This window comes from Sinohyriopsis cumingii, chromosome 8 (genome assembly GCF_028554795.1).
Source record: "Sinohyriopsis cumingii isolate HCF-2022 chromosome 8, ASM2855479v2, whole genome shotgun sequence".
Taxonomy (NCBI): domain Eukaryota; kingdom Metazoa; phylum Mollusca; class Bivalvia; order Unionida; family Unionidae; genus Sinohyriopsis; species Sinohyriopsis cumingii.
In genome coordinates, this window is record NC_142968.1 from 58,841,113 (window position 1) to 59,114,948 (window position 273,836).

At 34.9% G+C, this 273,836-nt stretch overlaps 3 protein-coding genes across 7 annotated transcripts; all 3 read right to left on the bottom strand.

Moving 5' to 3' along the window:
- Nucleotides 1–13,212: 13,212 nt before the first annotated feature.
- Nucleotides 13,213–81,575, bottom strand: LOC149793619 (uncharacterized). 2 transcript variants are annotated; one of them, XM_089967585.1, is made up of 17 exons: nt 80,975–81,575; nt 75,733–75,996; nt 73,866–73,966; nt 73,329–73,425; nt 72,304–72,411; nt 70,045–70,202; nt 66,132–66,516; nt 60,114–60,290; nt 58,109–58,297; nt 54,230–54,287; nt 52,057–52,139; nt 48,756–48,898; nt 40,385–40,459; nt 30,799–30,947; nt 29,817–29,874; nt 27,737–27,818; nt 13,213–25,373 (listed from the first exon to the last, which is right to left on the bottom strand). In XM_089967585.1, the coding sequence occupies exons 1-17, from the start codon at nt 81,071–81,073 to the stop codon at nt 25,266–25,268; spliced, it is 2,334 nt and encodes a 777-aa protein (XP_089823711.1). In that variant the 5' UTR covers nt 81,074–81,575; the 3' UTR covers nt 13,213–25,265. The 2 variants fall into 2 exon arrangements, with proteins under 2 accessions (XP_089823711.1, XP_089823713.1); XM_089967587.1 differs by lacking the exon at nt 40,385–40,459.
- Nucleotides 81,576–104,059: 22,484 nt separating this feature from the next.
- LOC149793620 (ras association domain-containing protein 1-like) lies at nt 104,060–221,094 on the bottom strand. Of its 4 annotated transcripts, none has more exons than XM_089967590.1 (8): nt 221,001–221,094; nt 219,736–220,345; nt 140,988–141,160; nt 138,426–138,578; nt 137,893–138,089; nt 115,238–115,347; nt 112,690–112,808; nt 104,060–111,053 (listed from the first exon to the last, which is right to left on the bottom strand). In XM_089967590.1, the coding sequence occupies exons 2-8, from the start codon at nt 220,088–220,090 to the stop codon at nt 110,856–110,858; spliced, it is 1,305 nt and encodes a 434-aa protein (XP_089823716.1). In that variant the 5' UTR covers nt 220,091–220,345; nt 221,001–221,094; the 3' UTR covers nt 104,060–110,855. The 4 variants fall into 4 exon arrangements, with proteins under 4 accessions (XP_089823716.1, XP_089823715.1, XP_089823717.1 ...); XM_089967589.1 differs by lacking the exon at nt 221,001–221,094 and adding an exon at nt 220,688–220,823; XM_089967591.1 differs by lacking the exon at nt 221,001–221,094 and adding an exon at nt 220,530–220,670.
- Nucleotides 221,095–244,907: 23,813 nt separating this feature from the next.
- Nucleotides 244,908–252,040, bottom strand: LOC149793621 (high mobility group protein B3-like). Its single transcript, XM_089967592.1, has 6 exons — nt 251,904–252,040; nt 249,740–249,888; nt 248,341–248,451; nt 247,757–247,895; nt 245,699–245,805; nt 244,908–245,178 (listed from the first exon to the last, which is right to left on the bottom strand). The coding sequence occupies exons 1-6, from the start codon at nt 251,905–251,907 to the stop codon at nt 245,059–245,061; spliced, it is 630 nt and encodes a 209-aa protein (XP_089823718.1). The 5' UTR covers nt 251,908–252,040; the 3' UTR covers nt 244,908–245,058.
- Between the last annotated feature and the right edge of the window lie 21,796 nt (nt 252,041–273,836).

A 273,836-nucleotide genomic window follows, 5' to 3' on the forward strand; every position in this document is an offset into this window, starting at 1 on the left:
GTGTCAATACAGAAACTATATACTGTGTCAATACGTAAACTCTGTATATTGTGTCAAAACCCTAAACACTGTATACTCCTTCTATACTCCTTCTGTGTTAATACATAAACAATATATATACTGTACTGTGTCAATACAGAAACTATATACTGTGTCAATACGTAAACTCTGTATATTGTGTCAAAACCCTAAACACTGTATACTCCTTCTATACCCCAAATTCCGTATACTGTGTCAATACCCTAACTCTGTATACTGTGTTAATACATATACTCTGTATACTGAGTCAATACCCTAAACTATGTATACTGTGTCAATATCCTAAACTGTGTATACTGTGTCAATACATATACTCTGTACACTGAGTCAATACCCTAAACTCAGTATACTGTGACAATACCCTAAACTCTGTATATTGTGTTAATAGATAAACTCTGCATACTGTGTCAATAAATAAACTCTATAGACTGTGTACTGTGTCAAGACATATACTCTGTATACCAAGTCAATACCCTAAACTCAGTATACTGTGTCAATATCCTAAACTCTGAATATTGTGTTAATAGATAAACTCAGTATACTGTGTCAATATCCTAAACTCTGAATATTGTGTTAATAGATAAACTCTGTATACTGTGTCGGTACCCTAAACTCAGTATACTCTGTCAATACATAAACTCTGTATACTGTGTTAATACATAAACTCTCTGTACTGTGTCAATACCCTAAATTATGTATATTGTGTTAATAGATAAACTCTGTATAATGTGTTAATCCATAAACTCTCTATGCTGTGTTAATACATAAACTCTCTATACTGTGTTAATACATAAACTCTCTCTACTGTGTCAATCTCCTAAACTATGTATATACTGCGTCAGTATATAAATTCTATATGCTGTGTCGACAGCATCAATTTAATTTTATGGAAATAGTGAATCCATTTTTTATTACCAGTTGGGAAATTAAATGGATAAAGGCATACATGTACCGATGTAAACATCAATATGTCAATATATATTAACTTGCTTTGTCGGAGTTAGAATAAGTTTGTAAATAGAACAAGTCACGATATAGAAAATGCCATTAAAAAGAACAAGTCATGATATGGAAAACGATATTAAATGGAAAAAAATCATGACATGTAAAAAAAACATTAAATAGAACAAGTCATGGCATGGAAAACACCATAAAATAGAACAAGTCATGACATGGAAAAAACATTGAATAGAACAAGTCATGACATAGATAGTAACATAAATAGAACAAGTCATGACATGGATAGTAACATTAAATAGAACAAGTCATGACATGGAAAACACCATTAAATAGAATAAGTCCTAATATGGAAAACATCATTGAATAGAAAATGTCATGACATGGAAAACAACATTAAATAGAACAAGACATGACATGGATATTAACATTAAATAGAACAAGTCATGACATGGAATACAGAATTTAATAGAAAAAGAAATGCACTTATTGATATTTTTTATGTATGAACTGTGTGCATTGTTACAAAACTTAAGTTCTTTTTTATTGTATCGATCAAATAATTTAAGAATAACATAACTTGTATAATAAACTGAAAAACATCTATGTCTGACGATGTAGGTTTTGTACAGGTCGTATACGACTCTTGTCTACTGTCAGCTTTAGAAAGAGTCCTATAGACCCTATTTTAAGCTACTTACAAAATCCTGTGTATGTCAGTCTTCGCCATAATATGTTATGGGCAGTTTTCAAACTCATGGATAGAAAAAATGTAATATATATCCTCCAGTTATCTGTACATGTATATGGATACTAATGAACATAATGTCTGTCTATCAAATAACTCTTTCAGAAAGCACTGGATCAGAAAAGACAGTGTCCGTCTGTGAAATAATATATGATAGAAATACTGACAAAGAACAGTGTACAACTTGTGCGACACCTTCCAAAATGCTTTCGAAATCTACCGATTCATATTTCAAGGGCACAAAGTCACAAGAGACAGCATAACAAAATACAAACACGTGACTAATATAAAAGTCTACACTGTGTTTGCTGTGTATAAGTACAATTAAATACAAAAAAAGGTTGAACGATGTTGAGTTTTGTTACATTTTAGTTTTATCAAGGAAGGAATATCTATAACAACTGATGCCAGTCGTCGGCTTGAGCAGGTCAGCAATGACATGTTTGCGCCGTCTACAAAAAAATTCAATCCCAGATATAAGAGTGTATCCAAAATGATATATCGTTGCATGTTTTACTGGAACACTATATGTATGGCACGATAAACTTTACGAAATGTACTCAAATGTGCAAAACAGTGATTGTAATTAAAATAGCAACTGGAGAGAGAGAGAGAGAGAGAGAGCAATATTGATTCTTACATTCTACCAATTTAATTGAATTAATACATCCCATAAGAAGTGGAATAATTCAATACCAGAGAGGATTATTTCCTCAATTATCCAGGAGTAAATACGACCACATCTGAAGTTCACCAACAAAACTAAGGTCTAATTTTAAGTCTTGATTTACAATACTGGACTCTGGCTTTGGGAAATTTGAGTCCGACTTAAAATCTACCAATCAGCATCCACTTTCAACAACATCGGTCTTAACGTTAGGTCGGATGTAAGTTTTTTGATTGGTCATTTGTGAGCCACACTTAAATTTCAGACAGGAAATCGCTGGATTATTGACCTTAATTTAGGTCCAGACTTAAGTTATGTTGGTCAACTCTAGACTTAAATGAAGTCTTATGTCGTTGTTATTGCTAGATTTCACCAACACGGTTTTAGTCTGGACTTTATCTGGCTGAAATTAATGTGTGATTAAAAATTGTCGAGTAAATTGTCTTAACTTTAGGACTTCCGTTGGTGAACTTGGCTGCAGGATATAAGGCTCTAGTTATGTCCGTCCATGCGTCCATCCGTCACTTAGATAATTTATTTTCGAGTATTTTAGCAACCTGCAGGGAAAGGGTTTATACTTTTGGGGAATTAGTTACATACATATATTTATGGTGTATTTAGTGACATTTATTATGTTTGTGTTGAATGCTGATTCGTTTTGTTGTGTGTGACAGCTAAACACTTTGGATGTACTTTTATCGTACTACAGTCAGTTTGGCATTTGCAAAGATATGGGTTGTGTACAGTATTGTAGTTCTACATAAAGAAGTGACAGAACGCAATAAAGAAATGAGGGAACGCATCTTACTCAGATGCGGGGGGGGGGGCGGGGGATGGCGAACACAAAAAATAAGGCAACGCACGAAAAAGGAAGGGAACGACATTTTCACGCGTTCCCACATCACTGCACCACTGGTTGCGTAACGAAGAACAATTTTGGAAGTCGATGTATTGCTTTCTGGTCGATAAAGTCGCTAACATAGGCAAGACGTAATGGAGATAGTGCATGAATAAATAAGACGGTGGAACTGTAACGTGTTGACAAATTTAGGTATCCACCATATGAAATGATACAGAAGAAAGTAACAATTTTTTGGTAGCATATTCCTATTCAGCGTCATTGGAAGCGACAGGTTTTTCATCACGATAGTAAAAATGCTAGCGAAAGAATCAAATAGGCTGTAGACACTATGGATGGCAACAAACGATAAAACTAAAATGTTTGAAAGAGGACATCACTGAAAGCTCAACTCATTGTTTATGCGTGGGATCCAAGAGGATAGCAGAGGATGGTGGCTGTCCTGTAACCTTGCATACAAAAAGTCATAAAAGGGGACTAGCTAGTATTTTAACGTTTATTTGACATGGTCGGTATAAACGTTTGGCATACGTTCTCATTACTACTTTTACCAAATAACATGTACAAATGTCATTGTGTTTCTCATAAACTGTTCCTTATGGCCAGCACATGATTCTATACCTTTACTTTAAGGACTAACTAAAAATGTTTTTATATTTGCAAACAGCATGTGCAGGAAAACATTGACGTCAAGTTGGTTACTTATTCCTTATTCCGCATTCCCGATTAAATAAGGAATAAGTAACCAGTTACCGATTGAATAAGGAATAAGTAACTAGTTAGTTATTCCCGATTCAACTATTTATACATACATTTGGTTACTGATTCCTTATTCACATCCAGTTGGGTATTCATTATTTATTTATAGTTCCAGAAATAATTGGTTAAAACTTCTTGAAGATTAAAAGCCCTTCAGGGCATGCATTGGTGTTATTCTAACCCATTTAGAGAAATAAGAGTGTTCTTTGGTGCCAGCTATAAATAGCTGACTAGAGACAAATCACGGACTATGTGGAGGAAGGGGTTAGGATATTGATAGGTATACATAATTAGTAATTTGAAATAGGATTAATTAGTTGTGTTAGATGTTGGGGTCGCGTCCTGTTTTGCATGGCGCGAAATATTAGTATTTGTGTTCGAAAGCTTACTAATGGCTCAAGTAAACGTGAAACCACAAGAAAAACCATACAAGTGTGAAATTGGAGATTTCTCTTATGTGGTCATAATGTGCTTAGAGAAGAATTATTTCAAGTATCTACGGGTTTAGGAAGCCCTCAGTTGACATAGAATGTTGTTTTGAAGTCATTGGAACTGGGTAAACAAGCATACGAGTAGGTGTATGAAACACGCTCAGTGTGAGGCAAATCTAATAATACATAGTGCGAATTAAACCCGTACCTAAACGATTTCGATTGCAACTTCTGGTGAACAGTTTCTATTCAGGAATCTGTTCCAACATAAACCAAAGTCATTGAAAGAATTTGTTTAACCGATTTCCAGAAATTGGAGCTACATAAAGGGGATGGGTGGGTACAGCACATGCGGCAAGCAGATAATATCTTAATTATACAAGTGGGCCAATACGTCTCCTCTTTAAAGAGTTTTGACATGGACTTTTTACTGACATTTTATCTCTAGGTGGTAGTGTCGAGTCACGAAATAAATCCTGATGAATCTCATCGAGAGGAATCAGCAAAAAAAGGGGACAATCTATGGGCACCGGGTATGAAAAAGACGCACAATCTGGATCGATTGAAAAGATTGTTATTATTGAACCCCTAACTAGAATATATCGATTTCAACGCCTCTCTGAGAATATCTAGTTAGGGATCTCTTCCAGCTGTATGAAAAGTTTAAAGAAAATTCGCTGACCCGATTTCTTGGAATCCGGAGATGAATATATGATAGTTGTAACAAGGTACATTAGTAGATTGCCTCTTCAGTCCATACCGGGGGCCCCGAGTGGCCGAGTGGTCTAAAGCGCTCTTCGTTACGGATCACTGCCATCTCACCTCTGTCTGCGGCGGTTCGAGTCTAAGATTCAGCCAATGTGGGTATGTGAGAAAGCTTGCCAGTAGCTTCTCGTGGGTCGGTGGTTCTTTCCGGGGTTTTCCTGGTTTCTTCCTCCACCATTAATACTGGCCGCCATGTATAGCCTATCGTGTGCTGAAAAATGGCGTTAAACCCCACAACAACAACAACATCAGTCCATATCTGGTTCCTACAGTTCACCACTAAAACGACATTGGCATTTATTATTGTACAATATCTTCTCTCTCTCTCTCTCTCTCTCTCTCTCTCTATATATATATATATATATATATATATATATATATATATATATATATATATATATATATATATGACTCCCAAAAGCATTTTTGACTGTGTTTGTCAAATGCAAGCGGAAAACGTAAGAGGGTCTTTACGGATACCAGCAGTTAGTAAAACCGTTATAATCTATGAACAGATTGCAGCCAAACTTTGCGATACTTGAACCCTTACTCGGAGAATTTTCATTTCAACCCCTGTTTGACAGTCGGTAACGAGTAACCAATCCCAACAGTAGGAAACCTTAGAAGAAAATATGGCGAGACGATTTCAACGTTTTCGTGGTTAAATAAAACAGATCGAGGAAAACACATGCGATCAGAATATTATACCGTACGTATATAGTTGGGCGGACCTCTACGTCTCCTCTTTAGAGAGTTCTGACAATGGACCTTCCTTGATACATTATCTCTGTGCGACAGAGTCCACCCACGAAGGAAGTCCTGACGAATATCGTCGATAGGAAACAACGATGGGTACCGGGTATAAAAAACACTAAAATGTTCATAGATTGTATCAAACTTTTGCCCTAACTGAACCTCTACTAATAGAATTTTGATTACAACGCCTCTTGGATATTATGTAAAAAAACAGAAAGAAACAGTGGAAGAAAACACGTCGAGCCAATTTCGATAAATTCTCGGCTAGATAAAGTTAGTCGAGCACAACACATGGCGTAAAACTTTATATTACGTTTACATTATATTACTTTATATTACGTTTACATTATATTACTTTATATTACGTTTACCTTTGAGCTATATACATGTACAGTTTTTACACAGACGCATCCTTGATAATGTAATAAGTTGAGTATCAGCGATTTGCATATAGCTCTCCATGTTAAGGATTTCATAGATTTAAGTGATCACATGGTTGATTTTGGGAAGTCGGTGTCCTCAGCCCAACTAATTAGCCAATTACTAGGGCAAAACATCATAGACTGCAGTGTTGATGAGAGTCCAGGATGGATGGTTTAATTTTAAAGTGAGTGCAGGACAGAGTACCATAAGTGTCCATGGAGATGAGTAGTCATCATCAGAACCTAACCATATGCAACGATTATGTGAGTGCATGTGCAGTATTCGTGATGGATGACATGTAAATTGTGCAATAGAGTAATTCAGAAGGGACGGTTCCGTTTTCTGGAGACGTCTTGTGTTGTTGTTGAAATGGTAGACATGGTGGAAGGTTACAGGTGAAATGCGGCCTAAAAGCATAATTTGACTGGCCTGATGCGGCGCAGGTAAAATAGTTCCCTGTCTAGCAGATTGAGTTGTATATTTTCAAGGCGTGAAATACTACCGATACTTTGCGGAAATGGAAACAGGAGAAACAGTGCAGCTGTGAAATTGTGGCGCAAACAGCAAAAATAAGGGGCGCCTTAGGGGGTACCGTGTATGAAAAACACGCAAATGTTAATAAACGGTATCAATAGTTTGTACTCATGGAAACCTTACTTAGAGAACATTGATTTCAATGCCGCTTATACTGTTTTTAAATAAGGCCCCTTTCTAACAGAAGAAAATTTTTTAAGAAAATTCGTCCAGCCGATTTCGAGAAACTCGCGACTAAATAAAGGAAGTCGAGCAGATCACATGCTGTAAGATTATATACATGTGGGTCATTAGTCCCCTCTTTATAAGTCTTGACATGAACATGTGTTTTCCTCGACCTCTTTTATTTAACCACGAATTCGTTGAAATCGTCTCGCCATATTTTCTTCTAAGGTTTCCTACTGTTGGGATTGGTTACTCGTTACCGACTGTCAAACAGGGGTTGAAATGAAAATTCTCCGAGTAAGGGTTCAAGTATCGCAAAGTTTGGCTGCAATCTGTTCATAGATTATAACGGTTTTACTAACTGCTGGTATCCGTAAAGACCCTCTTACGTTTTCCGCTTGCATTTGACAAACACAGTCAAAAATGCTTTTGGGAGTCAAATATATATATATATATATATATATATATATATATATATATATATATATATATAGATATAGATATATGTGTGTGTGTTTAGAAGATATTGTACAATAATAAATGCCAATGTCGTTTTAGTGGTGAACTGTAGGAACCAGATATGGACTGAAGAGGTAATCTGCTAATGGACTTTGTTACAACTATCATATATTTATCTCCGGATTCCAAGAAATCGGGTCAGCGAATTTTCTTTAAACTTTTCATACAGCTGGAAGAGATCCCTAACTAGATATTCTCAGAGAGGCGTTGAAATCGATATATTCTAGTTAGGGGTTCAATAATAACAATCTTTTCAATCGATCCAGATTGTGCGTCTTTTTCATACCCGGTGCCCATAGATTGTCCCCTTTTTTTGATGATTCCTTTCGATCAGATTCATCAGGATTTCTTTCGTGGCTCGACACTACCATCTAGAGATAAAATGTCAGTGAAAAGTCCATGTCAAAACTCTTTACAGAGGAGACGTATTGGCCCACTTGTATAATTAAGATATTATCTGCTTGCCGCATGTGCTGTACCCACCCACCCCCTTTATGTAGCTCCAATTTCTGGAAATCGGTTAAACAAATTCTTTCAATAACTTTGGCTTATGTTGGAACAGATTCCTGAATAGAAACTGTTCATCAGAAGTTGCAATCGAAATCGTTTAGGTATGGGTTTAATTCGCACTAAGCATTATTAGATTTGCCCCACGCTGAGCATGTTTCATAACGTACCCGTATGCTTGTTTACCCACTTCCAATGACTTCAAGACAACATTCGATGTCAACTGAGGGCTTCCTAATCCCGTAGATACTTGAAATAATTCTTATTTAAGCACATTATGACCACACAAGAGAAATCTCCAATTTCACACTTGTATGGTTTTTCTTGTGGTTTTACGTTTACTTGAGCCATTAGTAAGCTTTCGAACACAAATACTAATATTTTGCGCCATGCAAAACAGGACGCGACCCCAACATCTAACACAACTAATTAATCCTATTTCAAATTAGTAATTATGTATACCTATCAATATCCTAACCCCTTCCTCCACATAGTCCGTGATTCGTCTCTAGTCAGCTATATATAGCTGGCACCAAAGAACACTCTTATTTCTCTAACTGGGTTAGAATAACACCAATGCATGCCCTGAAGGGCTTTTAATCTTCAAGAAGTTATAACCAATTATTTCTGGAACTATAAATAAATAATGAATACCCAACTGGATGTGAATAAGGAATCAGTAACCAAATGTATGTATAAATAGTTGAATCGAGAATAAGTAACTGGTTACTTATTCCTTATTCAATCGGTAACTGGTTAATTATTCCTTATTCAATCGGGAATAAGGAATAAGTAACCATCTTGACGTCAATTTTATGACAAGACTTAGCCAAATTTACATTTATTGCAAGAAAGGAAGGTCTTTATTTTTTATGATACATTTTATGTTTTGTTTTTTAATGCCAGTGACTTTATTCCTGGTATAAGGCTGATTCTCGCGTGAAACAAAAGTCAATGTCTATAACGTCGTGTGCAGGAATGGTCCCTAACCTAGTGATTAATCTCGCCAATCATTTATCATAAACTCGAAAGCATGCCAAATTATGTGCAGTTTGTAGTCTCTGCTCAAAAGATCTTAAATGTTCACATCCAATACGTTCGACCAATGGTTCGCCTGCCACCCTAACAATATTTTTCAACTTCCATCTTCCAGACATGGTCTAAAGGTTCTGGAAAATATTTTTTAAAATGGTTAACCTCATCAAATTATCAGACCATACATACGTAACGTGCTCTGCATATCGTTTGGATCGGTACTTACCTTGCTGGAGTGACGTGTTTTAGTTCATGCTTTTTAAAGCACCCATAGTCTGTTTTATTAACTGTCAATTACATTTGGGAAAATGTACACCTCAAATTTTAAGACATGTTTCAAATATTACAGTCTGCCATATTTTCCCAGAGTATGAAGCAATCTGGGATTATATGGATAGTTTGTCCTAGATACAGTGAATGGTGCGATAAACAGTGATTTCACCTAACATCAAAGGTTTCCTTAAGATAAGATAAGAATTCTTTATTTCAGACTACATAGTCCATATATCTAAATTAAAATTTAAATATAAATTAAAAACATTGTAAACATAATATATATATATATATATATATATATATATATATATATATATATATATATATATATATATATATATATATATAATCATACAATTATACAGATACATCTATATACAGTTAACTGCGCCCTGCAATGTTGAGAATGAACTTAAGTGGCATATTTTTTCCATTTGCTAATAATATGGGAATTTAAATGAATGTCGTACTTCCAAAGAGATGACAATATACACTTCTTGCTACTACATATTCTTGTCATCATTGAGAATACATACTTTCTTATTACTTCATGGTTTATGGATTGTACACTTAATATAATAAACATATGTACCATATCTAGTTTATCATTTTAATAATTTGCATCATGTTCAACAGGTTTTGCATCCGTTCTCATTGTTGTTGTTTTATAATGTACCTCTAAATGTGTCCACTTTAACATGAGAAAAGACAACGGTAACACTACATGCCCCTTCAACATACATGTACAATACATGTGGAAGGACAATAGTAACACTACTTGCCCCTTCAACATACATATACAGTACATGTGGAAGGTCAATAGTAATACTACATGCCCCTTCAACATACATCTACAATACATGTGGAAGGACAATAGTAATACTACATGCCCCTTCAACAAACATGTACAATACATGTGGAAAGTCAATAGCAACACTACATGCCCCTTCAACAAATACATGCAGTAAATGTGGAAGGACAATGGTAACACTACATGCCCCTTCAACATACATGTACAGTACATGTGGAAGGACAATAGTAATACTACATGCCCCTTCAACATACATGTACAGTACATGTGGAAGGACAATAGTAATACTACATGCCCCTTCAACAAACATGTACAATACATGTGGAAAGTCAATAGCAACACTACATGCCCCTTCAACAAATACATGCAGTAAATGTGGAAGGACAATGGTAACACTACATGCCCCTTCAACATACATGTACAGTACATGTGTAAGGACAATAGTAATACTACATGCCCCTTCAACAAACACATACAGTACATGTGGAAGGACAATAGTAATATTACATGCCCCTTCAACATACATGTACATGTACAGTACATGTGTAAGGACAATAGTAATACTACATGCCCCTTCAACATACATGTACAGTACATGTGTAAGGACAATAGTAATACTACATGCCCCTTCAACATACACATACAGTACATGTGGAAGGACAATAGTAATATTACATGCCCCTTCAACATACATGTACATGTACAGTACACGTGGAAGGACAATAGTAATACTACATGCCCCTTCAACATACATGTACAGTACATGTGGAAGGACAATAGTAATACTACATGCCCCTTCAACATACATGTACAGTACATGTGGAAGGACAATAGTAATACTACATGCCCCTTCAACATACACATACAGTACATGTGGAAGGACAATAGTAATATTACATGCCCCTTCAACATACATGTACATGTACAGTACATGTGGAAGGACAATAGTAATACTACATGCCCCTTCAACATACATGTACAGTACATGTGGAAGGACAATAGTAATACTACATGCCCCTTCAACATACATGTACAGTACATGTGGAAGGACAATAGTAATATTACATGCCCCTTCAACATACATGTACAGTACATGTGGAAGGACAATAGTAATACTACATGCCCCTTCAACATACATGTACAGTACATGTGGAAGGACAATAGTAATACTACATGCCCCTTCAACAAACATGTACAATACATGTGGAAGAACAATAGTAACACTACATGCCCCTTCAACATATACATACAGTACATGCGGAAGGACACTGGTAACACTACATGCCCCTTCAGCATACACATACAGTACATGTGGAAGGACACTGGTAACACTACATGCCCCTTCAACATACATGTACAGTACATGTGGAAGGACAATAGTAATACTACATGCCCCTTCAACATACATGTACAGTACATGTGGAAGGACAATAGTAATACTACATGCCCCTTCAACATACATGTACAGTACATGTGGAAGGACAATAGTAATACTACATGCCCCTTCAACATACATGTACAGTACATGTGGAAGGACAATAGTAATACTACATGCCCCTTCAACATACACATACAGTACATGTGGAAGGACAATAGTAATACTACATGCCCCTTCAACATACACATACAGTACATGTGGAAGGACAATAGTAATATTACATGCCCCTTCAACATACATGTACATGTACAGTACATGTGGAAGGACAATAGTAATACTACATGCCCCTTCAACATACATGTACAGTACATGTGGAAGGACAATAGTAATACTACATGCCCCTTCAACAAACATGTACAATACATGTGGAAGAACAATAGTAACACTACATGCCCCTTCAACATATACATACAGTACATGCGGAAGGACACTGGTAACACTACATGCCCCTTCAGCATACACATACAGTACATGTGGAAGGACACTGGTAACACTACATGCCCCTTCAACATACATGTACAGTACACGTGGAAGGACAATAGTAACACATGCCCCTTCAAAATTTATGGTGGGGTATAAAAAGGAAGGAGAGTGGAACTCATTCGTAAGTATAGATTATGACATAATCTAATGTGTCAGTGTTATTGTGAACACCTGATGATCCAGCTTAAAAGAGGACAGATGTATTGAATAAAATATAAACAAGAAATGATCAATTATTCTAGGTTTAAGATTCAGGTGTCAGTGAAGATTACATTCTCATTAATAATATCAAATTCACTGTTAAGAGTATTTATTTGTATATAATCAACATGTTCCCTTTTTTTCATGAGAGAGGAACACAACATGTTGTTTGCTCTTGCAGATTTCTCTCCATACATGCCATTATTTTTTTTTGTAATATACACAACTCATGTTATCCCATTAACTCCCTGGGCACATCTTTGGCTTGACTGTTCTTGACAGGCAATAAAATATGTTCTTGTCATAACAAGAACATTGTGTATGAATATCCTTTTAAAGCTAAGAATTCACAGCACCTCTGAAGGAGGAGTGGATGAGAACAAAGATGGTGGAACATGTTTAGTGTAACACACCATATGTGTTGTTCTAAGATTAACTCTATTTTCACATCCAAGATCACTTCAAAACATGTATTTGACATATGACAGGAAATCCTAAAACAACTTGCTCAAAAGATCTGGAGATCTATGTAACCTTGACCTTTAATATTAAGATTTCCAAATCAAGCGATAAATTGCATTCTGTTCATTACTGCATCAAACTGAAAGCAATGCTACATATGAAAAGTATGACTCAATTTATTACTACTCAACTCTATACAGGTGCCAGTAACCTTGATCTCTGACCTTGTTTGAACCCTCAAAATTAAAACCCTTGAATAAGGTGTAATGCTTGTGACATATTAAAAGCTAGGGAGATGGAAATAAAATAGATGGCCTGACATACTGATGAAACAATGTTGCAATATCAATACACATTAAAGCAAAAGAAATCATAAGCAGGTGTTATTGTTTTATTTTAATGTTCTCTATTTTATTCAATATTAGTTTACTCTATGACATGTTTAATATTAAATGTAAGTCAGTAGGCTGAGGTGCAATTGACAATAAACATGAATATAACATGAAAATAACTGGGATAAATATTTCCTGAACAATATGTACTGAACATTGCAAGAATAAATGATTTCTAATAATATTACAGAACAATAAGATCATTAGAAACAACCAGGGTGTGGACTTGTATAAAATTAATAAATAATTATACATTAATATACTATTTACACATTCACGATGTGTTATCCCTGGCCTAACAAATTTACATCTGAAATTGTTGACTTATACTAAACTTATACATTATCTGACTAATGTACTATTTCATTTTCATCTGACTGATGTACTATTTCATCTTCACCTGAACTGATGTATTATTTCCTTTTTATCTAAATGATTCCATTTTCATCTCACTGATGTACTACTATTCAACTGTATTCAAGTCATCAGCAGATTACAGACTTCTTTACTGTGGTTCTAAGTCATCTCATTAAAGAGAAAAAATGTAACATTTTCACCAAAACACTACATGATATTCAAGAGAAAAGACTTTTCATGGCTTCTGGACTAAAAGAAAAGTAAACGGAATATGGATCACCATGGTTCATTGTCTCCATCAACATTGACAAAGCCATCATGGCACAACATCACATAACATCATCCATGGTTCATTTTATGTTAACCATTATAAAACAGTTTTCTCTTTGACAGAAAATACAATGTCTTATGTTCAAGATTGTTTGTACATGCAATGATTTAAATTGCAAAATTCTCAGAACAACAAAACCCACAAGCATTTGCACACAGCTCTCAACTACAGTTTAAACCCATATAATAAAGGTAAGATGAAAGAAATGAATGTATTTTATGTGTATCACTCATTCATAATGAAGCATTATTAGCCCAATGCTTTTCCAATAATTACCCCCCCCCCCATTCAAATGAGTGTACTGATATTGCACAACTCCTACTTCTCTATTTGAGACCGAGACCTCAAACACTGAGTTATGATTTAAGTTGGTCTGCAAGTGTGAGCAACAGCTGGGGAATATGAACCCATCCCCTGAATGCAGAGCTTTATGGCTTGGGTATATATGCATATATGTGTAAGTATGGGGTAGGCAGTAATAGTACAGAAAAGTGTGTAGATAATCCTGCTTTGCTGCAGATTTAGAGAAAATACATAAAACTGAAACAACCCCAATCCATCTTTACATACAACACTCAAAACTATTCAAGTTTTCTTGACCCAAACAAGCTGGGTCTAAAAAGATATTGTCTTGTGCAAATATTCTTTATACAGTAAAACTTCCATGCACTAGCCTTGGTACAAACTGTCACCCTGAAAAATGGCCCTTAAATAAACAGTCCCTCCTGCAAACTGGCCCCAGTGTAAAATGTCTTCCTGAAAACTGGAATACATGTAAACAGTCTTTCATGCAAACTGATCACATACTTCTTTTCCAAAAATGTCTTGTAAATATTACTTAAACCTCTCTTTGCTGGACAAAATGTTTGGTCCCAAAAATGTCCAGTTTGGAAAGTTCCACTCCATTTGAAATACAGAAATAATTCTGTAGTAATATTTTGAAAAACATAACTAGCTTAATTAATACAACCTAAAATCATGCTGAATGAAAGGAACAATTTCCTTCAATAACATTTTCTTCCTTAAACAGACAGCTTTTAAAAAGGAGGCCCAGGTAGGCCTGGCATTGTTCACCTGACATTAGCCTATTAGCCCAATGTAGTAGCAACTGGACAAGAAATCTAGGTCAGTATGATGTTTCCTGTTGAACTGTCTTCCAATTCTGTTGAATGCATATGTTATATAAACAACTGTTTCAAGGTTCATCTACTGTTTGTATCTTCATCCATATCTGACAGTACATCAACACAACTTATCCAACATCTACAGATCCCCATGTCAGATACCTTTGTGTTACAGTTGGTCAAATTATGTTAAGCGGTTTATTTTAAATAAGGTTGTGTATTTATAATGCTGGAACAGCACCATTTGTATATTCTGAAAGGCATTCATGTGTTCAAGCAATAGGTAGATATTTCAGCAAAGTTTGTTAAGTGGTTTTAGAAGTTATTAAAGGGTTTTCTAATTTTAGTAACAGCATGCATACCTGTTGCATGATTGGTATCATCTGTATGAATTTATAAACCCTTGCCAAAATACTGTCTGTAAAATTTGGTCAAGTTAATTTTAGTGGTTTCTGAGAGTATGATATTTAATGGATGGTCCACTTTTTCCATTTTTTTTATACTAGCCATATTTGATAGTGAATTAGCATCATTTGTATAAATTTAAAAACCTATCTGCTGATCAGTTTCTGAGAAAAAAATAGTAATTACAGCCATTTTTGATCGTAGATTCATTCTGTACAATAGTGAAAGCACTCTGTGCCAGGATACTCCCTATTACAGTCTGACCAAAGTTGGTTGAGTGCTTCTTGTGAAGAGCCATGACCCAGGGGAAGCTACTCACAAGCTTTCTGACACAACCACATGAATATAAAAAGTAAATTATCATGAATATAGATCATAAGTGCAACATATAATAAAACAAGGTGATAAAAGAACAAAACTAAGCATCCATGAAATGAATGTTAAACACGGGATCTATAATCACATGATCTATAATCACATGATCTATAACCAAATGACAAATAACATCATTTTCAATAAGTTTACTTTGTAGTATTCATTTTTCTGTTTCATTAAAGCATTATTATTGATTTGTTGTTGTTGTTGTTGTAGGGTTTAATGCCATTTTGCAGCACACGATAGGCTATACATGGCGGCCAGTATTAATGGGGGAGGAAGAACCCGGGAAATCCCCAGAAAGAACCACCGACCCTCGAGAAGCAACTGGCAAGCTTTCTCACATACCCACATTGGCTGAATCCGAGACTCAAACCCACGCAAACTGAGGTGAGATGGCAATGATCCGTAACAGAGAGCGCTTTAGACCACTCGGCCACTCGGGGCCCCCATTATTATTGATAAATGAAAGTTACATGACAATAAAAAAACAGGAGGTTCTCTTTGGCAAGTGAAACTAATTCCAAAGAAAATGTGACAACTGGCAACCTGTCTTTAGAAAAACAATGTGACAACTGGCAATATGGCTTTAGAAATCAGCATACTGTTATACTGCTACTAATATGTGTTTATTATGCCACAAAATATGGTCACTTTTATACCTAATCTTGATGATAACCTAAGCAAGAATCATGGGGAAAAAATGACATATTTGCTAAAAATAGCATACTTTACAAAAGGTATCTCTATAAATAGGATCACTGTTCTCCAGCAATTACTCTTTTAAGACCTCAATAAAACTTCAGGCAACTTCTTAAAACACAGAATTATGTCACAGTGACCTAATTTACTTAATTTACATAGCCAGTCAAGCATAAATAATCTTAGAAAATTTAAGAATTTCTCACAATGAATATAAATGATGTTAAATAAACATGTATTTGATAAACCAAACTTGAAAATTACTGGTTCATAAAAAGATTTAATGAAGTGATAAATTTACATGCCCTCTGTAATAAATCATCTTAGAAATGTATCAAGTAAATAAGCTAATGATAATATATTCAACAAAATTTCTACTTCAATCTAACTTATTTTACAACTCTAATTTTTCTCTGTATAATTATTCAAAAATGTCACCAATCAAAAGAAAGAATCACTGTATATACAAAGTCGAGTCCAACTGCAAACTGCAGAGATTTAGATCTGCTGTCACATAATGTGCTGGCAGATGAAAGACTATTGAGTTTGTTAAAAGGAACCAATATAACAAATAGCATAGACCCTGATCTGCTGGCACAGATCAAGGTCTCTGTTGTATGAGGTTTGACTCAACTTATAAGACAGTGCATTTTCAAGCTTAAGGAAATAACTTAATTCAATAGTTTGTAAGTACTATGAGTATAATAAAATATTACAACTGAGGGCAATGACTTATATTAAATGGTGGAAGTGTAATAAACATTATAACTAATGTCAAATAACCTATATTTTAGCTGCATAATAAAATATTAGAACTGATGGCAAATGGTCTTTATTTAAGTGTTTGGGTGTAATAAGATGTTACAACTGATGACAAATGACCTATATTTAAGTGGTGCAAGTGTAATAAAATGTTAGAACTTATGACAAATGACCTATATTTAAGTGTCTGAGTGTAATAAGATATTACAACTAATGACAAATTAAATATATTTAAGCACAGAGTGTAAATAAGATATTACAACTGATGACAAATGACCTGTATTTAAGTGTCTGATTGTAATAAGATGTTACAACTGATGGCAAATGACCTGTATTTAAGTGTCTGAGTGTAATAAGATGTTACAAATGATGACAAATGACCTGTATTTAAGTGTCTGAGTGTAATAAGATGTTACAACTGATGGCAAATGACCTGTATTTAAGTGTCTGAGTGTAATAAGATATTACAAATGATGACAAATGACCTGTATTTAAGTGTCTGAGTGTAATAAGATATTACAAATGATGACAAATGACCTGTATTTAAGTGTCTGAGTGTAATAAGATATTACAAATGATGACAAATGACCTGTATTTAAGTGTCTGAGTGTAATAAGATATTACAAATGATGACAAATGACCATTATTATGCAAAGATTAGATCTTTCATGTGAAAGATGAATATAAATTCATAAAACTTTGTATGATTGTCAAATAAAAAAATATTATGAACTCTGACAAAATGGACAGTATAAAAATTAAAGGACTTCTCAATTAAAAGATAGAGACAAAGGTCAGTAATAATTTTTTGTATCTCATATTATCTCAACTCAAAATTTGATTTCAGATAACTCTGAACATCAATATTCAAATTAAGCAGAAGTCTACACATTTTTGTTTATGATCTTTTCAGATTTAAACAGGTTCCTTGTCTAAAGTTAAACTTTATTTATTGAAATATCCTAATCAGACTTTATGGAAATATAAATTTCATACATAGTTTTCAAATGCTGTATTTTTAGTCGTAGTTTCCTCATGTAACTGACATTGATTTGTGAGAATTTAACAAAGGAACTAAAAGAATTAACTTTACTCTGAACACACAAAAAGGAAAAGAATAAAAAGGAATTAACAGTACCCTGGTAAAATGTCTGTTAAAATTATGCCTATCATTTTAAATATTGAATTTATACAAATTTTCTTTTCTTTATTAGCATGCTTTTTTTCTTCTTTTAACAAGTTTCCTTAACTGTTTAAAACTTGGCTGGTAATTCATGTGTAATATTATTCAAATGAAAACAGTGTATAATGGCACATAATGAATCTATTCAAAATATAGAAGTGTCAACCAAAATGATGCTCTGCATCAACCTGATGATTCAAAGCTCAACTGTGATGTATGGTAAACAGCTTATGCATGGTCATTTTGGGGTAGGTTTGTCCATGATACTTAGACATTTTTGATATCATGTATCGATATTTTCTACATATAACTGTGTAACATGAGACATTAATGTTAATCTGTACGTATACACTGAAATAAAAACTATCTAACCTCTAATTGATGAGGACAGTGTGACCTTCATATCTGACCTTTAGACCTAGAGTCATGGTACTCAACTGAATGTGTATATATAGTTAAGCCCATGAATAAATATAAAACATGAACAGGTTAGACAGACAAATGACTATATCATAATTACACAGAAAGAACTTTTGCAACAAATGACACATGCAGTTCATCAATGGCGATTCAAAAATTGTATTATGGAAAATTTCTGACAATAACATACAACTTCCTTATACAGGAGAACCCTGGAAAGAACCACTGACCCACAAGAAGCTACTGGCATGCTTTCTCACATATGCACATTGGCCAAACCCCGAGACTCAAACCCACGCAGACAGAGGTGGGATGGCAATGATCCATAATCAGGGCCCCCAATTGTTAATAAAACAATGGATAACACACAATGGACAAATGGCAATACCATAAGCTCACTTAGATTTATGGTCAGGTGAACCATATACCTGCCATCTGGATGAATTCTACAAATGTTGCATTCATTTAATGTGATGTATATTATGACTGCTGGCTGTGCCACTGCTCTTTATTTCTGGTCAATAAACCCACCATGTAATATATTTAATTCAAAGAACCAGTCTACCTATAATACATTTTGAAGATTTACAATGCACTGAAATAAGTGTAAACCCTTTACAAGTGCATATTAGTTTCAAAAGACGTTATAATTACAAAAAAGGCATGAGGTATTCAAAGTGGACATAAAAATGACTCAAATGAAAAACAAACGCATAAGATACAAAATCTTCCTGTGGATCTTGAAAATAAAAATTCCTGTTAAAAACATCTCATATATGAAACAGTCAGAAGTTCATTTAAAATTTTCAACACAGTACTTCTCATACAGATTCATATATAAATATGCTGAAAGGAAACGTGTAACGTGTCTACTTAAAACACTTTCCACCCCTCCAAGATTTTCACCTCCCCCATTAGTCTTAGGTGAGATGGATGAAATACACTGGGTAGGTAAATTTAAGTTTTCAAAATTGGGATAACAGGAAAATGAGTATTTAAAAATATGGAGATAATTCATTTAGCTTGGAACTAACTCATTTTCTCAATCTTAAACTCTGAAACCACCAAGGATATATACAGAATAATGTGAAACACATTATATATTAATTGGTACAATTTTCTACATTAACAAATGCCCATTACTTTCATTTAATTGCAAATAAAGGTAAATGTAATGGAAAGCTGAACTGTAATATACTCAATATTCCTCAAAATGAATATAGTGTACATTTAACTGTACCAATAAAAACATCTAAACAAAATAAAACTGACAATTAAATATAAAAATTAAAAAAATTAATACTAAATGAAACAAAGAAATGTGCCAATACAAACATCTCATACACAGTTAAACAGACAGTCAAATGAAGAAAAGAAAACTCATTCAACTGTGTTCCACTTGCATTGAATCTGAATATATTACTGGTACAACTGTTTGTCCAATGGGAAAACACCAATTCCTATCATGCACTATCTGACAATTACAGTAAAAATGAAATGTAGAATTTAACAACAAATTCTTTTTTCAAGAAATTAAGATGGTCTCTTAACCCGGTTTGTTGCATGTAACATTTTCTTCATGTTCTTTTATGACTCAGATATTCATATCTTTACAATGAAACAATTTTCAGAACATTAACATTTTACATTTTGTGTATGACTCTTCTCCAAACATGGTATAAAAAGACTAGTTTTAAGCTGACCAGGTAAATGCAATACTTGATGTCAATGCAGGCAAAGAAATGTTAACTAATGATAGATTGTTCTTAATCAATACACAGCTGAAATACAACAATGGTGTATAAATATACTATTAGCTCACATAAAAAAATGACTGGTAAAAAGCTACAGCATATTAAAAGTGGAAGGTGCTCAAAATTTAGATGTACACACTGTACCTTCTTTGTCAAAGAAAATCCCTGATAATATGATATACGTGATATTTTACTTTAAACCAATTTATGATAGTGATTCTAAACTTAAATCGGAATGTCCTATACTAATTAAAACTAATAAAGTTCTTAAAATATTTTCAGTTCAGCTTGATCTTTGAGTTTATGCATGTAATAAAGAAAGGATCTGACAGTAATAATACAAAGAAATCTAACTTCTATAACACCAAATCTTCACAGTCCATTTATCCTACTGCCACTTTTTGAAAGAAACAGCCCAAAACTATCATTCTTTACTAACTGTTCAATGACATCATCAATCACACACACACATACACACACACACACACACACACAACTATATTTCCTTTATTATTTTAGTGATTCTATTTAAATTTTGTACAAAATTAGTTTTTCAGTCTGTGGTTTGAGAGTTGATGCAAATTATCTCCCTCTGGTGCAAAGAGTACAACTGTCCAAATTATCTCCCTTTGGCATAAAGAAGACAACTGTCCATGCACGTGAGAGAAGTGAAGCTTCTCACTTTGCGCTTTGCTCAGTGTAAAGTCTATTTGCTATTTGGTTTATATTATAAAGCAAAGGAGTCAGAAACAACATCTAACTTATAATATCCTTTCCTATAACAAATATTTTAAAAAAAATAATATTTCATGCATCAGGTGAAACTTCCAAAAGAAAATTGAAATAATTTTTTAATGAGTATAAGAATGAAAATGAGCAAAAGTAATCATTTTTTAATGAGTGAGATTATAAAGGAAAGCGAGAAAAATCAGGTTTCATCAACTCTATAAAATGTTAATGATTCAGCTGTGTTACCAATTGGAGCTGAAGATGTGCTATTTAACAACAGTGATGTTACAAAAATAATTCAAAACATTGTTATATTATGCATCAGTTACAAGTTAGTGGTATTGTAAGTTTTGTGTATCCCCTTCATTGAAGTGGTCATGTTGGAACTTTATTTTACAAGACCTGTTGTTTGAGGTATCAAACATAGTTGCACTAGTCAAGGATGCTGCATACTGCTAAAGATTCATTCACAAAAATGAGTGTTAATATTATGACAGGAAAGGACTGCAAATAATCTAGATTAAAAAAAGGGAATTACAACAGGCATGTGAGAGTCAACCTCATAAAATCATAGTGAAATTGTTAGTGTATTCCTGTCTACCAAATTGTTGGTGTATTTCTGTCTACCAAATTGTTGGTGTATTCCTGTCAACCAAATTGTTGGTGTATTCCTGTCCACCAAATTGTTGGTGTATTTCTGTCTACCAAATTGTTGGTGTATTCCTGTCAACCAAATTGTTGGTGTATTCCTGTCTACCAAATTGTTGGTGTATTCCTGTCTACCAAATTGTTAGTGTATTCCTGTCTACCAAATTGTTGGTGTATTCCTGTCTACCAAATTGTTAGTGTATTCCTGTCTACCAAATTGTTAGTGTATTCCTGTCTACCAAATTGTTAGTGTATTCTTGTCTACCAAATTGTTAGTGTATTCCTGTCTACCAAATTGTTGGTGTATTCCTGTCTACCAAATTGCTCATGTATTCCTATCACCATAATTTTGGTGTATTTCTGTCACCTTATTGTTGGTGTATTCCTGTCTACCAAAGTGTTGGTTTATTCCTGAAACCTTATAGTGTGGGTATATTCCTCTCTACCAAACTGCTGTTGTATTCCTGTCTACCAAGTGTTGGTGTATTCCTGTCACCATACTGTTGTTGTATTCCTGTCACCTTATTGTTAGTGTATTCCTGTCTACCTTACTGTTGGTGTATTCCTGTCTACCAAATTATTGGTGTATTCCTTCTACCAAATTGCTGGTGTATTCCTGGCCATCAAATTTTGGGTGTATTCCTGTCCACCAAATTGTTGGTAATCCCCTCAACTATACTGTTGGTCTAATGTGTATTTTATATTCATTTTTGAAGCAGCAGTTGAAGAATGAAAGAGTAGGAGGCCTTCAGTGAATTATGACATGGTACTAAATTTATGAGAAATGTTAACTAAAACAGAGAATGGAAAGAAAGTGACAGTTACATACCAGTTAAATTTAACAATGTCAGAGCAAGTATCTGCCAGGTATATATATATATATATAAATAGAGAAAGTTACACCAAAGTGCCTGAAAATGGAAATGAATGCAAAACTAATCACACAGACCAATGTGCCTGAAGATGTAAATAATTACAAAATTTAATCACACAAACCAAAGTGCCTGAAAATGGAAATGAATGCAAAATCTAATCACAGTCTAAGTGCCTGAAAATGGAAGTGAATGCAGACCTTAATAACACAAACAAAAGTGCTTGAAAATGGAAATGAATGCAGAATTTAATCACACCAACCAAAAGATAAGAGTAACAGTACATGCTTCTACAACATTTACACCTACCATCAATCCAATGCAAGATGGCCTGGACTTGCATGAAAAGCCCATGCTCAAAACCTTAATCCAAAATCTTAATGAAAGTATTTTTAAGAGGTGACAACTGTTTTACCTGTCACTAACAATGGCTCAAGAACAATTTGCCATTTCTAGCAATAAGCTTTTATTATTCTGGAAAGTCTAATATGTTTCCATTCTATCAAAACACCATGCTCATGCTGAGTAACTTGAAAACAAATTTTAAGCCAATTATTCTGCATCAACTTAAAAAATGTGCTGTGCAATCTACTACTTAATCTGGAATTATGACGAACAAAAGACAAGACTCAATTTGGCTCAAACATGAATCTATAATATTCCAGACACATTCCAAAGGATTCCTACTGCTACAATTTGTGTAAAATAAGGACTGTTGGATTCCATCTTCGAACCTGAGTTGGTGATCTAAAAACGAGTTGGTTATCAGATACATGAATGTATATAACACTGCCAACAATAATTAAGTGCAATCACCTTGCATCCTCTGGGACATAAGGTTATATTTAGAATGAACAGCTTTGTGTGCCATTGATACATCATAAGTACCTGCATGTTTATTACATACAAGCAAATGAAAACTTTTACCAAACTTTAACACATATTTTCTTTAACTGTAACCTTGACCCCAAGGTCAAAGTTTCAAGCAAGCAGGTTGCAAAAGACATTTTGAGGTCCAAAATTGGTGGAAACAAAACATGAATTATCTGTGAGTACTGTTACTGCAAGACGGGATTCACAAAATCCTTGACACAGTATTAATACTGGCAGTAATGTATATCATAGAAATACATTAAAACTTCTCTTGGAAAAAAACATTTCCTGAACACTTGTCTAACCTAAGCCTTTCTCCTAAATGGCATATAATAAATGATACACATATGATACAACTTTTCCTAGGCAAAATAGTTAAAAGTAAAGTAGGAAGTAAATAGATGCTTTCAAGGAACTCTGAACTCCTGTATTTTGTGGGTATCAATTTTTTGAGTTTGGTATAAAATAACATTTTCATTAGTACTGATTTGTCAACTCAGGAAGGGGTTCATTGGGTCATTAAATTTGTGCATTTGGAAAGGGGTTTGTTGTGTCATTAAATTTGTGGACTTGGGAAGAGGTTCATTAGGTCATTCAATTCATGGATTTGGGAAGGGGTTCACTGGGTCATTCAATTTGCGGATTTGGGAAGGGATTCATTGGGTAATTAAATTTGTGGATTTGGAAAGGGGTTGTTGGGTCATTAAATTAGTGGATTTGGGGAGGAGTTCACTGAGTCATTAAATTTGTATATTCATGAAAGGTTTCATTGGGTCATTAAAATCATGGATTTGGGAAGGGGTTTATTGGTTCATCAAAATCATGGATTTGGAAAGAGGTTCATTGGGTCATTAATTTGTGGATTTGGGAAGAGGTTCATTGGGTAATTAAATTTGAGGATTTGGGAAGTGGTTCAATGGGTCATTAAAAACATGGATTTTGGGAAAAGGTTCATTGGGTCATTAAATTTGTGGATTTGGGAAGGGGTTCATTGGGTCTGTATATTATTGGTTTATGGCAACCATGAAATCTACAAGACTTGGTCTTCCATGAAAACTGGTACCCCATGAATAATGATACTCCATCATTAATGGTACCTAATGAAAGTGGTTCTCCATGAATACTAGTACCCTTGAAAATTGGTACATACTGAAAAATAGTGAAATTACTGCAACCACCCTGGGGTTGATGAAGTGATAAAAGAAAATTCCTTGAGGAATCCCACTTCCATTCTTCTTCAAACAAATTGTAATGATTGTTCCTATTCATTAACTCCTAGCATCTTATAATGCTGAATTAAGGACAGATTAGCTGGTAATTATTAGGAAACTGACAGTGGTAGTTCAAGAAAAGAGAAACAAAGTCCATAAAGTACAAATATAATATAATGTAATTTAAAGTCTAAATGCTCTGATGTGATATATGCACATAAAAAAAATTTATAATACAAGATGGGCTATGATACAAACTGAAAAATGATGTAGTCTCTAAGATAGTTCAATGTTAGGATGGAATGCCAATTCTGGCCATGTCTTCACAGAACTTCAGTTGCCAAATCCTGCCAGCATACAGATCAAACTTTTCCTTCCCCATCAGCTTCATCAACTTGGGCTGAAAAACAAGTATGTGACTGGTTGAGCTTGTTTTGAGACAATTGCATCCTTCTTTGAGAAAATGTCTTACAAAGTAGCAACTGCATTAGCAATTGCTAAATTAACAAATACTGTTAAATCAGAAATATTTGATGGGATATTGTTTGGAAGTATGTGGATAAGTTTGCAGATATCAAAATATTTACCTCCTGCAATGTTAATTTACTTTTAATTGGCACAATATAGACAGGACTGTGCTAGCATGTTAAACCATACATACAGGTCCATAAACCTTTTTTGCTGATTTAATTTTTTGGATATTCATGGCCCACCAAAAAAAACAGAACACATTATCCACTAATATTTCTCATTGAACAGTATTTGATACTGAACATTATACAGATATTGTATACATACTTTTAAAAAAATTGCTAAATAGAAGGTTGACAATATAATTTTTCCTGGTAAAAACAGCTGAAAATGCATTGGTCAACTTAAAAAATCTATTATTTGGTGTAAAATGAAGGAGATAAAATACCAATGAATTTTTTTAATAGAAAATTCAGTTTTCTATCTGTGGTTCAAATTTCTGCTCTGTATCTCAATGGGTATACCTAGGCAACATTCCAGTCACTCTATTGGAGCACAAATAGAAAACTGAATTTTCTAAAACTCCAACAGTGCTTAATATTGTTGGTTCACTAGGTCAGTGCATTAACATGCATGGTATGTCATTATTTTGAAATCAGGCCATGACTGGGTTTCTTACTATTATAAAAAATTTGCTACCATTTAAAAAATGTGCTCACTGTAAGACTTGTGACTTTGCTGCAGCCAGCATCCTTCCACACTCCACCTTGTCAAAAACTGTATAAATAACAAAATTGTACCCATGGACTTTTAACTAACATCCCTAAAAAGCTGTTATTTATTGTATTACCTGTAAAAATAAATTACTCATACCAATGTGTATCATTAAAGACACAGTATATTTCAAAGGCTATTGCTTGTGATTATATATATATTATATATATATATATATATATATATATATATATATATATATATATATATATATATATATATAACACCAAACTAGTGACCACCCCAGTACTACTTTAATGTTAGAAAATCTAAAGAACAGTTTTTTCCCCCAGAATTCCCTTGGATGCTTTAAATGGATTTTTTTTACCCTACAGATGTGACAATCACAGTCACACAATTTATCATGGATGTTGAACCCCTTAAATATGACAAATACATGCTCCCCTGTCTCTAGAACATGTGAAAGTGATCATTCATCTGATTGGTTCATGTCTCAATGGTCATTTTTGGACTTTCATAAATAAATTTCATATGCAAATATCTAGATATCTATTATATAAGCAATAAAAAGTAAGTAAATTGCATGAAATCAATGTAATTCTTTTATAATTAGTGTAATCTATAGAGTCAATAAAATATTTTATCCAACACCTACAATGTGTATTTAAAAATCTGATTATCTGGATAAATTTTGTGAGGCTAAAACTCATTATAACAACTATAATGATGTCAAACTCAATATGCGTATCATGTACATGATTATACTAAAAGAGCTAGCTCATGTACAACATGTCATGAACTCTTCACTTTAGAGGTGAATTCTCTCTCTCTCCCAACATGTTCATGTTGAATAAAGCACATGCATACTCAGAAGTGTTTATGTTAAGGTGTAAGGAACCATGGCTTTAAGATCCAAGAAAATAATTATTTTAAAGGCATATTTTAGTGGTCACTTTCCTCTAATACATCATGTAAGAAGCAAGACATGTGCCAATGATAGATCATTTTGGAGAGTTTAGAATTAAAAAAGGTGTTGGGGGGGGGGGGTTGCACAGTCAAACCAATTAGTCAAGAGCAGCATATAAGTCTGTCAGTGTGTCCAGAAATGCTACATGCATTCTAATGTCTGGCCACAAATTGATGTCCACAGTTTTATGAAATGTGAATACTCATACTCAAATGGTTTCCATAAATGACATAATATTCTAATATATATTTTATGTTTTCCTGCAAACAAGTATGTTTAATCTAAATATGTTTTGCTTTTGAACCATTATTATCTAAAGTAAACAATTTTTTTCATGATCAGATATTTGAGGACGCGTTTCAGTCAAGAAACCAAGTTGATATGAAATCCTATTTCAATCTTTAAATGAGGTCAGTGAGGGCATTTTGGTCAATGAATGGTGCATTTTGGTCAATGAATGGTGCATTTTGGTCTTCTCTTGATAAAAGAATATACAGTATTAATTCCAGATTATGTGCATTAGGATAGAAGAAAATTTAAACTCCAAAAATAACTTTAAAGAAAACAAAAAAAGACATTATAAAACCTACCTCAACCTCATCCTCTTCAATTCTGCTCAGAATATCATAAGCTTCCTTAAGTACCTCATAGCCAACACCTTTTATACAGTCCCTGAAACATCAATATGGTCAACACATTACTATATATGTTCACAAAGCTTTGATTTTGGCATTTTGTTTCTGCTACTTTCACTTTTAAAACATTATTGACTATAATGAACCCAAAATTCTTGGATTTTTAGTCATTCACTCTACCAACATGGCTCCCGTTAAACTTTGAATAGAACATATAGAGTTATATGCTTCATTAGAGATAATAATGGAGCCATTATGGTGTACAAAATAGAACATGAATATACCACCACAGTGAAAAAATTGGACAGAATGCAAAACTCAACCAGGTGGAAGGATTACAGAAACAGTATCATATACCTCAACTACATTTGGAGTAGGGCATAAAAATAAACTGGAAAATCCTTTCCCAAAATTTAACCTTTCCATGGAAGGTCAGAACCATTGTGATTGTACATCAACTCACAACTAAAGGTCTGTCAAGATTCCACTATCAGAATTCTGGGTTCCTAAATATGAAACCATGACCTTGAGATCTTTATGCCCTTGAGCATGTGTTTGACCATACGATTTTGTTTCAACCAATAAAACAAATGACATCACTTCTGAAAGGTTGATTCAGACTGGATGATGTTGAAAGGTCATTTCAGACTGGATGATGCTGAAAGGTCATTTCAGACTGGATGATGCTGAAAGGTCATTTCAGACTGGATGATGTTGAAAACTCAAGCTCAGAGTTCTAGGATCTCTAATCATGATCTCAACTTTATTTTAACTACTAAGAATACTGCAGACATTCTTTTCCAAGCTTGGACTTCTGAAATAAATCTTTGATAGCAATATAAATGACAGAAGTTAACATATTTTCCATTTGTCATACATACCCATCTAAATAAGTTGGAAATTGTAATAAAAATAAAAAGGAAAATTAAGCAAAATACTTTAATATTTTGTTGTATTATCATTATGATCAAAGGCTCTTTTTCATTCAAAGAACAAAATCCCAATTTTTACTCAAACAACTAATTAGACTGTGACATGGCAAGCAAGAAATAGTTAACCTGAAGCTAGTAATGACATCATCAGTGTGACTCTTCATTTCTATATAATCCTACATGTATTCATTATTTTACAAATCAGAAACTTCAGTGATGAGATTTAACAACATAGTAAAACATTAGCAAACTTTGTGACTTCTGGTGCACTTAAACATTTGGTTTCTAGGCACTGCTTATGCACAAACTGAACACAACTCTCAAGTTACCCAATCAAAAACTGAACAAAACTCTCAAGTTTACCAATCAAAAAGTGAGCCCAACTCTGAAATTACCCAATCAAAAATCGAACACCAGTCTCAAGTTACCCAATTAAAAACTGAACACAACTCTCCAGTTACCCAATCACAAACTGAACACAACTCTCAAGTTCTCCAATCAAAACTTATACACAACTCTCACATTCTCAAAACTTAAACATAACTCTCATGTTACCCAATCAAAAATGAACAAAACTCTCATGTTCACCAATCAAACCCTGCCTGAGTTGACCCAGCTGGATGCACTGTCTGTAGATCCTGGACTTCAGTTTCAAAAATTCTACCATGATCTCCAGTACATTTTTTTGCAATTAATTAATCAAAAACACAGATTCTGAAACTCTGAGGCATTAAAATTTCTTTTTAATGTAGCTATGGCTATATTGGTAAGCTGTGTCAAGACAAACCTTTTTACCTCTTTATCAAATGACAACTGTGTTATTTACATGAAGGCTAATAACCCCCATGATATCAACTCATGGTATGGTAAATAGAATCTTTCATTTGTGCTCATTTCCAATTAAATTTATGAAACTCGCAAAATAAAATCCAATCCTTTGCTTACCAAGGCTCACATAAGATATAAATGTTTGAATTCGTTTTAAAAATTTCTTTTGAAAATTTGCACTGATGAAAGAGCCTCCATAAATCTATGTCAAACAAAGGAAAATCATCCACAAAAATTATCACACATTATGATGGGGAGTAAAGAGTTATACATACTCGTGTAACATTGTAATCCTTGCCATTAATCTATCAGCATTGCATAGAGTATCCACACCTGAAAATAACAGACAACTTTTCAATACAGGATTTATGAAAACAGTGAGAAAAAGGTGTCCACAAGACTGATAGACCCCTGTTAACACACCATATGTACACAATTATACATTGCTTAATGTTAATGGCCTGTTGGTATGAGTGTAATTCAATATGACAATCCAATGTAAGCATTCTCAAGTTTGTATTTTATATGAGTTATTATTCCCAGTTTTCAAATAATAAAAAATAATCCTGTTTCTCCCTAATTTTCAGCCATGGATTTTGTCTTTTTCCAGATCTCACTGAAAGAGGCTTTTATCTTCTTGGTGCCGCTTGCTATATTAATATAAAGTTGATTGATGTTGCTGGAAATATTGTTGACATTGTGAATATCTTTGCTTTTCCAGATTTTAAGAACTGGACCATAAGGCATGCATCGATAAGGTAAGCTATCAGAACTCTGCATCCAACAATTACATTAACGACTGGTACATTGATTTTTTCAGACAGTGCCACAATGTACTGTCATGCAATGCAACAACAAAAATGCATGGTATTTATAACAATTAGACTTTTATGCATACCAACAAAAAAATGAATGGATTTACATAAATTTGCAAACAATGCTTATTTTTAGTTCCATTAAAAATTTTATAGGAATTACGAAACTGGAATCCAAGACAAAACCCTGTATATCATAATTTTTCATGCAATGACTTGCATTTAACCAATCAGACATGTCTGAATTAACTATGTACATGGAGACGATTTTCCAGGTATTTATCCTTCTAGGTCCTTGAAGTTGAAAATTAATTAAATACTTCCCTTCCGAAGTTTACTTTTTGTGTATGGATGAAAAAGCTGCATAAATAACATATGAAATTCTTAAATTACTTGAAACTGCCTTCTCTAACTCTGTAGATGATTATTAGGTATAACTTACTGGGCATGGAGGAGCTTCTGGGAATCAGTGGCGTCTGCTCCACGTCCACCTTCTTTATCTCCTGTTCTTCGTCAGACTTGTCCTCCTCCTTATTCAGGTTCAGTGTTGTGTCCAGCAGTGTGATGAAGTTATTCATCTCCTTCTTCTCTCTGAAATGTTAATTGGTAATGTTGATCACAAATATCTTATACAACTCAGAAATTAAAACTTACACTTTTAATTATTCTTAATCAATTCTACAGAATGTTTTTATAACTTTGCATAAAAAGTTTTCTTCAGAAAGTTGCAATGGATAAATCAGCCTTGACAATGAAATCTTGAAAGGTTAGTTTAAAAATTTACAATATTTAAAAGAATAAAATAATTTGTATCCAATTTTATTAGTATTTCTGCTTGTACTTAGATCTAAATATGTACAAGCTATGAAGGGTCAGTTCAAAACTATAGCAACCCTGATAGCTAGGGTGATATGCACAGATGCAAATCCCTGCTGACATGCAAAAGGTAATCAGAGATGCCAAACCCTACTGACATGAAATTGGTACATCAGAGATGCCAAGCCCTACTAATATCAAATAGGTATATCACAGATGCCTATCTCAACTGACATGAAATAGATACATCACAGATGCCAATCTCTACCTACATGTAACAGGTAAACTGGATATGCCAGACCCTACTGATAAAAAATAGGTACATCAGAGACGTGAATCCCTAAAAACATGAAATAGGTAAATTAAAGATGCCAATCCCTACTGACATGAAATAAGAACATCTGCTTTGACAAATCATCATAATCTGAACATAAGAATTCAAATTTTATCCAGGGACCCCAAGTGGCCGAGTGGTCTAAAGTGCTCACCATTACGGATCACTGCCATCTCACCTCTGTCTGCATGGGTTCGAGTCACGGGTTTGGCCTATGTTGGTATGTGAGAAAGCTTGCCAGTAGCTTCTCGTTGGTCGGTGGTTCTTTCCGGGGTTTACCCGGGTTCTTCCTCCACCATTAATACTGGCCGCCATGTATAGCCTATCTTGTGCTGAAAAATGGAGTTAAACCCTACAACAACAACAACAACAAATTTTATCCAAGAATTTATTGCAATCATTATACTGTACTGATTTAAAGTTCCTGCCAATTGAAGCATGCTTCCCACAGTAATTTTTCCTCATGTGACACAGCTTAGTCCATCAAGAAAAGACTACAACGGCATGGTATTTGTCCACTGTTGATGCCTTGTGTTACGTTTTGAATTTCTGTGGTATATGCCATATCTTAATCATAGTATACTCCTCATCAGTCATTTGTATTTTTATATCTTTCTGAACTTTCTCAGGTGATTTCTGATTAATAAATATTTAAGTGTTTTTGTGATATAAGCACTTACAAGGCATACTTTCACAACAAAAATGACAGTAATCTACATATTCTGGGAGTCAAGTGTGTGTTTGTGATTTGGATTTTTAACATAGCTTTAACAATTTATCAGTCATATCACAATGATGTCTGCAGTGTGGTAGTTTATAGTGATCTCTAGCACTGGGGCATCATGCCACAGACATGTAGCATGATGTCCCACCCAGTCACATTATCCTGACACCAGGCTGACCAGTCCTAACACTAACATCTTAATGCTGAGCGCCTAGCGAGGCAGCTGTTAGTTCCATTTTTATAAGTCTTTGGTATGACTCACCTGGGGCTCAAACCTGCATCCTCCTGCATCCAGACACACTCTCTAACCACTAGGCCACTGAAGCAGTCTGGGAGTCAAGTTGTATCTGCATAAATTTTATTTTAAATCGGAATTCTGAATCTGACAAAGTAACCATTATGGCAGAATTTAATCTAAAAAATAGGATTGACTGGTATCTATTGATGTGGTCATAAAGATGGAACAAACTGGAGAAACAAGAAAGAAAAAAAATTTGGATAGCTGACATTCTACTATTGCACCTGTTAGTCTATCCACGCTCCGTTAGGCTCATTTCAACCAGACTCTCATGGGAGTCTGTCCTGGCTCCATTAGTCTCATTCAACCAGACTCTCATGAGAGTCTGTCTAGGCTCCATTAGGCTCATTCAACCAGACTCTCATGGGAGTCTGTCCTGGCTCCATTAGTCTCATTCAACCTGACTCTCATAAGGGTCTATCCAGGCTCCATTAGTCTCAGTCAACCAGACTCTCATGAGAGTCTGTCTAGGCTCCATTAGTCTCATTCAACCTGACTCTCATGAAGGTCTGTCTAGGCTCCATTAGCCTCATTCAACCAGACTCTCATGAATGTCTGTCTAGGCTCCATTTGTCTCATTCATCAAAACTCTCATAAAGGTCTATCCAGGCTCCATTAGTCTCATTCAACCTGACTCTCATAAGGGTCTATCCAGGCTCCATTAGTCTTACTCAACCGGACTCTCATAAGAGTCTGTCTAGGCTCCATTAATCTCACTGAACCATGAGGGTCTTACCAGGCTTCATTAGTCTAATTCAACCAGATTCTCATGAGAATCTTGTAAAATGCTTAAATGAATGTCGTTAATCAAAGAATGCACGACAGTCAAATCTTTTACAACTACAAAGACATTTCTTGCTAATTCTAAACTTATCGAATTACACTTTCTGTGACCATTCAAACTTAAATTCCATGATAAGTTTAAAATGATATTATTTAACATTCTTTTTTTAAATATCTATAGATGCAGGAGGTTAACCCCAATCAGCCAATGAAACTGCCAACATTTAGGTAAAATATTATATCATCTCAGCAAAATGATCTCACCTCATCTTTTCAGCCAATCAAATTACTTTGCAAATTTTGAGAAAGCCTCATTCTGGTGTTAAGAGGAAAACTCAGGCTTTTACCAGACTCTCATTTTACAGTGATCTCACAAAGCCATGTCAGAGATCTGAACCTGTTTTAACCTTATGTCTTGCATTATTAAGACAAATCTGGGAACCTGTGTTAACATTAAGTATGTCCTGTGTTATTAACATAGATCTGGGACTTGTTTTAACCTTAAATATGTCCATGTTATTAACACAAATCTGGGCCTTGTTTTAACCTTAAATATGTCCTGTGTTATTAACACAAATCTGGGACCTGTTTTAACTTTAATTAGGTATGGTGTATTGCAGAACCCCATGTCTCATATGCATTATACTCCACCTTCCAAGAGTGTCTCTGTACAGAGAATTTGGAGATATCAGTCGGGGGAAAATACCATAAAAACCACACCCCTTTCAAATCATTTACATCAGTAAGATACATTCTGATCTCATCCTATAAGTGTTGCAGTTATCAAGATAATGACATCATAATGTACATGACATACAAAAATAATGTCACACAGACACACGCAGAGCCTGATCTTAAAATATTCTTTCTAACTGATATTAACTGTACTTTTATTTACCTTAAACTTGACATGGTTTGTTTTCATTATTAAATATTACCTGCCTTAGCACCCCAAATTTGGGTATACTTGTCATTTACTAGTCTGACTGCATTCAAGGCTAAAGCAGGCCAGGTGGCCTAGGCTACATGTGCATTCATGCGTCTATATATCCATCTTGTATCAGAATCACTAAAACTAAGGAATAATTGCTAAAAAATTGTTTGGGCTTTTGACTTTTTTTTTTTTTAAAATGTACATTTTCATAAAGCTTGAAAGTCAAGCAAAAATCTGAAATCACTAAAATTTGTATACTCCCTAAGCAATGATCATTACAATTTATGAGAAAAATTACCCTGTCATTAATTGCCCTTTAAAAAAAACCTGCTGAACAAGTACTTCAAACATCATCAAATTTGAAATGACTGAAGATCATAGACTTCTGTTATTAAATACAAAAGGAATGGGAAGGTTTGTTGGTAATATTTGTTTAGTTTGACAATTATTGACATCACAATGGTTTTACACAAAAGAAGGCCTGTGTGGCTAATTTACAGTAGGCCATAAATAGCTAAGGTTTTTCATAGATTTTGTGTTGTTAACTTTAAATTTTCCTTTTCAGAACTGTTATTGCGACTATTAATTAAACTGAATGAGAATCTTCCTGTTCCATAACAATGTTCGAAACAAGTCACAACCCATTCATTTATGTCCAATCTCCCCCAGTACGTTTTATGATACACCTAGATAAAAGCGAAATCATGTCAATGGCATCACAATGAAATGATCGTATCATTTTGAGTGACACAGTAAGTGCTGATTTTACTGAAGCAGAGTAACTTAACACAAAACATTATGGCAAAGGTTTAACAATGTTAACACACCAATGCCATTGGAAAGTTGCTACCTGTCTTGCAATGTTAATGCAGGTATGACAAAAACTGTCTGCAAATTTGTGTGCACAAGAAAAATGTCAGCTTATTTACAGTACCAAGAAAATGTTTGCCCACAGAAATTAATTAACTTACATTACTGACCTGTTGATAGATGTTTAATATGCAAAATCTGAGTGACATAAACTTTGCCTTTTTTCCTAATAACATCATGGTAGCCTGAGTAAGCCCTTATTTTATTGTTCTTGTCAATAATTTGCACGTGTTATGAGTACCATACATTCCAACACAAGACCGATAACAGTGATTACCATATATACTCACTTATAAACCTAGTCCAACTGCAAACAACATGGACCCTAATCTGCTATAGCAAAAAGAACTACTGATCATGGTCTATGCTTGTTCTACTGTATACTCCTAACAAGCTGCATAGACATATATCTACTGGCACCATATGCAATGGCAGATCTGGGTCTGTGCAGTCAGCATTTGAGCTAGGCTTACCAGCAAGCATATATGGTATTTCAAGAACTGTATGCAGTCATTTGCTTAAATTATAACAATACAAATATTCTAAACCATTTGCCTTATTCAGTCTTTTGTATATGGAGTAAAATTTCATAGTATTCAGCCACAATTCACAAACACATATTCTGTATTGTTTTGCATACAATACAACATAGGAAAACTCTAACAGCTATTAAATATTCACATAAAACAAAATTAAAATTTTGGCACTGTGCTGTAATGTTCATTATCTTGCTGCAAGAACATTTTTAATTGTTGGCAGTATCCACTTTAACAATGTCTTTAAAAAGATACTGCCTTTATAAACAGTACAGTATAAAGGAAAAGCAGCAAAGGTCTTATTAATTTTGCTTGACAAAATGGTATATGTAAACTATCAAAATAATAAAGCAAGATTTATTAAAATATCAAGCCCACAAAGAAGCCCACTCAGACAAAGTTCAGAGAGCATGAATTTATTCCAGTTGATAATATACGTTAAAGTACAGGTAAATCTAAGGTGATATCTTACACTAATATGAAACTCCCTTACACACAAACTTTTACATCGAGTTAATCTTTGTCCAGGTACGATATAATTTTCTCAAATCCCAAATTAATATAGATAAACATTTCCAGGTGTAATACTGAAATGGAAAATCCTTCTCCTCCCTCACCTGACCATTATCCTGTCTGTCATATGTCACCATAGCGTTTTAACTTGAACATCAAAATGTTTAGTCATTTTTACTGACCATCGTCTATATTTTTATTGATTTAATTTCAGAACATAAGCCACCTGTACTGTAACAAAAGTTTTGAGTTTGCATTAAATTATTAAGCCCCTACTAAAAAATCATATATGGTCTTTCTCATGACCTAAGCATTTTCGATGTTTACTTTCTCAATTTAATTCTTTATGTGTATCAAATGAGTGCCATTTTGTTTAATACAAGATTTGTTCACCTTGGAATGTGAAGAAAAGAAATTCAACCATGTGTACTGGTGTTCCACCCTCAGGAAAATAAACTATAAACAGGAACTCAGCAAAGACTGATTCCTGCCAATTCATTATGACTAATCCAACTTCCCACCTCACAGACTATCTTAAGATCTTTCTGAGGACAAAGTTGTAAGAAGACAGTTAAGACAAGTGCTGAGCGAACTTTGTGATGCTGGGCAGAATATGATGTTGTCTTTAGCAGAAACATCCTTGTGTGTATTTAATAAGTTAAAAGAGTTTGTAGGTTAATATATTATAATGCTATGGCGTAAACCAAAACAACTGCACAAAATCTTTTTGGACATGATTTCTTCCTGCATGTCATCGCAGTAAAACCAGTGATGGAGTTGTAAACCAGCTATCCAAACATTAGTTTGAAATGTATCAACAGTATGAATACACTTACGTTACCCTTATTATACATTGCTTACAAGTTGAATCAAACTGCAAATTGCACAGATCCAGATCTGCCAGTGCATAAGGTACCAGCAGATCTGGGTCTATCCAGTTTGTAAGGAGTAATCCATAAAACAAACAATACAGACTCTAATCTGCAGGCACATTATGTGATGGCAGATCAGAGTCTGTATTGCTTGCAATTAGACTGGACTTATAAGCGACCCCTACAGTGGTCTTGTCTGCCTCAGGTTAAAACCCCAGCCAAATCATATCATTAAAGACTTATATAAATGGTACCAGCAGCTGCCTTGCTAGGCCCTCAGCATTAAGAGGTTAGTGTTAGGACTGGTCGACCTGGTGTCAGGATAATGTGACTGGGTGGGACATGATGCCACATGCCAGCAGCATGATGCCCCAGTGCTAGACATCACTATAAACTGCCACACTGCAGACATCATAGAGATATGACTAGAAAATTTTTTAAAATTATGTTAAAAATCCAAATCACACACACACATGCACAGACTTATAAGCTACTATATATGGTATGTAGATATGCATTTCACAGAGATATACATATGAAATTATCACTCAAAAACAGAGTTGTTAATAGTAGTTACTAATGTTAAGAGATTACATAATGTTTAGCATTGAATACCAGCTAGCAAGGCAGTAAAAGCGCTAAAAAGTTTCTGAATCAGGAATCTGGCCTGATCTTTATTCAAAACTTACATAAATCAGAGGTTTAAAACCGGAGATTTGTAAAGGTTATCAACATTCCACTGTTAAAATTTATTTAAATCATGGTGCATTAAATGTTTTTCTAGAAAAAGGTAAAGCTGTACAGTTTGGCTTCATGTAAGACAGAGATTTATCAGTAAAATTCCTCTTTTTTATTTTTAATGAACACTGAAATGTACCACACTTATCTTCTAAAGTTGATTTTAATTTACTGATCATGTAGGGTTTGAAGTACACATATCAGCCATTTTCTCAAGTTATGATTTATTTAAAAAATGAGGACTTGTGACATAACGTGATATGTTACTAGTAAAAAAAAATGTTATTTGATGAGTGAAACATAAGGAGCTATTAGCAGATAGCAAATCTAATAATAAGGAAAGTTGCGATATAGCATGGTCCATGTAATGAGGTCACAGTGACTGTCTTTTGGCACCATACTGCACTACTCCTTTGGTCAAATGCTAAGGTCATGTGAAAAGCCATACATAATGGCAAATTTGAGAAATAGGTCTTTTTCAAATCCAAGCAATACAGTAACTTGGTATGAAATATGGATCACAGAGACCTACAATTCTCCTAAGGATTCTAAGCATATTAAAATAAAGAAACTTGTTTTAGGGATTTTATACACTGTTCAGTGTTTATGCATTTATTACAGAGTTGTCATTTTAAAACCTAAAGAGATTCAAACACTACAACTCAGTGATTATAATCCAGACAAACCCTTGCAAAAAAAAGGTTAAAATAATTTCACTGTTGCCGATAAAACACAGAAAAGATAACTGAAATCATGAATATCTTAAAGAACATTGCCATGCTGTAACCCCTGCACCATAACATCCATGTCATTTGTCATGTGTTGATATAATAATCAATACATTCTATGACATCACTAAACCATTCAAAGCAGATGTGAGAAAAGTAGGACAAGTTTAATTAAAGTCTAAGCTCTATAAAGAATTCAGGTAAAATTATGCTGAGGTACAATGAGCAGCAAATAAAATGTAAGAATAACACCATATGCTTACAAATGTAAGGCATGGTAAAGAAATTAAAAGATTTTATACACTGAAACTTGGGTCTAAAAACATTGATAATAATAAAGACAAAACTCTACAAAAATGAATTAATTGTGCCAGGCTTAAGCGGAGACTTGATTAGATTCTCTCAGCATTGTATTAGTAACATGTACCACTCGGGTGGCCTAGTGGTTAGAGCATCCCTCTCGGATGCAGGAGGTCATGGGTTTGATCCCCGGCCGAGTCATGCCGAAGACTTAACAAAACTGGTACTAACAGCTGTCTCGCTTGGCGCTCAGCATTACGAGGTTAGTGTTAGGACTGGTCTGCCTGGTGTCAGCATAATGTGACTGGGTGGGACATCATGCTACATGTCTGCGGCATGATGCCCCAGTGCTAGACATCACATCAATATGACTAAAAAATATTTAAAGCTATGTTAAAAATCCAAATCACACACACACACACATTAGTACCATGCAAAACTGAACTCTATATAGGGATTATATACTGTTGCATTTTTAAGTCTAGCTATACTATCAGAAAATACCTACAGCAGCAAAATAAATCACTGTCAAGAGTACATGGACATACAATAAACACCTGATGTACACATATATTGTGTTACCGAGAAACCTCACATATGACGAATGCACATGACTCAAATCACTCCATCAATGGAGAGCTGAATCTTCATCCCCATTGAACACATAAAAAAATGGCTGTTCTTGTTTTGGAACCCATACTGCATTTGCGGATATATGTGAATGATGTATATTTCAGGGTATATTTATCTTTTGTTGTTGTTGTGGGGTTTAACGCCATTTTTCAGCACGATAGGGCTATACATGGCGGCCAGTATTAATGGTGGAGGAAGAACCCGGAAAACCCCGGAAAGAACCACCGACCCACGAGAAGCTACTGGCAAGCTTCCTCACATGCCCACATTGGCTGAATCTTAGACTCGAACCGCCGCAGACAGAGGTGAGATGGCAGTGATCCGTAACGAAGAGCGTTTTAGACCACTCGGCCACTCGGGGCCCCGTATATTTATCTGCTTGGATGTTAATACGAATTCACACAAACGCATATATGAGTAGGTCAAATACATGTAAAATCAAGAATTTACTGTATACATGTATATGCACTGATCCCGCACTGTAATGCTGTTCAGGAGAGTCATACAAGTGTACTGTGTTATAAGGTTATCTTATACTGAGGTAGACTCATTATCAAAACTACACTCATGCCAAAAATAGTATCTATGACAATACAGTAAAACCTGTGTTGAAAGACCACTGCTATGTCAGACCACCTTTCTTGAAAGACCATATTAATAATGCACAGATTTGTTGATCATATATAGGTATGACCTGTTATGAGAGACCACCTGTCTTAAGAGACACATAATTTTTGGGCAGAAGGGGTGGTCTTTCAGGAGAGGTTCTACTGTACCTACATTATGAGATTTCACTATACTGAGGGACATGATTATGAGGGATCAATGTATATAAAGCTCATCAAACAAAGATGCATGCCTACCAATATTTCCATTTTTTAAAAAGTCACAATCTGGCACTAAAGGCGTGCAATGTTACTCCTGTGAAGAGAATGGTAAATTCATGTACCTTTCCCTATCTCGTGCTGCTGCATGATTTCTGAGAATAAATGGTTTCCTGGGTTCAAACTGGTATGTTCCATCCCTGGATGTACATGAATTGATATGAATGGTATTTAATTAGGGAACAACAGGTCAAAGTGGGGATGATATCACTCAGCTGGGTAGCTGACACATGTCAGCTTGTGAATGCAAATTCACACACATTAAACTATTGAGGAAAACTGTTATTGTTGTCATGGGTTTAATGCAATTTTTCAGCACATGATATCCTATACATGGCAGAAGCTATTGGCAAGCTTTTTTACATATCCACATTTGCTGAGCCTGAGACTTGAACCCACATGGACAAAAGTATAAGAGAAAAAGATGAAAAGATGCTTGGAACATTTAGTTATTACACTGTTCATTAATGTTGGCATTATTTTTCTTCTTTCCTAGACCATATACATAGAATCAATTTCCAAGACCAAATACAAAGAAACACTTTCCATGACAAAATACTGAGATTGGCTTTCCTAAACCATATACATATAATGTACATAGAATCACCTTCCCAACACACAATGGACAAGTCATTTGCACAACCAGTATTATCCAATGGATTTATCCCAGTCCCTTGGGACATGTTCTTAATTCATAACTTTGACACTGTTCAAAGTCCCACTCTAAATGTACACACCAAGGACCACACCATAAACTCATTTAACCATATGTTAAGGTGAGATAAAGTCTATATACATGATTATAAGTCCAACTGCAAAAAACAACAATGACCCTGATCTGCCACTGCATAATGCACTGCCAGATCAGGGTCTACACTGTTCTACTGATTACTTCTAACAAAATGCATAGACCTAGATCTGCTGATGCATAATATGATGAAAAATCTGAGTGTGCAGTTTGCAAGTGAACTTGACTTGTAAGTACAGTAAGTATTTACAATATCTAATGACCTATAACATGAATCAAGTATCATCGAGGATATTATTCTGTCTACAATCAATTGTCAATTTCAATTTATTTTATGAACAATTACAATGGTATTATGTTGTCTACAATCAATTGTCAATTTCAATTTATTTTATGAACAATTACAATGGTATTATGCTGTCTACAATCAATTGTCAATTTCAATTTATTTTATGAACAATTACAATGGTATTATGCTGTCTACAATCAATTGTCAATTTCAATTTATTTTATGAACAATTACAATGGTATTATGCTGTCTACAATCAATTGTCAATTTCAATTTATTTCATGAACAATTACAATTCAGATTTCCATAGTTCTTGTGATAAAAAAAAGAATCCTTCATAGGGTCTAATGATCTACTGAGTGAAAATAATTTTTAAGAATTAAAGACAAGACAATTTCCTAAATTTTTTAAATTCTGATGGATGAAAGCATTTCTGACATTCTTCAGTGATAACACAAGTTTCAAATCAGCTGCTGTGGTGGACATACTGGAATTCAGATTGGCACCTTTTTCTTATGGACAAAGCAGACATTATCAGAAATCTTTTGGTGAAAACCCAAAGTTATAATGATCATCCATTCAGGGGGTGATGACAAAATATTTCAAGACAGCCATCATGGCAACTATACTGGATGTATGACTGGAACCATTTTCATTTAGGACCAGCCAGGTATGATAAGAAGGCTAATGAAGACAACCCGATGTTCAAAGAGCCATCAATTTGAGAGGAGTCAAGATAACAATATATTCAAGATAGACACCATGGTGGCCATATTGACAGTTAGTCATCTTCATTTAGGACCAACCAGACACCAAAAGAACTTCTCTGATGAAAACCACATGCCAAAATTCCATTTATGGGGATTTGCAAAAACACGATTTTCAAGTTGGCTACATACTTTATGTCAGATAGCACCATTTTATTTTTAAATATGGGATCAAGAAAACATTATAAGAAGTCTTTCAGTGAAAACAACATGCTGATATGACCATTCATTTAGGCGAGTTAGTAATAATAAAATTTTCAAACCAACCACATTTTGGACCTTACATCAGCACCATTTTCATTTTGGACCAATTAGACATCATAATTAAGATGGATGTTGTTGTGGCCATGATGGATGTCAGATCCACAATATTTTCATTTAGGACCAACTGGACATCATAAGAAGTATTTTAGTGAAAACCTCATGTCGATATGACCATCTATGTTGATATGATCATCCATGTTGATATGACCATCCATGTTGACATGGCCATCCATGTTGATATGACCATCCATGCTGATATGACCATCCATGTTGATATGACCATCCATTTTGATATGACCATCCATGTTGACATGACCATCCATGTCGATATGACCATCTATGTTGATATGACCATCCATTTTGATATGACCATCCATGTTGATATGACCATCCATGTTGACATGACCATCCATGTTGATATGACCATCCATGCTGATATGACCATCCATGTTGATATGACCATCCATTTTGATATGACCATCCATGTTGACATGACCATCCATGTCAATATGACCATCTATGCTGATATGACCATCCATTTTGATATGACCATCCATGCTGATATGACCATCCATGCTGATATGACCATCCATGTTGATATGACCATCCATGTTGAAATGACCATCCATGTCGATATGACCATTGTTGATATGACCATCCATGTTGATATGACCATCCATGCAGAAGGAGTATCAATGGCATACTTTAAAGATGACTGATGTGGTAGCCATATTTTATTTCACATCTTCATCATTTTGATTTAATAATAAGTCTTTAGGTGAAAACCCAATATGAGTATGACTTTCTATTTCAGGGAAAGCAGCCACAGCAAGAATTTCAAGATGGCTGCTATAGTGGCCATACTGGACAGCTGATCAGCACCATTTTTATTTATGCCTTGCTAGGCATTATACAAAGTCTTTCAGTGAAAAGCCCATATTAAGATGACTATCTATTCAGGAGGAGTAGTAAAAATAAGATTTTCAAGACTGTTGCTATGGTGGCCATACTGGATGTTAAATTGGCACCATTTTCATTTAGGACCAATTAGACATCATACGAAGTCTATTGGTGAAAATCCCATGTTGCTTTGACCAGCCATTCAGAAGAAGTACTGACAAGATTTTCAAGATGGCTGCTAGAAAACAAACTGAAAGAAATGACACTATGCTGAAAATTTGTGATATATCAACCTAATTCTAAACATAGTTATTCAAGTTTCATGCATCGCAATATATGCTTCATGCATAGTTATTCAAGATTCTTGCATAGCTATTCAAGCTTCATGCATAGTTATTCAAGCTTCGTGCACAGCTATTTAGTTTTTCTTCTACATTTTAACACAAGACCTATTAGTAATGAGTTCAGTGCAAAGGACCAGCTCCATAGGGCCTTAAAAGGGCCCAATGCACAACATCTTGCTCCCTAGGGCTTTTAAAACCATCACTACATCAAGTTCCTATACATGTCATTAATTGTCCTACATTTTTTACAATGATATCCAGTGCTTTAGTTACAAACTGAAATGTTCAAAACTGGGTTGTGTGTGTATATATATATATATATATATATATATATATATATATATATATATATATATATATATATATATATATATATCTGATACTAAATTAATGACTTTTCAATATAAAATTGTCAATTATTTTTAACAACCAATAAATTTCTTGTGAAGTGTAGAAGGTCTTCACCAGATTCTTGCAGCTTTTGTAAAGCAAATTCAGAGTCAATGGTACATCTGTGGCAGTGTCGATACATTCAGAGTCAATTATACGTCTTCTGTGGCAGTGTCAATGCATAAGAGTCGATTATACATCTTCTGTGGTAGTGTCAATACATAGAGTCAATTATACATCTTCTGTGGCAGTGTCAATACAAAGAGTCAATTATACATCTTCTGTGGCAGTGTCAATACATAGAGTTCAATTATACATCTTCTGTAGCAGTGTCATTACATACAGAGTCAATTATACATCTGTGGCAGCATCGATACATACAGGGTCAATTATACATCTGTAGCAGTGTCAATACATACAAAGTCAATTATACATCTTCTGTAGCAGTATCAATATACACAGAGTCAATTATACATCTTCTGTGGCAGTGTCAATACATACAGAGTCAATTATACATCTGTGGCAGTGTCAATACATACAGGGTCAATTATACATCTGTAGCAGTGTCAATACATACAAAGTCAATTATACATCTTCTGTAGCAGTGTCAATATACACAGAGTCAATTATACATCTTCTGTGGCAGTGTCAATACAAACAGAGTCAATTATACATCTGTGGCAGTGTCAATGCATACAGAGTCAATTATACATCTGTGGCAGTGTCAATGCATACAGAGTCCATTATACATCTTCTGTAGCAGTGTCAATATCATTAAATAATTTGGACAGGAATAGAAAATATTATACAAAGAAAATGTAATATTCAAATCAGAGCTGCAACTCAGTTTTGTGGATTCAAAGTATGCAACAGAATTGAATAATATTTGCTAATAGTTAAAAAATACATTTATCTTTCTATATTCAAAAACTGCATTCCTTCATTAGCTGGTGCTATATCAGCCTTTAGAATTGAGTATTGTATTGAATGCAGTTCAGATCACTACCAGACTCCCAATAAATATTAAACATTCATGAAAAAATGGATTTGAGAATGCAAACTGAAATTTGTATTACAATGTACATGTGTCTGTGTTAATACCATAACGTACTGTACATAAATGTTCAATTGTCAGTATCAAGGTTGTATATATACTGTATTCCTCAACAAGTAAAAGAAAAATTAAAAATAATTTCATATGCACCAAAAAATATGACTTCTGTTAGTCTCAAACTCTGACATTAACTAAAAACATCCTGCACAAGTACTATCTTCTAGAAATAGTTGTACTGCAATGTTATGACAGGAATTTGTAGTGCAGTGATATGACTGGAAATAGTCACAATGCAATGATATGACTGCAATTTGTAGTGCAATGATATGACTGGAAATAGTCACAATGCAACGATATGACTGGAAATAGTCACAATGCAATGACATCACTGGAAATAGTCAAAATGTAATGATATCACTGGAAATAGTCACAATGCAATGATATCAATGGAATTTGTAGTGCAATAATATGACTGGAAATAGTTACAATGCAACGATATGACTGGAAATAGTCACAATGCAATGATATCACTGGAATTTGTAGTGCAGTGATATGACTGGAAATAGTCACAGTGCAATGATATCACTGGAATTTGCAGTGCAATGATATGACTAGAAATAGTCACAATGCAATGATATCACTGGAAATAGTCACAAGTCGATGATATGACTGGAATTAGTCACAATGCAATGATATCACTGGAATCTGAAGTGCAGTGATATGACTGGAAATAGTCACAATGCAATGATATCACTGGAAACAGTCACAGTGCAATGATATGACTGGAAATAGTCACAATGCAATGATTTGACTGGAATTTGTAGTGCAATTATATGACTGGAAATAGTCACAGTGCAAAGATATGACTGGAATTTGTAGTGCAATGACATGATGGAAACAGTCACCATGCAATGATATGACTGGAAATAGTCACAGTGCCATGAAATGACTGGAAATAGTCACAATGCAGTGATATGACTGGAAATAGTCACAATGCAATGAAATGACTGGAAATAGTCGCAATGCAATGATACAACTGGAAATAGTCACAATGCAATGAAATGACTGAAAATAGTCACAATGCAATGATATCACTGGAAATAGTCATAAAGCAATGATATCACTGGAAATAGTCACAATGCAATGATATCACTGGAAATAATCACAATGCAATGATATTACTGGAAATAGTCACAAAGCAATGATATGACTGGAAAAAGTCACAATGCAATGATATCACTGGAAATAGTCATAAAGCAATGATATCACTGGAAATAGTCATAAAGCAATGATATCACTGGAAATAGTCATAAAGCAATGATATTGCTGAAAATAGTCACAAAGCAATGATATGACTGGAAAAAGTCACAATGCAATGATATGACTGGAAAAAGTCACAATGCAATGATATCACTGGAAATAGTCATAAAGCAATGATATCACTGGAATTTGTAATGGAATTATATGACTGGAATTTGTAATGGAATGATATGACTGGAATCTGAATTGAAACTGACCTTTATATAACCAGCAAAATAATGTGTTACCTTTTTCATCCTATGCAAAAACTAATAAACATTTCCTTTATTTGTCCTACATTTTTGACAAAATCCAGTGCATTAGTTATAAGTTCTGATGCACCAAGCTTATCTTAGGCACTAACTTGGACACATAAAACATCCAAGGGCAATAACTCTATTCAAAATGGAGTTTACAAGACAAAACAAAAAAGGCACAAATGGGTCTATGAGACAATGTCCATGCTAAATTGCATCAGAATATATTGAATGGTTTCTGAGCTGTGTTAGTTTATATAGGCAACATCCCATCTGATGACAACTGTCAAGGGTCATAACTCTATCCCAAATAGTGCTGATAAGACAAAACATATCAAAGATTTTGTATATTGGTTTTAACAAAACTTTATGAAAAGATTATTGGTAATATCACATTGAAGAAATGGGAGCAAAGTGCCTTTCTAAAAAATATACAGAGGCAGCAAACCTGTGTTGACCTGTCTGGGTATCAAACCTGTAACCCTTGGATTATGAGTCCAGCACTCAATGATCTGAACTACCACACCGTCCACATAAAAAAGGCACAGCTAGATGTACTTACCAAATTGTATCAGAAAATAATGAATGGCTCACAAGCTTTTTGGTTACAAGAATCTACTGTGGTGAAGATTTAAAACTGATGGAGAAAGGGCAATAACGCTGTTAAAATTAGAAACACAAATCTTTCAAAGGCACATGTAACAGGCAAGTCCCCTACCAAAAGTCACCAGATTATGTAAAAGGATTGAAGAGTTTTGGTAGCTACAGTAAGTATGAACAGACAGACTGACCGATGGAAGGACATATGGAAAAAGTGATTACTATATGGCTCCGCCATCCTGATGAGGGGCAATAACTCTTCAAAACTTGTAAATTCCATCAGTCTTTTAACATTGATTGTGAGACACTATAAATGAAGACATCAGAATCCTAAAACTTCATTCTCTGTTTCAGATATTCTTATTGCACAATTAAAACAAGAATATTGTGAATGGAACATTATATGCCTGCCCCATGATTTGTATTCCGCTATGTAGACACTAGTAGGACCTGGTTGATTCAGGAGTTCATTAAACACTGTGTCTCAATGACCTTAGCCAAAGGCTGATGTCTGTCATTCTGAACTAAATTTACTATGCAGAAACCAATATTTTCTTATCAGACTTACCTTGAATTTGACCACTGATCTTCAGACCCCAAAATCTATAGGTTTCTTTTGTTAACTTAAATATAAGCCATCCACAAAGTTTCGGCAAGGAAGCTTCTCTAAATTGAAAACTTATGTCCAAAACTTATCTGTCAATGAGACTCAATGACCCCTCTTCCTTGCCTTACCTGTAAGGTTTCCAAACTCCTTGTTCACAGTATGATGTCTAGAACAAAAGTCATTACACATGAAGCATTTTTCTTCATGAAGTCACTGACCTTTGATCTTTAGACTCCCAAACCAATAGGCTTTTCTTACCTAAAGTATATGTCAGTGACAAGATCGAGTGAATATACATTTTCAAGAACTGAATATTTTATGTGGAAATCATTTTATTTTTCAGCCACAATGATCCTAATACTTGACACCAAAATCAATCAGCTTTTTTCTTGTTCAGGTACAAACCATCCACAAAGTTTAGCCCAGATTTGTGGTTTAACTTTTAGACATTTACCTTCTGATCTCAAATCAATAAGCTCTGCCCTTACAGAAGTACAAGCCATCCACAAAGTATGGTCTTACTCTGTGATACAGAGTTAATTTTATTATGTATCAACTCTTGTTCTTATTTTAGTAATGGTGACGTTGTATTTTAGATGAAGAATAATAGGCTTCTTAAATTCCTCATGTGCAGCCATTCCCCCAGTCAGGTAACAGTAGACTGAGTAGAAAAGAAGTTATCATGAGGCAAGGAAAAAGAATCATAAAATGAAAGGAAAAAACTGAAAAATATATAACAATCTAAAAGCCTGATCATATGTTCCACAAATCTACCAAAAGATCTTGCATACATTTGAAATGTTTTTTAAAATGGGGGAATGGCTGGAAAGATTAGACTCACATTAATTCATTTCCCCATCTACATTTGTATGGCTCTATAAACATTTTCTAATAAAAGCCTGAAACCCTCTTGCTACCTGTATTTTTCCTTTTCATGATCCTTCTGTCCTAAATCATTTTCCTTAAGTAGTTCCTCCTCTGAACTGCTGCTATCATCAACAATGGATGGTTGTCTGTAGCGACGATGTGATGTGGGTTGCTTGGGGATTTGTGGTTCATACTGGAATATTAAAAAGTTGTATATTAATTCTAAAACATCTTAACTTTTACCTATCTAAAGTTGAATAATTAGCAAGAAATGATAAGAATTTTTTTGCTTTTACTAATGGAGAATCTTCAACCACTTTCAATTATCATTGACCATTTCAAAAAGTAAATTACTGTCAAGTTCTGTCTTGTTAAATTTGCATACAAATTAAATAAAAAACAGTATTTATTTGACATCAATTGTACAGATTCTGACAAGTACAAATACTCTGGGAACCACAGATGATGGACCCATCTATCTTATTATTCTCATAGTGGCAACAGATGAGTGTACAGATATACAGATGTCAAAGATGATGACCAGGTATATGCCCATCTACTTCATACATACAGGTACTCCCCGAGATATGCAATGGTTACATTCCTGGGACTTCTACATATGTTAGTTTTTATGTAAGTTGGATTTTACTTGGCAACATATGGGTAGTTTCATAAATGACATCATTGGGAGGGGTAAATTTAACAAAACACTATAAAACCCTTAAGATGATGAAAAACTGTAACTGAAATGATTTACACATACACATGAGAGGAGAATCTGATCTACATATTGCTAGTGCACTCAATTCAAAGATAAAAAAACAGTCTGTGTGCATGTTTATGGTTCATTTAGGAACCTGCAAGTATACATGTCACAATTACATACATCAATACATACATACATATGTACACTGAGGCCATACTGGATACCTGAGCGAGCATTCAGGAGGAACTAGATATCGTAAATCTTTTGGTTTAAAAAAAAAATATGTTGAAACAACCATTTCATTCAGATGAAGTAGTGATAACAAGATTTACAAGCTGTCTACTATGGCAGCCATGATGGATACTGAACTGTCACCATTGTCATGTTTGACCAAGCAGATAGCATAAAAAGTCTTTTGGCAAAACTCCGTGTTGACATGACCAGCTGTTCAGGAGAAGTAGTAATAACAAGATCATCAGGATGGCCAAGACAATAGTCATAATAGACATTGTTTCAAAACAATGATAACAGAAATGTATCACTGAAATAATATGCATATAATGAAATTATGTTACCTCTAAAAGTCGATAATCCATTTCTTGCATCAAAAATACATTAAGTAATCTCAATATTGAACTTTGAATATGGCAGTGATTGTCCTAAATATGGCAATGATTGTCCTAAATATGGCAATGATTGTGCTAAGTACAGCAATGATTGTCCAAAATATTGCAATGATTGTGCTAAGTATGGCAATGATTGTCCAAAATATTGCAATGATTGTGCTAAGTATGGCAATGATTGTCCAAAATATTGCAATGATTGTGCTAAATATGGCAACATTTGTCCTAAATATGTAAAAGTGCCAAAATCAAGTAGACTGGATCAAAATTTTAATTATGGAATACCATTAATTGTAATCTTGGCTGAGAAACTGAACTGCACAAGTCCAAATTATAGTTATCAGTGGGTAATATATAACTGAGTAGAAGTGAGATGACAAGATCTTATTAAACTAATGTGTTCAGAGATGCAAATCATCTAATGGCAAATAAATGTCAACCCAGTTTAGCTTACTGGAAATGGGTAAACAACAATATCAACCAACATACATTCTTAAAATTTTATATCACACATGGTAATTAAAGATGTCAACAGTTATCCAGGTACTCAGGTGCCCGCTCAGTGATAATAACCTAGATAATAATAAAAAAAAATTGGTAACCATTTAGTTCATGTAAACTACCCCCCACCCCCCCAAAAAAAAAAAAATTCCAAGTTCTGATTAAAGATTATATCTGGTGACGTCAGGAGTGAGCAAGACACAAAATAATGAGTACAGTTCAAGGCTCGTGCTGTGTGGTTACTGGCTGCTGCACATTTATCCATCATAGACCTCAGTCTACTGATCTTATATTTTTTATGTATGCAACTATTTGGCATTGTACGTCAATAAGTTTCCTTATTTTCTATTTACAGAAACTGTACATGACACATTTCCAAGAAACCAGAGAGGTTTCTTGAATTTGAAACCAACTGTCACAGATTCATTATATTTTGATGCTCACTTAGATAGTGGACCAGTCTATATTGAACAAAAAATGGCACCAAATATTAAGTAAATGGACTTTATTGATGTGACTCATTAATGTTATGACTGAAAATGTTTGAGGAGAGGGATTTTGTTAAACTGAAGAACATGTTGCATCAGGAAAAGGACAAATCAATAGCACTTTACAAAGTCTGAAAGAGGAATCTGACAGTGATATAATACAGCATTGAGATTTTGTAGAAAGGAATTTAGAACCATTCAGAAAAAGTTATTCATTTTGACTAGTTGAAGTGAGTGTTGTGTATAAATAATTTATCAATTTGTTTTGTGTCTATACTTTTGTACTAATAATCCACATGGATTTAGCTGATATGTGACACATTTTTAATGAACTGCAGAGCCAGGTAGGTAGCAAAAATAACTGTACATTTTTCATACAGCTTTCTGTAATTGTGGAATGTAATATGTCAATTGCTCTTTTTTATGTGCATTTTGCCACTAATATTAGTAATAATGATGCTTATACCTCTCTGGGGGTTGGCATATATAAACCTACAACAAAGCAGTTCAGGTTTACATTTAATACAATTTCCATCTGATAGGGTACCTGGGTAACCAATCATTAGGATCAGTGGGTACCCAGAAGATGTTTCCTAAAATTCTGACAGCTTTAAAGGTATTTCACCTTACTGAGCATGTGAGTTCTCTACAATAGGTGCTCAGGTATATCACACTGAATAAGTGTCTTACATGTGGAACATGTCAACTGTTTATATTGCTGCCTATTGACAACACCTTCATTTAATTAATCCCTTAGTATAGGTAAAATGTTCCTTTGTTTCAGTTTCAACTTCAAAGTTTTATTTTTTGTTGCCTTGAAAAATGTACATAGTATCTGGAAATTGTCTGTACTAATGAAAACTATTACAAATGTTGAAAAAAAAATGGAGCCAGAAAAATTGGAAAGTCATGATCTTGAGGTTTATTATGATGGGTAGGTACATATATAGATAGGTAGATAGACACACAGACAGACAGACAGACAGGTAAATGGCATTCTCTGCACATAACAGAGATCACTTTATTAACTTACATGGCTTTTTTCTGCTTTTATTTTGGGGTCTGATTCTGGTCGACTTAATCTAACTGACCTCGCTGAGTCTATCTGGTCACAAGCTAAAACAAAAAGAAAGAAGAAAAAACTGATTTGTGTTTGTAAAATACATGTCCCCATGCACCTGAAATTGTCATGGTTGGAAAATTCACAAATTTTGAAAAACTTCGAAAACTGCTATAATAAGCCCAAATAGATAATCTGGTGATCTACATGTGCATACAAACATGTGGACTAAATTTCATTCATGTACCTTAAGTTGTTTTCGCTTGATCACATTATATGTAGGTTTTATCGAAAATGTCAAATATGTGTACAATTAGACAAACTGATATAATGGCTTCAGAATTTAATCAGGTTGTCTGAATAGTGACAAAATAAGCCACCAAATCTGTTTTGTTCAAATTGAGTGTTCTTTCAGTCCATGCTACCAGTAGTGGGGGTATAACAAATAATATTCACAATATTAATTCTCCCTACTGTCTGAAATGAATCTCTCACTAAAGTGAATGATACTTCATGAAATCTATAATGCAATTCCATAGACTTGAAATAGGGATATAAATTTGTACACATGTGAAATATCATGGAATTTATAGAAAAACTTTCAATTTCAATATTATCAGTTATATTCAACAATATGCATGGATCTAAATAATGAAGATACATGATGAAATTACCAGGATCTCAGTTACAGCCTTTCTCAGAACAGAGATTTCTTATGTTTGTTTTTTAAAACTGGCAAAAGTCACAATACCATTTGCCAAACAATAATAATAATAATAATAATAATAATAACAGCAATATATTGTATTTATTCTCAGGGGACTGTTGAGAAGAAGGCTCATCTGACACAAGGCTGAGATAAATTAAAATGTACAGTATACAAATTTATGTACATTATTTAAATTATGTACAGTATTCAAATTATTTGCAGTATTCACATTACATACATTTTTCAAATTAATTGCAGTATTCAAATTATGTACAGTATTCAAATTATGTACAATAAAATACATGAACAGTATAGGTATTATCACAGACCGGAGGCAACAGAATATGGCAAATTTGTAAAAAGGAAATTTGTTAGTAAATGATGTTTCTCCCAAAAAATCCAGCCCTCCTTGAAAGACAAAAAAATTTCTTGATCTTGATATCATATAGTTAATGGGACCTAACTCTTACAGATTAACTCCCCATGCCTGTGCAAGGTGTCAACCATATACTAGATCGTCACCAGTTTTAGTGGAGAGATGTCATCAAGGTGACACAAGTCAGCAAAAAACATGCCATGTTCCCTCCTACACCTTCTGAGTGTTCCACCCCACCCCCAAAACTACATTTTAATAACAATAATACATTATACTGGTATAAAAATGATATACTGCTCCAAAAGTTAGGAGTGCTTACTACTGTAAGCTGGCAGAAGAGTGGACCACATTTTGCAAGCATAACTATTGGCCCCAAGAAAAAAATACCTTTGATCTGGTAAGGTAAAAATCAAAAGTAAAAGGAGAAGATAGTAGACTGTGATCACCAAAATCTAGCTCTCATAACATCTTCTAGGGATGAATGATTAAATAGGCCTATGAAGTAGCCATAGCCTTGACTTCATGGGCTTTAATTCTCCTGCTTTATCAGTGAGGGACATGTAAACTTTATATTGGTTGGTGATGTCATATAATAGTTCAATCCAATGATGTTGCATATCAAAAGTACAGGTTACAAAAAACACAAACCTACATGGTTAACAAGGAAATGATTCTGATTTTACATTGTTAGGAGTTGTAACTTAATTGAATGATATCTTGTGTGAATTTCAGCTCGAGCAACTAACATATTCCAGACATTAACCAATACACATTTAATAACTTGTAACTAATATACAAAACATATCGGGATAACTTCATATATGCCAAAATAACTTCAATTTTGCATGGCATGATTTGTTCAAATAAGTGTTTAATCTCTATTTTTCAGCGTTTCAACACAATGAAAAGCTCAAAATGAAATTATTTTTAAAAACTTTAAGCATATTCATATGTACAATAATACCTACAAGTTAACTACAGCTATTGGAGGAAGGAGGCAACAGATTTATCTTCAAGAAACCATAACATAATTGCAAATTCTCCTTTAAGTGATGACTTACAGGCTGACATGGAATCTTTTTTCCGTCTCCTTTCTCTTGCTGATAAATTAGGTAAACTCTGAAAACATAGTGAAAAAAGTCACACAAGTACTCTGTAATACCTAAAACATATAATACAATAATGTCATCTAAATTCTTTAATGTCTGATTTGCTGAGGTCAACTTCTTATTTTCTTTCCCCATTTTCAAGTGCTAAAAGTTCTTCTCACTCGATGGCAGTTATCTCCATGCCAACTGAAAATTTACTCTGGTGAAAATATCTAATGTGTACTTGAGCGAAATAAACAGTATAAATAATCTTGAACTTTTATTTGTACCATTACTTTGAGAAATGAGTAGAATGTAGGATTCAGTTTTGTCTGTCCATCCATGAATATCTGCATGGTGTACATATATCCATCCTCCTTACCTTAATCATTTATATTGATGTCTTCTGATGAACATCTGCAATGTTAATTATCCTGTACTCATTCCATCACACCATATATCACATAACAAGATATCACACAAGACAGAAAACCAGAAGTGGCTATAGCCCAAACAAAAGCTAAAGTATAAATTTTCACTTAAGAGTAATGTTGAAAATATAATCAAACATTTAACAATTCAATAAAATGTCTCAATACACCTAATTATTAAACTATCTTAACCCTGAAAGTGATGGGTTCATTTGGTATGACCATGTTACCTATACTGGTTTGCTTCTAACTGCCCATCTGTGTATGTTAAGTAGTTTCAGAACAATACAGACTTTCTGAGTCAAATCCATATAACTACTGCATAACTTGTGTTTATATTCAGAATGGGGTGAACTGTACCAACTGTATGCATGCAGATTTCTAACATGAAAAATGTCAGTGAAATATGTGTTCATAGTTACCACAGCCCCCAAGAATAGGAAATAGGGTGAAAAAGTTTTTTTTTTTTAAAATCAAATATAATTTACATTTTTCCATCAAATATAATGATCCAAAATATCTACTGTATATGCCCACATACAAGGCATGTCCAAATGCAAACAATGTGTACCATCAAATAATGTACCTGGCCCAGCAAATCAGGGTCAGTGTTGTCTGCTGTACTGATTACTCAAAACAATAAGCAAAGACCAAGATCTGCTGGTGCAAGTGATAACAGATCTGGGTCTGTATTGTTTATTCTACTGATTACTCAAAAAAAAAAGGACCATAAACCAAGATCTGCCAATGCATTATATGATAGCAGATTTGTGTCAGTGCAGCTTGCAGTTAGCCTCAGCTTATAAGCAAATATATAAGGTACATGGATAGTACAAAATTTTTGTCAACATATCATTTTATATTGTCAGTTCATTATTTCTACTTCTTAACTGGTTCAAATTTAACTTTTTAAATTGACCATGGATTTTAGTATGTTACAAGTTACTTCTAAAGTTTTCAATCGCCCACAAACTATTTAGATAAGAAATATGACTACTGAAGTATGTATGGTTTAAATGATAATGAAACCAATACTACTCATAACAAAAATTATAAATAATTCTAGCATTTAATCTGGTCAAGAAAATTTTCTTTTTAAAACTTCCACTAATAAACTTTCTGCACTTTCCAATATATGAAGTAATGGATGAGCTGCATTTGTGACTGTTTTAAAAGATGTATTATCAATACATATGACAAAACTGAGGTTTTATAATATCATTTCTTACATCTCAAGGCATTCTAAAATGTTATTGTATACCTCTTCTAATGTTAACCTCGTTTGAGCACAATCATCAAAGGCTTACTTGGTCTACAAATTTGGTGTTGTAATCTTCTACAGTTTCTTCAGCTCTGCAAGTTATTCTTGCAATATTATCAGGTACAGCAGTATTATCATGGCCATTAGTCTTGGTCTGCCATCTATAATGACATACTGCTTTTCAATTATAGATGGAATGAAACATATGCTGCAAGCCGCAAGCATCCTTCAAAAGCCAAGTAAGATCTGAACTGGCATTTACATTATTTTTCTATATGTGATTATTAGTAAAAATGCCAAAAACCAAAACTATCTGAAAGAAACTAAACCTTACAATTACAATCCTAACAGATTAAGATTGTGACCTGCTAAAACTACAAGCAAACTAACATTAATGAAACTCTGCTTGTGAGCAGTGCAGTCTTTAAAGGAATGATCTGTATTAAATTTTTTACAGATGAAGTCAGAATTGTATTTTTTCAAGGTGATAAATATAAAGGTAACAAAAAAGATAACTTTTAACGAAAATCATATGGTATTTGTGCAGATTCAATTTTTAAGATAAAATATTTTCTAAGACACTTGGCACATAAAGAGGGGGCATATGATCATTAATTATATGGTCCCCACATACTGACAGAGGTTCCATTTGACCATTAATTATATGGTCCCCATATAGAGAGGTTCCATTTGACCATTAATTATATGGTCCCCCTATACTGACAGAGGTTCCATTTGACCATTAATTATATGGTCCCCACATAGAGAGGTTCCATTTGACCATTAACTATATTGTCCCCACATAGAGAGGTTCCATTTGACCATTAATTATATGATCCCAACATACTGACAGAGGTTTCATTTGACCATTAATTATATGGTCCCCACACAGAGAGGTTCCACTTGACCATTAATTGTATGGTTTCCACATACAAAGGTTCCATTTGACCATTAATTATATGGACCCCACATAGAGAGGTTCTATTTGACCATTAATTATATGGTTCCCACATACAAAGGTTCCATTTGACCATTAATTATATGGACCCCACATACAGAGGTTCAATATGACCATCAATTATATGGTCCAGATAGAGGTTCCATTTGACAATTAATTATATGGTCCCCACATACAGACAGAGGTTACATTTCACCGTTAGTTAAGTCGGTGTACAGATAGCGGTTGTCATTTGATCATTAATTATATGGTCCCCATATACAAAGGTTCCATTTGACCATTAATTATATACAAACCCAGCATAGAGAGAGGTTACATTTGAAAATTAATGTTATGTTCCCAGCATAGAGAAGAAGGTTCTATTTCATCATTAATTATAAGATATCAGTGTACAGATAGTGGTTCCATTTGGCCAGTAATTATATGGGCCCAGCATAGAGACAGAGGTTCCATTAGACCACTAATTATTGGGTACCAGAGTACATAGCTAGTTGACATCATCCATCAATATATTGCTCCCACACTATCAGTTTTAACTGTTAAACCCATTTAAAACAAGCTCAGATTTCATGAGTTTTCGGACACTATGAAGGAAAGATTTAAGTCCATTTGAACTGGAAACTACTGAAGTTGCATTACCGCCTAAGAATGACATTTCACAAAACTTCCGAAAAATGAGCAACTTTTTCATGTCCTATAAAATTCTGGGCAAGCAACTGCAAATTACACTTGCTCAGCAAAACTGTCCATTTGTCCTGCAGGAAAAATGGAGTTTTCAAACCCTGGTCGATATTTCAATTATACTACTGCTTGTAATCCATGTTTCAACAAATTTCTCATGCAAGAAACTAATTTCTGGATCCCAAAGCAGGTTGATAATCCAAATGATTACATGATCTTGTCTGTCTTTGCGAATATTCTGGCAATAATATGCACCTTCTCCTACACCATTCATGACACAGACCTTAAACACGGGAATATGACTGGGGACTGGTCTATAGATATGAAGAAAGGTTTTGGAATTTTGATCTCTGTGGGGCAAAGCTTGGGGGGTCATGGACACTTTTGCATGCAAAGAAAAAAAGGAGGGAGTATAAGGATAGCTGGGGAAATCACGTGCATACACAGCAGATACTTATAGATTCAAATGGGTCCTAGCATTTTCCTTTAACTATATCTTAAAGCTGTATTTGAGTACCAACCCTTGGAGTTTCTTCCCCAAAGAACACGTTATCCTCCTTTGAGCTGGAGTTGCTGGAGGATTTAGAACCATCTGTTGACTTCACCGCATTCTGCTGATTATATATTTCCTCCCGCCTTTGAGGCAATCCCTGACTCTCTGCTGCCCTCGGAGGAGCTGGCAAGGGACGTGGGATCTCTACTGGCTTTGGCTTAAAATAGAAAAGATATCTTTACAATATGCATATTTAGGCTGTAAATGTCTTTTACATTTGTAAATGCTGCTAGGATTTAAATTTTTAAAGATACATTTTTTAAATATGTCAATAAAAAACCAAATATACAAAATGAGCAAACCAAAACTTTTAATTGCAAAGCTTTATTTTTTGAGGAATTTATGTCAAATGTTCGATGGTCCAACACTCACAATTTATATACTACTTATGTAAATGCCATATGGTCATATGGATATACTAGTGTGACATGTACACCAAGTGTCATAGAGATATACTAGTGTGATATGTATACCAAGTGTCATTGGGATATACTAGTGTGATATGTACACCAAGTATCATAGGGATATACTAGTATGATATTTACACCAAGTGTCATAGGGATATACTAGTGTGATATGTATATCAAGTGTCACTGGGATATACTAGTGTGATACGTATACCAAGTGTCACTGGGATATACTAGTGTGACATGTATACCAAGTGTCATTTGGATGTACAAGCGTGATATGTATAGCAAGTGTCACTGGGATATACTAGTGTGACATGTATACCAAGCATCACATGGATATACTAGTGTGATATGTATACAATGTGTCATAGGGATATACTAGCATGATATGTATACCAGGTGTTATTGAGATTACATAAGTATTTTGTACACCCTGTGTCATATGGATATACTAGTGCACCATGTAAACCAAGTGTCACTGGGATATACTAGTGCACCATGTAAACCAAGTGTCACAGGGATATACTAGTGTGACATGTATACCAAGTGTCATAGGGATATACTAGCGTGACATGCATAACAAGTCTCATATGGTTAAATTAATGTGACATGCATACCAAGTGTCATAGGGATAAACTAATGTGACATGATTACCAAGCGTTGTAGGGATATACTAGTGTGACATATATACCAAGTGTCATAGGGATACAACAGTGTGACACTTATACCAAGTATCATGGGGATGCACTAGTGTGACATGTATACCAAGTTTTGTTGGGATAGCTGTAACCTGTGTACCAAAAGTTATAGAGATATAATGAATAGTTTTGAAGTTTTGCTCTTGAATCAAAAGTGTGAATGAGAGCTGGATGATTGAACAGATTCAAGGGGGGAAAAAACATGCACACAATAAAGAACTGCTGACACACAAACCAAAAAGCACTAGTGACACACATATTTTGAAATGAGAACAAATATTAATGATAGCATGTATTAGCCCACTTGACTACTGGCCTTCAGTATACGGTAGCCCAAATCAAGTATTTTGGTAGCCTCTGAGCACTGAGTACATGGTTTGAAGGATTATGTTCTTTATAAATATTGCTGGTTTGGGGGGGGGGATTTTGTTGGGGGGTTTTCAGGTAAATGCACTGAAAATGTCAGATACAGTCAATAATATTTCATTATGAACTGCTGTTATTATTTTGGGTATAACGTCAGTTTTCTGCACATGATAGGCTATACACAGCTGCCAGTATAACAAGAGGAGACAGAACCTGGCAAAACCCCAGGAAGAACCGCTGACCCACTAGAAGCTACTGGCATGTTTTCTCACAGACCCACATTGGTTAAGCTGAAGACTCAGAACCAGACCGAGGTGGGATGGCAGCATTAGTTAAAGGCAAGTGCTTTAAACCATCTGGACTCCACAGTCCTACCAAGAAGGTTTGTAAAGTTTCCTTCATTGCATACAGATTTTCAGTTAGCAAATCAGACGGCTATGATACAAAAGCTTGGCTTGGAAATGGGTATTAATTTTATTTCCTGTGTAAATATACTTACATTTTCAAATACGGACCTTGAAGAAGGGCGGGCTCTAAAACCAGAGTCACCACTGGAAGAGTCCACCTCACCATTGGACTTGTGAGAATCTTTGCTGTACTTTGTTAACACCGACTTCTTCTTTTTTTTCTGGGGTGTCCCTGCGCTGTCATTCTTTTTAGGCGTTGCTGGTCTTGCCTGCAATAATGGAGAAACATTTTAAACATGTCAATACTGTACATTATAATATTCTGGCATAAATGAATATTATTGCATTTAGTTATTACACTGTATATGAGATGTGATACTTTTCGCAAATACATTTAAATGATGAGCTATTTTATATTGCATCTGAGTAAATTTGACCCCAAAAATTCCAGACTATAAGTTTATGGTCAACTGTACATCAGTATCAGTTTTGTTTGGTTTTGTGAATTCTTCTTCCCACAAAGGCTGCCTAGGTTATAGGTAGGATGCTCAGCATTCCCTTCCCTTATTACCTATTCTCCTAATGATAATGTGATCAGGAAATGTATTTATTCGTGGGGTTAAAAACATTTTTCAGCACATGCCAATAACTTCTATTATATCTCATACTGAAACACTGCATTTGAAAGTGAGACTCGCTCAGATTGCTATAATTTCATGGGCTGAAATCTTCATGAGGCAACTCTGTTATCGTGAGAAGCTCAGAGTATATTACCCGCTTCAGCCACGATGACAGGGTTTGATAAGAGTCATTTTCTATCTCCTCGAAGTATCCCTGTGTTTTGAGAGCACAGATGTGATCATGCAAAGCTGCTTCTTTTGACTATGACAGAGAGGGAGCATATGACAATGTTCTGATTGCCGAATGAATGCAACGTATTCTTGGTGATAATGCCTGGTTGTACCATGAGAACCATGGAACCAGCTAATGTGAACTAAAGATGGTTGTGCCATAAGGACCATGGAACCATCTAATCTGTACTAAAGATAGTTCATGTCCACAAAAAGCACACATAATTTGCTCACCCTGCATGCCAGCTTTGTAAGATAGGAGCTTCAATGGGACCCTGGCTAAAGACCTGAATTTGTCTGAATTGAGGGATATCAGCACCCATGAGAGATTTCATTTCAGAAAACAGGGTGAGGGACTTTGGTCTATTCAAGTCAAAATTAGCTAGGTCTGAGAGATCTTTATCATGACTGATATATAATCTGCCATGATGTCAGAATGTGTCAGTTATCATGGAACAGTAGCCTTTAGTGGCAATCAGGGCCATCTTATTCTCCCCATAAAGCCAGGGAATAATTTCAGCCAATTCTGGGATTTAAGTACTCAAGAGACAATGTTACTGTCTTTGCAACAGCCCCCTGAATATATGCCACTTACCTTCCTATGTCTTCAAACTGGAGGGTCTTCATGCTGATGAGATTCTCTCCATGACCAAAAGTCTGGAGAGAGCATGGTGAAGGAGATGATGGCCTAGACAGAGATGGAATACCTATGACTGTGGCTGTTTGAGAATATTCAGCCTCCTGGGTAGACCAACTGCCAGATCAAGAAGACCGTTGACTTAGGACTTGTACTATCTGAGGGGAGTGATCAGAATCAGTTTCCTAGTTTAACCCCTTAATTAAAAATCTTGGTGAAAACCTATGGACTGATGTTAGAGCCAAATGCGACAGCTGGATGTTGATAAATAGTTCTGAGGTAGGCAAATCAAAGAAATTTGGGCTGCACCGGATGTGTGAAACTTTATTTATTGCCCCACCTCCACCATGACCACTGGGTATGGCAACATCCTAAACTGAGCAGGCTGATTTGAATTGGGCCATGTCTGTTTCTGTGTTTGTCCAGAGAATGATCCTTTATCCCATTGACACCAATCATCTTTCATCTTTGCTAGAGACTGATTGAGTCTATAGTGTTGTTGTTGTGATTTGGATTTTTAACGTAGCTTTAACAATTTTTCAGTCATATCGCTACAATGTCTGCAATGTGACAGTTTATAGTGATGTCTAGCATTGGGGCATCATGCTGCAGACAGTCCACCCAGTCACATTATTCTGACACCAGGCCGACCAGTCCTAACACTAACCTCTTAATGCTGAGCACCAAGCGAGGCAGCTGTTAGTACCATTTTTGTAAGTCTTTGGTACGACTCTGCCAGGGATCGAACCCACGACCTCCCGCATCCAAGGTGGATGCTCTAACCACTAGTCTATAGTGTTGTTGAGGATAAGAAGCAAGAGCCTGTCTCCTCACTTCCTCTATCTTGTCCAAAGAGAATGGGCAACCCAAAAGGTGTCAAGGTGGGGTGGAATTTGAGAGTTGCACTAAGTCAAGATTAGCAGAAACATTTAGGGCATTTGCTATAGAATGGTACAATATTCTGTTAATGACTGGCGATCCAGGCTGTGGACTTCTATGCATGGTCATTATCTGATTTCTAGGTGAGCCAGAAAATTGCTAATGACAGAAGATTTAACATTGACAAAGTGGTGACAGTTTTTCAAACCAGCTTTGATGTTGAGTGGAAAACCTTAATGTCCACTTTATAGAAAGAAGGAGGAGTTATACTGATGATGACAAATTCTGTATCATGGGCCAGAAGCTCCATCTGAAGGCAGCTTGGTGTGTTGTGTACCAACGGGAAGAAAAGAAACCTCTGGTATCCATAGCTAATTCTGATGAAGAGGCAGTTAGCTTTTTCTTTGAATTTGACAGACTGTAGTAGAAGATGAAAGGAAGCAGGCCTTGACCATAAAGGCCTCTGTGGTGATAGGGGATGAAGGGCATTCAGAGGCTCACAATGCCCTACAAATCTCCACCATGGCCATGAAACAATGCCTTCTTCATAGCTGGTTCAGAGAAGGAGAGCTCATCAGGATACACTAACTGATGCTGTGGGATATCTTTGCCTACCTCTCTATAGTGGCATAGAAAATGTAATGCTGTCTAAGCCACACGAGTCTCTGTACCTACCCAAAAGGGAAGGCCATAAACAAAGAGAAGGCAGTACCTGTTGGATGGACATGCCCCAGCATGGATGGATGGCTCACCAAGAGCATAGAAGGTACTGGTGTTGACTGTAAATGACCATACAGATGGCTTGGGGTTTTCATAAATGGTTGTGCGGTAGCTGTAGTGATCGGGACAGATCTTTCATTAAGATCCCCGTACAGGTCTAGTACTCGCCATGTCAAAGTAGTGGAGAAATGGATGGATTTCTCACTTAGATCCCTGTAAAGCTCCAGAACCAACCTTGCAATATTAGAGATATAGCGGACTATCCTATTAATAAGGTTGCCATGGAGTTCTAACACCTGCTGTGATGTATGAGTGGAAAGACAGAAGGATCTATCACTTAGATCTCTATACAATTCAATATTGCATGGCCCTATGGGATTTGTAAAGCTTTCAGACTTGACTAAACTATAGTTGGAAGGGAGAATTTATGGTTCAGATGGTTGGATGGCTTGATTGACAGCAAGGACATTACTGTACGGTGTCATTTCCTTCATTGATTGATCATAAAGATCTGTAACAAATACCATCTGTCCTGACCTAAAGGCCATGCTCAAGGCAAACAGGGGCACTTATACCCAGTGGGCTGCAATGAAAAGGTGGTACACTCTCTCATACTATCATTTCTTATAACTGAGTAATGAGATGAGCTTAGGGACAACCTTTGCCCCAAATTCAAGAATATGTCACCTCCTGCAGCAAGTGATGCACCTGCAGCTCCAGCAGCGATAAAGGTGAGAGTGGTGATGGTGAGACTTCTGCCCATGGCTCTTCTACTTCTGTGGAGGTTATCATACCTGATGGCATTTTCTGTCTCAATTTTGGAAGGGGGGGGGGGTCCAAGGACACCCCTCCCCCACCAGGCTCACCACTGATTCAGTTATAGGATGAATATTCAAGAGATCAGATTGTTCAATGCTGGACTTGTGTCTTTTTCAGTCTTTTTTCCATAAAATTGCAAAAAATAGTAGACTACATATCTCTGGACTAAGACATGCAAACACTGCATGTCCCAGGAGAAGCAAACTTAGTGACAAGTGAAGCATTAGTCATGGTTGTCATTGTGAGCTTAACATTTCTTGCATCTGAACATTTTGTCATCATTCTTTAGATTCTGAAATAACAAAAGCAACAAAAGGTTAATAAACTATGCACCAAAATGTGTTAATATGTCACAAAACCACATGTTAACAACATAGCAAATGAAAACACATAGCAAGAGCAACTAACGTGAAGTACAACATGCAACAACAAAACTCTTTTGAAGCTAATGGTCTGAAATAGCAAAGTTAGCAAATGGAGAAAAATTCACATAAAAATTGGTAAAAACAAATGTATATAACCTGGCATAGATATGTTATTATGCACATACTAAATGGATTCTCAAGAGGTCTCTGCATGATGTAGACTGATCAACAGAGAAGGCATAAAATTGGTGATACCTGGTGGTGTCAAGGAGATGTAAAGATAATATGCAAGAGTTGTTGCCCTTTGTCTATATGCTATTGAAGAAAAGAGCCCTTTATGGAGGGCTGGATTCAAGTGGTAGTAATGTTTATATTGGAATGAAAAACTCTAAGCTGACAAAAACTGGGTGTGAATATTGATAACATTACTATGTTATTAAATTTGTTTCTTTCTTACTGTCTATGAGATAGGTCCCATATCAGTCATATTTGCCCACTTGTATTAGCAGAGGGTCTATACAACCAGGATTGGGTCATATTGACTAATATAGTCATAGTATTAGTTGTACTCAGAGCCTAATACCATGCATGTCTGTTACACTGTTACCACTTAAATTTGTGGGTTAGAGCAGTCTAAAAATTCAAGCATGTGTTTAAATTACACATGACCATAGTGGAAGAGAGAATGTTACTCCAGAACAGAGTGCTCAGACAGACAAAGGGAGCCAACTCTTCAAGCACACACAAGGCATGATAAGGAAGCTATATTAATTACATCAGTGTGTGCATATTATGTTGACCTTCAACCAAGGAAGCAGACACAAATTATATTAAAACCTGATCAAACTGATATTCAGGCAAATCTTATCAGTTATAAAGAGCCAATTACCCATAACTCTCTGATGATGACCCATGCTTGCAGATAAACCCATTTCCATTTTTACAAAAGTTTTGTAAATTTTTAGAAAATGTCATATCTGATGGAAAGCCATTTTCACCTAATTTACAAAGTAGTGGACCTCCCTGGGTCTACTATAAGAGAAACAATATGTTACATTGACCTTCAGTATTCCCTTCTATATGAGCATGCAACCACTCTAAGGAAAGTCTTCTATTGTTTCTGTGAAATAAGTGCTGGTTAAAGATTCAATATAAAGCATACAAAAAAATGACCCTAGTATAAAAATAATAAACATAGTTCACTTGTTCCCAGTATGGAATAATACACATAGTTCACTTGTTCCCAGTATGGAATAATGCACATAATCACTTGTTTCCAGGATAGAATAACAAACATTGCTCACTTGTAGAATTCCATTTTCTACAATGAAAATGGTATTTTCAAAGATTTCCCCAGACATATCAAGATAAGTAAAAATCACTACATTCTCTGGATAAATGACTATCAACAATGAAATTTTTTATCAAGTTGTCTTAATTGCATAATGAATAAACAAAAATACCTCATGGAGCCATGGTGGCTTGTTGGACTCAATCAAAAGTATGCAGGTTCAAATTATACTATTGGACTAACCTGGGTAAACTACTGTGGTGTGTCCTTGGGCAACTCCAACTGCCCTGGCACTAAATAACCTACTTGTGTTGCTGTGCCCTAAAGCACCAAACTAAAAATACCTGATTCTATTTATTATTGGTCAAAAACACATTCTGCTATAAACCACAAATACAGAGTAGTGGTGGGACTTACATTTACAACAAAACAGTTGTATTAACACCCATTTACAATGAATGATGATGAAACCTGTTCTTGCTCTATAATATGATACAGGTCTAGAAATTATAACCTCTGTGACTACATGTGATACTGCAGAAACAAACCTCTTTCACTGTCTTGGCAATAACAGTATCATTTCCATCTTCTGAAGATCCAGAAGATGACAGCTGCTTTGCAGATTTTTCTTGCTGTGGTTGTAACACTTTATCTTCTACAATTGGATGCAGGTCCCTGTTGGCCTGGTCTGATGGTTTACGATGATGGCTGAGAATTCGTGGAGCTGGTACGGGTACACGGGGCTCATCTGCTTCTATCTCTATTTTTGACACACTTACTACTGACCCACTATCTACTAAATCTAAAGGAGGTGGTGGCAGCACTGCTGGCGGTCTGCTCCTGACAGAGTCCACAGATTGTACAGACTGTACAGATCTCTGAGATGCAGCTGATGATGGACGGCTACGGCCACTACTAGTACCTGGTCGTCGACTGGAAAGAATTATGAAGAACTTTTAAATCCTCACTAATGTTTTTGAGAAAATCCACCAAAGATCAGTTCAACTTATTTGGAAACGAAAAATGTACTGATGATTGTGAATTCGTTTATTTTTTAATGGTATCTATTTTCATGATTTCAGAAGAAAAACAACAATTTTTCTTGTTTTTGAAATTTGTGGATTGCTTATGTAAATAATCTGATCATGAATTATAGAAACTTTAGAGAAATTTACAATGTGAAAAATGCCTCTCAAATATACTTGACAGAACGTGTACGCATAGCTGATTGATGAGTCCTGACTGTAGGAGTTTCAAGCCTTGCTGGTTGTGAGAAATAAATGTGTTGCAATGAATATATTTAACTTAAACTGTTTTTGTTATTAGAGAATGAGTATTTGTCAGCCACTTTTGAGAACTGTGATCAAGTCAGAGGGTCAAGTGATGTAGTACATGACAAGGCAAAGAAATTTTTGTTCATGGTTCTAAACTGGAACACATTTAATTTCTATGATTTTTCATCTGTCATGCAATGTTACAGTTGCCATGGATCACCTGTATTTTCAAGACTTAACCTTTACAGATACATTGTCATGCCAAAGGGAAGATGCCAGCAGATATTTCTATACCCATGTAATTACTTTTCATACGAAAAATGTCGACAACTTGCATATGAAATGAGTATTTTAAAGTGTCTCAGTAGATTCCCACCAACTTTCACACAATGCATGCTGTTGTAATCTATTTATCAAGAAGATAACATCAAAATGACTGCCAACTTATCAAAATCTAGTTGCTATAATGACCTAGAACTGTTCCAATTCCTTTGGCCAATCTTCTATTCTATTTTGCCCATGTGCAGATATCTAGAATGGAGGCTTGACCAAAACTGTATCATTAAGTATGAAAGATGGTGGAAATTGAGACAGTTGGAATTCTTCTCTCAAATGCAGGTTCTTGACATTTTCTTGTTAAAAGTAATTACATAAATATATACATATTGTCTAGAATATTTAATCTGGCATGTCAATGTGTTAATAAAATTGCACACTCTAGGAAATACTGGTGATCTATGTCAAGTGCAACCATGTCTGACCAGATGAATATAATGAAGTTCTGACATTTTCTGTCACTTAACTTCTCCCTTTCCTTATTTTTAAAAAGACATTAAAAGGAAAAGAAGGTCGCCTAGACACAAATACCACTAAGAAATCAAGGGCTATGTGTTGTGCAACTGCATTTTTTTTATTACAAACCTTTCATTACATGTTTAGCTAAGGAGCATAATATTTATATGGCTTAGACCCGTTTCAGCATCATGCTTGCATCAGGTGTCTGTGGTTCTTTAGTAAAAGCATAAGAAATGTAATGGAAAAGTGTACTGTGTTGACTATAATGAGAACAGGAACAAGTAACTCATCCAACTTACTCATCCCAAGAACAAGTGCTTGGGACAATTCTTACTAAGCCCTGTAAAGTATAAACTGATAAACATCAACGTTCTTGTGTACATCTAGCAGTGTGTTCCAAATTAGTCTGCTAGATTCCAATCTATGGTGGGCTTCAAAATCAGTTATCAAAGTCATTATTGTTGAGGTGATGGGTTTATTTTGTTTCTTTATTTTAATATAAGTTTTCTCATCAAAAATGAAGTGGTCTTGCAATAAATGTAATACTCAAAAATGTATCTGATTGTCTGCAATTCCATGACAGAATCTGCAGAGACAGTATGAACCATCTGTATTTGGGGGAATTGTGACAGCAAATATTACTAGATGGGATATTCCCATCAGTTGATGAAATGAACTGGGAATGCAGATTGTGGTTGTTTACTGATTACATCCAAACAGACTTGCATTGAAATATAAGAGTCATAAAAACTTTGGACTCAACGAGGTCCAGATTAGCTTGTATATGATAATGTGTTAAAGATTGATGTCAACTTCAAATTTTACTCTGGGCTTGGAGATAAGAAATGGGATTGTAGTTTATACCTTCAATAGCCAATCAAAACTCATGTTCCTTATGCCTTCAACAGCCAATCAAAACTCAAGTTCCTTACATGTTCTGTTTCGTTACAAGTGTGTATGATGCAGATATAAATATAAACATGGAAGTAAGACATTTACAGATCAACGGAATCAAAGATTGTACTTTTTAAACTATATTAACTGAAATCCAATACACTCCATTAAAGGTATTTTTCAGAAACCAAACTGCTAACAGACAGAACTGACAGCTAGATGGAGAGAAAGGCTGACTGATGAACATTACTACTTGGCTCTGCCAACTTCACTGATGCAATATAGACTGATCTTGAGTAAATGCAATCTGCACTAACACTTAGGTCAATGGAAAAAAGATAACCATGGTGGCCTGCTTTACTGCCCACATCAAGGCACTGACAGTCAAGGTTTTTGCCCACAATTTAGTGTGTGTGTGTAATTTTGATTTTTAACAAAGCTTTAACAATTTTTCAGTCATATCGCTACAATGTCTGCAGCATGGCAGTTTACTGTGATGTCTAGCACTGTAGCATAATTACACAAACATGTAGCATGATGTCCCACCCAGTCAGATTATCCTGACACTAGGCAAACCAGTCCTAACACTAACCTCTTAATGCTGAATGTGTAGCGAGACAGCTGTTAATACCATTTTTATAAGTATTTGGTATGACTCACCCAGGGTAAAAACCTGTTACCTCCACATCCAAGGCAGATGCTCTAACCATGTAACACCACCAAAGCAGTCACAATTTAGTGAGTTGTAAAAGCAAATGGGGTAACTTGATTCAGCATATTCAATACACATCTGATGCTATAATTTCTAGACATAGCAAAGTCTATAAAAACTTTTGACTCAAAATGGTGCAGAGTGTATTTCTAAAGTCCAAACAACTTAATCTCAGCAATTATGCTAAGGTTGAAGATAGGGTTTTCAAACTACTTGGCAAGATCTGTACAGGTGTTACACCCAGTCAAATTATTAAAATAACCAGGTATGTAGCTGACCAATCAGGTGCCATTAAAGTCTGTTCACCTCCTTACACTGACCAATCAGGTGCCATTAAGAGGTATGTTCACCTCCTTAAACTGACCAATCAGGTGCCATTAAGAGGTCTGTTCACCTCCTTAGACTGACCAATCAGGTGCCATTAAGAGGTCTGTTCACCTCCTTAGACTGACCAATCAGGTGCCATTAAGAGGTATGTTCACCTTCTTAGACTGACCAATCAGGTGCCATTAAGAGGTATGTTCACCTCCACAGGCTGACTGAAAATAACAAGAACAGTTAATCATTTTATATTTACACTCTGTCTTAATGGCATTAAAAAAATCCTTAAATATTTAATAGAAATGAAACTTTCTCCAATGCTTATATCAAGAAAGAAAAAACATCAATACACCAAATTTTGATATCATAAAATTAGTTCCATAATGTAAAGCACAAAATTTTAAGTCTGCAAATGTTTTTTGCTTTTCCTCTGGAGTATTTAAGCCAAAGATATGAAAACATTACCTTTGTCTGGTTTCCTCCAGGAATATAGCTATATTTTTTTTAATGTATGGATCCCTTAGTATTTTGTTGACTGTCGGTCGTTTACCAGGGTCCTGATGTAACATCAATTTTATCAACTGGATTAGGTCTGCAGAATACTGTTTTGGCATCTGTGGCATCTAGTGGAAATATCACAAGTATTAAAGACATTTTACATCTAGGGGAAATATCAAAAGATTACAGGCATTTTACATCTAGGAGAAATATCACAAGTATTACTGGCATTTTACATCTGGGGAAATATCACAAGTATTACAGGCATTTTACATCTAGGGGAAATATCACAAGTACTACATGCCTTATACATCTAGGGGAAATGTCACAAGTATTACAGGCATTTTACATCTTGGGGAAATATCACAAGTATTACAGGCATTTTACAGCTTGGGAAAATATCACAAGTGTTACGGGCATTTTACATCTAGAGGAAATATAGCAGTCTCACATCTAGGTTAACACTGAACAAGACATCTCAAGAGAATTATAGAAATTGAAGTTAAGACTCACATTTCAACAAAAATATCCAAGTCTAGTTTATCCAGTTTTGAAAACTGGAAGTGAAGGATCAAAACCTAAAGATTCTGGTCGCAAGGATGGTTAATACAATAGATCCCTTTAAAGTTTTAAACACTATAGAATTTGTGTCCAATTTTTGGGTGCCCAAAAACTATTTTGTTTTTGAGCAATTTCAATATTGCTAAATAATCCAGGAATAAAATGAAATTTATGTTATTGTTGGTACATACCTGATTAAAAGAATAAATATATAATCCTAAAAATATGATGAAAAGGTTTCCCAGATATTTGTCATCAAAACACTGAAAACATTATCAGTATTAAACCTGCTTAATATTTAGGTGAAGAGTTGTTTAAATTGTGGGGAGAAATGTTAAAACTAAATATTTTTTTAAACCAGTGATTCATATCACAATCTCTTAAGGTCCATTCTTCATATTTTTAATTATAAAACAGTTTGCACTTCTTAACAATACACAGTGCTAAAGTGCATCATTTTCATAAAATTATGTGAAGCATAAAGTTAATGGACTGTTAAGCAGCATGTGTATGACTTTGCTACACATGATTGATAGGAACAACTGTTCCAGCAACCAATATCAGTGCATCAAATGATAATATCTTGGTATATGATCAATAATCCCATATCAAGATCGAATTATAGTTTTTATTGTTTCTTTGGAGTTAATGTCATTTCTCAGTGCAAGATAGCTTAAACATGGCGGCCAATGTAACTGGAAGAGGAAGAACCTGGAAAAATCACACTAAGAAATACCAAATCACAAGAAACTACTGGCAAGCTTTCTCACATACCCACATTAGCCCAAGACTCAAACTTGATGGCTTTGACAGGTACAGGTGAGTGCTTTAAACCACTCAGCTTACTTAAAACTGACAAATTCAGCAGCTTGATTTGTCCCAATAATTTTGAGTGAGATTTGGACTTAAGTAAAGTTTAATAACAGTAAATGTTTGCTTCACCCTGACTGCCCATAAAATTGAGAATATGTTAAAAGAACTGAATTAATCCAAATATTGTATAGCTGACTTAGTTTCAAAAGTCATTACCAACTTAGACATGTATTTTACAATTTTTAAATTTAAAGTTTAGAAGTCATCTTGTTATCATCATTTTCTAATGCATTATGAACAAAACTGGTTGTCCCATATGGAAGGAACAGCTGAAAATGGGGATTAGCCAGTCTAATAACGGTAAACAAACTAACCATGTGTTTTATCTAAATATACTGGTGCAATGTCTATGACCAATACCACAATCTCATGGATGTCATGACTGGTTAACCTCAGGCAAAGCCAAACACATTTATCATTGTGCTTTTAAAGCTAGCAAGTTACACCTATATGATAATGCCTTGAAACAGCTTTTTTCGAACTATTAAAACATACAACAAAAATATAAAAAAATAAAATATTATGGAAAAATTATCCAAGATTATGTCCACGAATAACCTAAAAATTGAACTGACTCGTAATCATCTAGACAGACGAAATTTGGAGAAAATTTAATTTTATTGTCAGTCATGGAGCTGCAAATGAACTGTTTTCCTCCAGTTTCTTTGGGAAGTGATACAGGAACAAAGATATCTGACAATTCGCATGAATCTTTAAGTATTGATAAAGCATTCAATAGGCTTTATGAGATCTATGTTAAATTGAATGTAAATAAACATGCAATATACTTACTCTTCCTTTGAGAATTTTATAGACTAGTGAGTTCATATCTCGAGCATTAAATGCATGTTTTAACGTTGCCATCTCATATACACAACACCCAAGGGCCCATACATCAGACTGAAATCGATGAAACAAACAGTATGTTAATCATTTCATTCAATCAATTACCAGTATCAAATTAAAGGAGCTATGTCTTGAAAAAAGAGGAAGTCACAATCAGTTACTATTACTGACAATGGTACATAATACCTTTTACTGACAATGATACACAACACTGATTCATATTCATCAAAGACACAGCTATATTTCAAATGTGAAAAATCTAGGAAGATCAATATTGCTCAAATAACAACAAACAAAACATGACAAAAAAGGGCAATTAATTTGGTAATGTCATTAATCTCAATTTTATATATTATAATGTAAATATGTTAATTGAGATGATGTAACTATAATGCTTTTAATTTGATACAATAAAATGTACCATTCTACTGTCATAATTGATACAATAAAATGTACCATTCTACTGTCATAATTGATACAACAAAACGTACACTACTACTGTCACAACTGATACAATAAAACGTACACCAATGCTGTCATAATTGACACATTAAAATGTACACTACTGATGTCATACCTGATACAATAAAATGTAAACTACCACTGTCCTAATTGATACAATGAAATGTATATTACTACTGGCATAACTGGAGCTTGACACATCATGAAATACAACACACAAAAGGCATGAAGTAAAAATAGAAGAGTACAAAGAGTCTTTTCTTTTTAACAATGATCACTGAGTAGCATTCACATACCACCAAAGATAAGGTTACAGTTAAGAAGTGATGACAAATTAACAGTCGGGTAGGAACAATCCAAGATATGTTAACTGAATACATCATAACAATGGCTCAATTTCAAATCTATAAAATTTAACATTAAAAGTCTCCTTGCAATAATCAGTGTCTTTTGTCTCATACTCATTCCTGACATGTACAAGTGGGTGAATATAGGCCAGTCCGTCTCACCTTATGGTTATACGGCTTGTTTGAAAACAATTCTGGACTCATGTAATATGGAGTGCCTATTAAAGTTGTTGCCATGTCTGTAGAACTTTCTAATACTCTGAAATGAGAATACAAAAACAAGAATTCACAAAATCTATAATCGCACAGATGGAACTATCATTCCCAAAGTCGATATTTATCTAACTGACTGAAGTACCGGTAAAAAATAACCCAAAAGTTTTTTTAAAAAACTGTTAGGGAAGCTGTGATAACCTCCATTTAGATTAGCTCTGGGTATGTTATTTCATATAAGAATTCTGATACAAATCTTGCAGCAAAATATACATATATTTAAACTGTCATTTAAGATATTCATTTTTGTACATGCAATTTCAAAGATGACAAAATATCTGATAGCGAGTGAAAAGGATCACCAAAAATCTATGTATGCCTCAATCAGTGAAAACTATATTTACATTGTTTATTGTTACAAATGTGTTCCACTTAAGTCTTTTTTTCCTCTAACAAAAGGCTAACATTCCCTTGGTGTTTACAGACCTGGCAATTCCTAAATCTCCAACCTTAATAATCTTGCTCTTTGTCAGGAATATATTTTGTGTTTTCAAATCTCTGTGAAGAATGTTCCTTTCATGCATGTACTGAAAAGGAATTTAACATAAAGCATGTACTTAAATATGCAGAAGGTGAGCAATTAAAGCTCTGTGTGTGTGTGTGTGTGTGTGTGTGTGTGTGTGTGTGGTGTGTGTGTGTGTATGTATGTATGTATATATATATATATATATATAAATAAACCTGTCTTGAGATCACCCCTTACACCAAAAAAGTGAAGATAGGTTTTTCTCTTGTAAGATATCCATGTAGGATTGCCAATATGAAAAGTCAAATTTCAGCTAAGTTTAAAAAGGAAAAATGCCTACTATGAGTGCACCTTATTCTTTATTCCTAACTCTTGTTGAAGCATTACATGCCTTTGTTTCAAAATATTTCAAAATATTTTTTGCATGCAATAAAAAATATACCTCTATCATTAAATACTCAAATATATATCTGTACCGATGTTGATGTATCTGTGATAAGTTGTAATAATAACTCTAGCAATTCTGATCAGGCTTTGAGTAAATATGGAATTCATCAAGAAATATATAAAAATTATTTAAAAAAACAAAAGCCAAAGGTTTCATTTCCTCCTGACATAAATGGATTAACTGGGTTATAGACAGCTATACTGTGTTCTTTGTCCACGACTCTAGATTGTACTTTAAGATAATGGTCATTTGTAAACAGGCCGTTTACATGATCAACTTTTGTATATGTTTGTAGGTTATGAATATGTTGTTTATGAGTTTAGAAAGTTCTAGAAACAAATTTGTACATCTATGTCAAGTGAATATATATATATATATATATATATATATATATATATATATATATATATATATATATATATATATATATATATATGGACATGGTGAATAAATAATGCATTCCTGTTTTTAAGATCAGTCTGTGGAATCCATTTGTTTACTGAATTTACAGATGTGTTCAGGTATATTTCAAGGAATTATTTATTTAAATATTCAATGGAATTACTAAGTGCTCAATGAGAGAAAAGAAAATGCACTTCTTTGAGCCAATGTGATTTAGCAGGTCACATATACATGTAATATAACAAAATTATTCTATTTTGTTATTCAATCTTGAGTAATTTGAAAGCACAAAATCACTGAACATAATGTCCATTAAATTCTTACTGAATGATATATCAATTAAACAACCCAGATTTTTAAAACGATTCACCAGGTGAAGCAAGTTAATTACCAATGAAACAATTAAAGCTTGTCGACTTACCTCTGACAAGTTACTTTGTGAGCAGAAATATTTTCCTGTTTTGTCTAAATGAACATAATTTTATGGACAATCAAACAAATGCTGATATTTGATCAAAAGCTAATCCAACCAAGTATCATTGATTTTTCTTCCTCTATCATAAATGTCAAAGAAAATCTAAAAACTGTCTAGCCTTAATTTAATTATGTAGACCTAAGTGCCATACTAGTGACCTGTTAGCTCTAACTAGTTCATATATTTTACATAGGTATGATTTTATTGGCCGATAAGGTTAAAACAGTAGTGTAGGAAATGTCAATCAATAACACATAGTCAATTTATTCTGGATAGCACATGCTTAGTAAGAAATTATGCCAGAGCTGAATGAAGGGTAATTAAGACTGATGCTCAGGCCCAAAGCAACGTGCAACAAAACACACAGGCTGGATGCGTCTATCAGAAATGGGTCACATTTAAATTCCAAACATCAAAACCCAAGTGAACGTATCTACTAAGAACCCTGCTAAACTGTATATGGTCACACAGGTATGATAGTAGCAATGGCATGTAAACATACCTGAAGTGCCATAGCTATCTGAACAAACCATTCCACCAGCTGCCTTTCCTCCAGAAGAACTCCATGCTGTTCTTTGAGCCGATTATACAAATCTCCTCCATCACAGTACTGCATTGCAATGTAGAGGAAGCCATCTTTTTCAAAGGAGTCTTTGTATGACACTATGTTTGGGTGCTTCAATTTCGACAGAAGCTTGGCCTCCTGCTCAGCGGATTTCCGCTCGCGACTCGAGGCTTTCTTCAGATTTATTTTCTTCAGTACATACTGAAAAAATACAGTACTGATTATGAACTATGAGAAAATTTTAGCGCCAACAAAGATCTAAAGCAGGTAGATGATTGGCTGAAATATGAAACATTCCTACTCTAGTGAATTTTAAGTCCAGGTGTAAAATGATTCCCTTGGTTAACAATTAATTTTACTGATCGTAGAATTTGTTTTCGTTTTTGCTATTTGCTCTAACATATGCTCTGGCTTCAATTTCAACAGAGGCTTGGCCTCCTGCTCAGCGGATTTCCGCTCGCAACTCGAAGCGGAAATCCAAGAAATGTTTCAGAACATTCGAATATCTTTAATTGCTTCCTCTCCATTCCTCCTATATTGATCAATTAGGATCTCTATGGACATGCATCAACTCTGATTGGACGATGCACATGTATACATTTAAGATAACATTCGCAAAATCAATGCTCCAAATGATGTGATGGTTATATTATAACATAATCGATACAACGCCTTTGTACAAAGATGTATCATAGCAATACAAACTCAAGGACAGACTGTGCATAAATGACATGGAAGTGACTGCGTCTCTTATTCAATATTGGAAAAAATGTTCATAATACATTAATAACTGTGATAACAGTCCTGCAAAAGAGAATGATAAAGTATATGAAAAGCATATAAGACCCTGGAAATTCTTTAGCGATTACAACCTGTTATAATTAAGCTACATGGACCTTCTGCTAAGGAAAACCAATGTGACCTCAATCGCCATTTCTTACATAAAAAGAATTCACTCACCAATAGGTAAGTTTCTTTCTGTATTTTGTAAGGAGTTTATGATCCTCAATCAATTTAATAAATTTTTAATACTCATTCAGTTATTATTTTATGGAAAATTCATGACTTTTTCTCATCCCTTCTATGCAATGGCCCTTACTTTGAGAGCGTTAATCAACCAACCTGTTCATTTTTAAGTGATCTGGGATTACCTGGACCCTCAGCTATATAAAAATATACATTTTCTAAAACGTTAAATACTCCAATATTTCACAAATGATGATCGCTAATAAACTGAGAGATCATATTCAAGGATAAGTGGTCCGCCATTGGTAATTAGTCATTTCAATGTACACGGACCATCAGTGGACTCAGGGATACAGAATAGGCCTGATGCATTCTCCTGCATGTCAAGACAGACAACCAATGATGACCATAGTTAGCATGCTGCAACCAAAAGGGTGCACAATGGAATATTACCACCAGGTCTGCTACCATGTTGTGTCCTTTGGCAAGACACTTTACTCCAACTGCTTTGATACTAAAATACTAATTACTAGGGAGCGGCCGAAAATCCGACGAAAGATAGATTACGAGATAATGCCTCGCCCAGTTGATCTCCGTTACCAGAAAAGTCAACAACAAAAAAGTGGATATCTCACAACATACAGTACTTATGCTAGATGTCAAGATAGGCAGATTATGATATAACAATGCACTGTTCAGATGGTTTGTCAATATGGACAATGAATTTGTTTATGTAACAATAGATAAATTTCAGTGCATTTTATATTGAGTCTGCGGCTTCCTTTCATGGGGCATCTGAATTACTCCACTCCAAACCAACGGCTGTATATACAAGATTAAACTGCCAACAATGTCACCAATAAAAAAAATCGCCAGATGGTATATTTTGCCACCAATAATCAAGAAAAAAATCCAAGTTTGCAACATTGGCAAAGCCCTATGCGATCCCAAAATAAACTTTTTACATTTTATTTTTTGTACTTTTTAAGAAGAAAAAACTAATTTTTCATGTATGAGAAAAATACATATAAAATTGCAGGAGCCAAGCCACAATCGTCTTGTATTATTTATACGCAATCTCTTCCCCAAAATGATAATTAACTTTTTAATGTTTTCTTTAGTACTTTTAAGAAAGATTTTTTTTTTCATGTATGAGAAAACTACATGTATATGAAATTTTGGGAGCCACAGCACGACCATGTTATATCTGAATTTGTGTTATAATATCTGTAATGTCATGGATCCAATTAAATTTGTCAAATTATGTTTCAAAACTCCTACTTAATTTATTTCCCTATATATAAGTACAGTACTTGACTGCTGAGAATCAATGTACTACATCATGACATTATTTACATTTACATCAAAAAGTATGCAAATTGTGCATTAACATCACTTACATAATGAATAAAAATCAAATTAGACCTAGTAATACTAGTCCGATCACTGCAAGAAATAGTCATTAAAATAGATATCAATGAAAAATACTAATACAATATTTTTCTACCATTGGAGACAGAGGTAAATTTCACCCTAGGTGAGATTAACGTACTTCAACTAACAACAATAAAAGCTGAAATAAGTTATAATCTTACAAACCACAACAAACAAATAGTCAGAGAGGCCGAAAGACACTAACTTAAAGCAACAAGTACAAAAACAGTGGCTGGGGTACATCAAAATAGGAATAATAATAATAATACCACAATAAAATCAACATATACATTGTAAACTAAGGCCATAAACGTTAAAAGATAGCAAAATCACTCAAACAATGAAAGCTAAGTTAACTAATACCACAGTCAGAAATGTCAAAAAGTAACATTAAAGAAGTGAAACCAACCAAATGATCAATCAGATCAAGGTGTATAACAACAACTGAAAACAAGATACAAGGGACCAAATGGTCAGAAAGATAAGCAATAAAGAAAAGCAGGACAAAGGCAGAAGACAAAAACAATGCAGGACAAGGGAAGGTAACCAAAACAGAAGATACAAAAAAGATCAAGGAAGGAAATAAACTTCAAGCAGGACAACAGGGAAAAAGTACTAGAAATAACAAAGATCAGGAACAGAAGAAGAATGAGAAACAACGACAACAAATGAGCATACTTGGTGAAAAATGAAACAGCAGGAAAAGAAGCAAATGATAGAAGACCACCAGGACAGAGATTTGAGAAGACTCTGGGGAAAAAGAGAATAACTGAAAAGAAATTGCCACTCCAAATAAAAAAGCCCCAAACATACACAAAAGAATTGCCATCCCCAATGAAGAAACCCAGACCCAAAAATACTCCTCACGCCCACTATATATATATATATATATATATATATATATATATATATATATATATATATATATATATATATATAAATATATATATATATACACAACATAACACTTACAAGGAACATGTACATCTATCACTTACATACAGCATATAGCATACATGACACCTACCCATTACAAAAAAGGCATAAATACAATTATCACATAGGGCTTTAATTCTAAGCCAAAAAAGCTCTCTTTGGACCAAAAATTTGATTGGCAGTAGAAATGATTCTGATTGGTTACCTTACCAACTCACAATGTCAAACACCTGAATTAAGATCACAAAAATTTATGGCTAATTAAGCCAAAATGCTGTGGCAAATGTTTCAGAAAATAAATGTATGCCATTGCATAGTACAAGAAACTTAATAAACTAGTGCACAGTCGGAAAATTCACAACTCAAGAGTATTCTAATCGAATGTGAATCTCACATCTTTGGCTGTAGGTGAGGGACAGCGTGGTACAAATAGAAAACTGGGCATAGAATTCAAATAAATGAATTAAGGAAACCAGTGCTGCTTGTATGGATGGTGATGGTTTTATGGGGGATATTCAGGGCACCTGTGCCTGACTTGCTCTTGTGGCATGGTAATAGCAAATAACTGCACAAATTAAGTAGCATGCAAATGCATGCAAAATAACAAGTTGTGCAAGAGAATAAGTGTAAATGATTAAAATCCAATGAAGCAGAAGCAGCATTTACAACATACCACAAATTAGGCTCATGCATGTATGGAAAATTCATGTACTGAAATTGAAATCTGGTACATGCACTAGAAGTCTCACTCTCAGACACTGTATTTGTAAGTGGGTATCGATGTTTCTCAATTTTTACTGATTTCTCAATGATAACAATGAAAACCTAACCAAACACAGCTGATTCATGTAATTTGTAAGACACATGAATATTTAGTTTCCACTTCACAGTTTTGTATTTTGCAAAAGAATTGAATTTCTAAATCAAAAGTTCATCCAGATATTTGATTTATCATGGGATCATGTATTATTTAAAGTAGAATTCATGACTGTCTATGTCAGCATGAATAAGTTTTTATTTCATCATTCAATATTTACCAAATGATGCAGATATATAGCTCAGTATGATTACCACAGGTTCAAATAAAAAACTTTGCACTCTAAGTGAATGCTCCATTTTAAAATACAAAAAGTGTCAAAATATGTTTGAATGTAATTAAACAAGTTTATCCAGTCAGATTTTCTTCAAAATTTTGTTCTGAGAATGGAAATTGCAGGTATTTAAATCTCCAGTGAGTGTGGCAGTAAGAAAGTTGATTGTCAGAACCACACTGTGCTAGTTCATAGGTGGTGACTAATTTTTACTCTAAAAAAAAAGGACAAATATATCAGCCGGATAGTTTAACAATTCTATTATAAATCATAAGAAATGAAAAAAGGTCATAGTACTGGGTGATTTCACCACAAAGACTTGTGCATATCACACAAGTATGAGGAAAACTAGTTTTGCATGACTGCTATGGTGGTCACCATAATGTTTACAATAAGAGTTTTAATATTCTATGACCAATCTTCACTGATGCAATCAATGCCAAATGTGATTAATTTTGAATTAAGACCCCTAGATTACTGTCCGGGGGGTGGGGGTGCTAGGTGCTGCCTGGATAATGGATAAGCAAGCCATTGCAATCATTTACATGGGGGGGGGGGGGGTATAGGGTTTTTGAGTTTGTTTTGAACAATGGACACAGTTGTCTTAGATTTGTATGATAATGAAGATGGATACAAAATACACTCATTGAATGAAAAAAATATCAGAAGTTTCTCCTGAAAATACTTTCCATATTTTCGAACTCATCTGAGAAATTCATTATAAGTCTCTCTTTGTCTTAAAGGTACTTTACCTGTTTTCTATCTCTTTTGTGTCGAGCAAGTGTGACTTCACCGTAGCTGCCTTTTCCAATATTCTTGATCAGTTCAAACTGATCGATCGAGTCACTCATTCTTGAAATGTAGCTGTCAACGTTTTATGTTCATCAACTCATTTAACACGATTCCACAAGTGTACACTATTAGTCACTGAAGAACCTGCCTTTGTCGCAGAACAATGGAAAAGTAATGTGACATCACCCAAGCCTCACCCAACTAGACCCTAAATGTAACTTTTAAAATTAGCCTTTGCATGATAGGTTAAATGTGTTCATGTGTTCTTAGAGTAGGTTCATCGGTTCTATGACTTTCCAATTAGACCCTCTGTCATACTGAAATTGGGACGCAAATTGAAGCATACTGACGTTTGGTTGGTTGCCAGGTTCACGTTGTGTATCTCAGATGTGCAAAATCCGTAACGGGATTCTTTCACTAAAATAGAAACCTTTCGTAAATTTATAACTTTGGCTGGCGGAGTTTGATATATAGAACACGACTTCTTCCTTGATGAGAGATTATGTTGACATGATAAGACTCATATGCACGGATCGATTTGGGTATGTTGTGGCATACTATTTGTCGTTTCAAACGTGAGGAAGCTAATAAGGGGAAATAACTATAAATAGTAAACAAGCTAAACCATATTGCGATGTGGTTTATTTTACTGTTGTTTATTCTTATCTTTTGGTAGTGGTTGTTGTTGTAGACAAGAAGAAACATTAGCTCGTTCGAACTATTTTAGCGACTATAAACAATAATATAACAATCAAACACGCAAATATTTTTTTTTAATTGTGTCTAGTTATAAAAGTATGCTTCTTTGCCAAAACTGCGCACCTCTCCCCATTTATAATTTATATTTTAATAATCCATCCAGGAAAATCATTTCACGCGAAAATAGTTCTATTCTCTCTTCAACTGTATGCAGTGTTAAAGTACACATGCGTAATGCCTAGCCATTCCACTATAACCCCACCACCACCACCACAATAACATTTTTTTATTAAATTAATTGCATAGAAGTCAATTTACATTAATATAATATATTTTACAACTACATGTGGTGTAATATACACTGGTTAGAAATAATGGCTGACCAATACATACTTAGATACCATTTACATGCATACTGATTTTAATATACAAGGACAAGGACAAGAAAATGCCAAACATATAAAAGCACACAGATATGATACGTTTTGATACATCGGAAGTGTATCACTATTAAAAGCATCATCCAAAGGGAGAAAAATCAAAAGAAAACCAGGTGTAAACTTCACAAACCAACATTTAGGGCAGCCAAATGCTACAAGTATGTACGCAAGACAAGAAACTAACACGCTAAACATTAAGGTAGCAGTAGCAACATTTTTAATTATGTTTACATATAGAGAATTTACATAATAAGCTCCCAAACCAGGTCTTAAAGAGGGATTTAAAATGGTTAACATTTGTGGGTGTTCGTATATTATTGGAGGCGGGGGATGGGGCAGAATTCCGTAGTTTTCTGCTGCTGCATACCTAAAATGGTGTAACCCATACGTGGATGATTTAAAAACAATATCTCCGTTATTTACATACCAAAAGATTAAGAACAGTTCTTGGTTCAAATTTTAATAATTCAAGTGGCATGATCTTTAGCGGAAATATTTGTCCCACTCAAGAGTTCACACTAAGGATTCTTGAAATCATTGAAAACAAATCTCAGATCTCTTCCATGGAAGTTTCTTTTGTTTGGGTTTCTTTTGGGGCTTGTTGGGGGGGGGGGGGCGGTATATTAGTGAAACTACTGAAATGCCAGCTTAGGGGACAATACTTCAAGTTTGCCATGATGAAAGAGTTGTACACAGCCAGTCTTCTTCAGTTATAAGGTATTTTCCAATTCGTTTGAGCACATTTAATTGTTTGGATGCTTTCTGACAAAATTTCAGCCATTCGCTGATTACGCTGTAGCTTTGAGTCCAAATTGACCCCAAGTGGATTTACGGAGTCTTCACAAGATATATTAGCCTTGCTAGAGGAGATGATATAACTTTTTGAAATGTTTGGGATTTAATTCGCAATATTGTAAGTTCTTTTAAATCTTCATTTTGTACTATAGGAAAAAAATTATTTGTTGAAACAAATCTTGTTGGTTTTTGCTCTTTTCTATTACTTAATTTAGACCATAAAGTCTTAATAATATTAAATTTTTTGTTCAATCGTTTATCATTCATTCACTAATGATTCCGTTAGCCAGAGATTTTGAAAGCACCTGCGTGTATTAAAGTTGTGTAAATTATTTAATGATGTTATGCTATTAGGAGTTAATACTTTGTTACCAATGTTACACAAGCACAATTACTATAAAGTATTTCTTTTCTTTGTTCAAAATTTCATTGACATTTAATGTATTACAGTGTTATTATGAAGTTCATTAAATTCAACAAAAGGATTTCATCTTTTGTCGAAAAAGTTGTATTAGATAGACGTTAGATAATTTGTTTCTTCTACTGTTCGGATCTGAGCAACATATATTTATAGTTAAAACAGATCGTATAAATCTTTCAGACATACAAACCATGATTAGTGCAGATGAAAGACCCAGACTTTACAATGGAAAATTATTTGACGTGATCAACGATGCAAAATGTAAACGCTGGTAACCTTCAGCAAATGCTCCGTATAAATTAATATTACCTTCTCCAGATAGAAACATACTTGTAAGGCTTAATATCTTTCTCTGGTTTCTTTATTATTATTATTATTATTATTATTATTATTATTATTATTAAATTTGATAAATGTCAAGTTGTATCTTCAAATACATCGTTCTCAGAGCACGTGGATGAGCCAACGTTCCCATGTCCAGTCAGCCAGTCATACAAACCAACAGAGCTTAAAAGTATGCAAAAGTATAATGTCACACAAACCCGTCAAATTACAGTTTGAGCAAAATATGTTGCTAAGAGTGAACATAAGGTATACTCAGTGAGCAATGCTGACACTGCGATTTTAAGGAAAAGCATGTGTTCTGTGCCGCGTGGAAAGCAAGTTGCCATGCATATATTGATGTGTTTGGGGAATATAAAGCAGTCAGATAGAGATAGAAGTGCGGGGGGGGGCACAGACTTCACAGACTTCACCGAGTGTTTTGGCCAGTGAAGGGTAAACTAGAAGTATAGGGAGAGAGGTGTGAACCCCTTGCCAAGCATTTTGGCCAGTGAAGGTTAAATTCAAATTGTGACTCCACAAGACGAACCTCACCGAGCGTTCTGGCCGATGAAGAGAAAATGTGAGCAGGAAAAGTAAAGATTTTATATTGAATTATGGGACAATAAATATAATTGAATTGTGGCCACCTATTGACGTTAACTCGTGAAGAAATAATATATATATATATATATATATATATATATATATATATATATATATATATATATATATATATATATATATATATATATATATATATAGAGAGAGAGAGAGAGAGAGAGAGAGAGAGAGAGAGAGAGAGAGAGAGATGCTACTTAGGTTTCCAACAACTGAGGTTGGTCGCGGGTTCGAACCCGGACCAGTCATAACAAAGACTTATAAAAATGGTAATAGCAGCTGTCTCGCTTGGCGCTCAGCATTAAGAGGTTGGTCTAAGGACTAGTCGGCAAGGTGTTAGGATAATATGACTGGGTGGGACACGATGCTACATGTCTGCGACATGATGCCCCATTGCTAGACATCACTATAAACTGCCACACTGCAGACATCGTAGAGATACAACTGAAAAATTGTCAAAGCTACTTTAAAGATCTAAATAACACACACACACACACACACCTATTGACCAGAATGATCAAACTAGTGGCGTACTAAGGGCACCAAAAGTTTTGTGGCACACCATGACCTCTTGCGCCTGAGGTAACTGCCTCTTCCCCCCACCCCCGTTAGTACGCCTCTGGATAAAACCGTTTTGACTTGTTTATTATTCTCCGCCTACCTTCTTAAAGCCTGTTTATGTGTGAACCTCTTTTGTTTTATTAACATAACGGTAGATTTTCTTTCAAGCACACCTTTTTCTAGTTGTTTGTTTTGGCAATGAGCAGCATCTCCTTTGAAGCAAATTGTTGCCTAGAGTAGAGTGCTCTCCTGCTGTCTCCAGTATGTTCTTCAATCCAGACTATCTTGTCTACATTTAGGCGAAGTGGACCATAAAACACCAATAAGAGACAGCAGTAATTTTGTTATGTATATTTAATTTGCATTGTTTGTTATGTATTTTAAAATATGTTATTTCATTATGTGCTATTGCAATGTACCAATGTATGTTGGACTTATCCTTTTCCAAAATCAAATTTATTTACTACTTGACCTTAATTATAGATTTTTTTCATTCTGTAAACAGCTAATACATAGCTAAAATATTCTCTATCTGTACGGGTTTAATCTTAGGATTGTTATTAATAGAGGTAAACGTTTTTATTTGGGTCTGGGTCTAGGTTATTGGGATTCCCCTGGTTTACCTAACCTATTTCTTTTTCTATATTATAATTTTAATAACAGACCTTCTAATTATAACTAATATTTTATCTTGTAAACATTTAGAACTTTCCAGATTGAAATTTTCCATCAGGAAATAGTTTTTGTTATAAAATACTAATTGTAACCTGAGGTCAGGTAGAGTACTATATAATCTTGTTACTGGAAATATTATTCATTCGTGCTTTGAGATCTAGCCCAATCAATTATATTACTGTTGTGTCCAGTTGGGCTGGAATCTATTTCTTCAAATTATTTAATTCGAGTAATTTTTCTCTGGAAAGACAGAGTGCTCATAAAGAGATAATATTCTTGAACAGAGACATTCAATGGAATTTATAGTGAATTTAAGCCTTGAATTATGATACTGTGTTTGAACAAGAGACTGTTGGTACAACACCGCGATACAAGCTACCACAGACACATCAACAATTTCAGCGCTGGATTTAATTTGGAGTTCCACTAAAGTTTATTCCGGACAATTTTAACTGGTCTTGTGTCTGAAATTCTAGGATTATTTGCAATACCGTAAGTTCTCTTTTTTCATTTTCACTTTTTATAATAGGAAAAAACGTATTTGTTGAATTGTACACTACTTATTGCTTCTCACTCTTTTCTATTACTTATTTTAAGACCATATAAAATTGGGGCTCGTCCGGGATCCGAAGTTTTCTAAAATATTAATAAAAAAGTTTGTTTTTTAAATTTAGATTCACTTTGTTTCAGAATTTTCTAAGTTACATGTATTATTTTCACAATTTAGAATCTATAGTGAAACCAGCAAGCTTTTGCAATGTCATCTAAAGTGGAAAAGGTCACTTCAGATACTACCCAGAAACTGTTTGACTCTTTGAAAAAGGACGAATTGCTCCAGCTTTCCAGAAGAAAAAAAAATAATCTTTCTCAGGTAAAGGCTTCTTTACCGATGCAGGAAATGGTAGAAAAGAATGTTTTGGATAAAGGTGCTTTGCATTTGACTAGTGAGTCTACATCTGACTCTAACTTAAAAATTATGGAATTGAAATTAAAATACAAGAATGAAATAGAATTAAGACAGCTAGATCTTCAATACAAATACAATTAGATTAAGAGGAAAGAGAGAGGAAAATTCAGTTGCAGAAAGTGGGGAGAGAGACAGAAAGAAGAAAACAAATGCAATCGGATAAAGAGGAGAGAAAGAAACAAATGCAAATACACTTCCAGATGTAAAGAGAACGAGGAAAGGAAGAAATGGAATTTTAATTTAGATTAAAAGAATTTGAGCTGGCAAGTCAAAAGCAATCCTCCGCTTTACACGCAAGTTTAGGTTTTGATGTTGCTACAAATATTAGATTAGTACCCCTTTTAAGGAAAAAGAAATAGATAAATATTTTCCTCATTTTGACAAATCTGCTGAAAATTTGAAATGGCCAAGGGAGCATTTAACTCTATTATTACAAGATGAACTTTTTGGCAAAATTCGTGACATCTACACTTCCCTGTCAGTACAGCAAGGTGCTGATTATGATCTGGTTAAGGAATAAATCTTGAAGGGTTAAGAGTTGGTACCGGAAGCTCATCGACAAAGGTTTAGGAACTATAAAAAAAAGAAACTGAACAAACAATTTGCAAGATAAAAAGAGCAGGTATTTGATAGCTGGATCTTAGCCAAGAAAGTTGGTCAAGATCACGAAAATCTCAGACAACTCATATCGGTTGAAGAGATTAAGAACTGCGTCCATTGTGACGTTAAGACTTACCTTGATGAGCATAAGATCTAACCTTTAGAAAACGCAGTTCATACAACTGAGTATACCTTAGCTCTTTTCATTAAGTCTTCCACTCAGCAGTCTTCTGGTATAAAAAAGAAAATATTCAGTCTAATACGAACACGTCTAAACCTCAAACTGGCACAACTTTTAGAAACCAAGTTTCTGATCCTACATGTACCTATTGCAAGAGAAGAAAAAAAAAATACCAATGAGAGACGACTGTAATTGTGTTATGTACATTTAATTTGCATTGTTAGGTTTTTATATATTTTTTTATTATATGTTATTGTAATGTAATATTGTATGTTGGACTTGTTGCTTCTAACTCTTTTTTTATTATTTATTGTAAGACCATAACGTCTTAATAACTGAAAGTTGCATTTGTGTCGAGAGAACATGGTGTTTAGAAAGATAACTGGAGTATTAACCACCGGTGAAGAAAAGTTTGTGCTGGTGCAGAATGAGAAGGTGTGATCTTATATTCAATTCTAATGCTATTTTACGTTTTTGTATATATACGTGATTGTCTGTGAAACAAATAAATGTTATACTCCCTTCCTCATCCCTGCTGGATGATAACTGTGGCTGTTTGTGTGAAACAAATTCCCTACCACATGTCTATCTTAACATACAATACCCTTATACATTTGTTTGCATGGAGTGATGGAATGTAAATTTGGATGCTGTTTTGTATGAACGAGCGTTGTCAATCTATCATATCATAACCTTAAACATTACTTTGAAAGTTAAATGTTAGTTGGTAACTATGTGTGTTTGTTATCGTACTATAACCCTCTCCCTTTCATTATTTTAAAGGAACAATATTATCAGTTTTTGGTGACAATACGAACTACAAATACAGAAGTAACAAGCATCCATTTTTTAAATGGCAAAGTGCAACATTATGCTGATGTTGGCAGTAAAACAGACAATGAGTTTGCCTATCGCAGCAAGAACATAGTTCTATATCCTCACATTACAAGTGATGAAAAGGTACTATAACATTGTTTGCATGACACTATTTTGTACGGAGGAGTGTTGGATGGTCAGCATGGGTGTTTGCTGAAACAGTCAGCACACAACCTAGTTTCACTGTACTCAATGTTCTAAAGAGCAACAGGTACAGATCGTTGCTGACTTTGTTTCAGTGTGCTCAGTGATTCATCTACATCATTCAACATTCGCAAATGTTTTGTAAGGCAGTGATCAACTACATCATTCAACATTCACAAATGTTTTATAAGGCAGTGATCAACTACATCATTCAACATACACAAATGTTTTGTAAGGCAACATATAATTGTTGACTTTGTTCCAATGTTATCAATGTTTTGCAAAGTGATTAGAACTGATGCATGACAATTTCAAGCAAATGCTTAAAGAATGTTGCTGCAATGTTGGATAAAAGTGATTTTATGCAAGAAAATTATTTTAAAAAATTAGAATTGCTACTGAGATCAGTTTATACATGAGAAGAAATGATAGCACACACTAGTGTTACTAAGAGGGTGGGAGGGAACTTCAATAAATTATGAATTTTGTTTTCAATAAGACACAATGGGTACCTAACAACAAACACTAACATTTGCAGACAAACACAAAATCCTACAATTTAATACAACAGTTTTTACAAACTAATAAATACACCTTGATTTAGAGTAAGAGTTTTAAGAGACAAATTAAATTATTTTGCAATATGTTTCAAATGGTCAGTCAAACACTTAATGTTACAAAATAAACAACAATTTACAATTCAGCAATCCTCTCCTGCAAAGTGATGATTAGGGAAAAGCATGGTATGCTAAAGCTTACAAACAAACAAATATACATTCTTACATTCCAATACATGAATTGCATAATCTAATGTCTAAAGGGGAAAATTGTAAGTCAACCCTAACAAACAAACACACATATTTACAAACATTTACATTGAAAAAGTACAGTAGTTTAGGTTAGTGGCAAGGTGTAACTATTGGATACTAGAAGTAGATCTCATGAAAGCACATTTCACTAACTAATGTTTTCAACCCTGTAAATATGTTCACTTTTAAATATTTGTATTGTATTGTACATCATTTCCACCATTCATTTCTCCACCATCAGATTGTAGGCATTGTACAGAGTTCATACAGGTTTATGTGAAAACATATTCAAGGACAATTCAAGCATAGAAACCAGATTCTTAAGGATTAACATAGGATCAAGATATAAGGTAAAGTGCTGCTAAAATAGGCAAAGTAAAAAGAATAAGACAAAATAAGTTGAAAGCATGCTGTATTTGCCATTAAGTCAGTGGAATCACAAGTCATAACAAAAATCAGCAAGTGTTGCAATCCAAACTGGCATGGCATACAACTATCAATGAGACCATTGAAAAATATACAAAACATAAAACCAACCAAACAAAACCCACATAGTCCAGAGAGTATAAAAAGGGGGTTGGTTATGGGGAAGAAACATCATAGAAAACTTTCAGTTATTCTACCTTCTGCTCAATTTCATTTTCCAAAGAAAGCAATTTCCTTGTTTCTCAATTACTTTTCTCCTCAAAAGTATTTTACTGAGATAACAATTTCAATTGACTCTGCTGTTCAGCTGCATGAGATAACTTGTTAGCTGATGATTTGAGACCATTGTCTTCCATCAATCTTAGTTTCTTGGTTTTAAACTGGTCCAACTCTTCTAGTACTCTTTCTTTTCTATCCACTCTCTGCAGTCTCAGCTTTCTCTTTTTGTTTCTCTAGGTACTCATGATACTTTGACCTGGCTGAGGAAGCTGACTGTAAAAGGTTCTTGGTGATAGTCACTTCAGCAATTCATCCAACCTTTTGTACTTGATCAATAATTACCCTCTGTGCTATTAGAAAATGCATGGCAATATTCTCCACTGTCACTTTTTTGTTAACAGAGAACCTGTGCTCAACCATTCCTTCCCCATGAGAAAGAAGCTTCAACTGTACAACTTCCCAAAGGTCTGCATACTGGATTTTGCTAGCAAGGTGAATGTACATGAGTTTTTCTACTCTGTCTTCTGCTACGTCAAAATCGTGGAAAGCATTTGTTTCAGCAGAAAGAATTTCATTAAGTAACTGGTGAAACTGTTTCATCAATGTGTCACACCTTATGCCATAAATCCTGCCTGCTTCATCCATGACCCCCATGATTTGATTTCATTTTCATACATTTGCCTCCTTATCTGACAGTATTGCCATCTACCTTGGATCCATCCATGATATAGTTGCACAATGGGATAGGTAACTGGAGACTTCTCTGTGTGTCAGTGATAGTAGGAATACATTGCGGGACATCGTAAGCTCACACTTCTGTTTGTCTGAGGCTGTCTTGCTTTTTCTCAAGAACTTTTTTGTCAGAAAACTAACCTCAGTTTTGATGTATCCAGTTGATTCTCTTTATTGTCAATTTCCACATTTGACAAAGCTGACATGTTGGTTGCTTTGCTCATGACTTGAGGCTTTTGGACTTTCTGCAAGATGCTCTTAAGTAACAATCCAAGATTTGTGCCAGTGAATGGCATCAATGGTTTGTCTGTCTGATAGACCATGAGAAATAGCCGTATCTCTCCAGTGAATGGCATCATTTGTTTGTCTGTCTGGTAGACTATGAGAAATAGCCGTATCTCTCCAGTGTTTGGCATCATTGGTTTGTCTGTCTGATAGACCATGAGAAATAGCTGTATCTCTCCAGTGAATGGCATCATTGGTTTGTCTGTCTGGTAGACCATGAGAAATAGCCAGATCTCTCCAGTGAATGGCATCATTGGTTTGTCTGTCTGGTAGACCATGAGAAATAGCCGTATCTCTCCAGTGTTTGGCATCATTGGTTTGTCTGTCTGATAGACCATGAGAAATAGCCATATATCTCCAGTGAACGGCATCATTGGTTTGTCTGTCTGGTAGACCATGAGAAATAGCCGTATCTCTCCAGTGAATGGCATCATTGGTTTGTCTGTCTGATAGACCATGAGAAATAGCTGTATCTCTAGTGCTACCATGATAAAGAAATGAAGTTTTGCTGTGACATGGGAATCTTTAATTGACTTTTCAGATGACATGCAGGTGGGCTGAGTGACCTAATTTTCACCTAGGCAGTGGTGCAGTAGGCCATAATATAGAGCAGAAGCTAAATTACTCTCTCTGCTTGTTCCACATTTTCCAGTCATCTAAAAGCACAACAATAAAACAATTTTATAGCAGAAATCAGAAATAAATAAACAAACTGTAATTATCAGGATTTTTTAAGCAAGAAAAGAATTACTTGTACACCGTCACATCTCATTTTATTTAATACCCCCACACCCTTTTGTAACTAAATAACTTGGACATACATGTGTATCATTGAATCTGAATCAAATACATAAAGTGGATTTCATGTCAGGTGATATACAAAACATACAATAAGCTAATAAAATTGAGTATACATGTTCCTACTAATAATTAAGGACAATGATAAAAATAAATCCCAATTAAATCTAACTTGTTACATTCTGTTTTATGCTTCCACTGCATGGGTCATACCAAAAATGAAATCATATTTTTAAATGTACACAAAATTATGATATCAATGACAAGGCAATGTAAAGTTAATACCAACCTGTGCCTGCAGAACTTCAAAGGTCAGACAGTGCAGCCAGTCTCATCTTGAAATCTTGTCACTTTGCTGGAGCATCATGAACTAGAACATAGAAGCTTAAGGTGATATCCTTAACATTACATTCAGCCAAAACATCCTGCTTGAAAGGCATTGTGCAGTTAATGTAGTTCACAAGTGGCAACATTCAGAAACTTGTAACTAGTCTGCAGCTCCATTTGCTTCATTAGATCTTTTCAACCTCAAGGTTGACAATAGGGTCAAGCATAGAAAGCTGCAGTAGAAGTCTGTAACCAAACCTTAAATCTGTAAATATCATCTGCTGTTGCATGATCAAGAAAGTTTGAGGTTAAAATAAAACGTTTGTACCTCATTATCACTCCAGACTATTTGAAGACTGTCATTCATGATTTCATCAAACAAAGACACAAATGTAATCGCTTTGATTTTCTGCTCTAGAATATGTGAAAAATGTGGTACTATACCAAAGGTATGCTAACTTGTGTTCTCCACATGCATACTGCCTGGTTGTTGGGGCTCTCTGAAAATATGATTTTAAAAATATCTTAAATGTTTTCACAAGAATGAAAACTGATATGGCTTGTGACAACTTTTAGAATCCACGAAAATTCTGCTTTCAGGACTGCTATGGCATTTGCAGCAAAACTAATGGTAACATTCATGCTGATGCAAGCTGGGGCTTCTCATGTTGGCACAGTGGCAGCAGCTAGTTTCCCTGCAATGGACTTTGGAAAACTTGTAATTGGAACAGCAAGCTAGCTTCCCTGCAATGGACTTTGGATGTGTACAGAAGACTTGTAATTGGAACAGCAAGCCAACTTGACTTTACTAATGCTGGATGTTTGTTTCCACTTGCATGGCTGGGTAATGCAGACTCCACCATTGCTGAAATATCAATGTGCGTTTTACACTGAAAACAATATGCTTTGTTTGCGCTTTTGTCACTTTTTCGATACCAATCTCTATATTCCTTCATTTCAAGCCATGTTTTATGAAAGTAACAAGAATCAAATTTATAGTGATGACTTCTTTGTTTTACTTTTTGTCCCTTCTAAAACAGCTGTGTCTGCCAGTAAAAAAAACATGCAGTACACCCTTAATGAACTAAACAAATGTACTACCAGAATGCCTCTATTCCAGGATATTGTATAAATGAGACCTCCTGTATGCAGTTAGCAGACTACAGTTCACTCATTCTCCACTCCAATCTTTGACTGCAGATTTTGTTCTCTCATCAAAATATGAACAATAAAGCAAAAGCAATGCATCAACATATGGTTCAGATATTTTGTTCTCATTTTCACAAAATTCAAATATATTCAAAGACACAGTCAATGTTGGTCACAATTTAAGCATATTCAAGGACTTGAAAATGGGTTTCAAAAACCAAGGCATTCAAGAATATTTAAGGTATCTAAATACTGCATAATAAAGGAATGACAACACTAATTGTGTGTGTGTGTGGTGTGTGTGTGTGTGTGTGTGATTTAGATTTTTAATGTAGCTTTAACAATTTTCCAGTCATATTGCTACGATGTCTGCAGTGTGGCAGATTAAAGTGATGTCTAGCACTGGGGCATCATGCTGCAGACATGTAGCATGATGTCCCACCCAGTCACATTATCCTGACACCAGGTCGACCAGTCCTAACACTAACCTCTTAATGCTGAGCACCTATCAAGGCAGCTGTTAGTACCATTTTTATAAGTCTTTGGTATGACTCGGCTGGGGGTTTGAGCCCACGCCCTCCCGCATCTGGGGTGGACGTTCTAACCACTAGACCACTGGAGTGGTCAACTACACTAATTGTCACTCATTATACATACATAGATAAATAAGTTGAGAGGGGTGAATTAAAGTGTTGATTAAATACTAACCCACAAAAACACACACACATACACACAAATGTTCTTATGTGATTATTTAAATAATCTCTTTCTTTCTCATTCAGTAACATTAATAAATGCAGTATGAATATAAAAAAATGAGACTGTGCATTCTTTGCTTTTGACATTTTACTTCCTGGAATAAGGTCATCCTTCCTATTCGTCTATAAATCTATAGAAATACAATTGGAATTTCCATACTTTCCAAGTTCTAAAATGCATGACTTTGTCATTAAGTATAGTAATGTTAAATTCCCATAGGTTCCTATAATGACATCCAATATGTTAAATTCACATTAGTCCCATATCACCCGCAATACTGCTTACATATCTGAGGCAGGTAATACCTGTGCACACATTATGATGGTGTCAACTTTAAGAACAATAATTTGCAACCTATGCAATAGAAATGTATAATCAATGAAAATGTTTCAGCTGTGGGAGATTAAAAAATGACAGCTTAACCAGAATAAATTGACACTTAAGCCCCCTTGTAATCCTTCGGTTAGGGAATTGTCACCCAGGGTCACAAAAAGGTACTAAATATTATACTGTTACATGTATCTTCAAATTCATGTATATATATATATATATAGATATAGATATAGATATATATATATATATATATATATATATATAATTGTACAGTATTTGATTTCCAGCTGGTAGATAACATTATTTGACAAATCTATTTGACCCTAATGTGATAATGCACTGCTTAAGTAAGCAATATCAGATAAAGTCAGATGTGCAAATCTCTAATCTTCCTGCTAGTGTGTAAATTAGATTGTAGTTTATAAATCTCATAGATGGGGATCTAAGAAACTTACAGAAACAGATCCAAATAGACATCACATGTTATCATATAGGAAGTTAGCTCCTCATGTATTCCCCCGTACTTGGGCCTAAGCTAGACTCCATCTTACTATTCAGTATTTTTGGCATTTATACTTTTTACCTTTATATTTTTATATACCTCTTATAGAATTTTAATACCTTTACCTTTCCTCTTTTATTTTGTCAAGCTTCACATTTACATTGATTTGGAAGGGTTGATCTTAAATAAGATATATGCAATTCTTTCTATTTTTAGAACTTTCATTCTTATGGATACCATATAGCCAATATTGGGCTGATGTCCTTTTAAACCCAAGTACATACAAACATACATACATACATACATACATACATACATACCATACATACATATATACATACATAAATACATGCATACCATACATACATGCATACATATATACATACATACATGCATACCATACATACATACATGCATGAATGTATCCATACATACATACATGCACACACACACACACACACACACACACTTAGGAAAGAGTTTTGCATATTTATAGAAATATATATGCTAAATGTCTACAGAAAATAAAGAGTCCTTTGAAGGGATTGACACTGCTTTCTGAAAAGAATTTCTAGTAATTTAAGATAAGACCATTTCTTCCTTTCAATTGCTGAGTGTTTAAATTGTCTCGTAGTTTTGAGTGGTAAGATTTTCAACTTAGCCACTGTGGCATCCATATTGGACATAAGATTGACACCATTTTCATTCATGACAAATTAGACACCCAATAGATGACTTTTGGTGAAAACTAGATAGCTGCCAATGTGTCCATGCTAGATTGTCAGATCAGCACCATGTTCACTTATGACCAACTAGACATCATATGAAATTTTCTGGTGAAAATTCAATGATGACATTCCATCTATGGGAAGTAGTGATAAGATCAACAAGTTGACCATATTAGACGTCAGATTCACGCAACTTTTAATTAAAACCAGCTAGACACCATAAAATGTTGTCTGGTGAAAACTCCATGCTGATAGGACTCTCCATTCAGAAATAGCAATAACAAGATTTAGATGATGGCCGCTGTGACCGTAATATTGGTTGTCAGATCAACACCATTTTAATTGGGACCAACTAGGCATCATAAGAAGCCATTCAGTCAAAACCCATATTGATATGACCATTTCCTCAGATGGAATTGTGATAACCCAATATTGATATGACCATTCCCTCAGATGGAATTGTGATAACCCTATATTGATATGACCATTCCATCAGATGGAATTTTGATAACCCTATATTGATATGACCATTTCCTCAGATGGAATTGTGATAACCCTATATTGATATGATCACTCCCTCAGATGGAATTGTGATAACCCTATATTGATATGACTATTCCCTCAGATGGAATTTTTATAACCCTATATTGATATGACCATTTCCTCAGATGGAATTGTGATAACCCAATACTGATATGACCATTCCCTCAGATGGAATTGTGATAACACTATATTGATATGACCATTCACTCAGATGGAATTTTGATAACCCTATATTGATATGATCACTCCCTCAGATGGAATTGTGATAACCCTATATTGATATGACTATTCCCTCAGATGGAATTTTTATAACCCTATATTGATATGACCATTTCCTCAGATGGAATTGTGATAACCCTATATTGATATGACCATTCACTCAGATGGAATTTTGATAACCCTATATTGATATGACCATTCCCTCAGATGGAATTGTGATAACCCTATATTGATATGACCATTCCCTGAGATGGAATTTTGATAACCCTATATTGATATGACCATTCACTCAGATGGAATTGTGATAACCGTATTCCCTCAGATGGAATTGTGATAACCCTATATTGATATGACCATTCACTCAGATGGAATTGTGATAACCCTATATTGATATGACCATTCACTCAGATGGAGTTGTGATAACCCTATATTGATATGACCATTCCCTCAGATGGAATTGTGATAACCCTATATTGATATGACCATTCCCTGAGATGGAATTTTGATAACCCTATATTGATATGACCATTCACTCAGATGGAACTGTGATAACCGTATTCCCTCAGATGGAATTGTGATAACCCTATATTGATATGACCATTCACTCAGATGGAATTGTGATAACCCAATATTGATATGACCATTCACTCAGATGGAGTTGTGATAACCCTTTAGTAATATGACCAGTCACTCAGATGTTTAGTACAGCCCCCGAGTTCAATGATAGGGATTTTGACTTACTCCAATAGAAAAGCTTTAGTATCTCTTTCGTTTTGTGCTTTGTGGCTATAGAGTGTTGAAACAATTGCGATACAGACCAACCAATTAAACGTTTAGTTGGCAACACCTTGACTGATTGTCCAACAAAAAATATCTTTGACATCTTTGTTGATTATCTGACAAAGAAATGATCTGTAAACAAAACTGAGTGACTTTTGTTCCATTATTTCTATGATACACTTTCGTGAGAACGGCTCCAATGGCCTAGTGGTTAGAGCATCTGCATCAGATGCGGGAGGTCACATGTTCGAACCAGGGCTGAGTCATACCAATTCTTATAAAAATGGTACTAGCTTGCCTGGCACGTTAAGAGGTTAGTGCTAGGACTGGTTGGCCTGGTGTCAAAATAATGTGACTGGGTGGGACATCATGCTACATGTCTGCAGTATGATGCCTCAGTACTAGACATCACTATAAACTGCCACACTGCAGACATCATAGAGATATGACTAAAAATTGTATAGCTAGGTTAAAAATCTAAATCACAAACACACCTGCCATCCTGCCAATGAACAGCTTTAACCCTGTATCCTAATAACTCACTAACTGCCTCACTTTCAAGGTTGTTTAGCAATTGCCCTCATGTGATGCCATAAATCACTACCTCATATCTAAAAAAGAGTATGCTATCTCCAGTTTCAAACAGATAATCATATGGCAGGCCGGTGCCATCACTTATGTTATAAAATACTGTATTTAGAGAAAATGAATAAAGCATATTAACTTTTAATCAATATAATGAAACAGTAATTATTCTAAATGATTTCTTTGTAGATACTTTTCTTGCTGCCTAAAAACCTTGATATACGGATGTTCTGTTTTATTCATACATCTCTTTAACATTATTTATAAACCAATTCTTTTTTAATTTAATGCACTACAATACTTTTGTACACAAACTGTTAATTTTAGACTTATTACATATTTTTCTGATTTTATTGTTTTATTGTTCTTTGAATGATATTAAAACTTGACTTCTTTTCCATTTTTAATAATAATAATAATATGTAATTATAAACATTAGTAATTCTTTTCAAACAAATTCAACCAATATAAATGGAAAATACAGTAGCACGTGTACAAATGCTGGGTATGAAATATCCTAGTTAGGAAATGATGTATGCACCCCACTGGACTTCCACACACACACACACACACCCCAAATTTCAGTAAACATATTATCATTTAATAAATTTGTTTTAAAGTGCATGGTAAAAAAGGATATGTGAACTTACAGTCTTTTTATAACTCCAGGCCCTTAAGTCTTTGTATCATTTCTATTACATGTCAATTAAATGTTGAAGTAGCTTGTGCTCTAACACGGAGAATTTTTTTTTTTACTTTCAGTTAAAATCATGGAATTTTTGTGAGGGGTGTGGGCCATTTAAGATTGAATTTGAAAGGGTTAGTTTGCTTTACTCCATTCAAAATGGGCATAGTTAATCAATTTTTATTATTAAAATGTACTTTATTCTTGTAATTCACATCAAGAGATTTACAACTTAATGGGTACGTGAGAAAGCCTGCCAATAGCTTCTCGTGGGTTGGTGGTTCTTCCTGGGGTTTTCCATGGTTCTTCCTTCACCAATTATACTGGCCGCCATGTATAGCCTATCTTGTGCTGAAAAATGGTGTTAAACCCTACAACAACAACTGAATGGTACAAAGATCAAATTATAAAAACAACAACAACAATAATAATAATAATAATAATAAAAATAATACTGGTAGTAGTTGTTGTTGTTGTTATTATTATTGTTATTATTATTATGCTCATATATCTTCGCAGGGTAAAATAATGCACACAAGCAGGAACAGTGAGTCAAATATCCATAACAACAGTGTTTCACAAACATGATTTAAATGTCCCTCTTGTACAACACACAAAAGTCAGTATCATGTTTGTCCCAAAACAATATGGCCAACGGTGCAATGCCTAGTGGGTAAATGACATCATACTGTATTTATAGCTTTCTTTAAGTTCAGGGATTTACAAATTCACTCGCCCAAATCCCTGGACAAGCTCAAATTCAGTTTGGGCAAGCTCAAATTTGCAAAGCGCTTGTCTGTAGACAAGTTTGAAAAATTGAGAGAGGGGCACAAGATAATTGTTGTTGTTGTTGTGGGGTTTAACGCCATTTTTCAGCACACGATAGGCTATACATGGTGACCAGTATTAACGGTGGAAGAAGAACCCGGGAAAACCCCCGAAAGAACCACCGACCCACGAGAAGCTACTGGGATGCTTTCTCACATACCCACATTGGCTGAATCCAAGACTCGAACTGGCGTGGACAGGTGAGATGGCAGTGATCCGTAACGGGGAGCACTTTAGACCACTCAGCCACTCGGGGCCCCTGGGCACAAGATAAGAAATTTTGTTTAACATCAGTAGCTTGGGCAAAATACAGTAACTCTGCAAGCTAATTTACTGACACGGGGTCATGTTCAGTTCCTAATGCATTATGTTCTGCAAGTGTCATACCCTGCAGTCTCACCACAATACATATATCAGCACCTTTATTTAGCGTTCAAATGTAGTGCATTCTTTGCATAACTGGCTACTGTGTCATTTCCATCTTGTAGCTAATGTCAAAGTCAGTCTTACATTTCTTCCAGACAAGAAACTATTTAAATCAAGATTGACAAATAAGGAATTACAGTGGAACCTGTCTTGAAAGACCACCACTTCTTCCAAGACATTATGGTCTCTCATGACAGGTCATAAAACAATATAATCAAAAAATCTGTGCATGGAGAACTTGGTCTTTCATAGAAGTGGTCTCTCAAGACAAGTTTTACTGTATTTATATTTTAACTTTTTAGTTACACTGTTTTTTGTAACATTTGTACATATCATGAATTTGCTGACTTTCTGGTCCTAATTTAGCCTCCTGCAGTTTGACAGATTGCCAGCTCTCAACAATGGCTTTTCAAAGGTTGTTTTGATGCATGTCCCCAATTCTGTGGAGAATAGTGGTGTCCATTTCTAAAAATAAAACTATTGAGATTTCTTTGACTGGTGTGTTTGAAGAAAAAAAAGGAACTTGTCTGTAACGATTAATTACCAGGAAGATTTCACTGAAAGAGTGATTGATATTAGGAAAATGTAGCACCCATAAGTGGCGTTTGATATGTTTGTGTGATAATTACAGCAGACTTGATACATAATGCTTGGCAAACAAGTAAATGGACAAAAACAAGTGTTCTCAAATCATTCTCAAATGTCAGATTCTAATATTTTGATGCATGTTTTGAAGGTGACTATATGATAATTGTTAAGTAAATGGATAAAATAAGTATTCACAAATCCTTGAGTTGAGAGTATAAATAAAACATTAGGCTTGCTTTAATCTCTCTCTCTAAAAAAATGAAGTTATTTCCAAAGTCTTTTTTACATATCCCTTTCTCTCTATACATGTACATGTCTGATTTTGCTCTTCTATCTGAATTTTAACTTTTTCTAATCATCATGTCTGCTGGTATTAGACTGCCTTATAATATACCATATTTTATCATGTTGTTTTACTCGTGTTCTGGTATAATGTTTGGGGCAATCTCATATTTTCCAAGGGCTAGTACAATTTTCCAGTAAATCCCTGTAGTTACACTAATCAATGTAAATGAAGTATGGCGAGTTCAAGTGAGATAAGAAATGTTTGCACATCAATTCACATGATACTCCTTTAGCTAAACAATGCCTTCTTCATGAAGCAAAAATTTAGTTTACATAGACTGATTAGCCATTGAAGATATATGGCAGTGACCATCTAAGCTGGGGAGAAATCATTGTTTGTCTGGGAAACATCTGGCTACTGACTGCAGAAGGCAGGAGACCAATACATACAGATTATTTATACAGTAAAATTGCTGGGGGGGCATTGTAAGCAGGAAACCTTAGAGCAGGTTTCCCTGTATTGCAAAAGAGTCTTAAAGAAATTCCCTTCTCAATACAACTCGAGAGAAATTATAACAATATTTTAAAGATGACCATTATGGCTATAATCAGTTGTGATTAGATCAGTGCCATTTTCATGTTTCAGTGTAAACTCCATGTCAATAAATCCATGCTTTAATATTAAAAAAAGAAGCATAAACAAGATTTTAAAGATGGCCACTGTCACAGCAGTCCAGTTGGAGGTCAAAAACATTAACAGTTTCATTTAGAACAGACCTAATATCACCCAAGTCCATCAGTGAAAACCCCCATGTTGACAGATTAAAGGTCAACTCCTAACCATTTTGAATTTATGATCAACTACAAACAAGACTTCAAGGTGGCCACCACATCATACTGGTACCATTTTCATACAATTTCCACCATGATGATGATAAAAAGTTTTCAAGTGAAACATCCTTGTTGATATTAATACATTAAGAGTATTTACAACAAAAAAAAACACATCAGAAAGCAGGTTTTTAAGTGTTTATTTCATTTTTAATTTTTTCAATTAGAAAAAAACTAACAGCATTTCCATGCATTTTTCGTCATGACAATATATATATATATATATATGTAGAAAAAAAAGAAGACCAATGTGATCCTGAGGATGCTAAATGCTCCATGTTATCCAAGAGTAGTCAATAATTTTGAGTTATCTCCCTTAAATAACAAGTATTAATTATTTTGGCAAATCTTGCATATGTTATCAACACAGGACTAAAGAAAAAAAAAAATAAAATAAGGAATTTATTAAATAACTGAAAGATGATACACACTTAACTACCCAGTAGTAATATAATTATTTCTTCACATTAATATCATCTTCCAATCACAAAAAATATGTTTCGTTTGAAGACATACAGTAACAGTGTCTCTATTTGTATTTGGATCAGTATAAACTGCATCAATTCAAAAACCCTTATAATGCCAGAATACTTTCAAATCTGATCCAAATTTGTTCAGCTATTTATGAGAACAAGTAATTTAAACATTTTTCTATATTTGGTAACATTGGTAACTGGGATGCTTTCTCACATACCCACATTGGCTGAATCCAAGACTCGAACTGGCGTGGACAGGTGAGATGGCAGTGATCCGTAACGGGGAGCACTTTAGACCACTCAGCCACTCGGGGTCCCTGGGCACAAGATAAGAAATTTTGTTTAACATCAGTAGCTTGGGCAAAATACAGTAACTCTGCAAGCTAATTTACTGACACGGAGTCATGTTCAGTTCCTAATGCATTATGTTCTGCAAGTGTCATACCCTGCAGTCTCACCACAATACATATATCAGCACCTTTATTTAGCGTTCAAATGTAGTGCATTCTTTGCATAACTGGCTACTGTGTCATTTCCATCTTGTAGCTAATGTCAAAGTCAGTCTTACATTTCTTCCAGACAAGAAACTATTTAAATCAAGATTGACAAATAAGGAATTACAGTGGAACCTGTCTTGAAAGACCACCACTTCTTCCAAGACATTATGGTCTCTCATGACAGGTCATAAAACAATATAATCAAAAAATCTGTGCATGGAGAACTTGGTCTTTCATAGAAGTGGTCTCTCAAGACAAGTTTTACTGTATTTATATTTTAACTTTTTAGTTACACTGTTTTTTGTAACATTTGTACATATCATGAATTTGCTGACTTTCTGGTCCTAATTTAGCCTCCTGCAGTTTGACAGATTGCCAGCTCTCAACAATGGCTTTTCAAAGGTTGTTTTGATGCATGTCCCCAATTCTGTGGAGAATAGTGGTGTCCATTTCTAAAAATAAAACTATTGAGATTTCTTTGACTGGTGTGTTTGAAGAAAAAAAAGGAACTTGTCTGTAACGATTAATTACCAGGAAGATTTCACTGAAAGAGTGATTGATATTAGGAAAATGTAGCACCCATAAGTGGCGTTTGATATGTTTGTGTGATAATTACAGCAGACTTGATACATAATGCTTGGCAAACAAGTAAATGGACAAAAACAAGTGTTCTCAAATCATTCTCAAATGTCAGATTCTAATATTTTGATGCATGTTTTGAAGGTGACTATATGATAATTGTTAAGTAAATGGATAAAATAAGTATTCACAAATCCTTGAGTTGAGAGTATAAATAAAACATTAGGCTTGCTTTAATCTCTCTCTCTAAAAAAATGAAGTTATTTCCAAAGTCTTTTTTACATATCCCTTTCTCTCTATACATGTACATGTCTGATTTTGCTCTTCTATCTGAATTTTAACTTTTTCTAATCATCATGTCTGCTGGTATTAGACTGCCTTATAATATACCATATTTTATCATGTTGTTTTACTCGTGTTCTGGTATAATGTTTGGGGCAATCTCATATTTTCCAAGGGCTAGTACAATTTTCCAGTAAATCCCTGTGGTTACACTAATCAATGTAAATGAAGTATGGCGAGTTCAAGTGAGATAAGAAATGTTTGCACATCAATTCACATGATACTCCTTTAGCTAAACAATGCCTTCTTCATGAAGCAAAAATTTAGTTTACATAGACTGATTAGCCATTGAAGATATATGGCAGTGACCATCTAAGCTGGGGAGAAATCATTATTTGTCTGGGAAACATCTGGCTACTGACTGCAGAAGGCAGGAGACCAATACATACAGATTATTTATACAGTAAAATTGCTGGGGGGCCATTGTAAGCAGGAAACCTTAGAGCAGGTTTCCCTGTATTACAAAAGTGTCTTAAAGAAATTCCCTTCTCAATACAACTCGAGAGAAATTATAACAATATTTTAAAGATGACCATTATGGCTATAATCAGTTGTGATTAGATCAGTGCCATTTTCATGTTTCAGTGTAAACTCCATGTCAATAAATCCATGTTTTAATATTAAAAAAAGAAGCATAAACAAGATTTTAAAGATGGCCACTGTCACAGCAGTCCAGTTGGAGGTCAAAAACATTAACAGTTTCATTTAGAACAGACCTAATATCACCCAAGTCCATCAATGAAAACCCCCATGTTGACAGATTAAAGGTCAACTCCTAACCATTTTGAATGTATGATCAACTACAAACAAGACTTCAAGGTGGCCACCACATCATACTGGTACCATTTTCATACAATTTCCACCATGATGATGATAAAAAGTTTTCGAGTGAAACATCCTTGTTGATATTAATACATTAAGAGTATTTACAACAAAAAAAACACATCAGAAAGCAGGTTTTTAAGTGTTTATTTCATTTTTAATTTTTTCAATTAGAAAAAAACTAACAGCATTTCCATGCATTTTTCGTCATGACAATATATATATATATATATGTAGAAAAAAAAGAAGACCAATGTGATCCTGAGGATGCTAAATGCTCCATGTTATCCAAGAGTAGTCAATAATTTTGAGTTATCTCCCTTAAATAACAAGTATTAATTATTTTGGCAAATCTTGCATATGTTATCAACACAGGACTAAAGAAAAATAAAATAAAATAAGGAATTTATTAAATAACTGAAAGATGATACACACTTAACTACCCAGTAGTAATATAATTATTTCTTCACATTAATATCATCTTCCAATCACAAAAAATATGTTTCGTTTGAAGACATACAGTAACAGTGTCTCTATTTGTATTTGGATCAGTATAAACTTCATCAATTCAAAAACCCTTATAATGCCAGAATACTTTCAAATCTGATCCAAATTTGTTCAGCTATTTATAAGAACAAGTAATTTAAACATTTTTCTATATTTAGTAACATTGGTAAGGTTTGATGGAAGATCAGCATAATTAATTAAAGAGAAATCTAAAGTCTTCGTGTCAGAATTCTTTCTATCAAATTCTGTTCAGCAGAATTTTAAAAGTCATTTAGAGGTATGTCTACTTTTAGCAATTGTGGTCATATCTAAAGACAGATCAGCATCACTTGATAAATCTGAAAGTCAGGATGATCTTAGTTGAAATTGGTTCTGTGACTTTTTGAGAAATTTAAAATGGCAAATGCTAATGGTCAACACACACTATACACAGGACCATATTATATGGTCACCTGGCCTTATGGCCAATGTCGTGTATGTGTGTGTGTGTGGCTGTGTTGCTATTTGAACACCTTTAATGCTATTTAGAGCATTTCAAATTTCTGGTATCTTTGTTACTTCAAATGTACTTTTATTTTGCAAACAGAAAATACTCTACAAATATGTAACCAAGTGGATTTTGCAAAAAAATCTACTGTGTTTAACAAATGAGAAATAATTTTTGTCCCTACTAAATGGCTTTATTTCTATAATGTTGTTTTTCTGCTCACCAAACTAGTCATTTCAAAAGAGAAGGCACATTGTTTGGATAACTAGTGTATCACGCCTTTTCATTTTATTACACACCATACCTTTATCCAAAAGGTAAAACTTTGGTATATACATTTAATAACATCATGTAGATAATATTAACAAATATATTTACACTTATCAGATAAAGCCAGCTGTAATGTATCATGCATGAATCAAATGTTATGAATATAAATTTGTTTAAGATTTGATCTTTCAAAATCTGTTTAGAACCCTTGCACAAAATATAAAATTTGAAAGCAAAGAACAGTGATACATTTTCCCTTTTCTACAAAAAGAAGAAACATCCACAGAACTTTGTGTTAATCTTAAAAATTTTCAAAAACTTTTTAAGCAATCATGAGTTATGTAAATTTCATAAAAACTGCTGTTTATAATCTACAGCTTTTGATGGTAATAAAAGTACTCCCAGAAATAACTTCTAAACCATACTACAGGAAGTACTCTCGGAAATAACTTCTAAACCATACTATATGAAGTACTCCCAGAAATACGTCTAAACCAAACTACAGGAAGTGCTCTCAGAAATAACTTCTAAACCATACAACAGGAAGTACTCCCAGAAATAACTTCTAAACCATACTACAGGAAGTGCTCTCAGAAATAACCTCTAAGCCAAATTACTGGAAGAATGGATGAAATCCTTAAGGAAAGAATCATGTACAGATTTATAAAGTAGTTTATGTCTCAAATTAAAAACTATTGGACTAAAATTACATTTTTGCAAGAAATTTTTACATAAATAATATTGCACCAAAAGTTTGTGTTTGAAAACACTAAAATCCATATCTGAATAAAAGAGAGATCATTAATTAAACTCATCTTTTTATTGATACTGCTAACTAGCAGAAAAAAAATGTATACACCAAGACATTGTTCAGTATATTCTCATGAAGTGTGACAAGTTACAATATATACTTGCTTATATGTCAATCCAACTACAAACTGTATAGATCCAGATCTGCTGACCCACGATAAGAATTTGTAGGTTTGGGTGTATACAGTTTGTAATCAGTAGAACAAACAACACAGACCCTGATCTGCCAACACATTATTTGATGGCAGATCAGAGTCTATGTTGTTTTTGCAGTTGGACCCGACTTACAACTGAGTATATACTGTATTTATGATACAACTGTTAATGTCTGAATAACAGGCCAAAATAGGCACCTATTCTAATAATACAGCAATTAAATTTAACAACTCACAAAACCTCACTCATTGATTATCAAGTTTACAAAAATAACTGTAATGAGCAAATTGATTCCATAATAAATAACTTTTTATTCAACGAGACCAGATGTATGCAAAATTGAAGTATTTAATGCCTCTCTCCAAGACAAAAGATATTTTTATTCTATTTGAAGATATCAGGTTGTAAATCTGTCATAAGACATTCAATGCTGTGAAATTAAATGCATTCACCTTCTGCTTATAATATGCTTATAGTACAGGTTATATTTACTTTCCTCATTAAACGTTCGTCAGTGACTATGTGGTCATTTCCAGTCACTGTGTCAATTATTATTAAAGGTATGGCCTAAAAAAATAATCAACTACAATACAAGGCAGCATAAACAATACTGATGAAGTTTAATTAATCATGTTAAAACATGAGACTCTCTTTAAAATGAAGAGAAAATACTTTTAAAAACTGCTTAGTACATGTAGGATTTTGGTAGCATTGTTTAATACTGTGCCTGTCATAGTAATCATCCACATAAACACATTCTGAAATGTGAAATGAAATATTTGCAGATCTGATAAAGATCTGTTTCAATTCATCTTAGCCAGATAAATGTGACTGAATATGATGATGAAACGATGCAAAATACTGACTTTCTGGACATCTAAACTTCAGAGGTCCAATCACGGAATTTTATAAACACAACAACATTTGGTTATGTCCATAAGATAAAACCTTCTTTACTAATTGAAACAATTATTCTTAAATACTATTTTCACCTTATGGACAAATCAAATATTCTTGAATACCTTTACATAAAACATATAAATGACTATGAAACCATAAAAATGTCATTTGTACCTTGCATGGAAATAAAAGTTTTACAATTATTAGTTTGGTATGGAATAGGAAGATGTCTGTGCAAAACTGGCTTAATGTTTTTCACATTAACAAATTATCTTCTTTTAAAGGAAACAGGGAGACAATTTTATGGAGCCCATAATCAAAGCACTGCTGAAAATCTTGAAACAAAACATTAAAAAAACTGTTGATGATGATGCTGGCACTGAAAATTTGAATGCTATATATAGCTTCCCACTAATGTTGGCTTAGCAAACATGATGTAAACAGTTTTTGGATTAGATGTTATTACTTAAAACAAAGCGAGCATTACATTTAAGAGGGAAAGCAGGAAAAATGAACTTTAGATAACATTCAAAAATGTTTTCCTTTACAAATTAGGGCTTAAAGGAATAAATGTGGCAAAGAATAAATATACATGCAAGAACTGGGAGATCAAATTGAACAGACTTCAGAGACAGTAAAATTTTCCATGCTATATATACCTTGTAAAATAATTAACAATGTATTTGGTGATATAACGGAATGGTCTACACGTAGATACAAGTACATTTCCAGTACATTTCCAAGTTCCTATTTTGTCAGCTTAACAGACGTCTTCGTACTATAATAATCCGACTTAATTTTGAGTTATGCTTTAAGCTATCTAAGATTCAGGAAATGGAGTTTTTTAAAGAGATGAAACATGCAAGAGGTATATTGTTGGAACTTGGTTTGTTCATACCGTCCTATTCTAAACTACTACCTCTCTTCTGTTACAAAAATCATTTCATAGCTTTTGCAAAAATACATAGCTAAAGAATATTTGGGGGAAGGTAATTAATGGCACTTTTAACACATTAATGGCTATATCATGCCAAGAAAATGGGAGCTAAGTGCCTTTCCCAAAGACAAATCAAGCTGACCCTGGCCAGCCTATAAGGGTATTGAACCCAGAACCCTTGGATTAGGAGTCTGATATTTTATCAACTGAATAGCTTGATGGGTATTACTTGATGACATAATCTGTAATCTTTTATTTGTTGAATACATTATTTTCATGAACAGGACTTCAATAATCCTGTTCATGGAAAAGATATTTTTAGGATAAATCAAGAAATTACCAGTTAAAATCTATATACATTTAGAACACTAGTAGTACTTCCCATAAACTGTTGCAAACATTATCCATTACATTTTACTGAATAAGCAAGAATTTTATCAAGAACAATGATTAAATGGGGGAAGGATTTGTTTCTTTGTGACGGGAGATCAAGAGTATGGAAATGAATGGTTGCCTAAACAAGTGGATATAATCGATGCAAATATCCTGCTATATGTATATACATGTGTATACATAGTATGTACATGTATATGCTTACAAGATCACTGAAATACAGGACACCAATCAAACCAAGAATGAGAACAAAATAACATACAACTAAATAAAGGATTTTAGTAGCAAGAATGCTGAAGCTTGAAAGAATTAAACTTTTAGAATGGTGATCAAAGCTAAATAAATGTTCTTCACTGGAAATAATAATTTCTTATAATACATAATCACAAAAATGAAAGGATTTCAAAACCCACAATGTAGCATATTTCAGTAACTCCAAACATTTTTTTGCTTGCTCCTACATTAATAGTCTTTTGGTCAATCGATTAAATACCAAAATCAAAAACAATTAAGAAATATGGCTAAACCACAATGAACTAACAGGAAATTCCAAGGAAACACTTCTTCAGGGATTGATTTTGCTGCAGTCTTCCTTGTGTAATTTTCTTCTTTTACAAATATGATGCAAAATATAGTGCTCTTTTCACATTAGTGTAGTGAATTAGTCCTTTTTTTTTTTTACAAAAGCAGTTCAGATACAATCTGTTACAAATAAGCATATCAAATTAATAAAATAATCGCATCACAGAAAATCCTGATACAACTATCAAATCATATCAGAAAAATAGTTTTCCCTGTGTATACAATAACACTATCTAACTAGTAATAACAGATTTGGGGAAATCTTTTCAATAGGAAAAGCTTCACACACAAGCCCCTCAATTTGCCTCCGGCAAAGTGTGCTTAAAGTTTTCACCCCATCCACATTTTCCCTATTAATCATGCGTTCCTCTGCATGAACACAAGTTGCACAACTATGTAATACAAGGTGTAAACCATGATTTACTTTCCTTAATCCAAGTCACAGTGGCTTAGTGTTTAGTAAGTCAGACTGAAAGGGTACAGGTTCAAATCCTAGCATTGGTTCAGCCCAGAATAGCTGTGTCCCTAGACAAAGCACTTCACACATCAACTACCCTGGCACTAAATAAACTTGAAGCGTTGGTGCGTCATTAAACATCAAATCAAACCAAGTACCTCTTTCAATCACATTATTTAACTGATGGCAGTTTTCCACCGTTTTCACATTATCTCAATTTAAATTACATACTATTGATACAACACATGAAACTGAAAAATATTTTTTGATGATGTGATTAAAGATAGATGAATATTAAGATTTCTTTTCCAAATCTTATCATTTTGAATTTTTCTTTTCCCCAGTCTGAAGATTAGTAGCAATTTTAAATTGAATTTGAACTGAATGACATGCTAAGAATAAATAGAATTTACAAAAACAAAAATAAACACAGTAATTACTGGACTTTTGGTTTAGTTAAGCATTGGGTCTTTTTTTTGGGGTGGCACAGCAACATATGTACATTACTTAGGGTTGAGACAACTGGTGCTAAATGCCTTGTCTTAGGTACAACATATTAGCTGACCAGGGCTATTCTGATGGTAGAACTGAAACCTGCACCCCTATAAGTGCAGCACAATAATCAGTGAGTCACCATGACTCATACCACCACTAGTTACTTTTACGATGTGTATGAGTGCACCAAACCTATTCTACATCCCTGAGCCTGCCAAGGGCTGAAGTTGCCAAAGGTAGGATTAACATTTTTGTAAGAGAAATAAAACATCTCTGCCTTGTAATTATCATTTGCTACCTTTGATTTAACATACCAATATACTGTAGCTTGTTGCTTGTTTGACACAATTTCACTACTCACAATTGGTTGATTTTTTAAAATATTTTTAAATTAAGGAAGTATTATATATTGCAACAGAGCGTTAGAAGTTATGTAAAAAATATAATTTTAGTTTACATCTGTCATGTTCATGAATTTTGCAAAATATACATCATTATTAAACAATGATTTTTAATAAACATGGATTAATCATTAGGTCACATGCTGTGGTCAATAGCCCTTCCAGGAATGCATGGTTCAAAAGGCAAAATGTGGAATGATACTGTACACACATAATGACTTCAATTTTTATAATATTCTGTCACTGTAAAGAACACATTTGGTAGATGCATACACGAGATTCCACTATGTACTTGAATGATCGCAATATCCACATCCGGTGTAGAGTTTCTTTTTTTTTGTAATGACCATTTATTAAATAGACTTTTCACATATGATGACCTTTGTACAACGTGATGTGTTTCAGTATACATCACTCTTCATCATGCATGAATCTGGGTCACTTGATACGTACTTTGCTTACATCGAAAGATTTGTTCATACAAAATCTTTTTTGTATGAACATATGAAAACTGGTGCTGCCAGATACCAGATCATGTCACACTTTCTTCTCCCATGACTGAAGATTTCTGCTTTTGTTGCTCCTGTTCTTTTCGAAGTTCCTTCATACGCTGCAAGATAATCCTCCTCATGACCTTGTATTTGTATATCAGCTGATTTGTGCATTCTTCTTGCTCTCGATCCAGGACTTTGAGAAAGTTGGAAAGTTCTGGAAAGCTAAATGCATCCCACTGACAAGGAAAAAAACAGCATCAATTAATCAAATGTAAAAGATCGCTGATATATATTTGTAAATGGCCCAACCCCAACCCCACTGACCACATGCTCTAATTAGATTTCACTTTATGAGACTGATTTCAGTGTAAAATTTATATTTCTGACAAAACAGTTCATTCATTTTTCAGAATAGACAGGTTTTGGTTTACGAATTTAAAGCTTACAGCAATAAAGGGAGACAAACGACACTGTTTAAATTTTAAGGAGATTTAATTTTACTGAGGTTATTGCCTTGAAAACTCCATGAATATTTTTTTTAACAAGTGATTTTCCTTTGCTAAAAACAAAAACAACTGACAAAATCTTTGCATTATTTCCTAGGGCTAAAATTATAATGAGATGTAGGCTGCCATTGGACAGTTGCCATGCTGAACACCAGCAAACATACATCTATAACCTAAAGGAAAACAGATTATAATCTGCGGTACCCCTCAGATTTTCTATCTTGATTGGATTTATCTATCAATTTAAGAAATGTCCAATCACAGCTATACAAGATTTATTACACAAATTTTTATCAAATATTGGCAATATGGATCAAGAGTCCCTCTAAGTGACTCGTTCTCTACTGGTTGAAAAGAATTTCCAGGAATTCAGGATTAAGACCAATTCCTCATTTTAACTGCTGAATGCTATTCTACACTGATAACAAGACTTTCATTATCTTAGCAACATTGTGATATACTTTTGATGACAGACTGGCACCATTTTCATTTACAACCAACTAGACATTATCTGCGTATATGACCATTTCATTCAGGTGTAGCGATGAGAAGATTTTCAAAATGGCCACAATGAGAGCTATATTGGATGTCTGAGCAGCACCATTTTTATTCAGGACCAACTAGACATCATTAGAAGTCATTTAGTAAAAACCTCATGTTGATATGACCATCCAAGTAGTGACAAGAAGACATTCAAGATGGCTCCATGTCAGCAACATTGGCTAAATAACTGACATCATTTTCATTTAGGACCAACTAAACATCATAAGAAGTAAACTGGTGAAAACCCTGTGACAATATGACCTTCCATTGTGGAGGAGTAGGGATAACATGTTTTTTCCAAATGGCTGCTGTGGCAGCCTTACATAGGATCTCAGATCAACACCATTTACATAAAAACCAACTAAACATACAATTCTGCTAGTGAAAACCCCATGTTGATATACCCATCCATTCAGAATAAACACGTAAGTCTTCTAGTGAAAACCCCATGTTGATTTACCCATCCGTTCAGAAATAGCAACAGCATGATTTTCTAGATGGCAGTTGTGCTGGCCATACTGACTGTCCGAGCAACACCATCTTCAATTAGGACAAAAAAGACCATGGGATAAATCAGTGTGCACAGTTTTATTACAATCATCCAAGTAGTTCAAGAGAAGAAGTGATAACAAACCAATGCTAACCAATGGATGGATGATGGACAATCTCACAAGACCAGTAAAGCAAAAACAACCAAACTCTAATCCTCCAAGTGAAAATGACAGCCATATAGTTTCCATTTAAATAAAGAAACTTGGTGATTTGACACATACGAAGTGTGCTTAACTTCCTAAGGACTGAGATTAATAAGTGACATGCATACCACAATTTCTCCAGTTTCATTTTCTTGCAGGACAAGTCGGTGGTTGACCAGATTTTCTGGATCCCAGCTAAGGCACACATGTAGTGGGAATTCCTTGTCTCCAACACGTCGCAATTTGGCTGAAAGGAAGACAACACAATGAATCTATGTATACTTGGATCAGGGTTCAACAGTTATTATTATTACTTCAGTTCAAAAATAAATAAAAGTCTTGTATTATAGGAAAGTGCTCCTGCATGCATAACACTTACTCAGATGAATCTGTTCACTTAAAAACTTGTTGGCAAAACAAGATTTGTTGGTTGTCAAAATGAAATTACTTTCCAAGTAAGCTATGATCATTATTTTCTAACATTCTGCCACATGACATATATCATGTTTGACAGAACCACACGTTTCTACGATAACACTCATGTGAATCAACACCTTGTCACAAGATATATGAGCCATGATAACAGTACAAGATACTTGTATAGTACAAGTAATTTGGAAATAACTGACTTGTCCTGACAAAGTTTGCCCAATGTCCCATTTTTCATCATCGTAATTTTCTAAAGTTTTAGTGTCAAATATCTACAATGTAAAGAATAACATTTGTAATAATGTGAATGACAACACTGAATACTTGATCATTAGGTACAAGATTATTTACTGCAATGTAATTGAGCTAATGGGGCATTGTTCCTGTTTAATTGGTTTTTTGTGTGTAATGTGCTGTCATGTGTAGAATAAATGATCCATTCATTTTGCTATTACTTGCCTATTTGTCAGAGTAACAGCCAATTCTTATTGTATCAATCATCAAAACTAAAATAAAGTTTCATATTTTTTGTGCTAGTCCCCACCCAAACCCCTCTAAATGAAGAGGGCACCAAACTTTTATAATGATACTTAGTATGTCATTAATACATGTAAACAATTATCAATTTTATTATACAGCAAACTAACTTTAATTTACTCATGAAAGATGACCTAAATTAACTGTATAATATTTAAGAGCAAGTCCCATAAACCAGTAACTATTGTGAAAAGAAAAATCTTATTCCAACCCTGGTTAATATCTGTGAATGTGTCTTTCACCAATGCTTGGTTAGTCAACTTCCACTGCACCATACTGACACACAAGAAGACTCAATTCTGGACTGCTATGATAATAACAGCTGCAAATCCCAAAGTACAAAAAATACTGTCTGCTTATGACCAAAGAAAAATAAAAACTAATTTTCAGGAACAAAAACTGACTTTTAAAACTTAAATGCATATGTAACTATTTACTACATCTAAAACCAACAGTAATGTAGGATAACAACCTTATTAATTAATGATGCATTTGATGTACTCTTGCAACTTTTAAATGGGCACCCTGTTCCATTTCGATGCAAATTCAGAAGGTGCAGAGTGCAACACTCACACTCAGATACAGCCTGTATATATGATCCTTTTCCACACCTTGTTTTTTTTAATCATCATAGATTCCATTGTAACATCTTTCACTGATGACCTGATTTCTATGAGATTCTTTTACAGATCTGTTTTTGTTCAATCACATGAGTAATCCTTTGTGATTTTACTGTCTGGAATAAATGTGGAGAATAAATCACAATCCCATTACAGAAGTCACGTGGCAGGAGAGGTTGATAATGATCACAGTTGCTCACGTCATTAATTTCTGCAATAAATATTCTCTTTTCCAGCATCAGGCCTATATACTCTGAACCAGTTCTTGTTGAGTCAGAGCACAACATGGTTTGCCAGTTTCTTGTCAACTAAAATATCCATAACCAAAACAGTGGACACAATTAATTTAGTGGAAAAGGAAAGTTTAGAAAAACCAAGCTGTAGTCTGACTACAAAGACTGATTCAATGTATACAATGGAAAAGTAAATATTGTTGAAACTAATAAATCCAAGACTCCACAGTGCCTGTGAGAATGAGACATGTTTGAATTTCTTGAATAAATAAGACACAGATAATGGTATTTGCACCCCCCAGTGTTTATAAATGACCCCATTTTTGGACTTGGTAGTGTACATTAGACCCCACTTTTTCCATTACTGGAATGAAAACTACTTAACGGAATTATTTTCATCTGTTCATGAGCTTATTGGATTTTCTGATCATTGTCAGGTAATAAGTGACATCTAAGACAAAAGCTCGGGCCATGACACAACTTTTTATATCTGTATTCATGTTATAACAAAGCATACAGTAAGGTTCCCATGTACAATTCTCAGACCCAACTGGTGGGAAAGACTTTTAAATTTGCATTTGGTGGTCTTCATTAGCTCCTTTTCCTCAAACCTTTTAAGCTCGAACTTAAAATCAAGGTCAGGCTAAAAGTGAAATGCTGTTGAAACGATTTTAAAAAAATATAAGAATTTAGCTACAATCATGAAATTTAAGGCACAATTTAGACAACTTTTATTCTTCTACCTCACATAATGACAAAGATGCTCTCCAAAACATTATTAACACTGGAACTTTTAAGCTAGAGATTGAAGCACACAATAAAGTTATAAGAATATAAGGTTTTTGTGAGATATTTACCTATCTTTTTATTGACCAACTCCTGTTCATACAAGGCAAACTTCCTGGGATGGTCCAGAATGTTGAACTTCTTCAGCAGGGCTGTAATGACCTCCTTCGTTGTTGCATTGCTGAAATGTACACAGAGAATATAAGAAATGTACAACTAGAAATGTGTATATTACATTGAATTTATGTTGTCGAAGCAATGCAACTGGAGGGCAACGTTTAAAGTCAAACTTGTTTATAACTCAAAATATTGCCAGAAAATGGTAAAAAAGCATATAGGTCTTCTTAATGCAAAACCACATACCAAGTTTGGTTTCAAATCAAACAAGTTCTTCAAAAGCTACTGAACAGAAATTAAATGAATGACAGATGGGGCATGACATGATGTGAAGGGATAGGACATGGGTAACACTACATGTCCCCTCCCAAGATATGACAGACTGGACAAATGGACATAGGTAACACTTTATGTCCCTCCAGAGGTGTGACATAATGTATTAATATCAGAAGGGACAGATGGACATAGGTAACACTTTATGTCCCTCCAGAGATGTGACATGATGTAATATGATCAGATGGGACAGATGGACATAGATAACACTTTAACACATAATGGAAATCAGCCTGACACTATTGTCACTTACCCTTTGAAAAATTCCAAAGCTAGAATTACCCATCAGTGTGAAAATCCTGAAGAATCAGGCACTGGTTATGGACTTTATTTTATAAGTAAAATGTCAGCACTGGTTATGGACTTTATTTTATAAGTAAAATTTCAGCAGGTGAAAACTCATCAAAAGTTATCACAACTTCCAACTCTTAAAAGGGTATCATCTAGGCCAAAACAAGATGTTTTACTTAGGAAGATCACAGAGTACAAATCCCTCACAAATTAATATGATAAGAAATTCAAACTCAAGGCAGTGACATTTGTTGGAGATATTTTTATCTTGCACTGCTAATACATGTTTAATAATAACAGATTTAATAGTAATTTCGGCTGAAATATATCTGGTTGTTACAGTTCTAAATGAGCTTCTCTTAGAGGTATTTCTATCACTCAATTCCCATATCTCTCATTCTTCCCATGAAAAGCAACATCACCCTTGCTCTAAAGGTTTAATCAAAGTCCTAAACCATTGGCTCAGCATTCGCACTCAAGTTTTCAGACAGCAGTTTTTTTTTATGTGTGTTTTCAGGTAGTCTGCTTTTTAAAATCAATGCTAACTGCACAGCTTGAAATGAGATAACATGATGATGTCATTGACATGAAACCATATGTTACCCAGCCATACTGTAGTGCTATAAACTCTGGGTAAGATCCATGAATGTAAAATACCATGGTTACAATTTCTATCTCTCATTAAGTAATAGAAAGATAAATGCTTATAAAATTGTACAAAATACAATAATGGTCCAGTGAAGAAAACAATAAAGTCAATGAAAAATATGAAAGAACTTGGGAAATTTATGTGTGCTATAAATCAGCCATAAGGCTTTCTGTTACAGAAACCAATATGATCTCAATAACTGTGTCATACTGAGAAAAAAATAACTCACCAACATATATATTCTTTCTGATAAGACAAGATGAAGGTTTTCAGACTGTGCAAACTTGACGAGTTTTAAATTTTCATTTGGTTATTATTTTACCTATTATTTTTCCCTCACTTGTAACGACCCATACCAGTGGACATAAAACTAAGAGTAGCAAAAGAAAATCCATGCCACCCAATGTGGATTGTCTGGACCTTACCTATGTAACAAGATCAGTGTTTCAAAAAGTAAATACTCCAACATTAGAGCAGTGATCATCCTTAAGTAACTGCATTTTGCATGAAAATGAATTTCAACAAAAAGAACCGACTTCCTACATTTTGATCAAATATATAAGCTTATTTACACAATGAACTAAATGGGATCATGTCAACAGGTTTGCTGTTTTCCAAAACAAGCTGATGGAATACAATCTTATAAACAGACAAACAATAAAGTACATGCAAGCAAGTTTTTATTCAAGGAAAATACAAAAACTAACATTGGGTATATTAGCAAACAGGTATTAAATGCATCCTATCATATGACCACAACAACCACTCTGAATATTTTTTAAATTAGTGTGTAACATTCCAAATGTCCTAAACTCAAATTCAATTTGAACTGCTTGATCTTAAATTGTCTTTATTACGATACTTTTTTCCCATTAATTCAATAATATTTACGGCTGACCTTTGGGCCAGCACCATACCATCTTCCAATCATACAGTTTCAATCTATAACACAGATAAATTGAGACCGCTCCAGTGGCCTTGTGGTTTGAGCGTCCGCCTCGGATTCGGGAGGTCGTGGATTCAAACCCTGGCCAAGTCATACCAAAGACTTATAAAAATGGTACTAACATGTGAATCGCTTGGTGCTCAGCATTAAGAAGTTAGTGTTAGGACTGGTCGGCCTGGTGTCTGGATAATGTGACTGGGTGGGACATCATGCTATATGTCTGCAGCATGATGCCCAAGTGCTAGACATCACTATAAACTGCCACACTGAGACACTGTAGCGATATGACTGAAAAATTGTTAAAGCTACATTAAAAATCAAAATCACACACACACACAGATAAATTGAAAATGATCCAATTAAAAGGTATTGTCTTCCAGGATGACTTAAAAAATATGTAAGTATGGTATCTACCAAAGCAAATGTAATATGTACTGCACATGAGGATGGGTGTGTGTGTGTGTGTAATCTCTTGCAGGAGTTAACCAAAGTAAGTAGTGGATGCAGGAGGTTTACCAGGTCACAACACAAAAAAAGAGTATAAGAGTGGATGGGAAAAAAACCAAATGATGTTACCTTGTCCCTGACTATCTCCTAGACTTAACAGCTGGTACATCAATAAACATCTATAGATCTACAGAATGTTTCTTAGATTTACAGCGAGGATTTAAGGTAAACATTCACCCCACCTAACAACACCTGTTGTAACTTTCACCAAACATATATCAGATAAGGTGTCATAAGGTTGTGATATCAGCAAGTAGTATGTTTAGATCGTCCCCCCTCCACCTTTTTTTTGGGGGGGGGGATTACTAATTATTTATTTGTAGTTTCAATCATGAAAATATTGGGTGGAAAGCAATCATACATAATTTCAAAGAAAGGCTGGATTTATAAACTGCAAAGTTCAATAACTTCATCTTCTTGAGAACTTAAAATAAAATGGCTTATCATTTTCCCTCCAAATGTAAAGGCATCACTATATGTAACAAAGAAACCCATAGAAGTAAATTAATTCATGTGAAAGTAAAATTATCTATAACAAAATCAGCAAACGAGTCGACTTCCTCAACAAGTGGCCCAGTGTGGAACTTGTATCACTCACCTGAGTTACATATGTCAGCTTTAGAATGCATATTCACACTCATATTGATACTGGAGAGGGAGGAAAGAAAATCTTGGGGCACATATAGTTGCTACACTATCTATTAATGTTGACCTCATTTATCTTCTTTCTCAGCATGAAAAGAGCAAGTCATCTATACAGACAGCATTCTCACCTAGATCTATCCCTGTCCCTAGGAACTAGGCTCTGATTCACAGTTTAGAAACTTCTTATACCCTGCAACCCTAAAGTACAAACACTTATTCAGCATATGGGACTGTGGACTGTGCAATCTGCATGGATTGTTGTCTGTCCTTAGCCCCATTCAAGAGTCATAACTGCAAACCATTCAGATCTCCACCTTCGGTAACTGCAGTGGCTAATGGGTTCTCTCTCCACCACATGATCAGCGTGGATACACATTAATATGTGATACAGGGTTACAGACCAGATCTTATCAGAAATGTGACCACTATAGTGTCCACATCTAAGAATTCGATATAAATGTACATACAAAATCTTTGGGATGTAAGCTCACCCATTCCAATGCATATAATCTAACATATCAAATCTTTAGGGTATTCACCAGCTCAGCCAATTAGACGTAAAATCATTTCATTACACACTGATGTTGCTCATAGCGCATTCATTGATGATACCAGTTTAACACCAAATCTGATCAAACGTGTTAACAAGCTCAGCAAATCAGATGCATTATAACCTCATTTACATTGCTAACCACCTCATTCACAGATACTGATGTAGATCAGCCAATCAAATACACGACCACCTCATTCACAGATACTGATGTAGCTCAGCCAATCAAATACATGACCACCTCATTCACAGATACTGATGTAGATCAGCCAATCAAATACATGACCACCTCATTCAACAGATACTGATGTAGATCAGCCAATCAAATACACGACCACCTCATTCACAGATACTGATGTAGCTCAGCCAATCAAATACATGACCACCTCATTCACAGATACTGATGTAGCTCAGCCAATCAAATACATGACCACCTCATTCACAGATACTGATGTAGATCAGCCAATCAAATACACAACCACCTCATTCACAGATACTGATGTAGCTCAGCCAATCAAATACATGACCACCTCATTCACAGATACTGATGTTGATCAGCCAATCAAATACATGACCACCTCATTCACAGATACTGATGTAGCTCAGCCAATCAAATACATGACCACCTCATTCACAGATACTGATGTAGATCAGCCAATCAAATACACGACCACCTCATTCACAGATACTGATGTAGCTCAGCCAATCAAATACATGACCACCTCATTCACAGATACTGATGTAGATCAGCCAATCAAATACACGACCACCTCATTCACAGATACTGATGTAGCTCAGCCAATCAAATACATGACCACCTCATTCACAGATACTGATGTAAATCAGCCAATCAAATACATGACCACCTCATTCACAGATACTGATGTAGATCAGCCAATCAAATACACGACCACCTCATTCACAGATACTGATATTGCTCCAAATCAAACTTATCAGTCCTGATAATATAAGCTGATATACCAAAAATCTTATCTTAAATGAAACCTCTCATGTTCACAAGCAAATCTTGATGAACGAAAAAGAGATGAGACTTTGACAGTAATGAGGAACTGGACAGACAGACAGGATCTGAATTTTATTTTTGCTTACAATAACTGACCTTTCAGTGAGATGGCCATGTAACTGATTATAATTTCTGAACTCAATTTTGGTAACTAATCTGTTCAGCACCATTCAAGCTATCTCAAACTTTAATCATGAAGTTTAATTTGATTCAGAAAGTAAGTTTTGAATAAATAGACCAATCACCTTTAACAAATATTCACACTCTGGTAAACATAACTATTCTGAATGCAACATATATGCTGTGTTCAGTAGTCCTCTTTGTAGACAGGAGGGGGGCATGGTTAAAACTGGAAATTATTTCTACAAAGGGTCTCAATTACCTTTGCTCATAATATACAGTTTTAATCTATACTTGTGTCTAAACCATTATTTTCTTATCAGACTTACCATGTTATTGACCTTGACTGTCAGACCCCTAAATCTATAGGTTTATTTATTATCCCATTGACAAATTAGTCAAAGTTTATCAGGAACTGATCTCGATCTAGAGTAAAAGTTAGGACCATGGCCTCTGGCCTTTTAACCCTGAAATCAGCAGGCCCCTTCCATACCTCAAGTGCAGCTCCTCAACAAAGTTTAGTCAAACTGTCTAGGACTGCAGTCATAAAAAAATTACATTTACTTTAGTAATGGGAGAAAATATTTAATGGCGATTGGCAACAATACACAAATATGAAAGAGAGGCCCCAGGTGACTTGAACAGTCTAAAGTGCTCGCCTTTACAGATCACTTCCTTCGCACCTCTGTCTGCATGGGTTCAAGTCTTGGGCTTGTAAAATATAGTTACTTGAAAAAGCTTGCAAGTAGCTTCCCACAGTTGGTGGTTCTTACTTCAGTTTCTTCCTCCACCAGTTATAATAGTCACTGTATAGCCTATCGTGCTAAAAAAAGGCATTAAACACTAAACATGCTGAGTAATGTTGATCATGTCAAATAGAAACTTGACATTGTTTTCATACAAAATTCAAGGTACTTCATGCAAGGACACTCTGATAAAGTGGCATTTTAAAAAAGAAATAAATAGTAAATAATGACACACCATAATGGATTATTTATTTATATTTTCCAAGGATATCAATTTAACACTGTTTGTTTGGGAATTTAACTGTAAATATGATAACTTCGTACAACAATGAAATGAAAGGACGTGTCCACCGATGAGTCATGTACAAGACTTTGCTCACAACATCAAAGAAAATGGTAGCGTTTTATTCTCTCATTTTACTGAAGCAACCATTTTTTCTTTCATAAATTTAATTTACAAAATCCTTTATTCCATTCTGATTTATTCAACCCCTTACAGGAATCAATTTTCCTGTGCCATCACTATTTAACAATCAAACAGATGGTGACAGTTAGACTTAGGAAATAATTTACAGTGATTAGCTAATTACTGACCTTTGTTGACAGATAAATGTTAGGTAATAATGTTTATAAAATCCACCAGGCTTAGTGTTTGTTCTAATGATGCAGAAGGTACTTCTACCAGTTGTTGCAATCTGCATTGGAACAAGATCATGAGTCAGTACATGTACCAACCAGTATTATTATAACGTATTTCTTCCATTATCTTTTTACACTTTATTCATTTTCTTAAGGGCACTTTCAATGTAAAATAATTATTTCACATAATAAATCTAAATTGACTGTTTGCCTATTATAATCTACAATTATCGTTGGGTTACTGAAATGATATAAATGTCGTACACACCTGGGCTCACTCTGGAGAAACCTGATAACCAGCAATATTTTGATAAATCAGCAATTGTAAAACTCGTTAATTCAGTCATGCCAATATATCTGCAACAGAACACAGTAACCAGTATCACCTTAATTAATCAACCAGTGTTACCTTAATTAATCTGTGATTATGAATCTCATCTACTGAACCATGGTTTATTCATGCCCAAAGATTTGCAATAAACTGTGATAACCCCAGTTACCTTGATTAATTGGTGACTGTGACACTCATCTATTTTGGCATGCCCAAAGATTTGCAATAAACTGTGATAACCCCAGTTACCTTGATTAATTGGTGACTGTGACACTCATCTATTCTGGCATGCCAAAAGACTGCAGCAGTTTAATTATTGTACCAAATTTAATGCACATAAACACAATGTGGCATTCACTAATGAACTCTTGACAAAACTTTAACTCTTCCAACATGCTGTTTTATTCTTCTTAGGCGAAACTGTTGTTCTAGGTATAATAATTATGTGAACTTGTTGCCCCTGACTGCAATTGCCAGGCTAATTTACTGCTCACATGTGCAAGGATACAACTTCAACTTTATTCTGATATTTACAACATCAGGCGAGGCTTCTTTCAATAAAATAAAGGCTGATAACACTGACAGACGCTATTATATAAATGAAAATTTAAGGGGGAATTTCTACCTCCAACTGGCTAAAAATGGGATGGAAATTTTTTCAAAATACCCATAGGAGAGATTTAAGGAAGGAAAAAAAGTCTTAACTTTCAGATATTATGTATTATTTTTACCCAATCTGTTGATTTTTGTAAAATAAAAATTTAAAAAAAAATCTGTGTAAATCACACAAATGAGCATCCTAAAATAGATCCTGGATAAAATAATCCTGTTACAATACAAGACAACAGCATGAGTGATAATTTCAAAATATTTTGATGTGTTAGTGAATTCCATGATAAAATACATCTCCCCTCAGAAAAGCATTCAACTGTTATTACTATGGACCAACTGGGAACTGTTTTCATCTATTATGCAGTAAAGATCTCTTAAATCAGGTAATTCTCTGAAGACTGTCATGTCTGAAGACATTTTCAGATTTACCAATTATTTCAAGCTCATCTCATTCAACCTAACTTTATGTGGCTCAGTGACAACTTTGCTGTTCAAGTGTCTGGTAAAATGATCTTTACTGCTGATAGATGATACTTGAGTAAAATGTTGGAGAAGTGAAACTACAAAAAATATCTCAATCTCAAAAATTATATATATATATATATATATATACACGTATATACATATTTTACAATCATTCAACAAAAAAAACTTGGATAGAATTTAACAGCACTACTGATGAAGCAGGTCTGTTCTTAAAAAATAAAACTGTCCATGTGCAGTGAAATGTGGCATTGTTGTCTCATCACATCTTCTCATCAGCCAATGAAATGGATTTTCCAATTTTTGGAAAAACCTCATTCTGGCTTTACAAGAAAAATGCTTTTTTGTTTTATTTTTACCATACCTCGTCTGGCAAAAATCTCAAAGCTACATAAACCTAGCTGAATGACTATTTCTAACTGGAAATGATGTGGCGCCCTTCCAAGGTGAAATCCTTCCTTTAGTTCAACAACAGCACAGGTATTTTTTATTTATTTACGTATTTACTGATAGTTCTGAAGCAAGGCAGCATGCAAAATTATCTCCAATCCTATCTGAGGTCAAAGAAGATGAATAGATATTAATCAGCATCACGTTAAGTTATTAACTTTCTTATTATCCTTAGGAATGGCAGATCAGAAACTTAAGCGTAATATATCATTTAAATCAAAGAAGTTTTCCAAAAACAATCTTGGTGGCACTTGGCCAAACTGAGAGCAAATGATGAAAAATTTCTTTGCAACACCTGGGAAGCCATGTTTCCAGGTTTCCTGAGGTTGCATAATAAACGCCAAAACGTGTGCAATTCCTAATCATCTTTCTGCCATATTTCCACGCATATAATAAGTCCTTCAAATCATCTGATAAAGACCAAGTCTGTACATTTAGTTTCATCCCTGGGTAGCACATGGGTGAATTGCTTATTTTCTGCCAAATTGGTCCCAAGGTCAGCTCCCAATCACAGCACTGTAAAACTAGAGACCTTCAAAGGGACCGACGTTCTACTAGCCAAAAGAATTTCTTCTTTTTAGCTTCTAAGTGTTGATACTATCTCCAATATTCTTCACTGATAAAATCAATTTTTAAATTAACTGCTGCAGTGGACATATTGGATGCCATATTGACACCATTTTCATTTAGGCCCAACTAAACATTATACAAAGTCTTCTGGTGACCCCTCCCCCACTGTTTATATAATTTTCTTTTCAGGAGAAGTAGCAAGAACAAGATTTTCAAGATGGTTGCTGAATTGGACATCAGATGAGCACCACTTTCATTTAGGCCCAACTAGAAACTTTAATAAGCCTTTTAGTGACAAATCCCATATTTAACATGACCATCCATTCAGAATTAGTGATAACAAGATTTCAATATGTCCATAGTGGATGTGCAAATTCCAGTTTTCATTAATGAAAATAACAAAAAAAATTCAGAAAATACTTTTTAAAAAACCCATTAGTGGCAACAATCTAAAATACTAAAGCTAACTAAAAGTAAAAATATTCCTGAGAAATACATTTGCACTGTGTTGAAAAAAAGTACAATTAAACAGAAGTTTTAGCAGGTTAAATTTTTGCAGTTAAGCAGTATCTAAAACTGAAGAACTTCACCTGTTAAAAATCAATGAAGCTTTTGAAGGTTTTTAAATAGTCTAAAGTAGGATTATCTAATCTTTAGTATGCCAGTTTTGTAATACAACCTATTGGAGACAGATTGTAAAACAGGATGCTGGAGGGCTGAATAAATTTGGAGCAATCTACTTCTGATAATAGCAGTCACATGCAACGAATGTTTACATTTATAACAACCCTGTACAACATGAATGACTCTACAAACTGCACGAGTCAGTGATAGGGTGAGAAGCTACCAAAGTGTTTCTATGGAAATCTAATGTCTTGCATACAAACTGCATCATGTCTACTACTTGATTTTGGCTTTCAAAAACTTCCCAGTTTCAATCGCTTGTTAATGTTGACATCAGCAAACAATACCCAGATGCAGATAACTTAAGAAAAAAGAAAAATTCTGATAATATGTGTCAAATCAGTATGTAAGGCAAGTTAATGTTCAAATAAAAATGTATGGCCTAACTACCCTTCTTAACACATTAACCCCTATGTGTCACATCAGTATGTAAGGCAAGTTAATGTTCAAATGAAAATGTATGGCCTAACTACCATTCTTAACACATTAACCCCTGGAGCTTTTTGTCATTTTCGCCTTAAAATCGAGCAGGAAACACATTTTGAAAGCTATTTCTGAATAGACTCGAAAACACCAAACCCCTGGTCATCTTTCAATAACATACTGACTAGTTGTGTTAGAAACATCATTTTTCATTGGCTATTTGACTCGCGCATTAGCAGAAGGGTAAAAGTTGGAGTTCTTTTTTTTTCTTTCTAAATGGAGCCATTATTTTTGTAGAGCCATTATTTTTGTATGGAGACCACTCTTTATTCCAAATGCTCATCTTATCCTACTTTTGCAAAGGCTCATCTGTCTGTTTGCAGTTCATACCGGTTTGCCTTAGATCTGAGTCCAAAAAGTCTAAAATCCGGACACAAAATCGGATTCCGACCACGGGCAAATTTAGGGTAGAAAAAAGTTGGGTCCAAAAAATGAGGTTTTTGTATCTGTATTTTGTAGTGCAACTAGATATTCCAAATTATTTGGTATCATTTTAGAGCTACATCTGTCTACCTTTCTAGAATACCACCCACTTTAGTGTATCATGCATGACCATGACGCTACAGAGCTCGGCAGTAGGCTACTACCTCCTGCCCCGTTAAGTCGTTGCTAGGGGTTCATGTGTTAACATGACATCTAAACTTGGAGATCATTGCCCCAATCCCCAACAACACTATCGCACACAAACAAGAGATACCCATGTCTGGCTATTTGTTAACTCAACCATGACAATAAAAAAACATCTTTAAGAAAGCAGAGGACTTATCTGATCAGCTCCATCAACAAGTGATTTGAAAAGTTTATATTTGAAGTAACAGTGAAACTCCCAAGGATTAAAACCCTTAGGTCAGTGATACACCTCTAGACAGATCCCCACCCCACCTGCGACCAAATAAAAATCATTTCGTATTAATGGAATTTTAGTGTACTGGGTCAAATTTATTGAAGGAATGTCAAATTTGGGACCAGAAAACTAGTTCAGTTTGAAGGGGATTTCAGATTAATGAGGTTTTGGTAATGAATGCTTCATTGGTGGCTACATTTTCTATTTTTCCAAAGCTTGTTGGTCTGCACCAGACACATAAATAAACTAGATTCAGTGAACATCAAAATGCCAGTTAGAGCTGTTTTATCTGTCTTCATGGTAATGGCTTTAGTAAACAGACATGTTACTATTTTTACAAACCTATCTACATGGCAGGTAACATTGCTGATAACCCTTGGACTGGAATCATTTATACTGATGCTGTATACATTCAATTGCAGGAAATGTCCCACTGTACAGGTCATATAGCAACTATCTATATATTGATGCTGTATACATTAAATTGCAGGAAATGTCCCACTGTACAGGTCATAAAGTAACTACCTATATTTATACTGATCCTGTATACATTCACTTGCAGGAAATGTCCCACTGTACAGGTTATATAGTAACTACCTATATTTATACTGATCCTGTATACATTCAATTGCAGGAAATGTCCCACTGTACAGGTCATATAGTAACTACCTATATTTATACTGATCCTGTATACATTCAATTGCAGGAAATATCCCACTGTACAGGTCATACAGTAACTACCTATATTTATACTGATCCTGCATACATTCAATTGCAGGAGATGTCCCACTGTACAGGTCATATATTAACTATCTATATATTGACGCTGTATACATTAAATTGCAGGAAATGTCCCACTGTACAGGTCATAAAGTAACTACCTATATTTATACTGATCCTGTATACATTCAACTGCAGGAAATGTCCCACTGTACAGGTCATAAAGTAACTACTGTATAGGTCATACTACCTATATAAATTCAAGCACCCCTCAAAAGGGCAAACAAAACAAAAATAAAGCCCAAAATTCACAAAAGCCTAAATTACAAAGTCTACATCTCAAATAAAGTACAGTCTTTTATAAAGTCCAAATGTCCAAGTCATTCCCAGCTGGAACATCACCATGTGACATGTCCCAGTTGGAACATCATCATGGGTCATGTCCCAGGGCAAAACATCTTACATCATTAGTCAACCTTTACTAACAACATGCAGGAGGACACACACACACACACACACACACACACACACACACACATATATATATATATATAGAGAGAGAGAGAGAGAGAGAGAGAGACAGACAGACAGACAGACAGACACTCAGGCAGACAGACAGACAGACAGAGAGAGACTTGATATTTCAGTTTAAGCCACAAGATTTGAACAAAGTCTGACAAAAATATTGGAAAGTTTCACATTTTAGCCAATTAGAATTCAGCATCTTATTCATGAAAATGTAATGCACATGAAATAACTAAAAACAATAATATCAGAACAGTGTATTAGCCGATTTTGCTACCGGGGCAATCTGCTACACGTTGTGTCTTACATGTCTGAAAATTATTCATTCACTTGCAATATTTCTGACCCCCCCCCCTTTGAGGATCTGTATAATTTACAAGACAGGCCATCCAATGAATGGCATTGAAATGACTCAGGCAGCACGGTTATATGGAAATTGGCACTTTAGGGTTCAGTCTGTTCGTAGCTGAGCCCCCTATTTATGAAGTAAGCAAAGACTAGGACCAATACATGTATAGCAGTAGTGAGAATAATGGTTACTGATATACAACACTGGTTCTACCTACTGTAAAGTGTTTTGCAAATCCCAAGAAATATTTTCCATTAACAGATCTCTGTTCTTCATAACAATATCAGTAACAGACTTGCAGAAAGGACAGCAACTTCAAAAACTAATTATCTGATCTAATGCAAAAAAAATTTGTATGTGTGAGCTGCAGATGCAAAAGTTTTCTTTCTGATAAGATCTGTAATAGACCACGCCTACATGCTCTTGTCAGAGTTGCAGTGGCATGGTGGTTGGTGTTCCTCACTCTTGACAAAAAGGATCCAAGGCTGAATCATGCTATCTGCATTTAGTTGTGATAACCATTGTGATCATAATAAATGTCTTACTGAAAAAAATTTACTCATCAACATTCCCTTTTTAGTTTCTAACTACTCATTCAGCCATTGTTGTATAGGCTATTAGCGACAGGGTAGTTCCCCCACCCCCAGGCCACCATTCCATGTAATGGCCCATACATGAGGAAAGGTATTCAATCAAGAGTAGTGCAAGAAAATGCAGTGACCTATACAATTTGTATTTTTTTTGGGCTGCTATGTAAAATATAAATTGTGTATTGATTTCTGACTACTTGGACACTTAGCTATTTGAAAATAGACATTTTTCATAAAGTTAAATACTACAACATTTCACAAGCAATCCTTCTTAAGCCCCTGTTCACTTTTGCTTTCTTTGAAATCTTCATTGTACCTCTAATAACATAAAGCTCTATCCTGTTAATATACCTTTGGGAAGCTACATTAGTGAAGGACATGGTTTGGTGTTTTCGTGATGGCAACACAAGACATGTATTTATCAACACAACAATTAGATTACTTGGCCTTGTTCAAAGAAACACTATTATGTTACCTAGAGAAAGAAGTTAAAATACCACCAAAAAAATTGAATGTAACATACTATTATATATTATCTATACCTGTTTATTAAATTTCTCAGATTCCCATTATGATTAATCTTTGCATACTTGCATATTAGTTATTCCTAATGCTACCATTGCTGTTATAGAATATATCAATGTATATATTGTAACAGTATGACCTGCAGATACCAGATCACTGTGACCTATATTTTATCCAAAACAATATTTATGGCCTGGGTATCTTGTAAATATATGTACTGCTATTTATAATCTTTGTTGTGAAATTGAGGAAAAAAATGAATTTGAAAATGAATAAAAAAGATGCTAAGATATTCTTCTGCCTCCTTAATTATTCTCCCCACCTCAATTTCATCACAATTTCCAAGTTTTGAAGGAAAAAAAGAATACTGTTTAATATGATATGCAGATGACAATCTGATTATGTAATTTAAGAGTAACTATATTTGTAAGAAGTTATCACAATGAATGAATAAATGGGATTTTCATTAACTTTTTAACAACAAAGACTTCACAGGAGTTCACCAATTAAAGATTCCAACTACAGCTGTTTCCTTTCAGCCCCCCCCCCCCCTTATCCATGTGTTCCAGACATGATGCTAAGAAGCTGCAGAGAAATACCTAGGTAAGTATTACTAATGCCTGTATCCAAGTTCCAGACATGATGTTAAGAAATGGCAGAGAAAATTAGGTTAATATTGGAGAAGAGTCTTGGGAAACCATAGATTTCAGTGTTGCTTCTTCATCTTGAGCTGCCTCTCTCAAGTGACTTTATCATCTTGCTAAGTGAAACTATAGATAGTGGAAAGCCCTTCAGAGTCTGGGATTAGGGGAACTCAAACAAGACCTTGGTCAAGATGAATGTGAGAGCAATCCCCATGTCCTGCCAATAACATCAGTCAATAACTTTTGTTCAGTCAACAAGTCTGTGTTAGATTGAAAACTGATAAGCAGCCCACATACCACTGCAAAAGCTTATTAATCAGAAAAGACAATGCTCTAATAACTAATATCCTAATAACTTCCCAGTTAAAGTCAGTCAAGGAAAAGCACAAGAGACCTTGGGAAACCAACAAAAGCTTATGACTAGCTATAAGTCAGCAATGGCAACTCTCTGGTGAAGAAACCATGTGATCGCAATAGCTCTGGTGAAGAAACACATGTGACTGCAATAGTTCTGGTGAAGAAACCTAAGTAATCTCAATAACTCTAATTAAGGAAACTCATGTTAGCACAATAACTCTTGTGAAGGAAGCCCATGTAATCTCAACAACTCTGGTGAAGGAAACCCATGTGATCTCAATAACTCTAGCAAAGGAAATCTATGTGATCTCATTAATTCTGGTGAAGGAAACAAATGTGATCTTGATAACTTTGGTGAAGAAACTCATGTGATCTCAATAACTCTGGTAAAGGAAACCTATGCGATCTCAATAACTCTAGTGAAGGAAACCTATGTCATCTCATTAATTCTGGTGAAGGAAACTCAAGTGATCTTGATAACTTCAGTGATGAAACTCATGTAATCTCAATAACTCTGGTAAAGGAAACCCATGTGATCTCAATAACTGTCAAGAAAACCCATGTGATCTCAATAACTGTCAAGAAAACCCATGTGATCTCAATAACTCTGTCAAGAAAACCCAGGAGATCTCAATAACTGTCATACTGAACAAAATGTCTGCATGTAGTAATGTTTAACAGCCTCTCAGCACAAGGTGCTACATCATGCCAACTAACTCTAAAATATGAAAAGAAAATGAAAGAATGAATTTTAGATACCTACAAAAATACACCCTAAATGAAAACATTATGTACAACATAGAATATGAAACATTAGATGTTAAAATTCTGTAATAATAAAAGATAAAGGTATCACACATAAAATCCTTGAAATATTTGGTAAATTTGAGATACTTTAAGTGTGGCCTAGCGGCTAGATCATCTGCCTCAAATGCAGGAGGTCACTGAGTCATACCAAAAACTTATAAAAATAGTACTAACAGCTGCCTCACTAGGCACTCAGCACTAAGAGGTTAGTGTTAGGATTGGTCAGCCTGGTGTGAGGATAATGTGACTGGGTGGGACATCATGCAACATATCTGCATCATGATGATCCAGTGCTAGACATCACTATATACTGCCACACTGCAGACATTGTAGCAATATGACTAAAACATTATTAAAGCCATGTTAAAAATCCAAATCGCACATACAGTTTTTTTGGTAAAGGAAAACATTTTTCCACCACTATCCTCTGTAATGACCCTTACCCTGGGATATATATATATATATATATATATATATATATATATATATATATATATATATATATATATATATATATATATATACACATACATACACACAGCCAGGAGTAGCACAAAATAAATGCACACCAATCTATAAATTTTTCACTGATTTTAGATAGTGTGGACGCTTAGACATGTATACTACTGCTACTCATGTTAAATGCTATTTGATTAAGCTGCTTAAATTTCTGAATGTTAAAATCAGTATGAACCAAATGTTCCTTTTTGCTTTATGAAACCTAATTCAAAATTATGTATCAAGTGATCTATTTGGAAGAATACTATGATGAAATAATATCCAGTAGCAATTTTTATTTTTAGTCATAAACATAAGATAATAAAAATGAAGCTGTTATCAATCAAATCCAATAGACAAACAGAAATAAATTTACACCACTCAAGTAGCACCTATCCCTGATAGCTTCTCACTTCTCAGTCTTTGGCCTTGAAAAGGCAACTGACTTCTTCCTATTAGGGTGGTCTCCATGATAAACCTGACAACGCGCTACCAATCCTGGTATGTAACGAAAGCCATTGAGTGGTTATTTCCTTTCAATGTCATTATTAGGTTACGGTACATGTTTTGCAAGTGCCTTTAAGATTGAATAAAAATGTAGCACAGTTATTGATATCAGATCTGCACTCTCCTGTTGATTTCTGAATATAACGAGACACCAGATTTGTTCTTTTTGTTATGAAATACGTGCATAAATCATTCCCAATGGTGCTACTCTTGGCTGAGTATCAATCCACAAATTGACAGATATACTATTGCTGTTCTGCAGAACAATTAACATGAAGAACATTATAAGTGAGGTTGCCTATAAAAGTGTGGCTCATTATAAGTAAGGTTGCTTATAAAAGTGTGGCTCATTATAAGTGAGGTTGCCTATAAAAGTGTAGCTCATTATAAATGAGGTTGCCTATAAAAAGTGTGGTACATTATATATGAAGTGCTTATAAAAGTGTGGCTCATTATAAGTAAGGTTGCCTATAAAAGTGTGGCTCATTATAAATGAGGTTGCCTATAAAAAGTGTGGTACATTATATATGAAGTGCTTATAAAAGTGTGGTGCATTATATATAAAGTTGCTCATAAAAGTGTGGTACATTATAAATGAAGCTGCTTATAAAAGTGTGTCACATTATATGTGAGGTTACCTATAAAAGTGTGGCACATTGTAAGTGAGGTTGCCTATGAAAGTGTGTCACATTATAAGTGATGTTGCCTATAAATGTGTGGCTCATTATAAATGAGGTTGCCTATAAAAGTGTGGCACATTATAAGTGAGGTTGCCTATAAAAGTGTGGCACATTATAAGTGAGGTTGCCTATAAAAGTGTGGCACATTATAAGTGAGGTTGCTTATACAATTGTAGCACACTTTCAATGGCACTATAAAGTCAGGATTGTGCTGATTTGCTGTTAAACCCTACATACAACGTGATCAACTTACCTCTTTAACATATATATTGGAAAAACATATGGTAATCATTGTTTGATAATCTAGCACAAAGTTGTGAATAACACCATTCTCAAGGCTAATTTTGGTCTGATGTCTTTGCCATTATAATGGAACTAAAGCTGACTCCAGGTTATACCAGTTTCTGGATAAGATATGTTCATAGAAAATTTAACTAAACAGACAGAAAATACGGAACTTAAGTGGACAGCATACATTAAACTCCACTTGGTGCAAAAATTTATTTGGGCAACAAATCAATTTTGCCAAAACAATACTGAATGTTTGTAAAAAGATCTTGGTACTTCACCACCTTGTCCCCACCATCCTAAAATCTTTGTCCCTGCGGTCAAGACCCAGGAGAGAATAACAGAAACAGGGACAAAAATCAATTGCACATTTGAATTTGTGTTATCGGTGTCACACCTTGGATCACAAGGGCTGACACCTATGCTGACATGACTTTCCTTTCCGGAGAAGTTGTAATTACAAGATTTTCAAGATGGCTACTTTGGTGGCCATACTGGATGTCAGATTGGCAAAATTTTCATGGAGAACAAACTAGACATTGTAAAAAGTCTTTCTTGTGAAATAGCCATGTTGATATGACAATCTATTCCAGTGGAGTAGTGATAGCAAGATTTTCATGATGGCAATTGTTGTGCTCATATCGGATCTCTGGGTGGCACCATTTTCACAGAAAGTCTTTGGTGGAAACCCAATGCTGATATGACTTTCCATTCTGGAGAAGTGGTGATAAGATTTTCAGGATGGTTATCATGATATTCATTTAGGACAAAGCAGACATCATATTGAGTCTTCAGGCATAGCAATATGTTGTTGTTGTTGTGGGGTTTAACGCCATTTTTCAGCACTTGATTGGCTATACATGGCGGCCAGTATTAATGGTGGAGGAAGAACCTGGGAAAACCCAGGAAAGAACCACCGACCCACGAGAAGCTACTGGCAAGCTTTCTCACATACCCACATTGGCTGAATCTTAGACTCGAACCGCCGCAGACAGAGGTGAGATGGCAGTGATCCGTAACGAAGAGCGCTTTAGACCACTCGGCCACTCGGGGCCCCGGCATAGCAATAAGAAGATTTTCAAGATGGCCACTGTGGTGGCTATATTGGATGTGTGCAGGACCATTTTTATATAGCACCAACTAGATATGATAAGTCTTCTGCTGAAAACCCCAGAATTTGACTTTCTCTTCTGGAAAAGAAGCAATAACAAGATTTTCAATATAGCTTCTGTGGTAGCCATATAGGCTGTCAGATTGGTACACTTTTCATTTAGAACCAACTAGACATCATAAGAGGTCTTTTAGTAAAACCCTTTTATTCATAAGATTATCCTTTATAATTTAACAATCATAGATTTTCATGCTGGCTACTGTGGCAGCTCTACTAGATGTCTAAGCGGAACCAATTTCATACATGACCAACTAATATTGTCTGGTGAAAACCTCATTTTGACATGACTTTCAGATGGTTGCTGTGGCAGCCATATTGGATGTCAGATCACCACCATTTTCATTTAGGACCATCTAAACATTGGGATGAAAATGTGTGCATGTTAAGTTTCATGGATATCCTCTAAGCAGATTATTAGTAGTTGTTGTTGTTGTTGTAGGGTTTAATGCCATTTTTCAGCACACGATAGGCTATACATGGTGGCCAGTATTAATGGTGGAGGAAAACCCCGGGAAATCCCCGGAAAGAACCACCGACCCTCGAGAAGCTACTGGCAAGCTTTCTCACATACCCACATTGGCCGAATCCAAGACTCGAACCCAGGCAGACAGAGGTGAGATGGCAGTGATCCGTAACAAAGATCGCTTTAGACCACTCAGCCACTCGGGGCCCCATTAGAAGTAGTAGTAACAATCTTGTGCTAATGGATCGACATTGGACAATGTACAACAGACCACTGGATAAGCTCTTCTAGTCTCTGACAATGGGAGCTAAAAAGGGGGAATTTTCTGAATATATGAGATTTAATTAAGAAACAAAAGTTGTGCTTGAAAATATGAGATTTAATTATGAAAAAAGATAGTGCTTGAAAATATAAGCAATTTTGGTAGAATTAGAAAAATTTTCATTGTGATTTTTTAAAAAGAAATTATTTAGTGCACCTGTGCATTCAAAACAGACCCTGGGATTACATACATATCACAGCCAATTAATTTTATAACTGAAACAAAAGACACAAAATACTCAAATACCAACACAACAGTTGGATTCAAAATCTGTAATACTATACTACATTTAAAATACTATACTGAATCTGTAATACTATACTAAATTTGAAATACTATACTATATCTGTAATACTATACTAAATCTGTAATACTATATCTGTAATACTATACTAAATTTGAAATACTATATCTGTAATACTATACTAAATCGGTAATACTATGCTAAATTTGAAATACTATATCTGTAATACTATACTAAATTTGAAATACTATATCTGTAATACTATACTAAATCGGTAATACTATGCTAAATTTGAAATACTATATCTGTAATACTATACTAAATTTGAAATACTATATCTGTAATACTATACTAAATTTGAAATACTATATCTGTAATGCTATACTAAATTTGAAATACTATACTATATCTGTAATACTATACTATGCTAAATTTGAAATAAATTCAAATACTATATCTGTAATACTATACTAAATTTGAAATACTATACTAAATCTGTAATACCATAAAAAGAACTCAATCTGCAATACCATAACCATAAAAAGAAACAGGCTGGTTCACAATGTTAACTTTGTGCCTGCTGAGGCAGAGCAGAAGGGGTGCTATTTACATAAAATTGTTGTACATTTGGAAGGTAATTTTTTTTTTACACCCTGAACCTTCTAACATACATGGACCAAGTTATTTAGTTCTGATAACACAGTTCTGATGACATGTAGAACTCTGCACCAATGTAAATATTTAGGTAAACAAACTATAAACCAGTCCAGAAACAGGGCACTCAGCTCAGTATAATGCTAACACTTCATTACGCATCAATTCCAAGTTGCACACGTATAGACCACTCAAATTAAGGCACTGCACATGAACCAACATAATGCAGCAGTGCTGTTTGTAACCAAATCAGATTTTCTGCTCACTTTTTGTTCCCAACCTAAGTCTGCTTTTGAGAAGTACTTCAACTCCTTCATGTCATCAAACAGCATGTCATCAGAACTGTGTAGGATTGCATATGCATGCATGTATACATTTGCATTTTTGTAAGCATGCACATTTCCAATACACAGAGCAAGTAAAATGTTTCCTCAATTCATCCCCTACGTGAGGTTTGAAGACAATGGCTGCAGGTACATCTAAAGGGATGGTATATGCTGATCTTGTAAATATATTTTATCTGAACTTTCAATTATCTTTATTACCATTTTCAATAAGAACAAATTCTACACCAGTCTTGTGATGCCACTTACAAAAAACTTTTATGAAGAAAAAAAAGGCAAAACCAAGTTGATACAATGTTTTATCAACAATATTCAAATTGAACCACAATCAATGCATGTTACTAATGAAGCATTATAAAGTATTTATATTGTAACACTTTATGAACTTGGCTTCCACTATATCTATCTGATTAACCACTAAATAAATACACATATCAACTTCCACCATCCACTGACACAGGAATGTCAAAAACAAATTTATAATATTACACTAGTCTGTTCAGTAAATTCGGCTTCAATATCTGCATGCCAGCAAAGAAACAAAAAAAAATTATATTAAGTTTCAACTTAGAACTAATGACAAGTTCTAAGGTAAATGTACAAAAAAATGTTTCATAAACACCATTCTTTCTGATCAGCAAGTTTCACCAAATAAAACAAAACTTTTATGTATGGGACAGTTGATGGACATGAAACTTGAATGTAATGGACAGTTGAGGGACATGAAACTCGTATGTATGGTACAGTTGATGGACATGAAACTCAAATGTAATGGACAGCTGAGGGACATGAAACTCGTATGTATGGTGCAGCTGATGGACATGAAATTTGTATTTAAAGGAATTGATGGACATGAAACTCATATGTATGGGACAGTTGATGGACATGAAACTCACATGTATCGGACAGTTGATGGATATGAAACTCATATGTAATGGACAGTTGATGGACTTGAAACTCATATGTAATGGACAGATGATGGACATGATGTAAGTGACCTTCAAACATTTTTGTCCATCATTATTATGAGAAATTAAGTTTGGTGAATACCGATTTCTTAAAGATTAACTGGAAGCCCAATCCATTTATAAAAAAGATAACTAGTTCCATGTTATCTTCCATAATCTTAAGCATCAGATATTGATATATATGCCTACATGGAGGTAAATTAGTTCTACATTACTGATGGTATTTAATAATGATAGATATATAATGGGTAATTTCTGCTATATCAACCCAGCAATCAAGTCCCTGGCCCAAGGGCAGTCCATACCCAGTGATAATGCCTGCTCCTACCATATGTACTCTCGAATAGGTCAAACCCAAGTGCAAACAATGAAGACCCTAATATGGTGTCATGTGGTCTATGGCACTTGCCTTTACAGATCATCATGATGTCACCTCTGTCTGTATAGGTTTTCATCTCAGGTTTAGCCTGTATGGGTATGTGAGAAAGCTTTCCAGTAGCTTACAGTTATATTTCATGGTTCTTCCTCCACCAGATATACTGGCTGTCATGAACAGAAAAATGGCATTAAACTATGACAATAAAATCCTTTTCACCTATCTCCTCAAACAGTTCAAACTGCTAACTTGTTGTCAAATGGTCTTTCCTGGCACAGGTACAGAGGTTCCAATCTTCCAGATGATTTCGAGAAAATATTATGACTGCAAATTATGACACAGATGACAATATTATGCTGTTTTTTAAAGAGGGGTTACCACTGCAGATTACACCAAATTTTGGCTCCTCTGCTACAATGCCAAAAATGTGCATTCCTGAAGTTAAATGGAATGCATCATGTCTGTGTTGTCAGATAAAATAATGATATACAAATTATGTATGCTTTTGTAAAAAAGCAGTCTTTATCCAATTTTCAGGATGTAGTCAGATAGATGCAGCACTGGTTAACATTTGCAATGCCAACTGAAAACAAGTTACTCCCCTGAGTGTTCTTCAGGGAAGTGGTCTCTCATTTAGATTTTCTATTTTATATATTTAACTATGACTTACCTTAAGACATGTATAGATTTGACTGTATCTCTGGGCATGTAGAATGAAATATTTTGCGTGTTCTGTTCAACAATGTGCTCTCGCGTCAAAATTTCATAGATTGAAGGAGGGCGTGCCCCTAATGACATGTTAATGGGTCGTACAAGGTTCAACGTCACCTTTAAAAACCCTTGGAATGCTTCACCTGAGGGATCCTTCTGCAAATGAAAGGGATTATCTTTGTATTCTCATAGTAAGCACACGCCAATCATACAAATAACGAAAAAAATTACTTCTGATGAAACCTTCCACCCAACCAATATCATTTTAATCGTTCTTATGAAACAATATCACTTATTTATATTAATCCAACAGCACTAACTATGATACATTTTTTACTGTCAAATAGGATAAATACAAGAATGAAAGCTCGACTGAATTAAGTTTGTTGTGGGTATTTACTGTTCAAATAAAACCACGTTTAATTCCAAAATTAAAAATGGCCTAATATTTGCAACTAATGTCCTTATACTCAAATTCAAAATGTAACTTACAAGAGCAAAATTTGCTCCAGGAACTATTTTGTTGAACTCGGTTATTCGTTTCTTGAGCTCCTCTCTGTTAAGTGTGGCTTGACTAGGTTTTGGAGGCAGTTTCTCCTCAGGTATAGTTCCTGACCGATACCCACTGTCTGTTTCATCTTTCTCCTGAAATGCAACCAACAAACAAAAATTCATAAATCTAGTCTCAACAACAAGTTCTGACCCTGACTTCTAACCTTTGGCCTATCAAGGAACAGGAATTTTCTGTCGAACCTTTGACCTCTGGCCAATAAAGAGAGAGAAGTCTTCATTCATACAATGAATTCATTTGCTAAATTATATGATGATCCACTCCTGTCTGTGTTTGTTCAAGCAGCCATTTCAACATCTGTAATGAAAATCTGACATCAAAGGAATAGACAAGTCAATGACTGAGCTGGTGACCAATATTTCTTGCCTTTTGGGATTATGTTCCTGGCCAGAGGTGAGAGATCGAAAACACCGATTACTTCTTTGAGAACTGAATAATTTAATGAAGAATTTTCTTCATTTGGTTACCTTGCCCGTAGTAGTAGTATTTTAACTCTACAGAGTATTGGTACTTAAAGTACGGAAAATTAAACTGTGCCCCATAACAAGTAATTTATAGTCTAAAAAGAACTGTTCACGTACTGATCCAAATAACTCTGATTTTCAACAATTTGGTCATTTCATCACATGAAATCTTGTGTGATAAATTCGTTATTTCCAAAGTTTGATGAGATGTACATGCAGAAACAAGCAGTATCATTTCACAATCCTGATATGGGATAAGAAATTACGATGAGACTGACACAAGATAACAAAATTACTATGTGACTGACATGGGATAACTACTATGCAACTGACATGGGATAACAAAATATGTGACTGACATGGGATAACAAACTATGTGACTGACATGGGATAACTACAATGTGACTGATATGGGATAACAAATTAATGTACTACTAAATTGCCCTGTCTAAAATACCAATCCAGCTGGACAATGTTGGTCAGTGTTCAACTGAAATATGTGAACCCAATCATTCATTGCACTTCTTTATGTGTGATATTTGATTTATTACTTAATAACAAATATTACCCTTAAATCAACAATGGCATATCAATAAAAAATACTGCAAATCACAACTTTTTTAGTCTACAATTTCAGCAAAGTACACAGATTAACAATCTCAGAAATGGGCATATCTTTAAGACAGTCAAACTTTGCACGAAGTTTCATTCACCAGCTTGTAAGAAGTCACAAAGTGTTGATATTTCAAAAGTAATTATCACACACAACAGAGAGAGAGAGAGAGAGAGAGAGAGAGAGAGAGAGAGAAAAGAGAGAAAGAGAGAATTCCTTTGAAATATGGTGGCAAATATTGAATTTGGAAGGTAGGTTCATGTAACTCACACAACAGTTATCCTCCCTGTACCTTGGCAGTTAGCAGCCAGGAACAGTCCTGAGGATTATTACATTTCATTGCATAATGGCTAAATATAATACTCCACCATAAAAAGTCCAGTGCAGTCAGCATTTTAATGTAATTTTTACGAAAGTAAAACTTCTGTCTTTTACATGTTTCCAAAAAGGGTAGAAATACTCTAAACAGTTTTGCTAATTGGTATGGAGAAAAAAAAAACACCAATAACCTTGTGAAAAAGAAATACTGTAAACAACTACCATACATACTCACAAGTCAGGTCCAACTGTAACATGATACAATCCATCATCTGCAGTAGCATAATGCACCAGCAGATCAGGGTTTATGCTCTTTGTTTTAATCATTACCCCTAACAAGCAGTATAGACCCAGATCTATGGGTGCATTATGCAATGGTAGATCACGGTTTAAGAAATTTGCAGTTGGATATGACTTGTGTGCAAGTATATATGACATATTTAGTAACTTTATCACATTTTACATCGTGAACATTCTGCAAAAATCACTGAGCTCTTTGTAAATAATACTCTGAATCGCATACTTGCACAATAAACAACCAATATCAAGAAAATTAGGTCCTCAAATTTTGTATAACTCTTTTACACTTTGCCTAACTAATTCATATTAATTTCAATCACCAATGCCAAACAATTACTTTTTATATTCTAATGAAAAGCAAAACTGCCTTCATCTGGAATATTTCATGATAAATAAAGTTTTAACACTGGTATTTAGGTATTACATACTGTATTTACCTGTCTATAATCACACTGAACTGGTAACCACATAGACCAAGATCTGCCTATTATGCACTAATCAGTTATGGTCCACACTGTTCATTTTACTGATTTATAGTAAACAGCACAGATAAGGAGAGCAAGTGAAACAACACAAATTATCCACTGTCTATGCTTCTCACAGCTGGGCTTTCATTAAATACAGATGTAAAGACAATCACTGCAGTGAGATACAATTTCCTGCATCATCTAAACTGATGATGCGGTACTTTTCAGCATTCCAATACACACACACTACATGATATAATTTGCATACAAGATGTGCATTTCAATTTATGGATGCAGAAGACAAATCTGTTGTAAACCTACAGTGGATGGTTCTGATGCCAGCTCTACGGAAGGTGATGAGGTAAACAGTGTCTGCTCCTCGTCAGCAAACAGTTCCATCCCCTCGTCCACATTGTCTGCCGAATCCTGTGAGATAGACTTGCAATCCAAGGTGACCAATGGCCTGCACTTGTGATGACATGTCAATTGACAATCTGCAATGAAACAAAATTGAATCAGATTATAATCAAAAGCACTTTTTTTTATCTATGATATGACTAATAAGAGAACACAGTTCTCTCCACTTGTTTAGTAACCATGGATGCAGACTGAGTGCAATGTGGGCCAACAGGAATTTGAACCCTGAAGCTGGTCGTATTTCCTTCTTGACATATTTATTTTTGTTTAGCATAAATTCATATCAGCCTCATTTCTCCTAGTTCTCCTTTTCATCAACATTTTCAAAGTAAGCAATTTTCCAGGAAACTGTACAAGTGATGGCTTTCTTTTCACTCCATTAAAATATTACTTTGGACATGTACATTAGTGCCTTACAACAGAAATATTTCCCCAATATTTTTGTTCAGTATGTTTTTTTTGCTGGGGTTGAAAAAAAAAATTGGTGGATTTTCAAGCACTGTAGAACAAAGGATTGTTAGGAGTGAAGTCAACTCGAAATAAATTTGCCAAATGCTTTGTAATATCTATTTCCCATTCTCTGACAAGCATGAAAATAGATACATACTGAGAGCATTGATGCCTTATCTGCCCTGTAACATGGCACCTTTTGAACAACTAGCTGTTATATTTTTTAAAAAAACTGGAGTGCAGCCTCAGTTCTTTTCTGCCCCTTTCTACTAATCGATACCATCCACAGTCACACCTACAAACCATTAGTTTAACACAGTTATCATATTAAAGGGGTCACAGTAGAAGCTGGGTCACAACATTCCACAAAAATTTTAATATCCACACTTCCCAGTGATGTCTCAATTTACAAACTTGCAGTAACATTTAGCATTGTTGTTAACACTGATCATTTAACTTTAGAGAACCCTGAAATTGCTTGCAGCCATATGAAAATCAAATATCAAGTATATCATATTAGTTTACAAAAAATACAGTACTTATATATCCTTCATTATAATAGAAACTTTGCTTTCATCTCAAGTATAGTAATGCAGAAGGCAAAATGAAGGATTGATTTTCTACAGGAGTTGGCGAAGGTGGGCTTGGGGACACAATGAAGTCATTATCTGACTGGTTCCTACGTGATCCATAACTTAATATTAAGTATGGCTTATTTCACACCTACAAAGGGTTAACTTATGTCATACTAAATACAAGTAGTGTTGCAAACAGCAGCCACAGGACAAAACCTTATTATTTGTTAAGTATTTTACTCGGAAACTGAACCTAATAACTAATGGAATTGTTCATTTGCAACCAAACCTACTCAGCGTTCAGTTTCTGCATAACAGATCAGTGCAAAATCACTGATAACAAATTGTTTTGGTCTGGGTACTCAAATAACTTTTAAGTAAAATAATAGTTTGCACTGTGAAAAGTGATAAATTTGTTGTTTTTTTTCAATCACCTTAGGTAAGGATGTCCACCATAACTTTAAATGTAATGAGAAAGAGAGAGAGAGTCAAATGAAGATATTTTTTCAGCAAGTTAAATCTTGAGGAAAAACTCTTGAAAATAGTTTTTTCTTTGTCTATATAAAGATTAAACTATTTTCATAACCTCGTGTATCCAACAAATTCTCCATTTGTTAGTTTGACAATGGCTTATTATTGTCCCTCCACTGAACCAAGTCATGTTTTTATGCAGGGATATATTTGGGTTCCATTTAGAAATGAGCTTGGTCCAAAAAAATTTTAAATTGACAGTAATTATTATAATTTTTTTACAATGTATTATAAATACTGATACAATTTTCTTATCTATCCACATGTATGAATAATAAGCTCTGGCATGTATGTAATAAACATCAGAGTATCAAACTCAACAGACCACTCATTGCTTAGATATTATAATGCAATATTTCAACAACAACAAAATGTAAAGAAATAAAAATAGGTCATTTAACAAGGTGCATTTAGTATTCTAACATATCCTTTCAATATTTTTTTCCGCTATCTTCCCTTCTTTCAGATTTAATTAACAGTGACATTTTGTGAATATCCACAAGCAACACACATGGAAACCCAGTTCTTACGCTAATTTGTACTGATTTCAAAGCTCAACACCTGGATGAAGTAACAAGTTTGATGTACAACTGACGCTCAGTTTACCCATAGATGCATTCCTGGGGTTAGAGCATAAATTGAAAGTAAATTTCCCCCTAAAGATACCTGCAAATTAAATAAGTCTTTGGGCAAATTATATCTCAAGTACTGGTTATTTATGTGTATGTTTCAAAGAAATAGCATAATAATTCACTGCACTGGTGACATGTCAGTCACATATTAGTTCATTATCACTTGTCAGTCACATAGTAATTTATTATCCCATGTCAGTCACATTGTAATTTGTTATCCTATGTCAATCATAAATAATTTGTTATCCCATATCAGTCACATAGTAATATGTTATCCCAAGTCAGTAACATATTAATCTGTTATCCCATGTCAGTCACATTCTAATTTGTTAACCCATGTCATTCACATAGTAATTTGTTATTCCATGTCAGGATTGTGAAATGACACTGCCTATTTCTACATGTACATCTCATCAACCTTTGAAAATAACGCAGCATTGAAAGTTCAGATAAAATATATTTACAAGATCAGCATATACCATCCCTTTAGATGTACCTGCAGCCATTGTCTTCAAACCTCACATAGGGGATGAATTGAGGAATCATTTTACTTGCTCTGTGTATTGGAAATGTGCATGCTTACAAAAATACAAATGTATACATGCATGCATATGCAGTCATACAACATTTCATGTGACCAGATGACCTAGTTGTTGAAAATCAGGGTTATTTGGGTCTAGACAGGAGCAGTTCTTTTTAGACAATAAATCACTAGTTATCGGGCACAGTTTAATTTTACTTACTATAAGTACAGACATTGTAGACTTTAAATATAACTACTATGGGCAAGATGACACAATGAAGTAAGATCTTCATTAAATAATTAATAATGGGCAAATTTTATCTCAAGTAAAGATTATAATTCCATAATTTTCAAAGAAATTTCAATGAAAGTAATACATATAATAATTCACTGCATTGGTGAGTGACGAGATGCACACACATGAGCTGTATACAGTCACAGTGCATGGCATCAGTGATGGCATAAAAATGAACACCATGGTACAAATTGAATGTCATTTTATCAGTATAAATGGCACCAAGATGAAAGCATGGAAATTACATAGTTTAAGGCAGCGTCATTTGTAATGTTTTCCAATAGCAACCAATTTCATTTTGTGGATATTGTGTCATCATTAAATCTAATGAAACCAACAATGAAAGGGACAAATATAACTCCTGTGTATAAACATAAAATGGCAGATGCCTCAGACTTGATTCCTCCATGCAGGAGACTAACTGACCTTTATACAGACCTCAAAAAGTTGTCCAGTACTAAAACTTTGAAGCATCTGCCATGGATGCAAGAGGTCGTGGGTTAAAACACCTGCTGAGTCATACCAAAAACTTATAAAAATGGTACTAGCTGATGCCTCGCTTGGCGCTCAGCATTAAGAGGTTAGTGTTAGGACTAGTCAGTCTGGTGTCAGGATAATGCGCTTGGATGGGACATGATGTCTGTGGCATGATGCCCCAGTGCAGGACATCACTTTAAACTGCCACACTGCAGACATCATAGTGATATGACTGGAAAATTATTAAAACTGCCACACTGCAGACATTGTAGTGATATGACTGAAAAATTGTTAAAACTATGTTCAAAATCTGAATCACACACACACACACTAAAACTTTGATGAAAATTATCCATTCAGTCCTCCTCTAAAGTGTTAGTTCAGTGTGCCTGAACAACAATTTGCTTTGTTTTTTGCTGCAGGTGAGAAGAATATGTCTAAATCCAAGAGGTTTGGGCTATGCAAGTTACCATGGTACAATATACATGGTGCTGAATCCATGGGTGGTTTTATACAACTTACTGGGAGTGGACAGTTTTATTGATATACAGCCAGGTCAAATCAAAGTATATGGGGTGGAAATGCTTATATCACTGGACAACAAATTTTTACAAAAGTCATGTTACTGAAATAAAATTAGTCAATTCTTATCAATTTTTATGTGCTGAACACGAATATGACAGTCAAATTGCAAAATTGGCTCTAGTTTTTTTGTAATCTGCAAGAAATTAATGTTTACATAACGAAATGCATTCCAATAGTAAAAGGTCAACTGTAATAGCCTACCTATAAAAAATCAAGTCATTGACTACATCTTAGATTTCTTCGCCTGTCTCTTGTACAGCTGTTCGGGAGCATCTCTGAGGAGTGTCCAGCAGTAGTCAGCCAGCATTGTAATGGACCATTTTCCCTGGTATCTTTGTTCCATTGTTGCGATATCTTGATGAAAACGTTCGCCGTGTTCATCACTAACAACACCACAGTTGCTAGGAAAGAAATCCAAATGGGAATGAAGGAAGTGAATCTTTAGAGACATATTGCAGCCAAGTTTCTTATACTTCATCAACATGTCTTCTACTAGTTCCTTATAGTTTTCTGCCCTAACATTTCCGAGGAAGTTTGTAGAAACTAGGCGAAAAGCATTCCATGCTTGTTTCGCGTCACCTTCCAGCAAGTTGTTGAACCGGTCATCTTTGAAAAGCTCTCGAATCTGAGGACCCACAAAAACTCCCTCTTTAATCTTTGCTTCGCTGAGTCGAGGGAATTTTTCATGCAGGTATCGGAATGCTGGCAAAGTCCGGTCAATGGCTTTCACGAAGTTCTTCATCAAACCTAGTTTGATGTGAAGGGGTGGTAGCAAGATTTTCTGAGCCTCAACCAGAGCTGGGTGTTGGATATTCTTCTCTCCAATGGCTACATTCTGCCTGTGAGTCCATTCCTTCCTCATGTAGTGCATTTCCCTTGCTCGGCTATCCCACTCGCATAAGAAACACATGTATTTTGTATATCCTTGCTGCAGTCCCATTAAAAGGGCAACTACCTTCAAATCACCACAGAGGTGCCAGCTGTACTTGTTATACTCAATGGAATTCAGTAGCTGCCTTAAGTTATCGTATGTCTCTTTCATGTGGACAGCATACGCTACTGGAATAGATGGAAGAATGTTTCCATTGTGCAAAAGCACAGCCTTGAGACTCAGTTTCGAAGAGTCCACAAATAGTCTCCATTCTTGTGGGTCATGAGTGATTTTTAAAGCATTCATGAGGCCCTCAATATCGGAACAGAATATCAGATTACTTTCCTTTCTGAAGAAAGGCTCCAATTGCTGGTGGCGCTTTCGATATGCAGTAATTGTGACATCTTCTTCTAGAAGATTCCATTGTTGGAGTCTTGATCCTAGCAATTCTGCCTTGTTCTTTGATAAGTCCAAATCACGAATCAGGTCATTTAGTTCTTCCTGTGTTATTCTGTGTGGGGTTGATGATGCACCACAGTGATAATCTGGATCACTGCATGCTGATGGACCAGGAGAAGAACAGGTCGACTCACCTTTGTCTTCGTCAGATGAATCAAGAGAATATTCTGCTGGAGGTTCTGGAATAGGAAGTCCCTCACCATGTGGAACTGGTCTCAATGCAGACGGAATGTTTGGGTAGACTATTCTCGACTTCTTTTGCTTCGTTATTCCGCCGGAAAGAGGAGGAACCAAGCAGAAGTAACAGTCATTTAGGTGGTTGCTTGGCTCTCTCCACACCATTGGGACTGCAAACGGCATTGATGACCTTTTGCAATTCAACCACTGTGAAAGCTGTGTTGTACATGTAGCACAGCATATATGCGGAGCCCAAGGCTTGTCTTGGTCACCAACCTTGCATCCGAAGTAAAGATGATATGCCTTCTTCACTTGAGAATTGATACTTTTCTTCTGGTTGGCAAATGTCACTTCCCCACAAATATAGCAAAAATTGTCCGCGGTATTAACACACTTTCGAGGCATTACTGTTCTTTATTGTACGTAAATGGATAAAATAATAAGTTTTATGTAACAGTAGCTTGAACTGTCTCGCACAACGTCTAAAATATTTTAAATGCTGAACCTATCTGATTGGGCTTTATATAGTACACTGCTTACGTCAGCTTCAGCAGCCGCCTGGCATTAGTATAATAGGCCTACACATGTATAGTACACTGCTGACGTCAACTTACTTCAGCAGCCGCATGGCATTAGTATTGCATTGCATCAGAAAATGATGCAATCAACTGTGGATGATGTGAGCATGATGGTATTATGCAATGTTACATCATTATTCCGGATGTTGCTGCAGTCCTACTGGAGAAATTTACACAGTGAAACATAGAAAATGAGGTATATGAATATCTTCAAAACGAGAGCCAATACAAATTTTTCACGGTTATATTCGTGTTCGGCACACCAAAATACTACAGATTAGGGCCTTTTCAAGTCAGTAATGATTTCACTGTTGACCAGTGTATTCAGCATGGTCTGAGCATGGAGTGGCATCTAGTCAGGAGAAATCCACTGATTACTGATTAACAGCTCAAGTCCTTTGATACAGAAGAATGCTAAAACTAAATCAATACCAGCATGAGAGTTTCACCTTCTGGTACTGAAATTCATTTCCAAAGGTAAATTAACTACAGCAAACCTATGAATATTTGAACAGCCCTTGAAAGAAAGCTGGAATCTGCAACACAAACAAACAAACAAAACAAAACAAAGGGTATTGAGTACTTAAAGACACAAAAATGTCCAGTCAAAATGCCAATGAGAAAAATAGGTATTATATGTAAAACTAAACAATGGGTCGAAGAGAGTTCATTACCATTCATCTAGGTTATATTACTGTAGTGGGCAATCACAAAAAAATCCCTTAACAAAACAACTTTCGTTAGTTTTCAAAACATGCAACTCTAATTTCATAATGGTATCATGTTAACTCTTGTCAAAGTAAGCTGATCTATACTTTTCATAGGGATCATAAAAAAACAATGAAATGCACAAGAAAGGCTTCTTAAATTTGACTAACATTCTATTAACCAAATATTACCCTAACTATGTAACAACAAAAATAAACAAAGGAGACAATGTTTGGTGAAATGATAAAAATGTGATGGGTCTAGACACATGGAAAAGAAAGGACTAGTAGTGAAAAGACATGTATTTATACATTGCTAGAAGCGTTTTAGTTCCAATAGTATGCCATTATCTTGCAACTGCATTATTAGCCACTGATTTTTTCTTATCATCATACATGACGTATATTGCCATAAACCATTCATATTCTCATTTACCCCTGTATGAACCCATGCAAACAATATCAGATCCAGAGGATGTTGCATCTACTGTAGCCATTACTTTCCAGAAATGTTTGACATTCACTTATTCATCTATAATCTACAGGGTCCAAGAGATGGCCTCGATATAATACATGAAAGTATACTTTTCCTCTGTTTCTTGTAACCTGCTATCTTCTCTCACAATATAGCAGCAATAGTATGATTTAGATGAGTCTTTCGCACTTGGGGAGGGGGGACTTCTTGTTTCCTTGGCACCTCCTCAAGCTGATATGACCTGATTATATTACTTGCTTAAGTTTTTAAACTGGAAGACAAATTTAGTGTGTGTTATAATGCTGAGCAAGAAAAGAAAATATAAGAAATTGCCGCTGACTGTTGCGGAGTTCTGAATTTATACCTTTCATCTTTTAACATACTTATGTGAGTTTCTTTTACAAATGAAAAAACTGAATTTGTCTTTTTTCAATTCTAAGAAAGACTGACAAAACATACAAATCTTTTTCTCAATATTAAATTTTCACAAAGTAAGACTGGTGTATGTATGTTGTAAATCATAAAATCACATTTATACATGCTGGTTGTTTTTTTTATCATCAAGCATGAAGAAATTCTCGCATTTCAGTGATACCCAAGTTCATTGTCTGGTTTGCTTATAGACTGGTGCTTGAAAATATAAATACACATGTAATGAAAAGCCATTGAAAATACATAATTCATTAGTGACTGAAACCTGAAACATCTGCTGCATAATACAGACTTGTGGCACACTTTATTTTCATTGTTATCATCAGAATCCATTATCAACAAATGAAAGCAGATTATGCAAATATAAACTCCATCCTCTTCCACTGACATTTTCAAACAGCTGTCATTTATTTTCCAGTAATATCAAAAGCAGTAATGGCATGCTAGAAAGCAATAAATTGTCAAACTGTTTATTCACACAACTGACAGATTTGAAATTTAAACTGGCATAAAAGTACACAGCATCCTGGGTATGTAAATGTAAACACTATATCCCACAAAATCTGATTAAATGAAGAAAAAAAAAAGCAAAGTCATTCAACCACAAGTCTTGAGTTCCAATTAGAATAAATATTGTACCTGGATGCCAATATATGCAAATCAAAGATTACTTTGATGTATTTCTGACATCTGCCCTTTTAAACACTGGTAAAGACCAAATTTATTTGGAAAACAGAAAATTAAACACTTCCTCTGAAAATCAGTCCTTCCAGACTAATATTACATGTAAATAAACTTAGCCTTTGGTAGAAAAAAACAATTTTTAAAAAAAATTAACATAAAATTTTGATCTTCTAATTAAACATAAAGCTATTCCTACACTGAACTTCTACAGTTGTTATCTGTAGACTGTACACTACACAAAGTGAAACTTCCGACTTTGGGCCAAGGGGACTGGATTTACAAGAGGGAATTCAGATTACTGAGGATGTATTTTCAAAGAATGAGATATGACAGGTTTATCCTTGAAAGAATTGATGTCAATGAGTGGTCAGCTTGCCAGACTTGTGACTGAATGGATACAGGTTAGAATTCTATCACTGCAACAGCCTTGACTGGCTACCATGGTGTGTCCTTGGGCAAGGCACTTTACAGAACTGGCTCAGTTCTAAATAACCTTCGCATGTTCCTGTGCCTTAAATCATAACCCAAACCAAACTATCCTCTTACATACATGTATACAGAAATATTCTGACAACCACATCAACAGCTGCTAAAATTTTAACAGAGATATTCTGATAATAAAGATTTCACTCGATATTTATACATGTGTTTCCATGGAAACTTTCATTTTACTCTTTCTTGCCTTAGGCTGTTTAAAGACAACTAACTGGATGGTCACAATTCTAAGTAAGTTTCAGTTTTAAGGGATTCATTTTAGTGTAAAATTAACAATTGGACCCCAAGAAAATATCAGTTTTCAGAGCAGAGGGATTTGGTTTACAGAGTGAATGTTTATTAAAAATTTTGAATAGAAGAAAATATTTGGGACCAGAAAAACGATTAAGTTTCAACATTGTGTTCTGCTAAACACAAAAATGTATGCCCCCCACATTTAATTAATCCCCCTTAAAAACAAGGACATGAAAATCGTGCACCATTGATTTACCTCGATCATAATAGACCACATAATATTGATTACAAAATAACAAAGTTCAATCTGATCAAGTAAGCACTTGACTTCCAAAATAAACTGCTATAATAAAGCACTTAATAAAAATGACTTCAACAACTGAGCAATGAGGTGCTTTCATCGATTCTCTAGTCACTAAGAACATTTTACAACCTGCATCTGGCACGGCTATAGTGACTGATATAGGTTTTTGGTATTCTCTGGTAACGTCTCTACTGTTACATGCACTTCTAATGTATATGACATAATGCCACTGTCAAAAAAAACAATGGCTGTTGCAATGCCCATAATGAAGACAAAGAATTTGAAGATTTGTCATTCAAAAAATCCCAATCCTTTGTTGAAACATAACATAAGGGGTCTATTCATATATTTTGATAATCGTATAAAAGTTATACACACACACCTTACCCTAAGAAAAATGTATAATTTCCCCATTAACAAAATGCCAGAGGGGGAAAAGTTAAAATCCAGGAGAAATTACTGTTTCATGGGATTTCTGTTAATGAGGTTTCAGTTTTGATAGGTTTCAATGTACTTGTCATCTAATGAGCTTGTGTAATATATATATATATATATATATATATATATATATATATATATATATATACACACACACACACACACACACAAGATTATTGGTTAATTTCTTTGATGACTAATGACATATTCAAGCTTCTATTGTTGGAAGACAAAAAAAGACTCCCCGTCATAATATGACATATTTGCTACTAATATATCCACACTAATAGGATATTTTGGTGTGCAAGTCACAGGAAATGAAGCAATTTGTTTCTATTATATATTTTCCTGTACACCCAAGGTCAACAATTATCTCAAGGCCACATTTTAATTGGTGACAGTACCTCATCACACTTGTGTATCATCAGCTAGCTGCTGTTGTGCCATATGATTGTTTGTTGGCAATAGGCAATGATGGTAACCATGTGAGATTTGTATAAATATCTATCATCTGATGTGACATCATGGAAAACCTCAATGTTAGTAAACTAAGTAACAAATGATATCACACATTTTTACAGAGAATGTGCTTGTTTATAAACGGTTTTTTGATTAATCTAACAGGTACCACTGATGGAAGTGAAAGTACTTTATAATGATTATGGATTCTTATTCACTTTCATGATGAAAATTTTTTTGTTCCCCCCAACAAAACAATATCAATACAAATATTTTGTCTACAGTGAAGATAATTTAGCATTAAAAATGAAAAATTTCTTTAAGTCAATTTTAACAAAGAACATAACATTTCAAGCATGATGAATCATCTACAAAGAGAGTTACATACTTTATTATGTCTTCAACAGCAATTTCAATACTTATAGCTTAACTGCCAATGTACAGAGATTCATCTTCATTGTAATCTTGGGGAAAAAGTTTTTAAAATTTCCAATATGATCAACAACGGCATAATGGATCCCTTTCAAACCATCAATGACAAAAGAAACTGTTATCAAGATAAAAGATTATTTTTCTAATGAATGGCTCAATAAAAGTTCCACTATATCTTAGCGTTATATTTATTAAAATATATAATGCACACAGAGCAGTTTGCCTGCCAGGTGTAAAATACAGCGACTACCTTTACAGACTCCACTGTAAAAACGATAAACTATTCTATGCATTAGAGTGCTTATTTATCATGTACATTTAATGGCCAATGCCTTTATGTGATATTGTCAGACTTTTAAAGGCAAAATGCCAATTATCTAGACATATTATTACAAGCTGATAATATCCATCACATAAAAATGTATTATATAATAGACAATTTCTGAATTACTTCCCTTGGGCAATAGCCATATGACCTCTGAGTCTTTCCTGAACAGTAATGATAAATCCATATAGCATTACAATACCAATGAATCACCAGTCCCCATTTCTTCTCAGATCGATTGCATTGCCGAGGAATCTATTAAATCTAAGCTTTAGATTGCCATGTCATTATCAATGGAAATCAGATATGTTTATGTTTTCATTGTAAATCATATTAACTCATTCATTAAATGAAATTATGTTTAAAAAATAAGACTACAAGTAATTTTGTTATTAACAACCACCCTCACATACCATAGTTATTCTAATTGATGCTCCTGGAGCGGTGCAATTTTCAAAGAATGAGTGGGTGTGTTTTTGAATACAGTACATCACTGTTTGACTGAAAACGTTCATAAATTATATTGTTTTGATGTTTGTAACGCTTGTTAGATTAATCATGCGTTTTTTTTAATTATCTGAGTATGTCATAATGGATGTCTATAAGCCTTGATAAGGGAGGAATTTCCTTTTGGGGGGAAAAAAGGGGGGTATTTTAAGTGGGGTTTCTATTAGAATAAATATGGTATATACATACTCTGTAAAAGATTCAGAAGTAGGTATGAGTGGAGAAGGCTGCAAAATTTTGGGATATTAATGACTTGACAGATATACAATTTTGTATCTTGTAAGTGTGAAAAGGGAATGTGAAAAGATAAAACCTTTTTTTGAAAGGATTCATTGTAGTAAAAAGATTCGAGTATAACTAACAACTTCTGTAAAAATGTTGGTTTGATCAATTAGCCAGCCAGATGATGCAACCTAGTGTCCATCTTTCCAACCATAGGTATACAGGAATAAATGGCCATGGTAAATGACTCTTATTTCATCAAATTTCCTCTTTAAAAAATCACATACTTGGCGAAGGCTTTTGAATTTGCAAAGATCAAATATTATTTTGGGAGGTTTGAATAACCATAATGATGAATTTATTATGGAGTTTTGCAGTTTCAGCAAGTTGAATTCTTGATGTTCCATGATGTCAGCAAAATGTGCTATCAACATGACTTATCAAACCATAATTTTGTCAAACTATAAACTAAGACTGGTGTTGTGAGATGATGACTGTTATCAAAACAAGACTTTGCTATCACACCAAATCTGTGTTATCAAACTATATATATATATATATATATATATATATATATATATATATATATATATATATATATAGTCAAAGACCATTTTCAAATCATGACTGTGTTATCAAACTGAATAACTTAATATTGTAAATCACAAAAGAATAAACAAAATTTAAGCAAATTTAGCAAGAAATAATTTTTGCAAACATTTTATCTGCATTAAATTCTGCATTGAAAATATCATAATGCATACAATACAAAACTATCCTGATGACAGTTAGATACAAGTGAAGACCATTTTAACAGAGTAGTTGGACTAACAGATGTTGGCAGCAAGTAATGCAATTGATGTTTTGTTTTAAAGTTTATTTGAACATCCTTTACTGTCAATAGTCATTCATGTTATCTGCAATCTGATAACTGGTCTGCGTTGAAATAAATCAATTACATTCATTTAATTTGTGATAAGGCAGGATATGCCCATTATGATTAAAATGGCTTTATGATAAAATGTTCGTCTCCAAGATCCTAATATTAAAGATTTTTGGTGCTTTACAGTACATTTTTTTTTTTTGTGCAAGGACAAAAGGGAAAAACAGACTTAATTAAACACTGCAACTTACAGTACATTATTACCAGTGTTTGGACATGCGGTAAATACAGAATTAAATAAACAATGTAAATTACAGCTGATTTTGTATTGTGTTAGCATGGGTAGCTATGACTGGACAAGTGATAAATACTGGCTTAAATAAACAGAGTTTTACAGTACATTTTTAACTGTCTAAAGACAAGGGGTAAATAAAGCCTCATTTAAACATAATGATTTATTTTATTTTATTTGTTGCCAGAACAATCTTACTTATTCATAGATTTGTTCCAATTCATGAGTTTGGTCAATCACTGGTATTTAATCCTTTACCTCATGCAAGCCCCTTTTGACGCCTCTACTCTATTCGCATGGAAGTGCCTTTTGACGCCTCTACTTCATTCACATGGAAGCGCCTTTTGACGCCTGCTGTACACATCAGCCATTTTAAGCATTAGATACTACATTCATTTCTGTGAATGACAATTATGTCAGATCACGTGGTCACTGTTTATGATCTGGTCGAAATCTGCTATTTAAAGTAACTAGGTCATAATCTCCACTCTCCAAAATGGAGGTCATGGATTTCATTCAGTACTTACAAAGTTTTCACGATTAGAATCACAACTATGACCGCTTCAATAACTTAGGTAAAGGCTCTGATATTGATGTAGGCAGCAATTAGTTTTTTTTTTAAATTATCAAATTCAGATGACTTAGTGATGTAGATGCAGACAAAAAACTTGTAAATTTCAAGTATGAGAAATGGCAGCTATGGTTGGTCACGTGGCTTCACTGACTTGACGGTGAATGAGTTCTCTCAAGATTTTAAAGCACATAAAAAATTCTTCTCTGGAAAATAATTACACAGCTATAACAATCGGACTTTACTCTTAAATTTTTCCACACATAATAGCTGTGTACCAAAAATGCAAAATAGTTAAAATTGTTGTTAAATGTAACATATGCTACAGTGCTTAACATTTAACAGGCAGGCCTATGCATATGGTGTGGAATAGGTAACAGGTGTTCTATTTATAGCGCACTCCACTGAGTAACTTTGCTCTATGAGGTAAAGAGTTAACGAAATCATCAATAATCAATTAGGTAATCAACTGTTCATTAATCGGCTGATCATTAAATTTAACAAATTCCCAATATTGATCACCCATAAACCATCTGTATGTCATCCATAAATAAACAATGAATAAAACACCACCTTAAGTACAAATTTTGAAAAATAATTCAAAATTAACCCCATTTATCTGATAGTTCGGTTAATCTAATGTGCTGAAGAATTGTTGATTTCACCAGACTATTCTTCAGTGCTGTGCCTTAGGTGCACCATTACATGAATACTGCGATATTTTATCACCCAAATATGTTCACAATGTGCATGTATTACAGTGTGCATAAATTTGTCAAGTTGTAAACTTTCTTCCATTTTATTCTCCTCAAGCAGTAGTAAACATTTTGAGTACAAATGGCCCAAGCTCATGACTGGTTCTGATACAGTATACCGTGATGCAGTCACAAGCCCAGTAATTGCATCTGGAATCAATACAATAAAACAGTCAAACAATAAACTGCACCACTTCTACAGCTGGTCACGTTTTTAGAGGTTCTACTGCTGCATGTATGTGCTTACAATGAATCTGCCTGTTATAAGTAGTAAAACATGAACATTTTAATATGTACTTCAGTAAATTGGTCCATGACCATGAAAGTGCTTAAGATACCATAAAGCCTTCAGAGTTAGGTAATCTGACAGTTTTATGGAAAACAAATGAAGGCAATCTCGAGACATTTTCAAAAAGACTGGACAGAAAGGAAAAATAATCCCTGGCTTTGTGGGCACTGTCTTAATAGGAAACAGCTGATGGCAAAGTAAAAGTGTTCCCTCAAATCTCAATGTACCCTAAAATACTGGTTTGAGAAAGAGTGTCAACTAAAAATTCAGATCTGGGGATAACAATCCTGCTATATTTCAAACTTTCCAAAAGAAAAGTTAAAATAAATGATTATTTGCTTGAATGATATGAGTGATGTTGCTGACTTTTTTCTATTAGTAACAGATTAATTTTGATAGCCTTCATTGATTTTTAGTGCAACAGATGCAAATGTTCTACAAAGTAAACATCTGTGACACTGGTATGTTATAAGAGACACAGAAAACAGATAGGTGTACATGTAAAATATATTACATGTAAAATATATTACATAATCTCTCTTAAATCCCCTGATACCCTAAATTGGAAAAGGCACCAAGGCCCATCAATCTGGAGAAGAAAGATAATCGACAAAAAGTCAGGAATTAATTACTATAATTGGGAATTCAGCACGATATCTCATTTGGACATGGGTCCATAACCAGTCTCTGCAAAGGGAGTCACTAAAAAAAAAAAAAAGACCAAATAATTATAGTATATGAGATGACTATGCATGCTTCTTTGATTCAACAATAAATTTCAGATATTGGCTTTATGGACCCCTAAAATTGTATTATATATCCAAATATTCTTATAACTGTGACAACGGGTTACAATTCAGATTTTACCTACTAACCTGGCAAGGAGGAGGATGCAGGAAACATGATTTCAAAATTAAATTTATTCCATGTTCTTTTCCTATATAAAACATGGACTACTTACAAGAAATTCCAGTAGCCCAATGATTTTTTACTTGCCTATGTTATTTACAAGATATTCCAGTAGCCCAATGATTTTTTTACCTACCTATGTTATTTACATGAAATTACACTAGCCCAGTAATTTTTACTTGTCTTGGCTAGTTGGGGTCCATCCAAAAAAAGGGTACAGGAAACAAGGGTAAAATATCACATTTTGTTATATTTCTTGGACTATTGTTTGATTATGAGACTGACTAAATTACTAACAGTTTTGTTTGTATATATATGTTCAACAGTATATGTATTACAAAACTGCATGAGTTTTTTTTTTGGGGGGGGGGGCATAAATGTACTTAGCAAACTTCCAAGGGCTATATCCCTTATCTAAATTTATCACTGTTATCTACTTATCATGGTGAAACATAATACAGAAATATACCACTCCCTCAATCAGTGCACACAAAGAAAATTTACCGATACACATAAGCATGAATGACCACAATATATCTGCCAAGGTGCACAGACAATGTGTATTTATTTCTCACCTAAAGTTAGCCAAGTAATAAGTATCAGAAACAAATGTTGATGACCTTAATTGATCTCATATCACCCAGGTGTTTACAGTTATTGAGGTCTTAGTATTCAGTGGGAAAATTGTATGCACCCACAAGACACTAATTAATGGAACCAGCCAGAAGGAAAGAAATTATCTGATGATGTCCTCTCCACTCTCAGCATTTGAGTTACTATGCTGACTCCTCTTGGGTCAATGTGTGTGTGTGTGTGTGTGTGTGATTTGGATTTTTAATGCAGCTTTAACAATTTTTCAATTATATCACTATGCTGTCTGCAGTGTGGCAGTTTCTAGTGATGTCTAGCACTGGGACATCATGCTGCAGATATATAGCATGATGTCCCACCCAGTCACATTATTCTGACACCACGCCAACCAGTCCTAACACTAACCTCTTAATGCTCAGTGCCTAGCAAGGCAGCTGTTTCACCATTTTTATAAGTCTTTAGTATGACTCGTCTGGAGCTCGATCCCACAACCTCCTGCATCCTAGGTGGACGCTATAACCACTAGGCCACTTGGGTCAATGATTTTAATGATGACAGAAAAAATCATGTCAAGGTAATATGCATCAACTTGACTGCACTGTTTGGGTTATAAATAAGTATGCACCCAAAAATGTACCCACATAGTTTTCATAACCCTGTGACTAATTTTTCTCAAGATTAAAGTATGATCTCATCTGACACAAGGTCCTTTCTTACAATATCTGGCACAAGGTCATTTCTTACAATATCTGGCTATCTGGCACAAGTTCATTTCTTACAATATCTGGCACACAATTCACTTAAATGCAGTACTCTTATGGATGTTATGAAATATATTTATCACCATTTATATGGCATATCTAAGCAAGAATCTTCAACAGTGATTTTGCTGATTCTACAATTTCTACATAACGTGGAATTAGACTCGGCTGAATGGTTTTAAATTGAAAAAATCTTGTAGTACCACAAAACTAATTTTTTTTCACACTGGCATCAATGAAGAACCTTCAACCTTAACAGTTTACATTATTTTGTGACCTAGGTATGCTCAGGTATTGCATTCAAAAGCTTTTAATGATTTTGAACATGCAATCTACTAGACATCTGAATTAAACTCAATTTAAACTGCAGAGGATGAAAGACACTCCTAACAAATTATACTTGATCTATGTTGAATCAGTTGAGCAGAATCTACATGTATTCTAACCTGCATTTAATGATTCACTTTTGCAAATTATATTACAATGCCAACTGCTAAACAATTTTTTTTCTACAAATTCTATGAAAATCATAAAAGTTAGCAATTTCGTGCTTTAATTATCATTATTATTATTATTATCATCTCAATACATGGATTTTCCTTGTACTCAAAATGACACAACTTGGCTTCATTTTAAATACAATCTATTTTCACAAGTCCAACTGTGAACAACATACACTGTAGCCCCTTCTCTGCAATCAAATACTGCACCATCAGACTGGGGTTGTTTGTTGTATTTATTACTCCAAACAAACTGCACAGACCTAGATCTGCTGGCACATTATATGACAGCAGATCTGGGTCTATGCAGTTTGCAGCTAGAGTTGATTTGTAGGCATATTTCGTACTTCAACTGTTTCACTTGACAGAGAATTGTCTGGCAATATATATGGAGCTTCTTGATGAGATGTGTTAAATATGCTTAGTGGACATTATTCAAGATCAAAAGAAAGTATATGTTGCAATTTTGCCTTGTTAAAATTTATTTTGACATCATGTAATGAAGATAAGCCTTCCAGTGACAAAAGAACGTTACAACAATCCATGTCAGACAGACACCATACATCCTTGTCATCCACAGCAAACTTCAGATGACAGTCACTTGCTTTGTAATGACATAATACCAAATGTCTATTCAGCCCAAAATGAAAAATAGAAATCAAATGTTTCAAACCCAGTCACCTCAGCCATTTATAACCAATGATGAGTGAAGACAAAGGGCAATTTGAACCCTGCTAGGCTTCCTTGGATATGGTTGTTAAATGTGAAATACCATACACAGTTATGTACAAAAGATGACACTGTAAACATTTCTATAATATGGCCATATGACCTACCAACATTTTAAGGCAAAGAATAAGGAATCCAAGTCCTGCCCATGCTAATTTACATAACCCTTTTCTAATGCAAACAAAAAGTATGAAAATTTACAGACTTGTTACATGAAGCAGAAAGTAAAATCAAATCCAACATATTTATGAAGAAAATATTATATTCCCTAAATTTTAGTTCCGATCCTGGGAACATTTCCCCCATGTCGACCTACATAATCTAATATGAGATTACTCAAACCAAGATGTTGATAGACATCTAGCAGATGATGAAGGAAGGTTGACTGATATGTAGGAAAGGCTGGTAAAGGAAGGATCCAACAACTGGGATTTTAGGATATTCTATAAAATAAAATAAAATTAAACATTCTAAAATAAATTTTAATTAGCCACTGAACCTTTTATCCATGATATAAATGTCTACATGTTTAAAGGATTTTCACTTGTCAATCTGCATCTCCATGCCTTTGAAAGATGGGAATTATCTAATCCTGTCTATCAATACATGATAACGCTAATGCATTTCAGGGAGTCATAGGGAGCAACCATTTAATTTCCAGCCAGGCTTGGGCTTTCATTTACCAAAAATCAGGCATCAATATGTTTTATCAAGCCTTCGGTGGGTCAGAAATTTGTTGTTTTTCTTAAAAACCCATGCCCCCCCACCCCTTAAAACTTTCTAAAAACTTTGATCATTGATTCCTTAAGACAGAGACTTGAAACTTGGGGTTGACTGTCACATATATATATATACATACAATGACTAATGTATTAATATATATTACTTACCATTTTGAAAACTGATGTGATACCAACTTTAAGTGAGACTGGCTGAGCTTGCAAGTTTAATTATGATAAAAATAAAGTTTTACCAGCTGTGTTTTTCCTTATTTTGGGAAAAATTGAAAAGATCTATGTGCATGGCCAGCTATTTGCAGCTTCAAGGCAAGTAAACTACCAACCTCGGATGACGTGGACATGTGTGTTCTGATAGATTACAAAAGTTGTGGAAAAACACCGGTAACGCATAGCATAAACACAGATCTATTTAAGATATTGTTTTCGTTATACAAGTGCCAAGTTGTTTTTTATTGTACGGGTTATGGAGAACTATACAATTATGCATAGAAGGTAACTTTTGCAAGTTTAAAATATCACGTAGGTCTACAGTAGTAGAAGGGCTTCTAAAGTCTTGCTCTTGAAGCTGAAAGGATTTGAATGTTTAATCTACTGGAAAAACACCAATAAAAATATGGTCTTGGTCCACAGTATCATTTTCACTGCAGTAATTACTACAAAAGTACTGTTTCTTTCACAGCAGTAATTACTACAGGATGTACATTTTCTTTCCTCGAGTGGTATATTTTCCCATTGACAAGTTTTCAACTGGAAGTCTACAATTAAGTCCTAAACATTTTCAGTAGAAGATTTAAATCCCATTTAATACTGTAATAACTTCCCTTTTAGATGATAGGACAATGAGGCAGGCAATTCCTGAATATAAAGTTTGAAGCTTTTGTGCCTTGTTATTTGTAGATTGTTCTGACAGATATCAAAGTATTATTGATATATTTCATACATTTTTATATGTTTAAATCAGTATTAGTCTCAGAAAAAACTATCTGACATATGAGTGGACAATTTAATCTCTTTGCCATTAATAATCGAAATCCAGAATCCTACTATTTGAAATCTTATAATGATATCTATTATCATCCTCTCTAGCTATGAGTAGAGAATAAAATTGGACGAGCTTTTTTGCAATGCTCAATATTTCATTATGCAATTTTTTTCAACGATTTTGTTATTTTTAAATGCCCACAGCTCATAAACACCGAGTAAATAACATGATATGATTAACAAGACGAAACAGTAAATCGATAGGTAGATTAAAGATTCAAATTCTTTTATACAGTAAATGCATAGCTTTCTTTCTTTGTGTTTTACTGCGCAAAAATATAACTGTGCAATTTATTTGACAGGTGTGTTTGGAAATAAAGGACACTAATCTCCAGTCATCAGCCAATCAATCCATAACAGTGTTTATGGTATAAACACCCACAGTTTACATAATTACAGGAAATCATTATATAGTTATTGTCTGGCCAATAATTAAATGCATTAAAATAAGTGTAATCAAACTGTTCTCAAAAGTTGGCTTTTCAAAGATCTTTTTGATGTATGTTGCCAATTTTATGGTGACTAGTGATAACTGAAAAGTAAATAGATTTTAAAAAAAAGTGTCTTCTATTCATTCAGTTATGAGTATTTAAAAAAATGATTACAAAAGGTCTAGCTTTGTTACTGTTGATATAGTTGAAAAGGAAAATAAAGTAAATATGACAAAGTTTAAACAAATAAATCTAAAATGTATTTGGGTTTTGTTTTGTAGGGTTTAATGCCATTTTCCAGCACACAGTATGCTAATGCAACCTGTGGAGGAAGAACCATGGGAAGCTACTGGCAAGCTTTCTCACATACCCACATTGGTCTAGCACAGCAAGCTTTCTCACATACCCACATTGGTCTAGCATAGCGAGCTTTCTCACATACCCACATTGGTCTAGCTCAGCAAGCTTCTCACATACCCACATTGGTCCAGACCTGAACTTGTGCAAAGGTGAGATGTGTGAGTGATCAAAAAGCACGTTACCCATGACCACTTAGCAACATAATTACCCAAATCTAAAAGGTGGACAAAGAAATATCTCTCTCTGTGAAACCAACATAAAGTAATTTCCAGAAAACATTCCATATTTTAATTTACCTTTTTTTTTAACCTTTGTTCTTATATTGTCACATTTGAGGGCAAACTAATACCTCCTAAACCCAAGTTACATTTTCCACTAAGTTTGCACTGGGGCAAGCAGACTTTTATAAAACAATTAAACCTCAGAAAATAAAGATAAAAGATGATCAGGGACAATTTTAGACTGAACTGAGTGCACCCTAAGCTGGCATACTCAAAAGTGTGCACTTGCTGCCAAAGAAGTACAAGACAAATAATTTTATTAGCTGACAGAAGTGACAAACTGATTTCAATTACATGTAGCTTGGGCACTTGTCAAGAACACAAGGTTCAGATGATCATGGACAGAAAATGGAAATAAATGAGGGAATCATCAGCAAAATAACTTCCAATTATTTACAAAGGTAGCTGGGAGGAAAAAATTACTCATTGCCCAAATAAATTCAAGTTGTTTGTTGTATGGTTTAACGCCATTTTTCAGCACAAGATAGGCTATACATGGCGGCAAGAACCCGGGAAAAAACCACCAACCCACAAGAAGATACTGGCAAGCTTTCTCACTATCCAAACTGGCCAAGCCACATACTCAAACCCACGCAGACAGAGGTGAGATGGCGGTCATCCGTAACGGTGAATGCTTTAGACCACTAGGCTACTCGGGGCCCCAATAAATTAAGAGGGAAACCATTCCTCAAGCATGAAGAATTCAAAACCCAGAATGGATCGGCCATAGCACCAGAGTCAAGTTATGACCTGTTTGAATTTTCTTGAATAAACAAATGACAGATAATGATATCTGCAACCACCACCCCCACCATTTTTTTATATATAAAATGACTCCACTTTTTGACCCAGGACAAGGTTGATCTAATGGGATATATTAGTCTGTATTGCTTTGAAGAACCTGGCTAATGGTTGCATATTTAAGGTATTTATGCAAAGAGAGTACTAGCTGTGTAAGCTGATAGCTGAAGCCTGAAACCAGCAGGTGGTGATTAAGCCATAAATTAAACCTGTTTATTACCGCACTTGTATACTGCTAGATGTTCTTTTCTTACCTGAATATTGAAAACAATTAAATTGTAATGATGGAATCAAATGTGATAAATTACGTAACAAAACCGACTTTAAAGTTATCTGTTGTGAGCCAACGAATCCATTACATTATTCATTACAGTGAATCCATCAAAGTTCTTTAGATAACCTATGTACACACACATTAAAGTCTATAACATAAAGACAAGCGTGTTTGAAAGGCACACCATTGAAATAATTACTATTCTATTATAAAACAACTTGCTGTGAATGTTGATCAATAAAGGGATGCCACATTTGGACTTAACACTGATCAAACCATTGTAAGCCCTGATCCAACTACCAGCTCTGATTCAGCTACCATACACTGATCCAATTACCATACACACAGATCCAATTACCATACATGCTGATCCAATTACCATCAGCACAGATCAAACTACCATAAGCCCTGATCAACTATCATAAGCTCTGATTCAGCTACCATATACTGACCCAATTACCATACACACAGATCCAATTACCATACATGCTGATCCAATTACCATCAGCACAGATCAAACTACCATAAGCCCTGATCAACTATCATAAGCTTTGATTGTAAGTTAGATGTCAGATTTGTACCATTTTCATTCATGACCAATAGACATCATACAACATTTTCCATTGAAAATTCCATGTCTATAAAACTTTCCATTTTGAAGATTCTCAAGATGGCCGCCAATGTAATAACCATACTGGATTTCAGATCAGTACTGTTTTCATTTTTATTTATGATCATAAGAAACCTTTTGGTGACAACTTCTTGTTGATATGTACGACGACCACGTTACACCTCACAGGAGAAGCAATTATGTTGTCAAAAATGTCACTGTGATGATCATAGTGGATGTTTAAGTGAACCCATTTTAAGTTAAAAACCAACTAGGCATCACAGGAAGTCTTCTGGTGAGATCCCCATGTCAGTATGACTTTTGCATTCTGCTGAAGCAGTGCCTCACCACTAAAAAATATACACATGTTGCTCTAGGATAAAACCAAACAAAACCAATATATGTACCATCTATCTCTTGTACACAATACATCCTGGTATCAGCAATTTGTTTTTTATGAGGGATGACACTCTCCAATGACTGCGCTGATGTTGTGAAGTTTGACAGCAGACAAAAATTGGTTCAGACTGTGTGGGCAGCCCAAATCACATTTCTGACAAGTTCATTGTGACCAAATTCACAATCTGGCCAATACCTTCATCTGATTAAGCCTAGTCATAAATGTCTATTTCCTGTATCACGCATCAAAAAGTTGGACCACCAGGTAGTCTTATGGACTTGATGTAAAAATTTCTGCAAATAACTTCAGCTCAAAACTTAAATGTCAGAAAAAAAATGGAGTCATCAGGATTTTACAATGCTTGGTTGGGTACAGGAAACACAAAGTTTGTGCTACTTATCAGAAACCTACCATATATCACTTCTGTACTTGGCCTTAGTTTATCAGCAAGCACGATCATCTTTTCTGTACCTGACCTTAGCTTATCTGCAAGCAAGATTATCTTCTCTGTACTTGGCCTTAGCCTATCTGCAAGCAAGTTTATCTTCTTTCTCTATACATGTACTGTGCCTTAGCTGATCAGAAAACTAGATCCCCTTTGTACTTGGCCTTTGCTTATCGGAAAACTAGATCCACTTCTTTGTCCTGCCATGGTAAAAGCACTGTCCATCTGCCTACATTTGTAATTTGTGTAGGATGTCTGATCAAGTATTTCTTAAAAGAAGGCATATGTTTTTGGTGTAGTAAACTAATTTGAAAACAATGACTGCTGAAATAGATTGCTTACATTCTCACTATCACTTGTGACTCTAGTGGAGCCAAGGAGAGTGAGAAGAAACTGGTTTTAAAACAATAGTAAATAAAATGTTTACAAACATCACGTGTATTTATCACTGAAATGAGTGCAATATTTTGTTATTGTAAAACAAATTCTAATCCTAATTTCTTTTCTGAGTGGTTTGAATGATGTGACAAACTACTGTTACTGATGTGACAAGCACAGTACTGTTACTGATGTGACAAACACTGTTTCTGTCACTGATGTGACAGATCCAATACTGTTACTGATGTGACAAACACTGTTTCTGTCACTGATGTGACACATACAATACTGTTACTGATGTGACAAACACTATTTCTGTCACTGATGTGACAGATACAATACTGTTACTATCAAAACTATGTACATGTATATGAATACTAAAGAGATCTAGACAAAAAATTTATAACTTTCACTCAATGGCTTGCAGCTACCTGCATTTTTAAAATCTGATGGGATATTTAGTGAACAATACAAAACACAATCTTACAATAAAGGACTGACCCTTCATAAAAATTCTGAAATGCTGTCATGATTTTTTCGATAGAGGGAAGTGACCTCATGACACCGAAACAAAACAGAGTACAAAAGAAGGGGGAGTGGGAAATTGTCACACTTCCTTATTTAACACTTAATACAAGATGCCCCTTTTGGCTGAACAAGCATTAATCTGCTGCCTTTTTCTGAGTTTAATCTGTTCTTTATCTCTGTGTGAATAGTGCATAGAAAAGTCTGCAATCAAAATGGGCATAGGCAGAGCAAGTTTAGCCAGCTTCAACAAGTTAGGAAACTATTCCTCATGACTATTTTGTAGAATTTTCCAAAGTTCACAATTACTGACTCATAGATGTATCTGTTCCAAAATGCACATCATCTGGTGACTGTGTGTTGTGTAATAATTTATATCCTAAAACTCGAACAGCTCATTTCCGAGATAAAAGGGTTGTTTCTCCTACCACTTTTACTAACAATACACAACATACCTTCTATCTTGGTGTTGCATTGTAACTATTCATATTGTAACAGCCAAAATTTTCTGAAACTCTGAATATAATTTTGGTTTCTTTGGCAATTCATTTGCCAATCTGGCAATTGGCAATTAACAATATTTGGAGTTATCATCTTCCATTTGGTGAGAATCTCCATTTCATTCTTTACTTTCTTCATTTTGCCATTCACTTTGCATACTGGAACAAACTGCTTAAAAGAATCAGTAATTTTCTGGCCAGCCATGCTTGGATATCATCACACCTTTCAGAACTGACAATGCATGCACAAATTAGAGATAAGAGTAATAACTGCTGAATCCCTCTAGTACACATTTATCTGTTATAAATAATTAGCACAAGTTCCAAGCATCCTTTTGAAACGACCTATAGCTACATACCTTTTAATGAACTTAGATATTTTGATCAAATAAGTATCCATACTTTTATTTTATTTTTATACTCTTATTTATTCATTTATTTTAATTAGTTAAATAAAAAGTCTATACTGTGCATGGTGTATTTTTATATGCAACTGAACTAATTTGCCAGAGTTTTCATGCATAAATGCTTTTCAAGCGTGCAAATTTGTAAAAATTTGTGCATTATTTAATTGTAAACTCACTCTCTGTCAGCATCACTGATGTTATTCATGCCTTTCAGAATGTGCCAAACGGTTCACTTCGTCGCCAACACTAATTCAAGGTGTTTTTCAATGATTTGGCTAAATTTCAGTAAGTGTTCAACAAATACCCAATACTACCATTTTAAATATTAACAAAAATTCTGGACATCATACTTACAGCATAGTTCACACTGATCGAATGCACCGTCATAAAACATAGACTTTGCTTACAGTAGGAGCAACACACTGACAAATGTGGACTAAATACTTGAAATTAATATGCTTTGGGCAATTTATTCCATTGAAACTTTATGTATGCAATTTAGGAAAGCATTTTGCATATAATATGCACATATGCTGCATTATCTGCAGCTCTACTAATAACATTATTATCGTGTAACCTTTAAATATATAAAGAACTCAAGTTATAAGTTAATTACAAGCAGAAATGATATCAAAGGTTTCCAGGTTAATAAATTCATCTCCAAAAACAATTATGTTTTATTTTCTGTCAGAATAAAGTTGCCTCCAGGGCACATGAAAAGACCCTCAGAAAATTAAAATAAAAGATTGTTACAGATGATTTAAGATTGTTTGAATCTAGTATATCCCAAGCTGGCTTAATCAATCAACTAAATTCACTGCAAAAAATGTGCAAGATGCTCAATTCTATTGGCTGATGAAAATGTCATACTGATTTTGATTAGTCTTGGCACCAATCGCAAACATACAGTCGATGATAATAGCTAGAAAGCTCACAGAAGAGAACATTAATTCTTTAGCAAAGCACTGCTTTATTTCAAAAGTAACATACTGGGAGTAAAAATAATTTTGACTCAAATGTCAAAAATAAATTCAACAGGTGAACTGTCACTCAAGTATGAGGAGCTAAAATCCCTGATCTGAAGACTTGTAGGAATGGCGTATGCTGATAAATTGTTGTTGTTGATGGATTTAACGCCATTTTTCAGCACAAGATAGGCTATCATGGCAGCCATTATCAATGGTGGAGGAAGAACCCAGAAAAACCTAGGAAAGAACCACTGACCCACAAGCAGCTATTGGCAAGCTTTCTCACATACCCACACTGGCTGAGCCCGAGACTCGAACCCAAGCAGACAAAGGTGAGACGGCAGTGATCTGTAACGGTGAGCACTTTAGACCACTCAGCCACGCAGGGCCCCTATACTGATAAGTGTTTGAATAAATAAGAAACAAGTTTTTTCCAAAATAACCCAACTTTACGACTTGGTTTCCATTCCTGTAATAAACACCATTTGTTGACTGTTTTCTATCTGTACAAATTATTAACATATTTGTTGGAATTTTCAATTCAAGTCAAAAAGTTATCATGGTTTTAATACAAAGTTTTAAAATGGTCTGTAAGAAATAAAATTATGATAACCCTATTGTCAACCAAAACTAAAGATTATGAAATAATAAAGTCAATGCAGTAATGAAACTACATGATGTTTTCTTATCCTTATCCTTCCATATGTATGTATTTCTGGAGTTACCTAGGGTAACACAAGCTCATTAACTGATGACATGTAGCAAACAGATTCAATTATCAGTGAACCAGTCATGTTATGGTTGCTGCTTATCCTGATCTTCCCCAGGGCAAGGACCACACCAGACTAGACCAGATAAGTCCATCTCTACTCTTGATTATCATCAACAGGTGGGTTATTTATCAATGTAGATTTCCAAAAAGAAAGGAGTTTGGGGGTTGTTTTTTTTGCTTGTAATAGAAAAAAGACCTATCTTCATATCATTCAAGACAAGATGGCTTCATGAAAGGCAGACTGACAAAAAAAATCACATAAAACACACAACTTGGTAAGAAAATAATGTATATAAATACGAGTTATTCATGAATGTTATCAATGGACACAACTCAACAAAAAAAAAAGTACACAACTTACCACTATGTTTATACAAATTTTCATTATTTATAAAATTTTGAAAGCAAATAAATCCCAAACATATTTTTTTATTTCTGAAAGTTAACTATCACTATACTTTCTAAAATATGGTCAGAGAAAGTTGAAGTACTTTAATACAGTATCTATGGTATGCTACCGAATCTCCAGTATGCATATTTTGTGTTTCTATTTCCATCCAACACAAAGTGTCCATGTAGACCCATTTTAGGATAAATGTTTGCCCATATAATTAAGTTTAACAAGCTTCATTTGCTACAATTAAGTTTAACAAGCTTCATTTGCTACTGTGCCCTTCAAGTGTTACCTACTAATCACAATGGGACAACAACTATCCTGCTTATCTAGTGTTTTTACTTGTTTGGTTACTGTTAATTTTTTCCTCCATAGTAAATGAGCAGTGCTATCCTAGCATACCTAAGAATCTTGGTTCCTGACTTGGTATTTAGATATCTTACACAATACACTCACTTATTAGTAGTCGAGCCCAACTGCAAACAAGAGAGACCCTGATCTGCCATGGCATAATGCACATGCAGATCAGGGTATATGCTGTTTGTGCTACTGATAATTCACAACAAACTGCATAGACCCAAATCTGCTTGATCATTATGCGATGGCATATCTGTCTACGCAATTGTAACTGGACTCTACTTATAAGCAAGAGCATGTCATAAGTGCAGACCATTTATAAATGCAGGAACCTAAATGAAAAAAATTTAGTCAGTGCAAAGACTGTAAATCATGGAAGAAATGCAGAAAACAAAGAAAAAAAACCTGACAACTACATTAATTTACAAATTTTTGCATACAATTTGTAAATATTAAACATCATTTCAACCTTGGAAAATATGTTGTTGTTTTGGGTTTAGCACCTTTTCTCAGCACAAGATATGCTATAAATAGCAGCTAGTACAACTGGTGAAGACCCCCCCCCCCAAAAAAAAAAAACACAGAAAGAACCACCAACTCACAGGAAAATACTGGCAGGCTTTCTCACATACCCACACTGGCCAAGCCTAAGACTCAAACCCACATGGACAGAGGTGAGATGGCAGTGACTGGTAATGGTCAGCACTTGAGACAACTCTGCAATCCAGCGCCCCTCTGGCAAAATTTAATAGTGTGGGTGCAAACTTTGAGAGGAACTCTGTACATATCAACCTCCCAACACATCTAAATTTAAAAGTGTAGGTGAGAACTTTGTCTGAAATGAACTCCTTACATATCAACCTCCCAACACATCTAAATTTAAAAGTGTGGGTGAGAACTTTGTCTGAGATGAACTCCTTACATATCAACCTCCCAACACATCTAAATTTGAAAGTGTGGGTGAGAACTTTGTCTGAGATGAACTCCTTATATATCAACCTCCCAACACATCTAAATTTAAAAGTGTGGGTGAGAACTTTGTCTGAGATGAACTCCTTACATATCAACCTCCCAACACATCTAAATTTGCAGAAGTAACTACTTCATATTAAATTTTGACAGGGTAAGCGATAGAAAAAAAAAAGCAAAATATTGGGTAACTTTATTAAATATTTTCATTTTAAAATGAAAATTGTTTAAAAGTACCTTCAACAGGAAAATGATTTATTCAATAAACAAAAATCAATGGAGATAATTTCCAAAACAATACAGTGAGAGAAATGTTCTAAATATAGGAGGAATTTAAAAAAGAAATGAAAGCACAACTTGAATTATGTACATCTGGCTGATTTTTGTACATGCTTATCTAGAATTAAAATAATTATGTGCCCCTGTATTGAACAATTTCCTTTCTTCTGTAACCAATTGGCTACAAATACAAAAAATGAGAAATTCTGATAGGATGTGCAATTTCAAAAATATTTTGTGTCCTATGTGATATCAGTCAAGTACGAATATAATTTACCATGCAATATTTTACTGCTAATGCTCCAGGCTACAAATATAAATGTACAATTCCAACTGTACATTAGTAATTTCATAAATGTGCAATGCCAAGAATGTCACAATTTACATTTTACAGACAGTGATGAATGAACAGACATGTGGGAAAGATAATGTCAGTCATGAGTAAGGTATATGCATTAAGACTTGTCTAAAGACTAAAGGTGTAACACATCTAAAATATTATGATTTAGGCAAAGACACAGTCTGCCATAATAAAAAAATATCCGTCAAAACTGCATGAGATGTTTGAGTGATTCTAAGTTCTTGAAGAAAGACATACTGACCACTCTTGTGGCCTAAGTGGTTAGCTGTTGCTGTTGCTGTTATGCTGTGGTTTAACGCCATTTTTCAGTACACGATAGGCTATGCATGGCAGCCAGTATTAATGGTGGAAGAAGAACCCAGGAAAACCCTGGGAAGAACCACTGACCCACGTGAAGCTACTGGCGAGCTTTCTCATATAGCCGCATTGGCCGAATCCTGGACTCGAACCCACGCAGACTGAGGCGAAATGGCAGTGATCCGTAACGAAGAGCGCTTTAGACCACTCAGCCACCCCCTAAGTGGTTAGAGCCTCCGCATCGGATGCAGGTCACTGGTTTGAACCCCGGCTAAGTCATACCAAAGACTTATAAAAATGGTACTAGCAGCTGTCTTGCTTGGTGCTCAGCATTAAGAGGTTAGTGTTAGTACTAGTTGGCCTGGTGTCAGGATAATGTGACTGAGTGGGACATGAAAAATTTCTGCAGCATGATGCCCCAGTGCAAGACATCACTATAACTGCTGCACTGCAGACATTTTAGCAATATGACTACAAATGTTAAAGCTATGTCAAAAATCCAAAATAGCACACACAAAGACATATTGTACATACTCATTTATAAATCAGTCTAACTGTGCTTAAAAGGTCACAAATGAAATCCCTGATCTACGGATTTAATTTTTTATATACAGCTCCATGACAGCCAGTAGTTTCCAAATAAAAATATTTTAGGTCAAAATAGAACTTTACAGGCAATTCTGTGAATAATTATGTCTCTGACTCCAAGGCCAATGAAGACATGGCTACACAAAATCGGAAATAATGCAGTTACAGTAACATTTTCAAATGTACCTGACTATTTCGCATTCTCAAACATTCTAGAGGAATCTGATAATGAAACCTAGTCACATCCTAAAGAAAAGCTTCTATTATTTGCATCAAAATTTGTTTCCAATCACCTGTAGCTAATGTAGTTGATGAAGCAAGTAAATCTTTAGACACAATCCAATCAACCATCAAATTAACCTGTCAAAGCCAGGTTAAATTAATGAATAAATTACCTTACACAGTCTGTAAGGAAAACATGCACACAAACAAAAACTAAATGACTTCTGGTCAATTCCCAGGCAGAAATGAAATTTATGTCTGTGACATTAAAGTAATCTGTACATAGTAATTCACAGTGATAAACTCAAAGAGAATAAACTAACAAAAAATTTAAGAAATATGGTTCAGCTTGTAACTGGAAAATGACAGCCTTAGTATCTAACAAACTGCATAGACCCAGATCTGCATGCTTATTATCCAATGACAGATCTGGGTCTGTGCAGTCTGCAGTTGCACTCAACTTATAAGCAAGTATATATGGTAAATATTTGACAGCATGGGGCTAAATTTATTACCAAACACGGGTTTATCCTTGGATAAATACAGTTATGGTTTTATGAAACATGGCATAAATTGCCGATTACATATACAGGAAGAGCAGAAGCTAAGGAGAGAGTCTGATATCTGCCTTACAGAGAATTAAAGGTTAGTGCCCCTATCAAACAAAACTTTATAATTTCTGTCAACTTTAAACCTAGTGATTCCAAAATAGACAGCATACAATGATTTTCAAAATATCTTGTGATATTATCACTTTGTCTTGCCTTGAGTGTCATGCTCATATTTAATCTATTACATTAAGATGTGATCTAACAGGTTTCGAATTCAGACCATGGGTCGAATTTATGACATTAATATAAAAAATTATGTGATATTACCATACAGATAATAAATTGTATGGAGGTCTTGACATTCTGACTTTCCGTAGGAGCGGGGAAAGCGTGACAAGTGGCATTATAAAGGTCGATATCTAACATTTTACAAATGAGGGTCTCTGTAATTTGACTGTTACATCATTAGCACCATTCAGCCAATCAGACTTTGACGGTGAATGAAACCCATTCAGACTGCTCTATTATTTTTGTTTAATCACCAAACATTTATTGCCAATATCCTTTACAATTTATTCCAGATTTAATTTTGAGAAACTGTATGAGAATACATATAAATGATTTAAGGCAAAACATCAGTAATGACCCGTGTCACCTCCATGTTCTTTTTTACCAATGAGAAACAGGACCATCTCACGCTGTGCTGCTCTTGCATTAAAATTATGGATATAGTACCTGGCACTTGGCTCCATCTAAAACTCATTACTGCAACTACACAAGTTCTGTATGCCTGTGAAATGAATGTGCCTTTTCATGTCACAAAGTTTGAGTTACAGCTGGGCTATAATTCATGACTTGCTGCCAAGATTATTGTGGATCAGGCAATGTCAACTTTTCTTCCAAATGTTTTTGTAATTAGCAGTAATTAGTGAAAGAAAATGTTGGAAGTATTGTTATTACCAACAAAATTAGGTAAGGTAAACATACTGTTAAAATGGTAAACCAGTTGAAAAGTTTTTGCATTCTAAATCACTTTGTTTTTTAATTCAAAAATCAAATACCAGACTGTCACCTTTATAACAATTCTGAACATTACCACTGTAATATCATAATCATCACTGATTAGGCTCTGGATTTCAGAGAATAACAGTATACCAGTATTTTTGTTGCCAATCTGAAGGGTTTATCTTTCTCATGTTTTATTGCAATTCTTTATATTTACATTTTAGAACTTGTATATTCACTGCAATCTATCTAGACCAGGGGTCTCAAGCACATGGCCTGCGGGCCACATCCTGTTGCTCACAAAATGATTGGCATCACAAGTTGTCATGAGAGATAACAAAGGTGGTGCGGCCCTTGGGCCACTTAAAATGCCTTCATGTGGCCCTCTGGGTGGTTTGAGTTTGAGACCCGTATCTAGATGAACACCTCATCCTTCAAAATTTATATTACAAGTCCTGGCAAACCTGTTAAAGTGCAGCATACAATCACCATTTTCAGAACAAGATTAATTAAAGCAAGCTAAACCAAAACTTGTACCAAGACATGATTATGCCACCCCTGAGATGACTCAACAAAGCCCCCATTCTTTGAATCAAGGAGCTAGACAAGAGTCCCTCAAAGGGATTAATATTGTACTAGGTGAAAAGAGTTTCCAGGAGTTCAAGATAAGACCATTTCTTTCTTTTAACTGCTGAATGTTGAAACCTTCTTTTGGTATTCTTCAGTGACAATTAGATCTTCAAATTATAGTTGCTCGGGAGGACATACCAGAAATCAGGTGGGCACCATTTTGATTTTGGACAAAGCAGACGTCATAAGAAGTTATTTAGTGAAAACTCGATGTCTATATGAAAAGCCACTAAGATGAGAGTAGTGACATCAAGATTTCCATGGCAACCATCATATTGGATGTACAAGTGGCAACATTCCAACTAGGACCAACTAGGAAACAAGAAGTCTATATGTGAAAACCCTTTGTTAATATCCATTTGGGAGGACAGAGAAAACAATATTTTTAAGATGGCCACGATATCGGGGGGGGGGGGGGGGTAAGTCTGCATAATTTTCATCTAGGATCAACAAGACACTGTAAGAAATTTTCTGAAGAAATGCTTATGTCAAAATGATTTCCATTGAGCAACAGCCAAAACAAGATTTTCAAGATGCCCACCATGTGGCCATACTGGATGTCAGATCAAAAACATTTTCATTAGGACCATCACGGTATTATACGAAGTAATGTGGTGAAAATCAAATGCTGATATGAATTTGAATTTTGGAGGAGAAACATAGCTTTCTAGATTGTGGCCATAGTGAATATTAGATCTGCACCATTTCCAGTCTTCTGGTGAAAACAATCTTGACATGACCATCTAAAGCTATAACAAGATTTTCAAGATGGCCACTGAGGCTATCATATTGAAGGTCAGATTGGCACCTTTTTTTTAAGAACCAATTATACAAATTATACATCATAAGTCATTTAATGAAAACCCCATGCAGATATGACCACTGATTCAGAAGCAGCAGTGATAATATTTTCAAGATAACCACTGTATCATCAGATTGTCACCCTTTTCATTAAGGATAAACTACACATCAGAAAAAAGAATCTGGGTGAGAACCCCATTTCATTATACCACTGTGTTTCACTGAAAACCCCATGCAAATGTGACTATTCATGAATCAGGAGAGTTTCAAGATGGCTACTGTGGTGGCGGTACTTTAAGTCAGATTGATACCACTTCATTGAGGACCAACTAGATAAGATACAGCGTCTTTTAGTGTAAACCCTATGTCAATAAAAATCATCCATTCAGGAGGAGTAGCAACAAGATTTTCAAGACTGCCACTGTTGTGGTGGCCATTTTGGATGTTCCAGTGGCACCATTTTCAGTTAGGACCAATTAGACCATGGGATGAATGTGCATAAAGTTGTGTTGTATTTTTCCAAGTAGTTTAGGAGAAGTAACAACAACAAACTTGAGCAAACACAGGATGGACTCTGGATGATTGACAGAAAACAGACCATCCCATAAACTCTTCTGGTCTATGACCAGTAAAGCTAAAATTAAAGATATGTATGTTCTTGTACATATAACATGTCATCAGCCATGGATGTAGCAAACCCCAAAATAAATAGAATACTTTTAAAATGTTGATATTGTCCTGGATCAGTTTTCCTCAACAGATCAACAACCTGGTGAAAGAACAAACATACCAATCAACATTATCAAAGAGTCAATGTCCCTAATGCAAAACTTTCAAATTAATCTTATCTTCAAGGTACCTCTTTACAAAGTGCAGACAAATGTTTTCTTTCCAGAGAAACCCATGACCATTTTTGCTAAAAAGCACTTCAGGAATATTTACTTGCAAATTAGGCTTCCTGCCCTACATTCTGCCATCAAATATACATGGACTGTTTAAACACCCATACCTTTTGATAACAGGCAGTGTTTTCTCTAGACTGTACTGTTGTGTCATTTATAGCATAATAATATTCAATAAATAATGAAATAATAGGGATAGGCTGAAAGTAATATGACCTCAGAGGCCATAATGATGCTTTCACTTGGAATACTGTAGAAAACACTATAATTTTTGGTAATTTTGTATTGCTTTGACCATCAGCTATCTAAAAACATTCTTTCTGAAGTTAAATACTATATTCCAACATTTCACAAGCAATCATCACTAAATAAAAATGACCATCCTTATATACAAAAAATGTATACAGGTATATCTGGTCTACATTTCCTGACAGTGAACATTAAATGTCTTTTAACATATTAATATGTATGAATATTTTGCTGTGTTGGTTGCCTGGTTTTAAGAGACAAAAAAGCTCTGATTTGACATTACAGAACCCTGCCCTAGTTAAACTTGATGACCAATGTCTGCAAAATTAACCAGTCAGCCATATTTCAAACAGCACTGACATAGGTGACAATTTCTTTGTGTAAATAAAATGTGCTTCATTGGCTGAATATATAACAAATGATCAATTATGGCAGGTACTTGACATTTATCTTTCTTACTACCTCCCACAAAATTAATCCTATTTAACAGCAAGCCATGTTCCAATTTCTCACTATTCTTCAGTGTCAAGGAGATTTGGGTGTCCTATAGTTGCCACTGTCAAAGGATACCATTATACATGTCAAGGATTTTTATTCTAAATGTCTAGAAGTACGTGCTTATGACAGGATTATGAACCCAGATGGTCATAACAGTAGCTGTACAGGTGTTTTGCCAGATGAATACACATTTGGTTGATTCTTCGTGCTTTTTATTTTCTCACAAGTTAATGCGATTCCAACAATCCTAGAATAAACTTCAAATTTATCGGGACACATTGCATTGACTAAAAAACAAAAGCATTATACCCAAGATTAAAGTAGTCATCACAGAACAAACTAATTTTTGTTATAATATATTGCATAATAAAAAAGGACTTTAAACATTTCAGCTTTGATAGCACTTTAGACAATACATACATGTTACAACAAGACATCAGGGTTAACTTTGATAGCATTTTAGACAATACATACATGTTACAACAAGACATCAGGGTTAAGCTCTCTCATAATAATTTTGGTTTGGTTAAACGTTTTATGGCACATCAACACAAACACATTATTTAGTGCCAGCGCAATCAGAGTAAAATGCCTTGACCAAGGAAAAACCATGGGAGCTGACGCAGATTGGTCCGTTGGTAGGATTCAAACCTGCACCTCTCATAATGATCATGATCACTGAAAGCTACGTACCAATTGTACTCACAAGTTGAGTCCAAATGCAAACTGCATAGACCTAGATCTAACAAACAAAAAAGACCTAATTTACTGGCACATTATGCAATGGCAGATCAGGGTCTTTGCTGTTTGCAGTTGGACTTGACTTATAAGCTGGTATACATCATAGGTAGGAGTTAGAAGTTTCCAAGTAGTTGCCAAATTTTGTCCTAGAATAAAAAGATGTTTGATTATTGGATATATTGGTCAGAAAAGAGCTGCACTTCAAAATTGTCCATGTTTGTCTTGCCCTCATTAAACTTCAGTCTGCAACCATTCAATGTACCAAATATTTCATTTTAATGCAGAGCTAAGCATCTCTGCAAGTTGTATTCTAAAATTAACAGAGTTCCCATATAATCTACACAACCTTGAACATGCACAACACATAGTCTGAAGTAACTAAGAGGCCAAAATCAGCAGAAAAGTGGACAAAATCTCAAAATTCTGAGTAACTAAAAATGTTGATTTTACTGAAATATTTAGCCATTTGACCATTTTGATTGCCTCTGACAATTTGTGGGACCACTTGCACTAATACATCTAAAGCCAACTTTCAAATGCTACAAATGTTTTTAAAACTGCCTAATGTTATATCAATTTTATCCACAGATTTTAGTTCTCTTTATAGGCACCGCTTCTTGTCAATCTGAAAGTATAATGCTCCAATATCAGCCAACTATTAAGAACAGGATCAATTTAATACAAGTTCAAGCATAAAAAATCACACAAACACAAAGAGAGGACATTTAAAAAAATGCATTAATGCAAGGAATGACATACAGCAATAAAAGGAAATAAGAAAATCCCAAGATATACTATATAAATATTGTGCTGTTAAAACAAGTGCAAATGTTATATATGTATATGTATCATGATGATCAGTGAGTGACAGCTGTTATTTCACTACAGGGAAACTGTAAGATGAGATGTAACAGTAAATGCCTCTCTTAATGGATTCAAGACTTTCTTTCCAGTGCTCCATGACAAAAACATTTGCAAGATCTGAATTAACAACCATCCAACACAAACAAAGGAGCCGACTTCTGTATTAACTATGAAAAAAGAAAACCCTTTTCCAAATATTTCTTTGAAATGGGTCTGTAAAAAAGAGGTATCAGAACTTCATATTTCCCTATCTATTTACAGTGATGTGAATTTAATGGCATTCCCATATCTGATTTCAGCAAATAGTAAATCAACCTGTGTATAAGTACTGCTAGGTGACAATAACAAAGCATATCATTATAATATAGGTATTATTTGAAGAATTTAACTTAACAAAACAGAAAAGACAAAAAGTACCTTGAAAATTTACATGCAAATATTTCCTGAAATAAAACACACCATATGCAGGCAAAAATATAAATCCAAAATCTTGTTTCCCAAGTTTTCAAAAGTGCTAGCACAACACCATTGAAAGCAAAAGGCATGAAACCTACAATAATACCTAAAAGTTTACTCTACATGTGGACAATACAGTAATTGGTCTAGGAATTTTAATCAACACCCACCAGCCCAGCCCAACTTCTTAGTTGTTGTTGCTGTTGTGTAGTTTAACGCCATTTTTCAGCACACGACAGGCTATGCATGGCGGACAGTATTAATGGTGCAGGAAGAACCCGGGAAAACCCTGGGAAGAACCACCAACCCACGAGAAGCTACTGGCAACAAAAGGTTATTAGGAATGTAGATGAATGAAGAGTCATGAAAAGTGCATCAAGCCCCTACATATTCACTGCAGAGTTTAATTACACAATGATCTGCTAACTGGTACAATATGGTACTATATGGTACAATATGGTACTATATGGTACAATATGGTACTATATGGTAAAATATGGTACTATATGGTACTATTTTTATTTCACTGACCCAGACATTACTAACTGGTACAATATGGTACTATTTCTATTTCAATGACCCAGGCATTATTAACTTTCAGTCAAATTCTGGAGGAAAATTTATGGTACTGGACTGCTTGAAATGCACCCCACCTTGTGGAATATGTACAGAAGATAACTCCTAAATAACACATGGATAATTTATTGACCCCTCTTCAGAACTAAAATTAATTTAGTGTAGCTGTGCAATAAAGTGCATCTTGGGATGGAGGGTGTGTAATTACAAATCCAGGTGAAGGGTAATTTTAGAACCTTCTGAAGAGGAGCAGTTAACATCATACTGTCTATACTCGCTTACATGTCGAGTCAAACTGCAAACAACAAAGATCCTGATAAACTGTAGCACAATATGCCTTCAGACCTGGGTCTATGCTGTTTGTTCAAACTGATTAATCTGAAAAAACTGCACAAACCCAGATCTGCTAGTGTATTATGTGACAGCAGATCTGGGTCTGTGCACTTTTCAGCTGAAATCATGTTATAAGCAAGTATATATGGTACATTGTGAGACCCTGCTTACATTATGTGTTTAATGTTTGATGTGCATACCCAATCACAAAAAAGCATAGACCCAGAGGTACCATCACATGATGTGAGCACAACAGAACAATAAAGACTATGTTCTGTCATGCATAAAGACAATAGCAGATTTTTGAAAACTGTGGTAGCAAGGTGATTACCCTGCTTGGCAAATATGCTGCAAAAGATCTATATTATTTATAACAGAACAGAACTTTAATTTGATGTGACACTAAGTAATGATGCCACATCATCCTATATATACTCCACTATAATAACTGTAATTAATAAACTGAATTTATTATCAGCTGTTCAAACTTCATTCCTGTCCTTGATTCATGTACCATGTTTCTCAAGACCTTATCGTTTGTTTTGAGATTCTGATGTCAACATCTGGGTCACCACCATTTTAGGTCATTGGTTACAAAATGCACAACATGAAGAGTCTGAATCTGGTATGTACTACAAATTAAAATGAAGAAAACACATAGAAAAAAGTAAAAATTTTACTGATGTCAAGTTTGCGGTCATGGAGTGAGTGTTAGCTATATTTTATACCTAAGAACACAACAGCAAAAACATGTCTCCAGAAAACAAGAACGCAATCATATATATATATATATATATATATATATATATATATATATATATATATATATATATATATATATATATATATATATCCTTCTTTAATCTTAAGTTTTTTATGTGTTTTTGGTTGGTTTTCAATACACATTAGTAATTCCCGATGCACACTTTTGTGCAGTGAATTGTCTATATATAAATATTACACTGGTGTATGACTAAGCTTAAAAAAATCCCATGTGTTATCCACTAAATTATCCTTTATCCTCTCACTTTTATGACTTGGGACATTCATTTAAAAAATTCCTTTCCTTTCAATACTTTTTGTTGTTTCCACTTGTCATCTATCTGAAAGCCAATAGAATGCCTGAGCTGATCAATTTTATGATGCTTGAATAGAAATCTGAAACAGGAAACCTCTCATCAGATAAAGACGAGTGTCATTTTTATTGGCTGCCCAACTTTGATGTTGTTTCTGGCCTGTGCCTAAAGTCACTATGCCCAATGATCAAACTCTATGACACCTTTTGACCAAATCTGACAGGGTTGGAATAAATTCTACAATGACCTACATGCTTGGAAACAGGATTTTCATGCATCTGCCAAACATCTCTCTTGCATTCCCATCTTATAAGCAATTCTTGGCAAGTGAAAATTCTGTACTACCTGACCAGCAATATCTTCAACCTGTTCTTGCCCTTCATCAAAGGTAACCAAGAATCACAACAACAAAGGTCACTGTGACCTGTCTTAGTGCTTTATGTCAAACTGACAGGACTACAGCATGACTCACTGAATACTAATGAACTATAAATTAATTTTAACACACGGAACATGATTAAAACCCAAACCATGTTTCCAGACTAGGTATGCTTAAGTGCTGAAATGAATATGTCACAATTTAATGAAATTTTGACCTTGTGCTTCTAAGTCAAGTTCTATGCTGTTGTTTTAATATTTGGGATGTAACAGCTGAATAACTGTTCAAAGACTGCAGAATAAATGTTCATGGTTTGAGTATCAGTGGTAACCAATCCCAATAATTTGGTAGCCTGTCAACCAACACTATCTCCATTCCACATTACAACTCCATGTATCTTTAGTAAGTTGAGCAAATGAATAAACAAATTTAAAATGTGCATGCAGTTTATTGTTTCCTGTCTTTTTCTTCAAAAAGCTATACAAATGAATTAACACATTGCTATGTACATGTTCCAAAAGCTGATATAATGGTTAAGACCTGAGAGCACCCTCTTTGAAAAAAATTCAGCAAACTTTATTGTAAATACTGAGCAATTAAATGTTGATTTCTCCAATACTGGTGGACCTAGTGTGCTGAAATTTTATAGATATAGTAAATAAAATAATTTTGGACTGTCGAGATTTTCTCTTCAAGTCATAAACAATAAATGTACACCCTTATTTACTTGTAAATTGTTAGTGAAACAGATACAGGACTAAACTGCATGACCTTCTCGTGGGTCGGTGGTTCTTTCCGGGGTTTTCCCAGGTTCTTCCTCCACCATTAATACTGGCCGCCATGTATATCGTGTGCCAAAAAATGGCGTTAAACCCCACAACAACAACAACAACAACTGCATGACCCGAGTTTTCTCAAAGACATGAGACTGCATAAATACCACCTAAATTGAATGTAAATTGTAATCATTCTTAAAGATGATTGCATAATAATCATGCATAATCAGTTTGGCATAACCTTAATGTTGCATGTACAATAAATTGATATTAACAAAGCTCAACCTAATCATGCAAGTGCTGGAGTTCTTGATCAAGAATCATTATCAAGTACATGCTTCTCTTTTTGCAACTAAAAACAGAACACTGAACAACCAGTTATTTATAGTATTTTGCCAACTGCTTTGTTGTACATGGTAAAAATGCATTTTTTTCAGTATTTGGTGGTCTGTGCTGTTACATGCAATTCTAATGCACAAAACACAGTGCTTAAAGTACTTATCTTAATGGCTTTGTCTACCGCTTGTAACATTTTTAATATCAGTTAACATGTAAATGAACATGTAGATAAATGTGGATGCCTTGATGCAGGAAACACTGATTCCAGTCAAATTATATATTTCAACATCTTTTCGTAAGAGGATTGCTCAGTAGTTGATTTTAGGTTAATTCTTTCCTTAAAATATGTACGAAATGTACAGAAAAAAAAGGCATAAGCAGATAAGAATTGGCTATACCCAGTGTACATTATACAACATTACGCATAACGATGATTTACTGATAATGCTTATAACAATTTCTTTAAACTACAGTGTCTGTTAACAGAACATTTTATTTTAAAGAAACACTGTTTCAAATTTTGTAGGTCACTGCATAGTTTCGTAGTCATTGTTGATCTTACAAAAGCATCCCACACATATGAACATTCCAGGTAGAACAACCGGTTTCAATTATAAAATTTTTTATTATGCAGATATGTGTAACAGTATGACAATGATTCCTGTCATAATAAGACAAAATCGCTGTACAGCAAATGAAACAATTGCAAGGTGAGTGAGATACAGCTGTGCAGTAAGCTGAGCAAGAAAAATTGGTTACTGTAAACCTCAAACACATTTCAACATTTTGTTACATTGCAGTAATAACATATGATCATTGTAGCTGTGTCTATAATAATGATGATCATTGTTGCTGTGTCAATAATGAAGATAAAGAACCGTAAATTTTACGTTTATTTATTAAAGTAATTTATAACCAATGCGTTCATTGAAAATTGAAAATCTCCCATTACATTATGAAAATGGCTTGGGAGGATTCACCCTTTTTGTAAAAATCTTGCAGAAAATACTGCATGACATTAGCCCCAGTTTTTAGATAGGTCTCTTCTCATACAAACTGGTATTTAGCGACAGTCAGCATAATATAAATAGCCACTGGATATTTTTCGTTTTGACAACCTGTAGATCACATCTGCCTTTAACATGACCCTTTGCATAACAGCCTCTTAATGAGGGGATCTACTGTGAAAGTACTTGGACACCAGGATAAGATCTCTATCTATACCATGACAGACATAAACCATCAAAGTAAAGCTAAATAATCTGATTAAAGGCTAAGTAACTATTATGATTTCTATTTGCCCTTTCAGGTACTACATTTCATGGTTATTTGACCAGTCCTACATAGCGAATGGCCACACACAACTTTAATTCACAAATCATCATCAAGTCATTATACCCTGGCTGGCAGGATTACAAAGGCTCAAATGTAGGTAAAACCTGTTAGTGTTAGTGTATAAACTAGAAAAACCAATGAAATTTACCTATTCTCAAATATACTGAAATAATGCTAAAATTTCCTATTTGACAACATCATAAAAAAAATGTGAAAATATGATTCATTTAATTTATTGCTGTTCTTTAATTGCCATATATATTGCTCTCCACGGAAGTTAGCACTCTGATGTCATCTCGGTCAGTCATGAAAGCCCTAATGGATCTATAATACATGTCTGTTAATCATCTCTTGAGGTCAAAATTAACATGCTGATAAGGAACTTTTTGAAAATTAATTTTAAAAATATAGTTATTATTTAATGAGAATGCTGCATACATGTGTGGTTAAGGTTCAGAGGAAGAATTTCATTAAGGTCACAGCATGGCCAGAAAGCTTTCAACAGCAGTGTCCCTCATTATAACGCAGTGGATGGGGTCTAAAACCACATTATAATGAGAACTTGATTACGTTCCAAATTGTGACGTAATGAAAGCTCATGCTGGATCATAATGGTTAGAAAATTGTACCTGATTTCGCAGTGACTGCTTAAGCGTGTTTGTGCATATTGGAAAGAAACAAGAAAATCACTGCACATGTAGCCACGGAAGATAAAGAAATGTAGTGGATTTCTGTCCATGGCATGTGTCACTGGGTGTAGCCTCAAGAGTAGGGGAAACACATTACAGTACTATTTACATGATAAGACCAAAGGGGCCAGCCTAATAAATCTGTCAAATAGGGTATCAGTTCATAATCATAAGACAGGAAAACACTCTAGAGTACAGCTTCCATGATACCACCAAAGGGGCCAGCCAGCCTAATAAATCTGTCAAATAGGGTACTAGTTCATAATCATAAGACAGGAAAGCACTCTAGAGTACTACTTCCATGATACCACCAAAGGGGCCAGCCAGCCTAATAAATCTGTCAAATTTGGTATCAGTTCATCTTCATAAAAGCGAAGATGACACTTTACAGAACTACAGTACTTCCATGATACAACAAAAAGGGGCCAGCATAATTAATTTGTCAAACTGGGTATCAGCCTATTACCACACAAATATATCTAAGTAAAATAAATATCTCTCTCAGTTCAGTAAAAATGTGGATGGACTTCTCATTATGCACCAGCTTTACACTGGGTACAATACAGTAATGTGTTCCTCGTGTGTGTGTGTGTGTGTGAATACATGATACTGAAACTCACCAGTTTTTGTTGAGAAGATGGATGACTCGTCAATTCTTTTATCTGGCACAGAAGAATTATATACATTATCACCAGTAGATTTTGCCAGTCCTTTGGTACTTTGCGGTAAATCCAAATCACTACCACAGAATGTAGTAAGATGAGACTTTCCTGTTCCAGAACCCTCGGACACAGTTGAACCATGTTGTCGAATTTTGTCAAAAATATAATCCCACTCCCCACCACCTGAACTACACAACCTTAATGAAGTACTGGAATTATTAGTCAATGAGCTAGTTTCGGCTCCAGACTTTGTACTATTTGAGCCTCCTGGGTCCCTATCACAGAATGCTTTTAAGTCATCAATTAAATCACAGACTGAGTTACGGAACTTTTCTCCCAATGCTTTTGATCGACTTTTTTTAAAATTTTGAAATTCAGCCTCAAAGGCTTTAAAATCCTCATCATGATCAAAGAAATCTGAGAAAACATCATCAACCTTTAAGTCTTCAAACTCCTCTACATCAGTTTCATCCAAATTATCATACCTATCATCTACATCATCTTCTTCACCATTCTGAAACTGTGGAGAAGTTCTGTACCTTTCATGAACATTAGATAATCTGTTACTTTTTAAAGTTTCAAAAACTCTATCAAATTCTTGAAAATCGTCATCATTTTTAAAGAAATCCATGACGTTAGAACTGCGTGGATTTTCCTCTAATGTCTCCAAAAGTGATGGGGTTAATGTTGATCGAACTCTAGTTGCAGATACTTTCCGCCTATTTCGTTTCCACTCTGTGCGCAGTTTGTGTATATCAACCAAGTCTTGTTTAAAATCTTCAAAATCTTCCTCATCCATAAACCCGTGCCGCAGATGGCGAAAACATTCTGAATCACTTAGCTCTGAATAACTTAAATTTAATAAGCTATCTCCAATTGCTATTCTAGTCTTGGCAGAATCCAACTTGCCTGCCTGAAAATTTTTTGATGAACTATTTGCTGCCAGTGTATCTGGTGTTAAACTGCTGCAAGTTTTACTGAAAGAATGTGAATCCATTCCTCAGAGATGTCTTACATTTTAGTGATGAGCTCATCATTAAGTGCAGCAAGCTGGCTGTGTACTTTTGGTTCCGACAATAAAAGAGAATATGCTTAAAGTCAACTCTCCCCTCTTTCTCTCACACACTAAGAGATCTCTAAGCTCTAAAGAACACAGAATATGTATCTACACATACAACAGGGTTACCTTGCATCACTCTAACACTTATATATACACATCATATACTCAGCTTCCAGTCTATAAATATCACTATGTTCTTTCCCCAATATCCTGTCTTTACAGCTTGAATGATGAGCTGTTGTGATTGGTTAGCATCTGTCAGTCTGGTTCCTCCTCCTCTTTCTAATCAAACATCATATAGCACAGAACTGCAGGGTACAGACATCCATGTGAAGAAATAACATGGAAATTTTTGCCAGAACCCCACTGTTCCATTAATACATAATGATAACCTGCAGAAGCATCTGAACACATTGCCACAGTAGGTTCTATACCTACATTACAAATGAAACAGTTCACAGAGATAATGATCTACCATTACATGGTACATCAAAGTTTCCACTTCCTGTATCAGGCCTTGTGTCAAGTCAAAAAGTAATTCCCTTTTCGCCTAATATAGCCCAGTATTCTTTATATGTTGATCCAAGTGTTTTGCCTCCTTTCTTTTCTAAGAATCTCAAGCTCGTAAAGGCTCTACTTTCTTGCCAGTTAACTCTAGTGTGAGTGACCCAATACCTTCTAATCTACCTAGAGTAGATAACATAGGGAATATATCATCATCCAGGTATGATATCCTACTTGTCAGCTTATTTCATTCTCAGGTGTAGTAGATAAATGAATTCTGTGATACTACAGTGTCCTGTATGAGTAATGCCAATAAAATTAACTAGGTATACATACAAACAAGATCAAAGTTTGTGCATGTACACCTTTGTCTCACCTGAGATCACCTGCCAATCAATAAAATCATCCAAGAGCCCCACACCTTATACTCCCTCTTTACCTACACACTTTCTGATTGGTTAATTCAAGACACAGCCAGACAGCAACTGGATGAGTATATTAATGGTTTAGAAAGTAGTCTGTTTATGTTAAGGTAACACACAGTTTAAAAGTCTAGGACACGTGCTTGTACAAGGTAATTATTTGAAATATACCATAAGTCAGTGGAACACAGCTGATTGCCTGCTTGGATTATCATCACTGCTTTAAACAAACAATTATTATGAAATATGTTATATGTGTGTGTGTGTGTATATATATATATATATATATATATATATATATATATATATATATATATATATATATATATATATATATATATAGTTTTCATTTATTCTAAATTTGATAATGTACACACAGGATCTGACCTGTTGAGATATATCAACAAAGACTTGTGTATTTCACATACGTGACACATTTACAAACACAAAACCTCATTTTAAGGCAAATGAACCTCACCCCATAACATAATGACAGTCCACTTAATATGATTCATACTGTACCAGTGACATTGCTTTGTAAAGGGAGATTACACATCACCACAAATTGGGAGAAAACACTGATCACAATAATATGATCCCATTCAATCTGACATAACAATTATTAAAAAAATCTCTATTTTCAGACTATTTTCACATTCAATACAAGCTCTCTGAGTAGGAGTAATAATTCATTCACTCACTATACTTAAAGTTTCCAAGTGGACCAAAGGACAAACAGGCTGTTTGGATACACTGTATCAGAGTATATACTAGAAGTGAAAATGTGTGTGTGTGGTGGTGGTGGTGGTTGGGGGTCTGCCCTTCCAATTTTTTTCAAATAGAGACAATTTTATGAATATAGGAGGGATTTAACAAAGAAAATGCAGGGCTTGAGAATATAACATGATTTTCACAATTTTGGTTGATTTTTCTGCATGACTTTTAGAAAAAAAGCATGACTCACGCCATTACAAGTCTTTAAACAGACCCAGATGGTATGTCAGTTGATGACATCAGATTAGTCAATATAATTTTTTTTAGCATCATTCAATTTGGAAGGCATACTGGATATCTGCACCATAAAAATATTGTCAATTTCCTCAAAGATAGTATGCATCTTGTATTTATTATGTAGCTATGAATATAAACATGTTGCAATTTTAATTGTTATGTGATTGCTGCAACATGTATATGAACCTCTTGGGACACATGGACTTTATCCACGTAACTGATTATTAGACAGTTAACTGCCTGCCGGCCTCATGACCAGACTGATGATGCCGGTTTTAATCCTACAATCAGATCAGCCAGGTTAAGCTACCATGGTATATCTTTGGGAAAAGTACTTTACTCCCATTATCTTGGCACAATATAACCTATTTCTGTTGACGACCATCACAGTCCGTTACCCCATAACTTTAAGAAAACAAAATAGTTTGTTAGTCTTCACAGTAGAATAATCTGGGTAACCTGTGTCACGTTTTGAATTGTTGATGTTAAACTGTTACAGAGTCCAGGTTTTTCAAAATGTCAACAAATTCAAAGCTAAATAATCTATATGAATGGTATCCTAATAACTATCATTATATATATATATATATATATATATATATATATATATATATATATATATATATATATATATATATATATGGAGGAAATTAATAACTCAACATAACATGAGCATTGGTTTGGTTTGGACACAACAAAGCCACTACATGTCGGTTATTTAATATCAAGGCAATCTGAGTAAAGTGCCATGCCTAAGAACACACCATGGCTGATCCAATGGTACAATACGAACCTTGACCATTTTGGTCACTTGTCCAAAATTCTAACCACTGAGCCACTGTGGGCCAATTCTATATCCCTGAGCCTGTAAGAGAAAGTCAATTGAGGTGTTGAGCATGAGCACTAATGATGAAAATAACATGTATGCAAGTGGAAAGAAAACCAAAAGAATTTTTTTTCTTCTGGTTGTGGGATTCAAATCCACTGAGTGATTTATAATTCTGTCACACCTTCAAAATTGGGAACATTTACGAAATGTTAGTAAAAATATTTTGGCATTATTCACTTTCATTTCTTTAAGTTCTGTTTAGCACTTTCAGTGACCTGGTGACAGTAATAATAACATGTCAGTGGATATATATAAGCATATAAACTACACCCAGTATACACACATCATGCATGGCAGCTGACCATTCAAGGATGTTACCTATAAAACATCGTCAATAGATACTGTTTTCAGATTATGAACAATGGTTTTAAACAAGTAGCTTATAGAAAATGTCTGAAAATTTTTAATCTTCTAAGATCTGTCTCATATATTATTTTATTATATACTTATAATTTATATACATGTAATTTATAAATTAACACAGACTGACATGACAAAAGAAAAATTGATATTGGTAGCATTTGCAAGTTGTTTTGATATGGTTTCCCCTGAGAAAAAGTACAAGTCATTAAACAGTAAGAATACATTGAAAAAATGGGTGTACATGAACTTAATAATTAATTTCATATTTATTGTAAACTGAAGGAAAGAAAATCTTGGTCTTTAAATGTGCCTGACTTTGACAATTTGTGTGTGTGTGATTAGGATTTTTAATGTAGCTTTAACAATTTTTCAGTCATGTTGCTATGATGTCTGCACTGTGGCAGTTTACAGTGATATTCTAGCACTGGGGCATCATGCCACAGACATGTAGCATGATGTCCCACCCAGTCACGTTATCCTGACACCAGGCTGACCAGACCTAACACTAATCTCTTAATGCTAAGCGTCTAGCGAGGCAGCTGTTAGTACCATTTTTGTAAGTCTTTGGTATGACTTGGCTGGAGCTCGACCCCACGACCTCCTGCTTCCGAGATGGATGCTCTAACCAATAGGCCACTGGTGCGGTTTGACAATTTGCAACATTCCATTCTCTGTATCATCTAGGACATGCATTTCCAGCATTCATGCCTATTTTTCAAATACTAAACACAAAAAAGCTACCGAATGAAGAAAAATTGTCCATCATATTAGCAAGCCAAACCTTTATTTCTTAAATGAATTAAACCTTCTTTTGGAAAGTCCCCCCAACCACCACCACCACATAATTTTAAGTTCTAGAACAGACCCCACATTTTAATTAATCGAGTTAAATATTTTATTTTTATTTTTAGGTAAAGGATTGTAGACTTCTATGAATCTGCCACTGAAAACTGTTCTTAAATTCATGCACAATGTGACAGACAGTGTCAGGCATGCCTAATGGTCAGTCTAACCAATACAAACAAGTGAAACCATTCAGATGTCAACCTAAGTTTTGAATTTTAGTAACAACACGCAACAATAATACTAACATCTCATGTTCAAACTGCATGCCACCTTATCAATGGTCTCTTATAACACAAACACTGATTAGCTAATTGTCAATGATCTGTCATAACACAAACACTGACTGGCTAATTGTCAATGGTCTTTAATAACACAAACAATGACTGGTTAATTAACCAGCTTGAATGGAACTGGCAGCACAGCTCGTAATAGCAATACTGTGGATCACTGATGAAACAGGAGTAAAATGGAAGCATTGTTTCTCTTTATTTTTCACGAAGGCTGACAATTCATCAATGTCAGATAAGTTCAAGTCTGCAACTTCTATTTTGCGATGTAGGTATTTTCTAGTTTTGAAACAGCATTACATACAAGTTCAAAGACATTCATATATAAACCAAAAAATTGTTTGGGATTTCTTCATACCTACACTACAAATGAAACTAGTGCACTTCTTGCACAGCCTAACACCAACCATATGGGACAGTTTTATGAGGACTAAGGATATATTTTCTTTGTCCCTAATGTATTTGGACATCAATAAAGATAAAGATTTTTTGACATAAAAATCATAGAAGACATAAAAATATTTTATGAATTTTGAAGGCCCTGTTATTCTTCTGTTCACATTGACTAACATGACAACTAATTATGCCTACAAGATAATGTACCAGTTATCACAATTAACAAATAAAATTAACTATATACAAATTAAATATCACCTAACTCATGCGGTTCAGTGCCTAAAGCATTGGACACATGACCAGTAGAGAGCAGGTATGATTACCACCACCACTGGATTAGCTACATGTACCATGGTATATCCTTGGACAAGGCAGTTAACTCTACCTCTCTTGGCATGACTTTCATGTGTTGTACAGCTGTAAAATCCCAAGCTAAACCAACTGTTTGCATATTCATAACTAGTGCATTACACTCAAATCCTTCCTATCAACCATGCTCTATTCTCTATGGGGATAAACACATGGCAAAATGTGATTACTGCATTGCATGAGAGCTAGTTGATATGTGGAATTTATTTACATCACGAGTTGATCACAGCGTAGAACAAATAATAACTGCAATCAGATTGTGTGTGTGTGTGTGTGTGTGTGTGTGGGTGGGTGGGTGTGTGTGTTGTTGTTCGAGGGTTTAGTGCCATTTTTCAGCACAAGATAAGCTAAACATGGCGGCCAGTATGAACGGTAGAGGAAGAAACTGGGAAAACCCCGGAAAGAACCACTGACCTACAAGAAGCTACTGGCAAGCTTTTTCACATAGCCACATTGGCTGAACCGAGACTCAAACCCATCCAGACAGAGGTGAGATGGCAGTGATCCATAACAGTAAGTTTTTTTTACACCACTTGGCCACTAGGGGCCCCCATGTGTGTATGTGCATGTATATCTCTCTCTCTCTCTCTCTCTCTCTCTCTCTCTCTATATATATATATATATATATATATATATATATATATATATATATATATATATATATATATATATATTGGTGTAACCACATTTGCTGAGTTCAGTCTGCATGCAGAACCATGATGCATACAAAAATTACGAAAAAGCCGTGTTGGATCAATCAATTTGTTAGATTTATAAAGTAAACTCCTAGTGCCAAATACTATAAACCAGACTCATGTACCTGTTACAAAACAAGACTGAGAGCACCATAATTATCACGATCCAGATTTTAATGAATCATTCGGCCTTGAAAAACAAGCAATCTTTGATGCACATATTTACAAAAAAAAATGCTATTGTTAATCTGTTGTCCAAATATACACAATGCTTATAGCGTCATAATGTAGTGTAATAGATACTGCTTTAAATCATTTGTCAGTGGAGTTATGCACTAACCAGGATGAATAAGAGCTCTTTCTTTTTCCCTCTTAACAAGTTATTTCCTTTTTTGGAATAGTGATTTCTATGGTTATTGTAAAGATAAAACCATTCTTCTTTTTAGCTCCTGAGTGTTGAAATCATGTTTCATATTTTGTGCAACAAGATGTTCAAATCAGCCACTGTGGCAGCCATATTGGATTTAAGATCTGAGAACCAGGCATCATTAAAAGACTAACAGAGAAAACCAAATGCCATTATGAACTCCCATTCAGTAGACTTAGTAACAAGACAGTTGTCAATATGTTTATGAGGACCAACAAACTTTAACAAGTATTTTGATGAAACAAATGTCAGTATGACTATCAATTCAGAAAGTATAGCAATAACAAGATTCTCAAAATTCCATGTTGATATAACTTTCTATTCTGGAGCAGCAGTAATAACAAGATGGCTAACATGCCCGCCATTCTGGATGTCATATCAGCTGTTAGACTCTTTCCATCTCCAACAAAGACATGATCATTAGTACAATGTTCAGAACTTCAATGTGCTTTTTGATACAGAAAATATGTCTTTTATTTTAAATTTCCTGAATTTAGTTAACATTTATTCTCAAATACAGCTTGTGTGTGACCTATTTCTTTTGAGTATTTGTAAAGCAACATGTACTGTCAAACACTCTAAATATTTGTTATCATCAAATTAACCCTTACACATACAAATTACATTACCTAATTATGCTTTATACATACCAATTTCATTACCTAATGGCACTGTATACATACCAATTTAATTACCTAATAACACTTTATACATACTAATTACATTACCTAATTACACTTTATACATACCAATTACATTACCTAATTACACTTTATACATGCCAATTACATTACCTAATTATACTTTATACATACCAATTACATTACCTAAGTACACTTTATACAAACCAATTTCATTACCTAATAACATTTTACACATACTAATTACATTACCTAATTACACTTTATACATACCAATTTCATTACCTAATAACACTTTACACATACTAATTACATTACCTAATTACACTTTATACATACCAATTTCATTACCTAATAACACTTTACACATACTAATTACATTACCTAATTACACTTTATACATACCAATTTCATTACCTAATAACACTTTACACATACTAATTACATTACCTAATTATACTTTATACATACCAATTACATTACCTAATTACACTTTATACATACCAATTTCATTACCTAATAACACTTTACACATACTAATTACATTACCTAATTACACTTTATACATACCAATTACATTACCTAATTACACTTTATATCAACAAATTACATTACCTAATTACACTTTATACATACCAATTACATTACCTAATTACACTTTATACATACCAATTTCATTACCTAATACTTTACACATACCAATTACATGACCTAATTACACTTTATACCAACCAATTACATTACCTAATTACACTTTATACATACCAATTACATTACCTAATTACACTTTATACATACCAATTACATTACCTAATTACACTTTATACATGCCAATTACATTACCTAATTACACTTTATACATACCAATTACATTACCTAATTACACTTTATACCAACCAATTACATTACCTAATTACACTTTATACCAACCAATTACATTACCTAATTACACTTTATACATACCAATTACATTACCTAATTACACTTTACATATACCAATTACATTACCTAATTACACTTTATACATACCAATTACATTACCTAATTACACTTTATACATACCAATTACATTACCTAATTACACTTTATACCAACCAATTACATTACCTAATTACACTTTATACCAGCCAATTACATTACCTAATTACACTTTATACCAACAAATTACATTACCTAATTACACTTTATACATACCAATTACATTACCTAATTACACTTTACATATACCAATTACATTACCTAATTACACTTTATACATACCAATTACATTACCTAATTACACTTTATACCAACCAATTACATTACCTAATTACACTTTATACATACCAATTACATTACCTAATTTCACTTTACATATACCAATTACATTACCTAATTACACTTTATACATACCAATTACATTACCTAATTACACTTTACATATACCAATTACATTACCTAATTACACTTTATACATTACCAATTACATTACCTAATTACACTTTATACCAACCAATTACATTACCTAATTACACTTTATACATACCAATTACATTACCTAATTACACTTTACATATACCAATTACATTACCTAATTACACTTTATACATACCAATTACATTACCTAATTACACTTTATACATACCAATTACATTACCTAATTACACTTTATACATACCAATTACATTACCTAATTACACTTTATACCAACCAATTACATTACCTAATTACACTTTATACCAACCAATTACATTACCTAATTACACTTTATGCCAACAAATTACATTACCTAATTACACTTTATACATACCAATTACATTACCTAATTACACTTTATACATACCAATTACATTACCTAATTAAGCTTTATACATACCAATTACATTACCTAATTACACTTTATACATACCAATTACATTACCTACTTATTGGAAACCATCTTGTATTATCCATTATAATCGTCACCATCTCATTTTTGGGGGTTTCTTTTTAACTATTCGTTGATTAAAAACCACCTTTGATGCATTAATTATATACCATCATTCTATGGTGTTATATAGCCTTACAGTACTAGTATGCTGTAAAATCCTAATCAATCAATCAAATAATCAATCAATCAATCATTTTCATTAATGACCAACTTGACATCATGCGAAGTCTTTTAGTAAAAACCCAGTGTTCATATGTCCATCCGTTCAGGATGAGTAGCTAACAAGATTTAGAAGATGGTGACCACAGTGGAAATGTTAGATATACAAATGGCACAATTTTTATTTAGGAACAACCTGACATCATAATAAGTCTTCTGGTGAAAACATCATGTTAATACATATGACTTCAAAACATTTTGTAAAGATTTTCAAAAAGATATTGGCCATTAGATTAGCACTATTTTCATTTTACTTTAGGACCAACAAAACATCATAGAAGCATCTTTTAGTGAAACCTCATAACAACCACCCTTTTAGGAGGAATAGCAACATGACTTTCAGCATCATGATTTTCATTCAGATCTTGGGATGACTGTGTATGTGTGTTAAGTTCCATGGCAACCCTACAAGTAGTTTCAGTGAAGTTGCAATAACAAAAGTGTGCTAACATACAAATGACTGACATGTGGCCACTTCATAAGCTCTTCTGATTTCTGACTAGCTGAGGTAAAAACTGGATCAGCATGTGTGAAGTCAGACACACTAGTCCTGAGAACAAGGTTTTCTGTGCAACTAAACAGATGTGCTCAATAGGAACAAGGGAATGTGCAATGTCATACGATTAAGATGTCTTATCTTAGGTCAACAATCACATGCAGCATATACATTTTCTGCACTGCACATAACAAGGTCGTAAGTATGCAAACATGTCTTAAGGGCTAGAAGATATTTTGCAAGATGGCTAGTTATACAAACATGTTCATTTCTAATGATCTTGAATATATATATATATATATATATATATATATATATATATATATATATATATATATATATATATATATATTGCTTTCAATAAGGGAATCAACTCAATGTTTCATACATTGTTAACTGGATTTGTCTCCCTTACCAAGAGAAACTTGTTAGCTATACAAACTTAAATTAAAAAGCAGATATATTTCAGTTTTCTGGTAAGAATAATATAATTTTGTGAGTAAGTGAACACAAGGTGAGAAACATCCCACTTATGAATTATGCAGCACAGGAAAATGAACAAATGGTGTGTACATGTTCAAAGATATGATGAGACATCTCATTGAAGAGACTCTTGAAGCAGTGTTTTCAGTTTAAGTAAACTGACACATTTGCAACAGAATGTCAAAATCAATGCGTAAGAACTGTAAATTGGTAGCCACCTAGTGACCTTAAGAACCATATTAATGTACATTAGAAATGAGATCAACGACCATTTATTATGCTAAAAGCAGCTGGCACATGCAAAAACGACTTTGATGTGAAACTGCTCTTTCCTACATATTGAATCATGGTCTTTACATGACTAGTTTGGCTCACAGTCTAAAAGAGACCAATCAAAAACAATGAACTGTGCATCTAACCTCAGCTAAAGATATGATATAAAACAAATATGGAAAATTCAGTTGCTAGGAAATTATTGTTGTTGTGGGTTTAATGCCATTTTTTTCAGCAAGATAGGCTATTATAGGTGAAACGATTCATCAATATATTGAAAAACGTTCCTTATCGATACACATATAGATACAACAGGTGAAGAATACAGAATGATACTTACCCCATACAATATACTTTAATCATCACAAATCATGAATAATTATTAGTCATTTGCCATTTTATTCGTTAAATTGAGAATTCATTTGAGACAGTAAGAAAGAATAAAATAATAAAAACACCCACATATTTTCTACTAATGAACACAAAGATGTTATTCATAACCTGTCCCCCCACCCACTTATTCAATGCTAATTATTTTATGCCATCAGTATGTTCAGCATAAAATGACAGATATTCCAAATGTGTTCCCCATGTAATGAAGCACTTTAGCCATCATTTAATAGCCACTTTTATGCAAAGTTTCCCTGTTGCTTCGTATCTTGTTTATTTGGGTCAAATTTGCTGGCTGCTCTAATGAAGTATGAAGCAGTGAAACAAAGTCACATTCAATTCTGATTGGTGGTTATTGTTTGTTCCATTCCAGGGTAAATTATAACCACCAATCAGATCTTAATGTAGTTTATTCCCTGCCTAACACACAAAGTACAGGTATCCAAACTCATCCAAGCAGATACCAATCAAAGTGGATACAAAGCAACAGAAAAACCTCATGCAAAAGTGGTTATTAAATAATCTTAAAAGCACTTAACTGTACGTGAGGAACAAGGTTGGAATGTATTTTCATGCTGATATATGTAATTAGTAAATGAATGCGCCAACAGGATAAATAAAATTAACGTAGAATCCAAGAGGAGGCATATTTCAAAGCACACAAGTCTATCACCATGTGTAAATTTGTTCATTTTTTTTACAGAAGGGAGTGTGTATAGTTTTCCTTTTTTTGCTAACAGAAACATGTGTCCATGGCAACAGAAGTTGTTTTGCATCTGCAGGATGTTTAATGTGATAGATTTGGTTGGTATTAATCCCCACTCCAACACCTGGACTCATTCTGGGCAAGATTTTCCTTACATAAAGAAATTCGTACTACTTCTTTGATTGGAAGATAACACTGTAATGTTTTCCAAGTTTAAATGACGATATGAAACTGATATATCAGGTGGAGGAAGAACAAAAAAAAAACCCACGAAGAACCACCAACCCACAAGAAGCAGCTGGTCAGGATTCTCACATAACCACATCGACTGAGCCCGAGACTCGAACCCATATGGACTGGCAAGATGTCAGTGCTCTGTAAAGGTGAGTGCCATAGACAACATTGCAACCCAAGGCCCCAGATTTTGCTGTCAAACTACTTTAAAGATATCTAGGGTTCTACTAATATAAACAATTACAAAAAGAAAACAAAGGTAAAGGCCTTTTATCTGTGGACTGAGCATGTGTGTTTTGGATTTTTAACGTAGCTTTAACTACTTTTTAGTCATATCGCTAAGATGTCTGCAGTCTGACAGTTTATAGTGATGTCTAGCACTAGGGCATCATGCCGCAGGCATGCAGCATAATGTCCCACCCAGTAACATTATCCTGACACCAGGTCAACCCATCTAAATACTAACCTCTTAATGCTAAGTGCCTAGTGAGGTAGCTGTTAGTACCATTTTCAAAAGTCTTTGGTATGACTTGGCCGGGGATCGAACCCCGCAACCTCCCACATCCAAAGTGGATGCTCTAACCACTAGGCAACCAAAGCGGTCATCAGTGGATTGAAGATCAGAACATGATGAAACACAAATTAAAAACTCCAATACACTCAAGGCTGACAAGGATGAAACTTGTTGACAATTCTGTCAGAGTTCTGGATATACTCCTTATGTTTCAGCTGTATTTTTCTTTAAATTTCCATTTAATTCTGGATTAATTAAACCCTTCAATTTCATCACCTACCAATAATTCCATACCTAATTAATTTCTACTCTTAATGTCTGTGGTGACCAAATAAATAGGGCTTGGCAACCTAAAGTTTGAAATGGAAACTAAAATGTTCAAATTTGTTGGGCAAATGGGGTGTTATCTTGTAATGTGTATGGGATTACACTGCTAATGTGGAGTACAGAGCAAGCAGTCATATCATAATAAGACAACATTGTTCCTTAATGTAAACATTCCTTCACACAGACAATTGATATGATAAGGCCCTGGCAATAAAGCCAGTGTGAAACATTAACAGAAATATGCTTAACCTCTACTAACAGGAAAACAAATGCAGTCTGAAGTATTTCTCCTTCATTTCTGAAATTATGAATGTGGCAATGACAAAACAACCTCACTAAGCCTGCAAGAAAGTTCAAACTTCAGTTTCCCCAGTGGCTGGGTTTTAGAGGTTGCTGTCTGCTCTCCATGATTTCTCTATTCCAAGTTCATCCAGAGGACAATGTTTCTGAGTTGGACTTAAATGTAGTCCAGGTTTTCATTTTTTTTTTAGCCAGTGGATTCTAGCATTTGAAGAAAGCTTATGTTTCAGCGCTGCGACATAAAGTAAAAGATATATCAATAACTTAAAATTCCCCTCAAAACATATTGAACAATGCAATAACAATTAAACAATACCAAAAAAAATCAAGTGTTTGTGCCAAAATGATTTTTAGGTTAGTCTCATTATTTTGTTACATGACCTCCCGCCAAGGACTTGAAAGCCATGACCATCTCTAATCCATTTATTACTTATAATGTCTTTCAAAAATGTCCTGCATTTGGCCCAAAATGTCCAGATTACAACAGTACAGTAACCAATCAACAGCTAGTTGATTAATGAGTAAACATGTCAGCCATCATAATTTTATTACTCAGACACATGTCACTGCACTAGGAAAAGATTTCCAGGCACCAGCAGACTGGTTTCCCACTGGTCTCTGTAATGTGGAAACAGAAGTCACAAATATACTTGTGTTTTTGGTCTTAAAATAATAATATTTTTGAAATGCAGTATGGTAGATTTCAATTAAAATGGCATGTGCAGCAGACATCCTTTAAGATGGTATTTTTGTCCAACAGCCAGTAGCATCACAAGTATGTTGATGGTCAATCAAACAAAAGCCATTTGATCAAAGTTAATCCAATCAAGCTATAATTGAATTCCCTCTTCCTCTAACATAAACATTAAAAATAATCTCAAAACAATATAACCTTGATCCAGCTATGTCCTCCTAATCCCGACAAAAGTGACCTGTTAGCTCTGTACCGATCATATTGATTTTGTATAGCTGAGATATTATAGGTTGATAATGTACAAACAGTAGTCTAGCAAATGTTGAAAATTGGCACATGCAATTTGTTATAGACATCACATGCTCAGTGGGAAATCATGCCAGAGGCATATATATATATATATATATATATATATATATATATATATATATATATATATATATATATATATATATATATATATATAAAACCATCACCTTCTTTCCAAGGTCAGGTTTTTCCTTACCAGATAATGGTTTCTCACAGATTTAATTAGTCACTACAGTGCATCTACAGTGATTGCTCAGACTATGCAAACTAAACTTTTGCTTCATGAGGACAATGTTTAAATAAAGAAATAAATTATAACTGATGTGCAAACATTTCTCACCTCATTTTTACTCAGTCACATTGTCAATGTAACTCAAAAGTATCAATATCAAATTTTAAATCAAGCAAATTTGATCTAAACAGCAGAGAACTGAAGCAGTTTGTTGGCTTGATAGTGGAAAACATTTCTGTTATCGTAGCAAAAATGGAAGTTGTCTTTAGTGTCAGTGTGCTAGGCATACCTTTAATGACACATGTAAACTATCTATTAGCAGTGAAATGGGTGTTTTCATGATGCACAAAACAAAGATCAGCAAATATTTTAAGAGTCAGTGATGATTTAATTTCTAGGATGGATTAAAGTGAGTGGGATACTGTAATCCTGTATCAAAGAGACATTAGGGAGATAACAACATATGCATGTAGTTAACTTCTCTTCAATAAAAGTACTACAGATTTCAGAACTCATCTTTTTTGTTTTATTATTCATCTACTAGACATCAGTTATCTGACCGGTTCACCTGTTCAGAAGAGAAACCACTATTCTCAGATATGAAATACAGTAATCAATTGTTTTAGGGGTTTTTTGTTGTTGTTGTTCTAGGGTTTAACGCCATTTCTCAGCACAAGATAGGCTATACATGGCGGCCAGTATAACCGGTGGAGGAAGAACCCTGGAAAATCCAGGGAAGAACCACCGACCCATGAGAAGCTACTGGCAGGCTTTCCCACGTACCCATGCTAGCCGAGCCTTGACTGGAACCCACACAGACAGAGGTGAGATGGCAGTGATCTGGAACGGTGAGCGCTTTAGACCACTCGGCCACTCAGGACCCCTGTTTTAGTTTAAAATGGATACCATATATTTATATATTTGCTTATAAGTTGAGTGTAACTGCAAGCAACAAAGATCATGATTTACTGTGACATAATGTGCCTGCAGATCAGGGTCTACATTATTTGTTCCACTGATTACTAAAAAAACAACTGCACAGATCCAGATCTGCCAGCACATTATGCAACAGCAGATCTAGATATGTGCAGTTTGCAGTTGGATTCATAAGCAAGTATATGTGCTTAGAAAATGGTAAATGAAACAAATTTGTATTACAAATTCTAGTTGGAAGGATAGTTTGTGCATTTAACATCAATACAGAAAAATTACAATTTCAAAATCTGTTGCTAAGACCAAAACGAAAGACAAAGTCTACAACAGAGATGCCTCAGCTATATTTAATGCTCCTGTCTGGAAATTGTTCTGGTTTCAAAAGTTAAATAATTCGGTAATAAAATAAAAAGCTATAAAGTAAGGTTGATTGACATGGTGGCACTATTATTTATAAATATAAGACTTGGTATCCAAACAAGTTTGTATTTCAGCCTATATCAACCAAACAACAGCAGGCAGCATCCATTATTGCTTACATTACAAGTCTAGCTGTTAGTGAGTATAACAATACTGCTTGCTGTTAGGTCTCACTGGATAGTTTCATATTTTGACACCTCCCTAATTTTTAAGGTAGAAGGCATGAACCTAATTATGATAAGTCTAGCATTTATAAATTCACACAGAAGCTAAATCTGTAATGTGGTTTATATTTACTTTTAGTTTGGCTTGAAAACTGGTTGGCTTGTTTGGTGACTGCCTGTCAGTTAGACTAGCAACGGAGATCAAATGCACAACTTGGGCTGCAAATGAACAGCGATTTGGCTTACGTATTTACGTGTGTCTGCTCCAGAGGTAAATACCTAAAAATCGAGATGGCTGAGGGTTGATGAAAAGCATGCTAATTTGTTTTATTACTAGTGAACTTTATTTATGCATATGGCATATACTGATTCTTTTAGCTGCCTTGTCACAGGAAAATATTCAAAATAGCTCTTTGCTGTTAAAAATGAATGTAAAAAAGACGGATTGGTGGCAGTGTTGGTTTGGTATAAAAGTCGCCAGTTGTATAAGAAATTAACCTGATTGCCGCAGTCAAAATCTCGCATGCTTTCAACAAAAACCATTAGTTTGTTTTTATTTATATCTTCAGTGTAAAATTATTCTCATTTTTCTGCAATAGGTCATTGTTGGATGAAAATTCACCAGAAAAACTGTCCAGTGAGTCTGTATATCCATGCTTTTGTAGATGTGATTGGTCAAGTCAGGCAATCTATATCCCTCTGCCAGTTCTTGTAACCGGAACCTGGCTCCATTTATAGCAGGCACGTGGAACCTCCTCCAGGGTGCAGACTGAATGAGCAATTTTTACAGCCACACCCTTTGATGTAAATAAGTGCATAAAACCAGGATGCAGATCACATCAGGTCTGCTGGCCACAGGATGCACATGCCTCATCTGTAGGGTTCAAGAGCAGTAGAAACTGTTGGGTTTAATGGCATGTTAGCTCAATACTGGCTATAACATGGCATTTAAAAGTGAAGCTCTAAAACTGTAAATGCCCGATATAAAGAAATTGCAAAAAACAAAAGGAAATAAAGTCAAATAAAACCCCATATATACTAATGATAAAAGTTAAAAGGCAAAAATGTTAAAACTCTGTAAAAGGGTATATAAGATAGAACATAAATGTAACACATGTAAATTCCTTAAGTATATACTCAAGTTTCTTTTACCAAATACAGGTATCCAACCATTTCACACGAGGGGTCACACTACAATTTCTTCTCACCGATTTATAAACTAGGCCTATGTTTTCCACTGCCAGTAGGCACTGGTCATGAAAGGTTGGCTAGCTTGACAGAAACCATTGGTGAGCCAGATTCTGGCCCATGGTCTATATCTGGGACAACCCTGATATAACCTTATTTTATCAAAAAGTCCAAGACTCTTTAGTGGTACGTCAGCATAAAGTTTCATCACAGAGTTCACATCCAAGTATTTCTGTCTTACAGGGTGGAAGTTTACACAAATGACAAGAACATGTTCCACAGCATTCTGGTTGAAGTTTACGATTCTAGATGTATGCATGAATCAGATATGTGTGTCCAATTTGTGATCAGCACCATACCACCTCATCTCTACAACTAGTTCTGTATGAGAGGGAGCAACAGTAGCTCTGCTGGCAGAGCATCAGGCTCATAATCCAAAGTTTGCAGGTTCAATACCCACCCAGACCAGGACAGGTTGAGCACCTCACTGTGTCCATGGGAAAGGCACTAAGTTCCCATTTCCTTGTCATGATATATCCAATAATGTTTTAAAACAACAACCCCCTCCAACAAAAATACATGACAGAAGCCACTCTATACAAGGCTTGTTTGATGCTGTGAAGCTAGTTTATGGAGTTTTCATCCTTATTCATGTGTATTTTGTTAAGTATGTAGAACATAGTGATTTATAATGTCTGAAGTCAGAATATATTTATTTTATACATATTACATATAAGATTTATATTACTCCCGTATATGGGACTCAGACTGATGGGAGGTGATCATATTAGACCCCTGTATATGGGATATAGTATGATATATGATCTTGACAGACCCCTGTATATGGGACATAGAACGACAGGAGGCAATCTTTATAGACCCTTGTATTTGGGACATAGAATGACAGAAGGCGATCTTTATAGACCTCTGTATATGGGACACAGAACGACAGGAGGCGATCTTTATAGACCTCTGTATATGGGACATAGAACGACAGGAGGTGATCTTTATAGACCTCTGTATATGGGACATAGAACGACAAGAGGCGATCTTTATAGACTTCTGTATATGGGACATAGAATGACAGGAGGTGATTATATTAGATCTCTGTGTATGGAACACAGAATGACAGGAGGTGATCATATTAGATCTGTGTATGGGACACAGAATGACAGGAGACGACCATATTAGATCCCTCTATATGGGACACAGAATGGTGGAAGGTGACCATATAAGATCTCTGTGCAATGATGATGACAACAAGGGTTTAAGATCTTACGAGTATAGCCTGAGATGAGCCTGAGATGAGGACAGGCGTGGAGTACACAAAGCAAAAGAAAAAGAACAAAAAAGGTACCACTATCTGCAATGGGTTCCATCTTGTTATTTTCTCTATTGGCAGGGAAGTGTTTTCTCATAATTAGGGATGAAAGCTCTGCCTTCTTACGAATTTTACGAGATAATTTCAGAAAGACTTTCACTAAGACTTTAATAAAGACTTTCATTGTGTTCTGAAAATATGCAGTGTAAAAATGAACATGATCGATATCACTACTGTCCACTTTTTAAGCTGTTTAGTCAACCATAGCTAATTCTGTTTTAATCACTGCTACAAACAGCCACTTATATTAGGTAATATACAATCTTCACAGCCATACTATGAAGGCCGATGTTTATAATCACCTGAAATTAAATTATCCATGACCAGGTTATTCAGTGTTTTCTTCAACACTTCAAGAAAAGGACCCCTGGCCATACTTTTTTCCAACTCTGGCACCATAATTAGAATAATGCTAGTCTACCTTGTCAAGGATTATGAACTCTTGACATTTCTTAACCATTTTCTATTTTTTTTAAAGCGTTGAAAGTGTCAATTTGATATGACATGGAAAGCTAAACTAAGGTATAGAGCTCCTGGTCTGCTCAGCCAAAAGGAATATACTCAGTTTTCTGTGCTGAAGATATCAAATTCTTTATCCATATGTGGTCTCTTGGTCAAATCCTGTTAAGCAATTTTTTTAAGAAGTCATCCAAAGATTTTTCTTTGTCTGGTAAATTAATGCGGATGAACATCATTGATACAAAAGTGAACGAAACTCTGTCATGCCATTAGCTTACAGTCAAATTCTGTTCAACATTCTATGAGAAGTTGTTTAACGGTTTTTCTATTTTTCATAACTGCAGTCATTTTGGATGGCAGATTGGCACCTTCTGTACAAACATAAAAGCCATTCCTGTACACTAAGTTAAAGTGTACAAAAGGAATCCCTCCAACCAAAGTCCTCAGCCAATGTTGATATGTGAGAAAGTTTTCTGGTATCTTCTCATGGGTTGGTGGTTCTTTCCAGGTTCTTCCTCCACCATTAATACTGGCCGCCATGTATAGCCTATCTTGTGCTGAAAAATGGCGTTAAACCCTATAACAACAACAACCAACCAACCAAAGTCCCTCTTGGTAGCTCAAGATTGTTGTACAGAATCCATTTGTGTTCAGAAATTTTATGTACATACTGAATAATGTAGCTTTAATATGATGTTTATTAGTATGCTACAGTGGATAGTAATTGTTTAAGGGTATGTTAGTGTACTGATACATGCTAAATGAAGTGAACCAAATTCATCCATTCCTTTCATCTTCCGACTACTGTATACTGTATGAAACAGATTAGCAGTGAGATAGTACCTAACATTTTTTAAAAGGCAGTGTGTGTGTGTGACTCTGTGTGTGTGATTTGGATTTTTGACATAGCTATAACAATTATGCAGTCATATTGCTATGATGTCTGCAGTGTGGCAGTTTATAGAGATGTCTAGCACTAGGGCATCATGCCACCGACATAAAGCATCATGTCCCACCCAGTCACATTATCCTGACACCAGGCTGACCAGTCCAAACACTAACCTCTTAATGTTGAGCACCAAGTTAGGTAGCTATCAGTACCATTTTTATGTCTCTGGTATGACCCAGCTGGGGTTCAAACCCATGACCTCCTGCATCCAAGGCAGTCACTCTAACACTATGCCGAGTAAAGTCACATAAATGATACTTGAAATTTTAACTCCAAATATTGAAGAAAAGGATCAAGAATCAATGTACAAGAACTGATTCCCTATTAATCACTTATATGCAATACCATGAAATTCTCACCAATGAAGATTTCATGATCCTATTGTCATAAAGCTGAATGGATGTGATCTACGCTTTATGTAGTTACAAGTTATTTTCATTTCAAATAAATATTCAGTTTCAATGATTGATTAATTTTCTCTAGCCCTCCAACTATCTTAGGTTAATTTTACATTTTGTGCTTATGATGAAATCAGTTCAATTTTCAAGTTTATTGTTTTTTGGAGTCTTTCACTTCAGAATACCTGATGGGTTGTCATCAGATGTGTTATAAATGTTATTAATTCATTCCAGCTTAGATGCATATCCATCATACTCGCAGTTTATGACATAATGAAGTTTGCTGGTTGAATCATACTTAATGACTGTGAAATTGTTCTACAGTTAATGTCTTAAGATTTGGTGTAATGAAATCTCTATTTTTCCATGATGAATAGGAAACTACATATAGTCAAGTATGGAGATGATATGCACACTGTATAGTTGACAAGCTGGTGAAAAGCAATTTGGTTATGAATTAATACTAAACATTAATTGCTAATGTGGTACATATCAGATTTTTAAAACTTCACACTAAACAAAAGATTTAGAATTTGATCATTTTTAAAAATACAATGTATATATATTATTACATATGGAACAAAAAGTTCATTTGGGGGGGGGGGGCCATGAAAAAAAAAAACACTGACCAATTCCATGATGCTGATACATGCACAAAGTTATATATAAAAGCAGGCAAATACAACCTTAACACACAGATATGTTAACATAAAAAAGATCATAAGTACTTGAAACTAGGTCATAGTGAACCAATTTTTCTCTTATTTTACAGTTACTTTTACAAGGCATATATTCATTTTCAAATCTTTGCAATGTAGATACAGTGTACATGTTGTTGTTGTGTTTAACGCCATTTTGAGCACACGATAGGCTATGCATGGCGGCCAGTATTAATGGTGGAGGAAGAACCCTGGAAAACCCTGGGAAAAAACACCGATCCACGAGAAGCTACTGGAAAGCTTTCTCACATACCCACACTGGCCGAATCCTAGCCTCGAACCCACGCAGACAGCGGTGAAAATGGCAGTGATCCGTAACGGAAAGCACTTTAGACCACTCAGCCACTCAGGGCCCCTAGTGTACATGTAAATGATAAATACTTTTCTGACAATGGATTTTCCAGCTACATTCCTCCTTACTAATCCAAGGTTATAGAGAATGGACTGGTTTTAATTCACCAAGGAAATGCATTTAAATACAAAATCGACAGGTTTTCATTCACCAAGGGAATACAATTAAGTGCAAACTGGTCTGACAATGGAAAAACAGTGAAGCTGAACCTGTATCAGCCTATGAAACTGAGTACGGAATTTAACAATGATGGCCTATGAAACTGAGTATGGAATTTAACAAAGATGGCCTATGAAACTGAGTACGGAATTTAACAATGATAGCCTATGAAACTGAGTACAGAACTGAACAATGATGGCCTATGAAACTGAGTACAGAATTTAACAATGATGGCCTATGAAACTGAGTACGGCACAATGATGGCCTATGAAACTGAGAATGGAATTTAACAATGATGGCCTATGAAACTGAGTATGGAATTTAACAGATGGCCTATGAAACTGAGTATGGAATTTAACAGTAATGGCCTATGAAACTGAGTATGGAATTTAACAATGATGGCCTATGAAACTAAGTACGGAATTTAAAAATGAAGGCCTACTGACTCAAATACATGCATGAACTAAACTGAAAACTGGTCAATGTAGACATGAACATGTTATTCTGATGGATTAGTGCAGCTACCCCAATAATCAAGTCACTGATCAACATATGCATTAAAAACTATTGATAACAAATTTACAATACTGATGTTTGATGAAGACATTTTAATGCAATTACAATTACTTTTTTAATGCATGGCTTATAACTATAGTTTACTCAGTTTCAAGCACAAAATCGTGACTGACAAAAGGTCTTAAAAAAAGTCATCTGTGATTTCATTTTCATGATAAAAAATTGCGGGGGGGGGGAGGGGGGAGGGGAGGGTGTCATTCAGTCTGAATACGATTTTAAAAAATTATTTTCTAACCCAACCCTCCATTTACCTAAAATGAACCATAGTTACATTACATGATTTTATTTCCTTGAGAAAATACCTTATCAGAGTGATACAACAACAAAATGTCAAAGCTGAAAATTTCATTCACCCAAATTGAAATGGCAAGTAAAAATTTCCAGAAGTTAAATAAATTTTTCACTGACTCTCTTGTGTGCTCATTTTGAGCTGATAAATGTTCCTCTTTTATGATAAGGATGTTCCATAGAGAATACTGCAATTTTTTGCACTGCAATACCATACATTCTAGTGGAAGCTCAAAGAAGTGCCTCAATCATAATACAATCTTAGCAGAGGGACAGCAGACTGGTCTCAATTTGTAATTTGTGTGATTTGGATTTTTAATGTAGCTATAACATATTTTCAAATATAACGCTATGATGTCTACAGTGACAGTTTATAGTGATATCTAGTACTGGGGCATCATGCCTCAAACATGTAGCACAATGTCAATTCCAGTCACATTATCCTGACACCAGGCCGACCAGTCCTAGCACCAACCTCTTACTGCTGAGTGCCAAGCAAGGCATCTGTTAGTACCATTTTTGTAAGTCTTTGGTATGACTCTGCAGAGGTTCGAGCCCATGACCTCCTGCATCCAAGGCAGATGCTCTAACCACTAGGTTACTGAAGCGATCTTGTAATTCGTAATTCCCTATCATAAAACAGCCTCGCGCCCATGCACACTGTCCTTCATTCATTTCAGGATGCAGTTTAACTCAGTGGGACATCAATGCAGGATGGGAGGAGTCAATCTGGCAATAGCGAAAGGTAAGTATCTGATCATTTTAATAACACACAGAAGCATGGTTAAATTTAAATGGTTTGGTGGGTAGCTGATGATCCCACAATTGATGAAGAAAAACAAACGAGGAACACTCAACTTCATTGAAGAGTTGGAGACTACTGTGTGATGGAAAATGCATGGGGATGATCAGGAAAAAGGAAAATATAGAAGAAAGTAATGTGCAAACACCAAAACGCGAATTTCATCACATCGACCAAAGATGAAGGAGTTAGACAAGCCCATGAGGCAGAAGTGGCCAGAACTTCAAAGACTTAAATTTTCATGAATGAAAGGTCCCTAACAACAAGGTAAGCTCTCTTGATAACTATTGAAATCCACCTTGAATTGATGGAACCTGAAATATCAGTACAACCTTTAATGGGAAGGAAACAATGCTTCCTACCATTTCTTCCCTTTTTAAAGGCTGCCATATAAAAACTTAAAACCTTCAATGGACATAAAAGTCTATCTCAATCATCCCCTGAACAGATTTGACTGAGACTGGTGATCTTATGAGTGTAGCAACTAATGGAAACTTTGTTTCTTTGTTATGGTTGGCAACTTAGATAGAAACCAACTCATAATTTAGATTGAACCTGGCACAGTCTTGCTCTATGGAATAGAGCATGAAGATTGCTCCTTCAATCTTGCAGGCAATGGTTTTAGCAGCTCTAAATACCTGATCAGTTCTGCTGAGTGAAAGTACTTGATAGGTCTCCTGAGTGAGAGTACTGGATATGTCTGCTGAGTGAGAGTACTGGGTAGGGCTGCTGAGTGAGAGTACTGGATAGGGCTGCTCTATAGCTCTTCGTAGTAGAAAATGAGCTTTGTTTCTTTTCAAAAAGGGAGGAAAGAAAATCAGCAACTCTGTTCAAAGAGTGGCAACTTGGAAAGACACGTTTTCTACAACAGCAATCACAAAAGCTTCTCCATTTATCATCTATCTAGACATCAATCATCTATCTTGACATCAATCATCCAAACTGATCTAGAAGAGATCATCCTGAAAGGTGGGAGTTTGAACTGTGATATGAACCACAGAATGTCAAAATCTTGTCCAAAAGTGTTATGCTCACTCTAAGTCACCTCTATGTGTAGCTTTATTGATATCTGTCACACCACATCAAAGACAACAACCGATATTTCTACCAGTAATAATTTTTTTACAAGACAATTGTTGCAAATTTAAAACTGGAAGAAGCATCACCAACTTTCACTCAATGCAAGCCATTATAATCTATGTTTGAAAGCACATAAATGTGACATGTGACTTGTTGTAATGTAGGTGGGTTCATGACATAATAAAATTCCATCTCTTTTGGTCAATCAGCAATCTTCCCGTTAACAGGCTCCCTTGAATAATGCTGTACAATGGAAATTTGACTGCAATGGATTTATTAGTAGTTAGTAAAATGGCTAAGCTGAGGAGATGATTGGAATTCTTCAAATGACATTTTGCTACATTTTTCATGTGAGAAGCAGTTGTTGCTGTTGTTGTTGTTGTGGGGTTTAACGCCATTTCTCAGCACAAGATAGGCTATACATGGCAGCCAGTATAACTGGTGGAGGAAGAACCCTGGAAAACCCAGGGAAGAACCACCGACCCACGAGAAGCTACTGGCACATGTGAGAAGCAATGACATCCTTAGGCTGGTGTCTTCACAATGGTGTGACAAAATTAAACAGTCTAGAAATCAGAGAGAAAACATTTTCTGACTCTTAACTTTCCATATGTCTAACTCATATGTGTCATGGCTGGTTGAAAAGCAAACTTTTTCCACATTAAAAAGGTACCTGGATTACTCAGATGTGTCACTACACCGGTAAAGGTGAAAACCATTAACAAATCGAGGACCAGGTGTTATACTGCAAACACTGTCTCTTATTATAGATTTATCTAAGGGGTTACATATTAGAAGGGTTTCATACATGATGTTTATACTTTGAACATAACAGTTTCATGGTTTGGACCCATTGTAATAAAAAAATCATGTGCTGAGTGCCAGTTAATTGTTTTTTAGTAAGAGCATAAGTAGTGCAGTTGGTAAGTGCACTGTGTTGACCAAGGAGATGACTGGGAAGAGCATGTATTCCAATTCACTCATCCCTGGAACAAGTGCTTGAAAATAAATTCTGACCCCTATGATTCCACCACAAGATGTCCTTTTATATTCAGTTGCAAAACGAATCATTAACAAAATCAATCCCTTATATGCCTAACTTTTATTATCAGAAATTGCAATTCTCAGGCTATCTCAGTCCAAAACTCAGGCTATCTATCCACTGTGTCCACTACTCAGCACCATGAAGTGATGCATTAACAATGAAAATGGAGGTCTTTGTTTATTTGAACTGCTCGTAGCAACATGTCCACCCAGTATCTTTCGCAAATGTAAACAGTTACTCATGTAGTAAATTACAATATTTTTTAAGATCATAAGTGGCAATATACTGTAGGTGCCCAAATCATAAACTACACATTGTGCAGCATTGCGGAACAGGTAAAAGATAATTAAATCCATTCAGTAATGAATAAGGAAGGATTTTGTATATCGTAACTGAGCTACATGTGGTAGTGTGTACACTTGCAGAATCAAATTTGAACCAATCCAAAAACAATGTTTTGTTCTTATATGGACATCGTTTCATTATAATTGTTGTTATCAATAATAATAATAATAATAATAATTTTATTAATAAATAACAATTCACACTGAAAAAAGGAGTCCTATTGAGAATGGTATATGCTTTTAAAGTGACCTTTTTGTGAGTTTTAAGTGTCTGCTTTGAAGAATAATTACCATGCCTTTGGATGAAACACTAGTGGTTCACTGTGCAGGACTATCATGATAATGACTGCTACATAAAAGATATATCAACCATGAATGAATAATCTCTTACCACTAAGTCTACTTCTGGGGGAGGGATTATACAGATTTTGTGACAAATTAAAGTCTTTGTATAAAGCATCAGGAAAATCAACGATTACAAAATATATTCCTGTCTGCTAGGCACTTTCACTTATACCTTAGGCCTTGACCTTGTTTTTGGGGTTGAGCAAACATGCAGCTTTGGTTATAATCCCTAACAATCGGATTAAAACCATTTGTAACAAGATAACTTGGTGGGATTTCTGGATTCACAACAGAACACTTTTGACAATGATATAAGTACAATGTTTAATAATGAATGACTTGAAAGACCTAGTCAAACAATTGATAAAGGGGTCTTGAATGTAGTATGTGTAGCGGTGATAGATTGGTCAAGTGACGAATCAGAATTTGTCGCCAGTACAGAAATGCCCCTTAAATACCCCAATGGCATAGGGAAAGACGGTATTGACCAGATCAATGTATGCCCGGATTTATCAGAGGGTCATCGTACACATTACGGATAGTCTTGTCAGTAAGCGGTCTACTATAAGGACTTGCACATCTTCAGCTGTAGAGCTGTTCAGAGTGTCTGGAGTGTCCAGAGTGTTTAGAGTGTTTGGAGTGTGTAGAGCTTTCCAGAGTGTGTAGAGCTGTCCTGAGTGTCCGAAGTGTATAGAGCTGTCCAGAGTGTGTACAGTGTGTAGCGTCCAGAGTATCTGGAGTGTGTAGAGCTGTCCAGAGTGTCTGGAGTGTCTAGAGTGACCAGAACGTTCAAAGTTATCGGAGTGATCGGGGTCGACGTGGTGCAAGCTGTAAAGCCAATCACAGGAATTAACTGCAGCAGCTGTGAAGCTGAACTGTAGCAGCCATGGAGCTGAAATAAAGTGTGCTGATGACAGAGTGTATCTCCTTACATATTATCTTTTAGCCATGGGCTAATTTTGAGGTTCATAGAACCCATTGTATCTTTCGGGACTGCAAAGATAATTTGTATATCTGTCACTTTTTGTTTGCATAATTTCACTATCTGAGTGAATTCATTTTACTACATGAGTAAATTTCTACATTGTTTACTAGCTGAATAAACTATATCCATCTTTTCATTGTGAAATCACCATGAACCATTCACCCCTTGACTTTGTATTTTGTAAAGTAATTTATTTGTATTTTTCATTATTAAGTCTGTGCATTCTTATGTTAATTAATCCAATATTTGGATCATATACATGCACATATTCATAATTAATTGCCCATTCAAGTCATTCATTATTAAACATTGTATTTATATCATCATCAAAAGTGTTCTGTTGTGAATCTGGAAATCCCACCTAGTTATCTTGTTACAAATTGCATACATATGTTCTGGCAACCTTTGAAATAGCCAACAGAAATGCAACTGTCAGAAATCTTAAAGTGAATCAAATCGTTCAGCACACACTGATACTCTTCAGCCATAGTGCTCCGTCTTGCATTGCGAAGATATAAGGCTTTGTCTGATTGGCTAATAAAATATGTGATTATGGTAATGACATAGGTCACCAGAACATGATCCCTAAGCTGTTGCTATCATGTCTTCACATAGGACAGTGGAAATCTGATTTTAATTAAATTGAATCCCTAATGTCTGGTGCAGAAAGTGTAAAACATCACAACCGCTTGTATGCTTTTTTTCCCAGTATACCTGAAACTTTCTTCTTTTGATCATAATTTAATCGTACACTCTCATCATGATCTAACTTTTGACATTTCAGTGGCAGCTACACACCTTAAGAAATTTCAACATCTTTCCAACTGACACCTAAGAAAGTAGATATGGTTTGTCAACAACAATATAAACGTTAAATCATATTCTGTATAGCAGGGCTGTCCAACCTTTTTGACACCATGGGCCACTGAAAAAAGTTTTTCTTGAAGCTGAGTGCCCCAACAGAAAACTGAAAAGCAACGACTATATAGCTGCTCAAGCTCTGGCGGGAAACAGGTTGGACAGCACTGATGTATAATTCTGGATTATTTGTTAAGTTGGTCCATGCGACCTTTTCTGAATGGCCAGTGCTAGTTTGAAACTCTACATCTTTCGTTATCATCCATATTGAAATCAGTGTTTAGGGTCAAGTACAACCAGCTAGTTCCACATGCAATAAGACAGTATTGTCAATAATGACCATAATTTACTTGATGCCTGTCCCATTCCACGCCTATCATTTATTGTACCTCATGTAGTACGGGATGTGGAGTATTGTCAAGAAAAAACATACTGCAATAATATATAATAATAATAATAATGCATCACAATACAGCATGTTTATATTGCGATATGTATCAATATGTATAGGTCAATAATAGTATTTATGATTCTAATGTTAATTTTGCATAATTTTGTACAGTAACAATGAGCAATTTCCCTACAAGTAATAAAATCTGAAGAAAAAAATAAAACCTTGATGCATTTTGTTTCACCAAAACTCCCACTAATAAACACATCAGCAGGAGTGAAACTTCTACCAGCAGGAAACACAAATTTGCAGAAAAGTTGCAGTATTATTTTGTCTGACCAGAAAGGTCTTTTGGTCAACAAACTAAAATGATTAAAAGGTTCATATACTGATGAACAATCATAACAAAGGAACAAAAATATGTCAACAATACATGTAATCATAACTTTTCACATTGACAAATGTCTTGCTTTGATTTGAAAAATGAATAAATAATATAGTAAATCAGTATATTAGTAATATTAGTGATTCCAAACCTTTACTGGTTTCAACCCGAGAGACTAACAATTGTCAAACATGGTTTTAAGTCCACTTTCACTTTTAAATACATTCCCTGCATAATTTTCTCTGAGAACTTTTCTAGATGGTACAACATAACACATATCAAGTGCCAATGTCATGTTTAAGAATCCCTTTTTTGACACAATATTGAAATGAACACAAGTTGTAAATGATTAAACTGCTAATGTCACAAGTCATAGCTATGGTTCATTGTGACGAAGAGTTGTTTTTAGTCTGTACAACAAGCATTGGTTGCCAACTTGAAACATCTGATATGTCCTTACTGGAACCTTCAGCTGTTGTGCTAGGGACTGTCTCATGTTCCTGCACAGTAATGTTGGACTGTAAATGAGTTCAGAGATTTGCTATTCCACCAACATGCTTGATTTCGGTTTTGTACATATTACACAAAGCGACCATTTTGTCAAGTGCATTAATGGCAGATTTCCTTCTGAGTGGAAAATTATGCCAAAAAGAACTATTTGCTCCTGGGTTCTTCATGAACTCATATTTAAAAGCGGCCATGATGGTAACAATGCTAAGCCTAAAGAACAAAAGTGGTCTGCTCAAAGTTAGTTCCAGACAGTCTCATGTAGGTGAAGAAAAAACCCAGTAAACCAGTATTTCTATACTCGTATTGCGATATACTTTATCAGGTATTCTGTATTACAATTAAAGTTGTCTAAATTTAAGGAAACTTCTACTGGGTACCCATTGATCATAACGATCAACTACCCTGATACCCAATCAAAAGGGAAATTGTATCAAATGTGAACGTAAACTACTTTGTTTTAAGCTCATACATGCCAACCCCCAAGAGAGCTACAAGCATAATTATTACTTGTATGTGACAAAAAAAAGCATAATCTAAGCATAACAAGAACAATCTACACATTACATGAAACAATTACAGAAAACTAGCAAAAATGTACAGTTCTTGGTGCTATTTACCTGGAACTGCAGTTAATACAAGAGTATAGACACAAAACAAACTGATAAATTATTTATGCATAACACTCACTTTAATTAGTCTGCATGTCTAACTTTCACTGAATGGTTGTTTAGTCCACAAATGATGAATGCTGTATAATAACATCACTGTCAAATTCTTCTTTGAAGCTTTGTAAGTGCTACTGATTTACCCTTTTCCGGATGCAACATGTTTTTAAGTTTAACAAAATCCCTTTCTTCTCACATTTTTTCAATCATATTAAATCAACAAGTCACATCAACAAAGCCCATTTCTCTTAATATCTGGCACCATATGTTTTTTCAAATTAGACTGGTCCACTACATATACTTTTTATAAAATATAATGAATCCTGACACTTAGTTCACATTTTAAAAAAAAACATTTTTGGAACAGTTTTCATGTACAGTTGCTATAAGTAGAAACTAAGGAAATTGGATGGCGGTCTAATGATCGATAAATGTGCAGAAGCCAATATTCACACAACATGAGTATCAAATTTTCATCATGATTCTGTGTCTTACTTGCCCCTGATGCCTTTGATCTGAACTTGGAAACATGTTTGTTTGTTTTTTTATTTTCAACAGGTACCCGGTTGCCCATTTCATTACCTGGGTTATTATCAATGGGCGGGTACATGAATACCCGTTGCCAGCTTTGATTGCAATTTACTGGTTTACGTTCTTAGTGGATAGGTATTTAATTAAGTGTTGTTGTAGGGTTTAATGCCATTTTTCAGCACAAAATAGGTTATACATGGCAGCCAGTATTAAGGGTGGAGGAACAACCCGGGAAAACCCCTGAAAGAAAGAAAGAACCACCGACCCATGAGAAGCTACTGGCAAGCTAAAATGCACATACTGTTAGAAGAATGAAAAGCCGTATATACATAACAAGTATAAAGACAAATAAATGGATAAATAGGGAATTTGGAAACTACTCAAATTTTAAGAAAGAATGCCGATTAAGTAAAAGACCTTAATTTGAAAAACTTAACAGCCAAGAACAGAACTGTTAACTAATCACTTTTTAATGTATCATAACATTTTTCTTCAAGATTATTAGAATTTTCCTTTACTCAGAGGATAAATATCTTTGGTATCGATCGAGTTTTACATTTTTGGCAATATCACACTGCCTTCATCAGTGACTACTGTTGATCACATGACTTATAAGACACATGATACCGAGAAACTAGTGAAGAGGGGTGGTAATTCAAGCCCCTTGTCACTGTTATCAGCCATTGGAAGTCACGTGATCAACAGTAGTCACTGATGAAGGCAGTGTGATATTGCCAAAAATTTCAAGCTCTAATAAAACAATGACATTTATGCTGTGAGTAGGGGAAAATTCTAATCATCATGAATTATCCAGAGCAAAGAAGAAACCTTTTCAGTTTTATTTTTCTTCATGTTTTCACTTACAATTCAATTGATCATTCTGTGAGAGAACAAGGAAACATCAAGTTCCTTATTGATATATTCCAATGTCAATGAATTCACATTTTCTTTTGACTGGGGAGTGCTGTGCTCCTCACGTCTGCTTCTGCTTCTATATCATCCAGTCATTGCCTTAAAAATGGCAATATCATTCTAAACAATCTTTGATATGCTGACTTTTGAGAATGATTTATGAACTCTTATTTTGATCCATTTAATTATTTTTGATACAGTAAGTATGCCTCACTCTCGTGTAATAATTATGTAAACAACAGATGATAAACACTACTTGTGGGTGTTGGATTTTCAAGTGGCTAATCATTACAGATGAGTAGAGTTTTATTTCCAAAAACACCTGTCAAAGGTATTTCACAATTTATGATATTAAACATTATCACATGTCAGCTTGAAATCAGCCACATTCAACAATCTTTGATACACCGATTGTTCAAAGTCAGCAATCTTCACATATCTGGAGCTCACAAACTGCCCATGGCTTAGTTATGATATAAAAGTCAACGATTCCCATATAGCAGTGGGAAATTGGAATAAATGGAAAGAGAATTATTCTAAATGCCGAGCAATGTTTGTAATGTTTGTACAGTCAAACCCACTTATCTCGACCTCGGTTATCTCGACAACCCGCTTATGTCGAGCGTTTTGGTCCGGTCCCGAAAAAATTCTTCTTTGTTATGCTATTTTTTACCCGCTTATCTCGACCTCTGTTAAGTCGATAACCCGGTTATGTCGGGCATAAGTTTCGGTCCGAAGTAACATGTGGACCCGCTTAATTCGACGAAATGCAACTTTTTAACGTCAATCTCACAGAAATTGTACAAGAAATAGTCAGCAAAAGCAATCGATTTGTAGAAAATATGAAGTAATATCAGTCTGCTTTTGTTTACTCCGGTGCTGATCTGTAACGAACGATTCAAAAGCACTTACGTTTTCATACATATGCTCGGCACCGTCGACACTTGCCACAAACAATTTCATTTTTTTAATGCATTCAGCCATTTCACTGTAGCTTGGGATAGTGATAGGCTGATCATCATCATCATCATCATCATCTTGCTTGCATGATTGTATCTGCTTCGTTGTCACCGATTGGATTATTTCCTCATCAGTAAGTTCACCATAGGCATTGGCATCATCATCCACGTGAACATAATTAGAAAATTCATCCCGAGCAATGCCTATGGAGTCCGCAATCTCATCAGCCATCGCTTCAAGACCTATTTCTGATTGAGGCTCTTTAATTTCTTGTGCAATTAAACACTGCTGGTGAAATTCTTCATCAGAAATTTCCGGAAAAATACAATGGAACCAGCAGTTTTGAATGGTTTTCGGCGATACACTGTTCCAAGCTGCACGGGCATACATGATGGCGTCTAGCAGAGTTGGTTTATAGGATCGCTTTTCCTCATTTGCACTCACAGTCAATGTACATGTACATGTACATGTATTTTCAAAAACATTTATTGATCTTTATCTGCGAGATACTGTCATATATTAACCTGGATATAATACAATCTTGGTTATTTTGCACCTAACACCGCGTTATGCGTGAATGGCGGGTGCCTGAAAGCAATCGGTGGATGTTTCTCTCTCACTCTCTCGTTTGTGATTTTCTTTGATCCATTTTTCAATCTGATAACATATTCAAACCTCTGAGTACAACCAAACATGATTTGTTTTTCAATATTCACATCAATTATAAAAATGCGTCGTGTGTTATCTGACATAAGTGATGCACACTACAGTAATGGATGCATACGCTACATGTGATATAAGGAGTTCATAGATATATTTTTTCTTTAATAAATTACTTATGATGATAAAAAAGGAATAAATGATAACAACACCAGGTTAGTTCATTTCATTTTATTATCAATTAAGCGTTTTGTTTATTTTATTGTAACATGCAGTGGGAGGGGATTCCAGTAAACACCAGCAAGAGACAGGAGTAATGCTCAAGGACATTTTTAAAATTACCGGTTTTTATGAACCCGGATATCTCGGGACCCGGTTATGTCGACGATTTTTTTACACCCCCGACGTAATCGAGATAACCGGGTTTGACTGTACCAAGATTTAAATGACAATGGTTTAAATGGTTTCGCAATATCTGTGCCAACAATACCCAACTCACATTTCTCACTTAAAAATCAAGAACTACAATCATACACTCACTTAAAATATATATTGTAAAAAGAAAAGAATAACCTTTAAATGACATTACTTTCAAATGAAAATATTAAATGCTATGAATTTACATGTAGATTTCTTACTACATACACATAAATATACTTCTCACAAATATAGACTCCCTCTGGAAAAGCCACCTCTCTTATATGGCCACTATGGGCAGCTGTATAAGAGGTGGAACCACATAACTGTAATGATTCCTTGGCAATTGGTGCACTCTGTTAAGTTAGCTAGAGATGCACTCAGTTCAGTCTGGAGTCAACATCCTTGCAACAAACATAAAAAAGAAGGCACATCCTAGAATGAACCTGTAATAATAAAGCGAACATGAGGAAAACAAACTTGATTGTATATTGGGGATTTACAAATTTGTTGTAACTCAGCTCGCCCAGGACAAGCCTATGTGGACTGAGGTAAGATGGCAGTGATCAGTAAAGCCAAGTTCTTAAAACTCTTTCTGTCACCCAAGGCCCTAATAAGAATGTATTAATCTCCTGTAGTTATCAAGGAAAACATTAGACCATAAGCACTGCTTGTGGGTGCTACATTTCTGGTACATTGATTACACTTTTAACAAAACTCTGCTGATCATTAATAATTAAAACAGAGTACCTTATATGTCCAAACACACCTGTCAAAGAAATCTCATCAGTTTTATTATTAACAATTAACACCTATTGACCTGAAAATTAGAGACATGCTTCAGGACAGATTTTGACAAAGTGTTTAGAGTTGGCAAACTAAAACATCGCCCGAGGCCTGTTCAGTGCTTGCAAGTCGATTACATTTAAATGTAAGTGATCAGTTAAAATATAAATACTTATTCCTTATCTCTCAGAAATTGCTTCAAGTAGTGAATATTCATCTTATCACGTTTGAGTGAGAAGATGTGAAAACCGACCTTGACAATAACTACACAATGGAGATGTCACGATCAAGGAGGTGATATATGTACTGTGGTGAGATCACTGCATTACATTAAGCATTGCATACGGTATGTGACCCTTTCTCCCTCCCTCCCTCTCTCTCTCAATTCTTTGGGCTTGTCTGTCTACGAAACTTGAGCTTGCCAAAACCGAAACTGAGCTTCTTTGGAAAGTCAAGCAAATGGATTTGTAATTTCCTTGCTGTTTACAATGCTGACACTTCTTGGAATAGAGCAGAAGCTCTTTTGTACTAAAAGGAAATATGTGGTTCTTCAACACTCTAAATATTAATAATACACCTACTTACTTTTACAACGGAGACACTGTTTGTAAACTCCCCAAATGAACTCTGCACATTCATCACACCATGTGGGGTTCAGTAACTGTAGTGGTTGAAAGTTGTGTCCCTTCGCTGGCTCTCGCCTCTGAAAATGGCACATTTCAATGTGCTCGGGATGAGAAACATTATCAGTCAAGGGAGACTCCTCTTCCTTGCTACTGTTCTTCTGACGAAAAGACAAAAGTCCAAGTCCTTGTATCACATTCTTTATCAACCCCTGCTTGAATGCATCAAAAACATCCGCTGGATAGTTTTTGTTGGCACTAGATAAACCATCTGGACATGAAGCTGAAGTTCTAATGGAGCCTGCGGCATGCTCCATCTCAATGAAAAATAATTTCAAAGAATTCTCTTGCCATGTGCCGAGAGCAACTAAATTAAAGAACACTGACAACAGATCATTACTGTTATCATTTTTAAAATAAAACTTTTTAACTGTTTTAGATGAGGTGTATATGCCCAGAAACTGTAGCTGACTTATATTACTTCGATTTTGTATATATTTTTTTGCCCACTGAAGTGTCCATCACAGACCCAATTCAAGTCTCACCCTGGATATTGCCTTTCAGACAACTTCCTGTCAAAAAGAAATAAAAAAAAAATGTCAGTTGTATACATATACAATCAAATTCTGTTCTGCGCATGCTAAAGCGGGTATCAATTAAACATGTATAAAAGTACTGGACCCTTACTTACATCTTCAAGTGATATCATACAAGTACGACTAAATGACATTTAATTGAGACTGAGAAGAAACTTACAGGAGTGAAAGTATTGATGGTTTACAGGTCATGAGAAACGAAACGCCAAATGCTTCAAATGAAATAAAAGTTCAAATTTTGGAACGAGATTTACAATACATATCCCATTCAACGAGTTCATCAACAGGTTAAAACAAGTTTGTTAACTTTTGTCCTACCGATTTTAGAGAACCACGAGCACGACAGCAAAACAGATGACGTAATACACAAATCTAGATTTAACTTTCCCACAGTCCGCTTCAGTTTGACCCCATTATTGACAGTATTTAATATGTTCTGGCCAATGAAACAAAGAACACGCGGGCACAAAATGACTCATTAGATCGAAAGCCTCTCAACTTCCGTTTCTTCATCCGACTAAAACTTAATAATGTGGCGAAAACAATGAAGATGAGTGCTGTTCCTTTATTTTTATAAAAATGAGCTAAATTATTTCGGCGTCCAAATAACATATTTCTGATTAAAATCTACCTAAATAAACAAACGAAACATTTGTTTTCGAATGTTAACAAGTTTCCGCCATCAAAGGCAAGTCAACTTTCTGTCTCCTCAATGAAGAATGCGTGTGAACACAAAGAGAGGTAACTCTTATGAAGCAATTTCGCTCCAGACTGAATCTACTTGAACTTAAAAATGTCTAAATGTATTATGTTTTGTGTGTAAGAAAGACGAACACTTTTTAATATTTTAAATACAAACGAACAACCCACTGGGATCTGTGAGACATAACTAGTATAATGTGGTTTATCGTCTATTATTTTTTAATATTTTTTTTTACTTGATTTTCAAAATTAAGCGAGTAATTCGACGTGGAGCCAAAAGTCTTCAAATCCACTTCGCTGATGTGGAATGAAGTGCGTCGACGAACCCTGGCTTACAAAAGATGATGGTAATTATCTGAAGATTTCATTTTGAGAGCCTCGTGTCAAGATCGAAAATTACACAAGAAAAATTACCTGAATGAGATAAAATCGTTATTAACCGCGAGTGAAAGTGAGAGATTAACAAAAATAGAACCAACGAAGAGCAGAGGCAATTTTTTTGAACATGAACGAAAGAGATTATCCGCTATTGAGCTAGAGCACATCACCAAATCAGATTTTGACAGATTAACCAAAGATAAGAAACAGCTACCAATCGAACTACAGTTGCATGATTTTATCAAAATGGCTAACAACGAATTTATCAACGATGGTGCTTGTTCATGTTTGGTCGATGTTTAAGATTGATGGCGTTGGACCATTTATTGATTCCACTATGAATGACAAATGAATGACAAACGAGCGGCTACTATTATTAATAATCTTGTTGATGACAGCAAGTACATATTCAGAATAAAACTGATTGCAGAAAATAAAAGCGATGATGGTCCGACTTGGATTTTTCTTGATAATTTCTACCCTGTTAAGGAATCACGGTGACATAACAGTGTCGTCATAGTAGATACAAATTCTAAAGCAGGTATCTTCTCAGGAATTGACAAACCATACTACAATAACTCATATCCAGTTTCCACAGTTGTGTATGCGCTTTATCGTTTGAATGAACCAGACATAGCTGCTCTTGCTCCAATGAAAACAGGTTCGCTAAATTGCGTAGCTCAACGTATCAGAGAACATTTTGCAAACTCGAGACGAGGAAACAGACTTACAGAATCAATAATTATTTTTGCAAACAAAAACTGGGAAAACTCTCTTATTAACGGAGCTAAAGTAAATGACGTGGTTATTTTATATATATAAAAAAACACACTAAAGATTCCAATAATTCTAAAAATAATAACCAATCCTGGTAAATACGGTAGTAAGGATACTCCAATAATTTCATATGATCATAATTCACATGCATGGATCGACTCGGTGTTGGTGTCACGGATAAATGCAATCATGTATGATGGAAAAAGGGTAGCTATAATAGTTATCTACTACGAGGGCAATTCTCCTCAGTTTACTCGTTTGAGATCCTCTCTGCTCACCCACTCATCAATAAACTTATTATCGATGATCAACAGATTTCCCAATGACGTTGTTAGAGTCGCCAAAGATTCTTTTAATATTAGTCGTTGTAGCATGGACTTTTTGAGCTATTTATTGAAGAATACACCAGCTGTGTCTGTCTCGGAAAGACTTGCGACTCCGCCGCCAACTGGGGTTCATGGCGAATAAAACACGAACAAATACGTAAATACTCAGAGTTGTCTAACGTTAAATTACCAGATATTTATTATCGCAACGATCATTTAATCACGAATTTTATCATCACCGTCAGTAAACGATCCAATCACGAGATATAACACGGTCTATCTGAATGGTTCAGATAGTTGTGGTAAAACAACGCGCGCGATAGAATTATTTAAAAAATCTGACATGATTGTGTTGACGCCAACTCACCGGCTTGCCAGAGAGATGAGTCAACGTGGTAGCAGTCCATGCACGTATCATAAGTTTCTTTAGATAGCGAGGTGATGCATGAACCACCGAACGAATGGGTGAGAAATATACCCCAAGAATAATTATATGGGACGAGATTTGTACAGTATCCAAAGATGTTTGAGAAATGTTTCTTGATTGGTTACCAACAATATCTACTGTTATTATCATGTGTAGCGATCATGGACAGCCTCTGCCATTTACAGGTGAATCACCACACTATTGGTTGATCAACCATGTTAGCCACTATGCAGACGTTTTGTACGACCACCGGTCACATGATGAACAATTACGACAACTAAAATCGCTCATCAGATTACAACCTGACCAAGTTCAGTGTGAAATACTGCGTACCGTAATTTCAGAGACCCCAATGTCAGATATCTGGAACTTATGGCGCCCTTGGTTTACTTCTGCGTAAATTGTTTCAGATTCACAAGGAAAAATTTCCATCTGAGCAAGTCCTGCTATGTTATCGGACAGCACATACACGCCGTCAAAATAAACCCGTTGACATTCCTTCAACCGGCATGAGACAAAACTCGTTTTTCATGACATCAATGAGGTTCCAACAGGCGTTGTCGCGTCGGAGACGCAAGTCGTTTCAGGATCAAACCCATCGTGCTGGACTCTGGGATATGTAACAATCCATTCGTCTCAGGGATTAACAATATCAGATACCAATATCAGATACTATGATCGCATAGAATGGTCAAATTAAGTTGATCTGGCTATATCTAGAGTAACGAAAATATCGCAATTACATAGGGTTGTCTACGTGTTGGAGCTGCCAACAGCATCACCAGGAATTATCAACGCAGTAAAGAAAACATTTGCTGGTTATGCGCGAGATGACAAAAGAAATTACGCCAGTTTGATCTGGATGCGTAGTTTGTTATGACGCTGAACAACGATAAAACAATCAATGCACCTGCTGTAAAACAATAATGTTGTGGCAATATTTTCCTAATGACGTAAGTCAGTTTACCGTGGACAGATCGATAGTAGTATCGGTCACACACGCGAAAATGTCTCAATGTTCCTCAACGCGTGTGACTCTTGTTGGCGGTCTTTTTGTTGGTTTTATTTTTTTTTGTTTTTGGCTAGCACGAGTGGGGAGTCTGCGACGCCGTATCCAATCTGGTGGAAACTGGGCGTTTTCATCTTATGTCACGTGTTTAGGCTCGAATAAACAGTAACACAAGAGAGAGTGAAAACAACAAGCTTCGAAAAAAATACAATAATTTATTTCCCTCAAAATTCTGTAAAAATGAAGAAACAAATAAATTTACGATTTTAAGGATCAAATCCAAAAATAATCCAAGAATAATCCGAAAATAACATTTGAGTAGTCCTAATAACAAAATGTTATACTAAATTCAAGTTCGAATCCCGACGAAGAATCCAAGATGGAAGAGGATGACGTATGCTGCAAGCTGTGGTGTTGAAGTCTACAGTCCTTTGTAGAAACAAGATTTATCACTCCGGTTTTGGAAATCAAAATAAATTTCTTATAAGAACTGTCTTTGATTAAGAATCTCACATGAGCACATGTATTTTCCAAAAAATAACAGAATTAATCCTTTTGAATCCAAGTAATTTGAAATAATTCCAAAACAGCACAGGGACCCCGAGTGGCCTAGTGGTATAAAGTGCTCTCCGTTACGGATCATCTCACTTCTGACTGCATGGATTCGAGTCTGGGATTCGGCCAATGTGGGTATGTGAGAAAGCTTGGCAGTAGCTTCTCGTTGGTCGGTGGTTCTTTCCGGGGTTTTCCCGGGTTCTTCCTCCACCATTATTACTGGCCGCCATGTATGGCCTATCCTGTGCTGAAAATGGTGTTAAACCCCCAGAACAACAACAACAAAAACCAAACAACATACAACTTCCAGTGTAACAGCCCAGCTTCTACTGAGAATAATTATCTAAAACATAGGTTATATGTCTTCTAAATGTAAACAGGGGTCACGTGATCATGTTCTCAAAGCTCATAGAAATAAGGTACTTGTTAAAGGTTACGTACACCCAGTGTGATCCTGTCGAAAACCAATCATTTTACTCTAAGAACAAATGTGTTTGCATCTTAAACACGCAGTTCCATCATGACCTCGACAACAACCAATCATTTTAAAATAAAGATAGAACTTGTTTACGTGGTTGCTACAAATTTTGAAACAAGGTCAAGATTTAGGTCAACACCTGGTGTTTATAAAACAAACAGTCAAGGTCAAACTATTTTCTGAAAAAGAAAGTATCATCTCTAGTGAATAAATTTACATTACAATATCATGTTATGAAAAATAAACAAATTTAAAACCGACAAACAAGCACATTGAAATAAATATTTATTAAATCAGACACAACTAAATCAAATACACATAATACCAAGAATTACCTATAATTGTTCACGCACATATCCACATTGAGGAGCTGTTGAATCTAGTCTGTATATTGGTGGCTGCCAAGTAGATCTTACCACGCTGAAAATTTTACGTGTTGTTACACTCCACACAGGATCAGTTGCCCTTGCTGAACCACCCTCAAGTTCACCAGGTTCATATAAATACCTCAATGTGTCTTTACTACCCAACACTGATTGTTGTAGCTGATCTGTTGACTTTAGTCGTGGTGTGTGGTTATTTTTTCGCCATTTCACTGGCAGGTTTCATGTTAAAAGTTCGTGACTTCGTTGTTTAGCGCGGCCACCACACAAGGTAGTCTCGCAGCACATTCACGAGATCTGCCCTGAACGTGCAGTAATTATTGTGCATACTGATATCCAAAGAGTTGCTGCGCAAGTGTTAGATTAAATCGATCAATGACTGCCTGATCGCAGTGTGTCGCGGTGAGTCCACGTCTGATCTTAACTTGTTGTTGCGTCAGCGTTGTTACTGCACCGAGAAATTCTTTGTCATGATCAACCTGAAACAATTGTGGCCAGGGCAATGGTCCTCGCGCATAAATTCGTTCAAACGCTGCGCATACTTCAGTTGCTGTTTTAGACTCCATTATGTAATTGTTGATGTTTAATTGCCAGCTCCTAACATTATTTTACCTTTCTTCGCCGATCTTATCAACCCATTCGCGAGTGATTCTCGAATGCTTTTATTTTTTCATCGAATTCAGTGGATGAATCAATTTGACATCCTCGATATATCGTTGTTGTAGATCTTGATTTTTATACGCGACATCATGACCATGGCACGCTTGATCAATCGCATTTACCGGAAATTCCCCACAAACTTTAGTTGATTTTTTGGTCAAGTCTAGTATCAGGGCGAGTTCCAGGACCACAATAATTATATCCTGGAAATTCTTCTCACCAGTATACTTAGCCCATGGCATTCCGGGTATTTTCCCGAGTACCTTAGAAATATCGTTCACCCACTTTTGCAACAGGAATACTCACAAATTTAAATTTTTCTGTGCCACATTTTACGCATTTACTTATAAGATCAGGCGTTATTTTTCAACCTGGTTGATCTCAGAAATTTTGTACAAGTGACTCTCTTGCATCGAGCACAGTATAAACTCATAATTATAAATAATATTATATCTATACAATATGAACGTGATTGACTTTCAGCGACACGTGAACAGGCACCGGTCAAGTATCATCCAGTGTTACCAAATTTCATTCGAGCTATTATAGTTGGTCCATCTGGGTCGGGTAAAACCCAGTTGTTGCTCAACCTGATAATGAGGTGACTCAAATGGGACAAATTTTATTTAGTAGCGCCATCCGTGGATGACCAACGATGCTCTAATGTTCTTAAGGAATTTAATGAATCTGCAGCGGCTGAAGACGATGTTATTGATATTATGACTGGTATCGATAAAGCGCCATCCGTCGAGAATCCTAACGGGGATATCGACAATCTAGTGGTTTACGACGATGTTATGTTTGACAAACAAGCAAATCCAGCCAGAATATTTTCACGGGGCAGACATAAAAACACAGATGCTATTTACGTTACCCAGCGGTATACTTAGATTCCCAAAGTTATCAGAGATAACTGTAACTTGTTGGTTATTTTAGCGGGGTTGATACACATACGATTCGAAATACTCATGCGACATGGTTCCCGGCGATATGGACATAGGTAAGTTTTAAAAAAAAAAACTGTCTCCAAATACAATATTCTTTCTGTGAATGCTTATCTTGATTGTAAACTGTTTACTGATATTTATTTTATGTATCAGTAATGATGATATTCGTCCTCTCCATAATTACCCCATAATTAAACTATGTTTAATAACAATGAAGAGCCTAATATATCCGATTAATCATATGATAATGTCTTGTCTTAATTCTCTTATTAGTCTATAAAACGACAATGCGAAATGAAAGACAAATGAACCATCTTTGTTCTTTGCGTTATTTCTGAGTTGTGCGTGATTCCGACATTGATTTCCAAAGTTATCAGAGATAACTGTAATTTGTTGGTTATTTTAGCGGGATTGATACACATACGCTTCGAAATACTCATGCGACATGGTTCCCGGCGATATGGACATAGGTAAGTTTTAAAAAACTTTTTCGCACACGCACAGGAAACTCCGCATGGATTCGTCACGATAAGTTTGTACGATCCAACAACACGTTATTGAACTGGTCTAGATAAAATCTTTTATTAAAGAAATACATTTGTTGTATAATGAACCAAAAAAACATCAAAGAGATTATTTCCAAGATCGAATAATTTCAGCCAGATTGTCTCGCGGTTCAATTCGATGTTGAAAAAATCAACGATGATTTTGAGATGATGCAGCAGCGACGTGAAGAAGGAAAATATATACTAGCGGAAGATTATAGATTTATGAAATTAATCCAGCACGAAATGAAATTGTCATTGGCGGATTTACACGAACAACATGATATAGCTAAATTTGTTCCATTAGCAATCGCCATTGAGAACATACGATCAGATTTGTCTCGACAATATGAAACTCGAGCGGATGAAAGTGTACGTGCGAGACAACTAAAGCAATTTGCATTGGAGTCTATTAAGATTCCCACAGAATGAGAAGAATAGCCCAAACAAAAACATTTACCACAAAAAATGTTTGGGTTTATTTTAGTTATATTTTTCATCATGGTGTGCGTCATGGTCTGTCACGTACATGCAAACTTTCAGTCAATTTTTCATCACGTATATCCAGTAAATTACCGTCTTGGTTAGGTAGATGCAAACGTATTTGTGAGAGCTATGGATTATGAGATCGTAAATAAACAGGATTAACGGGTACCGACACAATCAAATGACCCGGTGGGACATACATAGAAAAGCTGTAAAGAACGTATCCCTGCTGTACCTGCCCTAATGCTTGCCCAGACGAGGTATAGCTATCGTCGACTGCGTCACATACCAGATTTACATAAATCGTCGACGTGATATTGACAAAGCCCGGCGACATACACATGACGACCACCACCTGTTGAATCGTTCTTATGTTAGAGAATATCTGGAGGGCCTCGTGACTTGTCCCATGTGACACAGACCTTTGGAAAATATTCGTCAATGATGTCACTGAAATTCTTTTCCATTTCAGCGTTATCTAACAACCCGGGTATTCTGAACGTACTCAATTGGTCTTCGGTGATCTTAAGATAATCAAGAAATAACTTTTTTATAATCGAGATCACTACGGGCTGCCATGACAACCTTACCTGTTAAACCTTCGTTACTCACCATCGTCAGATGTTTGATTGTGTTAATTACTTTTTTTAAGATCATCATTCGGATATTCAATTACATACTGCTCAAATAGCGTTCGTAGTCTGCGCTGTGTATTTTCATTTTCTCGCATAATCGCGTTGGCAATTTTGTCTACTTGAGGAACTGGTATTCTATTATCCCGACTTGACCATCCAAGGAAGAGTCTATTGTACTCTGTTTCTCTCATATAACCAAACTATTGTACTCTGTTTCTCTCATATAACCAAAAGTTTTCGGTGAATAATCAGATTGCGTTGGTTGTGGTAGTCCAGCATAAATTGGTGCTGCTAGCTGCGATCCCAGCACAGTTCTGATCGACGACTTGTATATGTCAACGGCGTAGTACGGCGTCGATATTTCAACGGCGGTGCTCAGCGTTGGTTCGTGTACATTGATAGCGATCTTAAATTCTTTTCCTATTATTGATTTGATTCTACGCTGACGTTCATCATTGATTTATTCGATTTGACAACTCCCCAGACTGGGAATGACTCGGCAGTTCCTCCAGCCGTGGTTTTATGCGAGAATATCAAAGAATTATTAGCGTCTAATCTGCCAAATGATTTGTCTCTGATATTTGGCCAACAATAATGAACTCGTAATTGTGCCAGTGCGATTTCAAGTGACCGACCATTAGAAGATTTTTTATCGGATTTGGAAAACTAATATTGAATTCTGGCCGTGTTGATGTTGCTGATATAATTGTGGTAGTCGGCTGTGTTAAGTTAGCGATGGTCAGCTCCAGTCGCGTCGTTATTTCTGGGGTCATTGTTATCATTATTAAATGTGGCGTTGGCAAGTACAATTGGGTTCCTATTACGTTTAGAAAATACCATGGTATAGCTAAAATCACAAACACTTATAAGTCTTCATTTGAAAAATTTCAGAATCTAGCGAGGGAACGTGCTAAAAATACATTGATTGGAGATATTATATTATCGCCCAAAAGATCACATTTTGGACTAACTCGTGCAGAGGAAGAAGAACTACCTGAAGGAGCAACCGGAATTGGCATTACCACTCGCAATATACGTCGTGGGAAACGCGATGGTAATATGACAGCTGAATCGCTGATGATTCAGGATAAACGTTGTCCCAACAACATCCCCGCTGATGTTGATCGACTAGAAATTCTAATTGGTGGAAAACGAGCCGGCAACAATTCCCACGAAATCATCAGTGAAGCAGCTGATATTTGTTAGCGTTCGTTTACCGGAGGCGTCATGGATCGTGGCATCTATCGGGCGCTGATCTATAAAATTACCGACGATTACTACAGTGAGTGATCAATTAGATCAGCGATAACAAAATAACATTGTCACACACAATGCTCAACGTAGACCTGAAAGCGTCAGAGTGATAAATTCACGATTGACGGTTTATAAAATGATCTACGGAGATGGACTCGGTGATGTTGTTCAAGGTTTATTCAGAAGGATAGCCCCAAAAGATATCCCGATTGCAAAACAATTAGGTATGAAAGCCATTAAAAGTTGTTCTTGATAAGGCTATTGGAACTGTTGTTAATCTTGCTAGTAAAGCATTTTCTGCAGTCAAAGACAGACTTGCACGAATAATACGAAGAAAATCACTGCAGATTGTGAAGTATTACAGCGCAAGCATTCCAGTAAAACTGAGAGCAAGTGTCAGCAAAATAATAAATCAAACTGCAAATGAGCGATTGAAAAATTAGCTGGAGTGCAGTCACCGACAAAACAAGGCGCAGCTGAGATAGAAAAAATAAACATAACCGCAAACTTGATAGCGGGTAGTGGTCTGGCTTGTCATCGTTGGCGATATTGATCGGGGTTAGAACAATGTTTTAGACAACAACGAATTATAGTAAGATGTTTAAACGTGTATCTGATCCAGCATTTGACATGGATGCACCATTCCTTAAAGATGAGTCAGTGCGTGTGCCTGACGCACGTGGACGAATCGAGCTACAAGTGCAGGATACAAGTAGATATTTTCTGCTCGACGAGGGATTCATTGAGATCGAAGGAAGACTTCTGAAAACAGATGACACACAATATGCAGCTGAAGTTCGAGTTGGCTTTGTTAATAATGGTGTTATGGCATTATTGAATAATGCCAAGTATAGCATTGGCGGAGAAAAACATTGAATCATGTCTGGAAAATGTTGATGTTGCCACGACAATACTAGATCTGGCAAATATGATTATTTACGGTCCGCCGGTCTGTCAATGATGTTCGCCAAGGACATTGCTGACCACTCTAACGATAGGTAGCATATCGTGGTACAGTGAGCACATGCTAGTTCCGCTGTTTTAGTAGCTAGAATGATACCACAACCCTCCGCTGCTTTTGCGACACTGCAGAGCGTCAATCCAGAATATAACCTGGGATTTTCAGCATGCAATTTTGTCGTCCATTTTTTCGGGTCGGTTCACCTCCTTCTGCTGCTACTGGGAACCACCAGGCAGATCAATACATGCCGAAAACACAAGAATGGCTCTGTTAGAGAACTGTTGTCAGCTCTTACATGATGGCATCAGAAACCACGCAGTTATATATTTAATTTGCATTGTTTGTTAGGTTATTATTATATACCATGGGTTATTTAAAATTGTATCATGAACAAAATCATTGATATTTTTATTTCTGAAAACAACTAATACATACCTAATTTTTTGTCTAAGAAAATGGGTTTAAATTAGGATCATTATCAATAGAATAAACATATTTAACTTGGTCTGAGTCAAGGATACTGTGTTTACCAAAGTCTATATTTTCTTGTCAACATTTAAAATCTTCTAGAATTAAATTTTCCATTTGGTAATTGTTTTTATTTAGAAAATGTTCATTGTGACGTATGACAGGTAGAAGAGTATAAAATCTTGTTTACTGGAATAGTTATTTATTTCTGCAACAAAATCTAGATAGAAACCGTTTATATTGTTGTATTCAGATTCTGATTTGGGTGAAATTATTTATTATTCTATGGAAATACACAGTGCTCCATAAACTTCTTGGAAAGGGAAATTAACTTGGAATTAAAGTGAATTTTCAAAACAAGGAAACCTTGGATTATGATTCAGTAGGGGACTGTTGGTACATCAGTACCATTCTGGACACTGGTACATTAGAAACTACAGGTTATTACAGGCATTCAGCGTTCGAAATTATTTGGAACACTACTTAAGATTATTTAGAACAAGTGTTAGTAGTTCCCGGATTATATGGGATTTAATCAGCAATACAGTAGGTTCTTTTGTTTACGTTTCACTTTGCATTTATGAGAATGAATTATTTGTTCCATTTTACAAAGCGTATTGCTTCTCACTCTTTTCTATTATTTATTTTATGACCATTGTACGGAAATTAAATGTTGAAACCATTTTTTTTCGTTTGTGGCATCACAGAAAACATCAGAAACCTGAATGCTTCATATCGATACTTCAAAGAGGCCCAAAAGATGTTATATAATTTTTCAAAGACTTATTTGGAGGGTCTGGAAAAACTAATCGAGTAGAAATTTAGTGGAGTGAGCATGAGGACACTTTCGTGAAGCATATAACAAAACGCGTGACAAGTCAATTTTTGGCATTGTACAAGAAAACTTTAAATCGCTTGCGTTGACCGAGCCAACCAGCGAAGTCACTGAAATGAAAAGTAAGGACAGTGATGACATCGAACAGACTAGTGAAGATATTAAAGCGACCAGCGAAGACAGCGAGGAATAGATAAATGGTTTCCGCATTGATGTACAGATGGCATCCATCCTCAACTAATCAAAGATAATCAAAGGAGTCAAACCTGATTAACGAGGTTCGGACCTTTTCTTGACTACTGAATAATACACATGCATATAGTCTAATCTGAAAATATCGTTAAACTTTGGAGTTGCATCTGCTCTGAGAAAAGTAAAAAGTATATTTGTGAGAGTTCTTAAACAGTAAAAGTAAAACCGGATTAAATGTCCTCGCATCATCCCAGACAAGGATATATGTAAAATATCAATTTCTGATGAGAAAATATCCAGAACACTTGTGCATTTAAATTACAACCAACACACTCTAGTTCCTTTACGACGTGCTAGTCTATTGAAGGAATCTTTAATAATGTGTAAACAGGCTAAGATTTCTACACGGTATTGTAAAACTACTTGCACTCTGGATATTTGGCATCACTTCAGCGTTCGCAAGGTCGATATTTGTATCTATAATCCAGTGCATGCTTGGTAACAGACCGACAATATAATTTTCGGTCGGGCGGTGGGGAAGGGACGGGATATTCAGTTTTGCAAATAAAAATATGCCCAGCCCATAGATAACTTGAAAATAAGAATCCAAACCAGAATAAAACAAACAGTTTGAACACACAAAGAACAAGATGAATCGAACTTTGCATTCTAAACATGGTTCAACAAGAAACAGGAATGACACATGATATATTGTAGTTAAAAACAACATACAATGCGAAAATTTTCAACCCGTATACATGCTGGTGTTATGTTAGCTTTATGGTTCAACTCCTTTTTGTTATCTAAAATTATAAAACAACGCAATATTATTCAAGCTTAATGTCTATATTTAATTCAGCTTTGAATGTCTGTATGTTATCGATCATTTCTTATTGAACTGCCTCAATACTACCGCTTGTGTGAGCTTTTTTTTAAAAGAAATTGTTAATATACTTTCAGTTTTCAAAACATATATTACTGTTGCAAAGGTTTGCTAAAATTCAATTAAATTTGTCTCATTCGCTTCATCCCTTGGTCTATTTTCTCGGTATTATCTTGTATTAAACACTTTCTCGATCAATGCGTTTTTGTATTGTACTGTACACTTCGCTGAATGTGGCATCTTTTATAATTTTATCTGATCACTCAAATATGCAGTATATCAATCGCAGTTTTTCTTCATAGATCTAACTGAACAACTGGCGAGAGTGACGAGACTTTTGAAGACTCTGACGAGTGTGAAAGTTATGAAGATGATGCTGGAAATGACTATGAATATATTCAGTCATTGAAATATTAGATGAACATAATCTACGAAGAGAAGGTTTTAAAACTACTTGCTGAGATACTCATTCAGATATAAAAAAGTATACAACAATTAAATTGTCAACAGCTTACAAATAGATGAAAAATTAAATCAGTTCGTGACAAGTGACAAATAAACCAGAGCAAATCTTAACTGAAAATAGCGAAAGATTGGTCTCTAGATAAACAAAAATAAGGATTTGGGAAAAGCTAAAATAGCAGCTAGACGTTTATTCAAAACTTTCCGTTCCATATTAACCACGCATTTGATTGTATGTTTCTGATCTTACCAGAAATAATATACAATTCCCTAAAAAAAAGTCCTACACCACCCTACCCCACCTACAAATCATTTTCTACAAAACTACAAATTCCTTCTCACTTGTGGCTTTCTCGCTTTTAGTCTAAATAACCCTTTCTCAGGTTTTCCTAGATGTAGTTGGAATTCATGAAATTATATATCTTGTCATTTACTTTGTAATATCACTTGTTACGTATCAAATATTGATGTTGATTATTATGTTTTTCATGTATTCCATTCTTGCACTTGCTGGTTATATTTTGGAATATATTCTTTTACCGCTGGTATGTGACATATCAGGCAGTTTAATTACTCTGCAAACTCATTATTTAAAAAAAGCGTTAATGCACGTCCTGTTCTGTCCACTCTAGTGGAGATGTACATCTTCTATTGTATGAGTACATACAATAACCGCGTCATTCAGTTTGTTTGAAAATTCTTTCTAACTTGGTCTATTTTATCTTGTTTGTCATGAAGAGAACGAGTCTGTATTTTTCATGTTTCAATGACACGAAACTCTAGCTGGCTATATATTACATATTGGTGCCGATAACAAATTAAAAAAAGTCTTAATGTAAACATGAAGAATTGTGTAAACAATAGGAAGAAAAATCCCTCCAAAGAATCGTAAACGTGAAATATCCTACGAATAAAGCAAAAACGCAGATGCTAAAATGATGTAAAATATATTTTAGAAATATTAAATAAACTAATAAATAAAAATATTAAATAAACGTAAGCAATGTAAAAACATTTCCTTAAAAAAAAATTGTTTCAAGTGGTATATCATCAAAATATTCACGTAAGAGCATGTCATCTCTGTCCTCTCCCATCAAATCTTCCAGTTTGTTAACTATAGGATGGGCCCAAAATTACTTAAAGTATTTCCTCAGTAAAATTAGAAAGGTTGACCACTTTAAAATTGTTTCGTATTTTGAAATTCTGTTCCAGCGTATTTTAAATGTTAAATTTAAAAATGTACCAGTTATCAGAGGAAAAAAGAGGTTCATTCATAAGTTTGCTTTTTTTTTTGGTCATGTCTGATTATAAGTGCTAAGTATTATTGTATCCATCAGTTAACTTCTACAACCCAATCCCTGATTTCATAATGAACGTGAACTACTTCCACATTCTAGCTTAGGGTTAGCATTAACCTCTGCGCAACATATATATCTTATCTGAGTTCATTAAAAATGGTTCTCTTTTGCAATGAATCCTTAACTTTCTTTTTTTTTTAAATTACTTTCCCTCGTAAAATTAAATATTTTCGAGCTTTTTTTATCTTTACATGTTTCTTAGAAAGCATCGGATATGCCACCTCTCCATTTGGTTTTCATTTTTCAGCCCAATTATATTTTGAGAAAATATACTGCTTTTGAAATGTATGTGTATCAGTTGATGAATTTTTCATATGTCTGCATGTCAACGAAGTCTGCCTGGCACTGTTCATCAGCGTACCTAACACAAATTCTTGTGAGGGGATTAATGTTCCCTCTTACATATGCAATGTGTAAGAGCCCTGTCCGGTTGGCCGTTCTCAAACGTACTTTTGTGACATGTTTATAAATTTAACTGATATTTCTGTAAACAACTGGACTTTCAAGACCATAGTGAATATCTTAATTTGTTAACTCTCTCGATTGACGTTGTGACGTTTTGAAAATGACTGTGGAGTTCTGGGAGATACAAATCCTAGAGATGAAACTATCACCAGATTTTACTATTTGAATTTTCGTAACCTGGATTCGATTAATATTCAAATATTCATTGCTATGTCATTTACGAAATATTAATCTTTGTCAATAGGTGTTTCTACCAGGTGCAGATGCCAGGGGTTGTGTGGAACGAAGTTGAATAACGACCCTTGAATAAAGAATATATAATCTGACCAACTTAACACAGGACTCTGCCTATATACTATAACCCAGACAAGGAGAATAACCTTGAAACACTCTGCTCCACACCTGTCCACGAAGGCATGCGACCATAATTTATGGTTCATTTAGCTCCAGATATATTTTTCTATTCATCCAGCAATTATTTAGTTTCTGTGTGAGACCGAAACTGCAATTACTGATTCAAAAACGTAAGAATCATTTGCCTGGTCTAAAAAACGGTACTATTATGGCTAGTCCAATAAATCAAACCTCTAAATATTTGTTGATACTGATAGTCGATTTGTGGGTATGATGGCACCTGTTCTTTAAAATTTTTAATTTGGCTGAATGCAAATCTTTCCGGAACACATCTGTGTACATTTTAGACACCGACAGGTATGGTACCAGCCATATCTAGCGCGAAATCCAAAACGGTCTCAGGACATAGGGTTGTACTATTCCAAGTCCTTAAACATAAGATTTGGTCGGAAATACTATGTACATACTACTAAAATAACCCTTCATCCGACGGTGACTCAACAGCAGCGAGAAACACAGGTAAGTATATAAAATGTACACCGATGTGTGCAGACAAGTGTCAGAATATTTGCAAATTTTAATGGAGAGGCGGGGTCAGCCCCTAAACCTTCGTTTAATATCATGAGTGGTGTTGGGCTGATTTAACGGCCTACTCTTGGATTGCCAGTACATACAACGATATCCGTTTCTACTAAACATTCATTTTTTCAATCTAAGAACGTCGGTAGATCAAACACAATATTGTACTTACCATTCAAAAATCTCCAAAGTCTAATCAAATGTAAATTTACATGTCTGCCAACAAAAAAACAAAAACAAATTGACAATACAGTTCCTTCTACATTTTCATTTACGGCCATCTAATAATTTGATGAAATATTTCTTGCGTCAGTGAAAGCTGATTGATTCAAAAGTTACTACTTAAATAAAAAATGATTGCTATACATACATGTATTTTGATTTTTAAACAAATACGGTAAATAAGGGACCTACTAAACTGTGCACATTTCATTGTTACAACATTTAAGTACATCAGTAAGTTGTTTTTGTTGTATTTGGTTAAACGCTTTTTCTCATCGGAAGATATGATACATATGCTGTCCAGAACAATTCGAAGAGAAAGGCGAAAACCCCGGTAAGAACCACAATACCTACAATGGTCGAGCCCGAGACTCACATACCAAAAATGACCGAGCCTGAGACTCAAACGCATGCGAACGGTTGTGAGACGGCAGTGATCGGTACAGGCGAGAGCTTACGACCACTCGGCCTGCCGAGATCCCCTCAGTTTAGTAAAATATGGTCTAGACAGAGTTTCCTCTGTTCAGATCCCACCCCCACCCTCTTTTTTCTCACTGGGCCCTTAGTGTGAAAGCACAAATTACGGAATAAGTCTCAACCTCGACATTTTGTCTGATCTCTATCGTAGTCAAAGTTTCAATGAACAATTGAAAGAAGAAGAAAAAAACGTAGATGTGTGCACGCGCACGCACACACAAAATACAGTGAAAAATATTGTACGCGCCAATACACATACTCAATAAAAATGTATTCGTCAGTTAACTTTTGGGGTCTTTAATGTGATTAGATGAGGCTAGATCTATAAAAAGCAGTTTAAGCAGAATAAATCCACCATAGCTGTATTAAACTGATGGTTTTTTTTTATTATCTACATATATATGTTGTCAGCTTTACTATTTATAACAATTGGGAAAAAAAGGTTCCCCACATATTGTCACTATCCATTTTCAGTACTCGAACTCTGTTTGATTAGTGTTAGCTATCCTATTTGACAACACAAAAGGGTGTTTGTGCTTGAGGGGTTTGTGAGATCTGATGACGTACTGCTTGCTATACGACAACTGGGCTTTACAAAGTTTCCACAGTACTTTTTGTCAGCCATGGGATCTGCAAAGTGTTCCCATATAGCGAAACTGTAGGTATTGTATATGTACATACATGTAGTAAGATCGCTCACACGGGGCACATCTCAAATGTCAGAGTAACTTGCCACGAACATATGAAAAAGACACACAGTATAGTAACATTTCAAAAACAATTTCCGATTTTGTAGTTTTTAATTGCCAAGTATTGAAACCATCAGATATTTATAGATGTCCAAGTTATGACATGACACCAGCAAGACCAATTTAAATAGTTTGCCATGGTCCCTGACCTTGAGCCTGATATCGTCGACTGAAAAATCATTCAACTTGTCTCGTACAAGATATACCCACAAGTTTAGATAAATTATTTATATTTCTTCCACCTTTTCTGATGTCCACAAGCCAGTACACACAATATCCCAAGTATAGACATTGGACAATAAAATGACTGTCATAGTACCAATCTGATTATAACCAGACCTATATTGCTATACATGATCTGACAGCGACCGCTTAGGGGTCATGTTCTTGTAACCTATGTTATTACAATGAACGCCAACTGTATCAGCCATCTTCGTGTTTGGAGAAAGAGCAGTGCGGAAGATCATGAATGTATACTGAAGGATTTAATTCACAAATCAAAGGTCACCAGAACATGATCCCTAAGCGATCGTCGTCAGATCAGTTAGGAAAGCAGAGATACGATTTTAATCCGATTGGACAGAGACCTGACACTTGATCACTGGAATGCAATTAAATATGAAGTCTGATCAAAACTAGTTCGTACAAGAAATTTTCCATGGGTTCATAAACCAAGGGAAGTACTTAAGTCCAAACAAATGATTCGTTTTTATAATGCCTTCACAAATTTGGGCACATCAATGTAGTCATATTCATACTAGATTTGTTCAGAACCAATCATGGGCGTTCGCATGTATTTTTGGGGGCGGGGTTGTGCAAAGCCAAAAACCAAAAAGATCTATTTATATACTGCAGAATTGATTCTTTAAACGAATCGTACATATCTTTCTAGGGAGTTGATACAAGTGAATGACACTTTTTGGGCACAAATATACATGTACTTTTTTTTAAAGTTTATTGATGAACATTTTGGTTCTATCTTGTAAATATTTGTTGCATTGGAATCTCGATTGCATCTGTTTGTCTATGGAGATAGTTGCGATAGCGACATATGAACATCTGAGAAAGTGATGTGAATGGTTAAGTTGCTTGCATTTGCAACATGCACAAAAGGAGAGAATCTTGGCACACCACGATGTTACTTTCATGTACTGTGGCTGAATTTGTTTTTGATATTGTAGTGGTGGAAATTATACAGTTGACCAAAAATGACAATTCATATGTGCTCCAAAAAATCAGTATAAAGTACACTCTAGCAATTATTCAATCGACAATAAATTATTTCCGACTTGGCATAAGCACAATTAATTAATTAATTAACAATTAATGAATTACCAAATATATATGTATTAAAAAACAAAATAATAAAAAAAATAAACCAGTTACCGAATATAGTTTTACAATTTACTTCAAGTCCAGCAGGTAAAAATGACCAAGCAGAGCTAGCAGTTATTTTTTTCCTAATAGGTGCACAGCTGAATCTAAGGCAGACTTGTATATTCTATAACCCATATTACATCCACCAATCATACAGCAACATAAGCAAATTAAACATTCTTTTAATAATACCACACACACACATACACATATATACATATATATATATATATATATATATATATATATATATATATATATATACGTACGTATAACCAGCAATGAAAATCAGAAAGTTTTCGTCTTTAAAAATCAAAACTGTAGAGTACCACCTTGAAAAGGATATGAAAATGTGCTTCTTTTTTTTTTCATCATGTAATATGTTCTCAACAAAACATTAGCATTGATATTATGAATTAAGCCAAATTGTGGTTATTTTGCTCTTACTTAATATGCCTTGTGGCAGTACTGTGTGTCCAAGGACCTTAATTACTGGCGAACTTAAGTCTTAGAACACAGCTGTGAAGTCACCTTAAATTTAAACCTGTTGCATTAGGTAATAGAAATATATAAATTTTTCTTTTCATTCATTTGTAATCAAATTAACAAATTATTAGAGAGCAAATTCGCTTTCTTCCATATTCTAGTGGTAGAATTAGCAAATATTTTAACCTCTTATCTGCATGACCTTTGTTCATATTGTTACAAATTGATATAAATCTTATAAATCACATCTCGGGAATAATTGTGGCAGGTTTCATGTTCCTATCCTTCATAGCACTGGTTGCTAATATGAGAGAATGCAATGTGCAGTTTTAAAATAGCTGACTTTATCACAAAGGGAGTGGGCTCGTGTACGACTTTGCTTCTTATGAATTCTGTTTTAAGGAGAAAAAACCAAACCCACAAGATGTATTCAAAAGGGTGGTTATGATCATTGCAACTTAAATGTTTCAGCTATGTAACTAGAACTAAATAATACGAGAATAACCATGCGACACTTTTAAAAATATTTTCGTACTAATTAAACTTCAGACCAATGAACCTTCCAAATTGTGATCCTTTCAAACTTTTGCTTCCAAGTTATGAACCCTCAGAACAATGAACCTTCAGACTTTTGACCCCAATACAGTAGAATGAAAAGAAGTATTAAGATTGTGTGAATAAAAGCTGTAAAGGAAAAGATTACGTTTACTGGACATCACGTGATGTCTGAGCATGTCTCATGGCAGGCGATATGATTGCTGTCAAGTAAAATGGAAACAGTATTTCCAAGAATTACGTCAAGTTGAGATAGCAACATGCAACCCTGTTGCTTTAAGTTTGAAAATAAAGTTTGTGTAACTGTACTTGTGGTAAAAAGTCTAAGCGTACATTACAAACTTTTTAGGTGAACATTTTTTATCGCAGCATCAAACTTTTGATTACGTTTTCCAGCTTTACAATAGCAGGTATTGATATTTTGTTACACCTTACTGAAAACTTTCAATCTTATGGAAAAAAATCACCTGCCTTACAGAGACGGATTCGTTAGGGTTGGCATGTCTGATGATCGTGTTAAATATTTATATTTATTATTTGACAATGTCACAGAAGACAGCCCGATTATACATTGTATCCAAGACAATTATCCTCGTACATAGCATCAAAGAATTGTCATGAATATATGTTGTATTAAAGTAAATTACCATGATAATATATTGTATAAAGCCAATCATCATGATTATACATTGCTTCAAAGTCGATAGGTGATACAACTTTGCTGGTGATGCCATGTGCTAATGTGTAACCCAATCCAGGAAATGCAAAATGACAGACCTTTTGTTGGCAGGGTGGTACTAACAGAAGTATATAATGATCTAGTTTGACAAGTCTAGTCTTACCAGTATTTTAGAACCATACTTATAAATTAAAAAATTTAACTAAAGAACTGCAATATAAGGGTTACAGTGATGTATTTTAAGGCATAAAAGTTTCAGTATTGTAAGAAACCTTTCTGGTCAAACACAAAACCTAAAAATACAGAAATGTAAATTATGTAAAAAAAATTGCCTGCACCTGTATGGTAGGTGCCATACAACACACTGAAACTGCTTTATGACCTAGAAGATAAGGGTTGACACGCATACTGGATCTAGTTCAGTCACTATTAATAAATCACGATATTTATGTATAAAAATGAACTATTGGTACAGATCAATCAATAAACAAATGGTATCAACCATTCTGGAATATGGTGCATTTGACAAAGTCAAGGTAATAACTTCCATGTTCTAATGAAAATATACATTAAAAAAAATGTGCCAAATGTTAGCTACAAAAGCTCCTATTTCAATGAGTCAATAATAAAACAGAAGGGGCTGACATTACTGGGCAAAAGAATTTCCAAGAACTCGTGACAAAGACCATTGTTTTCCATTCTACTGACTTGTTAAAGGCATCTTGGATATTCTTTAGCTATAACAAGATTGGTCAATTGGCTGCTGTGGTGAACATGCTGGAAACATGCAAAACAAAATAAACAATGTTTTTGGTGAAAAGCCAACCTAATCATAATGGTCATCCATTCTGTATCCAATTGATCAGCAATTACAAAATGGTTTGGAAAGCTACTGTAGTGGCAATGTTTCACATCAGTGGTTCCCAAGCCTTTTCAGACCAATGCCCCCTTGGTTATCCTTAGCGCCCCCTACCTTACCCCATAATTGGAATTATTCAGCATTAGCACCCCTCGGTAATCCCACTGCCCTGTTTAGCTGTAAGTTTTACATCATTTTAGAGATCAAAATAAGGTCTTTTGTAGAAACTCGATGCCTATATGACCTCATTCATAAAGAGTAGCAATAGCATGAGATTCAAGATGGCCTTGGGTAGCGATATTGGCACCATATTCATTCATGATCAACTAGAAAAACCCCAATATTTACAAGAGTTAAAGTTCTGGACAAGTAAAAAGACTCCCCAGTATTTCTGAACATAAAGCAATAATATCGGTTTTTCACATTACCCTCATTTGTGCTTCAGAGACCCCAAATTTTTTATTTGACCATGTTTTGATACCAAAGTGTTTTTTTTAATCAGTCTGACCCCAGTTCTGAGACCAAGGAGACTCGACTCAATCTTGCACCCCTAGGGGATACACTGATTATATGCACGATTCAAAAACAAAATAGAGCTCTCAATTTCTTTCTGGTAACAAAAGTAGCAATTGGCCCCAAAAACCTTTCACAACATCTCACTTAAAACTTTCCATATGCAACACTCACCAAACAAGATTCACGTATCAAATTAGATTTGTAATATTCAAAATAAATTCTAACAAATGCAACAAAATATTTTATTGCACCACGATTTTTTTTTGTTGCAATACAGGAAAATTGTATATTCCCGACTGAAACTACCAACATACCGGTTGGTTAGCATGGTACATGCCACCAAAACAAAAAGGGTAAATAATATACACCAATAATTGACATCAGATTGGCAGTTACTATTAAAGAAAAGTTCAGCAGAAGTAGTAATAACGACTAATCAATTTCATTAAAGATAATATAACATGACAAGTCCTTTGAAAACCCCATGCCAATACCATTGTTGAGCATGAATAATAGCAACAAGAAATTCAAGATGGTTGGTGTGTTTGTGGACATAAAAAGTAACGGCAATAACCAGAAATTCACAAGTAGCGACACGGCAGATAATCATCTTCGTTTGGAACCAATCTCACAACCATTCCAGGGTTAATAAAAATTGTTGGAGGTAATCCCATTTGTGACCATCATACAAACGGTCCCTCTCACTCCAAACTCTTCTGCGTCTCTTGCATATTAAATATTACATTTTTATAAGTTCTTGTAAACATTAGTTTCTCCGAAGTATTTTCTGCATTTCTGTCCATCCAATATATTATTAATCAACTTTCCCTATATATGCACATTGTATAGTGCTAAAATCAAGTCCCTCTCCCATTTAAATACAAATGAATGTCTTTGACTTGGATATACCAAATATAAGGCTTCTATTAGGTAGTCTTGTCTGAGGGTCTTGTACTGAGCCACATGGACCACAGCTCCATTCAGGTGCCTGCATAGTTTCCCCAAACATTAGTCAAGATCAAGTGGTCTGCTGAGACCATCAGCAAAGTAGGAGAACCAACATCTATATCAATTTAAGTTTAGTACTTTTTCAGACTAGGTAGTTTAGGCATACAACTTCCAAGTGAGCCAACATGAAAAGAAAATACAGCTACTTGTTGAAATAGCATTCTTACAATTTAATTATGTGTACTAGGAATAATGTGGTCTGGGTACTCATAACAATTAAAATTGCTATCAACTATTTATGCTGTGCTCATTTGAAATCATAAGACCTAAATAATGCAAAATTGACCCAGATCCTCTTCTACACATCTCATATAATCAGGGAATTTAACATGAGATTTTTGTTTGTGCTATACAACAAAGCATTTGCAGTTCATCTCAATCTACTCGTATTCACTGCAGACAAACATCAACACATTTTTATTGTCCTAACCAAAATTTTAAAAAACATGCAATTAATGTTGAATTCAACATTAATTGCATGTTTTTTAAAAAAATAAAACACTGATTCTAAGTATTCAAAATGAAGGTGCAAATAAAATGAAATTTTAGATATTCTACAGCAGATTTATGCAACTTAACAAGTGGCATCGGCTTTTATCATAGTGCCTACAGCATACACTATTTGAATGCTAAAATCAGCATAAATGATGCAACCTGATGTGAAAATTGTAAAACATTTTAATTTTTCTTTCTGGGAATATTCTACAATAGATCCATATACAAGACACTTCACAAACATGGGCAAACCCTAGCCAGTACAGTAGCTCTTCTCCACTGCATAGGGGAGCTAAAAAGTAAACATAATCGAGTACATGACTTTATTCACAGATGAAAAGCTGATGATATAAAACTACAAATGCTAACATAAAAATACGTTGAAATGAGCACAGTTTTATAAAAGCATACCATTTAACCATCTGGTATTTCCAAGATATAGCTTACCAACGCAATGGACTCTGATGATTATTTAATCAAACAACAAATTTCACCTTATCTTCAGCATACTTTTCATCCAGACATGTATAAACAACTGTATTCTTAATAGATGTGACATCTAAAAAAACTAAGACTTTAAGACGTCCTGGTATAGATCAATTTGTTGTTGATAATAATGCATACATCAATGTATTTCAGTCAGAAGTCTGTAATATTATATGCAGGGTCTAATCCCTGAGAACAAAGAGCAAGCCTGAGACAAGTCTGTGACAGAAAACTGAACTGAAGATTTGAAAGGCAAAGTTTGCATGAAAAGATCAACTAGACGAGGTAGATATCTGCCAAAGCAAACATCCTTCCAATGGAATGTCAAGGTAAAGATTATGGAGTCTGCATGATAAACACGAATGAAGTTCAGATCCACCATGAAATGAATTTATGGCATTGATCTCGGAATTTATTTCTCCCCCACAATCTGTCTTCTCACAACCAAAATTTCATTATTAAAATTTCAACCATTTCTCGAAATGGATGTAGCCTTTCAGGGTCTTCATTGAAGAATGGTGTGAAGACAATCTAGAAAAGATGGGACATGGACAATACAGCATTGACCACGGCAGGATAGTTGAAGGCTTGCTGACTGGTTCGATGGATTATGATATGCTCTGAGGACACAAGGAACATGTACACTTATATAGAAGGTGGGTTACTCGTCATCATCCTCATCATCATCTTCCTCTTCTTCTTCCTCCTCTTCATCCTCCTCATCCATTTCATCCTCATCATCATCTGTGCCATTTGCGTTCTGCTTGGCACCAGCACCACCCTGAGATACAAAAACAGCGAGTTAAAAAACAAATTTCCGATTTAAGATCACACCAAAAATCTATCTGCCTAATGGTTTAGTGAAAGTTCTTTTGGTCAAGAACTAAGAATGTGACCATATAAACAGCTGCCAAAGTTTAAAGAAGCTCAACCCATTAGATGTGTAATCACTCCAACATTTTGCATGGATTGAACATGTTAATTTAAGCTTTTTTACCTAGTGTGATAAAAACAGAACAGCACAAAGTTCAGCAAATCACAAGTGTAAATATTTAATTGGCAATCTTCACAGAAATGATCTGTTTGACTTAAATGAGATGTGTCATACCTTCATCTTACTTGACCTTACAACCAGGTAAGCAAATAAAACTGCCACATTTTAAATGCAAAACGTTTTTTTTTTAAAATGCAGTTGGATTTTTCATACTGGTACAAGATATAATATTTTATCCACTTCAAATCATGTCCAATACTGAAAATATACTGTCTTAGTAGAGAAAGTGGATCAACTTGAAACACACCTTTCTCCAATCGGATAAAGCTGCTTCATACTTCTTTTGTTCCTTCTGACTCGCATTTTCATAAGGCTGCTTCTTTTCCACCGTCAGTTTTCTCCATTCTTCACCAGCTGTGACAGAAAGAAACTTTTGTCTGAAAATCTGTATTCATTAATGGATGGATACATCATATATGCCACCACTTAGGAATGCAATTATGACCAATTTCAGAGGCAAAAATGCAGAACATGAAGAGCATGAAAGTGTAACCTTTACATTGCATCCATTATTACAGGATGAAACTATTTTTTGTCAGATGCAGATAAAACCAGTACAATACTACAATACATACACACTTGACTAATTTATATACAATGCTTTAAGTAATCAACACCAAACTGCACGATTGTAAAGTTGACAAATTCTACAATGTCATCGACATCAATGATTTTTATTAATAAAGATTTTTCTGTATTTTAGCATGCATATTTTGCTTATTATGTAAAAAAGTGTAGAATGATCCTCTACAACTAAAAAAACAATAAATCCCTGAGGCACGTCTCAAAGAAACAGTTCTTTTCAGTTTCAACAAATATGAAAGTACACAGCTCTAAGAAGGACATCTTAAGCATCATTGATTTAGACTCTTCAATTGATACATGTGATAAGACTTTTCACTGCTTATTTACATTTCTTAAAGGTACCAAAACGTGTAACTTGGGGATGGGGCTGGGCTTCACAAATTGTATTATTTTTTCTGGTGACAAAATATACCATCTGATGATTGCTAGGCAACAACATTTTTGGCTGTTAAAACTTGCACATACAATTTTGGGTTTGAAGTTGAGAAATTCAAAGGCACCATACATGGAAGCCATGATAATGAATATATAATGCACTGTAATCTGTTACATAAAACCTTTGTTAATACTGTCAAACAACCGTAACAGAGCTTTGTTGTGAAATAATCCATTTAATGCCGATGTCTGGCCATGGCACTGTATTGCTGTGATACAGACCTGCCAACCCCGACGAGTCCATCTCATTAAGGCAGTTGATATTCTTCTGTAAGATTGACCAGTTTTCAGTAAGGTGCAAGAAAATATCAACTGCTATTATAAAGTTGGAAAATCTCATTAAAAGTTTGATGCATCGACGATAAACATTATGTTCAACTGAAAAGTTTCTAAAGTACACGTAGACTTTATTTACCACTAGTAAAAGATTCACAAACCCTATGCAGTTTAATGGCTAGTTTCTATCTCTCAACTTGACATAATTCTTGCCTGGTATTAAGGTTAACTGAAGGTGGGATATCTCATTCAACTTTGTTAATGTTTTTATTTCCCTATGAATAGCCTCAACAAGATAATCTGCGTTTGGTTTAAGAATTTTTAGGAAATAAAAATATCAAGCAAAAAATATATGAATTAGACTAACAAAAATTTGCTTCATGACGACTTTTTTAAAGCCAGTGAATCCAAATACAGACAAGTGCAAGATGTAATTAGGTAATAATTAGCAAATACATTACAGGCATAATGCTTGGCAACTACAATACGACACAATATTACAATTACTAGTAGCCAATCAACTTGGGATGGAAATATAAATTTAGTACCGGTCCTTGGTTCCCTTAATTCTGTAAAATTCAGGTGTCAAAGTTTTCAATTTAGTAAAAGCTAAAGCATGCCTCCATCTTTCATGCAACATGTTTTGAGGTGTCAAGATATTCATCTACCAGCCTCTGATCACTTCCTGTACACATTTGGTCCAACCATGGTTTTGCAGGACAGGCTTTTGTGAATTCTTGCAACTGAAATTCTGATGAAAACCAAAATGAAACAAGCTAAGCAAGGTACAGCACTGCACTGAATAGATGTCAGCTGTATAGCAACTGAACTGGAAAGCTGAGGTAAGGCAACTTGTTTTATTTTTATTAGCAGCACAAAATCCACATCCAAACCCCTATCCAAAATATTTGCTTCCCAATTGATATTCTTCTTCACGATGTGCGTGTTTTGAATATATATATATATATATATATATATATATATATATATATATATATATAGAACTTACCCAATTTGAGAATTTCTTTGTGATCTATATTCTTTCCTTTCATCTTTTGTCTGAAGTCTGCCAGGAAAAGGAAGTAAGCAGATTGTGGTCTTTTAGGTTTGCCCTCATCCTTCTTTGATTTACCCGAATAGCTGGCCATCTGTAAAGCAAGTTGATATATTGATGGATAATGCTGATGACAAGATACGAGATCAAAAACCTGCACAATGGCTGAGAAAATGACATCAATCTTACCATTATTTACCCAGAGGTGCAACAATGCAACTGTTCTTATTAAATCAAAAGTTGCAACATTTTTCTGTTCAATATGCCAAGTTCATATGTAGCCCTAAACATGACTTGGCTTTGCAAAGCAGTTAATAAGCCATCATATGGACACTGAAGACAAAACGAGACAAAAGTACCTCCCACAATGAACACAATTTGTGTTAAATGATGTTCCCTTTCTTAAAATCTTCAACAATAACATTTCTTTTCTAAAAATTCTATCTTCTGTATTTAGCACTAGCAAAGCTCAGTTTTATCCTGAACAATGCTGCAATCTTTTTTTTTTTTTATATATGTCCTTTATTAAATTATCTTACCTCTCTGGTGTATCTTGCCTTGTCCGTCGCTGCTTTTTCTTCAAACGGCCTCTTTGTTGAATCTGTCATGCACTTCCATTTCTCTGAGCATTCCTTTGTGAACTCCGCAATCTGAAGTTATACAAATTGTCTAGTTTGGTTATCTGCAAAAATCTTTTATTGGTGAAACTATGAGCATGATATAACTTGTGCATGGAATAAAAAATGCCTTTCGACCCCGGGTTTAATTATTTCATTTCACTTCCTGCATGACATTAGAAACAGTTTCAGTTCCTTAAAATGTATTAAAACTGATCGATCAAGATGCCAACAAATATCCACCTGCTGATAATCCATGTGATAAAGTGAGCCATAGTATACCCATTTACTGTCCAAAAGAGTAATCCGAGCAGAAAAAGGGTAGTCCGCATGTGATAAAAATTCAAGGGGCACATGTACAAAATGATATATTTATCTCTCTGGACCTTATCAGTTAGTTTTCGTATAGAACACTTCGAGCGTTAAAAAGCAACAGACCCTCATAACTAGCTGAGACAATGTTTTGCACACCAGTAGATCACAAAGTGATGGGTTACAGAGCCTGGATCTTAATTCAGTTTTATTTTTGTTAACTGTCTCTCAGTCAGCATTAGAATGGTGTAAAAAACCAATATTCCTTTCCTAACCAGACAAAGAGGAAATTTATATCTTTCAGTTGCTGGGTCTTGTGTCTTAGCTGGGGAAATAAGATGAAGAAAAAAAAAATAAACCATCCGCATGAAGTACTTTCTCAGGTACAGTGCCAAATTGATACATCAGGAGTTCTTCCAATTTATGAGCAGCTTTTCCTGCAAAGTTCATCATGTGACAAAGACAACCTGATGTGTACAATGATGGAGACATTTTTCAACATTTAGAATACAATTCCAGTCATCACTGATGCAGCATCAGCTGAAAACCAACATTATCAAGCAAATAAAAAGTTTCTCCACTGGAATCTACTGTTAATGAAAAGAAGAGCACTTACTTGTCCCTTTTTGTTGTCAAACTCTATTACAGAGTGCACCATTTTGTCATCATAATCACTACTCCTGTCTGTTGCAATACTAAACGGCCCAATTTTCATGACTTGTGCAATTTTACTTTGATTTGATTTTGTTCCTGAACATGCACATTTTCTGTGATTTTGTTGTCATGAAACATCAATTTTAACAAAAGACCAATGAAATCTGCTACCGCTAAGGGTACTCAGTTGACATCACTTTTCTTCCAAAAATAGCACAAGAATTGTGGATTTCTGCATGCCCGAGAAGATGTATCGACAAAATGGGAATGGAAATATCTTCCCAAATTTTTCATTCTTGTCATCATTAGAGACCCAAAAAACAATTATATGCAGAATGAAATCAAAATAACTAACCTTTGAAATGCTCCTTCCGGCTTTGTTCGCTTCCTCTCTGCAATGTGCCAAAAAGTAAAAATATGCAGATGTTGATCGTTTGGGCTTGTTGGGATCTTTACCTTTCTTGGTAGTACGACGCTTTTGTACTTCTGCGGCCTTTGGACGACCTGTGCAAAAGAAGCAGATATCGATAATTTCACCAACTCTGGGAACCAACTTGCATCCATACATCTTATTCTTTTAGTGACAGCAGCAAAACTGTCGAATGCAAATGTTCATCCATTTCATTTTATGTACATGCCAGTACACAATATACTACTCTACTATTTGAGCTTTCTGAAGGATTTAATGCCAATGGTCAAAACAGTCCTACAATGTAATAACTCGTCCCCAATTTGTTTTGGTCATCGAGATTTTAATGTCTTAACGATGGTGTGTACTGTTTTGATTTTGACCAATATCGTAACGAAAGTAAAATGTTCAGGAATATCTTGCACTTGACAGCCCATAATGACAATTTACTACAAATTAAAGTCATAATGTTTTAGTCAGACTTTGATATATCGGATTAAGTTGAATACTTCTTTATCTTAACAACAAAAAAATGAAAAATTTAATATTGAAGTGTTTAGATGGCAACATTTCAGTCAAGATTCCCGCCATCCTTTTAACCACTTTCCTTGTTCCCTTCTTCATCACATTCCAGCCAACTTAAATGTAGGCCAATGGAACTTGAAAATGTGTCCAATTACATGTGTGGGAATTTAAATTTTTAAGTCAAAATACATCCAATTAAGTCAGTCTAAACTAACTTGTAGAAAAGCACCAGAGATATTCGTAAAAATTTGACTCGTCTTTCTGATGTTGATCAGTAATATCTCAATGCCCAAAATGGGTTGAGGTTCTATATTGTAGGATTAGGTCACAAGAATTGAGATTTTCACTTATATCAGCAAAGGTCAGTCTAAATAAATTTGTCAATTATTTTTGAGCTGCCAATGTTCATACCTGAAAAGAGGCTGCAATGAGGCCCAAATTGTTCCTAGTATACTTGGTTTCTGCTACCAGTTATATTGGGGGGAAAAAAGGTTGGGTACTTTGTCTATTTAGAACCTATGAACAAAGGCTGTTTTTCTTATAGGATCTCAAAAATATAATCCCAGAAATAACATTTTACATAGGCTCAAACTTTATACTTGTTCCAACATAAATATATATTAAAAAAAAAACAAGTAATTTCTAGAAACAACTAGTTTCAAAAATGTAGTTTATGCAAATGCTTTTGTAAAAAAACAATATATAAAAACAAAAATAATGCATCATTCATGTATGTAAATGTTGTAGTAAAGTCTACATTCCTGTAAATTTATCATACAGTTAATCAATTTTGTTATTGTTCAAGTCAATGGAGTATACACGGCTTGAACAACGTCCCAAACCCCGCCAAAATAAATTTAAATGGTTGGTCCCGAACAAAGTTTTCATACAGTGGAATGACCATATACAAATTTAATTCCAAGTCAGCATCAGTTCTAGAACTTTATTTGTAACTGAGATCTATAGCAATCGAACGGCTCCGCTTTGGAAACACGATGGCGTACAAAGAACAGTAAGTACGTCTTCCATCGCGCGGGAAAAAATGCGGGTTGCATCCCTTTGTAAGGTGCGGTTTAAAAATATCGATCTTTTAATTTTGTCTCGCAAATTCATTCTGCGTGAATGTTAAGCTTTTTGTCTCGTTACTGGACAAAATGCACATGTAATGGGATAGGAATGTGAAATGCAAAGCCAATGCCCGTGCCTTTCTTTGTATAGCAAATGGCGTGCTCGGGCATTTTTGTTCACCACGAGAACAAAGACCACCAACGTCTGAAAGTTTTAAATCATACTATTGAATGGCTTGACATCGTTGACAAATGCTATTAATGGCTAATCATTTTGAATATCAAGGAAAATTATATTCCTCTACTGCTATTATTTTCGTTGAGAAAAACAGTTTTAAAAAATTCAACCTGCACCTATTGTAAAACAAAATGGCATCCCATTATCCAAGCTTGCTCCAAGAAAAGACATTAAACAATCGCATATATGCCTTGTATAAGCAATCTGAGGTTGCTAAACAATGAAAAATAACTGAAACTTGCAACATACTATATAACTTACTATGAAATAACGTACTTACCCATTGTGATCTGTTTGAAACTTGTGTGGACGTAAAACAACGCTGTACAGTATGCCGACTAGCTCGCTTGTCTAACCGCCTTATGTGGTTTAGTGCTTGTTAAATTGCTTCACGTGGTACAGTACTACAATAACCCGTATGAAGATTCCCGCCAATTATTTATAGAAGGGAGATCACTCAAATTAATTACGCGTGTTCTGCATTTCTGAGTTACGTAACGAGTTACATTGTATAGACTTCCGCGGTGATTATATCAGCTTAGGTAATTAATAGTAGAGCTAACCATAAAGTGAATAGATCTGTCTTTGGATAAAGAACTTCCTTTTGTTCCGATGAGACGTAGATTTTGAGACATGCACATGCGACACAAAGAGCAGGAAACCATAAGGCTTAGAGCTTTATTACGATATACACTGCATACAGATAGAACCAGATTAAAAAAATCAAATGCCCGAGTTGAGTCTTTTCTCGTCTTTTATTTATTGTTAAAATCTTTGTTCTCATCAAAGACCCCGCCTCTCCCCAGGCAAACGACTGTGGACTGATATTAGTTAATCTAATTATAAGAAAATTCCTTCAAAGTTTATAATATGCACTATTGTAAAAGAATCTAATATCAGAAAACCTATGTCTAATATAAAATAAATTTCAAGTATAGGAACATCTTTGCTAACGTTCAGATATCAGTCTCAAATATTCTAAAATGGTTGGCTAATATTTTAATAATATAAAATATGCCCATTTCTATTATTAGAAAATGATTGTTTTCGAAGTCAATAATAGGTACAAAACGGTCATTTAGGATATTTATATTATACCCATCCCTAACTCAAAATTGTAAGGGCTGTTTGTATATTTGCTTGATTTTGATGAATTAGGTAAGTGGGAACAGCCTGGGTAGAGAATCAGAAAATTACTGTTTTGAATCTAGTAACAAAGAAGAGCTCGTTATACATATAAAACTGTATATAAAACTTTAAAGTATATACATCTAGATAATTACCAGAATACTTTTATTTTATATTTTGGCATTTTGAGACTGGCATGGTGAATGGTGCTTTAAGGAATTAATAATAATGACGGCAAGAAAACACACACACACACACACACACGCGCAATTACATGAAATGTTAATAATATGCAACATGTTTTTGGTTTAATTTGTCTATAATTTCAGACCGTAAGTTGCCATTATAATTGTCAGTTCCGTATGTTTATCTTTTTAAACTGTTATCAGTTGGTGTCTTCATATTAACCCATCCTTTTCGGTTTTCTCTAAATCTGAACTAAGATGGAGTCCCTTTTAAAACATTTGTTGAAACAATGACGAACCAAAATATGTAGTCATATATGTAGTCATGTTATTATTATTATTATTATTATTATTATTACTATTATTATTGTTGTTGTTGTTAAAGTTTTGAACGTAGACCCAAAAGTGTTTGACATACCAAAACTCTTGAAACTTACACATATTATAAATACGAAAACTGTCAGAAAAATGTAAAACTTTCAAAACAAACAAATTGGTTTAATTATAGTTCAGCTATACAATTTTAGTCCTGTTATGTTCATTTTTGTGTGGGGCACCAGACAGACCCCCCCCCCCAAAATTGCCAGAAAAAAAAAGGAAAATATGTTTTACGTGTATGTGTGTCCCCCAAAGGTGTGTTGTTTGTTTATTTTAATAAAAGGATTTCGATCAAAAATTTATTTGATTCAATTTTTTATGGGGTATTTATAATTTTCCTAGTGTTTTTTATAGGGCTGTTCATCCGAGCCAGGTTTCCTTCACCTTACTGGAATTCCCACCCCTAGATCTTTTTGTGACCTTTGCTAGAGGTCTCCTAAATCCCGTATTTGCTATGTGTGTATTTGCTATATTGTGCGAGTGCTATAGTTTTCATGTTGGGACAGCAATACTAGTCAAATTTCCCCCGTTTTCTCTGTAACATTTCTTTGATATTAATAGAAAATTTACTTTATTTAAAATTTTGAATTTGGACGAGTGAGCGGTGTACTATGTATGATTACCAAAAAGAAAGCCTATTGTTCTGTGTGCGTGGTTATGTGTGTCGCTCCTCGCATGATTTATTTCTTAAAATGAGGTGGGATGTACTCGAGTGAGGGTCCATACTTTATTTATTTATTTGTATTTCTCCCGACTCGAGTTTGGCCTCCTCTTTAATTTAGATTATTGGCCAAAGTTTCCAAATGGGTTTAGATTTGACTATACAGTACGGGAGCTGTATAGTTGTTAGAGAAAAAATGGAGTGCTAGATTCTAATACCTAAACCCTGTGTTTATGTTTGCGTGTGTGCTAGTGTTCCATATGGGGTGTTTTTCTTAGGCTCTTTTATGGGCCTGTCCTCTTCGCGTGGCGCCATATGACATAGCCTCATGACGTCAGTACCTCTTACTTTCCCCATACGGGTACCCTGTCCCATCCATCTTTAAACTGGAGAAGGAAGGAGAATTTTTTTTTAACTACAGATATTAGTGAAGTATTTATTTTAAAATTTGAAAACCTGAGTGTTAGAGACTATTTAACCGAGTTTCCAAAAAGGTTTAAATTTTAACAGTACATAAAATTTATTTATTTATAGAGTTACCATGTCCCAGGGATAAAGGGGGTGGGACCGAGGGCTCAGCCCGCATCTGCGTGAAAGCTTCTGTAAAAGCTACATTATCTAGCACTGATAGTACACATATTCTGCTATGAACGAACTTCAGTCTCAGTTAAATTTAATGAATCTATATCTATTAGATTGCTCAAGTAATTAGCGAAAGACCAGGTGTCCATGTGAGAAAGCGAACAGGTAATTAATTAAGGTATAAACACGTGTAATTGGCTCAAACAATATTGTCCAGCCTTATCTGGCAGATAAACAATAGGCATTAGACACAAAAATAACTGAAAGGTTTCAATAGGACTTGTTGCAAACAGGTACAACATTCAGCCAATGGCAAAAATAATATGATTTCCCTAGAAGACACTCTTTCCATGAGACCGATAACACAAATATTAACTTACACCATTTCTCAGAGCTATTAATTTTGACATCGCTCTTAAATCAATCATTTAATGTCTTGTTTCAAAATATAATTTGTCTTCGTTCCAAGTTTTAATGAAATTTGACCAAGCAGCTTCGTCTAAATGAAATTTTTTTGAAAGATCGAAGTCGCATTTCTTGCACAAGTGTTGTGTATCGATATTGGTAGTTTAACCATTTTTTTTTAGGCCATATCTAATGACCATATAAGAATCTAAATATAGTAATTCATTCTAACTGAAAAGAGTAACCAGATTGCAGTAGAGTAATTGCTAATAGGTAAAATACTTATTAAGCTGTCACTAGAACAACTTATTTATTTATTGCTAGTGTCTAAAATTTAAATAAACAAGAGCCCATAGAAGAGACTGATGCTCTACTGGCTGAAAATAATCTAAAGGAATCCAGGATATCACAATTTATTTTTTCAACTGCTGGGTGTTGAAACTACTTTTAAAATCTTCTGCGATAACTATATTTTAAAACTGGCCGCTCTGCAGATCAGTACCATTTCATAGTAGCAAAAATATGTCAGGTCGGCACCATTGAAAATATTGTTAATGATCCTCCTGCTGAAAGTATGGTCATATCACCGAGGGGTATGTCTAGTTAATCCTAAGTGTATTATGATCAACTAGACATACCCCACGTTGGTATGACCATACTTTCAGCAGAGGATCAATAACAATATTTTCAATATGGTTACAGTGGCAGCTAGGTTGTAAGTCATATCGGCAGCATTTTCATTTTATGAACAGTTAGATATGGCAAGTTATCTGGTGAAAAACCTCATGTTTACACGACCTTCCGTAAAAGGTAAAAGCGATGTTCCGATAACAAGATTTTCAAGATGGCTGCTGTAGCAGCCATATTGGATTTCAGAAAGGCATTTGTTTCTTTCATTTACGAACAACAAGACTTCATAAGAACACTTCTACTAAAAATTCTTTCCAGCATTCCACTTAACCAACGTTCAAATGGACAACAGCTTGTATGATCCAGTCCAAATATTTTCTGAAACAATCTCTGTAAAGTGTACATGGCAACGCGTAGTACTAATGCAGTCCAACAATGGTGATAAGGTGAGTAACCTCAATTTTATGAGTATATTTTGAAGGGGCCAATTCATACACGAATATGGATTGTTTTACACTGGTCAGTTTTTACTGATGTTTTGGAAACTAACAAAAATCTTTTCTTTCTTTTTGTTTTGTTCTTATGGCATTTGAATAACTATTTTGACCTATCTGTGATTACAATAACGTACTTACGGCACTCCTAGCAGTTAGTATTAATTACAATGTTTAGTTTCGGTTTAGCTCATTTGAAGTCACGTGGCCAAATGATCTCTTACAATGACCAAAAAGACCGCTCTGGTGGAATAATGCTTAGATCGTCCGCCTCGGATGGGAGGTCGCGGGTACGAACACCGGCCGAGTCATATCAAAGACTTATAAAAATGGTACTAGCAGCTGCCTCGCTTGGCGCTCAGAATTAAGAGGTTAGTGTTAGGATTGGCCGGCCTGGTGTCAGGATAACGTGACTGTGGGACATGATGCTACATTTCTGCGACATGATGCACCCAGTGCTAGACATCGGTATAAACTGCCACACTGCAGCCATTGCAGCGATGTGACTAAGCAGTAGTCCGTTTTGGTTGAGGGCCCTTTCGGTACCGGTCCGTTTTGACTCTATAATATTGTACCAAAAAAAGGGTGGCTTTGACAAGAATTTAGCAGGTAAAAATGTCTAAATTTAAAAACTAGATTTAGTAGGACAAATAAATAATTATTGAGTGGAGATCCTCGTATGCAACACGAGTGGTTCGAGCTTTGTTATGATGGCTACATATTACGTAAACTAAACAATTGATGCAGAGGCATTTTTATGTTAATATAATACAACAAACACGAAAGAACAAAAAAAAAAAATGAAAATGTTTCACATATTGTATCAGTAAATGTAAATTTTTAATTGTTTTCAAAACATTTAAGCAAATTGAATATTAAATGTTGTTAAATAAAGAAAGTAGGAAGGGACTATGATAATCATGGTCCTAATTTATGTAGCAAGATGTCTTGTAAATTATATAATCATACTGTAGCTTGTTGATCTACGTCGTTTTCATAAATTCATTAACATTAATTGTGACATTATGTTCGGTGACCTTTTATCATGTGTGAAAATCAGAATTGTGATGCTCTGTCCTACAATCGATAATACTGTTATGCATATGTCAGATTTAATATATTTACACTGAAGGGCGACATTCAAGGATAACTCAGATAAGCATTATCAAGTAACGCAACTTAATTAACAAACGGGTATATTGATGTATTAATGTGGATAGTGGAACAGGGAATTAAATAACACGGGAAATGGAAACAACCCAGGGATATGTCTCGGACTAGGTGCGAATTTTCACACCTGGGTGTAACAGCAAAACCAACTTCTGTTGGAAAGGGCAGAATACCTGCCAGGTATTCCTAAGTACGGCCTGATATCCCTACTTTAACCTCTCCTACCTCGGTACATTGTATGTTTATTTCACTCCATATTTATAGTTTTAAATATGAAATCACTTTAAACGAGTTATATAATCATAATTATTTAATAATAACCCCATTCGAAGCAGCCAAAGATAAAACAATGTACATTGCAATATTATTTTTAAAAACTACTGCAAATTTGGCAATTCCCAAGATTTACAAAGTATTTTGAAACAATTATTAATAAAGCACATGTGCTTATAGCCTTTGATTCTCTGTCCAAACATCTTCGCTAGCAGATTCCAATGTTAGCCTTATCTACAGGGTTAACATATCGAAACCTTGGCTAGCGAAGATGAAACCACATTGGTTGCTGACGTGACTTGCGATTAACACGTGTCTCTGGTCAGTACACCATATATTATGGTAGTTTTCTAATGAGCCCAACAGTAACTATCCATTGTAGATAATTATTTATACCGTAATTGTTATGGGAACCTATATTATTGTTCGAATTACAAATAAGTATCAGTAGTTAATGAGCTACAACTAGAAAAGGATTTTTTATTATTATTATTTAGTTGTCCAAAGATCAAGGTTTAGTTTTGAATCAGCGCCCTAAACACCAAGTCGTGCTGTCGGGGTTACTCGTCCATGTGCATTCATTACACTAACAACAACGTTCTTGGCCCATATTCGCTAACCAAGGTTCCAATAACCATGTGCAGATAGGGTTATCGGTACCTTGACGAGCGAAGATTTTCTTGGCCCTTTTCCATTACTGGTGATGTCAGAAAGAAAAACTTGGCATCGTGTCTTCATTTAGGTATATGAGGATGGCGTGGAAATGTTTTCGACTTGGTTTCTGATGAGGTTTCAGAAACTTAAAAAATGAGATTACATTGCTTGTTTAAGTGGCAGTTTATAATTTTTTGACCTATTTGTAATCACATTACTGTGGTCTAGGTATTTCTATAAATTAAAATTAATTTCAGCAGTGCTCATGGGAAATCATATGGTCAAAACTCATGGTGTAATGGCCTAGGGCTCATAATGGCAATGGCCAAATCAGACACATAAATTATTTGTACATAAGACACCAATACATTTTTATGTTTTGAAAGACATTTAAACGAATGGACAACGCAGTCTGAAATAAAGAGTTCTTGTCTTTGTGATTTTGTAAACCTTTTACTGCCCTAAGCATTTTAATAATATCACGGCAGTGTACAAAAGAGAAGTGTAAACCCCACAGTACAGCCGAGTATTATCCGGTTCTCTGTGACATGCATAATGGGGTTCTCAGCGTGTGCTAGATTTTGAGATCGGATGTACAGCTGGGGTAAATATGCCCTCAGGCTGAACACCTAGCTTAGCATAGGACCATACCATTTAATTTTCAGGGGTGGCAATAATGGAAAGGGTCTGCACTTTTCTTTTCAATCAGGACATTTTATATTTGATTTTACCCCACGAAGGCTTATTTCTTTCGATAAATGTAATCGATATAAATAGCCCTGTGTTTACACAACTCAGAGGAAGAATAATATTGTATTATTATTAAAAAGAATCTCAAACATACACCTACTCTAGAAAAGTCGGTCCTTTATCATAAACAAACTTTGGAGGTAGGGGCCAACCATATATATTTATGAAAAGAACTGGGGTTTTGATTACAAATTGCATCAAGGTCTTTTATTATTCTTACAGCTCAAGACAATTTGTTCCCCTAACTAATATGAAGGTAAAAATTCTCTTTTGCCCCTGCAAATCTGAGCAAGAGTATTTTTTTCCCCAAGTTTCTTGGAGACTGGAAAGTTTATTTAAGCAACCACACACACACACGCACACACACACACACACACACACTGTAATATTAAATGGTTGGTCCCGTAGCTGCAACAACTATCGGTTGGAAAGCAATGTTCTACTGAAGATTTAAATGTCTGCTATACAATACATTATAATACACGCTATATACAAGAATGTTCATTTTTCGCTAATAACTCAGAAATGTGCTTAAAAAATGTATATTTTAACTCACTGAGAAGAAAATGAAGATAATTTGTGAATTTATCGATGTTTTACGGAAAACGCTCCGGAAATATTTTTATACTTTCGGTGATAAATAGGATTTCTGGAAGTGCCAATACCAGAACGAACCGAAACATCCTTTAGGGGGCAGGGGCCAGTTTTTATGTACAAATTTAATGCCACAAATCAGCGAGCTAGTTTAAAAATCATTTAAAAAAATCAAATACTGTTTTATACACAAGTGAGGTCAAAAAGGTCCATATTTTGGGATACCTATATTAAAACAAAGTATAAGAATATTATCTACTTGAACAAAGAAGTCAATGGCAGTTCATAGCAGAAGTTTATGCACACCAATCCCAAATTTATACCTGCAATTTTCATGTCTGAAGGTCATTTTTGACACCCTGTGATGCTCACGTTGCAAACACAAGCCTTTTTCCTGGATGACAATTTGGCTAAACAGTGCTTACTAAACAAGCTGATGCAGTTGAAAATAGTTGTTGTCCAAGCCGTTTTTGAGATCGTTTACTTTGTGGAGGGGGGCACCAGACAGATGCCCAGCCCCAGCTACTTAGCCAAAGCTTATAAAAGATTTATGTGTGTTTGTTACCTCCGAAGGTGTGTTGTTTGTGTTGTTTTTAAAAGTTTTTTAAAAAAAAAACTTTTGGTTTAGAAATTTGGAGTGGGGTATTTCTAAGTTTCCCTAGTGTGTTTATAGGGTTGATCATCCGATAATGATTTCTATTATCCTCTCGGAATCTCTTCCCTAGTAAGTCTGTCGACCTTGCTAGGGTCACCTACGTGCCATGTTTGCTATATATGTGTGCTATATGTTTTGGGTGCTATTTTTGTTTCCACGTTGGGACAGCAAAGTATGCCAGATCTAACCCAGTTGTCTTATCTTTTCCCCGTGTTTATGTTTAGGTCTCACTGGACAGTTTATCTGGTGAATTTTCATCCGACGATGGCCAATTACAGAAAAATGAGAATAATTTTACACTGAAGATACAAATAAAAACAAATTAATGATTTTTGTAGAAAGCATACATGTGAGATTTTGACTGCAGTAATCAGGTTAATTCCTGATGCAACTGGTTTTTATCCTGAACCAACACTGCCACCAACCCCTAAATGTTACATTCATTTTTGACAAGAAATAGCTATTTTGAATATTTTCCTGTGACAAGGCAGCTAAAAGAATCAGTATGTACCTTATGCATGAATAAAGTTCACTAGTACTATAACAAATTAGCATACTTTTCATCACCCCTCAACCACCTAGATTTTTAGAAATTTACCTCTGTAGCAGACACATATAAATACGTAAGCCAAGTCGACAGCTCATTTGCAGCCCAAGTTACGCATTTGATCTCCAATGCAAATCTAACTGTGACAGGCAGTCACCAACAAGCCAACCTATTTCCAAGCCTAACTCAAAGTAAATCTGAACCACATTATAGATTTAGCTTATGTGTGAATTTATAAATGCTAGGCTTGTGATAATTAGGTTCATGCCTTCTACCTTAAAAATTAGGGGGTGTCAAAATACGAAACTATTCAGTGAGACCTTACACCGGGAGTGTCCATTTAATTTTGAAATTTGGCGAGGAGTGTTCTTTATATGTATAATTTTTAAACCTTATTGGTTTATATGTGTGTATTAAATGTATCACTCGTATAAAATTAAGATTCAACTGTGCTCGAGGTGGGGTTTATACTTTCTTTATTTTTTGTATGTCTCCCATCTCGAACAGGTCTATCTTGTATTTGAAAGTTACGCCAAAGAGCCAGAATGAATCTATATGAAAATTGTCTTCCCTTTTGGGGTGGTTTGTACAGTAGATCTGTACTATTGTTAGTAATGAGAAATGAAAGGTAGTAAAGGGTAATATTTAAAACTGTAATATTGTATAAAAGTCCAAGCCATAAGGGTTCCTTTTCCTGATTCTTTTATGGGCCTGTTCACTTCGTGTAGCGCCATGTGACATAGCCCCATAACGTCCTTATCTGTACTTTTCCTTATGGTAGAATTTATCACTTTTTGTCTATTATTATAACTTGACCGCATGCTTTCATTGTTGTAACTATAAAGTTTGTAATTTTGTAAAGTGTGTTTTTGTTAAAGTTTTACTTGCCCCAAATCCATGTGTTTATTGCTATGGGAGGCTAGCTCTTCTTCCTAGCCGACTAGTGATATTTCACTATTTACATACTGCAAAGTAACTATGGACAGTGTACATGCCTGACATCAATTTCAAGAACAACACAGGCCCAAAACACATAGTTCACAGATATATCCATTGCCTTAAATAGTAAACAATTAGCTGAAAAGTCACACCATAGCCTTAAGTTGTTGTTGTTGTTGTGGAGTTTAACGCCATTTTTCAGCACAGGACAAGCTATATATGGCGGCCAGTATTAAGGTGGAGGAAGAACCCGGGAAAACCCCAGAAAGAACCACCGACCCACGAGAAGCTACTGACAAGCTTTCTCACATACCCACATTGGCTGAATTTAGCCTTAAGTTAAGAAATTTGCCTGGGGACAATTTACGAAGCTGGACCCTGGCACCATTTCCCTACATTGGATAAGTTTGTAATTAAATGATACAAAGTGACAAATATAATGTCACTAAAAATGTCTCTTTCACTGTTAAATTATGGAGTTGAAATTATGTTTTTTTGTAGTATGTGCAAAGGATTAATTGCCTGTCCCCCACATTTTTATTTTGCTGGGCTGCTTCACAAAGTAAAACTCCATCAACCAGTCCTGAAATATATTTTTGTTGGGCTCTGCTGATAATACTGATGGCTACATGTAATTGCTACCTAAATTGGTTTTAAACATGAATCACACTTAACACTACTCTGACAATTGAAATGATCATGCATTGTGATTTATAAATTAAGTAAAATCTGAAAGACTTTTCTACTAAAATCTACCTCGTGCTAAAACTAGGCCATGATGTCATTGTACCCTGCTGCTTCCATGTTGTTTTCGGACAAAGCACCGAGATCTGCTTAGAAACACATAGTAATTCCTGACGTATATGCAAACATAAAATTATTTTTATTTGCACTTCCCTCATTAAGTAATGTTTTAATATAACCAGCTATAATATAAGTGTGTAAAAAAATAATTGTGTACATTTTATTTCTTTGTCCTTCATTTGTCTTGTTTTCAAACCAATAAATAAATGAATAAAACTCTTTTATGGACTCTAAAAAGAATAATTAGTTTCTCTGGAAATATTATTGCATTCATACAGAATTCTTGAACAAGGACATTTATTGAAAATTCTGTTTGATTTCCAAGACCAGAGGATAAATTATTGTGTTTGTACAAGGAAATGTAGACGTCGACACAGTACAGGCTACAGCATACGTCATTGCCTGGATTTTTCGTTGGGACTCAAACTTGAAATCATTAAAACATTTCAATATTAGGACTTCAGTACACTGCTCTGGTGCCTAAGTGGGTAGAGCATCGCCTCAAATGCTGGAAGTTGCAGGTTCAAACCTTGGCCTAGTCATACCAAAGACTTATAAAAATGGTATCTGTAGCTGTCTTGCATGGTGCTCAGAACTAAGTGTTTAGTGTTAGGACTGGTTGGACTGGTGTCAGGATAATGTGCCTGGGTGGGACATGATGATACCTGTCTGTATGATGCACCAGGGCCAGTACTAGACATCACAATAAAATGTCACACTGAAGACTTCATAGCGATATGGTTGGAAAATTGTTAAAACTTAAAAATCCAGATCACACATGCTTCAATAAATTTAAAAAATAATTTTGACAATTTTTAAAAAGAAACTATTCTCATTGAAGAGTTACACATTAAGTAAATATTTAAATTAATATAATTACATGTATGAAAATTGAAATTTTGGAGTTTTATATTCAGATACTTGCATTATGAAAAGTACAAGAAGTTCTTGTTGAACATTATGATCCATTTTACATAAATATTGTTGGTACAGAATTTGCACATACCATCTATCTATTACTGTTAAATTATTTGCAACAATTTTTCAACCAGCCACAACATTGTATGTATAGTCCATAAATTGCTGTGATTGTGTTTTAAAATATTTTTCACTATCTTAAAAAATATTGGTGAATATTAATGTTTTCGACATAAAACTTATCTGATGTTGATACATGTATGTAATTTTATTAATACAGTGAAAAAATTGAGATTTTATCTTGATTTTTAAAAAATATAACTTCTTTTGTAATACTTTTAAAAAAAACTTTCAATTAAGTACATAAATTATTACTGGTCCAAACATTACCCGCCAAAGTGGAAGGAAACATAGATCTACACCTTTCATTTCAAAATCAAGCTTTGTAGTCTGAAGTTCTTTTTATTTTAAAGCATTTATAAACATTCTATAGGAGGGTCTCTGATATTTCTGTATTCAACAGGTGCTTCTTGTAACGTATCATTCATTACAGCAGTTTGTGGGATACACCATGTCCCTATATTATAATTCCTTTGATGTCTGCCACCATTTCCATTCCGTGTTTAGTTTTGTGCTGGAGTCTGGAATTTTATGTCTGGAGTTGGATATTGTAGTCGGTAGCCAACACTTTATCATAATGTAGTATACTGACTTAATCTTATGACCATAACAAAAATAACCGTTTGTCTAAAGGGAATGATTATCCACTGACCTAAAATAATTTCCATTAATCAAAGATGGACTGTTTCTTCCTTTCAACCCCTGAAATTTCAAAATATCTCCAATATTTTCAAACGATAGCAGGATTTTTCAAATTGGTCACTCCTGTGGTAGCCATTACCAATACGGAATGGGCACTGTTTTCATCTAGAACCAATTAGACATGTTAAAACATTTTGGTGAAAACTCCATGACAATATGACCATCCATTAACAAGAATTTCAAGATGGCCATCATATAGTGTCCATATTTTATGAAAGATTGCAACCATTTTGATTTAGAACCAACAATATATATAAGAAGTCTTTAGATGAAAAACCTTTGTTGGTATAACTCTCTGTTTGGGAGCAGTAGTGATAACAAGATTTTAAAAATGGCAACATAGTGACCATGTTGGATGTCAAATGGGAATCATTTTCATTTAGAACCAACTAGATATCAAGTTGTCCAGCAAAAGCCACATGTTGATAGGACTTTCGTATAGGATGAGTAACAATAAAAAGATGATGGCTGCCATGGCAACCATATTTGATGTCTGATAGGCACTGTGTTTATTCAGGACCAATTAAATATAAGACATTTTCTGGTGAAAAGCCAATGTCAATATGACTTTCTGTTTAAAATAAGTACTGATAAAAAGATTTTCAAGATGGCTGGATGTTGGATTGGCACCATTTTCATTTATGACCAACTAGACATTATAAGAAGTCTTTTCACGAAAATTCCATGTTGGTATGACAATCCATTCTTCTTGAGTAGTGACAGAATTTTCAAGACAGCCATTGTGGTGGCTATATTGGGTGTTCAGACCTCGGGATGAGTATATATGTTAAGTTTCATTGCATTCCTCTAAATACTTTAGGGACTGGCCTTTTTCAAAGGGAGAGGCTGTCATAAAAAATGTTTTGACTTGCATACAGGTTGAAATTTTTTTCTTGCTCCAACTTACGCAACATAAATATTGTATAACCATTACGGGTAGATTAGTAGATACAAATTATATTGAGGTTATTATTAAAATATTATATTTTTAGTACTGCCACTCACTGAGCACCACCACTAGCATGCGTCTATGTTGATTGAGTACAAACACTAGAACATGCATCTATGTTGATTGAGTACCACCACTAGCACATGCATCTAAGTTGATTGAGTACCACTACTAGCACATGGATCTAGATTCATTATCACCACTAGTGCATGCATCTAGATTCATTGAGTGTACCACCACTAGCACATTAATCTATGTTCACTGAGTGTACCACCACTAGCATATTAATCTAGGTTCATTGAGTGTACCACCACTAGCATATTAATCTAGATTTGTTAAGTACCATCACTAGCAAATGCATCTAGTTTCATTGGGTACCACCACTAGCACATGCATCTAGTTTCATTGGGTACCACCACTAGCACATTCGTCTAGTTTCATTGGGTACCACCACTAGCACGTGTCTAGTTTCATTGGGTACCACCACTAGCACATGCATATAGTTTCATTGAGAAATACCACTAGCACATATGTCTAGTTTCATTGGGTACCACCACTAGCACGTGCCTAGTTTCATTGGGTACCACCACTAGCACATGTGTCTAGTTTCATTGGGTACCAACACTAGCACATGTGTCTAGTTTCATTGGGTACCACCACTAGCACATGCATCTAGTTTCACTGGGTACCACCACTAGCACATGCATCTTGTTTTATTGGGTACCACCACTAGCAAATGCATCTAGTTTCATTGGGTACCATCACTAGCAATTGAATGAAGTACATTTCTTCTTGGGAAGCTGAGGTAGCTTTGGTGGTAGAGCATCAGATTAATGATCCAAATGTCTCATGTTTGATGATTGCCCAGGCTAGCATGTGTGTCCTTGGGTAAGGCACTTTATTACCATTTCCTTAGCATGATATAGCCATTGTGTTAAAAGTTTCATTAAAACAAACAAAAACACAAGAGTCCCTCAAAGGGATGAACACTCTACTGTCTGACAAGAATTAAGATGGAATTAAGATAGGACCATTTATCCTTTTTGACAGCTAGGTGTTGAAGCCATCTCTGATATTTTTGAGATTTTTAAATTAGGCACTGTGACAGCCATACTGGATGAAAAGATGGGTACCATTTATTTTAGGTCAAACTAGACTCCATTCAAGACTTTTGGTGAAAATGACATACTGATATGGTCATCCATTCAGATTTTGAATGTGTTCAATGTAGCTAACATATTTAAGGTCATACAAGCACCAAAGCACCATTTTCATTCAAGACGAACTAGATGTCATAATCAGTATTCTGGTGAAAGCTGTTAATACTTCTATTACTGATATTAAAGGTAACAACAACAGCAACAATAATAACAATCGTAATAATGATATGGATGATAAATTATTCTTCTAAATTCTTCTGTTAGAAATCTGCACCATCACAATGGAACATTCTTCTCAAAGAAAATAGTGGGGGCAAAAAAATTGTGGAAATAGAACTTTTGGAGACAAAAAATAAAAACAAATTTAAATATATTGAGTTTGGAGGTGCGTGAAGATTTGAAAATTAAGCTTGAAATGAAAAATTCAAAAGGGATGATTATTCGATCAAAAAGTAAATGGATAGAAAAAGGAGAAAAACAACAAAATAAGTGTGAAGCTTGAAAAAAAGATGTTAACAAAACAATACTAAAAGTGATAGATGAGTTAGGGAAAATAATCACTGATCAGTTCAACATTTTGAATGAGATGAAAACGTTCTATGATACATTATTTAGTAAACAAGATCTCAAATAAAACTAGATGGTATACTGGGAATATCTGAGGTTCCTAAATTTACAAATCATGAACCAAAACAATGAGGGTGAAATAACTCTTTCTGAAGCTTCAAAATACCTAAAGACCACAGGTAATGATAAAAGTTGAGGAAGTGATGGATTCACTATTGAATTTTATAAATACATCTGGAATGATTTATGACAGTCATTATTACAGTGTCCCAAGCCTCAAGAATCCTTTTTTTAAATATTAAATTCGACGTTCAGAAAGACATGGTTGTCATTATATGTTAGATTGGACCCTTTTTCATTCTGGATCAACTAGACATCATTGGTCTCCATCTTGAGGTGGATATGACAATCCATTTGCATTAGCGATAAGATTTTCAAGAAGGATGCTGTGATGGCAAAATTTTATATTGTATTAGCACTATTTTCATTCAGGCCACACTAGATGCAAACAGAAGAAGTCGTTTAATGAAAACCCCACTGATTTAACCATCCGTTCAGGAGGAATAGCAATAATATTTTCATGCCTGTGCAACACAAGTTTCATTTAGCCTCAGCTAGACTCTGAAGTAGTATAGGAAGAGGAGCAATAATAAATGTGTGGTAAAAGACAGAAGATGTCAACAGGTTATCATGTAAGCTCTCCTGGACTGTGACCAGTCAATGAATAAAATGCATTTGTACCTAATTGAATTCACAGGGGCTCATATTGTTGCTTACAATTTGCCTGTAAATAATGCAAAGACTAAATACAATTAAATATACATATATAGTACGTTTTGTGGTTTTTGGGGTTCAACACCATATTTAGCACATGACTGGCTGTTTATTTGGTGGAGGAAGAGCCTGGGAAGACCCTGGAAGGAACCACCAACACATGGGAAGCTACTGGCAAAATTTCCCACATGAGTGTGGGATTTTGATTTTTAATGTAGCCTTAACAATTTGCAGTCATATCGCTACGATGTCTGCAGTGTGGCAGTTTATAGTGTGATGTCTAGCACTGATGCATCATGCCGCAGACATGTAGCATGTCCCATCCAGTCACATTATCCTGACACCAGGCCGACCAGTCTTAACACTAACCTCTTAATGCTGAGCATCAAGTGAGGCAGCTGTTACTAACATTTTTATAAGTCTTTGGAATGACTTGAACGGGGTTAGAAAGCAACCTCCTGCATCTGAGGTGGACGCTCTTACTGCTTAGGCCACCGGAGCGGTCTTCCCACATGCAATGTACCTGTACTGCTTGAACCCAGACTTTAACCTATGTGGATGGAGGCGAGATGAGACTGATCTGTTATGGTGAGTGCCTTGGACCACTTGACCATACAGTACATGTATTACTGGTAGACTATGCAATAACATGAACACCTATGACTTAGCTATATAAACATGCAGGGCATTACTTTTAAAATATGCTTTCATCCCTACTTATCTCTGACAATGAGAATATAGATCCAAATTTCAGGTTTGTTTCATTGCTGGATTTTAAGGGACACATCCATATATTTTTAACACATTACCACTGGCATCCAAGTATATAAGTTCCTCTATCTACTTTCTCCTTGCTTCCTTAGGTAACTATATCATCCAAGAACTTAGCTGACATGGTTTATTATTCCAATTAATACCGGTGTTGTGGGGCATTTTTGTTATATTTTATACCCATGTACAGAATATTTCCTGTACTTCCAATATTTGAGATATGCAAAGTACAGCCAGTGATGTTGAATGGGCTGTCAGTTGCTGAACCCGTCAATAAATTTGCAGGACTAACCTGACAAAAACAGATATATCGGACAGATTTGCATAAAAATAAATTAATCATGAAATTGTTCTAAAAGCTATAAATGTCAAATTTTGAACTGTAACAGTACCTTGCCCCATTTGCACTTTCAAATTATACACATTAAATAACCATAATGATCCCAGTAATCAATAATTATATTACTTTCCTACATGAAGCCTGGAGTAGTCTCCAACAGCCATTGTCAACTTTAATTATCACGCAGGAAATAAATTCAGATCAAAGAGATAGTGACAATGAAAAGTTGGTTTTCATCATGGCATAAAAGACATAAAATAATGAAGGTATTTAAAACGATAATAACTTGTAGTTATACTAATTTATACTAAGATCAGCTGGAAGAATACAATCCTTTATGCTCTCTAAACAGACAGATCTGAGCAATCTTAATAATATTAGTCTAACTTTTCTTTTTTTGCATGCCATTTGCAAATTTGAAGAATTATTGTGATTTCATTTTAAAAGCATTTCTACTATTGTTGCAAGTGACATACATCAATGGAACAATATCCAAGGGAGGTAGTTAGTATAAATTCCAATCCTCTACATAAATCTGAGTTGCCTCATTTGAAGAAAAAAAAAAGACTCAAAAAGCAAGTGAATCTGTATTTCTTGCTCATACAAAAAGACGTTATAGTGTGTTACTAATTTTAGTAAATTAATACAGTCTGTACTTGGTAAAAGTGAATGAACACTATGCCAAAGCCATGGACAGATTGAAGTCCCTCCAAGTCTTAATGAACTTTCTTTCATATGGCCTCTGAACATATATAAACTTGAAATAAAAGTACTAATGTACATTGGATGTACTGTTATGAGATCTCAGAATATAAAACTTTCAGAAGACAAAGCATTACAAACTGCACGTGACCTCTCTTTGGATTTACCTGTGGGCAAAAATGAGCTTGCCTGAGCTGAATTCGAGCTAGTCCTGGGCATTGGGTAAGTGGATTTGTAAAGCCCAGCAGTGACAGTGGAACACATTCATCTTGAGTGTACTGACTTCCACCCTGTGCTACAGAAGTATTTGAATGTGAACTCACTAAAAAAGTTTTCTGACTATGCATCACCTGAAAAAATCTCAGTTTCTAAAAGAATGTGGTTTGTATAACCTTACCTGATCATCTCTTTTTATCCTTGTGTTTTTGTTTGCACATTGTTAAAGAATTTTAACATTTTTACATTTAGTACTGTTACACTATCCTTTTGTTTCTTGGGAAGGGTTTATGTACCTAAAGTTTGTGCATCTTTTACCTTTATGTTCTTGGAACAATTTACTATCATGACTGTATAGCAAGAGATGTTTTAAGTTACATTAAGCCCTATACAGGGTGGTGGAGTGGTCTATAGCGCTCAACTATGCAAATCACTGCCATCTCGTCTGTCAGCGTGGGTTTGAGTCTTGGGCTCAGCTGATGTGGTCATTGCAGAAAGCTTGCCAGTAACTTCCTGTGGGTTAGTGGTTCTTACCAGGCTTTTACTGGGTTCTTCCGCCACAAGTTCTACTGGCTGCCATGTACAGCCTTTTATGTGCTGAAATGTGGCGTTAAATCCCCAAAACAACAACAAACCCTATACATGAATACAGACATACATATGCTTAATCTCATATCTTCTTTCATTTTCGTTGTTAAACCTATCATTCCTAATCTTATCCACTACTTGGTCAACGTTTCAACAAATCCAAATTTTGTCTTTTCATCTTTTCATCATTTTTACTTTACTATTCAACTGCTATCATATGTGGAATATAGCTTACTTAGGAGATGGGCACTTTTAATACTGAACTTTTGATGGTCACTTTTAAAACTGAACTTTTGGTGGGCATTTTTAACAGTGAACTTCTGATGGTCACTTTTGAAACTGGACTTCTGATGGTAACTTTTGAAACAACTTCTGATGGGCATTTTAACAGTGAGCTTCTGATGGTCCCAGACTTAAATGACTTCTGACAGTTCTTTGTACTGCATCTGTCCTTCATCCATCAACACTCGTTAATTAAACCACTTATCAATACGATCTTCTACTGACCTTCAGAGTCGCTATTTCCACATGGTCTTTTGATCTCCTTGCACTTGTTTGGTCAGGAATGAAATAGCCGTATCACATTATTGACATACATCCCTTTCCTGATCTTTGCTAGCCAAGGTTCTGATAACCCTATCTACACCTTGGCATAACGAGTAGACATTTCTATGCTGTAGGTCTGTGAATTTCATTGGATGCGGCAGGAAGCCACTGCATCCAATCAAAATTAAGTTGCTCAAATTTGGACAATGTTCCTATGTGCTCGAGACAAGGGGAGTACACAATTTGAATGGTCGGATAAATAAGCAATTTTTCAGTGCCGGTCCATGCTTGCACAAATACCTTTCACTCAAATACACATGCATTGGCTTCCCTCTGGTACATAGTCATACTTTCGATGAGTACCATCACTAGCACATATAGCTAGTTTCATTGAGTTCCAACGCTAGCAAAGCCTGTTGAATCATGGAGTACTATCACTGGCACATATAGCTAGTTTTATAGAGTTCCAATACTAGCAAATGCCTGTCGATTCATGGAGTACCACCACCAGCACATATAGCTAGTTTTATAGATTTCCAACACCAGCAAATGCCTGTCGATTCATGGAGTACCATCACTAGCATATATAGCTAGTTTTATAGAGTTCCAACACTAGCAAATGCCTGTCGATTCATGGAGTACCATCACCAGCACATACAGCTAGTTTATAGATTTCCAACACTAGCAAATGCCTGTCGATTCATGGAGTACCATCACTAGCACATATAGCTAGGTTTATAGATTTCCAACACTAGCAAATGCCTGTCGATTCATGGAATACCATCACTAGCACATATAGCTAGTTTTATAGATTTCCAACACCAGCAAATGCCTGTCGATTCATGGAGTACCTTTAATAGCACATGCAAGCAGGTTCAATGGAAGTACCATCACTAGCGCATATACATGTAGCTAGGTTCATAGAGTCCAACACTAGCAAATGCCTGTCGATTCATGCAGTACCATCACTAGCACATATATCTAGGTTCTTGAAGTACCAACAATAGCAAATGTATGTTGAATCATTGTGTACCACCACCACAAACATATGCATGTAATATCTATGGTATACCATCACAAGCACGTACATGTAGGTTCATGGAGTACCGCACTATGACATGAATGCTGGTTCCATTGTGTAGCAGTACTAGCACATGTATATAGGTTCATGGAGTACCATCACTAGCACATACAAGTAGGATCCATGGAGTACTACCACTAGCACATACAAATAGGCTCCATGGAGTACTTGCACTAGCATGTTCATGTAGGTTCCATGGAAATACCATCAAAAGCATATAGAAGTTGGTTCTAAGAAAGTGCCATCACTAGCATATACATGTAGATTCCATGGATGTACCATCACTAACACATACAAGTAGTTTCAATGGTGTACTAGCACTAGGTCATATATTTAGAGTTCATGGAGTACCATCATTAGCACATGTAGATTCCATGAAGTACTAGCACTAGCACATATATGTAGATTCCATGTAAGTACCATTACCAGCACGCACATGTAGTTTTTATAGAGTATCAGTATTAACACACATATATTCTATGGAGTACCAGCACTAGCGCATGCATGTAGATTCCATGGAGTACTAGCACTGGTACATACATGTAGATTCCATGGAAGTACCATCACCAGCACATACATGTAGGTTTCAGAAAGTACCAGCACTAGCACATACATGTAGATTTTATGGAGTACCAGCACTAACACATGCATGTAGATTCCATGGAGTACTAGCATTAGCACATGTAGATTCCATGGAGTACTAGCACTAGCACATGTATATTCCATGGAGCACTAGCACATGTAGATTCCATGGAGTACTAGAACTAGCACATGTAGATTCCATGGAAGTACCATCACCAGCACATACATGTAGGTTTTATAGAGTACAAGCACTAGCACATACTTGTAGATTCTATGAAGTACCAGCACTAGCACATGCATGTAGATTCTATGAAGTACCAGCACTAGCACGTATATGTAGATTCCATGGAGTATCAGCACTAACACGTACATGTAGATTCCATGGAGTACTAGACTATCACATAATGTAGATTCCATGGAGTACTAGTGCTATCACATACATATAGATTCCATGGAGTACTAGAACTAGTATGTGCATGTAGATTCCATGGAGTACTAGCACTATCACATATATGTAGATTCCATGGAGTACTAGCACTAGCATGTACATGTAGAATCTATTTAGTACTTGCACTATCACATACATGGGGATTCCATGGAGTACTAGCACTAGCATGTACGTGTCGGTTCCATGGAGTACTAGCACTATCTCATACATGTATATTCCATGGAGTACTAGCACTAGCACATACATGTAGGTTCCTCTGCACATTACTCAGCAACATCAACTTACAAGGTTGGGCCAAATGGAGTTTATATGTAAGAAATATTTTCTTCCATACCTGTATTTAACAAGGAGAATAGTGATAACATATTTGATCTCTTTAATCCAGTGTTAATGACTGTAGAAATTTACTTAGCAACAGTTTTATGCAGAATTTTTTCTGAGTTTACATGTTTGTTGAATGCCAGCAGAACAACGTCCTGGCAGCCATATCAGCACAGGTTGACCTCAACATCCACAAAGACAGACTAAGATCCTCAAGATCAGTTATGTCAGTAACAACCCAGTCACACTGCAGGGAAGTCACCTGGAAGAGGTGGAGTCCTTCATGTACCTGGGCAGCATTATCAACCAGCAGGGTGGCACAGATACAGACATCAAAGCAAGGATCGGAAAGGTGAGAGGAGCTTTCAAACAGCTCAAGAACATCTGGAGCTCCAACGAAATATACTTCCTTGACTACCAAGATCAGACTGTTCAAATCCAACGTGACGTCAGTCCTACTGTATGGAGCAGAGACCTGGAGAACCACCAAGCCGACCGTAAAGAGAGTTCAGACCTTCAGCAACAGCTGCCTAAAAAGAATTCTCCAGATCTGCTGGCCAGACACCATCAGCAACACCA

Excerpts from the sequence above, each read along its gene's own strand:
- LOC149793619 (XM_089967585.1), bottom strand. The coding sequence starts at position 81,073 with ATGAGTGACTCGATCGATCAGTTTGAACTGATCAAGAATATTGGAAAA. Across the intron at positions 73,967-75,732 it reads AGATAGCTATGGCACTTCAG|TACATGCATGAAAGGAACAT; the intron begins GTATGTTTACAT and ends ATTCCTTTTCAG. Across the intron at positions 25,374-27,736 it reads TTGAAGAGGATGAGGTTGAG|CCCAAGTTGATGAAGCTGAT; the intron begins GTAGGTTTTATA and ends CTTGTTTTTCAG.
- LOC149793620 (XM_089967588.1), bottom strand. The coding sequence starts at position 185,489 with ATGGATTCACATTCTTTCAGTAAAACTTGCAGCAGTTTAACACCAGAT. Across the intron at positions 138,579-140,987 it reads TGGCATCAGAACCATCCACT|GAGAAAGATGAAACAGACAG; the intron begins GTAGGTTTACAA and ends GTTGCATTTCAG. Across the intron at positions 111,054-112,689 it reads ATGAAACTGGAGAAATTGTG|TGGGATGCATTTAGCTTTCC; the intron begins GTATGCATGTCA and ends TTTCCTTGTCAG.
- LOC149793621 (XM_089967592.1), bottom strand. Across the intron at positions 248,452-249,739 it reads CCGGAAGGAGCATTTCAAAG|ATTGCGGAGTTCACAAAGGA; the intron begins GTTAGTTATTTT and ends GTATAACTTCAG. Across the intron at positions 247,896-248,340 it reads AGGCAAGATACACCAGAGAG|ATGGCCAGCTATTCGGGTAA; the intron begins GTAAGATAATTT and ends CTTGCTTTACAG.